A 276,001-nucleotide genomic window follows, 5' to 3' on the forward strand; every position below is an offset into this window, starting at 1 on the left:
CCGTGCAGCTCCCTTGTGGGGGTTGGCATTCTGGTTTGGAGACCCGCTCCCTCCGCCACGCAGACGGACGCACGGACGAACGCACGGGCACACGCATGGATACACACACGCACGGGCACACGCATGCATAGACACACGCACGGACATACGCATGCATAGACACACGCACGGGCACACGCATGGATACACATACGCATGGATACACACACGCACGGCCACACGCATGGATAGACACACGCACGGACATACGCATGGATACACACACGCACGGGCACACGCATGGATACACACACGCACGGACACACGCATGGATACACACACGCACGGGCACACGCATGGATACACACACGCACGGACACACGCATGGATACACACACACATGTATAGACACACGCACGGACGCATGCGCGAACGGACGGTTCCGGACGGTTCCGGACGGTTCCGCCAGCTGCAGCAGGTCCCAGTGGGCAGGTGGTGTGCGTCCCGACGGAACGCGTGGAGACCGTCGCCCTGCGCGGCGACTCGCCGCATCGCTCATGATGGAGACGTCGTCGCGGTTTTGGCCGAAGAACGGACGAGACGACGATGCGATCTGCGTTCTACGTTGAGCCAGAGCTCGCCGTGGCCGGGTGGATTGGGGGGCCGTCAGGGCAATCAGGTGGCACTGCTGAGACGCTGGCCTTGAACCTGGGTCTCAGCCACTCGCGATTAAACCGGGCGCTCTCGTGCAGCGAATCATCACAGACGGCACGGAAGCGACGTGATCGTTAGGTTTTTATTTTTATTTGGCCACTGCGGGATCAGCATTCCCCTCTATTGCAGGGCGTCCCCGCGTGTGTGGATGAAAACAAAAGTCACATTCGGCGATCTCAGAAGGAGTCGCTCTGCGAGAGATCCGAGCGGACACGTTGCCACAATTGGTATAAACAAAGGCGCCTGTACGCCTCCACTACAGGCACGGGGAGAAGAACCTTCCGGGCCCGGGCTCGATGTTGGGAGGCTCTCAGAGCCGCACCTTGGCTCCGCGCTCCGCTCCGGGCTCCTGCGACTCCTCGCCGCTCGTCTTCGTCCCCGCGAGGCCGGAGCGGGTTTTGAAGCTGATCGCCATCGTGGCGTAGATCGCTTGTAGGGCACGAGTGGGGAGCAGGCTGGGAGACGCGGGGCCACACGCCCCATCAGCCGCACGCCCCATCACACCACCACCAATACGCCCCATCAGCCGCACGCCCCATCACACCATCACCCATACGCCCCACCACCCTCAAGCCCCATCACACCATCACCTATACGCTCCATCATCAACACGTCCCATCGCTCCATCGCCCACACATCTACACACCCCATCACTACACCCCCCCTTCACCACATGCCCCATCACTACACCCCCCCCCCCCTTCACCACATGCCCCATCACTACATCCCCCCTTCACCACATGCCCCATCACTACACCCCCCCCCTTCACCACATGCCCCATCACTACACCCCCCCCTCCCTTCACCACATGCCCCATCACCCGCAAGCGTCATAACCTAGGGACCCACACGCCCATAGCTCTGTTGTGGGAGTCTGTGATGTGGGAGTCTGTGTTGTGGGAGTCTGTGTTGTGGCTGATGGTGCTGTGGCTGATGGTGTTGTGGCTGTCTGTGTTGTGGGAGTCTGTGTTGTGGGAGTCTGTGTTGTGGCTGATGGTGTTGTGGGAGTCTGTGTTGTGGGAGTCTGTGTTGTGGGAGTCTGTGTTGTGGTTGATGGTGCTGTGGCTGATGGTGTTGTGGGAGTCTGTGTTGTGGGAGTCTGTGTTGTGGGAGTCTGTGTTGTGGGAGTCTGTGTTGTGGCCGATGGTGCTGTGGCTGATGGTGTTGTGGCTGTCTGTGTTGTGGGAGTCTGTGTTGTGGGAGTCTGTGTTGTGGCTGATGGTGCTGTGGCTGATGGTGTTGTTGGTGTCTGTGTTGTGGGAGTCTGTGTTGTGGCTGATGGTGCTGTGGCTGATGGTGTTGTGGCTGTCTGTGTTGTGGGAGTCTGTGTTGTGGGAGTCTGTGTTGTGGGAGTCTGTGTTGTGGGAGTCTGTGTTGTGGCTAATGGTGCTGTGGCTGATGGTGTTGTGGCTGTCTGTGTTGTGGGAGTCTGTGTTGTGGCTGATTGTGCTGTGGCTGATGGTGTTGTGGCTGTCTGTGTTGTGGGAGTCTGTGTTGTGGGAGTCTGTGTTGTGGGAGTCTGTGTTGTGGCTGATTGTGCTGTGGCTGATTGTGTTGTGGGAGTCTGTGTTGTGGCTGGTTGTGTTGTGGCTGGTTGTGTTGTGGCTGGTTGTGTTGTGGCTGGTTGTGTTGTGGCTGGTTATGTTGTGGCTGGTTGTGTTGTGGCCGATTGTGTTGTGGCTGGTTGTGTTGTTGCTGGTTGTGTTGTTGCTGGTTATGTTGTGGCTGATTGTGTTGTGGGAGTCTGTGTTGTAGCTGGTTGTGTTGTGGGAGTCTGTGTTGTGGCTGGTTGTGTTGTTGGAGTCTGTGTTGTGGCTGGTTGTATTGTGGCTGATTGTGTTGTGGCTGGTTGTGTTGTTGCTGGTTGTGTTGTGGCTAGTTGTGTTGTGGCTAGTTGTGTTGTGGGAGTCAGTGTTGTGGCTGGTTGTGTTGTTGCTGGTTGTGTTGTGGCTGATTGTGTTGTGGCTGATTGTGTTGTGGCTGGTTGTGTTGTGGCTGGTTGTGTTGTAGCTGGTTGTGTTGTGGGAGTATGTGTTGTGGCTGGTTGTGTTGTGGCTAGTTGTGTTGTGGCTGGTTGTGCTGTGGGAGTCTGTGTTGTGGCTGGTTGTGTTGTGGCTGTTGTGTTGTGGCTGATTGTGTTGTTGCTGGTTGTGTTGTGGCTGAGTGTGTTGTGGCTAGTTGTGGTGTTGGAGTCTGTGTTGTGGCTGATTGTGTTGTGGCTAGTTGTGTTGAGGCTGATTGTGCTGTGGGAGTCTGTGTTGTGGCTGGTTGTGTTGTGGTTGGATGTGTTGTTGGAGTCTGTGTTGTGGCTACTTGTGTTGTGGTTAGTTGTGTTGTGGCTGGTTGTGTTGTGGCTGGTTGTGTTGTGGCTGTTTATGTTGTGGCTGGTTGTGTTGTGGCTAGTTGTGTTGTTGCAGTCTGTGTTGTGGAAGTCTGTGTTGTGGTTGGATGTGTTGTGGCTCGTTGTGTTGTGGCTTATTGTGCTGTGGCTGATGGTGTTGTGGCTAATGGTGTTGTGGGTGTCTGTGTTGTGGGAGTCTGTGTTGTTGCTGGTTATGTTGTGGCTGGATGTGTTTTGGGAGTCTGTGTTGAGGATGGTTGTGTTGTGGCTGGTTGTGTTGTGGCTGGTTGTGTTGTGTCTGTATGTGTTGTGGCTGGTTGTGTTGTGGCTGGTTGTGTTGTGGCTAGTTGTGTTGTGGCTGGTTGTGCTGTGGGAGTCTGTGTTGTGGCTGGTTGTGTTGTGGCTGATGTGTTGTGGCTGGTTGTGTTGTTGCTGGTTGTGTTGTGGCTGCTGTGTTGTGGTTGGTTGTGTTGTTGGAGTCTGTGTTGTAGCTGGTTGTGTTGTGGGAGTCTGTGTTGTGGCTGCTTGTGTTGTGGCTGGTTGTGCTGTGGGAGTCTGTGTTGTGGCTGTCTGTGTTGTGGCTGGTTGTGTTGTGGCTGATTGTGTTGTGGCTGTTTGTGCTGTGGGAGTCTGTGTTGTGGCTGAGATGTCGTCGTGGTTGCTGTGCTTATCCTCGTGCCCTGGGTGATGCTATGTGTTGTTGTTGTTGTTATTCCCAGTGTTGTGGTTATTGTTGTTCACAGCGTTATAGTTGTTGTTGTTTCCATTGTAATGGTTGTTGTTGATCTCAGTGTTGTGGTTGTTGTTGTTGCCAATGTTGTGGTTATTATTGTTATCGCCAGTCTTATGGTTGTTGTACCCGTGGCTGTAGCAGCTGTTGTTTGTTGTGATGGGTGGAGTTGTGGTCTAAGGTGGAGTTGCCGATTGTTGTGGTGTTCGTTTGCACCATAACGTACTAGTTATAGTGTACAAGTTATAGTGTACAAGTTATAGTGTTAGTATAAGTTATAGTGTACAAATTATAGTGTACAAGTTATAGCGTACAAGTTATAGTGTTAGTACAAGTTATAGTGTACAAGTTATAGTGTTAGGACAAGTTATAGTGTACAAGTTATAGTGTTAGTACAAGTTATAGTGTACAAGTTATAATGTTAGTACAAGTTATAGTGTTAGTACAAGTTATAGTGTACAAGTTCTAGTGTTAGTACAAGTTATAGTGTACAAGTTATAATGTTAGTACAAGTTATAGTGTTAGTACAAGTTATAGTGTACAAGTTATAGTGTTAGTAAAAGTTATAATGTACAAGTTATAGTATTAGTACAAGGTATAGTGTACAAGTTATAGTGTACAAGTTATAGTGTTAGTCCAAGTTATGGTGTACAAGTTATAGTGTACAAGTTATAGTGTTAGTAAAAGTTATAGTGTACAAGTTATAGTGTACAAGTTATAGTGTACAAGTTATAATGTTAGTACAAGTTATAGTGTACAAGTTATAGTGTACAAGTTATAGTGTACAAGTTATAGTGTACAAGTTATAGTGTTAGTCCAAGTTATAGTGTACAAGTTATAGTGTTAGTACAAGTTATAGTGTACAATTTATAGTGTACAAGTTATAGTGTACAAGTTAAAGTGTACAAGTCATAATGTTAGTACAAGTTATAGTGTACAAGTTATAGTGTACAAGTTATAGTGTTAGTACAAGTTATAGTGTACAAGTTATAATGTTAGTACAAGTTATAGTGTACAAGTTATAGTGTACAAGTTATAGTGTACAAGTTACAGTGTTAGTACAAGTTACAGTGTTAGTACAAGTTATAGTGTTAGTACAAGTTATAGTGTACAAGTTATAGTGTACGTACAAGTTATAGTGTACAAGTTATAGTGTACAAGTTATAGTGTTAGTACAAGTTATAGTGTTAGTACAAGTTATAGTGTACAAGTTATAGTGTTAGTACAAGTGATAGTGTACAAGTTATAGTGTTAGTACAAGTTATAGTGTTAGAACAAGTTATAGTGTACAAGTTATAGTGTTAGTACAAGTTATAGTGTACAAGTTATAGTGTACAAGTTATAGTGTACAAGTCATAATGTTAGTACAAGATATAGTGTACAAGTTATAGTGTACAAGTTATAGTGTTAGTACAAGTGATAGTGTACAAGTTATTGTGTTAGTACAAGTTATAGTTTTAGAACAAGTTATAGTGTACAAGTTATAGTGTTAGTACAAGTTATAGTGTACAAGTTATAGTGTTGGTACAAGATATAGTCTACAAATTATAGTGTTAGTACAAATAATCTTAGTTCTTTCGGTAAAGTCACGTTGAAGGGAAACAATAAAATAATAAAAGAATATGAATTACTGCAGTCACGAAAGCTTTAAATCAAAATTTTAGTGTTAGTACAAGTTATAGTGTACAAGTTATAGTGTACAAGTTATAGTGTTAGTACAAGTTATAGTGTTAGTATAAGTTATAGTTGTCAAGTTATAGTGTTAGTACACGTTATAGTGTACAAGTAATAGTATTAGTACAAGTGATAGTGTACAAGTTATAGTGTACAAGTTATAGTGTTAGTACAAGTGATAGTGTACAAGTTATAGTGTACAAGTTATAGTGTACAAGTTATAATGTTAGTACAAGTTATAGTGTACAAGTTATAGTGTACAAGTTATAGTGTGCAAGTTATAGTGTTAGTCCAAGTTATAGTGTACAAGTTATAGTGTTAGTACAAGTTACAGTGTTAGTACAAGTTATAGTGTTAGTACAAGTTATAGTGTACAAGTTATAGTGTACGTACAAGTTATAGTTTACAAGTTATAGTGTTAGTACAAGTTATAGTGTTAGTACAAGTTATAGTGTACAAGTTATAGTGTTAGTACAAGTGATAGTGTACAAGTTATAGTGTTAGTACAAGTTATAGTGTTAGTACAAGTTATAGTGTACAATTTATAGTGTACAAGTTATAGTGTACAAGTTATAGTGTACAAGTCATAATGTTAGTACAAGTTATAGTGTACAAGTTATAGTGTTAGTACAAGTTATAGTGTTAGTATAAGTTATAGTTGTCAAGTTATAGTGTTAGTACAAGTTATAGTGTACAAGTAATAGTATTAGTACAAGTGATAGTGTACAAGTGATAGTGTACAAGTTATAGTGTTAGTACAAGTGATAGTGTACAAGTTATAGTGTACAAGTGATAGTGTACAAGTTATAATGTTAGTACAAGTTATAGTGTACAAGTTATAGTGTACAAGTTATAGTGTACAAGTTATAGTGTTAGTCCAAGTTATAGTGTACAAGTTATAGTGTTAGTACAAGTTACAGTGTTAGTACAAGTTATAGTGTTAGTACAAGTTATAGTGTACAAGTTATAGTGTACGTACAAGTTATAGTGTACAAGTTATAGTGTACAAGTTATAGTGTTAGTACAAGTTATAGTGTACAAGTTATAGTGTTAGTACAAGTGATAGTGTACAAGTTATAGTGTTAGTACAAGTTATAGTGTTAGTACAAGTTATAGTGTACAATTTATAGTGTACAAGTTATAGTGTACAAGTCATAATGTTAGTACAAGTTATAGTGTACAAGTTATAGTGTACAAGTTATAGTGTTAGTACAAGTTATAGTGTTAGTACAAGTTATAGTGTACAAGTTATAATGTTAGTACAAGTTATAGTGTACAAGTTATAGTGTACAAGTTATAGTGTACAAGTTACAGTGTTAGTACAAGTTACAGTGTTAGACAAGTTATAGTGTTAGTACAAGTTATAGTGTACAAGTTATAGTGTACGTACAAGTTATAGTGTACAAGTTATAGTGTACAAGTTATAGTGTTAGTACAAGTTATAGTGTTAGTACAAGTTATAGTGTACAAGTTATAGTGTTAGTACAAGTGATAGTGTACAAGTTATAGTGTTAGTACAAGTTATAGTGTTAGAACAAGTCATAGTGTACAAGTTATAGTGTTAGTACAAGTTATAGTGTACAAGTTATAGTGTACAAGTTATAGTGTACAAGTCATAATGTTAGTACAAGATATAGTGTACAAGTTATAGTGTACAAGTTATAGTGTTAGTACAAGTGATAGTGTACAAGTTATTGTGTTAGTACAAGTTATAGTTTTAGAACAAGTTATAGTGTACAAGTTATAGTGTTAGTACAAGTTATAGTGTACAAGTTATAGTGTTGGTACAAGTTATAGTGTACAAGTTATAGTGTTGGTACAAGTTATAGTCTACAAATTATAGTGTTAGTACAAATAATCTTAGTTCTTTCGGTAAAGTCACGTTGAAGGGAAACAATAAAATAATAAAAGAATATGAATTACTGCAGTCACGAAAGCTTTAAATCAAAATTTTAGTGTTAGTACAAGTTATAGTGTACAAGTTATAGTGTACAAGTTATAGTGGTAGTACAAGTTATAGTGTTAGTATAAGTTATAGTTGTCAAGTTATAGTGTTAGTACAAGTTATAGTGTACAAGTAATAGTATTAGTACAAGTGATAGTGTACAAGTTATAGTGTACAAGTTATAGTGTTAGTACAAGTGATAGTGTACAAGTTATAGTGTACAAGTTTTAGTGTACAAGTTATAATGTTAGTACAAGTTATAGTGTACAAGTTATAGTGTACAAGTTATAGTGTACAAGTTATAGTGTTAGTCCAAGTTATAGTGTACAAGTTATAGTGTTAGTACAAGTTACAGTGTTAGTACAAGTTATAGTGTTAGTACAAGTTATAGTGTACAAGTTATAGTGTACGTACAAGTTATAGTGTACAAGTTATAGTGTACAAGTTATAGTGTTAGTACAAGTTATAGTGTTAGTACAAGTTATAGTGTACAAGTTATAGTGTTAGTACAAGTGATAGTGTACAAGTTATAGTGTTAGTACAAGTTATAGTGTTAGTACAAGTTATAGTGTTAGTACAAGTTATAGTGTACAATTTATAGTGTACAAGTTATAGTGTACAAGTTATAGTGTACAAGTCATAATGTTAGTACAAGTTATAGTGTACAAGTTATAGTGTACAAGTTATAGTGTTAGTACAAGTTATAGTGTTAGTACAAGTTATAGTGTACAAGTTATAATGTTAGTACAAGTTATAGTGTACAAGTTATAGTGTACAAGTTATAGTGTACAAGTTACAGTGTTAGTACAAGTTACAGTGTTAGTACAAGTTATAGTGTTAGTACAAGTTATAGTGTACAAGTTATAGTGTACGTACAAGTTATAGTGTACAAGTTATAGTGTACGTACAAGTTATAGTGTACAAGTTATAGTGTACAAGTTATAGTGTTAGTACAAGTTATAGTGTTAGTACAAGTTATAGTGTACAAGTTATAGTGTTAGTACAAGTGATAGTGTACAAGTTAGTGTTAGTACAAGTTATAGTGTTAGAACAAGTTATAGTGTACAAGTTATAGTGTTAGTACAAGTTATAGTGTACAAGTTATAGTGTACAAGTTATAGTGTACAAGTCATAATGTTAGTACAAGATATAGTGTACAAGTTATAGTGTACAAGTTATAGTGTTAGTACAAGTGATAGTGTACAAGTTATTGTGTTAGTACAAGTTATAGTTTTAGAACAAGTTATAGTGTACAAGTTATAGTGTTAGTACAAGTTATAGTGTACAAGTTATAGTGTTGGTACAAATTATAGTCTACAAATTATAGTGTTAGTACAAATAATCTTAGTTCTTTCGGTCAAGTCACGTTGAAGGGAAACAATAAAATAATAAAAGAATATGAATTACTGCAGTCACGAAAGCTTTAAATCAAAATTTTAGTGTTAGTACAAGTTATAGTGTACAAGTTATAGTGTACAAGTTATAGTGTTAGTACAAGTTATAGTGTTAGTATAAGTTATAGTTGTCAAGTTATAGTGTTAGTACAAGTTATAGTGTACAAGTAATAGTATTAGTACAAGTGATAGTGTACAAGTTATAGTGTACAAGTTATAGTGTTAGTACAAGTGATAGTGTACAAGTTATAGTGTACAAGTTATAGTGTACAAATTATAATGATTGTGGTGACGCGGGCCGCTCGTGTGAATGAGACTCCGATCCTGATCTCTCCTGGTCTCACCTGATTAATTACGATTAGTAATTTAATAATAATCATCATGATCACCCTCACACTTGTTTAGACACGAACGAGTGTAGGGATTTTGCCAGGCGGGCACTGCCCAGTTGCTGCAGTAGGGGGGGCAATGCTGTTGCTCTGTCTGAAACCCGAATCAGGGACGGGGAGTCCTCGGGTTACAAACCGAATTCATACTGAGACCCCCGTTCGTAAGTCTAACGGGTCATAAGTCGGAACACAATAATGCACTGTATTTAAACGCGTTTAAAGTTAACGTTTTTTTTAATATGTCATGGAAGCTGTTTCATAAGTACGGTGTTCGTAAGTCGGGTGTTCATAAGTCGAAGACTGCCTGCTGGAAATGTTTCAGCATTGTGATTTTTAGCCAATACCAGTTACAGTGCGTGCATGTGTGTTATTTTAGTTACGAGAGGAAACCACAAATCCAGAGGAGACCCATGCAGAACCGCGGGAGAACCTACGAACGCCACTCGCTCGCTCGCCGCACCCCTCAAGCGCCTGCTCCGCACCACCTCCCCAACAACCTCGCTCCACCCAATCCCCTCACCTCTTTAAGAGGACATTGCAATGCATTGAGGAAGGGATGAGCACGAGGGTTTCTCCGGCGAGGATCGCGGAAAGGAGGCGCGACACCACCGCCTCGGGCTCCAGCACGTCAACAAACCTGCGGAGTGAAGAAGCAGCAGCAGCAGCAGCAACGACTATGGAGGTGGGGGTGGGTGGGCCGGGAATTAGATAAAGGGTGGAGGAGTGGGGTGGAGGAGTGGGATGGTGGAGTGCGATGGAGGAGTGGGATGGTGGAGTGTGATAGAGGAGTGGGGTGGAGGAGTGAGATGGAGGAGTGGGGTGGAGGAGTGGGGTGGGGGAGTGGGATGGTGGAGTGAGATGGAGGAGTGAGATGGAGGAGTGGGATGGATGGGTGGGATGGAAGAGTGGGGTGGAGGAGTGAGATGGAGGAGTGAGGTGGAGGAGTGGGATGGAGGAGTGGGATGGTGGAGTGTGAAGAAGGAGTGAGATGGAGGAGTGAGATGGAGGAGTGAGGTGGAGGAGTGAGGTGGAGGAGTGGGATGGTGCAGTGAGATGGAGGAGTGGGGTGGTGGAGTGGGATGGAGGAGTGGGGTGGAGGAGTGGGGTGGAGGAGTGCGATGGAGGAGTGAGATGGAGGAGTGAGATGGAGGAGTGGGGTGGAGGAGTGGGATGGTGGAGTGCGATGGAGGAGTGGGATGGAGGAGTGAGATGGAGGAGTGGGATGGTGCAGTGGGGTGGAGGAGTGAGATGGAGCAGTGGGATGGAGGAGTGAGATGGAGGAATTGGGTGGAGGAGTGGGGTGGAGGAGGGAGATGGAAGAGTGGGGTGGAGGAGTGAGATGGAGGAGTGGGGTGGAGGAGTGGGATGGAGGAGTGAGATGGAGAAGTGGGATGGAGGAGTGGGATGGAGGAGTGGGGTGGAGGAGTGAGATGGTGGAGTGCGATGGAGGAGTGGGATGGAGGAGTGGGTTGGTGGAGTGGGGTGGAAGAGTGGGGTGGTGGAGTGGGATGGTGGAGTGGGGTAGAGGAGTGAGATGGAGGAGTGGGATGGATGAGTGGGATGGTGGAGTGGGGTGGAGGAGTGGGGTGGAGGGGTGGTATGGTGGAATGAGATGGAGGAGTGTGATGGAGGAGTGAGATGGAGGAGTGAGATGGAGGAGCGAGATGGAGGAGTGGGGTGGAGGAGTGGGATGGTGGAGTGCGATGGAGGAGTGGGATGGAGGAGTGAGATGGAGGAGTGGGGTGGAGGAGTGGGATGGAGGAGGGGGATGGTGCAGTGGGGTGGAGGAGAGGGATGGAGCAGTGGGATGGAGGAGTGAGATGGAGGAATAGGGTGGAGGAGTGGGGTTGAGGAGGGAGATGGAGGAGTGGGGTGGAGGAGTGAGATGGAGGAGTGGGGGTGGAGGAGTAGGATGGAGGAGTTAGATGGAGAAGTGGGATGGAGGAGTGGGATGGAGGAGTGAGATGGTGGAGTGCGATGGAGGAGTGGGATGGAGGAGTGGGATGGAGGAGTGGGGTGGTGGAGTGGGGTGGAGGAGTGGGGTGGTGGAGTGGGATGGTGGAGTGGGGTGGAGGAGTGAGATGGAGGAGTGGGATAGATGAGTGGGATGGTGGAGTGGGGTGGAGGAGTGGGGTGGAGGAGTGGGATGGTGGAATGAGATGGAGGAGTGAGATGGAGGAGTGAGATGGAGGAGTGAGATGGTGGAGTGGGGTGGAGGAGTGGGATGTAGGAGTGAGATGGAGGAGTGGGATGGAGGAGTGGGATGGAGGAGTGGGATGGAGGAGTGAGATGAAGGAGTGAGATGGAGGAGTGAGATGGAGGAGTGGGATGGAGGAGTGGGATGGAGGAGTGGGATGAAGGAGTGAGATAGAGGAGTGAGATGGAGGAGTGAGATGGATCAGTGGGATGGAGGAGTGGGATGGAGGAGTGGGATGGAGGAGTGAGGTGGAGGAGTGAGATGGAGGAGTGGGATGGAGGAGTGGGATGGAGGAGTGGGATGGAGGAGTGAGATGGAGGAGTGAGATGGAGGAGTGAGATGGAGGAGTGGGGTGGAGGAGTGGGATGGAGGAGGGGGATGGTGCAGTGGGGTGGAGGAGTGAGATGGAGGAGTGGGGTGGAGGAGTGGGATGGAGGAGGGGGATGGTGCAGTGGGGTGGAGGAGAGGGATGGAGCAGTGGGATGGAGGAGTGAGATGGAGGAATAGGGTGGAGGAGTGGGGTTGAGGAGGGAGATGGAGGAGTGGGGTGGAGGAGTGAGATGGAGGAGTGGGGTGGAGGAGTGGGATGGAGGAGTTAGATGGAGAAGGGGGATGGAGGAGTGGGATGGAGGAGTGATATGGTGGAGTGCGATGGAGGAGTGGGATGGAGGAGTGGGATGGAGGAGTGGGATGGTGGAGTGAGGTGGAGGAGTGGGGTGGTGGAGTGGGATGGTGGAGTGGGGTGGAGGAGTGAGATGGAGGAGTGGGATAGATGAGTGGGATGGTGGAGTGGGGTGGAGGAGTGGGGTGGAGGAGTGGGATGGTGGAATGAGATGGAGGAGTGAGATGGAGGAGTGAGATGGAGGAGTGGGATGGAGGAGTGGGATGGAGGAGTGGGATGAAGGAGTGAGATAGAGGAGTGAGATGGAGGAGTGAGATGGATCAGTGGGATGGAGGAGTGGGATGGAGGAGTGGGATGGAGGAGTGAGGTGGAGGAGTGAGATGGAGGAGTGGGATGGAGGAGTGGGATGGAGGAGTGGGATGGAGGAGTGAGATGGAGGAGTGAGATGGAGGAGTGAGATGGAGGAGTGGGGTGGAGGAGTGGGATGGAGGAGGGGGATGGTGCAGTGGGGTGGAGGAGTGAGATGGAGGAGTGGGGTGGAGGAGTGGGATGGAGGAGGGGGATGGTGCAGTGGGGTGGAGGAGAGGGATGGAGCAGTGGGATGGAGGAGTGAGATGGAGGAATAGGGTGGAGGAGTGGGGTTGAGGAGGGAGATGGAGGAGTGGGGTGGAGGAGTGAGATGGAGGAGTGGGGTGGAGGAGTGGGATGGAGGAGTTAGATGGAGAAGGGGGATGGAGGAGTGGGATGGAGGAGTGATATGGTGGAGTGCGATGGAGGAGTGGGATGGAGGAGTGGGATGGAGGAGTGGGATGGTGGAGTGGGGTGGAGGAGTGGGGTGGTGGAGTGGATGGTGGAGTGGGGTGGAGGAGTGAGATGGAGGAGTGGGATAGATGAGTGGGATGGTGGAGTGGGGTGGAGGAGTGGGGTGGAGGAGTGGGATGGTGGAATGAGATGGAGGAGTGAGATGGAGGAGTGAGATGGAGGAGTGAGATGGTGGAGTGGGGTGGAGGAGTGGGATGTAGGAGTGAGATGGAGGAGTGGGATGGAGGAGTGGGATGGAGGAGTGGGATGGAGGAGTGAGATGAAGGAGTGAGATGAAGGAGTGAGATGGAGGAGTGAGATGGAGGAGTGGGATGGAGGAGTGGGATGGAGGAGTGGGATGAAGGAGTGAGATAGAGGAGTGAGATGGAGGAGTGAGATGGATCAGTGGGATGGAGGAGTGGGATGGAGGAGTGGGATGGAGGAGTGAGGCGGAGGAGTGGGATGGAGGAGTGGGATGGAGGAGTGGGATGGAGGAGTGAGATGGAGGTGTGAGATGGAGGAGTGAGATGGAGGAGTGGGGTGGAGGAGTGGGATGGAGGAGGGGGATGGTGCAGTGGGGTGGAGGAGTGAGATGGAGCAGTGGGATGGAGGAGTGAGATGGAGGAATGGGGGTGGAGGAGTGGGGTTGAGGAGGGAGATGGAGGAGTGAGGAGGAGGAGTGAGATGGAGGAGTGGGGTGGAGGAGTGGGATGGAGGAGTTAGATGGAGAAGTGGGATGGAGGAGTGAGATGAAGGAGTAAGATGGAGGAGTGGGATGGAGGAGTGAGATGGTGGAGTGAGATGGAGGAGTGAGATGGAGGAGTGAAATGGAGGAGTGAGATGGAGGAGTGAGATGGAGGAGTGGGGTGGAGGAGTGGGATGGAGGAGTGAGATGGAGGAGTGAGATGGTGGAGTGAGATGTAGGAGTGACGTGGAGGAGTGGGGTGGAGGAGTGGGATGGAGGAGTGAGATGGAGGAGTGAGATGGAGGAGTGAGATGGAGGAGTGTGATGGAGGAGTGAGATGGAGGAATGAGATGGAGGAGTGAGATGGAGGAGTGAGATGGAGGAGTGAGATGGAGGAGTGGGGTGGAGGAGTGGGATGGTGGAGTGAGGTGGAGGAGTGGGATGGTGGAGTGAGGTGGAGTAGTAGGATGGTGGAGTGAGGTTGAGGAGTGGGATGGAGGAGTGGGATAGTGGAGTGAGATGGAGGAGTGAGATAGAGGAGTGGGATGGTGGAGTGAGGTGGAGGAGTGGGATGGTGGAGTTAGGTGGAGGAGTGGGATGGTGGAGTGAGGTGGAGGAATGGGATGGTGGAGTGAGGTGGAGGAGTGAGATGGAGGAGTGGGATGGTGGAGTGGGATGGCAGAGTGTGGTGGGGGAGTGAGATGGAGGAGTGGAATGGAGGAGTGAGATGGAGGAGTGGGGATGGAGGAGTGAGTTGGAGGAGTGAGATGGAGGAGTGAGATGGAGGAGTGAGATGGAGGAGTGAGTTGGAGGAGTGGGATGGAGGAGTGGGGTGGAGGAGTGAGGTGGAGGAGTGAGATGGGGGAGTGGGATGGAGGAGTGAGATGGAGGAGTGGGATGGAGGAGTGAGATGGAGGAGTGAGATGGACGAGTGAGATGGAGGAGTGGGATGGAGGAGTGGGATGGAGGAGTGAGATGGAGGAGTGGGATGGAGGAGTGAGATGGAGGAGTAAGATGGAGGAGTGGGATGGAGGAGTGAGATGGAGGAGTGGGATGGTGGAGTGAGATGGAGGAGTGAGATGGAGGAGTGAGATGGAGGAGTGAGATGGAGGAGTGAGATGGATGAGTGAGATGGAGGAGTGGGGTGGAGGAGTGAGATGGAGGAGTGGGATGGTGGAGTGAGATGGAGGAGTGAGATGGAGGAGTGAGCTGGAGGAGTGAGATGGAGGAGTGAGATGGAGGCGTGGGGTGGCGGAGTGAGGTGGAGGAGTGGGGTGGAGGAGTGGGATGGAGGATTGGGATGGAGGAGTGAGATGGAGGAGTGAGATGAAGGAGTGAGATGGAGGAGTGAGATGGAGGAGTGGGATGGAGGAGTGAGATGGAGGAGTGAGATGGAGGAGTGGGATGGAGGAGTGAGATGGAGGAGTGGGGTGGAGGAGTGGGATGGTGGAGTGAAGTGGAGGAGTGGGATGGTGGAGTGAGGTGGAGGAGTGAGGTGGAGTAGTAGGATGGTGGAGTGAGGTGGAGTAGTGGGATGAAGGAGTGGGATGGTGGAGTGAGATGGTGGAGTGAGATGGAGGAGTGAGATAGAGGAGTGGGATGGTGGAGTGAGATGGAGGAGTGGGATGGAGGAGTGGGATGGTGGAGTGAGGTGGAGGAGTGGGATGGTGGAGTGAGGTCAAGGAGTGGGATGGCGAAGTGAGGTGGAGGAGTGAGATGGAGGAGTGGGATCGTGGAGTGGGATGGCAGAGTGTTGGTGGAGGAGTGAAATGGAGGAGTGGGATGGAGGAATAAGATGGAGGAGTGGGATGGAGCAGTGAGTTGGAGGAGTGAGATGGAGGAGTGAGATGGAGGAGTGAGATGGAGGAGTGAGATGGAGGAGTGGGATGGAGGAGTGGGATGGAGGAGTGGGATGGAGGAGTGAGATGGAGGAGTGGAGTGGAGGAGTGGGATGGAGGAGTGAGATGGAGGAGTGAGATGGAGGAGTGGGATGGAGGAGTGAGATGGAGGAGTGAGATGGAGGAGTGAGTTGGAAAAGTGGGATGGAGGAATGGGATGGAGGAGTGAGTTGGAGGAGTGAGATGGAGGAGTGAGTTGGAGGAGTGAGATGGAGGAGTGAGGATAGAGGAGTGGGATGGTGGAGTGAGGTGGAGGAGTGGGATGGTGGAGTGAGGTAGAGGAGTGAGATGGAGGAGTGGGATGGTGGAGTGGGATGGCAGAGTGTGGTGGAGGAGTGAGATGGAGGAGTGGGATGGAGGAGTGAGTTGGAGGAGTGAGATGGAGGAGTGAGATGGAGGAGTGGGATGGAGGAGTGGGATGGAGGAGTGAGATGGAGGGTTGAGATGGAGGAGTGAGATGGAGGAGTGAGATGGAGGAGTGGGATGGAGGAATGGGATAGAGGAGTGAGTTGGAGGAGTGAGATGGAGGAGTGGGGTGGAGGAGTGGGATGGAGGAGTGAGATGGAGGAGTGAGATCGAGGAGTGAGTTGGAGGAGTGAGATGGAGGAGTGGGATGGAGGAATGGGATGGAGGAGTGGGATGGAGGAGTGAGATGGAGGAGTGGGATGGAGGAGTGGGATGGAGGAGTGGGATGGAGGAGTGAGATGGAGGAGTGGGGTGGAGGAGTGGGATGGAGGAGTGAGATGGAGGAGTGAGATCGAGGAGTGAGTTGGAGGAGTGAGATGGAGGAGTGAGTTGGAGGAGTGAGATGCAGGAGTGAGATAGAGGAGTGGGATGGTGGAGTGAGGTGGAGGAGTGGGATGGTGGAGTGAGGTGGAGGAGTGAGATGGAGGAGTGGGATGGTGGAGTGGGATGGCAGAGTGTGGTGGAGAAGTGAGATGGAGGAGTGGGATGGAGGAGTGAGATGGAGGAGTGGGATGGAGGAGTGAGTTGGAGGAGTGGGATAGAGGAGTGGGATGGAGTGAGATGGAGGAGTGAGATGTAAGAGTGAGATGCAGGAGTGGGATGGAGGAATGGGATGGAGGAGTGAGTTGGAGGAGTGAGATGGAGGAGTGGGATGGAGGAGTGGGATGGAGGCGTGAGATGAAGGAGTGAGATGGAGGAATGGGATGGAGGAGTGAGATGGAGGAGTGGGGTGGAGGAGTGGGATGGAGGAGTGAGATGGAGGAATGGGATGGAGGAGTGAGTTGGAGGAGTGAGATGGAGGAGTGAGTTGGAGGAGTGAGATGCAGGAGTGAGATAGAGGAGTGGGATGGTGGAGTGAGGTGGAGGAGTGGGATGGTGGAGTGAGGTGGAGGAGTGAGATGGAGGAGTGGGATGGTGGAGTGGGATGGCAGAGTGTGGTGGAGAAGTGAGATGGAGGAGTGGGATGGAGGAGTGAGATGGAGGAGTGGGATGGAGGAGTGAGTTGGAGGAGTGGGATAGAGGAGTGGGATGGAGTGAGATGGAGGAGTGAGATGTAAGAGTGAGATGCAGGAGTGGGATGGAGGAATGGGATGGAGGAGTGAGTTGGAGGAGTGAGATGGAGGAGTGGGATGGAGGAGTGGGATGGAGGCGTGAGATGAAGGAGTGAGATGGAGGAATGGGATGGAGGAGTGAGATGGAGGAGTGGGATGGAGGCGTGAGATGAAGGAGTGAGATGGAGGAGTGCGATGGAGGAGTGAGGTGGAGGAGTGGGATGGAGGAGTGAGATGAAGGAGTGAGATGGAGGAGTGCGATGGAGGAGTGAGATGGAGGAGTGCGATGGAGGAGTGAGATGGAGGAGTGGGGTGGAGGAGTGAGATGGTGGAGTGAGATGGAGGAGTGGGATGGAGGAGTGGGGTGGAGGAGTGAGATGGTGGAGTGGGATGGAGGAGTGAGATGGAGGAGTGGGATGGAGGATTGAGATGAAGGAGTGAGATGGAGGAGTGCGATGGAGGAGTGAGTTGGAGGAGTGGGATGGAGGAGTGAGATGGAGGAGTGGGATGGAGGAGTGAGATGAAGGAGTGAGATGGAGGAGTGCGATGGAGGAGTGAGATGGAGGAGTGGGGTGGAGGAGTGAGATGGTGGAGTGAGATGGAGGAGTGAGATGGAGGAGTGGGGTGGAGGAGTGAGATGGAGGAGTGAGATGGAGGAGTGGGATGGAGGAGTGGGGTGAAGGAGTGAGATGGAGGAGTTTGATGGAGGAGTGAGATGGAGGAGTGGGGTGGAGGAGTGAGATGGTGGAGTGAGATGGAGGAGTGAGATGGAGGAGTGGGGTGGAGGAGTGAGATGGAGGAGTGAGATGGAGGAGTGGGATGGAGGAGTGGGGTGAAGGAGTGAGATGGAGGAGTGAGATTTGGAAGTGAGATGGAGGAGTGAGTTGGAGGAGTGCCGTGGTGGCGTGCGGTTTTCACCGTGATTGGGGGTTCTGCACGAAGCCGGTGTTCACGAAGTAGGGGCACAGACACGTGGTGCGGACGCCGTCCCGGCCCAGTAAGCGCAGCTCCGCTTGCAGAGCCTCGGCGAAACCCACGGCGGCGAACTTCGAGGAGCTGAGAATGGCGCACATGTGGCGACTTAGCCATACAGACAAAGATCCCCTCCTATAGCTTTGGGAGAGGATGGCTAGTAACATGCCCAGCCTTAATCGTCTGCTCAGTGCTAATATTTATACACCGTTACCAGGTAATCATTGAAGGCCGAGTGTGAATTCAACTCGGGTTTGCAGGTTCGAAGTGCAGTTCGCTCATATTTTGACACGTGCATGGAGATTATTTAGATAAATTTGCTGCTATGAATGTCCAAATGATAAGCCACTTTGTCGAGCTATCATTTGTGGTCAGGTCGCTTGTGAAAAACAAGTTAATATCTCAGTGGGCTTTACCTGATAGTTGAGTTTTATTTGTTTTGGTGATTTATTTACCTTCCTTGTACTTTGCGCTCCTATCGTGTGTGTGTGTGTACTGTTTGTTGTTGTAACATTCTTAACCGCCCCGACTGAACATTCGTGAAAAAAAGCTTGATAGCTCATCGGATTTCTCCAAAATAAATATTTTGACTCTGATTTAATGCACCACCACCTCCCACGATAGACGAAAAGACGTCCCGGGCCACGCACACGCACGAGTCTGCGTGCACACGCACGAGTCTGCGTGCACACGCACGAGTCTGCGTGCACACGCACGAGTCTGCGTGCACACGCACGAGTCTGCGTGCACACGCACGAGTCTGCGTGCACACGCACGAGTCTGCGTGCACACGCACGAGTCTGCGTGCACACGCACGAGTCTGCGTGCACACGCACGAGTCTGCGTGCACACGCACGAGTCTGCGTGCACACGCACGAGTCTGCGTGCACACGCACGAGTCTGCGTGCACACGCACGAGTCTGCGTGCACACGCACGAGTCTGCGTGCACACGCACGAGTCTGCGTGCACACGCACGAGTCTGCGTGCACACCACGCGGAGCTCGTGGCGTGCCTCACGAGCCCACGGAGAGATGAGATCTCATGTTCATTTAATTTGAATCACAGGGACGGGAGAATGGAGGGCACATCTCCTTATTGTCACAATTACCCATCCCCCTCCCCCTCGCATCATCACAGGGAGGCAGAGAGGGTCGGGGGAGAGAGCGACGGGGTTTTGTGTGCGGATCTCACAGAGCCGTCTTTGTGTCAGCACCCCCCCTTCTCAATGTGAGGGAGGATCAGGGAGGGAGGGATGTAGGGATGTAGGGACAGGGCGGACAGAGAGGGGAGATGCGGGGGATGGGACGATGGGGGGGGGGAGGGGCACACCAATCTTCGGGCCCACGTAGGAGTGAGGCGTCCCGTGACTTTATCCGACCAGATGATCCTCTCGCTTCACCCCGCAGTCAACCAGGTGAACACCTCATTACCTACCTCCCCTGTTGTTCACCGAGTGCACAGGCGGTCATCAGGCTCACCTGTAGTTGACCAATAAGGGCGTGCCAATTTTGCCGCTCATCGAGGCCACGGTGACGATGTGGCCGTGGTTTCGTTCCAGCATGCTGGGCAGGAAGGCGCGCACAGTCTGATCGGGGGGCGGGGGGGGGGCAGTGAGAGCCCCAATCATCACATCAACGTCCTCGCTCGGTCGGTCCAATGAACTTCGACCCCTATAAGTGCTCGCTAAACAGCACTTTCCCTACCAGACTGCTGAAGGGCTACACGGGGGGTCTCTGTGTGTGGGTTATGCACCTCGCGTCAGGTATTCACTCACTCGCCCACCCACTCACCTCACTTAATCTCTCACTCGCTCGCTCACTCACACCCACCCACATTCACCCACCCACTCACACTTCTCTACCCACGCAGAAGGCTGCAGGGTCAAATCCTTGGTGGGCATCGGTCGATTATTATTATTAACTTATTTCGCACCGTACGTAGCCAACTTTGCCCATCATACGTCCAGGGTAGATAAAACGAGTACTACTCACCCAGAAGTGAGCCAGGATGTTGACGTCAAATGTCTTCTGGATCTCGTGGTCCTCGAGGCTGAGCAGGTCGTCCACGAACACGACCCCGGCATTGTTCACCAGGATGCACACCTCCCCCATGTCCTTCTTCACCTGCGTGGGGGCGCCGTGGGGCGGGAGAGAGGAAGGTGGCGGGAAGGAGTTCGGGAGGGAATGAGAGTCGATTGAAGTTTATTTGTTACCCAGGTGAGGATCAGGATGAGTCTCAGTTGCATTGCCCTGCACCCAAAGCGAGACCCGTAGGAAGAGGTGGTGGGACCTGCAAGGGGAGGAGGTGGTGAGCCTGCAAGAGGAGGCGGTAGAACCCGCAGGGGGAGGTAGTGATGGGACTTGCAGGAGGTGGTGGTGGGACTTGCAGGAGGTGGTGGTGGGACTTGCAGGAGGTGGTGGTGGGACTTGCAGGAGGTGGTGGTGGGACCTGCAAGGGGAGATGGTGGTGGGGCCTGCAGGGGGTTCACCTGTTCCGCTGCACGCTGGATGTCTTCCCTGCGGCTGCAGTCCACTTTGTAGGCGCGCGCCTGCACCCCGAGCTCCCGCGCCTGGGCCGCCGTGTCCTCCGCCCCTTCCTACGGGGAAACACAAAAAAGTGCATCACCCCTCCCGGGTAGATAAAATATATAACCACTTTGTGGCGTTGTCAACGGTGTTTAACCCTGTGGAAAGACTCAGCCACCGCTCCAGGAGTGTGAAATTGCCACCGTTGGCTCAGGGCTTTAAGCCTCGAAACGAATTCACTTTCACCCACGCAGCCGGCCAACAACCCACGTGGCGCCGCGCGCCTCTCACCCCGTTGATGTCCCACACGGCCACGTGCGCGCCCAGGCGGGCGAGCCCGAGGGCCGTGAGGCGCCCCATGCCTTGCGCGGCGCCCGTCACCACACACAGCTCGCCGCGCACCGAGCGCGTCTGGCGGGGCAGCAGCAGCCGCAGGGGCCACAGGAGGAGCGCCCAGCAGCACTCGAGCAGCACCCTCAGCAGCAGCAGGAGCAAGACGGGCACGTCGCCGAGCGTTGCCATGGTCCGGGCGGCGGCGGCGGCGGCGGGGGAGGAGGGGTTCTGCGTTGTCAGATGTGGCGATGGAGCGGCGGTTCCCTCGGTGGGGTGGAGGGAGTTTGGCGGCTGTTGCTGACGACGGAGGAAGCGTGACGGAGGGTTGCCGGCTGCTCGGCGTGAAGGTGCTGGGAGGAAGGGTGGTCGCGGTGACGCCTCGCGCAAGTCGCAGCCGGCACGCCGAGTCCGCCCGACCCCGCCTCGCTCTGAGCAGCTCCCTCTTCCGCGTTCTCCAGAGCGCACACACCTTGGCCGCGCCGAGTGCGGTTCGCTCCGTGCCGCCTCGCTCGCCCCTGTGTGGCCTCAGTCGCCCGCCGCCACGACCGCCGCGAGGGGCAGAGGTTTTCGCGTTTTATTGTTGAACCTGGGAGGGGAGAGGGGTGTGGGCGGGGTTGCCCGACGTTTCGGGAAATGCCCCTTCTTGATAGAGCGTCACGGCACATATTCGTGTACCGGGTGATGCGTTGCGTGTGATGTGCTGGTAAAACAAGCCCACGCGTGGACTGTGGCTGAGAGAGATAAGGTAGCTTATCTCGTAGATGAAAGGGGAGGAGGGGTGGTAAAACAAGTTTTCGCTGCGTCGACAGCCGAACTCTGGCTCTGGCATAGCGGGGAGAGAGTGGCGCGGAGTTTCGCCCACTGCCCTATCAAACGGGGTTGCTCAACGATAACCGGTAACTTTTGTCGTAATCGGTTACCGGTTCTGAAAGTTCGAAACCGGCAATCATTTTCAGTGGAATTCTAGTCAAGCTTGCACCGTAATTATAAGCACCCGGGAACGTAAATTAAACAAAACATTGACACGGCGACTTAAATCCCCCCCCACCCCCCCCGTGGTGAATTTGCTCTCAGTTCCACGTTCACATGTTAAAGGTGCAACCCTTGCAATTATTCACTTTGGACACCCTCAGAGGGAGCTCTGGGGCAGTGGTTCTCGACCTTGTGTCAGCTTCTACTCTATACCCTTTGTTGAGTTTTGTTTCAACCGAGTACCCCCATTGGCCGGACCCAATATGTTTCTGAGAATCAAGCGTATGAATAATGAACGTCAATATTTAGTGAGGTATCCTAGCTGGCCACTAACTGCAAGCGAATAAAACAATTAATTAACGGAGTTTATGAAAGGTCCTTTATTTAGCTCTAGGTTACCATGTGGACTACAATTTTATAGTAGTTATTTTACAGTGGCAGATCCATGCATGAAATATCATCAATGACTCGTGTATGATATTTCACGCATTTATAAATCATCTCACGTACCTCCTGGGACATTGCCACGTACCCCCAGGGGTCCACGTACCCCCAGGGGTCCACGTACCCCCAGGGGTCCACGTACCCCCAGGGGTCCGCGTACCCCCAGGGGTCCACGTACCCCCAGGGGTCCGCATACCCCCGGTTGAGAGCCGCTGCTTCAAGGGGTACAGTGTTTGGTTTCCTCTTGGGCCCTGAGCAAATGTCTCGCTAGAGGTGTGCGCCCACCCATCACAACGCCGCCCGTGACCTGTCCACCGACTGCGACGTGCCCAGTTACTCGACGCGAACCGGCGACCTTTGGATTGCAAGTCCAGAGGTCTAAGTTGCTGGCTAACCGTTATAGACCACCGAAAATTCCCTTTGCTTCTCAGTAAACAAAATAACAATGTATACTTGTGTTGCTTGACATATTTCTGTGGTACTCCTGGCAAACATATATATTTTTTTTATCAGGAACCGGTTATGCAAAACTAGCGGGAAGTACCCGGCGTTGCCGGGGGAAAAATATATTTGACTTCTCAAAACTTAAAACCATAAGATTCGATTCTTTAAATCGCGCAAAGGAATCGAAGGTTGTAGATTTCTTTAGAATCGGCCTATTCCCGTTTAAGCGATACCACAAACGCTCATCAGATATCGATTCTCGCCAGTCCTCTTTGCGGGTTGACGCCACACACTTCGTGGTCATCTCCCCCCCCCCCCCCCCCCCAAAATACAAAAGTATAGTTTTATAATTTTTGCATGGTGTACAGTCTGGAAAGTACCCACATGGCAAATTTCAAGTTTGTTGCATGTCGGGTAGTATGTGAAACATTTCGAACAGACACACATAATCACAAATTTCCCTTTTATATATATAGATAAAACTATTTTAATAACCAAACTAATTTAAACCCGGCAACTTGAGTTTTTGTTTTGTTTTCTACTTCCGTGACTTTACCGAAAGAACCAAAGAGTATGGATTCCTGTAGTCACGAAAGCTTCAAATCAAGATTTCACTTTAAGATGTTTATTCTTGTTCATGTTTTTGTTTTGTTGCGGTCGCACCCTAGTCAAGAGCCGCATGGCTCACAGGGTTATACCTCCTCATAAATTAAACTGAAATAAAACTGAACTGAGTTCCATTCCTGGGCGTGGGTAACATCAGTGGCGAGTGATATCGGCAGCGGCCCTGGACACCTATCCTTTGTCTGTGGCTTTTCCCGAAATGTACGAATTCAATGGTTGCTCATCAGAACATTGTAAGTACTGTATATGCATATATGTTTAGATTAACTTTTAGAATCGTCACTTTTGTATAACCTCGTGTGTATTCACAACAGAAGGAAGCCGCCATAGACTTGGTGGCGACTTGCTTCTTAGTCACGTATTACAGTCTCAAAGAGCTACATGAAGTCACAAGATGATTAATAATCCACGTTCTGGAGAATGTAGAGACGACACTTGGTGGCGATGTTACTTTTCAGCCATGCATGCGAATCGTCAAAGAGCCGTAGGAAGATGCTGAAGAGGGGGGAGATAACAACCCCAATTCCTCACGATAAGGGTGGTGGAATAGGGACTGACATTTGGGTCTGGTGGCATCTGCTATTCACTACTCTAAATGATCAGAGCAGCACCACGGTGGTGAGATGTTAACTACGTCGCCTGGTATGCAGGAGGGCGTGGGTTCGATCCCGACTCTGACAACTGCTGTATATTTGGAGTTTGCGGTGTCTCTCTCCCCGTGGTCGCGTGGCTTTTTCTCCGGGGCGTCCGGTTTTCCCCTCCACATTTAGAATCAACATCACACGTTTAGAGTGTTTGGCTGCTATACATTTCCACCTAATAAGCCACTTTGTTGCGCTATCATTTGTGGCCAGATCCCTCCTGAAAAAGAGCTATACAGCTCAGTGGGTCTTACCTGGTAACATATTTTTTTTATTCATTTAATAGTTTAGCTTAAAACGACCACGATGGCTTGTTTTTGGGACCAGGGGTAGATTTAAGGACACATGACTTATTCAAGAGTCTTGGCGGTTGAGGTCGAGAAAGCCTATTTAAGCTACAACTTAGAGCACGTAATTTAGCGTTTGCATCAGGCAAGGTCCGTGTACGTACACCGTCAAATAAGACTTTACATCAGAAATGCTGGTCATAAAATACGGCTTTGCCGAGCTACTGCATAATGCATAGCTCCCGAGCAGGACTGCTCATAACAACACTTTTCTCTATGCACGACAAGTTTATACAACTCGCTGTACAACTCTGTTTAACGGTGCGCTGCTACGCACGCTGCGAGCTGGACGCTCCCTACATTAGGCGTGTGCGAATCATGAACCACGCTTGGGCCTTACTGAGCTGCGAATCGTGCACACTTCCGGGCTCTTAAGAGCTGGGGCGCCGCGGTGGCGAGATGTTAGCTACCTCGCCTGGTATGCGGGAGGTCGTGGTTTCGATCCTGACCCTGACGCCGAGCTGTATTCTCGGAGTTTGCGGTGTCTCTCTCCCCGTGTTCGTGTGGATTTATCTCCGGGTCCTCCATGTTTCCCCTCCACATTTAGAATCAAAATGCGTTTAGAGTATTTGGCTGCGATACATTTGCACTTGATAATCCACTTCGTTGAGCTATAATGTGCGGTCAGGTCGCTTCTGCAAAAAAAGAGCTATATAGGTCAGTGGGGCTTACCTGGTGACATTGTTTTTTGTTTAATTTCGAGAGATGTCCATTGAGTCGTGCTGAATTGTAGCATCGCTGTTTGCGTGCTTACTCAGGAACGTGCATTATTAACGTCCATGCAGCTCTGTACGATTCATAGGAGGTTCATTTCATTCGGGACCTGCAAGTCCAGTGTAAGGAGACCCCGTAGGGTCACTGTGAAGGGCTCAATGATGTTTAGGCGAGTGTGACCAAGGCGTCTTCCGTGCTTGATACCGGAGAGCAATACTTGAGAGGCAAACTGCGAGTTGGAGAAGACGCGTGACGGCTGCCGTCCATCAGCACAGGCGGGTTCCCATGCGGAACAACTGCAGCCTCATTGGGTGGTTGTGATCCTCATCATGCAACCCCCACAGAAAGAGAGAGAGAGAGGAAGTGAACGTTGAACCACTCGGACATCACTTGCTTGCGCTATGAATGTGAAATTGCACAGAGCGGGACGGAGCAGAAGAAATTGCCGGGCTGGTAGATGTCGTTGCACTCACGTAGGGTGAGCGGGCTCTGTGTTTCCTTTCTCTATTGTATATCGTGCGCTTTATAACAAGCGGAGTGCTGAATGTTATTCTGAAATACTCGTTTATATTGTGACGTTATTACATCATTTAGATTAGAAGTCTTTGGTTCTGGAGTTGCTTTTTTATTGGTGCTGTACAGCATATGTAATGTAACTAGATTCTGCGTCTGTAACCTGCTGGTGAGATCTAGATAAAGAGACTGCGAGAATCATTGATTGTAATATTTACGTCGTTATTAAGACCTGCCTACACGACACATCTTCCCCACGTGTCCCTTCACCAACCCGCACTGATCAGCGTGGTGAAGTATGGTCAACAACGGCCATGAATGCTGACACGGTGCAGGGAGGAGGTCTTCATCCAGCAGGCGACTGACAAATGGCTCTAAACAATGGTTGTTGCCGTTGTTTTTTGTAAACTGAATTGTTCACACACTGGCCAACTCAGGAATACGCTAGATGGTGGGTTGTGAGAGAGTTAGAGTCCCGTCGATTTGGCAATTATAAGCTGTGGTCAGTCAAAATAAATCACATTAAGCGGGATAGAAAACTGTCATAAGCTTAATCTAATGTGGTAACAATACAAAGAAGATCCGATTATCCGCCAATTGGATTTTATGTGGACTATAGATTGATAGGCGCATAACCGAGTTATTCGGCAGTTGAGAACCGCTGTCAACTATTTACCCAGCAAAGCCTCACCGAGTCTCAAGAGACAGGGAAAAGACTCAAGGTTCTGCATAGACAGATTGCTCTACGGCCTTCTCATGGTCACCTCATAAGGCCAAGCCGACAACACCGAGTATTTACAGGCAGTCTCCCACACGAGAACGAACCAGCCTTTCCCGGTTCTTTCATGATGATGCGGTCATCCCATATGGAGCGGCAGGGGCGAGATTGCGTCTGGTCTCATTAATATTTGATGAATAATTCATCATCATAGTCCACTGAGCCGTCTCAACACTGCATGGAGCCATATGCAAATGGGGGGGGGAGAGGGCCTAGGGAGAGTGATGAGACACGGGCCAAGCACGTAGACCACCACGTCTCACATAAACATAATGGGACCGCTAGGATAAAACACCATGCCTCTAAAACACCAGCCCCCCCTCCGCTCAAGAAACACAGAGCACCGACCATATCAAATGCCATTAGCAGTGTATTTGGCGAGCGCACTATAATATTGCTGCATGGATATAATCATCCAGAACATCTATAATCTATAATTAACCAGGTGGCAGCCCGTTCATATCGCGAGTGTCTCTTTAAAGATAGCTCAATCTCTGAGCTCTCCCAATTCCTCCAGGCACCCCCAGCTCCACGATGCTCCCTTATCCAGACGATGCATCATTATCACCGTCATCATCTTCACCATCTAGACATGCATGATCGTCGTTATCATCCAAAGGCGAGGGGGAGGGGGGGCATTGGGACGCACTTGTTGAGCGATGTGACCGCTCTGTTCATCACCATCGCCAATCATCTCAGGACACATGAAAGTGCCTATCATCTGTGACACTCGAACAAATTACACACGGGCACTCTCACTTTGCTTTTGTCGCTGCTGTGCTCACGGATCCTCCTTGTAAAATAGCCGGGCAACTGACTAAACGGGACCGTACGTGTAACGAATCAAATAAGAACACACTCGCGCAAATAAATGCGCGCAAAATCACACGACCACCACGGAACGTAAATAAAACATTAACAGCCTAAGTGGACAACTTGCCACAACCGGGCTGAAGTGCGTGGGGGCGATGACGTTACGGGATCCACGTCGCACAAGGTGACTTCAGAATTTTTTTTTCGGAATGTGTATTTATCCTGGAGGAATCCGATGAGCTATGAAGCTCGTTTTCACAAATGGCACAAGATGTTACATCAACAAACAATACAAACACATGACCGGAGTACAAAGTACAGAAAAAGTAAACAAATCACCCAAACACAAACAAATCCAACTAAACCATCCCCATCCTACCAGACAAAGCCCACTCAGGTATCAACCCATTTTTCAAAAGCGACCTGGCCACAAATTAAATCTCAACAAAGTAGTGGCTGATCACGTGGACATTTATACGTAGCAGCAAAATATTCTAAAAAATCTAAACCAGCGGTTCTTAAACTTTCCTGCAGCCTTGCACCCCTTTGATTCTCCGAAAGGGCATCTCGCAATGTTTCAACAGGACGGGTTCTCCTGGCAGCCGACCAGCTGGTGTGGGGGGAGTGTTGAACCGAAGTCCACAGCAACGACAGGACTGTGGTGAGTCCACGTTTGTCGTCTCGCTGTTAATGTTTTATTTACGTTACGTGGTCGTGTGATTTTGCGCGCATTTATTTGCGCGAGTGTGTTCTTATTTGATTCGTTACACGTACGGTCCCGACGTAAAACTCTCCGGGTTTTGCACAACTGCACTCACGGGGCAAACGCGAATCACTCTCTCAAAGGCAGTGGTTCTCAAACGTTAATGCGAACTTGCACCCCTTTGGCTTCCAATCGTAAAAATACAAATGTATTATGTTAATAAATACGTAGGTTTGATGAAACAAAGTGGTTGTACTTGCGTGCCCGTGTTGAATTTGTGTTTCGATGATTTTGCCTTCATCAAGTACCCCACGGGGTGCGCGATGAGCCCCCTGGTTAGTGCGTGATGAACCCCCGCGCACCCCCAGGGGTTCATTGCGCACCCCGTGGGGGTTCATCGCGCACCCCCAGGGGGTTCGTCGCCACCCCCAGGGGGTTCATCACGCACCCCGTGGGGGTTCATCGCGCACCCCCAGGGGTTCCTCACGCACCCCGTGGGGGTTCATCGCGCCCCGTGAGTGCAGTTGTACGTGACGAACCCCCTGGGGGTGCGTGATGAACCCCCTGGGGGTGCGTGATGAACCCCCTGGGGGTGCGTGACGAACCCCCATGGGGTGCGTGATGAACCCCCAGGGAGGGCGTGATGAACCCCCAGGAGGTGCGTGATGAACCCCCTGGGGGTGCGCGATGAACCCCCTGGGGGTGCGTAATGAACCCCCTGGGGGTGCGCGATGAACCCCCTGGGGGTGCGTGATGAACCCCCTGGGGGTGCGTGATGAACCCCCTGGGGGTGCGCGACGAACCCCCAGGGGGTGCGTGACGAACCCCCAGGGGGTGCGTGATGAACCCCCTGGGGGTGCGAGATGAACCCCCACGGGGTGCGAGATGAACCCCCTGGGGGTGCGCGATGAACCCCCACGGGGAGCGTGACGAACCCCCAGGGGGCGCGAGATGAACCCCAGGTTATAACAACCACTACTCTAAGAATGTACGTGTGTTTGTTGTTGTATTAAGGCTAATGATCTATACAGATTCCAGAGAGATGTCGCGGATAAGAGTTGGGCCTGATCATGAAGATTAATAAATAATGTATCCTGAACAATTTATTAATTAACATTTGAATCTTGCTTTAAAGCTTTCGTAACTGCAGTGATTCATATTTTTGGTTCTTTCGGTAAAGTCACGTTGAAGGGAAACAATAAAATAATAAAATATATATATAAAACAATAAAATTCTCACGACGTTTCGACTGCAACACAAACAGTCACCATCAGGTGTTGCAGTCGAAACGTCGTGAGAATTGTATTGTTTTATATATTTTTTATTATTTTATTGTTTCCCTTCAACGTGACTTTACCGAAAGAACCAAGAATATGAAACATTTAAATCGTTTCATATTTTTTTTTTAAAACGAGCGGATCGCCGCATCATTGGCGGTTGCGCGGGTCACGTGCCCAGATAGGACCAATGGCGTGGCGGCGTGGCGGGGCCCGAGGGTTGCCGTGGAGACGCGTCCCTGAGGCCTGCGCGAGGTAGAAGCCCGAGAGTCGCTCAGGAGAGTTAACTCACGGTGCCCCACACTGAAGGAGCAGAATAATACCAACTACAGCAACTACAACGATACGCAAACCCTTTAGACTACAACTACCGATCACAGTCACGCAGTGAGGATGTCGCGAGCGCAGGCGGAGGGCGTCATTAAGAACATCATCCGCGAAATCGGCCAAGCGAGCGCGGCGCGGGGATGCTTGGCGTCGGAGACCCTGGTGGCGTTTATGGTGCGGGGCGCGTACACGACTCCCTGTGTGTGTGTACACACTTGTGTCATTGTGTACACGTGTCATTGTGTACACGTGTCATTGTGTACACGTGTGTACACGACTCTCTGTGTGTGTACACACGTGTCATTGTGTACACGTGTCATTGTGTACACGTGTGTACACGACTCCCTGTGTGTGTACACGTGTCATTGTGTACACGTGTCATTGTGTACACGACTCTCTGTGTGTGTACACGTGTCATTGTGTACACGTGTCATTGTGTACACGTGTGTACACGACTCTCTGTGTGTACACGTGTCATTGTGTACACGACTCTCTGTGTGTGTACACGTGTCATTGTGTACACGACTCTCTGTGTGTGTACACGTGTCATTGTGTGTGTACACGACTCTCTGTGTGTGTACACGTGTCATTGTGTACACGTGTCATTGTGTACACGTGTGTACACGACTCTGTGTGTGTACACGTGTCATTGTGTACACGACTCTCTGTGTGTGTACACGTGTCATTGTGTACACGTGTCATTGTGTACACGTGTGTACACGTGGCATTGTGTACACGACTCTCTGTGTGTGTACACGTGTCATTGTGTACACGTGTGTACACGTGTCATTGTGTACACGACTCTGTGTGTGTACACGTGTCATTGTGTACACGTGTCATTGTGTACACGTGTGTACACGACTCTGTGTGTGTACACGACTCTCTGTGTGTGTACACGTGTCATTGTGTACACGACTCTCTGTGTGTGTACACGACTCTCTGTGTGTGTACACGACTCACTGTGTGTGTACACGCGTGTGTGCAGGCGTGTCATTGTGTACACGTGTCATTGTGGACACGTGTGGACACGACTCACTGTGTATGTACACGTGTGGACACGACTCCCTGTGTCTGTACACGCGTGTCATTGTGTACACGTGTCATTGTGTACACGTGTCATTGTGTATACGCGTCATTGTGTACACGCGTGGACACGACTCCCTGTGTGTGTATACACGCGTGTGTGCGAAGGCGTGTCATTGTGTACACGCATCATCGTGTGCACGTGTGGGCACGACTCTCTGTGTGTGTAGCACTTACACGAGTCATTGTGGGTGTACACGTGTTAGTGTGTACAACTGTCACGTGCACGGTTCACAGTGCACAGTGCGTACACGCAAATCGTGACAGTCGGGTGGGTCAAACGATCACGCCCCTGGTGGAGGCCGCGCCAATTGGTGCAGAGAAGTAGATATTCAGTGTCACTTGTTCTGTGGAAAGTCTTCGCCCAGTCACGGATACGTGGACTTTTCACCACGAACAGTATAAACAACCGATAATTATAAAAGCGTCGACTCAAAATGGAAACGTGGTACACTAACAGAGCTTTGGCGTTACCACAGCGCCATGCCGTGGTTTAATGGAGATACTGTATGCCGTGCAGAACTCGTCATCTGATCAATTGTTTTCATCTTGCACATGGGACGTGTGCATTATTCCGTATACACGGCAATAGCATTGTTGACATTTACATTAGGCCAAGGTCAAAAGGTCATCACGGCCCATGCCACTGGCACCATTACACCTCGCTGTCGTGCCCTTCTGATAGATGCTGCAGAAACTGACCGCTAACATCTTGCTTGGTCGCTAATAAAGGGGACCTCTTGCAGTGGCGTAGATGTCGAGTGTGCAGGCAGTACAACTGTACAGTGGCTCACAGTATCACAGGGACGCAGGCTCCGGGCTAGAAAGAGGCGGAAAAAATTGGACAGAGGGCGCCCCAATGCATTCCATGCGCCAGAGCCCACGCCAATTACGCTACTCCACTGCTTTATCGCCTTAGTCGTGAAAGCAGGTTGTGAGGAGACGTTGCGCAACGGAGCTGATTGGTTGCGCTGTCTGCAGGTGAAGGCCGTGGTTCTTGACCCCCGCAATGGCTTCAACGTGGACCGCACGTTGACCAAGGAGGACGTGCAGAAACTCATCAAGGTAGAGCAGGGTCTGGCTCCACCGTGAGACACATGACTTGAACGTGAGGAGGTGTGGAGAGTAGATCGTGTTCGGCCGCCCAGTGTCACGGGCGGAGGTGTAATTCCATTATTATAAGCAGTGACAATGCCAAGGGGCTTTGAGAAGCACCAGCCAAGCATAATTAGTGGCGTGAAGGTGACATGGTTTTAACCGAGGCCAATGTTGAACGGCCCTGCGGGGAGTTGGCAGACATTGGATGAGGACACATTGTATAGTTCTTAAGTCATTGTTAAGTGTGATTGCATTTATGGGCATGCGTGGACAGGTCTCACTGTTGCCTGTGTACTTTGGATATACATTTTCAAATATTTTTTTTAAAGGAAAAGAAATGACCAATTATTGCAGTCAAGGATAATGGTCAGCTTGTTAGCTGTGTAAATAATGCTAAATATAGATGAGACGAACATGTACATTGTATGGCCTAACGTGGTGAGAATGATGAAAGATGAGTCAGACACCCCCGTCGGTAAAATCTTTGTTTATGCTATTCCTGTGCCCTGTTTATCTTTTGCCAACATAAATATGTAGCTGTGCGAGGACCGATTGCTGGACAATAGCCGCCCTTCGCTGGAAACCATTAAAATGCAGGTTTATTTTGACATGAACTACACAACCCGAGGTGAGTTACACCACAGGAAAATAATTCGCTGTCATAATTCTGCTTTTTAAAATATACCATTACATATTGACCATCCAAAAAATAACATCCACATCACATGATTTACGTGTCTGCGATTCCTCACCAAACATTTTTTTTGCGCTTTTGTATACTAACTGAAACCCTAGCAAAAGCTAGTTCCAGTGATTGCCATAATGAGCGTTGATGCCAAGTATGTGGGTTGGCCACATTCTCAGAGGTGACAACTGGATGGAGGAGGCTTTGGGAGTCAGGATATGGGGAAGGAGGACAAGAGGCAGGATACGAAATATGCTGCTTGCCATCCTAAAGGAAGGGGGTGGGTGGGGGGGCGGCAGTGATGGAGGGAGTTTGAGCCAGGGACCTGTTGCCATTGGGGAGAGAATTAAAGAAGACCAGAGAGTGGTGAATCGGTGCTGTGGGGATTGTTATTTTTAAGTCTAACGAGCGTAGGTAAATCGGGGCACTGTTGGTCTCTTGTGTGCAGCTGAGTTCCTCGAGGAGCACCGGCGCGTCCTGGAGACCAGGCTGGCACCCATCCAGCGTGAGATCACGGACAGCCGGGCACGCTCGCGCGAGGAGTTGGAGGCCCTCTACCGCAAGGTGGTGAGCTACGTACTGCTCTCCTCGGGCCTCGGATCTCCTACGCACATCGCCGTCGTCCGTGAGGCCACCGGTAAGGGATGCACTTCACTACGCTCTGGTTTCTGTGCGTTGGAAGGGGGCGCTGTTGCTGGATTCTCACTCACCACTTTGTTTTCAAATTGCACCATTGAAACCGTGACCGTTAAATTCACCTACATCCAAAATTGCTGGAGGTTGTCATTGTCATCATTATCATCAGCAGCCATGATCTATCCACTGCAGGATGATGGCCTCCCCAAGCTATTTCCGTCCGTCATGGTCTCACGATGTATAACATCCATCTAGTTCCCATACACAAGCTGATTTACTTGTTCCATCTCCACGATAGATGCTGTCTCAGACGTGTTCCCTTCTTTGACCAAGCAAAATCGTGTTTGACATTCATTAGTGGTGTCCAGAATCTGATACATTGTATGTATGTGGTTGATGGTGCCTTGGCCTCTATAATTTCCATGCTTCTGTTTATGTTTTAATATTATATTTGTGATCCGTTGCAAATTAGTCACGTGTTATCCTTTATGTGACCAGGAGATGGCACACACCCATTGCGACACATGACAATTCGTCTTATGCAAGGGCTACTCCTTAAAGTAATTATTCTTACTCTTTTTGAATAGAAGAATGATTGTGGCATCATTCATTCGTGACATCATTCATTCGTGACTGAAGTATTTAATTTCTTCCAAGAATTGGTCCCACTTCTTTGATGATGGTCCAGTCAGGGATCTTGCCCTTTTTCATACTGCAAAGGCCAAAGTTGACTTTTTCACGTGTGACATTTGGAATGTCTGAGGCCAGATGTCAACGACCCGCTATTTATCTTACCCTGCTGTGAGCAACATTTTAGAGCCTTAGCACAGAAACAGACAAGAGCTTGAATAAGCAAAGAGCAGCCGTATTTCAATAATGACGGGTGCCGTTGTGTGCTGTGCAGCGGCGCTGCAGAGCGTTTTTCCACAGACGGACCTGGGCACCTTCCTGGCCATGACAAAAAAAGAAAAGGAACAGCAGCTGACGGAGCTCTCCCTCATCACCACGGGCATCCGCCTATTCAACAAGAAATGTGGCAAGGGAGGGGAGGGCATCGATGACTGTGAGTTCCAAACCCTGTTTCTCTCACTTCCGAAGACAACGTAATCATGTTGTTGATAGTCTCACGTGGTTCGCGTTAATTTGGAACAGAGATTCCTTAAATGTGTTGCACACGTGCCTTTGAGTGGGTCAAATAAAACACAGAGTGAACTGTGCATTTGTGCGGTGTTGCCTCGTCACAACTAGTGCCGGCCATCCTCAACGAGGCCATCCCGGCCGCTACCAAGCACCTCGACGCAGAGCTGGGAAGCACACGGCAGCTGGCGCACCGCTACACCGCGATCCTGGAGCAGTGCTCCGATCTGGCCGACCAGCTGGTCCGGGCTGGCATCTTCCCCGACACCCTCAGAGAGCTGATGTTCAACTGTCGGCAGCACGAGTGCTTCCTCAAGATATTGTTGGTAGGAAGTGGGGGGAGGGTATCGTGAGCCTGTGTTTGTGACGCTGTGCAGTGTGGTGGGGAGCGGCAGTGTAGCGGTTAGCGTGCTGCGCTATGAACCCGGAGACTCGAGTTCGATTCCCGCTTACGGCCAACACCAGTGACGATTATCTGAACCGGTTCTGTGCCTCCCCTAGGTCGACTCAGCCTCAATTGAGTACCTAGTGCGATTTGTAAAAACATTGCCACGAGGAAGACAAAGGCGTCCGGGCGAGGTGCTGGCGAACCACCCCCTCATGTGCCGTTCTGGCCTTCATAGATGTTCTATAATCAACTTTTGTTTGTTAAAATATTAACAGCCAAACATGTGTTTCATATTTTATAATGATAACCTTTTAATCACGTTATTTAAATGTTGGATTGATTTCGGTGTGAAATGTTGCTTACGAATATATGATAAATAATTAATTTCGCAGCTGTATGAACCGTATTGCTTCTTTCATTTTAGCTTTTATCGATCTCCAGCCCTCACAAACCCCACGGTGCACCATTCTGTTTACCAGCCATCGTAAGTGTGCAACGTGTAGCGGCCCCCTTTAACACGTGAACGGAAAATATTAGCGACCACGTAAAGTTGCATCGTGTGCGGCCGCGAGGACTGGGGTGGTCTGAGAAACACCGCCTTTGCACCTTCTCTCAATTGCATCATTGCCCTGGGTTTTTGCCGACAGGGAGACATGATCACATCGGCTGGAGAGGTGGAGTCGCTGCAGAGCCAGCTGGCATCTCACATGGATGCGCTTCAGGAAATCATCCAGGCCAAGCAGGCCGTGCCCACAACGCAAGTCTACGTACGTCCAGCACGCCTTCGGTGCTGTGTTTTGCGAAAGAAATTGGTCATGAAAGTTTTCATCAATGGAGTCTTTTATTTTATTTTACTGAACCATGGTTACAAGTGGACAAAAGTCACCCAGCGTGACGATGCCTGCAACTACTCACCATAGGCCAAAGTGCAACTATAATGAGATGAAATTAAAGAGTTTGAACGAAGACCAAAGAATGACTCATGTTATGAGAGACTGCGATTCACTTAGGAGGTATATGTATACAGTAATCCCTTGCTAACCGCAAGGGTTAGGTTCCTGAAAACCCCCGCAGCTGGTAAATTCACTCTCTTAAATTTCACACTTAACTTACAATTTAGCAATCTTTGAAATAGCGTAATCTACCAGACCATGCGTTAATTGTGTTTTAACCGACCGTCTGTGTTGCTTTATATAGTTTCCAAATTTTGCTAAACCCTGTTTGATTTAGTGTGCTCCGTCTCTCTCTGTGTCCCCTTGTGTGTCTGTGTTAATTCCCTCTACTTAAGGTCTGTATATATATATCTGCGGTTATGTGTTTCCTCTCTCTCTGTTAAATTTAGCTCTTCTGTACCTGATGATGATTGCTTGTGTTGCAATCGAAACGTCGTATGCTATTATATATTTTTTTATTATTTCTACGTGACTTTAGCGAAAAAACCAAAGAGAAATTGACGGTTGTTAAACTTACGGAAAAAATAGGGTTAGTGGGACCAAGGTCACGAGTGGACCTATGAAATTCCATATAAATATTAGTTACGTTCACTAAAATTAACTAATGAACACAGCACACTAAATAAAGAGAATTTCAGTGACATTTAAGACATGTTTAATTAAGAAAAGTACAGTAAATTAAATTGCATTTACCTTTGGTGATGATGATGAGGCACTTCCATCACCAACACTTGCTCATAAGCTTTGGGGCCATAATGAACAAAAAAAAAAAAATCTATATTTATTTAAAAAATTATACGTGATATTTAAGCACAAAACAGTAATACGCAAATCACAAACATAAAATTTCCAAATATTTCGTGAGACGGAGCATGGATCTGACTGTTCACGGAGGTAGCAAGGTGGAGATGAAAGAGGATTGGGTAGCTACAGACCCAGAGGTGCCTCGAATCTCGCAAGAGTTTGCGAGACTTGACGGATGGTACACGCAGCAGCGACAATTTTGATTGCGCGACTCGCGATTCGCGTATCACTCAAACCGAGATGCTTGCGGTTAGTGAAATAATAGAATACGACGTTTCGATTGCAACACAAGCAGTCGTCATCAGGTAGAACTAAATTTGAGAGAGAGACAAAACACAGACACGGAGACACACAGACAGACACACAAGCAGAGAGAGACACACAGAGAGGTACACACAACATAGACACTCAGAGAGCCAATGCCTCTGTGTCGTGGCCTTAAATAGAGGGGGGTGGGTGGGGCAGAGAGAGAGGTGGGTCTGCTGGAGCAGAGAAATTAGCATGTCAATGAGAGAGCTGTGTGGAAATCCACCCCGCGGCGGCAGGGGGAGAGAAAGTCCCAGCAAGTCTGGTACATTTTTTTTGCCTATTTCTCGCTCTAAAATTTACCAGGCTCTCATAGGTCCATTTGCTCTTTCTCTCCCCCTGCCACCACGGGGTGGATTTCCACACAGCTCTCTCATTGACATGCTAATTTCTCTGCTCCAGCAGGCCCACCTCTCTCTCTGTCCCACCCCCCCTCTCTCTCTCTCTATTTAAGGCCACGACACAGAGGCATTGGGTCTCTGTGTCTATGTTGTGTGTCTCTCTCTGTGTGTCTCTGTGTTCTCTCTATCTGCTTGTGTGTCTGTCTGTGTGTCTCGTGGAAATTTACAGTTGCCAAATACTCTAAATGCATATTTAAAAATGTGGAGGCAAAAACCGGAGGACCCAGAGAAAAATCCACATGACCACGAGGAGAACACGCAAACCCATATACAGGCGTCAGGGTCGGGATCAAACCCACGACCTGTATACTAGGCGAGGTAGTTAACATCTCGCCACTGCGGTGCCCCATGTAACAACTAAGAGTGTTTGACTAAATGTTTCACTGCTTTATTCGACTAGACTAAAGAATGACTCCACAGACTAAGCCTCCACTCAAATTCCACAGGTTGTCATCGACGAGACGATGACAAAGGCAAAGCAAAAACGAAATCGTCCACTCTTAGTCATTAGATGTTGGTGTGAGGGGGCATGCAAAATATCCACCCTCCGAAATATGATCACGTGAGCCAATCTGAATTTGACAAATATTTTATACACAGCCAATTATCATTTTGACTACATCAACCCTGCTGTCCATGCTGCGTGTTGCAGATCGCCCTCATTCCCGCCTCTCCGCCGCCACCTCTCCCCCCCCCCCCACACCCTGCATCGTGTGGAATGTGCAGCCTCATTTCATGGCGGTGGCGCGGGTCTGGTGCAGCTTCCAGGACCAGATGGTGCTGCTCAGCGTTCTCAGCAACGTCATGACCAACCTGGCGCCCTTCCTGGAGCCCCACGGCCGCCTGTGCCCGGAGACGCTGCTGGTGCCGCTCGTGGGCAGCATTGCTGAGAAGACCGATGCTCAGAGGCTGCAGGAGGCCGCGGGTGAGTCATTCAACTTGGCCGAGTCTGTTGTTTGAATTTGGCGGAATCGCACGTGCGTTTGTTTGAACTGCCCTTCCGGGAAGTGTAATTGTGCCGGCTGCTGTTCCCCAGCTGGGGACGTGTGTTTTTGTGGTCCCACCTACTGAACCGCCAAACGATCAATTATGCTGCGTCAGGTTTAGTGTGTGGTGGCCTAAAGTGGCTGAGGTGACTTTCTTCTCTTCTGCAAACTAAGTGGAAATCGTTTACTCTGCTGGCCAGAGGAGCTTGGAAATAAAATTCAAATTAATGTTTGATTCTTTCTTTCTGCACTAGAGGGTATTGATGTGCATTTGTAAAACAATAGCAGTGGCCTGCATACGATGATAGGTTACATTCTGTATTGTTTTGGTGGAAGGAAATAACTAAAAAACGATACCTTATATAGAGTATATGCTTACACATTGTATGAACTTATTTGATTAACAGGTGACCAGGTAAACCCAACCGATTTCAAGAGCCAGGAGTGGTTGTTCCCCAAGACCACACGAAACCTGGACCGCCTCCCCATCCAGTATCGGGGCTTCTGCGCGTACACGCTGGCCGCCAGAGACACACTGCTCCTGCCAGGTCCTCTCCCTTTGTTGATGCTGGCTCAAGGGACTTGCTGTTTGTTTGTGCCTGTCGTACACATTTAAGTACATTTTGTCTTTGATATTAACACTGACAGGTCCAGTCGACGGTGTGTTTATTTAGTCAGTAAGCATGCCTGAGCAGACACACATGCAACACTGATATCCCGGACCCTTCTCTGTGCTCGTGCACGTGTGTGTCATTCTGTGGGGAGCGGTGGCGAGCTGTTCTACAGACCTGGCAACTTGAGTGTGATTCTCATTCATGGCCAACACCAGTGACGATTATCTGAACCAGTCCTGGGCTTCTTCTAGCTCGACTCAGCCTCACATGAGTACCTGCTGCAAAGTGTAACATCGCCACCAGGGAGATAAAGGCGGCCGGGCGTGGTCGTGGCCACCCATTCCCCTCGTGTGCCATGCCGACCTTCATAAGTGCTACTCACTAACAGCTCTTGCCCCAACAGTCTGTTAAGGCTATTCGGGAATGTTAGTACTTTGTCTTTTTTTGCTGTGACCTTGCAGGCAACACAAACATTGGGGTTCTGAGGCACAGGGAGAAGCTCTACACCTTCTCCTCCAAGCAGGCCGCGTGTGCCTTCGCCAGCAACCCGGACCACTTTGTCGGCATGGTGGCCGAGGCAGCCAGGCGCTCCGCAGAGCTCATTCAGCTGCTGGAACTACACCAGCAGTTTGCAGTCATCACGCCCTACTCCCGGGTAAACTCCGTCTGGCGTAAGGCCTGGCTCACACCTTTTTTTTTACGTTCTGTTAAAAAGAAAACAGCACGAAAGCAGAATGAGCAGAATATATATTTTTCCGATATGCACATGGAAAAAAAAAACCAGACGCACGTAGGTGTGCACGTCAGCCGTTTTGCCCTCGGGACTACAAGTGGGTGGAGGGTGTCGTGTTTTGAAACCGCAACGGTGCCCGTCGAGTTTGCTCGGGAAAGTGTGACTTGCGTCGGTGATGTGGCCCTCCGTGTTGGCGTCGTGGTCACGCAGACACGGGAGCAGGGCGGCCCCGCCGAGACGCCCGTCACCAAGTGCGACAGTGGAACGCAGACGGACACGCACATCCTGGAGTCCAGCATCGTGAGGTCGTACGAGTGGAACGAATGGGAGCTCCGGCGCAAGGCCATTAAACTGGTACACAGCGCGATGCCGATCAATATTGACTCATGGCCGTGCGTGGTTTGCTTGGGCACTGGCGATAAAGGCCTTTGTGATTCATCACGGGAGAAATGCAGCTTCCGAAGATTGTTTTCTTGCCGAAATGTTGCAGAGTTATTGAAATAACACTTCTGAAATAAACTACACGAGTATAACCTTCAAATAGTGTTGTCACTGCTTGTATTATTTGTGTACATTTTATTGTTTCCAATACAATAACTGCATTTATTCTACTTGTAAAGCCTCAGAGAGTGTGCCAGAGGTGGAATTATTACTCTTTCCGAAGAGCCCTACATTGGAATGTTTATCCAATTTTTATTAGGAAGTGCTTGGTATGTGAGGGGAAGCGAGCATACTCAGAGACAAAGCACTACATAGATTGAGGTGGCATGATGTTAATTCTCTAGTTTGTATGCAGGAGATCGTGGGTTCAATCGCGACCCTGACCCCTGTATATTTTGAGTTTGCATGTCTATCTCCCCGTGATCGTGTGGATTTTTCTCCGGGTCCTCCGGTTTTTCCCTCCACATTTATTATCAACATGCGTTTAGAGTATTTGGCTGCTCTAAATTTCCACATAAGCCACTTCATTGAGTTACCATTTGTGGCCAGGTCACTCCTGAAAAAGAGCTATAAAACTCAGTGGGCCTTACCTGTCAAAATAAAAATATTTTAATAGTTTAGTTGAGTTTGATTAATTTTTTTGATTGGTTGATTTTATTTGTTTACGCGGATAAGATACGTAAAAGGTGATAACACAGAGGGTTGCCAAATCCACTCATCGTGCTACCGTCATCTAGCCACCTCACAGCCCAGCGCTTCCAGGAGTTGGATCCATGACCCGGCACCTCCAAATCGCCGGGTCACGGGCATGCCCCACCACGCGACGTAACATATCTAAGAATCCGATCCTCGTGTAGCCGTGATGTGTGTCTCCACCTCCCCGGCAGGCCAATCTGCGGCGCAAGGCCACGCACTCGGCGCAGACGGACCTGAGCCACCTGCGGCGGGACGGTACCACGCAGGTGTACCTCCCGCGTGAGGTCGGCACACAGACCAAGCGTGAGGGCACCACCAACGTGCCGCGGCCCAGCGTCTACCTGGCCGGCCTTCGGGGAGGCCCCACCGGTCAGCCGACGCACGCCGTACAAGTGGACCTCACGCGCTACCCCGACCAGCCTTAGTGGGACCACGCCGTGCCAGACTGGGCCTACCCTGAATTACGTCACGTGGGGGCTAGGCGTATAGATAACGAAGGTTATTTGTAGTTATAAGGCACCTTTAAAGTTGCGTCGTCATTCTTGTTTGCCCTTTTACGTTGAATTTGCACCGCACGATAATTTTTTTTTCTGAGCCGATCTTATTACGTGTAGAGTGCCGTTTGTACTTTATCTTATCGATGGCTTCGTGAAATTGCAACCTACAGGTCTACAAGTGTGTGGCTCGGGCTTAGGCTGAACGGATTGCTGTTGTTGCCGCGCCTCGCTAGGTTTTCTGACGTTTGTGTGTGCTTCACAGTGCTGGTTCATGGCTTGGTCAGGGTTTTCCTCGGTCGCAGAAGCACAGTGCTGTAGCGTGCTCAAGTCTCTTCTAGTATTTTTACGTGTTCTCTTAAATATGCATTGGACCTCCGTCTGCGATCACATCTTCAGGCGTTGTGCAAATTGGCAGGAAACATTTCCAACAGCATCCTGTTTAGCCTGCTACTTCTGTGTGAATGGTTTAAAATTTTAGCCTTTATACTCACTCAAGTGCCACACTGTTCACACATTACTCCTGTGGAGAGGGTCTGTCTCTATTCTTGAATAAAAAAAAACAAGTTGCCATAACAATCTCTAGGGGTTCCAAATGTCAATTTTTATTTTATATTTAGAGGCTTGCTTTTCTCTGTGGGCAGAATCAGCAGAGGCTGTTTTGTTCTCAAGCACTCGCTGTGCCGTGCCATGACCACTGCCGCCACCGCAGCAGGCTGTGCGACACCCTGGTGCGGTGTTGCAGCATCAGCAGCAGTACTTCACAGCCATCTGGCTGTCAGCTACAGCTGCTGCTGCTGCTGCTACACCGCGTGATATGGACACATGCTATTATGCAAAGCCACACAATCTACTGGGCACGTGCTCCCCCACCCACTTTGACGGTGATAATTATTTCCCATTTTGCGTTGGCTAAATGAGGATTATAATGATGTGCTGGACGGTGTAGTGGGATAAGCCATATTATTAAGACCTTTGGGAGGAGATTTACTGCCTGTGGGGCACGACTTTATATCCTTGCAATTTAATAAATTATCTAAACGATTGGAAAATGTAATTTAAAACATGGATAAAGTAAAACCGTCATCTCAAAACATCGCCTTTCAATTCTGCAAAACTAATCTGTAGTTCCCCTTTAAAGAGAGACATATGCTGGTAGACTAGAAGAAGATTTGTCATAACTGGCAAGCTTCCTGTTGCCTGTTGAGTTAAGAAATATTGAAGAGTTCTGCTTTTTGTGAGGTAGCTGCCAGGCACTGCGTGGTGAGTGGTGCTTGTAGCCACGGCTTAATTTCTCACAGAATATTGCCCGGGCCGCTGTTTGACGGTACGCAACTCGTAGTATCCACAGCCATACCGATATATTTATAATGGATGTAGCGTGTCGGAGGTGGAATTATTTTCTGGGTCTCTAACCTGGACAGACGCAGCTGAAATGATACTCAACTGGGGCTTCTGGCGATTCCATGTGTGCCACTCATCCAGCAGCCTGCACGGCTTATGGCACAACAATTACTAAGCTTTCCACGGGACCACCACCCTGTTAATATTTAACATCATTTTTACCAATGCACCTTTGTGTGCCATGTTTTTATTTATTAAAAATTTTGAAAAGTCCTCGATAAAAAATTGCACTACTTGAGAATCTTGATTTGAAGCTTTCGTGACTGCAGGAATCCATACTCTTTGGTTCTTTCGGTAAAGTCACGTAGGTATAAAATAAAATAAATCACGACGTTTCGGGCGCAACACAAGCGTCCATCATCAGGTGGGAAAGCATGGTCTGCTGCTGAGGCAGACTGTTTTAAAAGGTTTGAAATGGGTGTAGCCCATGGGTCATGAAGAAGTGGCCGGTGCTAGTGATGTTAATGTGAGAAATTAGCATGTAACTGTTAGATAGGAGAGCGCCTTGACGAGGGCACGGAAGTGGCTATGTTAATGTGAGAGATTAGCATGTTAATGTAAAATCGAAGAGTGGTGCAATCCAAAGGCATGAGTGCAATCCAAAGGGTGCAATCCAACACTCTGTGTGTCTCTCTCTCTCTATGCCACTCTCTTAGATCGCTCATGCTCACATGTCCTTTGGATTGCACTCTCATGCCTTTGGATTGCACCCTTTGGACTGCACCACTCTTCGATTTTACATTACCATGCTAATCTCTCACATTAACATGTCCACTTCAGTGCTCTCGTTTAGGAGGCCGCTCTCTTATCTTACATTAACATGCTAATTTCTCACATTAACATCACTAGCCCCGCCCACTTCTTTATGACCCTTGGGCTACACCCATTTCAAACCTTTAAAAACAATCTGCCTCAGCAGCAGGCCATGCTTTCCCACCTGATGACGGACGCTTGTTTTGCGCCCGAAACGTCGGGATTTATTTTATACCTACATGACTTTACCCAAAGAACCAAAGAGTGTACTACTTGAGAAGCTCAGTATTGTTTTGTTATTTTCCATTTATTTTTTGCCATTTGTGTTGCGCATTCCAGTTTGTGGGACTTCCGCTGTCAAAAGTTTCTACGACCGCGTTCATCTTCTCCAGTCAGGGCCATCTCAGGCACGTGGTCCTTCCTCCATAAATCAAGCCACAGGTTATGGCACCCACGGACGGTTCTGTCTTCTATACCAAGTGCCATTTCCTCTGTCCAACATAACCTCACTCTCAATAATTATTTTCAGCAGGGTCCTGGATCAGGATAGGTTAATTAACATATTATAGTTATTGGTCAATCAACTGCTGGATGAAGGCTTCTCCACAACAGATTGGGCATGGGTGATGCTTGATTAGATTTCTGCGTGCTGCTCAGTTGCTGGTTGGTGATGGTAATGAAGGTGCACAGCACCGGCTCAGATATCACTCGCCACTGATTTTATCCACGGTTAGGAATCAAGCTGATGTTATTGATGGTTGTGAATCAAACTCAGGTCGCTGAGTTCGTTACAGAGTGTGCGAACCAATACTGCTTCGCATACTCCACCCCTTGCTCCTCGATTCGGGCTGTTGATACAAATTCTTATTGTTGATTTGAAGCTTTCGTGACTGCAGGAATCCATACTCTTTGGTTCTTTCGATAAAGTCACGTGGTAGGTAGAAGAAATTATAGATCACGACGTTTCGATCGCAACAACAACAAAAACGGTCGCTTGTTGTTGTGATCGAGACGTCGTGATCAATTTTGTTTCACCTACGTGACTTTACCGAAAGAACCAAAAGAGTATGTATTCTTATTGTTACTTTTGCAAATGGAAGAAACCAGAGCGCTCTGAGAAGACCCACGCAAAAAAGAGACGACAGTCACAAGCTGACGTTGTCAGCATCTATTTTCCGTCACCTGTCACCTCTCTAGCCCTGAAGCTCTTTGAGTTTCGCCGCACAACGCTGCCACGCGCTGCCACGCCCTGAGTTGGCTGGGCGCCGTCACGGAGCCTCGAGTGCCCCGGTCGACCGGTTCCTTCGCATTGGAGTTGACAACCCACACGGAGGTGATCGGTGACCCCTGCGGTACCAGAGCAGATGAGTTCTCGAGCGATTTTGGTGTCCCTCCTAACATCAAAATAACGCCTACAAACACGGAGTATAGCCTTAACAGAGTGTTGGGGTGGCTCGCCATGAAAAGGCAAGTGCTGTTAGCGAGCAGCACTTATGAAAACCGGAACAGCACACGGAAGAGTGTGGGTGGCCAGCATCACGCCCGGCCGCCTTTGTCTCCCAAGTGGCGATATTTACACATCGTACCAGGTACTCATTTGAGCCTGAGTCGAGCTAAGGGAGGCCCAGGAATTGAATTCGGGTCGCTGGGTTTGTATCGCAGCGCGCTAACCGCTACACCACCACGAGCACCTCCACAGCCATGATTTACACCATCACTACCACTGATTTACACCATCACTACCACTGATTTACACCATCACTACCACTGATTTACACCATCACTACCACTGATTTACACCATCACTACCACTGTTTTACACCATCACTACCACTGATTTACACCATCACTACCACTGATTTACACCATCACTACCACTGATTTAGACCATCACTACCACCGATTTCTACCATCACTACCACTGATTTACACCATCACTACCACTGATTTACACCATCACTACCACTGATTTACACCATCACTACCACTGATTTACACCATCACTACCACTGATTTCTACCATCACTACCACTGATTTACACCATCACTACCACGGATTTACACCATCACTACCACTGATTTACACCATCACTACCACTGATTTATACCATCACTACCACTGATTTACACCATCACTACCACTGATTTCTACCACCACTACCACTGATTTACACCATCACTACCACTGATTTACACCATCACTACCACTGATTTACACCATCACTACCACTGATTTCTACCATCACTACCACCGATTTACACCATCACTACCATCGATTTCTACCATCACTACCACTGATTTCCACAATCACTACCACTGATTTACACCATCACTACCACTGATTTCTACCATCACTACCACTAATTTACACCATCACTACCACTGATTTCTACCATCACTACCACTGATTTACACCATGACTACCACTTATTTACACCATCACTACCACTGATTTACACCATCACTACCACTGATTTCTACCATCACTACCACCGATTTACACCATCACTACCACCGATTTCTACCATCACTACCACTGATTTACACCACCACTACCACTGATTTACACCATCACTACCACTGATTTACACCATCACTACCACTGATTTATACCATCACTACCACTGATTTACACCATCACTACCACTGATTTCTACCATCACTACCACTGATTTACACCATCACTACCACTGATTTACACCATCACTACCACTGATTTACACCATCACTACCACTTATTTACACCATCACTATCACTGATTTACACCATCACTACCACTGATTTCTACCATCACTACCACCGATTTACACCATCACTACCATCGATTTCTACCATCACTACCACTGATTTCTACCATCACTACCACTAATTTACACCATCACTACCACTGATTTCTACCATCACTACCACTGATTTACACCATGACTACCACTTATTTACACCATCACTACCACTGATTTACACCATCACTACCACTTATTTACACCATCACTACCACTGATTTACACCATCACTACCACTGATTTCTACCATCACTACCACCGATTTACACCATCACTACCACCGATTTCTACCATCACTACCACTGATTTACACCACCACTACCACTGATTTACACCATCACTACCACTGATTTACACCATCACTACCACTGATTTATACCATCACTACCACTGATTTACACCATCACTACCACTGATTTCTACCATCACTACCACTGATTTACACCATCACTACCACTGATTTACACCATCACTACCACTGATTTACACCATCACTACCGCTGATTTCTACCATCACTACCACCGATTTACACCATCACTACCATCGATTTCTACCATCACTACCACTGATTTACACAATCACTACCACTGATTTACACCATCACTACCACTGATTTCTACCATCACTACCACTAATTTACACCATCACTACCACTGATTTCTACCATCACTACCACTGATTTACACCATGACTACCACTTATTTACACCATCACTACCACTGATTTACACCATCACTACCACTGATTTCTACCATCACTACCACCGATTTACACCATCACTACCACCGATTTCTACCATCACTACCACTGATTTACACCACCACTACCACTGATTTACACCATCACTACCACTGATTTACACCATCACTACCACTGATTTACACAATCACTACCACTGATTTACACTATCACTACCACTGATTTACACCATCACTACCACTGATTTACACCATCACTACCACTGATTTACACCATCACTACCACTGATTTACACCATCACTACCACTGATTTACACCATCACTACCACTGATTTACACCATCACTACCACTGGCCAGCTGGCCCAGCAGCAGAGCGGGCGGCTCGCCATCAGAAGGTTGTGAGTTCAAATCCTGTTTGGGGGGGTTGACTCGGCCCATCATCGCTCCGGGGTCGATAAAGTGCTTACCAGTTTGTGGGGAAGTCAACTGTGGTTGTTCTATGGAGAGACTTGCCTCCGCTTTAAAAATGTGGAATTTCCACGACCGCCGCTGCAGGTCCTGTAAGCAGGAGATGCGAATTGCATCGATGTCCATTTGAGCAGCAGAAGATTACTTAAGAGTGTAACCACCGGCTCGTCTCGAGAACACGTACATACGCACAGAGTGGGGGTCCCTAGTTGGATCTGACGATGCAACATCCTTCACAGGTCCCAAAGCGCGGGTCCCCCCTAGCGACTTAACCCCCCCCCCCCCCACTTAGACCTTCACAAATGTTCCATCAGGAGCGGGTTCACCCTGGCCAGACCCCCCCCACCCACCCCCGTCTCTTCTTCCCGAGTTCCCTTGGCTCTCGGCCCGTCGTGTGGCAGCGTTTCAACTTAACTGCCGCCCGGCTCTGAAAATGAAGGGGATTGAATGTTATTATGTTAATAAGAGAGGGCGGCGACCCGTAGGGTTTGTGGTCGTGTGCTGTAGGCACTGGCATATCATGAGATCTCAGCCCTTAAGCCGCCAACTTCAAGCAAAGCCAGACTCGAATGCGGAGTTTCGAATTTAAGAGGGGGAGGCTATGAAGTTCCGGTGGTGGATTAACAGCATAGTGCTATGTTTGCACGGTGAATCATAACCGAATTTTGTCACTGGCGTGGGCGGCCGAGGTGTGGTGGCTGGATATCTGCAAGAGCTGTCTGTGTGTGTGCGGGTGTTGTGTTTGTTTGGCTTTAAATGCGCCCTGGAAACGTGGCATAATCCAGGAAATGAAAGAGGGGACACGTCTTGTCACGCGCACGCACACAAAACAACAACCGTAGTTCATCACTCAAGGGTGATGTCGCCACGGCCACGTGAAGTGTCAAAGACCCGCTGGCAGGAGGTCAGGGAACAGACCCAGGTGGCACGGGTTGACTGACTGAGACGACTGTCAGATGCACCACCTGTGCTCCCCACTGTGCCAACTCTCTGCGTTTTAGCAGCCCGGCGCTCTGCTCGGTGTGGTGAGCGTCGCTCCTCTGCCCTCCGTTGTTGCTGGAGGGCGACTGCCTCCAACGCCTCAGCAGGGTCCTTCACGAGCCTCCTCCACGGCGGCCAATCTTGAGACACTGCTGGTAGCGGTCATCACTGACTCCAATCACCTCCACATCCTTCTGTACCCCATCAGTCCGTCTATTCTCTAGCCTATGCCCCATCTATCCCACCGAATAGAAGCTGATTTGGGCATGTGAGCTACATGTGTACAACGACAAACATCCCCTTGTAATCTGCACAGGCTGTGGGGACAAGTGCTGTCAGCGAGCACCTACGAAGGCCGACACGCTTGTCTTCATTTCCCCCTCACTGACATTTACGCACCGCGCCAGGAAGGAATTTAACGCTGAGTCGACCTAGGGGAGGCTCATCACCGGTTTACGTAATCGGCTCCGACGGTGGCCGTGAGCGGGACTCGGGTGGGCGGGTTGTTCGTAGCGCAGCGCGCGCGACCCGCTGCACCTCCCGCCTCCCCCCTAAGGCGCACGCCGCCGCGAGTTTGCGCACCGGCCAAGAGAGCACGTGATCACGAGGCACTTATGTTTTTTTGCTTCCTGAAAAAGGCCAGTCATCCGAAACATCGATACGTGTACTTCTTCGTGGTCAGAGTAGAATACGAATCCCTTTGTCCGTGCTCAGTGGCCCCATGTCCACGCGTTAATTCACCTCGTGCCAGACGACGTGGCCCCCAGAACGCATCAAGGGCGACGCGCTGCGAGTCGCCGCTGATGCTGCGGCCCACGGCTGACCCGCAGTGAGTGCTGCCCCTCCCAAGACGATGTATGTATGTTGTAAAGAAAGTTCATTATGAAGTTCATTATGTGGCCATCTGTAGGGAGATGATAAAATACGAATCGGCGAATGTGGAACGTACGGGTTGTATGGCGGTGACGCTGCACGACACCCCGGATGCGTACGAGTAGAGACTCTTCATGAACGCGGCGTAGGGGAGGCGCGCGGTGGTGGGGCGTGAGCTCCCAAGTGCGCCTTGGGTTTAGTTCGTATGCATGTTGAACTTCTTTCGCACCGTACGTAGCCAAGCCATGCCAATCGGAGGTGCGCGAGTGCCCCTCCCAGGACGATCGGGGGAACCGGCGGTCAGTGCTCACTCCGCCGCGATTTGCTCTGAGCTGCCGCAGCCGCGCCGCGTGACACGGCCTGGCGTTGTGCAGTGGAAAAAACAAACGTGTTTGTTGTATGTTTGTTGTAAGTCCAGCGAGGAAATGAAAAGGAAACTGTTCTTATGAGACCTCCTTTGCCAGTAACAAGATATAGTAATAGGTTATTACCCTTTTAGCTGGCACAAAAACTGACACCTTTATACAAGTGATCATGTTTGCAATAACCACAACACAAGCAGTCAAAAAATCTAATTCAAGGACAGTGCATATCATTATCAGAGTTGTCTCTTTTTGTTTGCATTTTTGACTGCTCGTGTTGTGGTTATTGCAAACATGATCAGCTAAAAGGGTTAAAACCTATTACTGGAACTGTTCTTATTTTTTATTTTGAAGAAGCGAAAGTGGAACCGCCGCTCACTGCGGGTTGCGGTGAGCGATGCGAGCCAGGCCGTGAGACTCCAGGCAACGAGTTTACAAACAGCGCGGTGCCCGTGGAGGGGGAAGCGACACGGACAGCGAGGAGCAATTCGGTTGGCACCAAACTCCGCTCCGCTACGTTGGTGGCCCGAGCCAGCGGCAGACATTTCAACATCAACATTGCGAGGGCCGTGATAGCGCGAGAGGCTGCGCCCCACTCACCCTGTGTGACACTCACCCTGTGTGACACTCACCCTGTGTGACACTCACCCTGTGTGACACCTACCCTGTGTGACACTCACCCTGTGTGACACCTACCCTGTGTGATACTCACCCTGTGTGACATCTACCCTGTGTGATACTCACCCTGTGTGACACCTACCCTGTGTGACACTCACCCTGTGTGACACTCACCCTGTGTGACACTCACCCTGTGTGACACCTACCCTGTGTGACACCTACCCTGTGTGACACTCACCCTGTGTGATACTCACCCTGTGTGACACCTACCCTGTGTGACATTCACCCTGTGTGACACCTACCCTGTGTGATACTCACCCTGTGTGACACCTACCCTGTGTGACACTCACCCTGTGTGACACCTACCCTGTGTGACACTCACCCTGTGTAACACTCACCCTGTGTGACACTCACCCTGTGTGACACTCACCCTGTGTGACACTCACCCTGTGTGACACCTACCCTGTGTGACACTCACCCTGTGTGACACTCACCCTGTGTGACACTCACCCTGTGTGACACCTACCCTGTGTGACACCTACCCTGTGTGACACTCACCCTGTGTGACACTCACCCTGTGTGACACCTACCCTGTGTGACACCAACCCTGTGTGACACTCACCCTGTGTGACACTCACCCTGTGTGACACTCACCCTGTGTGACACTCACCCTGTGTGACACCTACCCTGTGTGAAACCTACCCTATGTGACACCTACCCTGTGTGACACTCACCCTGTGTGACACTCACCCTGTGTGACACCTACCCTGTGTGACACCTACCCTGTGTGACACTCACCCTGTGTGACACTCACCCTGTGTGACACCTACCCTGTGTGACACTCACCCTGTGTGACACCTACCCTGTGTGACACTCACCCTGTGTGACACCTACCCTGTGTGACACTCACCCTGTGTGACACTCACCCTGTGTGACACCTACCCTGTGTGACACTCACCCTGTGTGACACTCACCCTGTGTGACACTCACCCTGTGTGACACTCACCCTGTGTGACACCTACCCTGTGTGACACTCACCCTGTGTGACACTCACCCTGTGTGACACTCACCCTGTGTGACACCTACCCTGTGTGACACCTACCCTGTGTGATACTCACCCTGTGTGACACTCACCCTGTGTGACACCTACCCTGTGTGACACTCACCCTGTGTGACACTCACCCTGTGTGACACCTACCCTGTGTGACACTCACCCTGTGTGACACTCACCCTGTGTGACACCTACCCTGTGTGACACCTACCCTGTGTGACACTCACCCTGTGTGACACTCACCCTGTGTGACACCTACCCTGTGTGACACTCACCCTGTGTAACACTCACCCTGTGTGACACTCACCCTGTGTGACACCTACCCTGTGTGATACTCACCCTGTGTGACACACCCTGTGTGACACTCACCCTGTGTGACACTCACGCTGTGTGACACTCACCCTGTGTAACACTCACCCTGTGTGACACTCACCCTGTGTGACACCTACCCTGTGTGATACTCACCCTGTGTGACACACCCTGTGTGACACTCACCCTGTGTGACACCTACCCTGTGTGACACTCACCCTGTGTGACACCTACCCTGTGTGACACCTACCCTGTGTGACACTCACCCTGTGTGACACCAACCCTGTGTGACACCTACCCTGTGTGACACTCACCCTGTGTGACACTCACCCTGTGTGACACCTACCCTGTGTGACACTCACCCTGTGTGACACTCACCCTGTGTGACACTCACCCTGTGTGACACCTACCCTGTGTGACACCTACCCTGTGTGATACTCACCCTGTGTGACACTCACCCTGTGTGACACCTACCCTGTGTGACACTCACCCTGTGTGACACTCACCCTGTGTGACACTCACCCTGTGTGACACTCACCCTGTGTGACACTCACCCTGTGTGACACTCACCCTGTGTAACACTCACCCTGTGTGACACCTACCCTGTGTGATACTCACCCTGTGTGACACACCCTGTGTGACACTCACCCTGTGTGACACCTACCCTGTGTGACACTCACCCTGTGTGACACCTACCCTGTGTGACACCTACCCTGTGTGACACCTACCCTGTGTGACACTCACCCTGTGTGACACCAACCCTGTGTGACACCTACCCTGTGTGACACTCACCCTGTGTGACACTCACCCTGTGTGACACCTACCCTGTGTGACACCTACCCTGTGTGACACTCACCCTGTGTGACACCTACCCTGTGTGACACTCACCCTGTGTGACACCTACCCTGTGTGACACCTACCCTGTGTGACACTCACCCTGTGTGACACCTACTCTGTGTGACACTCACCCTGTGTGACACCTACCCTGTGTGACACTCACCCTGTGTGACACCTACCCTGTGTGACACTCACCCTGTGTGACACTCACCCTGTGTGACACTCACCCTGTGTGACACCTACCCTGTGTGACACCTACCCTGTGTGATACTCACCCTGTGTGACACACCCTGTGTGACACTCACCCTGTGTGACACTCAGGCTGTGTGACACTCACCCTTTGTGACACCTACCCTGTGTGACACTCACCCTGTGTGACACTCACCCTGTGTGACACCTACCCTGTGTGACACCTACCCTGTGTGACACTCACCCTGTGTGACACCTACCCTGTGTGATACCTACCCTGTGTGACACTCACCCTGTGTGACACCTACCCTGTGTGACACTCACCCTGTGTGACACTCACCCTGTGTGACACCTACCCTGTGTGACACCTACCCTGTGTGACACTCACCCTGTGTGACACCTACCCTGTGTGACACTCACCCTGTGTGACGCCTACCCTGTGTGACACTCACCCTGTGTGACACTCACCCTGTGTGACACCTACCCTTTGTGACACCTACCCTGTGTGACACCTACCCTGTGTGACACTCACCCTGTGTGACACCTACCCTGTGTGACACCTACCCTGTGTGACACCTACCCTGTGTGACACTCACCCTGTGTGACACCTACCCTGTGTGACACTCACCCTGTGTGACACTCACCCTGTGTGACACTCACCCTGTGTGACACCTACCCTGTGTGTATAATACCTGCTCTGTGTGACACTCACCCTGTGTGACACCTACCCTGTGTGTATCATGCCTGCCCTGTGTGACACCTACCCTGTGTGACACCTACCCTGTGTGACACCTACCCTGTGTGTATAATACCTGCCCTATGTGACACCTACCCTGTGTGACACCTACCCTGTGTGTATAATACCTGCACTGTGTGACACCTACCCTGTGTGACACCTACCCTGTGTGACACCTGCCCTGTGTGACACCTACCCTGTGTGACACTTACCCTGTGTGACACCTGCCCTGTGTGACACCTACCCTGTGTGTATAATACCTACCCTGTGTGTATAATACCTGCCCTATGTGACACCTGCCCTGTGTGACACTCACCCTGTGTGACACCTACCCTGTGTGTATAATACCTTCCCTGTGTGACACCTACCCTGTGTGTATAATGCCTGCCCTGTGTGACACCTACCCTGTGTGACACCTACCCTGTGTGTATAATACCTGCCCTGTGTGACACCTACCCTGTGTGACACCTACCCTGTGTGACACCTGCCCTGTGTGACACCTACCCTGTGTGACGCCTACCACAGCAATGCCCCACTCACCCTGTATGCGCCCGATCTCGTCGGATCTCGGAAGCTCAGCAGGGTTGAGGCTTGACTCGTGCCTGGATGGGGGCTTGCCAGGTTGCGCGCTGTGGCCGTGAGAGACGGCAGTGCCGAGTGTCCACCCCCCTCGTGTCCAGCAGCGCGGTGCGGGGGGTCTCCGGGGGGTCTCCGGGGGGTCTCCGGAGCCGAACTCGCACCGCTCGTGGCATTCGCGGCCAAGCAACCCGGTGGAGCAGCACCCTCCTGACAGAGCGTTTCAAGGCTCATTGAGGCTTTTCCTCGGTAAATAATTGGGATTATAAATGGGAATCACTCTCTCTCCCTGTTACGCCGACGACTGCAGATGATGTTCAGTGGCTAAACGATAGATAGCAAACATTGGGCGCGCTCCTGTACGTCCCACGTGATGGCTGTGTGGGGTGTGGGGGGCGGGCATGTGGTTCCGTTCGCAGCGGCTTTGAAGCAACGGGAAATCCCTTAACGAGCGGAATTGATGGCAACTCGGCTACACACACTGAGGCGTGGACGTTCATCGCGCTGCGCTAAGAAACCCGGCGACCCGCTCACGACCAACGCCAGAGACGATTATCTCCACCGATCCTGGGCATCCCCTAGGTCGACTCAGCCTCAAATCAGTACAATACCTGCTGCGGTGTAGAGTAAACGTCGCCACTAGGGAGACAAAGGCGCCCGGGCGTGGTTCTGCCCCCCACCCCCGTGTGCCGTGCCGGCCTTCACAGGTGCTCGCGAACAACACTTGCCTCAAACAGTCTGTTAAGGCTACACGTGGGATCTCAGTCAGGTGACGGAGCGCAGGTAACGCGACATCTCGAACTGCGGACTCTGCGCGCACGTGATTGCTGAGGGCAGTGGCGGGGGGGACAATGAGGAGGTAGTGATGGTGCCCCCTACTTCGCACGCCGCGTGGACTCCCATCGCGGCCCCCTCGCCTTTAGTCGCCAATGCGGACCTCTCCCCGCCCCGCGGGTTACACCGGGGTCCACACGCGGGTCCCACCGGGGTCCACACGCGGGTCCCACCGGGGTCCACACGCGGGTCCCACCGGGGTCCACACGCGGGTCCCACCGGGGTCCACACGCGGGTCCCACCGGGGTCCACACGCGGGTCCCACCGGGGTCCACACGCGGGTCCCACCGGGGTCCACACGGCCACCGAAGATGCTCCATCGTTGTGCAGGGTGGTCCGGGCCGGGCCCCGGGGTGCAGGGCGACGCAGGGTGTCTCGGGCAGGGAGAGCGGTGCAGCTTGGAGCTGCGGGTTGGTGCCGGCGTCACAAGTTGGGTGGTGCAGGGAGCGGGATGAGGGACTGCTCCCATCGCCACCCATCCACGCCACGGGCAGGGATGGCGAAGCAGCGGCGGCTGCAGAAGGAGGAGGGGGGAGGGAGGAACGGAGTCGGTGTTTGCTCAAGGAGCGCGCAGAGTCGGAGGAAACACGAGAGGAGTCGTGAAGGAGGAGTAGAGGACGAGGGGAGGAGATCGCGGGGAGGAAGAGGAGCGCAGCAGAAGGATACGACGAGGAGGAGGAGGGGGAGGAATAGGAGGGAGGAGGAACCCCGCGCGGCTCCGGGGCTCATGACGTCACGATTGGTTACCGTTGCTAAAAAATAAAAAAAACCTCAAAAACAAAAACGCGCGCGAAGGGAGGGGGAGAGAGAGAAGGGAGAGAGAGAGAAGGGAGAGAGACAAGGGAGAGAGACAAGGGAGAGAGACAAGGGAGAGAGAGAGAGAAGGCTCCGTTGGGAGACGCGCGGTGTGGGACGCGTGAGTTGGGCCGAGGCGAGGAGCTCCCACGCACCGCAAGAGGACCCCGTCTCCCCCGAGTCGGCTACCGCAATCAAGGTGAGGCTCTATCCGGGGTCCACTTTCACTGTGGGGGTGAGGTGTGTGGGGGGGGGGAGCTTTAGATCACGACACAAAAGGCAGTCCCTCCACACACAAGCACGCGTTGTTAACACATCCCATCAGCGACACGGTCTTCTGGGAGTGCATGATGTCTGCAGCACGGCTTCACGGGGCTGCGCTGTGGCGGTGGTGATTATGGTGATGATGATGGTCGTGGTGATCATGATGATGCTGATGATCGTGGTGGTAGCGATGACCCCCCTCGTGTAAACTCGGTACGGAGCCTCGTGTTGGGAAAAAGGTGGCGAGGGGTGGCAATCAGCGCTGCCGCGACGCAGTGGTCACGCAGGGTGCACGCCGGTGGCGTCCGTGTGGGACCGCGTCTCAAGACGCCGCACGGAAGCCGGAGGCCGGTTGAATCTCTGAGAGAGAGGGACAGTCGCTCATTGGCAGACGAACAGAGGAACGTCTTGAGCCTGGACGGTGTGCGGAGTGAGATGAGACGGGAGGGGTGGACGAGCCTATGGAAGGGAGTAGAGTGGGATGAGAGGGGAGATGTTGGAGAGTGCGTGGAGGGGAGGAGAGTGAAATGAGAGGGGAGAGGGAGGAGAGTGCGTGGAGGGGAGTAGAGTGGAGAGGTGGGTAGAGGCAAGTCTGTGGAGGACCTCGACTGGATTGGAAGCCGGTATAGGGGATCGGAGGAGCGGGATGTTGCGGTCTCGGTGTCCTGGTGCTGGTGAGGAGTCTAGGAGTGAAATGTTGTGCGACAAATGATGATGATGAGGAGTATTATTTGGGCCACGAGCAGCCCCTTTAGCTGAGCGCAGCGCGCTCGAGTCAGAATCAGATGTGTTTATTCATGCTGGAGCAATCCCATGAGCTACACAGCTCTCAATACTCTCATGGTGCGTTGCCTTTGAGTTGTGAGCCTTTTGGCGTCATCTGGTCCAACACCATGTGAGACTGAGCTCAAAGAAAAACTGTCTCGGGTGTGGACCAATCAATTTCAAGGACAGTGCATACACTATCAGTGTTGTCTTTTTGTGTGCATTTTGACCTCAAGTGTTGTGGTTAACGCAAGGCATGATCCCTTGTTAAAAGGTGTCAGTTTTGTTGCCAGATAAAAGGGTAAAACCCTTTTATTACTACACAGCTCTTTTTCACAGACGTACAGTCGTCGACTGAGGAGTTCCGAGCGGGAACTCGGGGGACGAGGCCGGGAGCCAGGCCAGGTCGCCTCGGCTCTCGGTCAAGCGCGGCGATTTCCATGACAAAGACTCGCGGAGCTCAATTCGAGCGAGCGCCCCCCACCCCCCAACGGACCCCCTCTACCGCACCCCCAACGGCCTCGCTCCCCCTCCCACCTCTGCCCCGAGCTGCGGAGAGAAGCCGTCAGCGTCGAGTGCCCCCTCCCCCCTCTCTACCCCCCTCTCTACCCCCTCTCTACCCCTTCCTCTTTCTACCCCCCTCTACCCCCCTCTCTACCCCTCCCCCTTTCTACTCCCCCTCTCTAACCACCCCCCCTCTCTACCCCCCTCTCTACCCCTCCCTCTTTCTACCCCCCCCTCTCTACCCCTCCCCCTTTCTACCCCCCCTCTCTAACCACCCCCCCTCTCTACCCCCCTCTCTACCCCTCCCTCTTTCTACCCCCCCTCTCTACCCCCCTCTCTACCCCCCTCTCTACCCCTTCCTCTTTCTACCCCCCTCTACCCCCCTCTCTACCCCTCCCTCTTTCTAACCCCCCTCTCTACCCCTCCCCCTTTCTACCCCCCTCTCTAACCACCCCCCCCCCCTCTCTACCCCCCTCTCTACCCCTCCCTCTTTCTACCCCCCCTCTCTACCCCCCTCTCTACCCCTCCCTCTTTCTACCTCGCCCCTCTCTACCCCCCTCTCTACCCCTCCCTCTTTCTACCCCCCCTCTCTACCCCTCCCCCTTTCTACCCCCCCCCTCTCTAACCACCCCCCCTCTCTACCCCCCTCTCTACCCCTCCCTCTTTCTACCTTGCCCCTCTCTACCCCCCTCTCTACCCCTCCCTCTTTCTACCCCCCCCTCTCTTCCCCTCCCCTTTTCTACCCCCCCTCTCTAACCACCCCCCCTCTCTACCCCCCTCTCTACCCCTCCCTCTATCTACCCCCCCCCCCTCTCTAACCACCTCTACCCCACCCCCGCCTTCTCCTCCTCGCCCAGCCTTGCCATGCGTGTCGACCGGCCGAGGGCTCCTGACGGTGTCTCCCTCCTGATGCGATGGCAACAACCCAAACACATCCGTCGGCAACGCTGCGGCCCGACAAAGGAAATCACATGTACATAGGCGACGTTTTAGGCAATGCCCCTACGACGTGTTATGCGCTAAAGAAGAGGCGTAGCCTATTATAGGTGTGGTGAGTTCAACTGAGTCGCAGACCTACTCTTCGGAGGCAACACATGTATTAACACCAACACACGGGGTAACTGCCCCTTAACAGGATAACAACCTATGGTGGTGACCACCAGGTTAACTACACTAATTACTCCGTGACCTGTGTAGCTAGCCAGGTGGTGACCACCAGCTAGCCAGGTGGTAACTACCAGGCTAACTACACTAATTACTCCGTGACTAGCTACTACGGACCGGACCACAGCTTGGGTTCAGGTCCACGTGTTGGAGACTCTGTAGGACGTAGAACGAAGATTTCTTCAGGATGAACAACAGCGCCGGTGCCTCTGGGGGACCCGGCTTATATCCTCTGTGGCGTGGCCGGCTCCTTTGGCCACGACCGCCTTCCAGAACCCTCGAGCAGGATCTCGACCCTGACACGTGACCACCCCGAGCCCCCACCTGGGGCCCCTGTGTAGACTTAACCGGTCACGTGTCCTTCGGGGTCAACCAGAGTGTCACGGCCTTTAGTAACCCCATTCCCATGGCCGGCACTCCCGCACCCTATCCTGTAGGGGCCGGCACTGCACGCAGAGCGTGGTGCCATCCAGCACTGTCATTCAGCGCTCACCGAGCTCCTCTAGGGCCGCTACTGCACCCACATCCACGTGGTGCCCGTGATGTCGCAACACCGCTCACCGTGCCCCTCTAGGGCCGCTACTGCACCCACATCCACGTGGTGCGATGTCACTACACAGGCAACGAAGCAGACCCGTCGCTCGAACCGCCGACTATTTTATATTTCCCCTTTTATCGCGGGCAGCTTCTTCTTCGTGTAGCTTGTTGTGGACGCAGAGCGACGGCTACAATTGTACACCGAGGTTGGTCGATGAGCCAGATGATTGTGTGAGGAGTGGCGGAGTTGTGCAGCATCGCCGTGACGATGCCGCCTCCTCCTGCTTGTTTCTTAAACAGCCGAGTAGTTGATCAGTCGTCGTCGATGAGTTCCGCGGTTGTTCTATCCTGGGTGGTTGACCACAGTAGCCGTGGAGGCCATAATCACTTCTCCCCATCTGCAGCTGGCTTGGGTTGGTTTTTGTTTGGGGTTCATGGCCGTGCCCAGAGAGACTGCGTTTCTTGTCGTAGCGCCGCGCTACTGACGAACCTATCGAGTCTTTGTTGTTTCTGTGTGATTGTGTGTGCGATCGTGTGATTGTGTGATTGTATGTGTGTGTGATTGTGCGTGTGATTGTGTGTGTTTGTGTGTGTGTTTGTGTGATTGTGTGTGTGATTGTGTGTGTGTTTGTGTGTGTGATTGTGTGTGTGTGTTTGTGTGTGTGTTTGTGTGTGTGTTTGTGTGTGTGTGATTGTGTGTGTGATTGTGTGTGTTTGTGTGTGTGATTGTGTGTGATTGTGTGTGTTTGTGTGTGTGTGATTGTGTGTGTGTGTTTGTGTGTGTGTTTGTGTGTGTGTGTTTGTGTGTGTGATTGTGTGTGCGTTTGTGTGTGTGTGATTGTGTGTGTTTGTATGTTTGTGTGTGTGATTTTGTGTGTTTGTGTGTGTGATTTTGTGTGTGTTTGTGTGTATGTTTGTGAGTGTGTGTGTGTTTGTGTGTGTGTGATTGTGTGTGTGTTTGTATGTTTGTGTGTGTGTTTGTATGTTTGTGTGTGTGTTTGTGTGTGTGATTGTGTGTGTTTGTGATTGTGTGTTTGTGTTTGTCTTTGTGTGTGCCGGGCGTGGTGCTTGCCACCCAACCCCCTCGTGTGCCGTGCTGGCTAACAGCACTTGTCTCAAAAATATGTCGAGGCTATACGGGGGACCTTTGTCTTGTTTGCCTCGTGTCTTTGTCTCTGTGATGCCTGTGTGTGATATTTTACGTCTCCCTCTTTTGCCGACGCACTCTGGGGGCATCCCTCGGCTGCTCCTCGCCAGCGAATGAAGGCGAACTCCACACGGGCACGCGAGATCAGAGAGAGGCGCGTGGGAGTGCGCGTGCCTCGTGAATCCGGAGGGAACGAGGGAGGAAGTGGGGGACAGCCCCGTCCCCCACTGTGGGACGCGCCTGCGTGTGTAGGCGGACTCAGCCTCAGTGGCGTGTAAACATCGCCACTGGGGGAGACAAAGGCGGCCGGGCGTGGCGCTGCCCACCTATCCCTTCGAGCACCTTCGTAGGTGCTCGTTAACAGCACTTGCCCCAACGGTCTGTGAGGCTATGGGGGAGAGGGGGGGGATCTTTATTTTGTTGTGTTGTGTGTTTGTCTGTGGGGGAGCGATAGCGTAGAGGCTAGCGCATTCCACAAAACGAACCGAGGGCGTGAAATCGACCACGTTCCTGGGCCTCCCATAGATCGACTCAGCCTCGAATGAGTACCCGGTGCGGTGTGTAAATATCGCCACTGGGGAGATAAAGGCGGCCGGGAGTGGTGCTGGTCACCCACCCCCCTTCGTGTTCCGTGCCGGCCTTCATAGGTGCTCGATAACTGCACTTGCCCCAACAGTCTGCTCAGGCTATACGGGAGATCTTTGTCTTTGCGTGGGTGTGTGGGTGTGGCTTTTGTTGGGTTTTCCACGAAAGGCTCCCAGGATTAACGCCCCATGTCCCTGCATCACCAGGCCAAGTCTTGGGTGTCAAGGCCAATTTACCAACCGAGGAGGGCATGTCGCTCAGGAGCGTGCTGCTGCATTGCAGGACGATGGTCAGCACACAGGGCTTGCAATCGACCTCGCGTCCCTTGGACGCTGGATCATGGGTGCAATGCGCCACCAGAATCAGAATCTTTATTTACACTGCAGGAGGAATCTGATGAGCTATAGAGCTCCTTTTCACAGATGTCCAGTAGGGGCAGGTCAGAACGTAACAACAACAAACAAAACAAAGACACAATAAGAGTACAAAGTATCGGAAATGTAAACAAATGTAAACATATGTACAGATACAACTAAACTATTAAAAAAAAACAAATCTTAACAGTTTAAAGCCCACTGACCTATTACGTATTTTAGAAGCGACCTGGCTATCACAAATGAGAGCTGAACGAATGGCTTATCACGTGGACATTTCTGGCAGCCACGTACTCGAAATAATATCGACGAATGTTTCTAAACGTGGAGGGACAAACCGGAGGACGCGGAGAAAAAAAATCCACGCGACCACTGGGAGAACATGCAAATATACAGCATGCGTCAGGTGTGCGGAATCGAACCCACAACCGCCTAGTTAGACCAGGCGAGGTAGTTAACATCTCGCCACCGTGGCACCGACAGTTACAGCGAGATGCACCGCTGCATATGTTTGTGGGAGAACCACAAGGGCGACTCCCACAGGATGAAGGCAGGGCTGGCTGGCTCGGGCACCTCTTGTCTGACGAGGGCGTGAAGCAGCAACAGCAACGCCGTGAGGAGGTGGAGGCCGTGTCTCGATTATGAGGTTGGGAGGCGGAGGTCACCACGTGGCTCTGATTGGGCCCCCACCGCGCGCCTGTCAACCCCAAAGGCAGCGCCGCTTAACGCCACCCCCCCCCCCCACATCTTTACCCTCCCCCTTAATCGCTCCCAGGCCTCGCAGGAAGTGTCCCGTGGGGCTCCGGGGTCCCCGCAGTTCGTCCAGGTGTTGACGACGAGAGTCAAAGGGACGCAAAGGGAGCGCAAAGGGATAGGTAAACATGCGGAGACCGTGAGAGTGAAACCACGAGTGAGCGGAGATCGAGAACGCAAGTGTCTCTCGGCGTCCTTCTCTTGGTGTCTCTCGCCGGGTCTGTCTGCCTCTCGGTGTCGCTGTGTCTCTGGCTCTATCTCTCTCTGTCTGTCTGTCTCTCGGTGTCTCTGTGTCTCTGGCTCTATCTCTCGCCGGGTCTGTCTGCCTCTCGGTGTCGCTGTGTCTCTGGCTCTATCTCTCTCTGTCTGTCTGTCTCTCGGTGTCTCTGTGTCTCTGGCTCTATCTCTCGCCGGGTCTGTCTGCCTCTCGGTGTCGCTGTGTCTCTGGCTCTATCTCTCTCTGTCTGTCTGTCTCTCGGTGTCTCTGTGTCTCTGGCTCTCTCTCTGTCTGCCTCTCGGTGTATCTGTGTCTCTGGCTCTCTCTCTGTCTGCCTGCCTCTCGGTGTCTTTGTGTCTCTGGTTCTCTCTATGTCTGTCTGTCTGCCTCTCGGTGTCTCTGTGTCTCTGGCTCTCTCTATCTGCCTCTCGGTGTCTCTGTGTCTCTGGCTCTCTCTGTCTGCCTCTCGGTGTCTCTGTGTCTCTGGCTCTCTCTGTGTCTGTCTGTCTGCCTCTCGGTGTCTCTGTGTCTCTGGCTCTCTCTGTCTGCCTCTCGGTATCTCTGTGTCTCTGGCTCTCTCTGTGTCTGTCTGTCTGTCTGCCTCTCGGTGTCTCTGTGTCTCTGGCTCTCTCTCTGTCTGTCTGACTCTCGGTGTCTCTGTGTCTCTGGCTCTCTCTCTGTCTGTCTGTCTGCCTCTCGGTGTCTCTGTGTCTCTGGCTCTCTCTCTATCTGTCTGCCTCTCGCAGCGTCTCTCTCTCGGTGTCTCTGTGTCTCAGTCTTGTTGTCTTTGTGTCTCTGCCCCAGTCTCAGTATGTCAGTGTCTCTGTTCCAGTCTCGGTGTCTCAGTGTCTCTGTCCCTCCCCGATGCCCCCTGCGGGGCGATTCCGTACATTCACCTGTGTGGTCTCGGTGTCTCCACATTTCCACCGCCCGTGTCTCTCTGTTATGTGTCTCTGCGTGTATCCGCTTCTCTCAATGTCTTTCTCGTGTCTCCCTCGTGCCCCCCCCCCCGCCCTCCGGTGCCTCCATCCGTGTCTCCCCCGTGTCTCCCCCTTTTCTCCCCCGTGTCTCCCCCGTGTCTCCCCCGCTGCGCGCAGTTCGCCATGGGGATCGAGTCTGCGCTGCGTGCGCGCCCGCGCCTCTGGCGCGCCGCGGGCCTCGCGCTCTTCGTGCTGGGGGTCACGGGCCTCGTGGCGCTCTTCGTGTCGTGGAACGCGAGCAAAGCTGTGCCCCAAGTTCCGCTCAAGGTGCGTGCACGCTCGCTCGCTCGCGGACCCTTGGGCACGCGGAGGAAATCCCGTCGTCGTCGGCTCGAGCCCGACTTTGTTGACTGATGGCGATTCCTGCTTCGCCACTGAAATTAATGGGGCAAGTGGCGCAGCTGTCGAGCGTGCAGGCGGTGCAACTCCACCGGTGCGCGCGGGGCCAGAGGGGCACAAACTGCGGGCTACGAACAGGGAGGACATTGGACAGGGGGCCCCATTCCATCCGCTTGCACAATGCAGGGTCCATGACAACCAACGCCTTTTGGCTTTTCTCTCGGAGCCATTCTATCCCTTGACTGCCACTCCGGGCATTACTCCTGACCGTCGGCCATCGTCCCGAGTTCCTATTACTCTTCTTAGCAGTTGGAATTACGTAATTAACCTGTGTATATCCTCTAAGCCACGCGTTCATCTGTCTCTCAATGTAATTCCAAGTGTGCGCCCCTCCTCCACACGCGTCTGTCTATTCCCCCCCACCCGCCCCCCACTTGCCACGGTCAATGCTCAACTCCAATGTTTTGTGATCCAAGTCGCCAGAGCCGGTAGCACGCATCTATTTATAGCAACAAAGCAAAGCGGTTTTTTTGTTTGTTAAGAATCCACGGTGCGCATGCATGAATCTCCTTCCCTGTCCCGTTTCCATGCCAAGACCAGGAAAGAAGGCCTCTTATGTAAGCGACTTACGAAGTGGTTTCCCGTGTTGAACTGCGATTTGAGATTCGAATACGCGGGAGCTGCTGCTGCTGCTGGTGATTCCCGCAGCAGCAGCGGGAGCAGCAGCTGAGCGCACTGCCCGGTCCGAAAAGAGCCGCCCTTGGATCTCTGAGCGTTGCAGGGAAAATGAAATGTTCCCTGCGAACTCCCACGCGTCTCTCCCGAGTGCCGACGTGGAACAGTCACTTCCTCGACCACTTGCATTAGCCCCAGGCGATTCCACTGCCCGCGATGGAGTGCTGTTTGTGGCTGGGCTGAGAGGGGGGAGGGGGCTGAGTTGGCGTGGGGTGATGCGAAGAGCAGCCCTCTCCCCCTCCCCATCGCGAGAAGTGAATTCGCGTCCGAGCAGACGCAGCCCGGGCGGTCCACGCGTGGGCTCGCTCTCGGTTTCAGCTCGAGAGGCCATTGAAGAGGAAAGGCAGAGTACAAAGTCAGAGGGATTTCCCGTACCAAGGAGCGTTAAGGCAGGCGCTAGACTCCCGTTTACAGCCCTGAGGCAGTGGCTGAAAGTTTCACATTTATATCGCGGGGATGAGTCTGTGTCTATCCACAGGATAACCACTGTTGACCTCCCCACAAATGGTACTGTACTGGTTTTATTGACCCCAGGGGGATGATGAACGGTCAAAAGTCAGAGTGATTTCCTGCTCAAATGAGCGTATAGGTGGGTCTCGACTCCCGTTTATAGCTCTGAGTCAGCGGTGGAAATATCACATTAATATCGCGGGGATGAGTCTATCTAACGGATAACCACTGTTAACTTCTCCACAACTGGCACTAATCTTATTGACCCCAGGGGGATAGATGATGGTCCGAGTCAACCCCAGCCAGGATGTGAACTTGCAACACCGCCGAGCCACGTGACAGGGTACAGTGAATACATATTGAAAACAAGCGAATAACATTAACTTACTTTAGTGCTTTCAACCTCATTTGGCGAAATTCCAACTCTGGGAATTAAAAATTAACGAGTTGGGTTGCCTGGCCCGGCACGTGACGAACAGCACCACAGCAGATCACGTGGGGAAGTGCTGCCCCTACCCGGTGGCTAGGAGATGTTGACTACCACGCCTGGTGTACAGGAGGTCGTGGGTTCGATCCCGAGCCTGACGCCTGTTTGCGTGTTCTCCCCGTAGTCGCGTGGATTTTTCTCCGGGTCCTCCGTTTTTTCCCTACACATTTAGAATCATGCGTTTAGAGTATTTGGCTGCTGTCATTTTCCACGTGACAAGCCACTTCGTTGAGCTACCATTTGTGGCAAGGTGGCTTCTGAAAATGAGCTGCACAGCTTAGTGGGCCTTACCTGGTAAAATACAAAAAATGTGTTTAGTCATTCAGTTTAGTTTCATTTCATGAATAAGCTTCATGATATCTCCTTCCACGGGGCCATTTCATTATCGAACACGCGGGGTGTCTATCGCACTGGCTCCGTGCTAGAGATCAGAATTGAGTTACGACGCTGAGAGGACTTTTTGGGGTCACAATTGGATCGACTTCTGAAAACAAAAAAGAGGTCGGGGACGTTTGACCTCCTGTCCTTGTCTGGCACGTGTTGCCTCTCCCCATCGGCGTGCCTCTCACCCTGACCCCTGCCCCCCCTTCCCTCCCCTCGCCCACCACCCGCCACCCGCACGCGGCCACGCAGTACGGCGTGGTGCTGGACGCGGGCTCCTCGCACACCAAGGTGACCCTGTACCAGTGGCCGGCGGATAAGGAGAACGGCACGGGGGTCGTGAGCCAGACCACCGACTGCTCTGTTGAAGGTGAATACTGGGGGAGGCGGGGGGCGGGGAGGTGGAGTGGGGGGATTGGGGGGGTGGGATGGGGAGGCGGGGCGGCGATGGGGGAGATTGAGGGGGGGGGGGGGTTGAGACGCCAAAGAGCGAAACTTCAAACAACAAAAACTGAACGAGACCAACTCGAGAGTGGGGAAGGAGAGGAGCTCACGCGACACTCGCCCTAGCCGACAAGACACGAGCCCATCTACACGTGCCAGACACAAACCCGAACCCCATCTACAAGAGCCAGCCAGATAATAACCCGAACCCCATCTACACGAGCCAGCCAGATAATAACCCGTGCCCCAGCTACACGCCAGCCAGATAATAACCCGTACCCCATCTACATGAGCCAGTCAGATAATAACCCGTGCCCCAGCTACATGAGCCAGTCAGATAATAACCCGTGCCCCAGCTACACGAGCCAGCTAGATAATAACCCGTGCCCCAGCTACACGAGCCAGCCAGATAATAACCCGTGCCCCAGCTACACGAGCCAGCCAGATGATAACCCGTGTCCCAGCAATACGAGCCAGCCAGATAATAAGCCGTGCCCCATCTACTTGAGCCAGCCCGATAATAACCCGTTCCCCAGCTACATGAGCCAGTCAGATAATAACCCGTGCCCCATCTACTCGAGTAAACCCGTGCCCCAGCTACACGAGCCAGTCAGATAATAACCCGTGCCTCATCTACACGAGCCAGTCAAATAATAACCCGTGCCCCATCTACACGAGCAAACCCGTGCCCCAGCTACATGAGCCAGCTAGATAATAACCCGTGCCCCAGCTACACGAACCAGTCAGATAATAACCCGTGCCCCAGCTATACGAGCCAGTCAGATAATAACCCGTGCCCCAGCTACACGAGCCAGCCAGATAAAAACCCGTGCCCCAGCTACACGAGCCAGCCAGATAATAACCCGTGCCCCAGGTACACGAGCCAGTTAGATATTAACCCGTGCCCATCTACACGAGCCAGTCATATAATAACCCGTGCCCCATCTACATGAGCAAACCCGTGCCCCAGCTATACGAGCCAGTCAGATAATAATCCGTGCCCCAGCTATACGAGCCAGCCAGATAAAAACCCGTGCCCCAGCTACACGAGCCAGCCAGATAATAACCCGTGCCCCAGCTACACGGGCTAGCCAGATAATAACCCGTGCCCCAGCTACACTTTGCCTGTATCCCAGACACTCGCCCTAACCACACCACTCACGCGAGCCGACACCGGCGCTCCGGTTTCAAAACACTTCCCGATTAAAACCACACAAATTGGTCAGACGTCCTTGTTGAGGCAGTACTCTCTCGAAAACGAGTCGTGCGGCTCGACGAGGCTTTGCCGGACGCACGCTGACGACTGTCACGCACCACCGACGACTGCGGGCGACACGCAAGGCACGCGGCGCTGCCGGGCCGGGCCCGTGCCCTCACCGTGTCGGCGTGCCGCCCGCTGCTCGTGTCGCTGGTGGCACCGGGACATTCCGCCCTCTTAGGGCCCACGTTGCTGTGTTTCCGCTCTCACGCTACGCGGCGCGGGCTCGAAATCATCGCTTGTGGCACCGCGCGAGGGGCCCCAATTTGGGGGGGGGGGCGGGCAAGTGGGGGCCCACGTGGAGGGGCACAGTGGGGTGGGGGGGGTGGGCATTGTCTGCAGGACAATAGCGATGGTTGTGGAGGGCGCAAACAGCCGTGCTTGTGCTTGGAGGCGAAAGGGGAGGGGGGGTGAGCAGAGGTCTTGGCCTTCATCACTGAGCGCCGCATTCATCCGCGCGTGACCCCTGTGAGCGGTCCGACCCCTGACATTCAAATGAACGCGCGCCGTCTCATTCCGCGGCGGAGCGACGGCGCGCGTCGTGAACGCCGCAGACGGGGATCGAATTCCCAGCAAAAGCCCCCGGGGCCCCTGGAGTGCAACTCGCTGGGAGTGACTCCTTCCCCCCCTCCACGCACTCCCCGTGAGTGACTCCTTCCCCCCCTCCACGCACTCCCCGTGAGTGACTCCTTCCCCCCCTCCACGCACTCCCCGTGAGTGACTCCTTCCCCCCCTGCACGCACTCCCCGTGAGTGACTCCTTCCCCCCTCCACGCACTCCCCGTGAGTGACTCCTTCCCCCCCTGCACGCACTCCCCGTGAGTGACTCCTTCCCCCCCTGCACGCACTCCCCGTGAGTGACTCCTTCCCCCCCTGCACGCACTCCCCGTGAGTGACTCCTTCCCCCCCTCCACTCGTGGCGCTCGAGATACGACGGCCTGCGCAACCAACGCCCTGGCCAAACTCCACACGGTCCACACCACGCCACTGGCATCCTCCTCACCCGCACACGTAAATGATACCACAGCCCCGCAACACTCAGATACCTGCCACCGGCTCCCAATCCAATCCCCGATCGACTTCAAGGTTGAACTCCCCCCCCCCCCCCCCGTCTTCATGGTCCTTCATTGACTCGCCCCTGCCTGCCTATCCGCTCTCATCTCACTCTATTCCCCTTCAATCACTCCCCTACCTCTCCCCACTAATCCCAGTCTCCTCTCCTCCACGTGCTGTCTGCTCCAGTCTTCGCTCAGCGAGAGGTCGCTCGTTTCGCGTCTGCTGGCACCCTCTGTCTGTGACTCTTCCCACGGCCGTCCGTGCTGTTTGACCCCCCGCTCAGTGACAATGACGCGTCCAACCCGCCCCGCGCAGCATCTGGAGATGCAGCGCGCTGGGCGCTAACACACATCCACACCGCGTTGTAGAAGAAGGGGAGATTGCGCCCGGATTTCATTTCAATTGTGGCTTCTGAGTGCCCAATCCCCGCGGCCCGCCAGGCCACCTGCAGCCCAAGCCCTTCCCGGGGGGAATTCTCTTTGCGTGAGCAGCGGTGCCGCCACGCCCATGCCTCCCCACCTCCCCATCCCCATTGTGTTCCATCTCCTCTCTCATCTCGTTCCTCGTTCCTCGTTCTCGCTGCGCATTGGGGCGACACTTTCATCGCCGTCGCCGCCGTCTTTGTCGGCGCGACGCGACTCGCGGTCACCAACAAAAATAAACGCGCGGTGCAGCAAAAGGAAAAGCGCCTCTCGAAGTGCGTGAGCGCGGCGAAGGGAAGGAAGGGATGTTGCCAAATGGCAGATACATCGGTAGAGGAAATGCAGGATTAGACACAAAGAGACGAAGATCCATCCTCCCCCACGCCCTGGAGCCTTTACAGGCTGTCGGGGCAAGTGCTGTTAGCGAGTACTTTAGCGCTGATGAAGGCCGGCATGGCAGCACACGGAGGGGGGTAGGTGGACAATGCCACGCCCGGCCGCTTTTGTCTTCCTACATTGGCGATGTTTACACATCGCGTTGGGTACTCATTTGAGGCTGAATCGACGTAGGGGAGGCCCAGGACCGGTTCGGAATCGTGAGGCGGGTATCAAACTCGGGTCGCCGGGTTCGTAGTGGAGCGCGGTAACCGTGACACTACCCCCTCCACACACACGCACACAGGATATTGACGCTCGCGTGTGTCGGTGTGTGTGTGTCGGTGTGTGTGTGTGTCGTCTTTGTGGTTGGCTCCTACAGTCTGTTAAGGCTGGAAGCCGTGTGTTGTGTGGTGTGTGTGTTGTATGTGTCGTGTTGTGTCGTGTGTTGTGTCGTCTTGCAATGTGTGTTGTGTCTGTCGTGTGGTTTGTTGTGTGTGTTCGTGTGTTGTGTGACGTGTTGTGTGGCGTGGTGTGTGGTGTGCATCGTGTGATGGTCGTGTGTGTCGCGTCGTGTGATGTGTCGTGTGTGTCGCGTTATCTCCGTGGCGCGCAGGCCCCGGGATCTCGAGCTACGCGCACGCCCCTGCGGGCGCGGGCCGCTCCCTGGGCCCGTGCCTCAGGGCCCTGGCCGCGCGCGTCCCCGCGGAGCGGCGCGCGGAGAGCCCCGCGTTCCTGGGAGCCACGGCCGGGATGCGCCTCCTCGAGTGAGCGAGCCCAGACTCCAGACTCTCTCTTAACAGCAACATCATCCTCCTCCTCCTCCTCGTCCTCAAACATTATCCTCCTCCTTCTAAATCATCATCTTCAAAGTCACGACGACGCTCCGTCTCGTCGACTTCGCGCAGCTCGTGAACTCCTCCTGCCTCTGCCTCCTCCTCCTCGCCGTGCCGTTCGCTTCCCAAGTCGTAACCTCTGTGGCTCTCCGCTCCTTCTCCATCTCCTCTCGTTCCCTTTCCCTTCCGCGTTAAATTACTTTAATTCTTCACGACACTTTCTTCTCTCCTTCTCCCTCCTCCGTGCGCCGTCACGGGCTTCCAGAGGTGCTGCTGCTCGCTAACAGCACTTGCCTCAACAGCCTGTTAGGGCTACACGGGGGATCTTTGTCATTGTTATTTTATTCCACGCCCTGACCTGGCCCGGCTCAGGCTCCTCTCGGTTTTGGCGGAGGAGGGGGGGGGGGGGCAGTAGAACTTTTGGTTGGTGGTGGTGACAGTGCGTGGACTTGGGCGGGGGGTCGGGGACATTCGGTGGCGCAAAGCCCCACCCCAGGACCCCACCTGGCGCGGTTCAGCGCCCAGGGCTTTGCGTCGCGGCTGCAGCGGCTGTCCCAGTCTTCCGAGTGCCATACAAAAAAAGAACACCCGGTCCCCGTGTGGGACGCATAGGAGTGTGGAGGGAACCGAGCAGATGCTGCAACAACATAAAAGTGAATTATGCAGTTCATTGTGTGGCCATCTGTAGGGAGATGGTACAATACGAACCAGCGAATGTGGAACGTACGGGTTGTATGGCGGTGACGCTGGCAAGGGCGGTCTGTACGAACGCGTACAGACTGCCCGTGCTCTCTGCACGACACCCCGGATGCGTACGAGTAGAGACTCTTCATGAACGCGGCGTAGGGGAGGCGCGCGGTGGTGGCGCGTGAGCTCCGGAGTGCGCCTTGGGTTTAGTTCGTATGCATGTTGAGCTTCTTTCGCACCGTACGTAGCCAACCATGCTAATCCGAGGTAGTTTGGCATTTGGACAGGGCACTGCTGAAGAAATCGTTCCTCTAGCTCCCATAAATCTCCCCCTGGACCGCGGCTCCTCACCCCCCATCCTGTCCACGGTGAGTCTGCCCCCCCCCCGCCCCGAGCATGCGAGGGTCTGGCGCTACGTAACGCGACTCTCTCCTCGGACAGTGCAGCTGGGAGAAGCGTCCTGAGCGAACATAATTCCGCGTGGGTGACATCAGAGAGAGGGCTACGGGCAGGGTAGTCGGCGTGGGTGACATCAGAGAGAGGGCTATGGGCAGGGTAGTCGGTGGAGACATCAAACAGAAAACAAACTAAATATTTATTTCACCACGTAAAGCCGACTAAGCCATTAGCACTTTTTCAGACGCAATCTGGCCACAAAATTACAGAGCCACCGTGGAGCCACGGGACCCCATGGGGAGCCACGTGGAGCCACGGGGAGCCACGGGACCTCATGGGGAGCCACGGGGAGCCACGGGGAGCCACGGGACCCCATGGGGAGCCACGGGCAGCCACGGGGAGCCACTGGGAGCCGCTCACGAACCCCAGCGCCGCCCTTCTCAGACTGCAGGACCCAGTGGCGACCGAGCAGATCCTGGCGTCGGTGAGGGACGCCCTGCGGCGCTCCGAGTTCAGCTTCAGGGAGGCGCGGATCTTGACGGGCGAGGAGGAGGGCGCGTGCGGCTGGGTCACGGTCAACTACCTCAAGGGCAACTTCCTCCAGGCACGAAGCGAACTGCGCTGGCTTTCCCCGCGCGTTCCTGGGAGCGCGATTGCTTTCAGCTCCGATTTCTCCATTCGCTTCGTCGCTTCATTCTTTCGCTCTCCTCGTTTTTGGTCACTCTCGCCCAGCGGGTACTCGGCCCTGCTCTGTTGAGTCGTCGCCCGGTGAAAGATGCAGCTCGGGTGGCGGGGTTGAGGGGGCGGTGGAGGGGGGGGGCATTGTATGGCTGACCTTCCACCTCCCGTAAAAAATGTGGGGGGAGTGGGGGGGGTATGCAGCTGCGTCTCCCTACGCCCGTGTGCGGCATCCAACCGGGTTGAACTGAGCTCTGCTGTGCTTTTGAGGAGTCACCAGATGATGACCGTGCCGGGGGTGAACCTATGCGAACACGTCCTCCGAAACGTTGAGGTTTTCCTTTTCTGTCAGTGACAGGAACTAACCCCGGTACAAATCAAAACCATCACCGTCGAATACCATCACTAAGCAGGCATTCCGTTGGTTTATTCCGTTCGTTATGTAATAATTGCTTTGTTCTACCATTTTTTGGTTCACTCGCTCATTTGTTTACATTGAGCGTAAGATTTACCAAAGCGCTTGTGCCCACCAAACATAAAATCGGAACTCTTCATCGGCTTCGAGACACAAACCAGCTGTGCCATGCCCGGGTCAAAACCCATTAAGTGCAAGGTCACACAAGTGGGCTTGCGAGTGAAGATTTAAATTCCAAGTTCCCCCGCCACCCTCCCTCCTCTCCCTTGACCCACAACCTCGATCCCCCCCCCCTCCACGCGTCGCAGAGTCCCGACGCGTCGTGGGTGGCGAGCGCCATGCGCTGGTGGCGCCCGGAGCCGCTGGTGACGCACGGCGCTCTGGACCTGGGGGGCGCCTCCACGCAGATCTCGTTCGTGCCGCGGGACCCGCCCCGGCGCGACGCCTCGTCCTTCCGCCTCTTCGGCTCCGACTACGCCGTGTACACCCACAGCTTCCTGTGCTACGGCCGCGACCAGGCCAGCCTGGCGCTGCTGCGCACGGTTATCGAAGTGCGTGCCCAAAGTGGTGGCCGTGCGGCCCTTTATTAGGCGCCACGCGCGAACGGCGCTTTGGCCCCGACGGTCTGCTGGAGGCCACACGGGGGGATTCTGTTGTGTGCGCGCCGCAGGCCGCGCGGGGGAATGACACGGTGCTGAACCCGTGCTACAACGCGGGCTACAGCCGCTCCGTGCGCCTCGCGGACGTCTACGGCGGCAGCTGCACGCGAGCGCCGTACCCGGGCGGCGGCACGTGGGTCCCGGCGGCGAACACCACGGTCACCCTGGTGGGCACGGGCGACGCGGCGCAGTGCCTGCAGGCCGTGCGCCGCATCTTCAACTTCTCGGCGTGTGACAACAACCCCGAGTGCTCCTTCAACGGCGTCTACCAGCCACCCGTGGAAGGCGGCTTCATGGTGAGAGTGGGACCGGTCCGCCACTGTGCAGCGCTTCTGGAGTTGCCCTCGTGTCTGAATGCACGTGAACGTAGTGCGTGTCTCGTGTCACCCTCGTCCCACGGTCTCCGTGTCTCGTGTCCCCCACGTCCCACGGTCTCCGTGTCTCGTGTCCGCATGCAGGCGTTCGCCGGGTTCTACTTCACCATGCAGAGCCTGAACCTGACGCACGGAGACGGCACGGCAAGCGTCGCCACCTTCAACTCCAAACTGGCCACTGCGTGCTCGCGCACCTGGGCACAGGTGAGCGGAGGGACACGGTGACATGGAGGGGTGCATGGCACGAAGCATAATTCTGATTTTGAGATTGTGTTTAGCATCGGTTATACGGCTGCACCTCACGATGCCCCGCGACCTCCAAGTATGTAGATGTTGTCAACCAATTAGTGACGAGTTGTTTATTATACACGAGGATAGCGGTGCAAACAGAGAAAAGCCCCACGCGTGCGAGGGAGCAACATCCTATCCCATACACATGGAACACATAGACCGCCTTCTCCGGGCATCTCCTCGACGTGTACGGAGAGTGTCATGGCATGCGGACGACCCGTGGACCCTCGCCGCCTCCACCGCCACTGGACTGCATGCCACGTGTGTGGCCACCCCCGTCCATGGCGGATCGCTATTGGGTGGGGCGACACGTGTTTCGTGGTGTTTATTTTTGTTCGTATTCCGACGAAGCGCGAGCCCGATACAGGCTCCAGTGGACAGGGTGAACGAACGTTCGCCACAAGCTGTACCGGCGCAACGGGACCGCACGGAAGGGGGAGGGAAGAAGGGGAATGATGGGGCCCCCGCTGCACTTCGCGTTGGGCGAAAATGAAGTTTTAAATGGGGAGGGAAAACCGTGGAGGGGGGGGATATAACCAACATGGTAAGGGGGGACGAAGGGCAAAGGGGGGGGGGTAGGGGAAAAAAGAGGGGAAGATGGGGGAACCAAGGAAAAAAAATATATCAGATACTCTGCACGCCGCTAATGAGCTCTTCTGCTGACCTTCCACCCTTCACGGTGTTGTCAAACCTCGGTGAAAGGTTGCTCACGGCGAATCATCGACGGTTTATTCCGGGCAGAGGCAGCGAGAACTCGCCTCGGTGCGGTGACAACCACTCGGGCGCCGTGGGCGGGCACGAGGCGCTCGCTACGACGCCGACGAGGGGAGCGGTGGCCCCGGCGAGCGTGCCGCGCCCCGAGCCGGCAGGGGCCAGCCACGGGCGCGCGACGTCCCAACCCGCTCCTCCTGGCGGTTCACCACAGCCCTCACCCGCCCGCACTGACCGCCGTCGTCACGAGTGCAGGCGCAGCAGGCGAACCCGGGCGTTCGCGAGGACCGGCTGCGCGCCGTCTGCTTCAACGGACACTACGTGCAGAGCCTCCTGCTGGACGGCTACGGCTTCACGGAGGAAAGCTTCGCCCAAATCCGCTTCCTCAAAAGCGTGAGTCGCTGACGAGACGCAGCAAGCGGGGGGGTTGGGGGGGGGAAATCGCCTGATTTGGGGGAAAGGGAGGCGGATTCACACAAACTGTTTTTATTCTACCAGGTAAGAAGCGACCTGGCCACAAAAATTACAGCTCAACGAAGTGGCTTACCATGTGGAAATTTATAGCAGCCAAACTCTAAACGTGCGATGTTGATTCTGAATGTGGAGGGAAAAACCGGAGAACCCGGGACCACAGAGAGAACATGCAAACTCCCAAATATCAAACCCATGACTTCCTGCATACCAGGCAAGGTAGTTAACATCTTGCCACTGTGGCGTAACTTGACCGAGCAGCGAAAGCGAAACACACACGCATGTACACACTGCACTCGGCGCAACAAGTCGATTCCATCGACAGCTCTGAAATCAATTACTCGAGCTCCGAGCGCACTGCTTGGCGAACGTCCAAATGCCACGTAATTTGAACACCACTCGTCTCGTGCCACACTCCCAGGGGGTGCGCTGGCACTGCCGAGGGTTGAGTTCAAGCCCCGGGTGGCCCTCCCCGTCTCCTGTGCGCGTGCAGATCCAAGGCAGCAGCCTGGGTTGGACCCTGGGCTACATGCTCAACCAGACCAACATGGTGCCGGCGGTCCGGCCGCCCAGGGGCTCCTTCCTGCCCGTGGGCGCCTTGTCGACGCTGCTGCTGCTCTTCTGCCTGCTCCTCCTCGCCTCCCTCGCCATCTGCTTCGTCCTCGTCCGCCGCGGCAGCAGCAGCAAGCGCCGCGCGGAGGCGGGCGGCGCCGAGGCGGCGACGATGAGCTCCACCGTCGTGTCGTGAGGTGGTCGGGGCGCACCCCCCCCCTCACCACCAGCAGCCCGTGGCGTCGGTCGGGGGGCAAAGGGGGGGGGGGGGGGTTCGCGCAACGGGGCAGTGCGGTGGTGCGTGGGTTGAGGACCGGTGGCGGTTCGGCGGCCCCGAGGAGCGGCGATTCGAAGGCACGACGACGACGACCTGCAGCTTCAGGCATTAACTAGACCGGGCAGTGTATGGGAAAGCAGGCTTTGAGACAAAATTAAGAACAAAACGCATAAATTAGATGACGCTTTCTAGCGCGCGTTTGTCTTGGGACGTATTTAATAAGCAGCACGGAAGCCGACGGCGGATAGGCTTTCAAATATGAAAATGCATTTTCACGTTTTGCAAGCATTCGATCCAACACGTTTGTTACACGGAAAAAGCTGCTTTGGCAGGTACCCCAGCTAGGTTTACAAAGGCTAACTGTGGTGAATAACCATTATCGATGTTTGGTTTTCTCTCAGGCAAGTCCACAACTTTACACGAAAAGTTTCGTTCACGGTGGAATCATCTCTACGAGGGGTTATCGCCCCCCCCCTCCCTCCCTCTCCCCCCCCCCTCCCTCTCCCCCCCCCCTCCCTCCCTCTCCCCCCCCTCCCTCTCCCCCCCCCTCCCTCCCTCTCCCCCCTTTCGTAGATGGAGGATAATGCATAAACTCGTTGGATGAAAGGTGTTAAAAACGAGAATTTTAGCAGTCGGTAGCCTCGGGATTGTTTTGTTTTTTACTTTTTGCAGCAGTGTTATTTTCGTGAAGCTCCACGGGTGACCCGGGACTCTGGCGTCCATAGTTGTTTCTCGTCCACCTCTGTGCTCGCTCACCGCGTCGTTCGTACCCGCGCTTGCGAGGGCCGCAATGAAGCGCCTTCGCTAGCTTAACCTCCAATATGAATAACAGCCCAGGCCTAGAATAACAGAGTTGTGTCCACAAAAATTGTTACATTTACCCAATGCTCGAATAACGCCGGCTGTGCGCGGACACCCGTCCGTGTCGTGTGTGTGCCGTTGCTGGCACCCGCGACGCCGTTTTGCAGGTGGAGGCGTGTGCCTGGAACTTCGTTCGCACCGTACGTAGCCAACCGTGCTGATCGGAGGTGCCAAGCGCGGCTGGACGGGGCGTCCTCCTCCTGGGCACAGCGTTACCCCCAGGGGTCGCGTTCGTGCCGCGGGTAGCGGGCTAATGGCTGGCGCTGGTCGTGTGAAAATCTCAGGGTGGCATGGGGGGGGGGGGGGGGGGGTCGCACGCTAAATCCCGGGTGAGTGGCTGGAGCCGCCCCCACCGCTGTGGAGGACTCGGGGGGGAGGGGGGGGTGGGGGAGATCCATCGCAGGCCGAGCTCGGGCCCCTGCGCCGGGGCGTCGCGTCGTGAGCAGGGCAGCGACGGCTCGGCGGGCCGGGAGCCGAAGGGCACTTCCCCCGTGGAGCTCGGAAAAAGCCGACGCGGCTTGGGGCCTTTGTGCGACCGTTTTGTTTTGTGCACGCGCAGGCGTTTGGTAAATTATCTGTACGCCGATGTTTATTAAAAAAACAACTAAATACCCCGAAAACCAACGAATGTACAAGTCTGACGCCTCCCTGATGAACGAGGCAACGTCCGGGCACAGCGAAGCGGGGAAGAGAGCGAGGTGGCGATGGTCTCTGCTCCTCCTCCCCCGGACAGACGTCACGGACACGGAGCGCGGGGGAGTCGTTTCACGCGCCCGCCCGCTCCAGATCTTGCCCCCCCGCGCCTACTCCTTGTCCGCGAATGTGAAGGTCTTCAGCGGGTCTTGCTGCTGCCTCTGCAACGCAACACCGCGCCGTGCCGCTCGCTCAACACCCGCGAAATCCCTCGACCCGTGGCGGAGCGCCGACGACATGGGCCCCGGGTGCGAGGAATCAAATGGGCGCCGCCCCACCGCACCCCGCCCCCCTCCCTCCCCGATTCCCGCTCCCACCTCATGTTATCGCCGTTCCCCTCCCTCGTCACGGCTCTAGGTGCCAATGGCGCGTTCCGCTCACGCGGCTCGAGTGACGCGGTCACGGACGCCCGACCGCGAAACCCGACGTGGCCGCTACCCCTCCCGAGCCCCAGCGGTTGGCCACCGCCCTGGGCCACCTCTGCCGACGTGGCCCCCACCTCCCCTGCCCCCCCCTCTTCGTAGTACTCCCTCCGGCGCGTGGACTCCGGCCCGGTTGCTCGGTAGCCACGTCGTCGTCGTCGCCGCACGCGTGCGCGCTCACCTTGGGCCTTCTGGTGGTGGCCGTGCTCGGGCCGGGCTTGTACCGCTTCTTGCTTCCCCGTATGGGCCGCGCAATCTGCTTCAACGTGGGAGGGACTGGGGAGGGGGGGGGGGCGGAGGCGAGGGGAGAAAGCGTTTTGGGGGGGCGCGAACCCACGCGGTTCCACGAACGCGGAGACGCGAGGCCGCGTGCTGCCACCCAGTGGTCGAAGCAAGCGGCTCTCGCGATCGGAAGGTCGCGAGGTCAACTTCAGCTCATGAGCCTTCTCGTGTTGGTTAAGTACCAGAGATCACAAGAGGTAGCAGCACTATGGACAAGCTTGCCTCTACCATAATAATGTGGAATTTCCACCAGTGGTAGATTAGTACCAATCCCTGCTGAGCAGTACACGTATGTATGAACATTGAAATAATTTCACACCGTTCATAGCCAACCGTGCTAAAAAGAGGAATGCGAATGATATTCTTTGGGTCTTTCGGTAAAGTCACGTAGATAGGTTCACGACAACATTTCGATCGCAACACAAGCGGTCGTCATCAGGACCGCTGATGGTCGTCATGATGGTCGTCATCAGGACCGCTTGTGTTGCGGATGGACCTTCCCGCTCGCCCGTGCGAGCGGGAAGGACCAAGAAACAATACCAATGAGCCAATGCAAACGAGCACTCGTCCAGCAAATCCGATCCCTGCAGCATGGCCATTAGTCAAACTGCGGACCCGTCGAGCGCTCGCGATCCAGGCGGCGGCCGCAGGCTGTGCGGTAACGACAGAGGCTCGGGCGACAGCGCCCCCCGGTGGGCCGGGGCCACCGCCCGCGCCCTGCCCCGCTCACAGGGGCGCCGTGCGGACCGCCAGGGAGGAGGGGACGGGGAGGCCGGGCGCGGTAGCACCGCCAGCGCGCTCCTCCACGGGCGCTGCTTGTGCCCGGCGGGGGGAACTCACTGAGGTAGTCGGGGACGTTCCTCATGTGCGGCTTCACGACGGCCGGGTGCAGCGCCCGGTCATGCCGCAGCAGCTGCAAGTCGCGCGGGTTGTCCTCAAAGTACGTCTGGACACAGGGGGCGTGCGTGAGCGCACACACACACACACACGCGCGCGTGATGCTCACGTACGCAAACGCTTAACGCGCCCGTAAGCGCACGATTAACGCTCGCGTGCGCACACGCGTGAGGTCACGCTCACCTACTCGCACGCGTGAGGTCACACTCACCTACTCGCACGCGTGAGGTCACGCTCACCTACTCGCACGCGTGAGGTCACGCTCATCTACTCGCACGCGTGAGGTCACGCTCACCTACTCGCACGCGTGAGGTCACACTCACCTACTCGCACGCGTGAGGTCACGCTCACCTACTCGCACGCGTGAGGTCACGCTCATCTACTCGCACGCGTGAGGTCACGCTCACCTACTCGCACGCGTGACGCTCGTGTACGCGCACGCATGAAGGGTACACACAGTGACATGTACACACGTTGCATTCGTGCTCATAGGCCAAGGCCTTCGCGACTAAATCCTTAGGCCTCCACACAACCCCCAAGCCTTCACTAAATCACTAAACCCCAAGTTCTCTGCTCTATCACGAGGTCTTGGACGAGGCCGCGAGGTGCACAGATACCCCGCGTCCGGCGCTAAGCCCCCCAGGGGCTTCCACTCCACCCCGAGCGGGCGACACGCCGGAGCTTGTGTCGGCACGAGTGATGGAATCGCGGGCGGCACCTTGAGCTTGTCGGAGTTGAGCAACTCCTGCTTGATCTCCTTGAGACGCGCCTCCTTGATGGCCTGCTTAGTGACGGAGCGCATGGCGTCCTGCAAAGACAAAGATCCCCCTTCAACAGACTGTGCTGTCATAGGTGTCAGCGAGCACCTTTGAAGGCCGGCACGGCACACGAAAGGGGTGGGTGGCCAGCACCATGCACGGCGCTCTACATGCGCACACGTCTGCTACACTACCACTCCACACACACAGAACACGACTGCTACACTACCACTCCACACACACACAGAACGACTGCTACACTACCACTCCACACACATACATAACACGTCTGCTACACTACCACACACACATACATAACACGTCTGCTACACTACCACTCCACACACACAGAACACGTCTGCTACACTACCACTCCACACACACACAGAACGACTGCTACACTACCACTCCACACACACACACACAGACAGACAGAACACGACTGCTACACTACCACTCTACACACACACAGACAGACAGAACACGACTGTCGTCAATGTTCGCGCGGTTCACACGGGAAGCTCGTGGCGCCGCGGCCGCCACCTTTGTTACGAGAGAGCTCGGGGGGCCGAGCGTGGCCGCGGGAGAGCGAGGGGCCCCGAGCGGAGGCTTCCTCACCGTGCAGCGGTAGCGGAAGCCCTCGATCTCCGCCATGCGGAACTGGTAGGGCTTCAGAGCCGCGCTCTCTTTGTCTCCTGCAACGGCAGCGGGAGACAAGGGCGCTGTCGGGTCGCGCTTAAAAAAAAAAATGTTCCCAAGCAAAATACATCCTCAACGTGAATTATTGACACTCCCGAGGCCACCTCGGGCGAATATAAAATAACGATCGTGATTATGGGTGGCCGCTCGCTGCTCCGATGACGTGACTTCCCGTGTCCAGAGTCGAGGGACCACCAGAGGATGGGAAGTGGGGTAACAGCCTGCATTGCGTGTGATCACTGTGAAGTTCTAGACCCAAGGTGGGGGGGGGTTAAGGAAGAAGCAGGGGGGTGACTGTGTTGTATGAGATGGATGTGTGGGGGAGGGGGGTAGGGGGTGGTGGACGCAGGCAACTGACCTGCCAGGATCGTCTCCACCTCCTGCAGCAGCGACATCTCCTTGTGGTTGACGAACGTCAGCGCCGTGCCCTGGTTGTCGGCCCGTGCCGTCCTGACAGCACCATCAAAATATCGAGATCAGTGCGAGATGGAGGGGAGGTCGAGGGGAGGTCGAAGGGGAGGTCGAAGGGGAGGTCGAGGGGAGGTCAAGGGGAGGTTGGCGAGGCGCCGCGTACTTGGTATGCAGCACGGCGTGGATTCCTGCAGCGTGTTCTCAACGAGGCACACACACACACACACAAAGACCCCCCCCCGTATAGCCTTAACAGACTAAGTATTGGCCGTGAGCGGGAATCAAACTCGGGTCGCCGGGTTAATAGCGCAGCGCGCTAACCGCTACACTACCGCTCCCCACACACACACATATACACACATCCACCACACAACACAACCCCATCGCCCGACTCACCGGCCCACGCGGTGGATGTACGCCTCCACTGTGGGCGGGAAGTCAAAGTTGATGACGTTGGACACGTTCTGGAAGTCGATGCCCCGGGCCACGCTGTACTCCTTGTCCTTACCCCTGCACGAGCACACGGCGACAATGGGAGACCACGCAGTTACCACGCGACGTCGACTTAGGCAGCAGAGTCGAGACGCAACGGCGTCTGGAGATGCTGTACGGATACATATTTATTTTATAGAGAGAGGCAGTCAAGTTAGTACGGTCTTGATCCTGGACTTGAAAAGGTATCAGGGTTGGTTTGTACGTGGGTCTCTGTGTAAGTCTATTTTTGTCTCTATGCGAGTCTATTGGTCTCTATGTGAGCTTATGAATCTGAGGGTTTATGTGGTTTACGTATAGTCTAATAATTGACTGCATCACGAATGGCTGTAGAGAAACAGAAGACATTGACTTCACAGAGTGAGAGCGAGAAGCAGTCAGAGAGACAGAGGCTGTCACTCATAGGCAGTGGAGATGAGAAAGATCTTGAATTTGGACTTGAACAGGGGGCAGGGGAGTCCACAGCATGAATGGCTGGGGGAAGGGATTTTCAGAACTCGAGGTCAGCAGAGCAGAATGAGCGACCTCCCACTCAAGCACAGGTTAACCGTTGGCGTTTTGACTGGAAGCCTCATTTGCCGGAGCGGAGGGATGCGTGAAGAGTCGAGCGTGATGAGAGTGGAGAGGAGAGATAGAGGCAGGGGAAAAGCCAGGGAGGATTTCAAAGACGGAGTATGCCATTAACGTTTTACATTTTGTATCAGTTCCACGAAAAGTACTGTAAACCGAAGTAACTAAAAATAGAATTCACTTATAAGTAGAAAAATAAGTAAAAATCACTCCGTGTGTGCAAGAGAGCCGTTTCCACTGCCAAAACAGAAAACATAATGTAAACAAAGCCAAACTTGATTTGAAGCTTTTGTGACTGCAGGAATTACTCTTTGGTTCTTTCGGTAAAGTCACGTAGAAATAAAATTAAATAAATTAAATAATAGAATACGACGTTTCGATTGCAACACAGGGAACCGTCATCAGGTAGAACTGTTTTAATTTTGTATATATATACCAGGCTCTCATAGGTCCATTTGCTCTTTCTCTCCTCCGGCTGGTTCGGGGTAGATTTCCACACATCTCTCTGTGTCTCTATTTGTCAAATTTCACTCGTTGAAGATCGTCATCAACCAGGCTATGCGTTAACTGTGTGTTAGCCGACTCTCTGTGTTGCATTGCATTACATTTTCCAAAAATTTGCTAAATTTAGTTCTCAAACTGCAGATTTCTCTCTCTAAAATTTACCAGGCTCTCATAGGTCCATTCGCTCTTTCTCTCCCTCGGTCACTTTGGGGTGGATTTCCACACAACTCTCTCTAAAATGTACCAGTCTTGTTGAGTCTTTGAGTGACATGCTAATTTCTCTGTTCCAGCAGCAGGGGTGGGGCACGTCCGGCCCACGGGCCGTATGAGGCCCGCAAAATCATTTAAAAGTTCCAGCCATCACATTAGGGGTGAGTTAATTAAATGTTTGATCAAATATAACAGGCTAATCTTTAAGTAAATAATTTTGTATGGCCTGCGAATGATGTTATAAATGTCCAAATGGCCCTAGGCAGAAAAAAGGTTCCCCACCCCTGATTTAAGGCCTCGACACAGAGGCATTGGGTCTCTGTGTGTATGTGTTGTGTCTCTCTCTGTGTGTCTGTGTGTTGTCTCTCTCTCCTTGTGTGTCTGTCTGTGTGTCTCCATGTCTGTGTTTGTCTCTCTCTCAAATTTAGTTCTACCTGATGACGACTGCTTGTGTTGCAATCGAAACGTCGTGTATTCTATTATTATTTCTTTTTCTACGTGACTTTACCGAATGAACCAAGAAGTAAACAAAGCCAGTTGAGGTCTAAACGTTCATAAATGGGCGTCGCCGATTGCCTGAGGTATGGCTCAGCTCACTTACGAGCGCTCCGATTGGCCGAAATTGGCCCCCGCGTGCATAATGTAAACATACCGTTAATTAAAATGTTAACGTTAAGTCGAATCCATGGGGTCCTATGGGAGGCAAAAGGTTAACCGAAAAACCAATCACCAATGTCTACTACTGTAGATCCAGGATGGGGTTGTGAGCCAGCAGAGGGCTCAGGGTATTTGTGGTTACACGGCAGGGGCTGGTGGGGAGTCACGCAGGGGAGAGAAGTGAGAACGCTGGTGTGTGTGTGTGTGGGGCTGGGGCAGCTGCTCCTTCTCACCTCTTCACTGCTTTCCTCTTCCTGTTCTTGGACGGCTCCTCCTTCTTGCCCTCCCCGTCCGACGAGGGCCGCTCGCGGTTGGCCATCTCGGTGAGTGAGTGCTCGTCGGTCGCGACGATGTAGTCGTAAAAGCCCTGGTTGAACTGGCTGATGATGTGGCACCTGGGGAACGCGGTAGTGGCGAGCGTTTGAGCCGCGCCTCGTCACCAGGAGGGGGGGGGGGGGCGTTTGCAATCGATCTTCCGATAGAATCCCCTACTGCAAAAAAACTTGGAAAGGTCCCTCATGAAAGGGGTTTTGAGACTTGGTGAGACTCGTCAAGACTCTCCTGGGTAAACTATCATAATAGTAATAATAATAAAATCCTTCTTATGCCATGTCGGTCTCGGCGCTGGTCATTGCTGGTTGAGGTTTGCTTAACCGGTATTCTGATGTTTTGCATCACGTGATGATCAGTAACTCTAAAGCGACAAGAACAATCCTAGTGATGGCATGTGCCTTTGATGCCGGTTCACCAATTTCCTCCCATACCACAGATTTTCCTTACAAAGTAAACTCTCTAATATCCCCATGCAGGAAACTGCTGCAATTAGGACAGCTACTGATTAAGTTAGCATTGTTTACATTGCCCTTGTAAAAAAACCAGAGTACTAATCAACAGCCCCAGTTTTGTTAGCACCAATGAATCAATAATAAATATATATTTTTTGTGGGCCCCTCGGGAATGTATGTATGTTGAACTTCTTTCGCACCATAAGGAGCCAACCGAGCTAATGAGTCTCGGACCCTGGACAAAAGTTCCCGCCACCCTCCCCGACCCTAAATCCGGGCCTGGTGACAGGGCACGGAGGTGCACGGAGGGACACGGCGGGGCAAGGAAGGACACGGAGGGACACGGCATGGCCCACCTGGAGTGCACGGGCAGTTCGGAATTGAGCACGCAGGCCGGGAGGCTGAACTGCTCGAGGAAGAGCTTGAGGCGGTAGCAGCGCTCGATTGAGTTGACGAAGACGAGCGTCTTGCCACGCACAAGCCCCAGCTTGAGGAGCGTGTAGACCAGCAGAAACTTGTCCTCCTCCTCGCACTTGACGTGGTACTGAGCCAGCTGGCCGCTGTCGGGCAACTGCGACTCTTGCAGCTTGAGGGTCACCTGGGGGGGGGGGTGGGGGGACGATGCGGTGAGGCCTCGTTGGTGACTGGGGCCTCGGCTCTCCGTGGACGTCGAAAGATATTTAGTCTCAATGCTGTTCTCAAGTAGGGGAGTGTTATCGCCTTTGTATGTGGAGGCTTTCTTTGGGTCCTCCCCATTTTCCTCGCACGTGTTAAAATGGAAATGAAAACTTCCTGGGGCAGGACCCTCTTGAAAAAGGTCACGAGACTCGTTCAACCTCAATCGTTAACCACTCCGTGGAGGGGACGTCCCCGTGGCTTCCGTGCCAGGCTAGGTACACCCCGAGCTCCTCAATTCTACGTGGGAAGACCAGGAAGACAGGAGTTAATAGGGGTCATCCGGGATAAGCCGGCGTAAATCAGGGTCGGCCAAGTTCAAGTCAGGGCGCCGTGGTGGCGAGATGTTAACTACCTCGGCCGGTATACAGGAGGTTGTGGAGTCAATCCCGACCCTGACGCCTGCTGCTGTATTCAGGACCAAAATCAATAGAGATCCTACCAACCGCCTGGTTACAAAAATCAACAATATCATCACTGATTCGACATCTTTAATCAAACCAACCAAGCGGCTCTCTCTAAAACCCTCTGCTGCTAGACCACCCAGATTTTATGGTTGTGTCCTATCGTCTCCACCATTGACTCACCCACCTACAAACTGGCACGATTTCTGTCTGAGACCCTGCTTCCATTCACTGGCAAGACCACCTCAGCTGTACTTAATTCAGTTCATTTGGTTTCTCTAATTAAAGACATCTCACTATCTCCAGGTGATTTGTGTGGTCTCTCTTTTCACCAAAGTTCCTGTGCCTGACACCATTGCAATCATTGAAGATTTGGTCCAACAAGGACTGAATGCTGATGCACCAACCCTGGTGAGACACTGTTTTACCAACACTTACTTCACCTGGAATGGTACATTCGACAAACAAGATTAAGGTACCCCAATGGGTTCTCCCTTATCGCCAGATGCCATCCAGGCATCCACCTTACGTCCTTCCTTGTGGAAGAGATACGTAGATGACACGTCCGTCATCTGGTCACATGGCCCTCTAGCACTGAACCAATTCTTCAACCACATAAATTGCATACACCCAGCCATCAAATTCACCATGGAAGTAGATAAGGATGGCAAGTTACCATTCTTGGATGTTTTAATCGAAAAGAGACCAGATGGCTCATTGGGACACTGTCTACAGGAAAGCCACCCACACGGATGCCTACCTAAAACCTGACTCCCACCACCATCCAGCCCAGAAGAATTCCTTCATCAAAACTCTACACCATAGAGCTCGATGTATTTCCGACCATCATCAGCTAGCCAGTGAACTGGAACACGTACACCAAGCCCTCAAGATGAATGGATATTCGGACCGTACAATCTGCAAAGCTGTCACCCCAACCGTGGGAAAAAAAACATCTGAGGACCCAATCAAAACCATCACCTTGCCATACATAGCAGGGGTCACCAAAAATATTTCCAAAACCATGAACAAACACAAGATCCAGGTTCGATTCAACACAGTACATAAAATTTGTGATCTGATCCCATCTGACATGCAATACCCCGGTGTCTACAAACTAAGTTGTGTCTGCGGCAGTAGTTACATTGGGGAAACTAAACGACAAGTCTCGGACCGTGTTCGTGAACACAAGGCGGATCTGAAACACGGCAGAACCAATAACTCGGCCATGGCTGATCATTGTATTAACGCTGTGGGCTCGCACGATATTGATTTTTCATCAAGGATTTGTTCATGAAGCCATCCAGATATATAAACAGACACAACTTAAACCGAGAAGATGGGTACAAATTGAGCAATCATTGGAAGGACGTGATTAACCAGGTAAAGTCTTAACTTGCAAAGATGTTTCAATCCTTTCGACCAATGTTAACTGACTCTCTGAGTTTCATTACTAGGTTGGATGTCTTTGTATTGACAGGCTGGGTGTCCACTGTTCCAGCCTCTGTGGTTGGACCATCTCTAGCTCCACCCACCTGCCTTGATGCACCCTTCTCAGGCCTCTATAAGACCTTGTCTCAGCAGCTCTCTCTCACCTGAAGACGGTTGCTTGTGTTGCGATCGAAACGTCGTGATCTATTTTTTTAATTTATGTGACTTGACCAAAAGAACCAAAGAAGAGTATATTTGGAGTTTGCTTGTTCTCCCTGTGGTGGTGAGGATTTTTCTCTGGGTCCTCCTGTTTTTCCCTCCACATTTAAATGCATGCGTTTAGAGCATTTGGCTCCTTCTGAAAATGAGCTACATAGCTCAGCATGCCTTACCTGGTAAAATAATAATAATTTAGCTTAGGGTCAGCGGCGGTCAACAGGGGGGGCGGCGGCGGCGCTACTCACGGGGTTGTGCAGGATGAGTTTCTTGAGGGCGCTGACGTCCTCGCTGAGCGTGGCCGACATCAGAAAGGCTTGGTAGATGTTGGGCAGGTGCCTGGGAGCACACACGGGTGGGGGGGGGGGGTCTCGTCACTGCTGCTCAAAGTCGCTCACCTTTTGCAGGAGGAATTCGCTGCTGCGATTTCCCTACTACTGCTGTTACTGCAAGTCAGCTGCTATAGCGGCAATTCACCACTGCACACACGTTCGTGTGCCCGCGTGCATGTCTGTTTGTACGCATCCATATGTAGCAATGTGCAACATTGTCTGTATGTGCGCGCACGTTTGTGTGGTCCTTTGTTGTCCTTCCCCCGCACCTCTGCCCCAACAGCCTGCATGTCTATATGGGGAATCTTTGTCTGTGTGCACCTGTGTGTGCATGTGTCCGTGGGTGTGAATCCACATGCCTGTGTGTGCGTTCATGGGTTGCGCGCGTGTTCACGCGTGCGTGCGCTCGAGGAACTGACCCCAAGAGGACCTTGAGGTCGTTCTCAAAGCCGAAGGAGAAGATGAGGTCCGCCTCGTCGATGACGATCATCTCGAGCGATTCGCGCAGCGCCAGGTTTTTCTGCTGCAGGTGGCCGAGCACGCGGCTCGGGGTCCCCACCACCACGTCCGGTTTCTCCATCAGTAGGGGCCTGCCCCGGGGGTCCACGGGGTCACGTGGGAGGGGGGGGGTGGGGAAACCTAGGTGAGACGGCTACGTGCACACACCCGCGCTCGGCGACACCGCAAGGTCACGGGCCAAGCGTCGTCACGTCTGCTGTTCGGGCTCCGCCCCGGCACCGTTCGTCGCGAGCGAGCCCCTCACCTCTGCGCGCTGAGCTCCACTTGCCCGGACACGTCACACACGCGCACGTCACGCGAGCAGTACGACGTCAGCTGACCCAGCATGCGCGCCGCCTGCCGGCCCAGCTCCTTGGTGGGGACGAGCACCAGCGCGCGCACCGCCGGCTCGCACACCGCCTGCCAGCCGGGGGGGCGGGGTGGGGGACACGGGGGCACAATCGTTCACTCGAGTGGGATTGCGAGATCTCTAAAACTACACACAGCAGCAACATTTGAAAGTTGGGGGAGCCAATCCTTGGGGGCCAATGTTGAACAGGCGGTGGGGGGAGGGGAGGTTGGGGTCAAACGACAGATCACAAATGGCATGGTTGGTTTGGCTCTGAGAAGGACCGTTTCGAAACAGCAGGGCTCGGTATCGTGTCAGTCGTGAACGTTAGCAGGGTGGGCAGCGAGCGGCCGCCATCGTGGCGCCGGGCGACACCGTGGTGCAGGGCGTCGTGTGTCGGGCGCACACCTCCTTGGCGGTGAGCACGCGCTGGATGAGCGGGAGGGCGTATGCCGCCGTCTTGCCGGAGCCTGTGCGCGCCCGCGCCAGCAGGTCCTTGCCCTCGAGCGCCAGCGGGATGGCTCGCTCCTGGATTAGGGTCGGTTGCGCCCAGCCCAGCTTCGCCACCGCCTAGGGGGTTGGAGGTGTCGGGGTGGGGGCGGGGGAAGAGGAGGGGGGAGGGAACTATTGGTCATCCTCTTATGCATCACCCCAGCACCAAAAGTAGGCAATGATCATCAATGTGGGAAGAAAACTGATAGGGAGTGGCACAAACTTGCCAAACAGACACGAGCATTCGCCCTCTTCAAGCATGCCAGACCCTCACCATGCCATATCCGGGCTCTACGATACATTTGACTACTATTGAGCCGTGACATTGCCAACACGGTGTAGGATAGTATTGACAAAGCTCAATTATTGCAACTCGCGATTCGACGGGACGTCTGGCAAAAACGTTACCAAGCTGCTTGTACAAAATTGTCTGGGACGTGTGGTGACGGGTACTGCAAGATCTGACCGTCCAGCGTTCACCGGGCTGCATTGGCCTCCGGTTGCCGAACGAATACATTATAAGGTCACACTCATTACACGCAAAGTGCTTGCCACGAATGAACCACAATACCTTGCTGATCTCGTCAAGGAGCATGAACCACCGTGCGAACATCAGTTATCCTTGCAGCCGCTTTTGGCTAGCCATCGAACAAAGAAAGTTACCGTATCGCACGCTTTCTGATGCGCTTCTGCGGCCGTCTGGAACGCACTTCCTTCCGATATTAAGAAGCCACTGGAGCTATGCACTTGTAAATGTAGATTGAAAACTAATTTCTCTGTATGTTGAACTTTCACACCGTTTTCTGTGACTCGTCATTATGTCACCCAATGCAGGATCCTTCTGAAAACGTCCTACGATTAAGTGTGGCTCTCTTGGATAAATAAGTAAATTATTATTAACCACACCAGCCAACCAGATCCTATAGCCAACCATAACCACACCAGCCAACCAGACCTTAGCCCTCACCATCACGACACCAGCCACCCAGACCTTAGCCCTAACCATAACCACACCAGCCACCCAGATCCCAACCCTAACCACACCAGCCACCCAGACCCTAGCCCTAACCACACCAGCCACCCAGACCCTAGCCCTAAAAACACCAACCACCCAGACCCTAGCCCTAACAACACCAGCCACCCAGATCCAGACTCTAGCCCTAACCACACCAGCCACCCAGACCCCAACCCTAACCACACCAGCCACCCAGACCCTAGCCCGAACCACATGAGCCACCTAGACCCTAGCCCTTAACCACACCAGCCACCAAGACTCTAGTCCGAACCACATCAGCCACCCAGACCCTAGCCCTTAACCACACCAGCCACCTAGACCCTAGCCCGAAATACACCAGCCACCTAGACCCTAGCCCGAACCACACCAACCACCCAGCCCCTAACCACACCAGCCACCTAGACCCCAACCCTAACCACACCAGCCACCCAGACGCTAGCCCTAACCACACCAGCCACCCAGACCCCAACCCTAACCACACCAGCTACCCAGACCCTAGCCCTAACCACACCAGCCACCTAGACCCCAACCCTAACCACACCATCCATCCACCCAGCCCCTAACCCTAACCACACCAGCCACCCAGCCCCTAACCACACCAGCCACCCAGACCCTAGCCCTTAACCACACCAGCCAACCAGACCTTAGCCCTCACCATCACGACACCAGCCACCCAGACCCTAACCCTTAACCACACCAACCACCTAGACCCCAACCCTAACCACACCAACCACCTAGACCCCAACTCTAACCACACCAGCCACCCAGACCCTAGCCCTAACCACACCAGCCACCTAGACCCCAACCCTAACCACACCAGTCACCCAGACCCTAGTCCTAACCACACCAGCCACCCAGACCCTAGCCCTAACCACACCAGCCACCTAGACCCCAACCCTAACCACACCAGTCACCCAGACCCTAGCCCTAACCACACCAGCCACCTAGACCCCAACCCTAACCACACCAGCCACCTAGACCCCAACCCTAACCACACCAGTCACCCAGACTCTAGCCCTTAACCACACCAGCCAGTATCCCTAACCATAGCCACACGAGCAAGCTCCACCATCACCACTCTCGGCCCTTGGTTTGCTTTCCGCTCGAACTGCTCACAGACCACCGTCACGTGGCTGTTTGGATGGCTACTCGATTCACCAGGGATTTAAATCGCACACTGGCAATTAAATCAAACACCGGTCCACTGCTGGATGAAGACCTCCTCACGCTGTGGGTCGCGAGGGTTTGTTTGACCATACTTCACCACGCTGGACGGTGAAGAGAGAGGCCAGGGCCGGCTCGGGTAACACTCGCCACTGTCGTTATCCTTGGTTTACAGCACAGCGTGCTCACTTAAAACGAAACATAAAACGTTGTTTTATATAAAAGTTGTTTTATATGACCAGGTAAGGCCACTGACCTGCATCGCTCTTTCTCAGAAGCGTCCTGGCCACACATAAGCTCAACGAAGTGGCTCATCATGTGGAAATGTATGGCAGTAGCCAAGTACTCTGAACGCACGTTTCTAACAACGCCACCGCTGCATGCAGCCCTCTGAACTGTCCTTCACTCGGGCTGCGCCCCCGACCCCTTCACTGAACCGCGGCAGACGCGGACCGCAGCGCAGAGCTCTCCCGCCCCCAGCCACGAGAGCGCGAGGCTCGACACGAGCCGAGGCGCGGTGGCTACACGTGGGGGGGGTGGACCCCGCGGCCTTCCCGAGGCTCGTCTAACTCGGCGTGGCGCGGCGCACCTTCAGGATGCGGTCGTCGAGTCCCATTTCGTGGAACTGCAGCCTCGCGGGCTCCGCCATGGCTCCTCTGCTGCCGCTGCCTCCTCCGCCGCCGCCGCGCTGAGCTGGGGTTGGGGTCCGGGCGTCGAGAGGTAGAGTCCAGCTACTGCCGAACGCGAGCGGCGTGAGATTTTCCACTCACACCTCCAACTACTACCACCACCACGTGTGTCTGAGCTGTGCGTGATGACGTCATCATCCCGTGATCTCATCGTACATAATGACGTCATCAACCCGTGACCTCATCGTGCGTGTTGACGTTAACAAAAACTCCCGCACGCGTGATTCTCAAACCTCGTCGTACGCGATGACGTCGCGGTCTGCCCCGAGCTTTCGGGGGCGCACAAGGGTGCGTGATGACGTCAAATCATCCACTTCGCAAGGTGACATCATTCATTCGCTCGCTTGGTGACGTCACGGCGCAATTTTTTTAAAATAAAAATGTCCTGCGTAAACGTTTTTGCAGTTTATAAAGCAACATTTAAGAATGCTTGAGTCTTGGTTGTCCCAGGAAGAGTAAAGCTAAAGGCGCAGCCCCGTCTACCATTGCCTGCTCACGCCACTGCTGAAAGGGCCCCCCTCTGAAGTGTATTTTGGCCTACTCTTTCACATTAGGGTATAGTGCACGCTACAGAACAAATAACTGAGTAACAGTACTACAAATCTAGACGAGGACACGGTGGAGTGATGACGTCAAAATATTATTTTACCGCGGTGACGTCGCCAAAATTGCCCGAGATGACGCAAAATCCCGTGAGAGCGTTCCCCTGTGCCGACGTCACCACGCACACCGACGTGATGACGTCAGGGCCGCCCCTCACCCCCCCTTCCCCCGCGCTCGTTGAGGACAAAGAGAGGTGGGGATCGGCGAGAGAGGCGCGGTGACGTCACGACGCACGGAGGCCGCGGCGTGCGCGAAGCTTTGCCTGGCGAAGCTGCTCCGAGGGCATAAACGGCGCGGTGGGTCCAGCGGCGAGCCAAGTCCCCGCGGGTTGTGGGGAGAAGGAGCGGCGAGAGCTCGGGCAGAGCGCGAGGAGCCGAGCTGCCCCCCCGCTCGTCCGCCCGCCCGCGAGCCCCACTGCCTCTCGCGGCATCCTCACGGCCTCGCGCCTACGGGAACCATGCGCAGCGAGGAGGGCGAGGCCTGGGATATGGGTGGCGAGCGCGGGGTCTCGCGGGTTCGGGCTCGCGGCCGTGGTCTCTGGGCGTCACGGCCTGGGGTCTGTGGCTCTCCCGCGGCCCGAGTGCAGGGGTCCCCGAGGCTCGCGTGCCCGTCTCTGATCTCGGTGTCTCGGGACATTGCCTCTCTGTGCCTCGCGGGTCCAGGGTCGCGAGTCGAGGTTGTGGGTCTCTGGGTGCCGGTGTCACGGCCTGTGGGTCCTCTTGAGTCCAAATTCTCAAAGACCGGTCCACCACGTCTCCCTGCCCGGGGTCTGTGATCCAGGGGGGGGTCTCTTGGCACCGCGATGCTCCATGGCAAGCTGCAAGGTGGGTGACCCGGCTGACCCACCACGGTCTCTTCTTCTGTGTCCCCTGGCGTAGGTGGTCGTCAGGATGAGGCAGAAGAGGAAAGCAAGCGCCATGCTCCCGGGTGAGTGGGGAAGGAGAGAGAGAGAGTGAGTGGCGGCCTCATTCATTCGTGGCCAAACGTCCCAAGGCAGAACCCTTCCCCAAAACGAGTCTTGAGACTCGTTGATGTGTTTTATTTTGTCTGTTTACGCACCGTGTATATCCGCAAACTGCATGTTCACCGCTGCCGCCAAAGCAGAAGGGGCTGTCGGCCGTGCGGGCCGCGGTGTTGGAGCGTGTTGATGACCGAGCCGTAACCATACGAGATACGTGGGGATGGATGGAGACTCGGAAGTGGACCTAGCCTGGTACAAGAGCTGTTGCGGCAGAGGAGGCCATTGTTGAGCGAGCGAGGATGTGACACGAATCCTGCTGCCCGAGTTCCCGGCCATGGCTTGCAGTGGTGGACGAAGTAAATGCGTGCCAGGTTTCCCCTAGGTCGGCTGAACCCAAAATGAGTACCTGGTGCGGTGTGTGAACCTGAGCTGCGGGGAGATCAAGGCGGCCGGGCATGGCACTGGCCACACCAACACCCCCCCCCCCCCTACTCGTGCCCTGGTGTTCACTTTAATAGGTGCTCGCTAATCTCCCTCGACCAAGCAATCTGTAAAGGCTGTACGGGTGATCTTTGTATTGTTGTCTGACTGTGTGTGTGTGTGTCTCAGGAGGGGACAGCAGAGAAGGGAGCTCGGGACAAGCGGTAATTTAACTTTTCTCACTTGAGTACAAACTGATGCTAAATATCTCCCGTGTCCACGTGGACTCACTCTCTTCGGTCATATATGAATGTGGAATGTTCACAGTTGGCTTATGGGTGTAAATAACCCCCCCTACTCGTTGTTGGAGCAGGAAGCAACGGCAGTGAACCACTTGGTTTTACCACATATCAGCTGCGAGTGAAGAATATCGGTCGGTGTGACCATCGGGAGACGAATATTTTTCTCTCTCTAGCAGGGGTGGGTGGCAAAGTTCGAGCGGGGGAGAGGTCACGCGAGAAAGATGGCAGAAGCAGTTCCGTAACGGCTCTTTTCTGCGAGATGTTAACTACCTCGCCGGGTATACAGGAGGCCATGGGTTCGATCCCAACCCTGACAGCCCGTAGATATGTAGTTTACATTTTCTCCCCGTGGTCGCGTGGATTTTTCTCCGGGCCCTCTGGTTTTTTTTCCCTCTGTGTTTAGAAACACGTGTTTTAGAGTATTTGGCTGCTATACATTTCCACGTGATAAGCCACTTCGTTGAGCTATCATTTGTGGCCATGTTTGTGTGATGTATGTATGTTGAACTTCTTTCGTACCGTATGTAGCTAACCATTCTAATCGGAGGTTTGGGTGTGATTGTGTTTGTGCATGTACAAGCACGTGGCGGACGCTGACAACAGTGACCACTGGACTAAGTGGTGGCTCCCTGTGTCCCACAGGATGGTGCGGTGAACGTGGTGATCTGTGACAAATGCTGGGAGGGTGCGGGCGATGTGGTGGTCGGGGCCGAGGGGAAGTGCTTCTGCCTCAAGTGCGGGGAAACTAAAGGTGAGCGACTCGGGTAGAGAGAGAGCGGGATACTCGGAGAGTGCACGAGATTTGGAGCGAGGGAGACTGAGAGAGAGAGAGGAAGACTTGGGAGAGAGAGAGGAAGACTTGGGGGAGAGAGGAAGACGTGGGGAAGAGAGAGGGAGACTTGGGAGAGAGAGAGGGAGACTTGGGAGAGAGAGGGAGACTTGGGAGAGAGAGAGGGAGACTTGAGGGAGACTTGGGAGAGAGAGAGAGGAAGACTTGGGAGAGAGAGGGGGACTTGGGAGAGAGAGAGGAAGACTTGGGGGAGAGAGGGAGACTTGGGAGAGAGAGAGGGGGACTTGGGAGAGAGAGAGAGGGAGACTTGGGAGAGAGAGAGGGAGACTTGGGAGAGAGAGAGAGGGAGACTGAGAGAGAGAGGAAGACTTGGGGGAGAGAGGGAGACTTGGGGGAGAGAGAGGGAGACTTGGGGGAGAGAGAGGGACACTTGGGGGAGAGAAAGGGACACTTGGGAGAGAGAGAGAGGAAGATTTGGGAGAGAGAGAGGGAGACTCGGAGAGAGAGCGGGAGATTCGTAGAGGGAGACTTGGGAGGGAGAGTACGAGATTTCAGAAAGAGGGAGACTGGTAGGGAGGCTGAGAGAGAAACGGGGGAGTCGGAGAGAGAGAGGGAGACTCGGAGAGAGGGCATAGACCAGGGGTGCAAATGCATCATTCCGTTATAGTGCTCGGTAGCGAAGTATAAGAGAGAAAAGGTGATCATATGTTTACGTGTTTGATTTATGTCAATACTAGACATGTTAAGCGTCATCGCCCCACAGCAAGTTTCACAAATTGTCACAATTCGAATTGTCACAATTCGTGATCGCCACTTGATCCCGTATTGTTTCCCATTTTCTCTGTCTTGTTTGTGTAGATGTGTTAACCCCATTAGCCTAAATGTAACGCGAGCTTATCGTTTGGATAATTTGCGAATCATTGATGGTTTGCGTATGCAGTTAAGGCGTGCATCACGAGCTTTAAGCATCTTCATTAATCGATTAATCGAAGCTTCCTTGCACGCCTAGTTAACACGTCTAGTTGTTAATCCGCCTAGTTAACACGTCTAGTTAACATGTCTAGTTGTTAATCCACCTAGTTAACACCTCTAGTTAACACGTCTATTTGTTAATCCGCCTAGTTAACACGTCTAGTTAACAGGGCTAGTTGTTAATCTGCCTAGTTAACACGTCTAGTTAACACGTCTAGTTGTTAACGCACCTCGTTAACGCGCCTCGTGTGTTCCACAGCCCAGTCGCCCTCAAAGAGGTTCATGTCCATCAAGGAGGAGGCTGCACAGTTTGCCTACCACGGGAACCACCACATGGCCTTGGCTAACGCCTCGCTCTCGCTGCCCGGAGGTGAGCGGCGGGGAGGATCTAAACCACCGTCTCCTCCGCTTGTCCCTGGATGTTTGAGCCACAGGTTGATTCGTGAATGTATTTTTGCTTGGGGTGCACTGAATTGCACTGATTATCCAATACCTAACTAGCTGTTTAAATTTGAAGCCAAATATTTTTAAAATGTATTTTTCACCAAACTATGAAGTCTCTCTGTGATTGGCTCGGTCTGTCTCCCTGTCTCTATCAGTGTCCCCCTTTGTGTGTCTGTTCCCCTCCATTTCTTCTTTTTTCAGTCTTCTCTTGTCCCTCTTTCTTTCTCCCTTTGTGTCTCTGTCTTTGGCTGTCTCTCTCTCCCCCTCTCCATGTCTTTATTCTTCTGTCTCCCGCCGGTGCGGTCGTCAACGCAGCAGTGGTGGCCGGACCGTCGTCGGCCGCGGTGAGCTGGGCCGACAACCTCCCGTTCGTCCCGTTGGCTGAGGCGTCGAACCCCCGCCAGTCCCCGGCGCAGCCCGAGGCCGAGGAGGCCGCCGCGCCGCCGGGGGTGTGCGCGTCGGTGCACAGCCTCCTGCACATCTCGCAGGGGAAGCCACAGAAGAAGTGAGCGTGTGGCCGTGCGTGAATCGGAGGGGTGGGGGGGGGGTGGTGTTGGGGGTGGGTTGTTGGTGGGGGGGTACAGGGCTCAGATGAGTCACAATGGGGCTCTACATCTTCTTTTTAATTCAAATGACATCATAAAACGCAATAGCGATTAGCATGGTTGGCTATGTACAGTGCAAAAGAAGTTCTATATACATACAGAAGGCCTCATTTACTGATGCAACTCGGAAAGCCCAAACAAGTCCAGAGTCTGCCTGTGCAGACACCTTCCACTGGAAATCTTTGGTTAATATAGGCCAGCTCACCGTGATTATCGACCAGGGGCATGTAGCGTGAACCGTAGGTTGGCGGGAGGGGCTGGGCAGGGGGTGGTGGTCACAAGCATTGGGAGTGGAGAATCACTGGTGTAGAGGGCCCAGATTGCTGATTGGTTACGCTGTTATACTGCTCGTGCTCGTAGAAAAACGCACGTTTGTCAGTTTGCAAACGGTGCGAGGCGAGTGTCCGTGTGTGGCGTGATTTTGCAGGTACGACGTGACGTGGGCGGAAATCAACAGGCGGTCGGTGTCACCGGAGCGCCTCTCCCCGTACTGCGTCAACTCGTACCTGCGCAACAGCAAAACGGCGCTGGCCGTGGTGCGCGCCGAGCTGCAGGACAAAGGCCTCCCCATAAACTCGCGCTCCGGCGTGGTCACCACGCTCACCAAGCTCTGCGAGGGTACGGGGACGCTTGGCCACGTGGCCACGAGGCCCGCAGTAGCAGCTCGGCCGTCCGTTCCGCCGCTCTCGCCATGGCCCAGCCGCAGCCGTGATAGCCGCTTCTTTGGAGGTTCACGGTTCGAACCTGGAGGCCGCCTTGATTATAATATATATCTTTTGTTTATTATGAATTGAAAACTAATTTCTTTAGAAGTTGTGTTTAGTTTGTTGTCCTTCCACCGCACTTCCGATTAGCACGGATGGCCTCATACTGTGCGAAAGAATTTGAACATACATACTGCGGTGTGTAATAGCCCTGATAGTACTACACACCGTCTGTGAACGTTAAAGATCCCGTGACGTCATTCGAAACAGCAGGCCAATGTGTGCCGGCATCATGGTCCAAGTTCGCCAAGTTAGAAAAAATACGCGGCAAGTTACTCAATTGAAATGATACACGGCAAATAAATCGCCCTCTCCTGCGGAAACTTGGCAGGAGCCTCCTGAAAAAGAGTCGTGACAATCGGGATTTCCTGCGTAAGGAAACATTAAAATAAATAAAATAATTCATCGAGTTCCCTCCCATGGCTTGGCCTGTGGGGAGCTCGGATACCCTCTGTGTGATCCGCACTTGGCACGGCCGTCCGCCTAACCCTGCGGTGATCACTGCGACCGTCTGGGAGCGCGCCGTTTCCCTCGACCGCGTTTGCGATGCTTTGCTGGAGCCCCGTGCCCTGCTGCTGCAGCCGCTGCCACTGCTGCCGCTTTTACCGGTCGTAGGGGAGGTGAAGGACCTGGTGGAGGACATGCAGTTCCTGATTGCGCAGTACGTCCCGCGCAAGCTCATCGTGTCCACACATGCGCAGGACCTGCACGGAGACAGCACCGTCGTGCGGTTATCGCAGCTGCAGAGCACCGTGTAAGAGCACCACCTGCCTGTTTGCCCATGGGAATTAGCCTCGCCGCTGGTGATTGGACAGCTGTCATGTGCTCTGATGGACGGGACCGCCCTATCCGAGGAAAACCGCACCAACGATTAACACGGCTATAATTTGTGGCAAGATTGCTTCTGAAAAGAAACTAATAGCTCAGTGGGCCTTACCCAGAGGATGAACACGAAATTTAGCACTCTTCTGAAATTCGTGGTCTGCCAGGCAAGTGTCTAACTGTGTCGTTGGCCGACTGGTTTTGCATCACGTAAATTTTTCTTAGGTTTGTTGAATTCTCGTCTCCCATCTTCTTGTTGTATTTACCTCCGTGCAGTTTAACGCTCTCTATGTGTTGCGTTGATGTCACCCTATGTGCTATTTGTTTTTTACGCCTGATGAAGATCGCTTGTGTTGCGGTCGAAACGTCGTGATTGATTGATTTTAATATAATTTTACTTCATAAACTGACTTTACCGACAAAACCAATGAGTCATTTATGCAGTCACGAAAGCTTTAATTCTATATTAACCCACTTCTACGGGGAAGTCACCTTTACAATTCTGTCCTAAACCTATTGCGCCCCCTGATATTTTCCTGCCCCTCCCCCCTCTGCTGCTGCTGCCGTGCCCCCTTGCTCTCTTCGGCCCCTCCCCCCACCTCTACTGCTTATTTTAAGCCTCTGTCTGTTCATCCCTTCGGCCCCTTTTTCTTGCTTCTCTATCCGTCTTTCCTCTTCTTACCTCTTGTGTACATGTATTTCTGATACCTTGTAACTCGTATTTGTTCACTCTGTCTATGCTGGTGTGTTCAACCCAGAGGATGAACACGAAATTTAGCACTCTTCTGAAATTCGTGGTCTGCCAGGCAAGTGTCTAACTGTGTCGTTGGCCGACTGGTTTTGCATCACGTAAATTTTTCTTAGGTTTGTTGAATTCTCATCTCTCATCTTCTTGTTGTATTTACCTCCGTGCAGTTTAACGCTCTCTATGTGTTGCGTTGATGTCACCCTTTGTGCTCCCTCGCTATTTGTTTTTTACACCTGATGAAGATCGCTTGTGTTGCGGTCGAAACGTCGTGATTGATTTATTTCAATATAATTTTAATACATACGTGACTTTACCGGAAAAAAACAATGAGTAACATAAAAAATAGTTGAGTTTTAGGTTATTTATTTGAGTGATTTCATTAACTTTCCTATTCTTTGCACTGTATTGTTTATTGTTTTAACTTTCTGACCCACCCCTACTGGACATCTCTGAAAAAGTGTTTCACAGCTCATCGGATTTCTCCAGGATAAATATATATTTTGTTCATATATACATACAAAGCAATTCCCCCTCTGCTGTGTGGTTGAAAAGCAACCAAATCTTTCGAAACTCGAGGTCACCGAGTTGTCGTCGCCTGAAATGCGGCGACGTGTGGCTCGGTCTGGCTCGGTCTGGCTCGGTCTGGCTCGGTCTGGCCGCGCTCGTTTAACGCGTCACGTGTGCACCCCTCCCCTGCCTGCCGCCGCAAACGCAGCGCCATGCTGGACGAGTACAGCTACATCATCCAGCAGCGCGGCTCCCGCTTCAACCAGGTGACTCACGGCCTGGGGCCCGGCATGTTCAAGGCCTTCATCAAGCTCCTCAAGACGCTGGCCGAGGAGGAGATCGAGCACCTGAGCAGCAACTGAGAGCGATTGAGAGTGACGTTGCCCCACACAGCCTGGTGCCTCACCCTCCCCCCGCACTTCCCACGCACCCCTTCATGAACCCCTCCCCCCCACGCGTGACGGCCCCCAGCCACCTCGCTGCGAATCCTCGCCGTGTCGGAGTAACGCGTGGGCCAGTAGTGATAGCCGAAGTGAAGTCTCCCTGCTGTAAGCCACCCGGCTGCATTAACTAATTCTACAGAGAGGTTCTGTCATCGACGACGGAATTGCTTGCGTGTAGGCCTCGTCGGAGGCCGCAGGTTGGCGAGCGAGGTGCTGTCGCCTCATTTCCCGGTTATGTTTTCGGCTCAGTTGGAGGCCCACCAACTCCACATGCGAGGCCGGGCGCTGCTGTTCCCTATTGCCGCGCGGGCTAGTCCCCCTCTCGCCCCCCTCTCACCCCCCTCTCGCCCCCCTCTCGCCCCCCTCTCGCCCCCCGCGGCACTCTCCACAGGCCCCTGTGTCGGATGTACAACCACGCACGGGGCTTCCTCCCGTGTTTTATTTCGTTTATGTGGATTTACGTTTTCCTAAATGCGTTTTAATGAAGTTTTGGTAAAGCTAATCATGCAGCCAGGTTTTGGTGGGGAAAAAAAAAAGTCCGACCCGTGGAACCGTGCTTTCTGTTGTGTCGCCGGTGCCGTTGCGCTGCTCCGCTGTGCGTGCGCTTTGTGTGACGGAGGAGCACGTGGTCGGTCGGTCGGTCGTGGTGCGTGTAATGCCGGGACCTCTGTCGTAAACGATCGTTCGCGTGAATTTTATTTGTAACCAGGTTTCTTCGCATGTTTAGACGGAAGTCTCTTTTTACAAAGGAGACCTGGGGTGCAAAGTACTTTATACAGTTTCGGTGCGGAACAACGATGGCAAACGTTGAATAATTCGACGTGTCCGAGCTAAATACAATGAGCCTTCGCAAGCTCGTAAAACCCGCCTCTTGGAATAATTCGCACAATTGCAAAGGTGCTGTGAAGTAATGCCACTCTCTCCAGCCAATAGGACGCCAATAAGTTATCGCTCATTGCATTTGGGTTCGTGCACAAAATCCACCGTCAACTGGTCTTCATCGACAAACTACTGGCCTGTTCACTCACAAATAGCACCGTCTACCAATCAATTCCCTAGCTCCATCGTCATCCACTCGATCCGCCGGTTCCACAGTCGGCCCGGTCCGCTGCGCGGCGAGTGGACCAACTCTCGTCGCTCGCGCCACAGTGGACGCTGCTGGCCAGACTGCCGCCTGCCACTGCCGCCGCTGCTGCCACTGCCGAAGGCCGTGGATGTGGTGCGGCGTTGTTTTCGAGAGCGGCGGCAGCGGCGTATGAAGAGTGCCGCAGCAAGCTCCCGTGCTCTGCTGCTGCTGATGAGTGTGTGAAATAAGCGCCTGGTGCTTTTGTGTCGTCGCTGTGTTTTGTTAGCTTTGAATAAAATCCCGAAATCCGTCGTGACTCGAGCCTCTCGTGTGTGTGTGTGTGCGTGGTCCTCCGCGCGCTGTTGGCGGGCACCAGCGCCGTCCACAAGACGAGCAAACGATTGTCCTACCAGACAGTCTCGTCCCTTCACCTGATGAAGGCCGCTTGTGTTGTGGCCGAAACGTCGTGAGAATATTATTGTGTTATTTTATTTTATCAATTTATTCTTTTATTCTCATTCTACGTAACTTTACCGAAAGAACCAAAGAAGATTGTCTTGCCATTCGAGAATTTCAGTAAACTATTTTTCGTAAAGCAATATTTTATTAATCGTTCAAATGCACAGTAACACTGAAGAAGGGCACGACACAAAAACACAACAACACAGCTTCAAACTAATTTGTGTGAATATAAGATAAACGTGGACATGGTGAGCATACGTGTAGGTGTTCTGATGGTAGGGAGAGTACTGTTATTATTCTCATTAGGGCCATCACGCCTGTTAGACCAGTGTTTCCCAGCCGTATTCATTTAAGTCGTAAGCTGGTTTAAGATTCTACTCTTGGGAGTCTCATCAGCAACCGGTTAAGTGCTGCTGGAGTGATATTAGTTCACAGGCAAGAGCCCTCTGCTCGCTGTGCGGGATCTGTTCAATGCAGTACAGCAAACATTGCCCAACATGCACGGACTGGCCGTGCTTTTGTAATTTTCAATGCAGACACTTGTCGACCTCCTGCTTGTGTGGTTTGACGCTCGAGAGGACGGCCGCCGTGGAGATGGACCTTCGAGATCGGTCTATGTGCAGGAAGGTCGAGACGGGGTTAAGGCCTCGCAGGGACATTAGGGATGATGGCAACGACTTGTGTGGGGGGCAGGCCTTCATCAAGCAGTGGATAGATCATGGCTGATTATAGTTGACATGCGCACGCGACTTGATGCATCTATAGTGAGCGTCACCGAGTAGAATGGTTGGTTACGGACGGTGCGAAAGAAGTTCAACATCTGTACGACTTGGTGCGCGTTACACGCCTCTGTTAACCCCATGTGGGGTGCGGGGATTGCGACAATTCGGGCAGCAGAGGGCAGTACAGCGTCGTACGTTGTTGGGTTGTACTTTGAATGTCTCTGGCAACCCTGACCGATCGGCGTTCGTGGAGTATGGGCGACTGAGCCGCACGGGGTGGGCACGTCTTGATGCGGCAGTGGGACTGGAACGTCTGTACGCGTGAGCGGTGTTCAGGCGTTGCATATCACCGTGCATGGGGGCACCACAGTGGCGAGATGTTAACTCCCTCGCCCGGTATGCAGGATGGTCGTGGGTTCGATCCCGACCCTGACGCCTGCTGCTGTATATTTTGAGTTTGCGCGTTTTCTCTACACGTGGTCGCGTGGATTTGTCTCCACATTTCCTTTTTCTATTTCCCTGACTTCCCCAGCCCGCTACCTTGTCCTTTTTTCTATTTCCCTGACTTCCCCAGCCCGCTACCTTGGTATTGACTCTTCCTTCTCCGTGCTTGCCGGTTTCATGTGTTCAACATTCGCAAAACCCGATCGCTTATATCCACCTCTGCTGCAAGGCATCTAATCCATTCCCTTAACCCTCTCTCTCACGCTCGGTTTGCCCATTCACTCTTTTGCCCCCCCCCCCCCCTTCAACAAACAAAAAAACAACCTTGCTCGGCTCTTATTCAACCTTCCCGACAGTTCCCAGATCTCGACCCTCCTCGTGCAACTGCACTGGCTCCCTGTCTCCTGCCGTCGCCTGTTCAAATTCCTGACACTCTTCTTCAAATCCCTTCATGGTCTTGCCCCACCATATCTTGCCACGCCAATGTCTTTCTACGCGTCCCCTTCTCGCCCCTCTACGTTCACCAACCTTTGCCGCCTCTCTCTGTTCCTCTTCTCCTTGCGCTCAATCTCGCTTTCGTTATTCCTCTCTTCTTGCCTCCCTTCGCTGGGACAAACTTCATCCCTAAACATTGAACAATCACCTTCGCTTACTAGTTCCCGCTCCGCACTCAAAACTCGCTGATATTCCACAGCTCACCCCACAACCCCTAATCTCCACCGCGTATCCGCCACCGTTATTTTTTTTTCCATATTCTCACATGGCTCTCACTCATTCCCCATTCATGCAATCCATCATTTACTGCCATCAATTTCGCTTTCACCGATTTAACGCATCCCATATTTCCCTCCCCATTGCTTCCTCTCATCTGATTCATTCACCTCATCTCCACCATTACATTTATATGTACCAACTGTTAATTATGTGGAAAGCGTCTTGCATAAGGCGCTATACAAATTATATTAAAGGTAACATTTAGAAACATGCATTTAAAACATTTGGCTGCAATACATTTGGACGTGATAAGCCACTTCGTTGAGATGTCATTTGTGGGTTTTTTTTAAATAGCTACATAGCTGTGGGCCTTACCTGGTAAAATTTGTAAAAAATAGTTGTAATCATCCATAATAAAGGTTCTTGGGTTAGATCGCGTTATTTATAAATGTGTCGTAGCCCTCCACCACCCGACACGGCCGAGCAGTAAAAAATGTGTCACGTTTACAAAGGACAAATAGCTCACTAATTTAGCCCACCGGTGTGTTGATGAAGAGTGAATCAACATTTAAAATTCTGAGTACGACGTTTCGCTGGTAATTACATCCAGCCAGAATTGCCCGATGATGCTGAATAATATTGGTCGCGAAAGCCTACGTGTTAAGTTGTAACCGTGTAACACTGTCACTGCTGCCGGGGATATCGCTCTCAACATCGCGCGCGCGCGCGCGCACCGTGACCCGCTCCGCGCCACGAGAGGGCGCGCCACGCCTGGGGCGCCGACGAGTTGGGGCGCTGGGACTTCTCGCTGCCGGGATTCCGAATTGATCCTGCTCCTGATCGATTCCGAATTGATCCTGCTCCTGATCGATTCCTACGCCTCCCTCTCCTCGCCACAGCGGTGATTCACAGCTCTCTCGCTCTCTCTCTCCCGTGCGGCGAGGTGTCACGGGGAGTAGAGGCCGGCAGGGCAAGGCTGGCTTGTGTGCAGGGCAAGGGTTGGGGCAGTGTCCTCGGGCAATATTAGGAACAGGGGTTGTGCAGCACTTTGGGGGCAATGACAGGAGTCGGGCTCTGGACGGCGTGCGCAGAGGGGTAAGCTACGATTAGGGACGGAGTTGTGGTCAGGGGCATGGCTCGGACGAGAGCAAGGTCATAGGGGGCAAGGCTATAGACCGATGAAGGGGACATAGAGGTAGGGGCAGAGGATAAGGGAATGGGGACCGCATCGCTCTGCGTTTTTGCTGCCCCGCAGCCACAGCCGCCCGGTTAGAATCCAGTCTCACGCCCCCGGATCCCGCTCTCCTCCCTCCCTCCCCTCCGCCGCCGTTGTTGTGATTCTTCTTCTATCTGTGGCGCTGATGGGCGCCGCTCGGCCGTGACCGCTGCTGTGGGTACTTGTAACGAGAGGGTCCCCCCACCCCCCGCTCCACCTTCCGCCCCCTCCCCCGCGAAGGTGTCCTGAGTCTGGCTGCCCCTCCACTGCAGCCTGTCCGGCCCTCCCCGATCCGTCCCTTATCTCTGCGATGTTGCTTCGCGTGGAGCGGCGGGCCGTGACTGTCTGAGACGAGCGGGGAGCTTCCTAACCTCCTTATCTCTCTACCGGAGGAAGAACGATTTAGAGAGAAAGTATCCAAGGCGCTGCTGCTTGCTGCTGCTGCTGCTACTGCTGCTTTGTATCGTTTCGCTGGCACGGGGCGCGTCCCGTAATCCGGGCCGGGATCTAAAGTACGAGTTCTGTAAATAGCGCGCTTAAAGCCGGGGGCGGGCGGGAGCGAGAAAATGGTTTTGTCTGCTGAGATGTTGGCGAGATGATGTCGTGGAGTTACACACGTCTCACACCACCCCCCCCCCCCCCAACAACACCCCCCCATCCTCCCACCAGACTTCACGCGACTCAGCTGTTTTCTTGCAGCTGCACACCTAGGGCCGCTTGTGTGTTTGAGTGAGCGAGTGTGTGTGTGAGCGAGTGTGTGAGTGAGCGAGTGTGTGTGAGTGAGCGAGTGTGTGTGTGAGCGAGTGTGTGAGTGAGCGAGTGTGTGAGTGAGCGAGTGTGTGTGTGAGCGAGTGTGTGAATGAGCGAGTGTGTGTGAGTGAGCGAGTGTGTGTGTGAGCGAGTGTGTGTGTGAGCGAGTGTGTGAGTGAGCGAGTGTGTGTGTGAGCGAGTGTGTGTGCGAGCGAGCGTGTGTGCGTGTGAGCGAGTGTGTGAGTGAGCGAGTGTGTGTGTGTGAGCGAGTGTGTGAGTGAGCGTGTGTGTGTGTGAGCGAGTGTGTGAGTGAGCGAGTGTGTGAGTGTCACTGGTGTATTCAACACCAGTGACGATTATCTGAACCGGTCCTGGGCCTCCCCTAGGTCGACTCAGCCTAAAATGAGTACCTGGTGCAGTGTGTAAACATCGCCACTATAGGAGACAAAGGCGGCCGGGCGTGGTGTTGGCCATCCACCCCCTCGTGTGCCGTGCCGGCATTTATAGGTGCTCGCTAACATCACTTGCCCCTACAATCTGTTAAGGCTATACGGGGGATCTTTATCTTTGTCTTTATGAGTGTGTGAGTGAGTGTGTGAGTGCGTTTGTGGCCTGGCACAAGCGTCGTGGTGACATCACCGCCACTTAGTGGCGAACGGCGGTTGTTGTTGTTGTTGTGTGCTACGAACCCGGCGACCCGAGTTCAATTCCCGCTCACGGTCAACACAAGTGGCGATTATCTAAACCAGTCCTGGGCTTCCCCTAGTTGGACTCAGCCTCAAATAAGTACCTGGTGCGGTGTGTAATCATTGGCCACCGACCCCCTCGTGACCCGTACCGTCCTTCATAGGTGCTCGCTAACATCCCCAAAAGTCTGTTTAAGCTATACGGGGTGGAGGGGGGGGGGGGTGTCTTTGTCCCTCCCGGGCTGTCCCACACACACGAGGAGTGGGAACATTCATTATCATCATCAATCGGCCACGATCAGTCCGCTGCTGGATGAAGGCCTCCCATGAGCCCGCCATCACTTCATGGGCCTGCGGCCAGCAGCTGCTCTACACAACACGGAGCCTGATCCATGGCTGTGAAAACAACAAGCAGAGAGGCACAAAACGACGTTTCAAGCGCGTGACGGCACATCAGGGGCGCTGCTTGTGCGCCTTTAAGTCGAGACGGGGACGCGATGCCACTCGTCAAGATTTGGCAATGCCAACACCAGAAGCGGTGGCCTGTGCGGAATGTTGGGCAAAGACGAGAACGGTTGGACAGGAGACACGAACAAGAAACAAGTCACTCCAGTGACGTCACGACTGCGCTTCAGGAATATTGTATTTATTCATTAAATTTATATTTCATTAAAATCCTTAACGAACATCGAAACGCGTACGGGTGCAGCCCGGGTATATATATAGCCACTATATAGCTACTCTATAGCCACAAGCGCTTTCTCTCGGCTTTAGCGTCACACTTCACTAGGCTCATCGAGGCTTGAGTTGCACGTGTTAATAATAATAGCTCCTCGCGTTTAGCACGAGGCCTGGTTTCACTCGTGGGAAATTAAAGTGAGAGCCATCAATCTCATGGCCGTAATTTACTCCTGGGCCTGTAATTAGAAAATAAAGGTTTGGCAAACATCACCTCGCTAGTTTAACACCGTTGAGGCTTTCGAGACCGATATCCGTAACAGAAGAGGGGTTTTTTTTTTGGCTGGCTGTTGTAATTACCGGCGAAACGTCGCATTCGAATGGTGGATGTTGCGGGTTTACTCTCTAAAACACCTGTGTGCTGAACGAGTAACTAATTGGCACGTTTTGTCGACGTGACAAACCTTACTAATTGGCTGTGGCGGGTTTAACGACAAATTTATATTTATGCGATCTAACCCAAAACACCTCTCTCATGGATAATCTCTCTCTCGTCATTCATTATTGGAGTGTGCGTGGGCCTCTCGGGCAGTACGTCACGCAGCTCTTTCTCTCTCTGTGTATATTTAGAAAAATCTCTCCGTGTCGTCTCGCCTAATCGCTCTAAAGTGGAGCGTGGTCTCGGTAATTAGGTTCCCAAATTATAGGGCCGGCACGTGCGCTGGCTCTGATCACGTGACCCGGCTCTGATCACGTGACCCGTCAGCTGCTAGGCACGTGCGCGCGGATGACTCTGGCGGATGAAATCACAGCCGCAGCAGCGATACCGACGGCTGTGGTTTTGTTTTACCGAATCCCGTCTCTCGATATTCACGACGTAAGTCTCAATGTCATTTTTCAGGAGGGTCCTGTAGTGAGATGTTTGGAACATCTCATTGAATAGCGATTTTGATCTTTCGTGTCATTTTTGTTGTTTCGTCCAGAAGTACCCGGAGAAACCCACTCGCGCATAAAGGCGACACGACGCGGCTATCCTTGAACCCTTAACCAGTTCCCGAACCAAGTTGCTTCGCTGTCATCTCCTGGCTACCTCGCAGAGACCGACCAGCGCCTCCCAGCGCCTTTGGAAAGCCCTCCTCACCCATCACGCGCTGGTCTCCGCGCGGTCCACCAACCTCACGCGTTCCATCGTGGCCAGCGCGCCCGGCTGGTTTTAACCAGGAGACCGTGATCTCGGAGGAGTCGAACCGGGACCCCCGTGCAGAGGGGCCCGGACGGGGGCGGTTGCAGGTGGGAAGGCGAGTCCCTCGGTGTCGCTGGCTGCTGATAGTGGCAGACGGGAATGCGCGATAGAGCGGGGCCGTGTGGCAATGAATGCGGTTTCTTGTTGTAGCAGAAACTTTATCTAAACGCGGGTATCTGGACCCTGCCGCCAGCCGCGGCGAAGGTAAATAGTGGCAGGCGGCTGAGAGGAAATTAATGTTTTTGCCGATGGGCATAAAGAGCCGCTACTGTATACGAGGGTTAGGGTTGGTGTGAAGTGAGAGGTGCGTGTGTGTGAGTGCCCGTGTGTATGGGTGATTGTAAGTGCGTGAGCGTGTATTGGTGCGTGCAAGTGTGTGTGTGTATGGGTGATTGTAAGTGTGAGTGCGTGTGTGTGTGTTAGTGATTGTAAGTGCGTGAGTGTGCGTTAGTGCGTGTCAGTGTGCGTGTGAGTGCGTTGTGTATGGGTGATTGTGAGTGTGTGTTAGTCCGTGTCAGTGTGCGTGTGAGTGCGTTGTGTGTGGGTGATTGTGAGTGTGTGTTATTGTGTGTTAGTGTGCGTGTGAGTGCGTTGTGTATGGGTGATTGTGAGTGTGTTAGTCCGTGTCAGTGTGCGTGTGAGTGCGTTGTGTATGGGTGATAGTGAGTGTGTGTTAGTGCGTGTCAGTGTGCGTGTGAGTGCGTTGTGTATCGGTGATTGTGAGTGTGTTAGTGCGTGTAAGTGTGCGTGTGAGTGCGTTGTGTGTGGGTGATTGTGAGTGTGTGTTAGTCCGTGTCAGTGTGCGTGTGAGTGCGTTGTGTATCGGTGGTTGTGAGTGTGTTAGTGCGTGTAAGTGTGCGTGTGAGTGCGTTGTGTGTGGGTGATTGTGAGTGTGTGTTAGTCCGTGTCAGTGTGCGTGTGAGTGCGTTGTGTATGGGTGATTGTGAGTGTGTGTTAGTCCGTGTAAGTGTGCGTGTGAGTGCGTTGTGTATGGGTGATTGTGAGTGTGTGTTAGTCCGTGTCAGTGTGCGTGTGAGTGCGTTGTGTATGGGTGATTGTGAGTGTGTTAGTCCGTGTCAGTGTGCGTGTGAGTGCGTTGTGTATGGGTGATTGTGAGTGTGTGTTAGTGCGTGTCAGTGTGCGTGTGAGTGCGTGAGGTTGTGAATGTGAAATCGTGCTTTGTGTGTCTGCGTGGGTAACGCGCAGTCTATCATAAAAATGCAAACGATGTTTATCCGGACAATCCTTTCTTGAGTCCCAGACTGGTTTTCAGAAGGGTCCTGCACCATTGGGACGTGTGTGGACGACCGTTTTAGAGCCATCGAACAAAGGCGGGCATTGCATGGCGTGCTTTCAGATTCGCTTCTGTGGCCGTCTGGAACGCTCTTGCTTCCGATTTTAGGAAGCCACTGGAGCTATGCACTTTTAAATACTCTAGATTGAACACCCATTCCTCTAAAACTGCTTTTTGTGTGTTAGTTTGTTGTCCTTCCCCACCGCACCTCGGATTCGCGCGGTTGGCTACGTAGGGTGCGAAAGAAGTTAAACATTGAAGTTCTTTCGCACATTGAGTACTTCGATTCGTGTAGGAAGTGGCCGGACAAACCTCAAGCTTCCCGAGAACCACGCGCGCGATGATCGTCCTCACCCTCCATCATCTGTCCTTCCACACAGACAAATACCGCCACATCATTTACGCGTCCCGTGGGCCACGTGACCTTCTGGGAACGAGGATTTTTATTTGTTTGTTAATCCCAAAAGCATTCATTAAGTATGAGCACAGCTCTGGACCGGGTTTTACCTTCAGCGTCTCATCAGCAGAGTCGGGCTCGCTTGACGCCGCTGGCGAACCTGCCAAATGTTTACAGGCAAAGCGGTACCCCCACCACCCGCTCGCTGTGCGATATGGGTGCTGGTTCGACGATCATTAGCGATCAGAGCCGAGTCCAAGTACGATTTCGACCGCGCCAGGATTGAATGTGATTATTATTTTTAGATCTGGCAGGCGATTTCCAGGCCGGATTTATTCAATTGCCTCTCGAGTGGGACGGCCAAGGATCGCTTTCTCTCTCCCGGAGGGCGGGGGGTGCGTCACCGCCAGGGCGCCGGGCAGCTTGGAGGGTCGAGGTTCGAGTCGTCGGAGGGGCGAGACCATTCGCAGCAGAAACCGACGAGGCGGTGCCCAACGAGAAGACATTTGTGGGTCCATGAAGCGGAGATGAAGAGACAGAATGCGGGAGCAGAGCGGTGAAGGAGGCGCGCGCGTGGTGGGCTCGTTGAGACGGCGTGAGACGGCGTGAGACGGCGTGAGGCTGCGTGAGACTGCGCGAGACTGCGTGAGGCTGCGTGAGGCTGCGTGAGACTGCGTGAGACGACGTGAGACGGCGTGAGGCTGCGTGAGGCTGCGTGAGACGACGTGAGACTGCGTGAGACGGCGTGAGATTGCGTGAGGCTGCGTGAGGCTGCGTGAGGCTGCGTGAGACGGCGTGAGACGGCGTGAGACGGCGTGAGACGGCGTGAGACGACGTGAGACGACGTGAGACGGCGTGAGACGGCGTGAGACGGCGTGCGCGGGAGTTGGTTCGTACTCGAGTCGCCCTGGCCGTTGTGAGGAGCGATAAACAGGAGACACAGATCCCCCATATAGCCTTGACTTACTTACTTGAGTAAGTGCTGTTGAAGGCCGGCACGGCACACGAGGGGATGGGTGGTCAGCACCACGCCCGACCGCCTTTGTTTCCCTCATGTCGATGATTAGACACCGCACCAGGTACTCATTTGAGGCTGAGTCGACCTAGCGGAGGTCCAGGACCGGTTCAGATAATCGTCACTGTTGTTGTCCGTGAGCGGGAATTGAACTCGGGTCGTGTTTTGGATCGTACTTGTCTCCACAAAGGGCACACGTCCTGTACACACAAACAGGCACACGTCCTGTACACACAAACAAACAGACACACGTCCTGTACACACAAACAAACAGGCACACGTCCTGTACACAAACAGGCACACGTCCTGTACACACAAACAAACAGGCACACGTCCTGTACACACAAACAGGCACACGTCCTGTACACACAAACAGAGACACGTCCTGTACACACAAACAAACAGGCACACGTCCTGTACACACAAACACACAGGCACACGTCCTGTACACACAAACACACAGGCACACGTCCTGCACACAAACAGGCAAACGTCCTGTACACACAAACAAACAGGCACACGTCCTGTACACACAAACAGGCACACTTCCTGTACACACAAACGAACAGGCACATGTCCTGTACACACAAACACACAGGCACACGTCCTGTACACACAAACAGGCACACGTCCTGTACACACAAACAGGCACACGTCCTGTACACACAAACAAACAGGCACACGTCCTGTACACACAAACACACAGGCACACGTCCTGTACACACAAACAGGCACACGTCCTGTACACACAAACAAACAGTCACACGTCCTGTACACACAAACAGTCACACGTCCTGTACACACAAACAGGCACACGTCCTGTACACACAAACACACAGGCACACGTCCTGTACACACAAACAGGCACACGTCCTGTACACACAAACAGGCACACGTCCTGTACACACAAACAGACACACGTCCTGTACACACAAACAAACAGACACACGTCCTGTACACACAAACAGACACACGTCCTGTACACACAAACAGGCGCACCTCCTGTACACACAAACAAACAGGCACACGTCCTGTACACACAAACAAACAGGCACACGTCCTGTACACACAAACAAAGAGGGCCCCCGTATAGCCCCGCAGCAGCAGCAAGAACAATGCATTTCTCACGCGCACAATATTTCATCGGACATAAATGACCGTGACCGATGAGACTCATACATTGCATTATTATAATTTTTATTTAACGCAGTCGCATCAGCATCAGCAGCATCATCATCACCATCAATGGTAGCAGCAGCAGCAGGAGTGGCGTTGCTGGGAGATGGGGGTCAAAGAAAACAGCACCCGTGAACTGTAGCCAGATTCTAACTCGGATCCCCGTGAGTATGATGATGATGAATCCGTGCGTGGATAAGGGGCCGTCCATAAATGACGTCACGCGATTTTGGACGATTTTTGACCCCCCCCCCCTCCTCGTCACACGGCGTCACAAAAAGTCAGACCCCCCCCCCTCAAATATGACGTCACAAAGCTCTGCCCCCCCCTCCCAAATAAATAAAACATGCTTAAAATAGCTCTAAACTATTGCCATCGTAGTGCGTATTTAATGTGGCGCTGCACTCTGATGTTGTAGGAGAAAACATTTATTAAAAAGTATTAAAAAGTCTATTTAATTACGTAGAACGTGTTGACCCCCCCCCCCTCCTAGGTGCGTGACGTCATTTATGGACGGCCCCTACACACGCACACGCGTCTTCCGTCCAGGAGCTCCTCATTGCAAGTCGCTAATTTGCCCGGCCCCGTGAATCTTCCGCGGACAAACCGATCCATGGCACCCACTGCCCTGTGAGCCGGGGGCATCGCCTCTCGCCGGGCTCCTGGCGACCAGAGCAGCCGTGCGGTTTGCCCGGAGTGAGAGGCGCCCCACGAGGGCGAGTCCAGCCGCTGCCTTTGGGATGATTTTGGATCGGGAGGAGATCGGAGTACACGGAGAAAACGCAAGATGCAGCGTACATACGCAGTGACGTGGAATGGGTCACTGTGGCGCGTCGCGCTGGTTGCTGGCAGAAAGGGAGATCCGCTGTTGTAGCTGCCCTGTCTGCCAGCAGGTCACGTGATAGTGCCGGAGAGAGGGAATTGGGGCAAAGGTGACAGAGGGGGCAGGTGAGGTCGAGCCCGGGAACCTTCTGGTGGGTTCAAGAAGGGGGGCGTGGCCACGCTGGGTGGATAAAAGGGAGACCCCGACCAAGACTCGAGGCTGTTGCTTGGAGTGGAACCCGTCGGGCTGCAGGAGTCTTAGTCACCGTCTTCGTCATCGTCTTCACCTCGTCGGCGTTGTTGGTCAAGCAGCCTGTTGCTGTTCTCACCATGGTGAAGTTTCTCCCTGTACCCGTGAAGGCTGTAATAAATAGAGTGCCTCCTACTACCAGTGTCTCCGAAGTGACTCGCCGCACATATAAAGACAAAGATCCCCCCTATAGGCTTAGTAGACTTAGCACCCATAAAGAGATGCACACACACACCATGCATACCACACATAAACCACACACACACACCATGCATACCACACGCACATCACACACACCATACACACCACACACCATACACCGCAACAACCGCCATTCGCCACTAAGTGGCGATGACGTCACCACGGCGCTTGTGCCAGGCTATGTGCACGTTGAGGCCATGTGAAGTGTCGAACGCCCGCTGGCAGGAGGTCACGGGGCAGACCCAGGTGCCACAGGTCGACTGACTGAGATGACTGAGATGACTGGCCGATGCACCACCCGTGGCCCCTACTGTACCAACTTGCTGTGTTTTAGCCGTCTGGCGCTCCGCTCGTTGTTGTGAGCGTCGCTTCTCCGCCCTCCGTTGTTGTTGGAGCGCGACTGCTTCCAACTGTCCAGTAGCAGCGTCCTTCACGAGCCTCCTCCACAGAGGCCGATCTTGACACCGCTGGTACCAGTCATCGGCAAGTTCACTCAGCTCTACATCCTCCTGTACCACATTACTCCATCTCTTCTCTAGCCCTCTCTATCCGACATGCAGTGGCTGGGCATGCGGGCTACATAACCCAGCCAACGCAGCCCTGCCTGCCAGAGGAGCTCACCGATGGGACTTTGTCCAGATCTTTCAAGGATTTGTGAGCTCCTCACACAATCCAGCCTGGCTAAATCCAAGGTGGATCGTAGGCAGGCCAGCCTAAATGTTTATAACCGACGAAGATGGTCCATTAGGGGGGTCCACGTTTCGCAAGCGTAGAGAAGGGATGGCATGACTGTGGCTGAGAAGACCTGAAGCTTCGTGCGGAGTGATAGACCAGGTAGCTTCCACACAGCGTTACGCAACCGATGAAAAGATATTGCCGCTCGACTGATTCTGAGTGAGACCGGAGCCGGTCATGAGCACACTGCCCAGGTATGGGAAACTCTCCACTCTCTCCACAACTGCCCCATCACCAATTGGGAGTTGTGGGGGTGGAGTGCCTGATGGTACAAAACACCCAGACATGTGCTTAGTTTTGGTGGGGCTGATGGTAAGTCCCCAACTCTTATTAGCAAGTTCCAGTTTTAGCAGCAGCGCCTCCAATTCCTCCTCTGATCTGAATGAGCAGCAATTACCAGATCATCGGCATACATAACATGGTTAACCAATAGGGGGGCATCCCTTGACTGTACCCGGGCATCGATCAGCCTCCCATTGTATCAGTACCAGATGGACATTCTTTCGGGACAGCCATCGAAGGTTTCACGAACTACGTAGTCGAAATATATGTTAAATAATGTGGGAGGCAGATCACATCCCTGTCGCACTCCCAGGTGAATAGGGAATGCCTCCGACTCCAAGTCACGTAGTTTAACCCGGGCCTGCTCACCATCATGCAAGTCCTTAATGATTTTAAACAGAGAGTCAGGGACTCCCAAAGCACGAAGAACACCATACACACCACACACACCACACACACACCACGCACACCACATACACCACACACCATACACACCAAACACACCATACACACCACACACACCATACACACCACATACACCACACACACCATTCACATCACACACACAAACACTCCACACACACCACACACACACCAACACCCCACACACACCAACACTCCACACACACCACACACACCACACACACTACGCGCGCAGACCAGACGCCCTAGACGTTATACAATAGGCACCACACACACCCAGCGCCCCCCACCATACACACCACCACAGACACACCTTAAGTAATTCATTACCTATATTTTCGCTAAATATAAACGATGTGAAGTGGTACGGGGGGAGGGGAAGTTAATTTTTCCAGCGCACGCAGTTTCCTATTGCAGCGAATCCAGAATAAACAACCCTGATTGGCGACATCCGCCACATCGCCCCCCCCCCTTAAACACTGACACGTGCGTGTCCATACCCCCCCCCCTCCCCCCACGCTCCCCCACACCAGTTTCTGACACTTCCCATTGAGCACCACCGCCCATCCACCACCCCCCCCCCCAACATCAGCCACCTCCACAGTGCCCCCCCCCTCCACCCCCCTTGGCCACGTGCGATCAATTTGCATCGCGTGTTGCTTTTCATGTGCGCGGCGCGGGACCATAAAATGCGCGGCGCAAAGTTGCGCTTTCCAGGACAAGGAGAAGACGGGGGGGGGGAGGAGGAGGAGGAGGAGGGGGTGAGACAGGGCAGAACGAGTAAAGAGCAACACGTCTGCGGGATAATTGAGGCGACCGAAGGAATAAAAGCGACTGTTGACTCGGCCCGCAGCAAAAACAGCCGCGCTAAGTGCCCCCCGCCCCTTCGACGGAGAGCGCGGCACACAGCGCGCCCTGTTGCGCGTGATTGACTCAATTACCGAGACGCTATTGAAAGGTTGGAAAATCACAGAAGCATAAAATAGTAGTGGGTGACCCCCACCTCTCGCCGCTCTACCCCACTCCCCTCTCCGCCCCTACTTCCCGCACGGGAGCAGTGGCCGTGGGTGAGACGGGGGAAGGACCCCCCCCCCTGCCCCCCCTCCCCCACCCTGTCCCCCTACGTCCCCTCGACTCCATCTCCTCCCCGAGTCGCAAATTGAACTTGGCAAGTGCGGAGCGCGCGTTCATAACTCGAGGCATTCATACCCCGTACCCCCACCCCTTACAGGGGTCAGCGGCGAGGTTTAATCTGACACAATGGCTAATTCACACGGCGATGTTGGGGGGGGGGGGGGGAGACACTGCGGGGCGCGGACTCGGCCGTGTTCTCGGCGGGCGGCTCTCTCCCAACACGGAGCAACCCAGCGGACATTGTCTCGATAGGCCACGCGGTGCTGATGAGACTCGGAAAGGTCGAAACCGCCCCCGGCGTTTTGCTGCTTCAAATGAACGACGCTGCTGGGGAAACGTCGTCGTTCCAGAAGGCTGCTGACGAATGGCATTGGCCTCGATGTTTCAGTTTGAGTCACTCCCTGCCATCCGTGCTGTCGACTGCATGCCTCGATGTTCAAGTCACGGCTCATGCCCTTCCGTTCTCCACCGTCTATGACCGACGACCTTTGTTTACAAGATGGATCTGCGGACTGTTTCCGCACGGCGTCTTGAGACGTGGGCGCATTGAGTCGCCGCGCGAATCCGCGCTGCACCGCTGCGCAATGATCGAGACCGTGTGATGGGTGGACTTTTGGCCGTGTCAAGGGACAGCTGAGACGGCACAATAATCTTTCTGAACGTCGCGACCGAGAGGCGAGCCGCTCGCCGACACGCACGTGGGCGCGCGCACGTGATTCCCTCTAATGACGCGAGGGCCCAAGAAGAGGCGATAGGCACAGCAATCTGCGCTGCTACCTCGCGATGCTGTCTGCGCTACAACAACAACACCACCACCACCACACCGGGAAAGGAATGCGTTCACGTCGCGTCCCGCGGCTGCCGGGCGCGACAGCTATCGCGACGCGACACGTGGCCTGGCGACATTTACGCGACGCGACCGCGCAACCGCGTTCCATAGATCCGCCGCGTCCCACGGCCTCGGGCCGATCTCTATCCGCGGCAGCCGAGGCTGCCTCGCATCTGCGCTCAGAATCTGCTTGGCTTTTTAGAAGTTGCAAAAGCTCTGTTATCTCAACCCGCGTCCTTATCGTTCAGCTGCGGGAGGCTGCCAACGCGGAGACACGAAGCCAGATAGACCGTGGCCGTGTTGACGGGGGAGGGGGGGGGGGGGAGGCGGACTGCAGCAGAGGTCCTGGAAGGTCGGGTGTCGAATGTGAAACTGTTTCGAGATCTGGCAGAAGGAAGGAAGAGAGGGATGTTGTCGTGTGTGGGCCGTGATGATCGTTTGGCCCCAATTGCAAAGTGGTTTCATTGTGCCGTGGCGACTGCGTGAGACGCCCCAATTGTAAGAAGACTCACCCCTCACGTTCATGCAACTCCGATTTGTACGATAACGTGTATAATAGACTGACGTTTCGGGCAATGGTCCTTCACAGCAGTAAAATAAGAAGGCGTCACTCTAAAGAAGGGTCATTGTCCGAAACGTTAGTCTGCTACCTGCATTTTGCAAGGCGGCAGTGATTGTGTGCGCGATGCTCTCACGCACAGCGCGTTCTCCACGATTCGCTCTTATTTGTACGTGAGAAGTGACCCAACCTCGCCCCGTCTGGACCGAACCGGTTTTCACGATGTGTGCGGGGGCGATTCCACCCCCCCAGCCACCCCCCTCCGTTGTGTCCCTACTCACTGATGCGTGGAAGTACGTGGAGACAGACAAGCCGCGGGTCCCGCTCGCTTCATGAGGGCCCAGGAAGCACCCCTCCCACCACCCCTCCCACCACCCCTCCCCCTCCCCCACCCCTCCCACCACCCCTCCCCTCCCCCACCACTCCCACCACCCCTCCCCTCCCCCACCCCTCCCCCGCAAGCCGTGGGAGACAGCGCTGTCCGCTCCATTCACGTGATCGCCAGAATGCGGACAGATCACGGATCATGATGGTGATGGGGAATGGTGATGCCCTTTGCGTGAGCATTCCCCCTGTGTGTGTGTGTGCTTACGCTGCGGTCAGCAGAGGGCGGTGCAAAGAATATCCACCCATTGTGGTGCCGTACTTCTACGCTTCCACGTCGGTGTTCCCCGGCCTTCGTAAAGGCAACCAGCAGTGAGCGGCGCGGTGAAGTCTGGTCAATGACCCCCGCGACTCACACGGGGTTGTTGGGTGAGGGGAGGCCCTCATCCAGCAGTGGATAGTGCGTGTATGTTCAATCCTCGCTGCCACGTGCCGGGCTCAACGCTGTGCGCGCACGCGGTGGCGCTGCGAGCGCACAATGCACACCACGTGTCGTACAAATTAGCGCACAAAGGATATCATTGCTACTGATGTCGTCAATGTCGTCATCATCATAGTTGTTAGGTTGTTGTTGTTTTCGTTTGTTGTTGTTGACACCGCTGCGCGCCGGGTCGCGCGCGCGCGCCGGGTCGCGCGGCACAAAGGGCACCCTCTGTGCTCGCGTCTTGCCGCGTCTCGCCGCGGCCACACTCTGCTGGATCTGAGACGGACCATCAAAAAGTGCGGGCCCGCAGGAATGCGCCGCGCCGCACGTGGCCGTGCCCGGGCGGAGGAGAGGGGAGCCCAGCCGCCCCCACCCCCTCCTCAGCCCCGCACTGAGCGGCGGTCGGGAGGCGAAACGCCCCTCGGGAGTGGCGATGAGGCCCCCGACCGTTAACCGTGGCCCCGAGTTCCTTCCGACTCCGGGAGGTGCTCTCCACCCCCCCCCCCAACGCCCCCCCCTACACTCCATCTCCCCCCCCCCCACCGTGGACACGTCCACGTGTAAATGCATAATTAATGTACACATAGAGCCCTCTTTGTCGACCCACTGCTGGATGAGGGCCTCCCCACGCCGTGCGGGTCGCGGGGCCGTTTGACCGCACAGCGGCACGTGGGTGAGTGCGGGGCGGTGGAGGCGGGGAGCACACGAGTGATGGACATCGCGGCGATGGATGTTGCCGTACTTGCACCTGCGGCACCCCGCGTAGCCCCGCAGCCTGTACCACGTGGTATTGCAGGGGAGCCACCCATCCCGGCACCTGTCCAGGCTCATCGTTGACGAGCTTTCTAAATCGGGCGCATTCTGCGTGATTTGGCCATAGGCGAGATATATATACACATATAGATATATACATATATACACATACACAGGGCTGTGTTTGAATCAACGTGGTGTTAGCGACGATCTACGAGGGTTCCGTATCCAGGGGTACGCATTGGGGGTTTAAATCGGGGGGTGGTTCACCTCAGTGCCTAGTATCGACATTGTCAGCTCAGGGGGTTCGGTAATCGGCCATGTGGGGCCTCGATATTTGATTGGTCGCGCACGATCTCCGCTCATCCTGCGCTTTCAATAATAAATCAGCGTTTGTGTTCTTTGACACTGTTTTGGAAAAAAAAAGATCGTGGTCGCAGTTAACGGGGCATCAAATCGTAGCTTTGGCCACCAGGAGAAAGTGGGGGGGAGGGGGGGGGGTAAAGGCACCCCCCAACTGCCGCACCACGCTCGGCACGCTCCTGGCTCACCTAGGAGATATCCCATTGACATGTCCCCGGCCCGGGTTGGCCGCTGTCTGGGTGCTGCTGTTGGCCATGCGAGATTGATTCACGTGCGTAGATAGAGCGAGGGGAGCGAACCCGGCGACCCGAGTTTGATTCCCGCTCACGGCCAATACCAGTGACGATTATCTGAACCGGTCCTGGGCCTCCCCTAGGTCAACTCAGCTTCAGATGAGTACCTGGTGCGGTGTGTAAACATCGTGAGTGGTGCTAGCCACCCCACCCCCTCGCGTGCCGGCCATCATAGGTGCCCGCTAACAGCACTTGCCCCAGCAGTCTGCTCAGGCTATATTACGCGGGGGGGGGGGGGGGGAGGGGGTCTATGTCATTGTGTGCATGGAGACAGAGAGAGCGCGACACTGTCATAGCCGAGACGCGCGCGCGCACGGCCTCGAGTGTAAACAGGCGACCCTCGGGGCCACAGCTCGACCACTGAAGGTGGTGGCTGCTCCCCTCCTCCTCCTCCTCGCTGCGACTCGGCGCTTGTGAATGTGAGGCTCTGCGATGACGCATCAAGGGCAGCTCCGTGAGAAGCCATCCTTGTTAACCCGAGGCCCTCTCGTGCGCGCCTGGACCAGCGCCCGAGCTCGCAGGCTTATTTAACAGAAAGCAGGCTGAAAGTAAGTAGCTTATACCTTGATTAAATATAAACTGTTTATAGATATGCTTCAGCGTCGGCCAAAAAAAAATCCTCTGAAAAATAATCACTGTGAAGGGCACATTTTTAGTGAAATTTAGCAGACGCTCCCAGGGGACTCCGCGCCTGACAGCCGTCCTGTTCCATGAGAGGGCGGCTCAGAGAGAGAGGGGAGAGAGGGAGGGAGAGTGGCGGGGAGAGAGTGACGGAGTGAAAGACAGGGAGAGTGAGAGAGGAGGACAGGGAGCGGGGTGGGGTTGGACAGGGAGATTGACGGGGGAGGGAGAACGTGTGAGGGAGAGAGAGAGAGCTAGCAGGAGAGACATGCGTAGAGAGGGAGAGAGACGGAAAGGGAAGGAGAGGCAGGCAAAGAGTGAACGACATGGAGAGTGTGAGAGTGAGACAGGGGAGAGTGAGGGAGAGAGAGAAAGGGGGAGAGTGAGAGAGAGAGAGCTAGAAGGAAACTTTGACTTTTAAATAACTTTTATGCCCGCCAGCAGCAACAGCACTGGATACGATTTCGATACGAAATACACAAAGTCACCAGCAACAAATAATACAAACACACAAAAAAGCACGCGCGAGAAAGGGAGACACGAGTAAAGAGGGAGGGAAAGGGAAGGAGAGGCAGGGAGAGAGTGAACGAGAGAAGGGGAGAGTGACAGGGGGAGAGAAAGGGAGAGAGTGAGAGAGAGAGAGGGAGAGTGACAGGGGGAGAGTGAGAAGGGGCTGGCATCGAAGGGATCCCGACCGGCAGAGACCAGGCGCGTGTTTATGTGTGCACTGTGTGTGTGTTTGTCGGAGTACGTGTGTGTCTGCGTATTTATGTGTCTGTGGATTTATGTTTTTGTGTTTGTGTGTCAAGGGGAGCCGTAGTGGTAGCGGTTAGCGCGCTGCGCTACGAACCTGGCGACCTGAGTTCGATTCCCGCTCACGACCAACACCAGCGACGATTATCTGAAACGGTCCGGGCCTCCCCTAGGTCGACTCAGTCTCAAATGAGTATCTGGTGCGGCGTATAAACACTGGCGAGACGAAGGCGGTCGGGCGTGGTGCTGGTCACCCACCGCCTCGTGTGCCGTGCCGGCCTTCATAGGTGCTCGCTAACAGCACTTGCCCCAACAGTTGGTTAAGGCTATACAGGGGATCTTTGTCTTATCTGAATGTGTCTGTGCTGTGCACTTGCGGAGAGGAGGAGTGGCGCTTTGCGAATCGCCCTGAGATCCTTGGCGACTGATGCTCGATTCCAGGCCACGGCTGCCATTCGGTAACCAGTCTCAGCCATTGGACATTGTTTCTTCTCGCCACGCTGTGTCCTGCCCGAGCCCACTGCAGGGCCGGCTCTAGACGGGTGCTGGCATGGCCCCACGTACCTCCAAATGTCCCTTGCCCCCCCCCCCCACCCCCACAGAGCAGCTCTCCTGGCCACCCTCATCCGGGAGTAGCTGGAGCTCGGCCTGGCTCACTGACTCCCCCAAAGAATCCGTCTGAAGTCCCTGTGTTGTGTTCGTTCCCCAATGCAATGTGTGCACCATTCTGTCTCTCGGTGTAAGTCCAAGCTCATGTTGAACTTCTTTCGCACCCTACGTAGCCAACCGTGCTAATCCCTGCGTCATAGCGGATATCATGTGCACCGATTGAAAACGTTCTTCTGATGCACCTTAGTGTAATGCTCTTCATTAGCAAATTGTGTATTCCAAAAGGCGCTTCATCTTGCTCAATTGCTCCTCCGCATTTCGTCACTTCGATAGCGATCCACCTTCGGTAATTGCCCGACGCTGTCGTCTTTCTGTTACTTCGCGAACTCCCGGTGTACGTGTGACCTTCAGCTGTCTCGAGTCTATCTCGAGGCGCGATCTGCAGCCTCCTACGCTGAGCTCATCGACGGCTCCGTTGCTGAGAATGAACGTTCATTTCCGCTACCTTATGCACTACATTCGTGACGCCAACGTTCCTGGCATTTCTCTGCGTTCGGCCTTCGTCTGCTCGGCGGCGACGGTGAAGCGTGACTTGCATCGCACGAGCCATGCCATCATTTCACGCGCTCATGGCGAAACCGCACGTGTAACGCTCGCTCAGCCTTGTCTACACCACCACCAACTCAGAGGCATCACGTCCCCGCGATGATTGTTTTGTGTTTTCTTTCAGAGACGCCTCTAACAATCTGGGGAATCGCCCATAGCCCGAGTCATTTTTTCTTGTAAAGCTAAAGGCGCAGCCCTGTAATTGTTGGCCAAAGGCCACTGCTGTAAGGAGGAGGGCCTCCACTCGAGAGGTGTTCTCCGGCGAGCCCTCGTTAATAGGGACAGTCGTAATAAAAAAAAAACAAAGTGTAAATAGGCGCTCCATAATCATCACGTGCTTGATCCCATCTCGACCCCTTCCCCCAGCCCCGCCCGCCCCCTACCCCAACTCTCGCACCCCCCCCTCACCCCCTCGTGTTGGGAGCTCGCGGTGCGAGGTCCTCACAAACCCGCGGGTTGTGCGCGAGGCTTGGCAGACACTTCGCACCGACGGGGACCCTGTCTGTCAATGAAGGAGTAGTAGGTAAATAAATAAATAACACCCCCCCCCCCCATCGACCCCCCTCCACTCCCCCATCCACCCCCCCCATCGACCCCCCTCCACTCCCCCATCACCCCCCCCATCGACCCCCCTCCACTCCCCCATCACCCCCCCCCCAAGTGTAAGGGCGAAGGGGAAACGACTCACGCGGAGCTCTTTCTGACACCTGGGGGGGGGGGGCCTGCAACAGGAATTGGCCACCGTGTCTGGCGCTGACACGGGCACGCTCACCACACACTCACCACACACTCACCACTCACTCACCACTCACCACACACTCACCACACACTCACCACACACTCACCACATACTCACCACGCACTCACCACACACTCACCACACACTCACCACACACTCACCACATACTCACCACGCACTCACCACGCACTCACCACACACTCACCACACACTCACCACGCACTCACCACACACTCACCACACACTCACCACACACCACATACTCACCACACACTGACCACTCACCACATACCTACCACACACTCACCACATACTCACTACACACTCACCACATACTCACCACACACTCACCACGCACTCACCACACACTCACCACACACTCACCACTCACCACATACTCACCACACACTCACCACGCACTCACCACACACTCACCACACACTCACCACACACTCACCACTCACCACATACCTACCACACACTCACCACACACTCACCACGCACTCACCACACACTCACCACGCACTCACCACACACTGACCACACACTCACCACGCACTTACCACACACTCACCACACACTCACCACTCACTCAACACTCACCACATACCTACCACGCACTCACCACGCACTCACCACACACACTCACCACACACTCATCACACACTCACCACATACTCACCACTCACTCACCACTCACCACATACCCACCACACACTCACCACACACTCACCACACACTCACCACACACTCACCATACACCGCGTACTCACCACACTCACCACACACTCACCACGCACTCACCACGCACTCACCACACACTCACCACACACCGCATACTCACCACGCACTCACCACACACTCACCACGTACTCACCACACACTCACCACACACCGCATACTCACCACACACTCACTACACACTTACCACACACTCACCACACACCACATACTCACCACACACTCACCACACGCTCACCACACACTCACCACATATTCACCACGCACTCACTACACGCTCACCACACACTCACCATACACTCACCACATACTCACCACACACTCACCACACACCACATACTCACCACACTCACCACACACACACCACACACTCACCACGCACTCACCACACACTCGCTACATACTGACTATACACTCACCACACACTTACCGTACACTCACTATACACTCACCACGCACTCACCACTCACTAACCACACACTCACTGCATACTCACCATATACTCACCACACACCAAATCACGCTCACTGCGTTCACGCACACCCCCACGTCACACTTAACACAAACTACAAACTCACCACACTCAACTCACCCACACACACTCACCACTCACTCCACACACCCACACACACTCACCACTCACTCCACACGCCCACACACACTCACCACTTATTTTAACACACCCACGCACACTCACCACTCACTCCACACACCCAGACACACTCACCACTCACTCCACACACCCAGACACACTCACCACTCACTCCACACACCCACGCACACTCACCACTCACTCCACACACCCAGACACACTCACCACTCACTCCACACACCCACGCGCACTCACCACTCACTCCACACACCCACACCAACTCAGCACTCACTCCACACACCCACGCACATTCACCACTCACTCCACACACCCACACACACTAACCACTCACTCAACACACCCACACACACTCACTACTCACTCCACACACACTCACCACTCACTGCACACACCCACACCCACTCACCACTCACTCCACACACCCACGAACACTCACCACTCACTCCACCCACACACACTCACCACTCACTCCACCTACACACACACACTCACCACTCACTCAACACACCCACACACTCACCACTCACTCAACACACCCACACACTCACCACACACCCACACACACTCACCACTCACTCCACACACCCACACACACTCACTACTCACTCCACACACACTCACCACTCACTGCACACACCCACACCCACTCACCACTCACTCCACACACCCACGAACACTCACCACTCACTCCACCCACACACACTCACCACTCACTCCACCTACACACACACACTCACCACTCACTCAACACACCCACACACTCACCACTCACTCAACACACCCACACACTCACCACACACCCACACACACTCACCACTCACTCCACACACCCACACACACTCACCACTCACTCCACACACCCACACACACTCACCACTCACTTCAAACACCCACGTACACTCACCACTCACTCCACCCACACACCCACGCACACTCACCACTCACTCCACATACCCGCGCACACTCACCACTCACTCCACACACCCTCATCACTCACACTCACTCCACACACTCACACACACTCACCATTCACTCCACACACCCACGCACTCACCACTCACTCCACACACCCACGTACACTCACCACTCACTCCATCCACACACCCACACACCCACGCACACTCACCACTCACTCCACCCACACACCCACGCATACTCACCATTCACTCCACACACCCACACACACTCACCACTCACTCCACACACACTCATCACTCACACTCACTCCACACACTCACACACACTCCCCACTCACTCCACCCACACACACTCACCACTCACTCAACACACCCACACCCACTCTCCACTCACTCCACACACTCACCACTCACTCCACACACACTCACCACTCACTCCACACACCCACACACACTCACCACTCACTCCACACACCCACACACCCTCACCACTCACTCCATACACCCACGCACACTCACCACTCAATCCACACACCCACGCACACTCACCACTCACTCCACCCACACACCCACACACCCACGCACACTCACCACTCAATCCACACACCCACGCACACTCACCACTCACTCCACACACCCACACACACTCACCACTCACTCAACACACCCACACACACTCACCACTCACTCCACACACACTCACACACTCACCACTCACTCCACACACCCACGCACACACACCACTCACTCCAGACACCCACGCACACTCACCACGCACACTCACCGTGAACCCGGCTGTCCCCACACAGCGAGGTGGTTCAGTTCTCACCGCCTGCTGGCGCAGCTACGAGCTAAGAGCTTTCAGGCCCGTTTGAAGTTTGCCGCGTCCCGAGATGTCATCATCCAACCACAACGTCACCGTCTCGTGCGAGCCGAGGGTGTCCCCTCTAGCTGTTGCACCACCACCAGCAGCAGTAGAAGCAGCAGAAGCAGCAGTAGAAGCAGCAGTAGCAGCAGCAGAAGTAGCAGCAGTAGTAGCAGCAGTAGCAGCAGTAGTAGCAGCACTAGAAGTTGTAGAAGCATTAGCAGCAGCAGTAGTAGCAGCAGCAGGAGTAGCAGCAGTAGTAGTAGCGGCAGTAGTAGAAGAAGTAGTAGCAGTAGTAGCAGCAGCAGTAGCAGCAGCAGTAGTAGCAGCAGCAGTAGCAGCAGCAGTAGTAGCAGCAGTAGCAGCAGCAATAGCAGCAGTAGTAGCCGCAGTAGCAGCAGCAGTCGCAGCAGTAGCAGCAGCAGTAGTAGTAGCAGCAACAGTAGTAGCAGCAGCAGTAGTAGCAACAGGAGTAGTAGCAGCAGTAGCAGCAGCAGTAGTAGCAGCAATAGCAGCAGCAGTAGCAGCAGCAGTAGCAGCAGTACCAGCAGCAATATTATCAGCAGTAACAGCAGCAGTAGCAGCAGTAGGAGCAGCAGAAGTAGCAGCAGCAGTAGCAGCAGTAGTAGCAGCAGCAGTAGCAGCAGTAGCAGCAGTAGTAGCAGCAGTAGCAGCAGTAGCAGCAGCAGTAGTAGCAGCAGTAGTAGTAGCAGTAGCAGCAGTAGTAGCAGCAGTAGCAGCAGCAGTAGTAGCAGTAGCAGCAGAAGCAGCAGCAGTAGCAGAAGTAATAGCAGCAGTAGCAGCAGCAGTAGTAGCAGCAGCAGTAGCAGCAGCAGTAGTAGCAGCAGTAGTAATAGCAGCAGTAGTAGCAGCAGCAGTAGTAGCAGCAGCAGTAGTAGCAGTAGTAGTAGCACTCGCAGTAGTAGCAGCAGTAGCAGCAGCAGTAGTAGCAGCAGTAGTAGCAGTAGTATCAGTAGTATCAGCAGTAGCAGCAGCAGTAGTAGCAGTAGCAGCAGCAGTAGTAGCAGCAGTAGCAGCAGTAGTAGTAGCAGCAGTAGTAGCAGTAGTATCAGCAGTAGCAGCAGCAGTAGCAGCAGCAGCAGTAGTAGCAGCAGTAGTAGCAGCAATAGTAGTAGTAGCAGCAGCAGTAGCAGCAGCAGTAGTAGCAGTAGTAGCAGTACTATCAGCAGTAGCAGTAGTAGCAGTAGTATCAGCAGTAGCAGCAGCAGTAGTAGCAGCAGTAGTAGCAGCAGTAGCAAGGGGTAGTAGCAGCAGTAGCAGCAGCAGTAGTAGTAGCAGTAACAGCAGTAGTAGTAGCAGCAGTAGCAGCAGTAATAGCAGCAGTAGCAGCAGCAGTAGTAGCAGCAGTAGTAATAGCAGCAGTAGTAGCAGCAGACTACACCTCACACACACACATAGACTACACCTCACACGCAGACTACACCTCACACACAGACTACACCTCACTTACACACAGACTACACCTCACACACACACAGACTACACCTCACACACACAGAGTACACCTCACACACACACAGACAACACCTCACTCACACACAGACTACACCTCACTTACACACAGACTACACCTCACTCCCATACAGACTACACCTCACTTACACACAGAGTACACCTCACTCCCATACAGACTACACCTCACACACACACACAGACTACACCTGACTCACACACAGACTACACCTCACTTACACACAGACTCACCTCACTTACACACAAACTACACCTCACTCACACACAGACTACACCTCACTCACACACAGACTACACCTCACACACACAGACTACACCTCACTTACACACACACTACACCTCACACACACACAGACTACACCTCACTCACACACAGAGTACACCTCACACACACACAGACTACACCTCACACACAGACTACACCTCACACACACACACAGACTACACCTCACTCACAGACTACACCTCACACACACAAAGACTACACCTCACACACAGACTACACATCACTCACACACAGACTACACCTCACTTACACACACACTACACCTCACACACAGACTACACCTCACACACACACAGACTACACCTCACACACAGACTACACCTCACACACACACAGACTACACCTCACTCAAACACAGACTACCCCTCACACGCAGACTACACCTCACTCACACACAGACTACACCTCACACACAGACTACACCTCACACACACACACAGACTACACCTCACTCACAGACTACAACTCACACACACAAAGACTACACCTCACACACAGACTACACATCACTCACACACAGACTACACCTCACTCAAACACAGACTACCCCTCACACGCAGACTACACCTCACTCACACACAGACTACACCTCAAACACAGACTACACCTCACTCACACACACACTACACCTCACTCACACACACAGACTACACCTGACTCACACACACAGACTACACCTCACTTACACACAGACTACACCTCACACACACAGACTACACCTCACTTACACACAGACTACACCTCACTCACACACAGACTACACCTCACACACAGACTACACCTCACTCACACACAGACTACACCTCACACACACAGACTACACCTCACTTACACACAGACTACACCTCACTCACACACAAACTACACCTCACACACAGACTACACCTCACTCACACACAGAGTACACCTCACACACACACACAGACAACACCTCACTCACACACAGACTACACCTCACTTACACACAGACTACACCTCACTCCCATACAGACTACACCTCCTACACACACAGACTACACCTGACTCACACACAGACTACACCTCACTCACACACAGACTCACGTCACTCACACACAGACTACACCTCACTCACACACACAGACTACACCTCACACACACAGACTACACCTCACACACACACAGACTACACCTCACACACACACAGACTACACCTCACACACACAGACTACACCTCACACACACACAGACTACACCTCACTCACACACAGACTACACCTCACTCACACACAGACTACACCTCACACACAGACTACACCTCACTCACACACAGACAACACCTCACTCACACACAGACTACACCTCACACACACACAGACTACACCTCACACACACAGACTACACCTCACTCACACACAGACTACACCTCACTCACACACAGACTACACCTCACTCACACACAGACTGCACCTCACACACAGACTACACCTCACTCACACACAGACAACACCTCACTCACACACAGACTACACCACACACACACACAGACTACACCTCACACACACAGACTACACCTCACTCACACACAGACTACACCTCACACACTCACACACACAGACTACACCTCACTACATACACAGACTACACCTCACACACACAGACTACACCTCACTCACACACAGACTACACCTCACACACACACAGACTACACCTCACTTACACACAGACTACACCTCACTCACACACAGACTACACCTGACTCACACACAGACTACACCTCATACACTCACACACAGACTACACCTCACTCCCATACAGACTACACCTCACTCACACACAGACTACACCTGACTCACACACAGACTACACCTCACACACACACACACAGACTACACCTGACTCACACACAGACCACACCTCACTTACACACACAGACTACACCTCACTTACACACACTACACCTCACACACACACACTACACCTCACACACACTACACCTCACTCACACACAGACTACACCTCACACACTCACACACACAGACTACACCTCACTACATACACAGACTACACCTCACACACACACAGACCACACCTCACTTACACACAGACTACACCTCACTCACACACAGACTACACCTGACTCACACACAGACTACACCTCATACACTCACACACAGACTACACCTCACTCCCATACAGACTACACCTCACTCACACACAGACTACACCTGACTCACACACAGACTACACCTCACACACACACACAGACTACACCTGACTCACACACAGACTACACCTCACACACACACAGACCACACCTCACTTACACATACAGACTACACCTGACTCACACACAGACTACACCTCACTCACACACAGACTACATCTCACTTACACACACTACACCTCACACACCCTACGCCTCACACACACACAGACTACACCTCACACACACTACACCTCACACACACACACAGACTACACCTCACACACACACAGACTACACCTTACTCACACACAGACTACACCTCATACACACACAGACTACACCTCACTCCCATACAGACTACACCTGACTCACACACAGACTACACCTCACACACAGACTACACCTCACTCACACACAGACTACACCTCACACACACAGACTACACCTCACACACACACACAGACTACACCTCACTCCCATACAGACTACACCTGACTCACACACAGACTACACCTCACACACAGACTACACCTCACTCACACACAGACAACACCTCACTCACACACAGACTACACCTCACTCACAAACACAGACTACACCTCACACACACAGACTACACCTCACACACAGACTACACCTCACACACACAGACTACACCTCACACACACAGACTACACCTCACACACACACAGACTACACCTCACTCACACACAGACTACACCTCACTTACACACAGACTCACCTCACTTACACACAGACTACACCTCACTCACACACAGAATACACCTCACTCACACACAGACTACACCTCACACACACAGACTACACCTCACTCACACACAGACTACACCTCACACACACACACACTACACCTCACACACACACAGACTACACCTCACTCACACACAGAGTACACCTCACACACACACAGACTACACCTCACTCACAGACTACACCTCACACACACACAGACTACACCTCACTCACACACAGACTACACCTCACTCACACACAGACTACACCTCACTCACACACAGACTCCACCTCACACACACACAGACTACACCTCACTCACACACAGACTACACCTCACTCACACACAGACTACACCTCACACACACAGACTACACCTCACACACACACAGACTACACCTCACACACAGACTACACCTCACACACAGACTACACCTCACTCACACACAGACTACACCTCACACACACACACAGACTACACCTCACTCACACACAGACTACACCTCACTCACACACAGACTACACCTCACACACAGACTACACATCACTCACACACAGACTACACCTCACTCACACACAGACTACACCTCACTTACACACACACTACACCTCACTCACACACTACACCTCACACACACAAAGACTATACCTCACACACAGACTGCACCTCACACACACACAGACTACACCTCACACACAGACTACACCTCACACACACACAGACTACACCTCACTCACACACAGACTACCCCTCACACGCAGACTACACATCACTCACACACACACTACACCTCACTCACACACACAGACTACACCTGACTCACACACACAGACTACACCTCACTACATACACAGACTACACCTCACACACACAGACTACACCTCACTTACACACAGACTACACCTCACTCACACACAGACTACACCTCACACACAGACTACACCTCACTCACACACAGACTACACCTCACACACACAGACTACACCTCACTTACACACAGACAACACCTCACTCACACACAGACTACACCTCACACACAGACTACACCTCACTCACACACAGAGTACACCTCACACCCACACACAGACAACACCTCACTCACACACAGACTACACCTCACTTACACACAGACTACACCTCACTCCCATACAGACTACACCTCACACACACACACAGACTACACCTGACTCACACACAGACTACACCTCACTCACACACAGACTCACCTCACTCACACACAGACTACACCTCACTCACACAAACAGACTACACCTCACACACACACAGACTACACCTCACACACACACAGACTACACCTCACACACACACAGACTACACCTCACACATACAGACTACTCCTCACACACACACAGACTACACCTCACTCACACACAGACTACACCTCACTCACACACAGACTACACCTCACACACAGACTACACCTCACTCACACACAGACAACACCTCACTCACACACAGACTACACCTCACACACACAGACTACACCTCACACACACAGACTACACCTCACTCACACACAGACTACACCTCACTCACACACAGACTACACCTCACACAGACTACACCTCACACACAGACTACACCTCACTCACACACAGACAACACCTCACTCACACACAGACTACACCACACACACACAGACTACACCTCACACACACAGACTACACCTCACTCACACACAGACTACACCTCACACACTCACACACAGACTACACCTCACTCCCATACAGACTACACCTCACACACACACAGACTACACCTCACACACACACAGACTACACCTCACTCACACAGACTACACCTCACACACACACAGACCACACCTCACTTACACACAGACTACACCTCACTCACACACAGACTACACCTGACTCACACACAGACTACACCTCACTCACACACAGACAACACCTCACTCACACACAGACTACACCTCACACACACAGACTACACCTCACACACACAGACTACACCTCACTCACACACAGACTACACCTCACTCACACACAGACTACACCTCACACAGACTACACCTCACACACAGACTACACCTCACTCACACACAGACAACACCTCACTCACACACAGACTACACCACACACACACAGACTACACCTCACACACACAGACTACACCTCACTCACACACAGACTACACCTCACACACTCACACACACAGACTACACCTCACTACATACACAGACTACACCTCACTTACACACAGACTACACCTCACTCATACACAGACTATACCTGACTCACACACAGACTACACCTCATACACTCACACACAGACTACACCTCACTCCCATACAGACTACACCTCACACACACACAGACTACACCTCACACACACACAGACTACACCTCACTCACACAGACTACACCTCACACACACACAGACCACACCTCACTTACACACAGACTACACCTCACTCACACACAGACTACACCTGACTCACACACAGACTACACCTCACACACACACACAGACTACACCTGACTCACACACAGACTACACCTCACACACACACAGACCACACCTCACTTACACACAGACTACACCTCATACACACACACACAGACTACACCTCACTCCCATACAGACTACACCTGACTCACACACAGACTACACCTCACACACAGACTACACCTCACACACACAAACTACACCTCACACACACAGACTACACCTCACACACACTACACCTCACTCACACACAGACTACACCTCATACACACACACACAGACTACACCTCACTCCCATACAGACTACACCTGACTCACACACAGACTACACCTCACTCACACACAGACAACACCTCACTCACACACAGACTACACCTCACTCACACACAGACTACACCTCACTTACACACACAGACTACACCTCACTCCCATACAGACTACACCTCACTCACACACAGACTACACCTCACACACACAGACTACACCTCACACACACTACACCTCACACACAGACTACACCTCACTCACACACACTACACCTCACACACACACAGACCACACCTCACTCACACAAAGACTACACCTCACACACACGCAGACTACACCTCACTCACACACAGACTACACCTCACTCACACAGACTACACCTCACTTACACACAGACTACACCTCACTCACACACACACTACACCTCACACACACACAGACTACACCTCACACACACACAGACTACACCTCACTCACACACAGACTACATCTCACACACAGACTACACCTCACTCACACACAGACTACACCTCACACACACTACACCTCACTCACACACAGACTACACCTCATACACACACACACAGACTACACCTCACTCCCATACAGACTACACCTGACTCACACACAGACTACACCTTACACACAGACTACACCTCACTCACACACAGACAACACCTCACTCACACACAGACTACACCTCACTCACACACACAGACTACACCTCACACACACAGACTACACCTCACACACACACAGACTACACCTCACACACACAGACTACACCTCACACACACACAGACTACACCTCACTCACACACAGACTACACCTCGAACACACAGACTACACCTGACTCACACACAGACTACACCTCACTTACACACAGACTCACCTCACTTACACACAGACTACACCTCACTCACACACAGACTACACCTCACTCACACACAGACTACACCTCACACACACAGACTACACCTCACTCACACACAGACTACACCTCACACACACTACACCTCACACACACACAGACTACACCTCACTCACACACAGAGTACACCTCACAGACACACAGACTACACCTCACTCACAGACTACACCTCACACACACAAAGACTACACCTCACACACAGACTACACATCACTCACACACAGACTACACCTCACTCACACACAGACTACACCTCACTTACACACACACTACACCTCACTCACACACTACACCTCACACACACAAAGACTATACCTCACACACAGACTACACCTCACACACACAGACTACACCTCACACACAGACTACACCTCACACACACACAGACTACACCTCACTCACACACAGACTACCCCTCACACGCAGACTACACCTCACTCACACACACACTACACCTCACTCACACACACAGACTATACCTGACTCACACACACAGACTACACCTCACTACATACACAGACTACACCTCACACACACAGACTACACCTCACTTACACACAGACTACACCTCACTCACACACAGACTACACCTCACACACAGACTACACCTCACTCACACACAGACTACACCTCACACACACAGACTACACCTCACTTACACACAGACTACACCTCACTCACACACAGACTACACCTCACACACAGACTACACCTCACTCACACACAGAGTACACCTCACACACACACACAGACAACACCTCACTCACACACAGACTACACCTCACTTACACACAGACTACACCTCACTCCCATACAGACTACACCTCACACACACAGACAGACTACACCTGACTCACACACAGACTACACCTCACTCACACACAGACGCACCTCACTCACACACAGACTTCACCTCACTCACACAAACAGACTACACCTCACACACACACACAGACTACACCTCACACACACAGACTACACCTCACACACACACAGACTACACCTCACACATACAGACTACACCTCACACACACACAGACTACACCTCACTCACACACAGACTACACCTCACTCACACACAGACTACACCTCACACACAGACTACACCTCACTCACACACAGACAACACCTCACTCACACACAGACTACACCTCACACACAGACTACACCTGACTCACACACAGACTACACCTCACTCACACACAGACTACACCTCACACACACACAGACTACACCTCACACACACAGACTACACCTCACTCACACACAGACTACACCTCACTCACACACAGACTACACCTCACACAGACTACACCTCACACACAGACTACACCTCACTCACACACAGACAACACCTCACTCACACACAGACTACACCACACACACACACAGACTACACCTCACACACACAGACTACACCTCACTCACACACAGACTACACCTCACACACTCACACACACAGACTACACCTCACTACATACACAGACTACACTCACTTACACACAGACTACACCTCACTCATACACAGACTACACCTGACTCACACACAGACTACACCTCATACACTCACACACAGACTACACCTCACTCCCATGCAGACCACACCTCACACACACACAGACTACACCTCACTCACACAGACTACACCTCACACACACACAGACCACACCTCACTTACACACAGACTACACCTCACTCACACACAGACTACACCTGACTCACACACAGACTACACCTCACACACACACACACACAGACTACACCTGACTCACACACAGACTACACCTCACACACACACAGACCACACCTCACTTACACACAGACTACACCTCATACACACACACACAGACTACACCTCACTCTCATACAGACTACACCTGACTCACACACAGACTACACCTCACACACAGACTACACCTCACACACACAAACTACACCTCACACACACAGACTACACCTCACACACACACAGACTACACCTCACACACAGACTACACCTGACTCACACACAGACTACACCTCACTCACACACAGACTACACCTCACACACAGACTACACCTGACTCACACACAGACTACACCTCACTCACACACAGACTACACCTCACACACACACAGACTACACCTCACACACACAGACTACACCTCACTCACACACAGACTACACCTCACTCACACACAGACTACACCTCACACAGACTACACCTCACACACAGACTACACCTCACTCACACACAGACAACACCTCACTCACACACAGACTACACCACACACACACACAGACTACACCTCACACACACAGACTACACCTCACTCACACACAGACTACACCTCACACACTCACACACACAGACTACACCTCACTACATACACAGACTACACTCACTTACACACAGACTACACCTCACTCATACACAGACTACACCTGACTCACACACAGACTACACCTCATACACTCACACACAGACTACACCTCACTCCCATGCAGACCACACCTCACACACACACAGACTACACCTCACTCACACAGACTACACCTCACACACACACAGACCACACCTCACTTACACACAGACTACACCTCACTCACACACAGACTACACCTGACTCACACACAGACTACACCTCACACACACACACACACAGACTACACCTGACTCACACACAGACTACACCTCACACACACACAGACCACACCTCACTTACACACAGACTACACCTCATACACACACACACAGACTACACCTCACTCTCATACAGACTACACCTGACTCACACACAGACTACACCTCACACACAGACTACACCTCACACACACAAACTACACCTCACACACACAGACTACACCTCACACACACTACACCTCACTCACACACAGACTACACCTCATACACACACACAGACTACACCTCACTCCCATACAGACTACACCTGACTCACACACAGACTACACCTCACTCACACACAGACAACACCTCACTCACACACAGACTACACCTCACTCACACACAGACTACACCTCACTTACACACACAGACTACACCTCACTCCCATACAGACTACACCTCACTCACACACAGACTACACCTCACACACACAGACTACTCCTCACTCACACACACTACACCTCACACACAGACTACACCTCACTCACACACACTACACCTCACACACACACAGACCACACCTCACTCACACACAGACTACACCTCACACACACACAGACTACACCTCACTCACACACAGACTACACCTCACTCACACAGACTACACCTCACTCACACACACACTACACCTGACACACACAGACTACACCTCACACACACACAGACTACACCTCACTCACACACAGACTACATCTCACACACAGACTACACCTCACTCACACACAGACTACACCTCACTCACACACAGACTCACCTCACTTACACACAGACTCACCTCACTCACACACATACTACATCTCACACACACAGACTACACCTCACTCACACACAGACTACACCTCACACACACACAGACTACACCTCACACACAGACTACACCTCACTCACACACAGACTACACCTCACTCACACACACAGACTACACCTCACACACACACACAGACTACACCTCACTCACACACACAGACTACATCTCACACACACACAGACTACACCTCACTCACACACAGACTACACCTCACTACATACACAGACTACACCTCACTCACACACAGACTACACCTCACTCACACACAGACTACACCTCACTCACACACACACTACACCTCACTCACAGATACACCCCAAAGAGGACGACATTCCCCCAAATAGCTTGAACAGACTGTTGGGGCGAGTGCTGTTAGCGAGTAGCGAGCACCTATGAAGGCCTGAACGTTACACGAGGTGGTGGGTGGTCAGTATCACGCCCGACCTCCTTTGTCTCCCCAGTGGTAATGTTTACACACCGTATCAGGTACTCATTTTAGGCTGAGTCGACCTAGGGGAGACCCAGGACCGGTTCAGATAACCGTCACCGGTGTTGGCCGTGAGCGGGCTTCGAACTCGGGTTGCCAGGTTCGTAGCACACAGCCTAGCGCTAACCACTGTGCCACGGCTCCCCGCACACCCCACACACACATCACACACACAGCACACACACACAGTACACACATTACACACACACACAGCACACACACAGCACACACACACATCACACATCACACACACACATTACACACACACACCACACACACATTACACACACACAGCACACACACAGCACACGCACATCACACACACATTACACACACAGCACACACACATTACACACACACAGCACACACACATTACACACACACACACCACACACACAGCACACACATAGCACACACACATTACACACACACAGCACACACACACCACACACACAGCACACACACATCACACACACACATTACACACACACACCACACACACAGCACACACACAGCACACACATCACACACACATTACACACACACACCACACACACAGCACACACACAGCACACACATCACACACACATTACACACACACACCACACACACAGCACACACACATCACACACACAGCACACACACATTACACACACACCACACACACAGCACACACACATCACACACACACATTACACACACACAGCACACACACAGCACACACATCACACACAGCATACACATCACACACACACAACACACATAATGTACCACACACACAGCACACACACACATAATACACCACACACAGCACACACACACATAATGCACCACACACAGCACACACATCACACACACACATCACACACACATCACACACACATCACACACATATCACACACACACAGCACACACATCACACACACATTACACACATCACACACACATCACACACAAATTACACACATCACACACACATCACACACACAGCACACACATCACACACACATATCACACACACACATCAGACACACATCACACACATCACACACACACAGCACACATACACATAATGTACCACACACACAGCACACACACACATAATGCATCACACACATTACACACATCACACACACACGTCACACACACACTGATCACACACTTAACACACATCACACGCACTCACCACGCACTTAAACACCTTACACACACAGCTCATAGACACCTCACACTTGTCAAAAACACAAATACAAAGATCCCCTGTATAGCCTTACCAGAATGTTGGGTTAAGTGCTGTTAACGAGTACCTACGATAACCAGCACGGTGCATTCACACACCCACCACACACACCACAACCCACCACACACACCACAACACATTCACCACACACACAACAACACTTACCACACACACCACGACACACTCACCACACAGACCACAACACACTCACCACATACACCACAACACACTCACCACAACACACATCACGACACACACACACACCACAACACACTCACCACGACACACTCACCATACAAACCACAACACACTCACCACGCACAGCACAACACACTCACCACACAACAACACCACACACACTCACCACGACACACTCACCACACACACCACGACTATACACTCACAGAGCCGTGCCGTGATTGTATAGTACACGTGTGTGTGTGCACGTGTGTGTGTGCACGCGTGTGTGTGCACGCGTGTGTGTGCACGTGTGTGTGTGTGCACGCGTGTGTGTGTGCACGCGTGTGTGTGTGCACGCGTGTGTGTGTGTGCGCGCGCGTGCGTTTTTCTCTGCTCTCCTAGGGTGCGAGGCTTGATATTCAATACGTTCCAAAATTAAAACTCTACACAAATAGCATGTTATAATCAATCATTAATCGCCGCATACTGTGTGTGTGTAGCCAGGAAGGCACGGGCTGGCGAAGATGCCCCCTCGTTCCATCTCCGGCGTATCACCGCCAAACCCATTCACCATCAGGCTGCTTCTGTAACTGCTTGCACGACGAGGTGATGCTATATTTACACACTGATAATATTATTCAGGCAGTATTTGTGAAGATGAAGGAAAAGGAAAACATTGAGTTGCGCGTTCGCTGAAGTCAAACACTCGTGCGTGGAACGCCTCCCGCGCGGTCATTCACTCGCTCTGAGCCGTCTCTGTGTGCCTCTGTGTGTGTCTATCTGTCTCTGTGTGTCTCTCTGTGTCTCTCTGTGTGTATCTGTGTGTCTCTGTGTCTCTGTGTGGCTCTCTGTGTCTCTCTATGTCTCTCTGTGTCTCTGTGTTTCTCTGTCTCTGTGTGCCTCTGTGTGTCTATCTGTGTGTCTCTGTGTGTCTCTCTGTGTGTATCTGTGTGTCTCTGTGTGTCTCTGTGTCTCTGTGTGTCTCTGTGTCTCTGTGTGTGTCTCTCTGTGTCTCTCTGTGTGTCTCTGTGTGTATCTGTGTGTCTCTGTGTCTCTGTGTGCCTCTGTGTGTCTATCTGTCTCTGTGTGGCTCTCTGTGTATCTCTGTGTTTCTCTGTGTCTCTGTGTGTCTCTGTGTGTCTCTGTGTCTGTGTGTCTCTCTGTGTCTCTCTGTCTCTGTGTGTCTCTCTGTGTCTCTCTGTCTCTGTGTCTATGTGTGTCTCTCTGTGTCTCTGTGTTTCTCTGTGTCTCTGTGTCTGTGTGTCTCTCTGTGTCTCTGTGTGCCTCTCTGTGTCTCTCTGTGTCTCTGTGTGGCTCTCTGTGTCTCTCTGTGTGTATCTGTGTGTCTCTGTGTGTCTCTCTGTGTCTCTGTGTCTCTCTGTCTCTGTGTGTCTTTCTGTGTCTCTGTGTGTCTCTCTGTGTCTCTGTGTCTCTGTGTGGCTCTCTGTGTGTCTCTGTGTGTATCTGTGTGTCTCTGTGTCTCTGTGTGTCTCTGTGTCTCTGTGTGTGTCTCTCTGTGTCTCTCTGTGTATCTCTGTGTGTATCTGTGTGTCTCTGTGTCTCTGTGTGCCTCTGTGTGTCTATCCGTCTCTGTTTGGCTCTCTGTGTATCTCTGTGTTTCTCTGTGTCTCTGTGTGTCTCTGTGTGTCTCTGTGTCTGTGTGTCTCTCTGTGTCTCTCTGTCTCTGTGTGTCTCTCTGTGTCTCTCTGTCTCTGTGTCTCTGTGTGTCTCTCTGTGTCTCTGTGTGTCTCTCTGTGTCTCTGTGTCTGTGTCTCTCTGTGTCTCTGTGTGCTTCTCTGTGTCTCTCTGTGTCTCTGTGTGGCTCTCTGTGTCTCTCTGTGTGTATCTGTGTGTCTCTGTGTGTCTCTCTGTGTCTCTGTGTCTCTCTGTCTCTGTGTGTCTTTCTGTGTCTCTGTGTGTCTCTCTGTGTCTCTGTGTCTCTGTGTGGCTCTCTGTGTGTCTCTGTGTGTATCTGTGTGTCTCTGTGTGTCTCTCTGTGTCTCTCTGTGTCTGTGTGTCTCTCTCTCTGTGTCTCTCTGTGTCCCTCTGTGTCTCTCTGTCTGTGTGTCTCTGTGTGCCTCTCTGTGTCTGTGTCTCTGTGTGTCTCTGTGTATGTGTGTCTGTTTGCCTCTCTGTGTCTGTGTGTTTCTGTGTGTCTCTGTGTCTGTGTGTCTCTCTGTGTCTGTGTGTCTCTGTGTGTCTGTGTGTCTCTCTGTGTCTCTGTGTGTCTGTGTGTCTCTCTGTGTCTCTGTGTGTCTGTGTGTCTCTCTGTGTCTCTGTGTGCCTCTCTGTCTGTGTGCCTCGCTGTGTCTCTGTGTCTCTGTGTGTCTCTGTGTGCCTTTCTGTGTCTGTGTGTCTCTCTGTGTCTGTGTATCTGTGTCTATGTGTGCCTCTCTGTCGGTTTGCCTCTCTGTGTCTGCGTGTCTGTGTGTCTGTCTGTGTCTCTGTGTCTGTGTGCCTTTCTGTGTCTCTGTGTCTGTGTGTCTCTCTGTGTCTCTCTGTGTCTGTGTGTCTCTCTGTGTCTGTGTCTCTGTGTGCCTCTGTGTGTCTGTGTGTTTCTCTGTGTCTGTTTGCCTCTCTGTGTCTGTGTGTCTCTCTGTGTCTCTGTGTGTCTCTCTGTGTCTGCGTGTCTCTCTCTCTCTGTCTGTTTGCCTCTCTGTGTCTGTGTCTCTCTGTGTCTCTGTGTGCCTCTCTGTGTCTCTCTGTGTCTCTCTGTGTCTGCGTATCTCTGTCTTTTTGCCTCTCTGTGTCTGTGTGTCTCTCTGTGTCTCTGTGTCTGTGTGTCTCTCTGTGTCTGTGTCTCTCTGTGTCTGTGTGTCTCTCTGTGTCTGTGTGTCTCTCTGTGTCTCTGTGTGTCTCTCTGTGTCTCTGTGTGCCTCTCTGTCTGTGTGCCTCTCTGTGTCTCTGTGTCTCTGTGTGCCTTTCTGTGTCTGTGTGTCTCTCTGTGTCTGTGTCTCTGTGTGTCTATGTGTGCCTGTGTGCCTCTCTGTCTGTGTGTTTCTCTGTCTGTGTATCTGTGTCTATGTGTGCCTCTCTGTCGGTTTGCCTCTCTGTGTCTGCGTGTCTGTGTGCCTGTCAGTGTCTCTGTGTCTGTGTGTCTCTCTGTGTCTCTGTGTCTGTGTGTCTCTCTGTGTCTCTCTGTGTCTGTGTGTCTCTCTGTGTCTGTGTGGCTCTCTGTGTCTCTCTGTGTCTATTGTCTTTCTGTGTCTCTGTGTGCCTCTGTGTGTCTGTGTGTTTCTCTGTGTCTGTTTGCCTCTTTGTGTCTGTGTGTCTCTCTGTGTCTCTGTGTCTGTGTGTCTCTCTGTGTCTATTGTCTCTCTGTGTCTGTGTCTCTGTGTGCCTCTGTGTGTCTGTGTGTTTCTCTGTGTCTGTTTGCCTCTCTGTGTCTGTGTGTCTCTCTGTGTCTCTGTGTCTGTGTGTCTCTCTGTGGCTGTGCGTCTCTCTGTGTCTCTGTGTCTCTCTGTGTCTGTGTGTCTCCCTGTGTCTGTTTGCCTCTCTGTGTCTCTGTGTCTGTGTGTCTCTCTGTGTCTCTGTGTGCCTCTCTGTGTCTCTCTGTGTCTCTCTGTGTCTGCGTGTCTCTGTCTTTTTGCCTCTCTGTGTCTGTGTGTCTCTGTGTGTCTCTGTGTCTGTGTGTTTCTCTGTGTCTCTCTGTGTCTGTGTGTCTCTCTGTGTCTGTGTGTCTCTCTGTGTCTCTGTGTGTCTGTGTGCCTCTCTATGTCTCTGCGTCTGTGTGTCTCTCTGTGTCTGTGTGTCTCTCTGTGTCTATCTGTCTCTGTGTGTCTGTGTGCCTCTCTGTGTCTCTGTGTCTGTGTGCCTCTCTGTGTCTATCTGTGTCTGTGTGCCTCTCTGTGCCTCTGTGTCTCTCTCTGTGTCTGTGTGTCTCTCTGTGTCCGTATGCCTCTATGTTTCACTGTGCTTCTGTGTGTCTGTCTGACCATGTATGTCTGTAAGTCTACGTGTCCGCGTGCCTCTTGTCTGTGCGTTTCCGTGTGTCTCTCTGACCATGTGTTCGCGCGCGTGTGCGGTGTCTCGATGTGTCCTCGTCTCCGTCCGCGTTTGTCTCAGCGCCTCGCTGCGCTCCGTGGCGCGAGCGCAGCGAGGCGGATCGCGCCACTCCCTCGCCCGGAGGCGCCTCGGGACCCCAGAGGCGTCTCAGGACCCCCAGAGACGTCTCGGGACCCCCAGAGGCGTCTCGGGACCCCCAGAGGCGTCTCGGGACCCCCAGAGGCGCCTCGGGACCCCCAGAGGCGCCTCGGGACCCCCAGAGGCGTCTCGGGACCCCCAGAGGCGTCTCGGGACCCCCAGAGGTGCCTCGGGACCCCCAGAGGTGCCTCGGGACCCCTAGAGGCGTCTCGAGACCCCCAGAGGCGTCCCGGGACCCCCAGAGGCGTCTCGGGACGCCAGGAGGCGCCGCGCTCACTTCCGACGCGGCGAGCGCCTGGCATTGGCCACGGCAACAGCGCCCGCCACTGCCCGCTCCATTACCCGCGTATTTCCCTTCCATATTAAAACACAACATTTTGTGGCGCGCGAGAAATATTAATAACGCGACCTCCGGTGCGCGGAGTCCGCACTTCCTCGTCCTGCGGCGCAGTGGCTCCCAGCCCGGCCCCTCCCCTCGCCCCCCCCCCCACATCTCCCACCCCCCACCCTCTTCCCCCACCCTCTTCCTCTCGTCTCGCAATGTTGGCAACGATCGTCAGTCTCTATCCCCTGCTGGACGAAGGCCTGGCAATGCTTGGGCTGATTGGCGCCACTCATCCCGGAGACGTCTTCGATGGTGCTGCTCGAGACTGCGATGTTCACCAGGGGGGTGAAGAAGCTGTTGGCGCCGCCATCGGCAGGAGATGTTAACTACCTCGCCTGGTATGCAGGAGGTTGTGGATTCGATCCCGACCCTGACGCCTGCTGCTGTATGTTTGGAGTCTGCGGTGCCTCTCTCCTCGTGGTTGAGTTGATTCTCCCCCCCCCCCCCGCGTCCTCCGGGGTTTCTCTCCACATTCAGGAACGCATTTGTCTGCCGCTGATCATTCCCGCGTGATGAGCCACTCCGCCGAGCTAGTACTTGTCGCCAGGCCGCCTCTGAAAAAGAGCTGTATAGGTTAGGAGGCCTTACTTGGTATGAAATAAACTAAAATACAAAAATATCGTTTAGTCTATAATTTAGTTTTAGGTCTCCCTCTTACTCGCGTGGTCTTTGCTAAATGCTCCGAAGATTGTAACGGGAGAATTGAGCCGGGTCCCATTGCGTCAAGCCCCCCCACCCACCCACCCCTAGAGCACGTCCGCTGTGGAGGTGGAGCGATGAAATCAGCTCGTGCCAGGCGCAGTGTTACTCAGCGTGGTCGTGAGAGGTGGCATCCCTTCTAGGGAGGCCATCATCCAGCAGTGCATTGACCATGACTGATGACCATGAAATGAACACGTACACATTCCGGCTTTGTGGATCCCGAGATATTCTCTTTGGCAATACCTCCTCACGCTGCTCAGTGTGTGGGGTGTAAGGAGCGCGGAGCCATGCATGGTGCATGGCTTTAGCTGTGCGGCCCTGCACTTGCCCCACAGCGCCTTCTCCTGCACCTCTCCGTCGCCCATCCCAGCAGTCGCCAGGCTCTCGTCGCCGCTTCGCCGAACGAGATCTGGCGAGGTCGGGCGCGTTCCTTGCGACTTGCTCCGCCGTGCGTCGCGTTGACTGCGATCGCCTCTATGGGCACGGCGGCACGAGGCGCGCGCGTGGGTCACGGAGGGGAACAACGCGGGCACGGGGGGGCAGTTCAGACGCGACGAACGAGCATTGCGGGTTGAGGAGCTCCGTGCCAACATCGAGGTCTGCTCGCCACGACCAGAGGGCTTCAGGAGAGAGAGTGAGGTGGTTTGTGTAGATTTGCAATTCCTTCTCCGTTGAAGGAGCACAGACTACAGTGGGTCTACTGTATGGTCCAAAGTTTGCACAATGGCACGACTGTGGCCTGTCTTTTATGCATCTCCGTGTGTCTCCACGCACCTCTATGAGTCTCTGTGCATCTCTGTGTGCCTCGGTGGCTTTACTAGATGGTGCACAGCTTGGGTCGCATTGCCGCAATCACACGACTGTGACTCGTGTCTTTAATTTCATATTCATGAAGGAGGTGGCCGCACCGCCTGCTGATGATGTTCTGATGATGCGGTTGATGGTCCTGTAGTGACATCTGGGATGTCACTGTACGGTGCCAGCCCGGGAGGGTCGTGGCGTGCGATGTTCCTACGTCGCGGAGAGCGCCGGGTGTGTTTCTACGTGATGCCGGCTCTAGCACAGCACGGCGTGCGATGCACCGTCGTCATCGCGTACACCCCGTGGGCGGGTGTAGTACCAGCCCTAGCGGGGCTTGGTGAGCGCTGGGATAGCGCGGGCACCACGCACAGCGTGCAGTGCGGGCTCCCACAAGGGGGAGCGGGAGAGTGTCAGCCCAGGGACAGAGTTGCCCCGGGCCATGGAACTCTGGTTGACCACGTGTCACTAAAGAGAAGGCCCCAGGTTGGGGGGCTAGGGGGTGATCACGTGTCCAGGGAGAGCTTTAGAGAAGGATCGAGAGGGAGCTAGAAGGCTCGAGGAGGTGGGCGGGGCCGAGGGCGGAGCCGGCCCCGACCCGGGAGGATATAAGGTGGGTCCCTGAAAGGGACCGCGGTCGCTTCGTTCTACAAGCTGGAAGTTTTACGTCTACAAGCTGGAAGCTCTACGTCCTACGTCTGAAGAGGGATCAACACGTGGCTGGGGACTCGAGTGAGGGTCCGACCCTTCATAGTTGTAACTCCTATGTATAGTGTAGTTAGCTGGGTGGTCACCACCCCAGGCTGTATTTGGTAAAGGGGCAGTTATCCATACTCTTTGGTTCTTTCAGTAAAGTCACGTAAGTATAAAATAAATTATATCACGACGTTTCGGGTGCAACACAAGTGGCCAACACGCTAGTCTATACAGCTATCAGTACACTATGTCTACACGTCGCAGATTACGTACCAGGACGTTGGACAGCGAGTACGAGGACCTCGTGCGGCCTACAGCTCCGGAGGATGCAGGGGAGACGTTGCCAGCACAGCAGAGCGCCATCAAGGCGCGCGACGCTTTGCCGTCGGCTGGAGGCGACCCTCTGGGAGGCGCACGGTCGCCTCGTGGAGCTCCTCCACGTTGTGGCTTCGCTCCTCGCGGAGATCAGTCCCACGGTCGCGCCGGTGAAGGAGGGAGCGGCGATGCCGCTCGTGGACAACGACTCCGCCGCCATTTCACAGCAGGCGAGAAATTCAGCGGCGCAGCTTGCGTATTCGGCCAGCATTTTGTCGCTGGCGCAAAGCGCGCAGCCCGCCAAACTTGAAGACGCACCGTCAGCGCCGATGGACATCTCGGCTCTCTACCGTCGGCTTCCTTTTATTAAGGAGTTTGCAGCTACCAGTGGCGACTGGGTAGCCTTCAAGCGGCGGTTCCTCATGAACGCCGACTTGGCGGGATGGACAGGGGCGGAGACGCTGCGGGCATTGCCTGCTGCCCTCGACGAGGATGCCCTTGCGGCGTTTTTCGCCATCCCGCCGCTGGAGAGGTCCACCCTCACACAGGCTATCGACCAAATGTCATCTATCTACGAGCCTCCGGCGAACACGCGCCACAAGTTCGCCACGCGACGGAAGTGGGAAGCCGAGTCGACCCTCGCCTTCCGAAGCGCGCTTTTGGCGCTAGCGAAAGCTGCCTTCCCGAAAATGGATCACGATGGTATCGACGCGTTGGTCCTCAAGAGACTGCTGGCTTTGGTGAAAACCTCCACACCATTCTTCCAGCGGAAGATGATGACGTCTCATCTCTCAAGGTCGCTAAGTGCATCCAAGCCCAGCAACTTCTACAATGCGACAGGGCACAGGTGACATGTGCCGTGTCCCGCATGGAGCCGGGACCACCTGATGGAGTGGAGCCCCTTTCGGCATGCGTGTCGACTCATGGTGGAGGCGACCGGCGTGACGGTGGTGCATGATGGACGGACGAGCAGCGGTGGCCAAGGTCGTTGTCTCGTTCCAGAGATAGCCGTGTTACCTGCTACAATTGCGGCCTGCCGGGGCACATGTCATTGGGCTGCCGCGTACCACGACGGTGCCTCGCAGCATCACCGCCATCCTACGCTTCCCTACACCCTAAGGCAAATTGCGATGCACTCCAAATTCCACCCCTAGCCTCACCTCACCCATCTAGGTGTTTTGGTTCGCATCCCGGTCGCGCATCGGTACAGGGGGGTTCTATGCGTGATCGTGAATTTCGTCAGCTCCGACCGGAGCTGGCCCATCGAGTGGCGGCCGCGGGTTCATCTGCCTTGCTTGGGTTTGAGGGTGTGGAAATAAAGATGCTAGTGAACACGGGTGCGTCGGCAACTATCATCTCAGAATTTATTTACAATATTTTGCCCCCTAAGTGTCGGGTTCTAGACCCTGTTGATGCACCATGTTTCGTCGCTAACGGCGGCTCATTGGATATTATTGGTTGGATAACGGCCGAGGTGCGCATTGCTGATGTTAAATTGTCGGGACATATTCTTGTCTCCACGTCCCTGGCTGTTCCATGCTTATTTGGAACCGATTTCCTTGGTAGGATGCCTCTGAAAATCCGCATTGACCGTGGCTGTTTGGAATTGCTATCCGGCCGTCTATGTCATTTTTGCCTTCCCCCACCCGTTTGTGTACGGCCAACGCTACGGTGCAGGCACTCGCGCGCAAAACAGTGAGAATCCCTCCTGGTGCACAGATGTTAGTTCCCCTCCGCTTGAGGAAGCCGCTCAATTTGGGGGCTTCGGAGAACGGAAATGTTTTGGGTCCTTCCAACAAGGTCAGTCGCGGACTGACTTTGGTGGCGGCTCAGACGTTAGTGTCCAACCACCAGGAGCCTTTTATTCAGGTTCTTAATGCTGGGTTGGACACCACGGTCATCCAGGAGGGTACTGTGTTGGCTCATGCGTCGCCAGCGCGTCTGGAAGGGGGCGTCATTGGGAATGTGGGTGCTGAGTCTTACACGCGACAATCCCAGGACATGAATGAAGGTTGGATAGACAAACTGTGTGCTGAGTTTGGCACCTTGTCCGCGGACCAGATAGGGAAGCTGCGGGTGCTCTTGTGTGAATTTTCGGATATTTTTAGCAAGGGAAAATTTGATATTGGATGCACGTCGCTCCTGAGTCACCACATTCATACGGGCGACGCGGCCCCTATCCGGCAGAATCCCTACCGGCTGAGCCCAGTGGAGAAGGAACATGTTCGGCTGGCGGTTGATGAGATGTTGGCCGCAGACATCATCTCACCATCCACCAGTCCCTGTGCTTGTGAAGAAGCACGATGGTAGCTCACGATTTTGCGTCGATTTTCGGAAGTTTAATAAGGTTTCTGTTGTGGATGCGTATCCGTTGCCTCGCATGGATGATTAGCTTGACACGTTGGCGGGGGCACGTTTCTTTTCCACGCTCGATCTCCTATCCGGGTTCTGGAAGTTGCCGCTTGACGATGTTTCGAGACCGAAGACGGGCTTTTGTATGCCTCAGGGATTGTTAGAATTTAATCGGCTTCCTATGGGACTCCATTCCGCGCCAGCCATGTTCCAATATTTGATAGAACTGGTCCTGGTGGGTCTCCAGTGGGACTCGTGTTTGATATATCTCGACGATGTAATCGTCTTCAGCCACACTTTCGCTGACCATTTGGTCCGCCTGCGTGCCGTCTTTCTCAAAATGCGTGCGGCTAACCTTACATTTAAACTTCAGAAATGTCACTTTCTCCAGAAATTGGTTCGGTATCTTGGCCACATTGTTAACGAATCGGGTATTGCGACCGACCCGGAGAAAACTGCGTGCATTCGAACTTGACCGACCCCCGCCTCGGTGAGTGAGGTGCGCAGTTTATTCGGCTTTGCATCCTACTGTCGCTGTTTCGTTGCCGGGTTCACGTCAATTGCAAAACCTCTCCACGCGTTAATGGTTATGGGTAATAAGTTTAATTGGGGGGAGGAGGAGGAGGATGCATTTCGTGCCATCCACGATGGATTGGTGAACGCCCCTCCCCTGCGTTATCCGGATTTTTCATTGCCGTTCATCGTGAATACGGACGCTAGCAATACCTGAATTGGAGCCATATTTTTGCAGGTTGTCAACGTGGTGGAGAGCGTTGTTGTGTACGGCAGTAGGGTGCTGTCTCCGGCCGAACAGCGTTACTGTGTTATGCGCCGTGAATTGCTGGCCATTGTGGTTTTCGTGCAGCAATATTGCCCCTACTTGCACGGTAGACAATTTGAGGTGCGCTCCGATCATGCAGCGCTCCGATATGCGCTGCGTGTGGACCAGCCGTCAGGCCAATTATCACGCTGCCTGGAGATCCTGCAGGACTTCTCGTTCCACGTTACGTACCGCAAGGGTTCTTTCCACACAAATGCCGATGCCCTTTCGCGATTGCCAACGACTGGAGGTTGTACATGTTTTTCGGGATCCGGGCGCTGTAAACCGACCTCGCTCCCTCCTCTCGCGGCATCTGCCGATGTGGCGACAGGCGGGACAGGCGCCGGTCCGGTCCGGTCGCACAGGATGCGGTCATTGGCCTGGATTATGACGAATGGGGACGCTTTCAGGCGGAAGACGCTTCGCTACTCAAATTGCGGCGTCGTGTGATGGAAGTTGATGGGGGCACGGATCGACGCGGCGTCGCCTCGGTCGTTCTGTGGGGCGGCTTACTCATGCATCGGGCCAGGGGGCTGCGCCGTTATACCATTGTTGTCCCCACTGCCCTGCGAGGCAAGGTTATTTGAGCTGTGCATGCGCGTCTCTTGCACCTGGGCGTGCAGAAGACGCTGGCCACGCTCAAACTGGATTTCTATTGGCCGGCCATGTCTGCGGATGTGGACAATCTGCTCAAAGGGTGCATGCAGTGTGCTCGGCTGAAGCCGCCGGCCAAACTCTGCCGCCCCCCTTGCAATAGATTGAGGTATTGCGCGTCAATTAATTTGTTGCTCTGGACATCCTTGGTCCGTTCCCCACTACCGCTCGAGGGAACAAATACTTGCTTGTGGCGGTCGAGTATTTTTCACGAAGGCCTGTCGCCTGGCCGCTCCCTAATAAATCGGTTGTGACTATTACTGAGGCATTCCTCAATGGTTATTTTATGGACAAGGGCGCTCCTGAACGTCTTTTGACCGATCAGGGCAATAATTTATCTTCTAAATTGTTGCATGAGGTCTGGGCTTTGTTGGGAACAAAGAAGGTGCGCACGTCGCTGGACCACCTGCAGATGGATGGCATGGTCGAACGGCTTTATAGGACTCTGACCTCCATGTTGAGCCACCAGGTCAGTGAGTCACAACTCGATTGGGACTTACATATCCCTGCGGTCCTCGCCGCTTACAGGATAGCCCCGCACGAGTCCACTGGCTACTCACCGTTTTTCACTCTAAAGAAGCTTTCCGAGGCACGGGAAGCTTCCAGGGTTTATTCCGAGTCGCGGCAATTGGCCAATGAACGGCTTAAGGGAGTGCGTGCTTCTCTTTATGGATGGACACCTGGGGACATGGCCTGGTTGCATTGTCCACATCGCCTAAGTTACTCCAACCCTGGCGGGGGCCGGTCCATGTTGTTCGGGTTGTTAGGCCACAGTGTGTCGAGATCAACCAGGGTCGGCGGAGTTGGTTCGTGCATCCCTCTCGCCTGAAACCGTTTATCGCGCCGTGCGAATTCGTTTCATCTCCACATCGCAGGGGCCGAGTGTCAGATGTGTCCGACGAGCCAGGGTGTGTGCCCCCTGAGGTTGGTCCTCAGCGGAGCGATTCTGTTCCGCCCCCAGGTGCTGCGCAACTGACGTCTCCCGAACGGCCACACATGCCGGCTTCGCAGGCTTCGAGCACGTAGGAGCCATCGACCCGGCCTACTGCTCTCCGTGAGGAGCCGGGTTCGGCGGAACATTTGCACGACCGCAGTTACCATCACTTAAGACGCTGCTGCTCCAGTCTCATCAGCGCCCTCCCTACATCTTCCTGCCGGGCGCCCTCCCTACCTCTTCCTGCCGGGCGTCCTCTCTATCCCTTCCTGCAGAGCGTCCTCCCTATCCCCTCTTGCAGGGTGTCCTCCCTCTATCTTCCTGCAAGGCGTCCTCCCTACCCCTTCTTTTAGGGTCGTTTCCCCTACCCATTCCTGCAGGGCGTCCGTACTTGCCCTTCCTGGAGGGCGTCCTTCCTACCCCTTCCTGCAGGGCATCCTCTCTACCCCTGCTTGCAGGGTGTCTTCTCCACCCCTTCCTGCAGGTCGTCCTCCATACCCCTTCCTAAATGGCGTCACCCATACCCCTTCCTGCATTGGGGCCTTCATACCCTATCCTGCATGGCGTCCTCCATACCCCCTCCTGAAGGGCGTCCTCCATACCCCTCATGCAGGGCGTTCTCTCCACCGCTTTTTTCAGGGCATCATCTCTAAGCTTTTCTGCAGAGCGTCCTATTTACTCCTTCCTGCAGGGAGTCAGCTCTGCCAAATTCCGATTTCACCGATGCATGTTGGCAAGGTGTGAAATAAACACGTGGAAACTGAGTCCTCGAGACTCCTATTTAGGAGGGTCCTGCCTGAGGACACGGTGGTAATTCCCCACTCTTCCATCTGTCCCATCACAGTGAGGTCAATGAGTATATATATTTTTTCATCTTCAAAAAATGAGAATAAGCAATGAGCACAACCACGTGGCTCCATCTTTCATCTAACACGAGTGCGCTCGCTCTCTCTCTCTCTCCATCGCTCTCCCTCCCTCTCGCTCCCTCCCTCCCACTCTCCTCGCTCTTCCTGCCCGCGTGTTTGTGAATGTGTGTGGCCGCTGACCCACCCGTGTGTTCACAGATGGTGGAGTGCTCGCGAGGTTTGTGTTCCCGGATTTACTGCCTCGTCGATGATGTCCTCTCCGCGCCGGTGCTGCCGCCACTGAGCCCCGTGAAGACCGTGGGTGGTGGTGGTGGGCGAGGGGAGGAGGAGGTTATAGGGGGGAGGAGCGGGGTGGGGGAATTACTGCTGGAAAGAGTTGAGGGTGTGGGAATCGGAGGGGAAGCCGTGAGTTGTCGATTTAATCGAGCTTGGATTATTTCGCGAAAGCCTCACAATAATAATAATAATGCGAATGTCATCATCAGTCTCGATCATTCCACTGCTAAATGAAGGCCAGCCAAGCCGGCGGCGCCTTTCTCGATCACGAGCGAGAGAGAGGTAACACTCCAACCTCGTCACCAGCACACGAGCTGATTTGTAGAATCAGATTCACAAATCTCCGTGTGAACCACTAACCCTCGCCTCCGGGGCGGTAGCTCCCTGGCGCGCGCCAGCGCGTCATACCGTGGCTTGCCCGTCTCACTCGCGGTCGATGTGTGCCCCCCCCCTCTCCTGCACCCCCCCCCCCGCTCCATAGTCCCCCCCCCTCCCCCCAGCCTCCCCAAATGCGTGTCCGCACCTCCCTAAATCTCTCCGTGATCTCCCCGTGTCCACACCTCCCTAAATCTCTCCGTGATCTCCCGCCAGCGCTCGCGGGCAGAAGAGTGTAAACATTTCACGCGCGCGTGCTCCGAGGCCGCGAGCGCCTGAGCGGCGGGGCCGAGCGAGCGGCAATCGAAGCCCCGGGCCACGGACCCGGGCAGCGGTCACCGCACAGCGCAAGCGCCCGGGGTTCTCGCCTCCACGAGGTTGGCCCAAACTAATCGCGTTGACGCCGTGACGACTCATCGCCGCGATTTCACAGCGAAAGGTCCGTGACCATACGTGAACTCTCCGTCAAGATGAGCGTCTCCGCGCGCTCCGTCGAGCCGCGCAGACGCAGCGCTCATCCCCATTAGCGGCCCTGAACCGGTTGGGTGGAAATTACACATTCCTATGGCGCGGGCGAGTCTCTCTATCGGTCGACCGGCGTTCATTTTGCGGCCTGCGGCGTAGCATGGTTGGCGTTGGACCCTAGGGCAAGAATAAAAAAATTAGGGCCCCCCTCTGCAACGTCCCCCATCCCTGTAGCGCCGGGGCGTGGCCCTCTCGGGCCCAGCGAGCCCCCGCGCAGCTGCACCGCCTGCGCACTCGAGCGCTGCGCCGCTGCCTCCCGCAAGCTGCTCGTGCTGCTGTGCGAGAGGCGGTGCAAGTGCGGCGCACGCCGTAAGGCAGATTCGAGTGGGAGTCGCGAAGGGGGAGATGGGGGGGGGGGGTGCGGGATGGATTTTGGGGGTACCGGGGGAAGGAGGGGCAGGGGCATGAGGTGGGGGCGGCCGGGGGGGAGGTAGAGAGGAATACTTGTGGCCGCTCTAAGAGGCACCTGGGGGGACGAGGCTGAGATTTACGGGAGCCCCAGGGAGCCGGGGGGGGGCAGTGTAAGCAAACAGAGGCCGCGTGCGCGCATGTGTGGCGGCGTGGCCGCGTTTCAGCGCGGGCCAGGGCCGCTCCCTCCCGGCTCCCACCGCCAGGAGCGGCTCCCCCACGGCTCCTCTTCCTACACCCCCCCCTCCACTACATTCAACTCCCGCACCTCTCCCCTTCCCCCCCCCTCCACGCCACCACCCACGCTAGCTCACTCCCCGTCGCTGTAATGTGGAAAGTGTTGGCCCGTTCTCACCTGGTGCGGTGCCTGAACGAAGGAGAGGACGGGTGAGGGGTGAGGGGGGGGAGGGGCTCTGGGCCACCCACCCAGATCGCGGATTTCCAGGTGAGCTGCTGTGAGAGCCGCTCACCAGGTGGGGCGGCCGAAGTAGCGCACGGGGAACGCTTCTGGTGGGTAGGGGGGTCGGGGGTGTCACGGTCCACTCGGCGCAGAGACGCTCGCGACACGGTTCGGGTCCGGTTCGGGGCGAGTGAGATGAATGGCTACGGCTGCTCATGCACACTGCTTGCACGCGTCCTCGCGTGAGCGTGAGTGTGTGTGCACGTGTGGTCGTGTCTCGGTGCGTGTACACTCTACGTGTGTAAAGGTGCTTGCGTGTGTGTGTGTGCGAGTGTAGACATCGCTGTGTGTACACACGCCCTGTATGTTTACAGCACGATCTGCGTGGGGAGCGGTAGCGTAGCGGTCAGCGCACGTTGCTACGAACCAGGAGACGCGAGTAGTTCGATTCCGGCTCAAAGCAAACACCGGTGACGATTATCTGAACCAGTTCTGGGCTTCCCCTAGGTCGACTCAGTCTCAAATGAGTACCTGGTGCGGTGCGTAGACATCGCCACAAGGGAGACAAAGGCGGACGGGCGTGGTGCTGGCCACCAACCCCCTCGTGTGCTGTTCCGGCCTTCATAGGTGCTCGCTAACAGCACTTGCCGCAACAGCCTGTTACAGGCTATACAGGGGATCGTTGTCCGTGCTGTGTGTGTGAGTACGTGATGTGTGTGAGTGAGTGCTGTGTGTGTGTGAGTGCTGTGTGTGTGAGTGAGTGCTGTGTGAGTGAGTGCTGTGTGTGTGAGTGAGTGCTGTGTGTGTGAGAGTACGTGCTGTGTGAGTGAGTGAGTGCTGTGTGTGTGAGTGAGTGCTGTGTGTGTGAGAGTACGTGCTGTGTGTGAGTGCTGTGTGTGTGTGCTGTGTGAGTGAGTGCTGTGTGTGTGATTGAGTGCTGTGTGTGTGAGTGAGTGCTGTGTGTGTGAGTGATGTGTGTGTGAGTACGTGCTGTGTGTGTGAGTGAGTGCTGTGTGTGTGAGTGCTGCGTGTGTGAGTGAGTGCTGTGTGAGTGAGTGCTGTGTGTGTGAGTGAGTGCTGTGTGTGTGTGAGTGCTGTGTGTGTGAGTACGTGCTGTGTGTGTGAGTGAGTGCTGTGTGTGTGAGTGCTGTGTGAGTGAGTGCTGTGTGTGTGAGTGCTGTGTGTGTGAGTACGTGCTGTGTGAGTGAGTGCTGTGTGTGTGAGTGAGTGCTGTGTACAGTCTGGACCACTGGACGGGTTCCGCAGGATTGGAAGGATGCCCTGGTGGTCCCCCTTTTTAAGAAGGGGGACCGCACAGACTGTAACAACTACAGGGGCATCTCACTCCTCAGTGTGCCGGGAAAGGTCCTGGCAAGGATTATTCAGCATCGCCTTGCCAGGCACGCTGAGGAGAGGCTTGCGGAGCCCCAATGCGGTTTCAGGAAAGGGCGGTCCTGCACAGATGCCATATTTTCTGTCCGTCTGCTACAGCAGAGGTGTAGGGAATTCCAACAAGACCTACATCTCTGCTTTATTGACCTGGTCAAGGCCTATGATACCATCAGTAGGCCTGGGCTCTGGGTCGTTCTTCGTGCTTTTGGAGTACCTGACCCTCTGCTCACGATCATTAAGGACCTTCATGATGGTGAGCGGGCCCGGGTAAAACTACGTGGCCGGGAGTCAGAGCCATTCCCTGTACACCTTGGGGTGCGACAGGGATGTCCTTTGGCTCCCACATTATTTAACATCTATTTTGACCACGTAGTTCGTGAAGCCTTCAATAGCTGTACCGGGGGAATCTCCATATGGTACAGATATAATGGGAGGCTAATCGATGCCCGGGTGCGGTCAAGGGATGGCTCCCTATTGCTCAACCACGTTATGTATGCTGATGACTTGGTAATAGCTGCTCAGTCAGAGGAGGAGTTGGAGACGCTGCTGCTGAGACTGGAGCATGCCACTAAGAGGTGGGGCCTTACCATCAGCCCCACCAAAACTAAGCACCTGCCTGGGTATTTTGTACCATCGGACACTCCACCCCCACAACTCCCAATCGGTGATGGGGCAGTTGTGGAGAGAGTGGAGAGTTTCCCATACCTGGGCAGTGTGCTTATGACTGGCTCCAGTTTAACAGCAGAGGTCTCACTCCGAATCAGTCGAGCGGCAATATCTTTTCATCGGTTGTGTAACGCTGTGTGGAAGCTACCTGGTCTGTCGCTCCGCACTAAGCTTCAGGTCTTCTCGGCCACGGTCATTCCCTCCCTTCTCTATGCTTGCGAAACGTGGACCCCCCCTAATGGAACATCTTCGCCGGTTAGAAACATTTAGGCTGGCCTGCCTACGATCCATCCTGGGTTTAACCAGACTGGATTGTGTGAGGAGCTCACAAATCCTTGAAAGATCTGGGCAGGGTCCCATCGGTGAGCTCCTCCGGCAGGCAAGGCTGCGATGGCTGGGTCATGTAGCCCGCATGCCCAGCCACCGCATGCCGAAACAGCTTTTGTTTGGCCGGATTGAGGGGGCTAAGCGGGCGCGGCACGGGCTAGAGAAGAGATGGAGTGATGTGGTACAGGAGGACGTGGAGCTGAGTGGACTTGCCGATGACTGGTACCAGCGGTGTCAAGATCGGCCTCTGTGGAGGAGGCTCGTGAAGGATGCTACTGGGCAGTTGGAGGCAGTCGCCCTCCAACAACAACGGAGGGCGGAGGAGCGACGCTCACAACAGCGAGCGGAGCGCCGGGTGGCTAAAGCACAGCAGGTTGGCACAGTAGGGGGCACAGGTGGTGCATCAGCCAGTCATCTCAGTCAGTCGACCCGTGGCACCTGGGTCTGCCCCGTGACCTCCTGCCAGCGGGCGTTCGACACTTCACGTGGCCTCAGGGTGCACATAGCCTGGCACAAGCGTCGTGGTGACGTCACCGCCACTTAGTGGCGAATGGCGGTTGTTGTTGTTGTTGTGTGTGAGTGAGTGCTGTGTGTGTGTGAGTGCTGTATGTGTGAGTGAGTGCTGTGTGTGTGAGTACGTGCTGTGTGTGTGAGTGCTCTGTGTGTGAGAGTACGTGCTGTCTTTGTGAGTGCTGTGTGTGTGAGTGCTGTGTGTGTGAGTGCTGTGTGTGTGAGTGCTGTGTGTGTGAGTGCTGTGTGTGTGAGTCCTGTGTGTGTGAGTGCTGTGTGTGTGAGTGAGTGCTGTGTGTGTGAGTGCTGTGTGAGTGAGTGCTGTGTGTGTGTGAGTGCTGTATGTGTGAGTGAGTGCTGTGTGTGTGAGTACGTGCTGTGTGTGTGAGTGCTCTGTGTGTGAGAGTACGTGCTGTCTTTGTGAGTGCCGTGTGTGTGAGTGCTGTGTGTGTGTGAGTGCTGTGTGTGTGAGTGCTGTGTGTGTGAGTGCTGTGTGTGTGAGTGCTGTGTGTGTGAGAGTACGTGCTGTCTTTGTGAGTGCTGTGTGTGTGAGTGCTGTGTGTGTGAGTGAGTGCTGTGTGAGTGCTGTGTGAGTGAGTGCTGTGTGTGTGTGAGTGCTGTATGTTTGAGTGAGTGCTGTGTGTGTGAGTACGTGCTGTGTGTGTGAGTGCTCTGTGTGTGAGAGTACGTGCTGTCTTTGTGAGTGCTGTGTGTGTGAGTGCTGTGTGTGTGTGAGTGCTGTGTGTGTGAGTGCTGTGTGTGTGAGTGCTGTGTGTGTGAGTGCTGTGTGTGTGAGAGTACGTGCTGTCTTTGTGAGTGCTGTGTGTGTGAGTGCTGTGTGTGTGAGTGCTGTGTGAGTGAGTGCTGTGTTTGTGAGTGCTGTGTGTGTGAGTGCTGTGTGTGTGAGTGCTGTGTGTGTGAGAGTACGTGGCCGGGTATCCGCGCTGCTGCAGGAATTTGCTGTAAGTGCCCGTGCCCATCAAAGCAGCAGGTCGCGCGTAATTTATAAGGACCTTTCGGACACTAAGTCAACAAATAGCAAAGAGCACCAACAGCAGATGCATGAAAAATCATGGGAATCCGCCAGGGGTGGTGCAAACACAGATGTGTGCGGCAGTGGCGAGACGCTCGCTCCACTCTCCTTGCTCTCCTCTCTCCACGAACTCCCCTCCCCTCTTCTCTACGCCGCGTGCTCTCTCACTCTCTCTCTCTCTTCTTCTCCTTCTCTCCCTCGCTCCGCTCATTCTCTCATCTCCGTGCGCTCTCCCCCCCCTCTCTCTCTCCTTTCTCTAGCGCTCTCCCCACCCCCCCTCTTCCGTGCGCACTCTTTCCGAACGATCTCCTCTCCTCTTGGAGATGTTTCCACTCCTCAGCGCCGCTCTCCTCCCCTCCCGACAGATTTCTCCCGGCCCAGCGCTCCCAACGGCGGTAATCGCCCATGGGAATTCGTGAAGTTAACGATGGGGGTTGTGGGGGGTGTGGGGGGTGGTGTGTCTGGAAGGGTTGGGGGCCAGCGCACATTGCCTCCCGGTCCATAAACACATACACACCCTCTACCCCCCCTCCATAAACTATTTTAAAATGTTGTGCAAATATAAATTTTCGTGATGAGGAGGCGACCTTTTATGGCCACGATGTGATGATTAAAATGTTACCACGAGAACTTCATGCATCTGTACCCGAACGTGGTGCAGTGAAGAAGTTTCTGGTGGAGTTGACAAGTTGGTGGAGTTGGAACGGTGGTGGAGTTGAGACGGTGGTGGAGTTGGGACGGTGGTGGGGTGGAGACGGTGGTGGAGTGGAGACGGTGGTGGGGTGGAGACGGTGGTGGAGTGGAGACGGTGGTGGAGTCGAGATGGTGGTGGAGTGGAGACGGTGGTGGAGTTGAGAAATTGGTGGAGTTAAGACGGTGATGGAGTGGAGACGGTGGTGGAGTGGAGACGGTGGTGGAGTCGAGATGGTGGTGGAGTGGAGACGGTGGTGGGGTGGAGACGGTGGTGGAGTGGAGACGGTGGTGGGGTGGAGACGGTGGTGGAGTGGAGACGGTGGTGGAGTCGAGATGGTGGTGGAGTTGAGACGGTGGTGGAGTGGAGACGGTGGTGAAGTGGAGACGGTGGTGGAGTGGAGACGGTGGTGGAGTGGAGACGGTGGTGGAGTGGAGACGGTGGTGGAGTTGAGACGGTGGTGGAGTCGGGACGGTGGTGGAGTCGAGACGGTGGTGGAGTGGAGACGGTGGTGGAGTGGAGACGGTGGTGGAGTGGAGACGGTGGTGGAGTCGAGATGGTGGTGGAGTGGAGACGGTGGTGGAGTGGAGACGGTGGTGAAGTGGAGACGGTGGTGGAGTGGAGACGGTGGTGGAGTGGAGACGGTGGTGGAGTCGAGATGGTGGTGGAGTGGAGACGGTGGTGGAGTCGAGATGGTGGTGGAGTGGAGACGGTGGTGGAGTCGAGATGGTGGTGGAGTGGAGACGGTGGTGGAGTGGAGATGGTGGTGGAGTGGAGACGGTGGTGGAGTGGAGACGGTGGTGGAGTGGAGACGGTGGTGGAGTTGAGACGGTGGTGGAGTCGAGATGGTGGTGGAGTGGAGACGGTGGTGGAGTCGGGACGGTGGTGGAGTTGAGACGGTGGTGGAGTGGAGAAATTGGTGGAGTTGAGACGGTGGTGGAGTGGAGACGGTGGTGGAGTTGAGACGGTGGTGGAGTCGAGATGGTGGTGGAGTTGAGACGGTGGTGGAGTCGGGACGGTGGTGGAGTGGAGACGGTGGTGGAGTGGAGACGGTGGTGGAGTCGAGATGGTGGTGGAGTGGAGACGGTGGTGGAGTTGAGACGGTGGTGGAGTGGAGACGGTGGTGGAGTGGAGACGGTGGTGGAGTTGGGACGGTGGTGGGGTGGAGACGGTGGTGGGGTGGAGACGGTGGTGGAGTGGAGATGGTGGTGGAGTGGAGACGGTGGTGGAGTGGAGATGGTGGAGGGGTGGAGACGGTGGTGGAGTGGAGATGGTGGAGGGGTGGAGACGGTGGTGGAGTTGAGATGGTGATGGGGTTGTGAAAGTTGTGGCAGGGTTGAGAAAGTGGTGGGGTTGAAAAAGGTGGTGGTGGTGGTGGTGGAGGCACTGTATCCTGTGGGCGCGATGGACTGCGTGAGCGTGCCTGTCTGTCTGTCTCGCTAATCGCTTGTCCCTCTGGTCATCTCGTTGTCCAGTTGTCTCCCGCCGAGATCGATGGGCTGTCCGCCCCGTTATCTGCTTGTCTCGTTATCTCTCGGCCCGCTCGTCTTGTTGTTTGGTTGCCTCGTGGTGTCGTGTTTCGCGAACGATCACGGCACTCTGCTCTAACCCCGCAGGCAGCCGGGGTCACCGGGGACTGAGTGAATGATTTTTCAAATTAATTAAGAGCCAAAGATCACCCCCCCCCCCCCACCATGCCCGCCCCGCCCGGGGGAGTGCGGCCCAGGGTGCCCTGCAAACACTCCGGGTAGTGGACAGATGCGGGGAGTGTGAGCGTGTCGCGACAATAGCGGCGAAAGTCATTACGATGACAGCCAGGAGAAGAACACAAATCAAACAACAACAACAACGACGACTAGGATTGATGTAGCTTCTGAATGCAGCTGCGTCTCTCTTTATCTCTCTAAGCCCTCTGTACCAGCGTGGACGGCACCCCGCTCATGTTCACCTTCTGAAGCGCTCGCTCGTCACCGTGGCGTGCGCGAATGACCACCACCACCACCACGTGACTTTTATTTTGTGTTGCGCGCGGTGCTTTTAGCGCCACAGCGCGTGGATTTGTAGCGTTTATTTTCATATCGACATCGCCTCCAGTGCTGTTGCTGCTGGCGGCAATAAAAGTTGTTTAAAAGTCAAAGTCTCTTGAGAGATAGAGGCTGGGCAGAGCCGTGTGTGACATGCACATTGTGTAGAGGGTGATACACTAAGACTCATATGCTCAGCATATATTGTACACACGTGTATGATATTTACACACACGCAAGTGTATAGTTTTGAAATGAAAGCTAATTTCTTTTGAACTGCTTTTGTGTTGAGTTTGTTGTCCTTCCCCCGCACCTCCGATTAGCACGGATTGCTGTGCACGGTGCGAAAGAAGTTATACATACATACACACGTGTGTGTGTGTATAGCTATGCACACACACGTGCGTAAGTGTGTACATTAGTGATTGGAGAGAGTGATAGGCAGCAGAGAAGAAGAGACGTCAGGCCAGGAACGCATCGGCAAGTCGCCCACTGTTAGAGGCAGAGACCTCGGCACGCCTTTACGAAACATCTAATAACAAAAGATACATTTCGCCACGAGGTGAATCTCGTTCAGTGTTTCCTCCTCGAACGCAAAATCAAATGTAGGCATTCCACATTCCCATGGAAAAGATCACTGTTGACCTTCCACAAAGATGGGATTGTCATTTTAGGTATCCGAGCGGGAAGAAGATGATGATGATGATACTGACGAGGGGCTGAATGGACCACCGATACTAAGTAGAGTTCTTTGGCTCGAGCGCTCGACTCATTCCTCGTCTTGGGAGGCGAAGGATTCTGCAGGGGCCAAGTGCCCTCCGAGGTCGGAGCCTTGAGCCGGCACTACCCAGTGCCTGAGTCCAGGTTTCAGCCACTGCCCGTGGTTAAAACGGCTTCTCGAGTGTAGCGATATTATGGCCCAAGGGCGGTCACCGATGACTGCACAAGAAAACCCCTTCACATCAAAGGTTTGGATTTCGCTTGATTTGGCTAAAACTGCAGCTCTGAGGAAACAACAAGCGCGTTGGTTTGACTGCTGTGCGAGGAAAAATTTCCATAGCAGGGCGGGTGTGAAAGAGCAGAGCTCCGAGTGTATGGATGAAAGAGAGCATTTGAATGGAACACAATCGTAGTTTTGTGATATCTTCTTCTTCGGCGGCGGCGTTTTCGAGCACCTGGGCAATGTTCACCTCATGACCTCTGACCGCCTTGGTTCGCTCATCCTGTGCCCATCTGGGCCAGGGAGGGCGGTCAATGACCCCGCGGAGTGGAGGCTTCGTGGGGGAGGGGGGCTTCTTTGGGGGTAAGGTCAGAGTCTAGTGGACCTCGCTGAGACAGGAAGTTCGTTATTGGTGATGTATGGATGGCCCCAATTCAAATTATTATTCGCTGTCTTGCAGCATCGTGGAGAGGCCGCCTGGAACAAAGGACGGACGGATGTCTCAGCGCGAACGAGTGAACGCACCACGTTGGGGCTTCGCTGGCAATGTTTATGAAGCAAAACGTTGCGTCTGATTATTGATCACTCTGGTCGTGAGGAATGCTCTTCAACTGTTGGGGTGGCGAGATGTTAACTACCTCGCCTGGTATACAGGATGTCGTTGGTTCGACCCCGACCCTGACGCCTGCTGTATATTTGGAGTCTGCGTGTGTCTCTCTCTCTCTCCGTGGTCGGGTGGATTTTTTATTCGGGTTGTCGGGATTTTCTTTCCACATTTAGAAACTCGCGTTTATAGTATTTGGCTGCTATACATTTCCACGTGAAAAGCCACTTCTTTGAGCTATCATTTGTGGCCAGGTCGCCTCTGAAAAAGAGCTACATAGCTCAGTGGGCCTTACCTGGTAAGATAAAACTAGAAATGGTACCAATGAGTGAGCCGAAACGCGTGGACACCTGCAGGTGACCAGTCAATTCGTCTTGCTACGTCGGCTGGTAGAGGGTCTTGACGACACAATTTCGGCCAGATCATTGTTATGAAGAATACAATTGCATTTTGGTCCATCAGCCCACGGGTCATTCTTTGTTGATCTGGCAAAAGGCCAAACTTCGCCCTGCTGATTCAAAAACCGCCCAAGGCTTTGTACGGAGAGAACAAATGCTGATCGAGAACATTGGTACAGGATGCCATAGGGTAATTGGTGAACTTGAGGGTAGAGAGGATAGGGAGAGAGATAGAACACAGAGAAACATGCGGAGAGATAGACAGAAATAAGAGAGCGTACAGAGACACACAAGACATGTAGACACAGAAAGAGACAGAAGCAAAGAAATACAGATCGACACACAGACAGACAGAAAAGGAGAGCAATAGGGAGAGACAGGGAGAGGGAGAGAGTGAGGATAGATACACATAGCGTGAGGAGAGAGACAGAGCGAGACGGGGAGGATGAGGAGAGAGACAGAGCGAGACGGGGAGAGTGAGGAGAGAGACAGAGCGAGACAGGGAGAGTGAGGAGAGAGACAGAGCGAGACGGGGAGAGTGAGGAGAGAGACAGAGCGAGACAGGGAGAGTGAGGAGAGAGGCAGAGCGAGACGGGGAGAGTGAGGAGAGAGACAGAGCGAGACGGGGAGAGTGAGGAGAGAGACAGAGCGAGACGGGGAGAGTGAGAAGAGAGACAGCGAGACGGGGAGAGTGAGGAGAGAGACAGAGCGAGACGGGGAGAGTGATGAGAGAGACAGAGCGAGACGGGGAGAGTGAGGAGAGAGACAGAGCGAGACGGGTAGAGTGAGGAAAGAGACAGAGCGAGATGGGGAGAGTGAGGAGAGAGGCAGAGCGAGACGGGGAGAGTGAGGAGAGAGACAGAGCGAGACGGGGAGAGTGAGGAGAGAGACAGAGCGAGACGGGGAGAGTGAGGAGAGAGGCAGAGCGAGACGGGGAGAGTGAGGAGAGAGACAGAGCGAGACAGGAAGAGTGAGGAGAGAGACAGAGCGAGACGGGGAGAGTGAGGAGAGAGACAGAGCGAGACGGGGAGAGTGAGGAGAGACAGAGCGAGAGGGGGAGAGTGAGGAGAGAGACAGAGCGAGACGGGGAGAGTGAGGAGAGAGGCAGAGCGAGAGGGGGAGAGTGAGGAGAGAGACAGAGCGAGAGGGGGAGAGTGAGGAGAGAGACAGAGCGAGAGGGGGAGAGTGAGGAGAGAGACAGAGCGAGACGGGGAGAGTGAGGAGAGACAGAGCGAGACGGGGAGAGTGAGGAGAGAGACAGAGCGAGACGGGGAGAGTGAGGAGAGAGGCAGAGCGAGACGGGGAGAGTGAGGAGAGAGACAGAGCGAGACGGGGAGAGTGAGGAGAGAGGCAGAGCGAGACGGGGAGAGTGAGGAGAGAGTCAGAGCGAGACAGGAAGAGTGAGGAAAGAGACAGAGCGAGACGGGGAGAGTGAGGAGAGTCAGAGCGAGACGGGGAGAGTGAGGAGAGTCAGAGCGAGACAGGAAGAGTGAGGAGAGAGACAGAGCGAGACGGGGAGAGTGAGGAGAGAGACAGAGCGAGACGGGGAGAGTGAGGAGAGAGGCAGAGCGAGACGGGGAGAGTGAGGAGAGAGTCAGAGCGAGACGGGGAGAGTGAGGAGAGAGGCAGAGCGAGACGGGGAGAGTGAGGAGAGAGTCAGAGCGAGACAGGAAGAGTGAGGAGAGAGACAGAGCGAGACGGGGAGAGTGAGGAGAGTCAGAGCGAGACGGGGAGAGTGAGGAGAGAGACAGAGCGAACGCCCCCCATCGGCGTTGGGGATGACGAGGCCCCTCTCGATCCCCCTCCACCGGAGCTCTCAGTCGTGCCACTGCATCGCCAATGCCGACAAACGAAGGCGGATCACAACCTGTGCCGGCTAGAAGACCTACCGGAGGTGGCCTTCGCAAATGTAAAGAGGAAGGTGCTCTACTCCTACATGGTCCGGTTCCACCAACAGGACACCCTGAGGAGCCACAAGGACCATGCCTGGAGGAAAGCCCCTGCCCTGCGTCTCTCTGGAGAGGCCTCGCTGGAGGCAACTCTACTCCAGCCCGACGTACAACCGCATCGGCGACCTCAGCTGGAGCATCGCCCACGGCACCGTCACCACCAACGTCTCCCTGGCGCGCTTCACCGACACGTCCCCGGAGTGCCGGTTCTGCGGTAAAGTGGAGACGGTGGCGCACCAATACGTGGAGTGCAAGAGCCTGGACTCCTAGTTCAAGGTCCTGAGAAACATCCTCCTAAGGTTCAGCCTCCGCTTCTCCCTGACGGTCCTCATCTTTGGATACCCGAAGGGCGACGGACCCCAACATCTTCAGGGGCTGGTCAACGTGCTCTTCGGCTACGCCAAGCTCGCCATATACAGGGCGAGGAAGGTGGCCCTGGAGGGGCAACGTCCAGCCAGCAGCCTGGGCATCTTCGCGCTCTGGTCGGAGCCAGGGTGTGGCTGGAGTTCCGCCACGCGCGGCTGACCCACGCCGTGCCGGCCTTCAAGGAGCAGTGGGCACTGGAGGAGGCCGTGTGCTCGGTGGCAGATGAAGGAGAGCTCTGCATGCAGATCTAAGCTACCCGTCGGAGGCCGTTTGACTGTGGGAAGGGCTGCGTGCAGATGCAGCACTTGTCGTAGTTATAAAGAAACAAGAGAGAGCGATAGAGAGCCAAATGGAGTAGGAAGAGAGGGGGCAGAGAGAGAGGGGGGCGGAGAGGGGGTAGAGAGAGAGGAGAGGCAGAGAGGGGGGTAGAGAGAGAGGGGGGCAGAGAGGGGGGTAGAGAGAGAGGGAAGGGGAAAAACATGTTTTGGGTCTTTCATTTAAAGGGGGGGGGGGGGGTTACATAAAGCAAAGCATTAAAAAAAACTAAATAATGAACGGAGCAAAGTGCCGACTACACCGAGTATCTTCTTATTTCTTCTGATTGTAAAAAAAAAGAGAGAGGCAGAGCGAGACGGGGAGAGTGAGGAGAGCGGCAGAGCGAGACGGGGAGAGTGAGGAGAGAGACAGAGCGAGACGGGGAGAGTGAGGAGAGAGACAGGGAGAGTGAGGAGAGAGACAGAGCGAGACAGGGAGAGTGAGGAGAGAGACAGGGAGAGTGAGGAGAGAGACAGAGCGAGACGGGGAGAGTGAGGAGAGAGACAGGGAGAGTGGGGAGAGAAATACACGGAAAGTTTTTGCAGCGCACTACACTGAGACGGCTGTGACGAGAGAATCGTGGTCCCCATTCTCGTGCACCCCCCCCCCCCTCAATCGACCCCCAGACCCCCCCCCTTCCCCGCTGATCTTATCTCCGCCGGGGAGACGTTAATTGCCGGGGATTAGACCCCGCACGCCCTAACACTTGACCCGCGTGCCACCCTGAATTCCACATCATCCCGGGATTCACCCGCAGGGGGGCGACGCGTGCCCCCCCCCACCCCTCCCCTTCTCCTGCCCTCCTCCCTCTTCCTCCTCCTCCTTAACGTTCGGATCCCTCTGCCGCATGAAGCCATTTTCACAGACTCACGTACACAATGACAAAGAGTCCCCGTATAGTATTAACGGACTGTTTGGGGCAAGTGCTATGAGCCAATTACCAATACCCCCCCCCCCCCCCCGCGACATGACGGTGACGTCACCACGGCGCCTGTGTCAGGCTAGGTGCACCTAGAAGTCACGTGAAGCATAGACGTCTCGCTATTGGCAGGACGTCACAGGACAGACCCTGCAGGTGCCATGGGTTGACTGACCTAGATGACTGGCAGATGCACCATCTGTGCATTCTGGCAACTTTACAAATCGACAGCGAACCCCCGTTTCGCCTTAGCAGACTGTCGGAGCAAGTGCTGTTAGCGAGTAGCACCTTTGAAACCTGGCGATGACTGGCCATCATCGTGCCCGACCGTTCTTGTCTCCCTAGGGGCCATATTTTACACACCGCACCAGGTACTAAGGCTGAGTCGACCTAGGGGAGGCCCAGGACCGGATTCGAACTCGGGTCGCTGTGTTGGTAGCGCGGCGCGCTAACCGCTACCCTACCGCTCAACCTGCACGTAAACGCGCGCGCACACACAGTCGCACATACGCATAGACAAACACATATACAGACACGCGCATATAGGCAGACGTACAATGACATATGCACACGCAGACAGATGATATGCACAGACACATTGCATACCGAAACACACACCCCGACTCCAACACACAGCACACACGTGCGCTCCACGCGCGGACACAGGGGCCCATTGTTATTCCCGGTGAGGCTGTTTTTGCGGCAGTCACAGGGCAGTGTGACTCCCAGCAATCGGCCCTTCTGTAAACAAAAAAAGAGGGGTACTTTCCCGAAACGTCGGATTGTTATTTAAAATGTTCCATGCAGGGAGTGTGGCGGGAGAGCCGTGACGCATTGCTTAACGCACCGTGCTGAGAAACTCGGCGGCGCAGAGTTCGACTCCCGGTCAAGGCCAAGAGCGGTGGCGAGTGATATCTGAAGCGATCCTGTGCCTGACGCATTTCTGCAACCGGCACTGACCAGCGTGGCGAAGCATGGCCGAAACATATCTGCGACCGAGGTCTTCATCCAGCAGTGGATTGACCAAGGGGTTAGACTTAGGTATTTATTTGTTGTAATTTAGCGAAACAACAACAACAACCGCCATTCGCCACTAAGTGGCGATGACGTCACCACGACGCTTGTGCCAGGCCATGTGCACCTTGAGGCCACGTGAAGTGTCGAACGCCCGCTGGCAGGAGGTCACGGGGCAGACCCAGGTGCCACGGGTCGACTGACTGAGATGACTGGCTGATGCACCACCTGTGCCCCCTACTGTGCCAACCTGCTGTGCTTTATCCACCCGGCGCTCCGCTCGTTGTTGTGAGCGTCGCTCCTCCGCCCTCCGTTGTTGTTGGAGGGCTACTGCCTCCAACTGCCCAGTAGCGTCCTTCACGAGCCACCTCCACAGAGGCCGACCTTGACACCGCTGGTACCAGTCATCGGCAAGTCCACTCAGCTCCACGTCCTCCTGTACCACATAACTCTATCTCTTCTCTAGCCCGTGCCGCGCCCGTTTAGCCCCCTCGATCCGGCCGAACAAAAGCTGTTTCGGCATGCGGTGGCTGGGCATGCGGGCTACATGACCCAGCCAACGCAGCCTTGCCTGCCGGAGGAGCTCACCGATGGGACCTTGCCCAGATCTTTCAAGGATTTGTGAGCTCCTCACACAATCCAGCCTGGTTAAACCAAGGATGGATCGTAGGCAGGCTAGCCTAAATGTTTCTAACCGGCGAAGATGTTCCATTAAGGGGGTCCACGTTTCGCAAGCGTAGAGAAGGGAGGAAATGACCGTGGCCGAGAAGACCTGGAGCTTAGTGCGGAGCGACAGACCAGGTAGCTTCCACACAGCGTTACGCAACCGATGAAAAGATATTGCCGCTCGACTGATTCGGAGTGAGACCTCTGCTGTTAAACTGGAGCCGGTCATAAGCACACTGCCCAGGTATGGGAAACTCTCCACTCTCTCCACAACTGCCCCATCACCGATTGGGAGTTGTCGGGGTGGAGTGTCCGATGGTACAAAATACCCAGGCAGGTGCTTAGTTTTGGTGGGGCTGATGGTAAGGCCCCATCTCTTAGTGGCACGCTCCAGTCTCAGCTTCAGCGTCTCCAACTCCTCCTCTGAATGAGCAGCTATTACCAAATCATCGGCATACATAACGTGGTTGAGCAATAGGGAGCCATCCCTTCACCGCACCCGGACATCGATCAGCCTCCCATTATATCTGTACCAAATGGAGATTCCCCCGGTACAGCTATTGAAGGCTTCACGAACTACGTGGTCAAATAGATGTTAAATAATGTGGGAGTCAGAGGACATCCCTGTCGCACCCCAAGGTGTACAGGGAATGGCTCTGACTCCCGGCCACGTAGTTTTACCCGGGCCCGCTCACCATCATGAAGGTCCTTAATGATCGTGAGCAGGGGGTCAGGGACTCCAAAAGCACGAAGAACAACCCAGAGCCCAGGCCTACTGATGGTATCATAGGCCTTGACCAGGTCAATAAATCAGAGATGTAGGTCTTGTTGGAATTCCCTACACCTCTGCTGTAGCAGACCGACAGAAAATATGGCATCTGTGCAGGACCGCCCTTTCCTGAAACCGCATTGTGGCTCCGCAAGCCTCTCCTCAGCGTGCCTGGCAAGGCGATGTTGAATAATCCTTGCCAGGACCTTTCCCGGCACACTGAGGAGTGAGATGCCCCTGTAGTTGTTACAGTCTTTGCGGTCCCCCTTCTTAAAGAGGGGGACCACCAGGGCATCCTTCCAATCCTGCGGAACCCGTCCAGTGGTCCAGACTGTTGTTATGATGTAATGTAGGGCAGTCTGTGCATAAACGCCACCCTCCCTCAGCATTTCGCTCTGCTCGGTGTCTTTCCTGGTCTCAGACTCCGGATCGCCTTCAATACTTCCTCAACAGATAGCACCTCAGCCAGCCACTCACAGGGGGTGACTTCTTCCAATATTTGAGGCACCGCAGCCTCAGCAGGGTCATCCTCACTTTGTGCCACGATGTTTTCCTGGCTGAGGGGTTTCCCCTCCCACAGGACCTCACAGAAATGCTCAGCAAATCTGCAAACCTGTTCCTGGGGGCCAGAGATTGGAACATCGTTTTTTCCCCTAATGATGATGTAATAGGTGTGGCGCTGCAGGTTACTTTTTGATGGAGTTAAATAGCGATTTGTGATCGCGGGCCACTGAGGCAGACTCCATCTCCTCAGCAACCCGCGACCACCACCCATCCTTGCAGCGCCTCACGGCTCTCCGAACCTCCGAGCGAAGGCTGCGGTAAGCCTCCTCATTCTCTGATGTGGGATTCTGTAGCCGATGACAGTGGACCTGCCGCTTTTTCTAAACTATCCTGAACACCTCCTCTGTCAGCCAGGGTCTCTGGGGAGGTCTGGACCGCGTACCCAAAGCAGCCATTGCAGCTGCATGAGTCACAGTCCTAAACCTCGCCCATTTACCCTCGACATTAGGAGGAGTGGGGGACGATGCCAACCCCAGCCGCAAGCGATGATGAAATTCTCGGTTGCAACTTTCATCAGCTAACTGAGACCAGGCCACTTTAGGTTGGAATGGGGTCTTGGGTGTACACCCACCACCGGAGTGGAAGAATGGCAGGCGCATCTTACAGATGACTAGTCGATGGTCAGAGGGCAGATCAGCTCAACGGTAGGTCCTGGTGTCAAGGACATGGGCTCGCATCCGCTCGTCCGTCACTATGTAGTCCAGCAGATGTTCTTGCTTGGACCCGGCATGCATCCATGATGTTGTGTGGATGCGCTGATGCCGGAACAGCATGTTGGCAATTACAAGCCCATGGGCTGCATAAAAATTTAGCAGCCTCCTACCGTTGTTATTGAGCTGATCTGGCCCATGCCCTCCAATCACTCCAGATAAGGTGCCAGCATCATGACCAATTCGGGCATTGAAGTCACCCAACAAGATGACTCTATCCCGAGGGGCCACTTTAGCCAGCACCTGTGACAGGAGGTCATAGAAGGCATCTGACTCATTGGCTTTGCCTGCATCCCTCCACGGATGTTCGTCTTCGGTGGGGGCATAAGTAACCACGACCACCACTCCTCGCCTCCGGTTGATGGGAAGGCGAGCCCAAAGAAGCCTGGGGCTTACAGCTTCCCACACCTCACCGCCACGCTCTCACACACCCTTCATTATTTTGTTCAAAAGAAGCGCCACACCCTGTTGTTTGGCAGTCTGCTGCCCCAGTAGAATACTGTCCACCCCTCATGGTGGCAGGAGCCAGAACCGGTCCACCGGACCTCCTGAATGCCACAGAGATCCAGGCGGTACCGGTCCAGCTCCCGACACGCATGTGTACGCACACACACACATGAAGATGCCCCGTGTAGCCTGAACTGACTGTTGGGGTAAGTGATGTTAGCGAGCACCTATGAAGGCCTGCACGGCAGACGAGGAGGTGGGTGGCCAGTACCACGCCTGGCCGCCTTTGTCTCCCCAGTGGCGATTTTTACACACTGCACCAGCTACTCATTTGAGGCTGAGTCGACCTCGGGGAGGCCCAGGACCAGTTAAAATATTCGTCACTGTTGGTGGCCGTGCGCAGGAATCGAACCCGGGCTGCCAGGTTCATAGCGCAGCGCGTTAACCACTACACTACCGCTCCCCACACACAGACACACACACGTGTACACACAGACACACACACGTGTACACACGCGTGTACACAGACACACACACACGTGTACACACAGACACACACACGTGTACACACAGACACACACACGTGTACACACGCGTGTACACAGACACACACACACGTGTTCACACACACACGTGTACACACAGACACACATACACGTGTACACACAGACACACACACACGTGTATACACACGTGTACATACACACGTGTGCACACAGACACACACACACGTGTACACACACACGTGTACACACACACACGTGTACACACAGACACACACACACGTGTACACACAGACACACACACACATGTACACACACACGTGTACACACACACGTGTACACACACACACGTGTACACACAGACACACACACACGTGTACACACAGACACACACACACATGTACACACACACGTGTACACACACACGTGTACACACACACACACGTGTACACACAGACACACACACGTGTACACACACGCACGTGCCCTATCCCTCGCATATCCTCGTGACGGGAGAAGCGCATTGGAGGCGCTTCCTTCTCTTCTGCTGAGTTTCCCCCTCCCTCCCTCCCTCCCCTCCCTCCCCCCCTCCCTCCCCCCTTCCCCACTCTTCCCTCCCTCCCTCTCTCCAGCCCCGCGCCCGTGTGATTATTTTTTCTCGCCAAGCTGTCCAAATATCGCTTCACTGCGAGAAAACAAGGAGCCGTGTCCAGAGCGTCTCTCACATCGCCCCTCGTCCCAGCTCCAACCCTGCATCGACCAGGGCCGGGGTCTCTGCCCGTGAGCTGTTTACAACTCTTACAACTCGCCCTCGTCTATTTACATTCTTCATCGCCCACCCCACCCCCCCAACTATTTTTTCCACCCTTTTACAAATAATGGCTAAACCCGGCGCACTGAGCCGGTTTTTTTTACGCTCTCCATTTCAGAAGGACTCGGAGTGTGTTTCTTGCTAATGCCGTCCGAGTTATTTTTCTAAGCGGTGAAACTATATCGGGTTAGTTCGCGGGCGGCCGCGTGTCGGATTAGAAGCGATCGCTGATGGTTAATTGGAGATTACACTTAGCGCGCGCGACTAGGGTGGAGGAGGGGGGGGGGTAGAGGTTAGAGGAGTGGGGGGGGGGCTGCGTGCTGACTCTGCGTGACCCGTGGGTGCAGCCCGACTCGGTCAGCCCCGAGTCGGGCTGCCGGTCACCGCGAGCCATGATTGAGAGTTGACATCCTCGAAGCTCGAGACTGGGAACGTGGCGAGCACCTTGGGGGTGGGGGGGAAGGGGGGGGTGGTGGCGAGCCGCGTGATGATGATGATGATGAAAATTAAAATAAATGCCCCCTTTTACTTGTTCAGAATCGGCTCGCAACGTTTTAAAGACTCATTTTTTGGAGGGCCCTGCATTGGGATGTCTTGCCAAATTGATTTACTAATCCACACGGACCCCCTTGGCTACTCCACATGAACCCCTTGACTATTCCACATGAACCCCCTTGGTTACTCCCAATGGACCCCTTGGCTACTCCACATGAACCCTCTTGGTTACTCCACATGGACCCCTTGGCTACTCCACATGAACCCTCTTGGCTACTCCACATGAACCCCTTGGCTACTCCACATGAACCCTCTTGGCTACTCCACATGGACCCCCTTGGTTACTCCACATGAACCCTCTTGGCTACTCCACATGGACCCCCTTGACTACTCCACATTAATCCCCTTGGCTACTCCACACGGACCCCCTTGGTTACTCCACATGAACCCCCTTGACTACTCCACATGAACCCCTTGGCTACTCCACATGAACCCCGTTGGTTACTCCACATGGACCCCCTTGGCTACTCCACATGAACCCCTTGGCTACTCCACATGACCCCCTTGGCTACTCCACATGAACCCCTTGGCTACTCCACATGAACTCCTTGGCTACTCCACATGAACCCCCTTGGTTACTCCACATGAACCTCCTTGGCTACTCCACATGACCCCCTTGGCTACTCCACATGAACCCCTTGGCTACTCCACATGGACACCCTTGGTTACTCCACATGAACCCCCTTGGTTACTCCACATGAACCCCCTTTGGCTACTCCACATGGACCCCCTTGGCTATTCCACATGAACCCCCTTGGCTACTCCACATGAACCCCCTTGGCTACTCCAAATGGACCCCCTTGGTTACTCCACATGAACCCCCTTAGCTACTTCACACGGACCCCCTTGGCTACTCCACATGGACCCCCTTGGCTATTCCACATGAACCCCCTTGGTTACTCCACATGAACCTCCTTGGCTACTCCACATGACCCCCTTGGCTACTCCACATGAACCCCTTGGCTACTCCACATGAACCCCTTGGTTACTCCACATGAACCCCCTTTGGCTACTCCACATGGACCCCCTTGGCTATTCCACACGAACCCCCTTGGCTACTCCACATGAACCCCCTTGGCTACTCCACATGAACCCCTTGGCTACTCCACATGAACCCCCTTGGCTACTCCACATGAACCCCCTTGGCTACTCCACATGAACCCCCTTGGCTACTCCACATGAACCCCTTGGCTACTCCACATGAACCCCCTTGGTTCCTCCACATGAACCCCCTTGGCTACTCCACATGAACCCCTTGGCTTCTCCACATGAACCCCCTTGGCTACTCCACATGAACCCCCTTGGCTACTCCACATGAACCCCTTGGCTACTCCACATGAACCCCTTGGCTACTCCACATGAACCCCTTGGTTACTCCACACGGACCCCTTGGTTACTCCACATGAACCCCTTTGGTTACTCCATATGAACCCCCTTGGTTACTCCACATTAACCCCCTTGGTGACTCTACATGAACCCCCTTGGTTACTCCACATGAACCCCCTTGGCTACTCCACATGAACCCCTTGGCTACTCCACATGAACCCCCTTGGTTACTCCACATGGACCCCTTGGTTACTCCACATGAACCCCTTTGGTTACTCCATATGAACCCCCTTGGTTACTCCACATTAACCCCCTTGGTGACTCTACATGAACCCCCTTGGTTACTCCACATGAACCCCCTTGGCTACTCCACATGAACCCCCTTGGCTACTCCACATGAACACCTTGGTTACTCCACATGAACCCCCTTGGCTACTTCACATGAACCCCCTTGGTGACTCCACATGAACCCCTTGGCTACTCCACATGAACCCCCTTAGCTACTTCACACGGACCCCCTTGGCTACTCCACATGAACCCCCTTGGTTACTCCACATTAACCCCCTTGGCTACTCCACATGAACCCCCTTGGTAACTCCACATGGACCCCCTTGGCTACTCCAAATGGACCCCCTTGGTTACTCCACATGAACCCCCTTAGCTACTTCACACGGACCCCCTTGGCTACTCCACATGGACCCCCTTGGCTATTCCACATGAACCCCCTTGGTTACTCCACATGAACCTCCTTGGCTACTCCACATGACCCCCTTGGCTACTCCACATGAACCCCTTGGCTACTCCACATGAACCCCTTGGTTACTCCACATGAACCCCCTTTGGCTACTCCACATGGACCCCCTTGGCTATTCCACATGAACCCCCTTGGCTACTCCACATGAACCCCCTTGGCTACTCCACATGAACCCCTTGGCTACTCCACATGAACCCCTTGGCTACTCCACATGAACCCCCTTGGCTACTCCACATGAACCCCCTTGGCTACTCCACATGAACCCCTTGGTTACTCCACATGAACCCCTTGGCTACTCCACATGAACCCCCTTGGTTCCTCCACATGAACCCCCTTGGCTACTCCACATGAACCCCTTGGCTTCTCCACATGAACCCCCTTGGCTACTCCACATGAACCCCCTTGGCTACTCCACATGAACCCCTTGGCTACTCCACATGAACCCCTTGGCTACTCCACATGAACCCCCTTGGTTACTCCACACGGACCCCTTGGTTACTCCACATGAACCCCTTTGGTTACTCCATATGAACCCCTTTGGTTACTCCACATTAACCCCCTTGGTGACTCTACATGAACCCCCTTGGTTACTCCACATGAACCCCCTTGGCTACTCCACATGAACCCCCTTGGCTACTCCACATGAACACCTTGGTTACTCCACATGAACCCCCTTGGCTACTTCACATGAACCCCCTTGGTGACTCCACATGAACCCCTTGGCTACTCCACATGAACCCCCTTAGCTACTTCACACGGACCCCCTTGGCTACTCCACATGAACCCCCTTGGTTACTCCACATTAACCCCCTTGGCTACTCCACATGAACCCCTTGGCTACTCCACATGAACCCCCTTGGTAACTCTACATGGACCCCCTTGGCTACTCCAAATGGACCCCCTTGGTTACTCCACATGAACCCCCTTAGCTATTTCACACGGACCCCCTTGGCTACTCCACATTGACCCCCTTGGCTATTCCACATGAACCCCCTTGGCTACTCCACATGAACCCCCTTTGCTACTCCACATGAACCCCCTTGACTACTCCACACGGACCCCCTTGACTACTCCACATGAACCCCCTTGGATACTCCACATGAACCCCCTTGACTACTCCACATGAACCCCCTTGACTACTCCCATGAACCCCTTGGCTACTCCACCTGAACACCCGAGTGCGGACATCACCCGCCCCTGGGTTCCCGTTGTTCCGTAATTCTGCTTCAACAACGCTCTACGTTCGTGTTGTCAATTCGAGTAAAGAGCGAGTTTAGGATAACTATGGAACGGATAAAAATAATAAAACTGATTCAAAATATAAAAAATATATCCCACTCAGCTGCAGCACATCTGCTGCATCAGAGCTAACCAAGTAACACTTTACGTTCGCTGCTGAACGTTGCATAATTATTTTTTCTATAAATAAATGTAGGGAATGGTTGTTGAGAAGAAAGGAGCTGCATTGGAATGAGTTGGAGTCATTTCTCATCTCTCTTGGGGACCTGGTGAGCTGGGGATCGCGGACACTCAGTTGAATAACAACAGCGACAGCCCAGATGATGATGCTGATACTACTACAACGACTACTGCTGCTACTAGTATTACTTGCGTTGTTAATATTGATACTGCTGCTACTATAACTACTACAACAACTACTGCTGCTACTAGTGTTACTTGTGTTGTTAATACTGCTGCTGCTACTGCTGCTAGTATTACTTGTGTTGTTAATACTGATACTTCTGCTACTGCTACTACTACAATAACTACTGCTGCTACTAGTATTACTTGTGTTGTTAATACTGATACTGTTGCTACTACAACTACTGCTGCTACTAGTATTACTTGTGTTGTTAATACTGATACTGTTGCTGCTACTGCTACAACTACTGCTGCTATTGTTGCTGGAATTACTGATGTTGTTAATACTGATACTGCTGCTGCTACTGCTGCAACTACTACTACTGCTGCTACTAGTATTACTTGTGTTGTTAATACTGATACTGCTGCTGCTACTACTACAACTACTACTACTGCTGCTACTAGTATTACTTGTGTTGTTAATACTGTTGCTGCTGCTACTGCTGCTAGTATTACTTGTGTTGTTAATACTGATACTGCTGCTGCTACTGCTACAACTACTACTGCTGCTACTAGTATTACTTGTGTTGTTAATACTGCTGCTGCTACTGCTACTAGTATTACTTGTGTTGTTAATACTGATACTGCTGCTGCTACTGCTACAACTACTACTACTAGTATCACTTGTGTTGTTAATACTACTGCTGCTACTGCTGCTAGTATTGTGTGTTGTTAATACTGATACTGCTGCTACTGCTACAACTACTACTACTGCTGCTAGTATTACTTGTGTTGTTAATACTGCTGCTAGTATTGTGTGTTGTTAATACTGATACTCTGCTGCTGCTACAACTACTGCTGCTACTGCTACAACTACTACTGCTGCTACTAGTATTACTTATGTAGTTAATACTGATACTTCTGCTGCTACTGCTGCTGCTACAACTACTACTACTGCTGCTAGTATTACTGATGTTGTTAATACTGATGCTGCTGCTGCTACTGCTACAACTACTGCTACTGCTGCTGCTACTAGTATTACTGATGTTGTTAATACTGATACTTCTGCTGCTACTACTACAACTACTGCTGCTACAATTACTGCTGCCACTACTGCTCGTATTACTGATGTTATTAATACTAATACTTCTGCTGCTACTATTACTGCTACTACTGCTAGTAATACTGATGTTATTGTTTTCTTACAGAAAACCGATGTTATTATTACGGATACCTCTGCTGCTACTGCTGCTACTTCCACAATTATTCCTGACACTACTTCTCGATAATAGAGTTTTTTTGGGTTAGATCGCGTAAATATGTTAGTGTGTCGTTAAAACCCGCCACCACCCGACACAGCCAACTAGTAAGGGTTGTCACGTCAACAGAACGTGGTCAATTCATCACTAGTACATCACACCGGTGTGTTGGAGAGCCAAGCATCTGAATTTACAATCTCAATGTTGTGGCTTGGCTCTCCAACACATCGGTGTGCTGTACTAGTGACGAATTGGCCACGTTCTGTTTACGTGACAACCTTTACTAGTTGGCTGTGTCGGGTGGATGATATTGGTCGCGAAAGCCTACGTGTTAAACTACTTTTCGATTTAAAGCTTTCGTGACTGCAGGGATTCATATTCTTTTCGTTCATTCGGTAAAGTAACGTAGAAGGGAAATAATAATACAAAGAAATAATAATATTGTTTCATGTGTATTGTTTTATTATTTCCCTTCTACGTGACTTTACCGAAATAACCAAGAATATGTTAAACTACTGCTCGAATTACTGATGTTATTAATACTGACACTTCTACTGCTTCTGCTTCTACTGCTACTATTACTGTTGCTACTAATGCTAATATTACTGATGGTAATTATTTCTTCCAGAAGATTGATGTTATTAATAATGGCACTTCTGCTGCCACTGTTACTATTACTGCTGCTGCAGCTACTAATAATGATGCTACTACCAATACTGCTTTTACTACAAATACTGTCGCTGCCTTTCTTGCCACAGCCACTACTGCTACCATCACCACTACTCCTAATGTGAGTTTCGCTGCTGCTGCTGTCTCATCGCTCTCGTGTTTATGTATTCACCCCGTGGAGGAGGAAGTTTCGCGTAACTACGCGCGCTACCGGAGTGGCCCTAATCGCGAGCAGATGGCGCCTGCCGACTACTGTACGGAGCTGATTGAGCATGAAATTGGGGGCTTTCTTACACGCGGAGAGGCCCGTGGTTTGCGGGGCGCTCGCGCTCTGTCCAATCTCGTTACGATGAAGCACCGCGGATTTCGTTGGGAGCCGGCGCGGAGCACCACCCCCCCCCCCCCGACTCCGCCACCCGTCGGGGGGTGGGGTGGGGGTGCTGGAGGTGAGTGGAGGAGAGTCCGGGGGTCCGGTCACGACGGCTGCCGTTCCATCCCCACGCCGCCGCTGCCGCCGTCGCCGCCACGTCCAGAAAATTGGTCCCAGTGGGGGGGGGGGGGGGGGGGGGGGGGGGGCCGTCCCTCCTCCTCCTCTCTTCGTCTTACCCCCCTCCCCCCCGCGTGAATCGCGCGTCCGACGCGCTTTGACGCAAAATGGGCGGTAATGGATCCGGGAGGGCCGAGCGTCAGCCGTGCCGTCCCCGGCACAATATGAGTCTTTGTGCATGCGAGGTGCTGTGGAGGGGGAGGTGTGGCGGCGGGGAGGGGGGGGTAGGGAGGGTTTGAAGGGTGCGAAGGGGTGGAGGTTAAAAGAAGAAAATATTTCTCTCCTCTTAAAGTGAAAAAAAAATATTGCGCATTCAGGAGGCGCGTGCGCGCGAGTTTCCTGGCGAACGAGTCAACTCCGCGCGCGCCAGGGGTCACGTGCAGCGAGCGAGCGAGCGCCGCCGCCGCTGCTGCTGCGGGAGGTCGCCTCGAGCCGCTCGTAGCTCGACAGCAGCCGCAGCCCTGTGCCGGACGCCGCCCACAGTGGCTCCGCGAGCTCCCGAACGCGGTCGGGTCGCGCTGCGCGCCCAGTGGCGCGCTCCGCGGTCCCGTTGGCGGCATCTGTGTCCATGTGCTGTTGGAACTTCTTTTCGCACCGTACGACGCCAACCGTGCAGGGGAAGGACAGGTGGAACGCCCGTCACCTGTTGTGGGTAGTATTACTATTGTTATTTACCCAGGAGAGCCACACCGAGTCGTATGACATGTTTCAGGAGGGTCCTGCCGCTACATCCGGTTTTTTTTGTTTTAAGCCAATTAATGATGATTTGTGCTTATTATACACGTACGGGAGAAAGCCACTCCTTGCGCGACAGGGCAACACTCTATCCCCGTACAGATGGACACAGATGACGATCCATCCACTTGCTGGCGAGCCAGGATATCGCACCACCACGCCCACGGGAAGGGAGTTTCGCAGCATTTGTGCGCGGTGATCCACCAACCCCCGCCGCTGCCTCTACAGTGCTGGGCCACAGTCAGCCACGTGCAGCAGTGCAGCAACCACCGCTGGGGCCACCGGGTCAGCGCTGGGTGAAGGTGACAGCAGCCACAGCGTCGTGAAGGCTCAACTGCCGCGCACCACTGATGGGCACATCGACCCAGCGATGATTTAAATCCAGGGCACAACTGTGAACACACCTGCCTACTGATGCGAGGCTAGATGAGGCAAAGGCCAAAGCATTGATCAAAGTACTGTACTGTACATGGAAGGTTGCAAGTTCAATTCACGGTCGGCCTATTATCCCTGCGAGTCGATAAAATGGTCCTACTTAGTGGGAAGTCATTAGTGGTCGTCCTTTACCGAGACACTGGCCCCCGCTGTGGGAATGTGACATTTCTGCCACTGGCTTAGGGTCCCAAACGGAGATGAGCGACTCCGCAGTGCTTAATCACGCGAATGTCTCCTGGACATCTCTGAAGAAAAAAAGATTTGTAGTTCATCGGACTCCTCCAATATAAATCAAATATTCTGATTCTGCATGCAGCCTTCTGAAGTAGAGGCTGCGTCGACCAGCGCTGCGCGGTGCGGTTCATCTGTAGTCGGACACTGCTGATGAGGACAATGCTTGTCGAAGCCGGTCAAGAAGTGTTGCTTGTGCTGAACAAGCGAACTGCAACACTGCTGAAATAATACCCTCCCAGAAATGCCGTGCGAACGATGGAATGTGTATTTTTATATGTACGAATTTATATATTACGCAGAGAGACAAAGATGGGAAGCAGGAGGAATGTCTGATGACTTATTTATATAGTTCACCTGTGGGTGACTCCCCTCTCGGGGGGGTGGACGTGACGGGGCCATCCACGCACGCGCGCGCGCGCTCACGCTCCGCGCCCTTGAGAGGTGGATGGGAAGGTGGGGGGGGGGCTGGTATCCTGCACCCCCCACCCGCCTCCTCCCTCCCCCGCCCCGCGCCCCCGAAGCCACCCACGCCGCTTTCCCGGCTGCAGAGACGCAGCAGCAGCAGCGGCAGCGGCGGCGGCGGCGGTGGGTTACGGTTCCCAGGGCCGCTCGGTGCGGGCCGCGCTACAGACCCAGACTCGTGTTTGTGTTGAGAGGAGTTCAAGCGAGAGAGGCTCACGGGAGGCGCGGCGCGTGGGTGCAGCTGTGCGCACCCTGCTCCCCACTGCTCCTCATCCACGCTCCTCCTCCTCGCTCCTCTCCGCACATCCCTGCTCCTCTTGGTTCCTTCGCACACATCCCTGCTCTCCCCAACCCCGCTTCCTCCCCTCTGCTACCACGGTGGCGAGCTGTTAATTACCTCGCCTGGTATACAGGGGGTCGTGGGTTCGATCCTGACCCTTACGCCTGCTGCTGTATATTTGAAGTTTGCGTGTCTCTCTCCCCGTGGTCACGTGGAATGTGTTTTCCGTGTCCTCTGGACTTCCCCTCCACATTTAGAATCAACGTGCATTTAGAGTATTCGGCTGCTAAACATTGTCACGTGATAAGCCTCGCTCGGGGCGAGACGAGCTGTGTCTCTACGAGCATGGACGCCTCACCTGGCACGCTCCTGTCCTGAAGTCACCACGGGGATGAGTCCCAAGACATATTTCAAAGAGGATCCTCCATCGGGATGTTTTAACTTTTCCTCGATTCATGAATGCTTTGCGGAGTACCCAGAAGAACAACTCACGAACCCACTTGCTGTACTGCCTGCTATATACCCAGAGCACCTCGCAACCCAATGGGTTTTAGAGTCTCACAAATCTGCGTGATTCACCAACCCTCGCATCCAAATCGCTGGATCCGAGTCGCGCACTGCCACGACGCGTGTGCACGAGTGTGTGTGTGTGCACGAGTGTGTGTGTGTGTGTGCACGTGTGTGTGTGCACGTGTGTGTGCACGAGTGTGTGTGTGCACGAATGTGTGTGTGTGCACAAGTGTGTGCACGAGTGTGCGTGTGCACGAGTGTGCGTGTGTGTGCGCACGAGTGTGTGTGTATACGAGTGGGTGTGTGCACGAGTGTTGGTGTGCACGAGTGGGTGTGTGCACGAGTTTGTGTGTGCACGAGTGTGCGTGTGTGCACAAGTGTGTGTGCACGAGTGTGCGTGTGTGCACAAGTGTGCGTGTGCACGAGTGTGTGCACGAGTGTGTGCGTGTGTGCACGGGTGTGCGTGTGTGTATACGAGTGTGCGTGCGCACGAGTGTGTGTGTGTGTGTATACGAGTGTGCGTGTGCACGAGTGTGTACACGAGTGTGCGTGTGCACGAGTGTGCGTGTGCACACGCTCACACTCACGGTGCGTGTGTCAGTTCCCGTGGACGTTCCACTTTTTGCAGTCGTTTCGATGCCCCCAGGGAGGGGAGTGTGTGTGTGTGAATGAGTGTGTGAATGTGTGTGTGAATGTGTGTGTGAATGTATGTGTGTGAATGTGTGTGTGAATGTGTGTGTGTGTGTGAATGTGTGCCCCACCGGGGAGACAAAGGTGGCCGGGTCTTGGTAGTGGCCCACCCACCCCCTCGTGTGCCGCGTCAACCTTCATAGGTGCTCGCTAACTAGCACTTGCCCCAAAAGTCTGTTAAGGCTACACGGGGTATCTTTGTGCGCGTATCCGCACGTGTGAGTGTGTGTGTGCAATAGGTGCTGACCGCGACCGATTGCGAACAGTTATGGGGGTACCTTTGCTTTTATTTGGTGTATGTACTGTACAATATACATGTCTGTTGGTGTTCGCGAACAGCACTTGCCCGCACGGCGCACTCGGCTAAAGAAGATATATTTGCCTGTATGTGAGCGCGCGCGCGTGTGTGTGTATATAAACACACTTAATTTATTTATCCAGCCATTAAAAGTAGCACTTGAGCCGCCGCGAGTCGAATGCGGAATGCGGTCCCCGTGACTCCGCGCCTCGCCGCCAGACGCCCCAACTGTGAAGTCACGGGGCCCAAAGGGGTCTTGACAGGGACCAACCGGGGGTATGTGTGGGCCCAGTGGGGGTCTTTACAGTTCTCAGTGGGGGGGGGGGGGGGGCGGGGGGGTAGTTGCAGGGACCCACGGGGGCCTCACAGCGCACATTTGGAGACCATGAGCTCCATTCACTCGTATGGGAATGTGACCGCGGTTGAGGGCGGACAGAGTCGGTGTCAGCGTCCGGGTTAGGGTCAAGGTTTATGGTCAGGGTGAGGATCGGAGTTAAAGGCGAGGTGAGGACCAAGGTTAGTGTCAGGGCGAAGGTCACGGCTATCATCTGGGTCAGGGTCCGATTTGGAGGGGCCAGGGTTGTGGTCAGAGTCGTGCCGCATGCTTCCGAACGAGGAGTGGCCACGATGCCTTGCGGGGCTCTACCCAAGGCGCCGCGAGGCGTGCGGAGTTCGCCTGAAATCCGCAGTCGAGCGGGGACTTCTGCCTTTGCTTCCTCCGGTTTCTGTCGGGAAGCGCAACGTTCGTGACGTCTGCGCAACAGCGAGCAACAAATTGCGCGACCCCGGAGACACAGAGCCCCCCTCCACTTCACCGCCCCCCCCACCCCACTTCACCCCCCCCTTCTCCCCCCCCCCCCCCACTTCACCCCCCCACCCTCCCCGCCTCCCTCGTGCCGCTGCTGGAAAGGAAAACTCTCTCGATATTTTTGATTTCTCCATTTTCCAAGTTCCGGCCCAAAATAACAAATCCGTTCTCATGGTTTATTTATACGGACCAATGAAGACGAGGTATCGGCCACCCGCGATGCATTATGGGTGTAGATTTGATGTATTATATGGGGAAAGATAGTCCGTTATGAATAAATAGATGGTGAATGATGGGGAAAGCGGTAAAATACACGTGGATATATATGTTGCATTATGGATGGGGAGAAGAGGTACAGTGGCGGTGTGGTTTTTGGTGTGGAATTGATGCATTGTGGGTACGTAGATCGTGTGTCATGAGGAAAGATGGTGCATTGTGGGTAGGCAGTGCGTTGGGATTGGAGGGAGTGTCCTTAATTGTTCTCTTAAGCGTTTAGTGTTCCACTCCGCCTGCCGGGAGCTTCTCAAGCAACTGAATTATCAATTATTAAGGAACCGAAAAGGCCCACAGCACATGAAGCAAAACGTCGGACATCGTGCCGAACAGCACGGACAGCCCGAATACACGACGCCACTACACTGGCACGGTGCGTAACGGTCAAAGAATAAGTGCATTGCGGGTGGAGAGATGGCGCATTAGGTAGGAGCATGGAGTCTGAAGCCGTGAGCAAGCGTCGAGGGGTAGGGGGCGGGTGGGGTTTGGGGGTGGGGGTGAGGGATCGCGGGGGGGGGGGGTCGCTGGCTGGCGGCGCAGAGCGCGCGCGGTCGGATGGCGCGTGCGTGCGCCGCGGACGTCTTGTTGATAATTCCTTAATTTGCCTGACGCGTTCCTGTAAAACAGCGGCTCCTGCGAGCAGCCCGACACGTGTTTACAGAGCCTCACACGTGAGCGAGAGCCGGGGTCAGGCCGCGTGATGGATCGGAGGAGCGGTGCGAGGGGTGAGCGAGGGCGGTGCTCAGCCAGCGGAGACCCTGCCACCCCCAACACTGGCATTGGGCAGGTGCGGTGGTTGGTGCCCTCCTCGCTATTCCCCAGGTGAGGTGCCCACGTGACCAGCATGTGAATTACCTGTTCGGGTGAATTCGCCAAAGCTGTTTGATTTCATCTGCCCTCTGGGAGAGTAGCGGAATCCGAAATACAGGAGTCATAGTAGCACTAGTTAATGCGGTAGTCATAGGCGAGATGTTAACTCCCTCGCCTGGTGTGCAGGAGTCGTAGGTTCGATCCCGACCCTGACTGCTGCATATTTGGAGTTTTCTGTCTCTCTCCTCGTCATCGCATGGATCTTTCTCCGGGTCCTCCGGGTTTTCCCTCCACATTAGAAACATGCGTTTAGAATATTCGGCTGCTTATACATTTACACGTGATGAACCACTCCGTTGGGCCATTATTTAGGATAGCCAGGTCGGTTCTGAAAAAAAAATATATGGCTCAATGGGTTTTACCTGGTGAAAAAAAAGTTTCGTTTCGAGTGTTAAGACTCTTTTCAGGAGGGTACCGAAGCGGGATGTTTTGGTCAAATCGGATATTCGGTGGCACGTGGGAGGAACACGGAGCACCCCAAAAAACCTCACAACGCCAACGAGAGTGATAACACTCGTAGCGTCGCACACATTGATTCAATAATCCATTGGTGTACTGCCACCCCTTGGCCAGCTCGCAATCCGCAGTATCGATATCTCTGCATCCCTGGCCTGGCCACCTCGTGTCTAACTCGTGGTCTCTCATCCACCAAGTGACGAGGCTCAACTCCGATGAGCTCCCGAGATCTGTAACGAGTGGGTGACGCATCGTGCAGGGGGCGTGGATGTGAGATGCGGGGGGCAGTGGCCAGGATCCCCGTGGACTCCCCTGCCGCCCCCCCCCTCCCCCACCGCCGGGACATCGGGGCGAGTGCGACTGCAGAAACAGCAGCAATAATAGCAGCAACAGCTTCGGAAAAAGCAGCATTAGCAACAGCTTGAGTTGGCTGAAAAGGTAGCACCAGCAGACCGGCGGCAAATACCCTAATAGCAACAGCAGCTACAGCTACATCTTGACTTAAAACTTTCGTGACTGCAGGAATTCATATTCTTGGTTCTATCGGTAAAGTCACGTAGATAGAAAAAATAAAAATAAAAAAATATATAAAATAAAATTAAATTAAAAATACAAATAATAAATTTAAAATTTGAAGCTTTCGTGACTGCAGGAATCCACGCTCTTTGGTTCTTGAAAATAATAAAAGCAAAACAACCCACGACGTTTCGATCGCAACACAAGCGGTCTTCATCAGGCGGAGAGAAAAGAGGGGGCAAGCCTCCAAATGCAACTGCTTATAAGGGTTTCCAAAGTGACTTTACGTGACTATCTATCTCCGTAACTTTACCGAAAGAACCAAGAATACAGCTACATCATCATCATCATCATCGACAACAACAGCATGAGTGAGAACAGGAACAGCAGCAGCACCATGAGAAGCGGACGCTGCCTCTGCGGGGCACGGCTCCCAATGTAAACGTCTCCATCGCGGCCCATCAGACGGACGGGCGCATCTGCCGCCGTCGCGGCTGTTTGGGAAATAAATTGAGAAGCCACTTAGTGGACATTATCCCCCTCCCCCTCTCATCCCCCAATCCCCCAACCCCATCCAACCCACCCCCCCCCCCCCAAGCAACGTCGTTAGCGCTGATGGCTTCCACATGCCGCGGGTCGCGCTGCGGGAACGCGGGCCCAGGGCCTCGCGTGTTTACCTTTCCCCGAGCTCCCATTCCTCTCCCAGGTTCCTCCTCCTCCTCCTCATCCGAGCAGCAGCGCGGCGCAGCTGAAATAATTCCTCTCCGTTTAAATGCCAGAGCCGCCACTTCTTTGACACTGTTTTGCCCAAGTGGGCAGCGCGCGCCGCGCTAATGTAAATCATCGGCACGCAAGCGCCGCTCCGCACGCGTAAACAGTGCGATATTCCGACAGCTACAGCTACCAGCCATATAGCTACCCACCCCTCCTCCTCCTCACCACCACCCTTACATAGCTACAACTACCAGCCATATAGCTACCCACCCCTCCTCCTCCTCACCACCACCCTTACATAGCTACAGCTACCAGCCATATAGCTACCCACCCTCCTCCTCCTCACCACCACCCTTATATAGCTACAACTACCAGCCAAGTAACGAGTTCTAATGCAGCTTGGGGTTGATTCAATCCATCAGCCCTTCTGGGCCGATAAAACAAGTACCACTCTGTGGGGAAGTCACCAGTGGTTGCCCCTATGAAAAGGCTCGCCCCTGCCATACGAACGTGGAATTTCCCACCACTGGCTCACAGCTGTCAACGGGAGATGAGCACCAATGTGCCACTGCTGTGAGCGGCGTCCAATCGCTCGGAGCGCGGGGGCTCAAGCCCAATCGCAGCTCACGGCTCCCCTTTGCCTCTCGCATCCGCCCCCCTAAAAACTGTCTAAATAGTGAACAAACCAAAATTCACGAAACAGAAACTAAGTTTTGTCTGATCAGCGGGGGAGGGGGTGGAGGAGGGGGAAGGATCACGGCGCCGAAGATGATGATGATGATGATGACGCTCTGAGACTGATGATGAGATTGGCGAATGTAGCCACGACGACGATGATGATGATGATGGTGGTGATGATGACGACGATGGGCCACGCCGATCGGGGTCGCGGCCTCCCTCGCCCACTGAGCCCAGCTCCCCGCGCATCGGGTTCCCTGGGCTTATGCGAGGAAAGTGTCAGGAAATGGGCAATTTATTGCCAAATTCCGGCTCGGGCCGCACTAATGGGCAGATGTGCGCGCTCAAGTGCAGCTGTGTAGCCTCCACTCCTCGAATTATTTGCGTTTGAGGAGAAACCAGAAGGACGAGGGGGTGGGGACTACATGTCACCAAGCATTTTTTTTCCCCTCTCTCATTAAAAGGTTGGTGGTGCTCCCTGGACGCGCCTCGGTAGGGACGCCCCGTGTCATTGACGCGAGTTGCTATTGTAATTGATTGAATAATAAGCGCTGGGTAATGCGTTTTAAAAAATGAAGTTAAATTGAAGGGTAGTAAAAAAATATAAAGGAACGTTGCTACAGACGGAACGTGAAGGTTTAGGAGTCGACTGTGGAACAGATGCGGGCGGGATCGAGCAGAAGGAAGGAAGTGATGCCCAGGAGTGGCGGTACTAACAGCGATTTACGTGATGACCTCTTGACCCATATTGTACTGTATCACCATTAATTTTCAATTGCACATAAAATCGATCTGAGACACACATCCACATCGTAAGCAAACAACAACAGCAACAACAGCATTCGCAACAACGCTGTGTATTCATATCGCGGCTAAATGCATCTACGAATCATAATCACAATCTGTATTTATACTGGAGGAATCCGATGTCCAGCATTTTCATCTCAACAAGCCTCGCCGAGTTGTTCCCATGGTTGTTCCTGGGGGTGGGAGCGCTTTGTCGCGCCAATACAGTGGGAAACATTCTCCACCGAGCGCCACGGGACGCCCCCCCCCACCCACCCCAGAGGGAACGGTGATCAACGAGTACCATCGGCAGACCGAGGCCTCTAGCGCTCCGCACTCGGACTGCGTGCCCGAGTCAAGGACCGGACCTTCACGATGGGAGCTGTCGCGTCCTCCTAGAGAACGAACCGGGGGTCCCTCCTCCCCCCCCCCCCGCGTTCTAGTGACGGACTCAGCGCCCCCCCCCCCGCCTCACCACCTCCCCGAGCGCGCCTTTAACGCGAGAATCGCCGGGGTCTCTCGGGGAGGCAGAGCGAGCGGGCGCCGGCAGCAGCCACTCACGGAGTCCCCCCCCCCCCCCCCGCCGCAGGGATGCGTGCCAAGGTGCGAAGGGGACGCGGGGAGGCGGCGAGGAGGCGCGGGTTTCCTCACTCACTCCGCCCTCTAACGATTTCCAAGAAGCGGCGGCCACCTGCACGCAGCGGCTAACAATCAGCGCCGCTTTGTGGGAGAAGGGGAGGCCTGTGCCGCCGCCGTGTGATGGTGTGACCCGGAGAGCGGGCCGCGTAATTGGAAATTTACCTTAATTCGACGCACATTTTCGCCAAAATTCTGCCGCTCTCGAGCTTTCACGCTTGATGCAAATTCCCCCTCCCTCCCTCCCTTTCTTCTCGGCTCCCACGCACTCGCCCCACCGCTTGGTGCGAGTCGCTGCTAAATATACTGCGCCGCGTTTTATATATTTTGGCGAATTGTTCCCCTGTTGCTGCTGCTGCCGCCGCTGCTGCTGCTGCTGTTGTTGTTGTTATTTGTCCCGTCCCCACTTTGTTGCACAAACAAAAAAACCCCAAAACGAAACATTCACCATCACGTGACTGTCCGATTGGCGCACCTCCACGGAGACCACGGGCCACAGCGAGGGGACGTTTTGTGTCGTCATCGTCGTCTTCGTCGTTGTTCCGCGCGCCCTGGGCCCCTACAAAAGGGGGTACAATGGCCGTGCCCGCCGCTCGCCAGCATCCGGGGCTCCCAAGGCGCGGGAGAAGCTCGTGATGTCTGCTGCCCCACCCCGCCGCCACCCCCGCCGCGCCCACCTGCATCAGGTGCACCCAGCCGGGCACCCCGCGGGCACGCGGCGCAGACAGAATTGTTTCCCCCCGCGGGCGAGTTGGTTTAAGTGGTCGTCTCTGCTTTCAGACACGGGCTCAGCCGTCACTCACGGGTTCGAGGGAGGCGGCGGTTGTCGAGGAAGGCTACGGCGGGAGGGGAGCGGGGGGTGGTGGTGGTGGTGGTGTCAAACCTTCCCGCCCCAGGGGGCCCTCGTTAGTGGGCGAGGCGGCGCTGCGTGGGACGCGACGCGGCCGCCCGGGCCTCGCCGCGGCTCTGATTGTCACGGCCTTTGTTGCGGAGGAGGCGCCGCGCCCGAGAGGAAAGGAGCGAGGAGCCATTAAAACACGAACGGCCAACCCAAAAAAAAATTAGTTGATTGACGCGCGTTTAAAGGGGGTACAGCACTCAGATAGTTTGATGTGCACATTCCGGTCCGTGTGCACGCGGTGTGTGTGCGCGTGTCTGTGTGCGTGTGTGTGTGTGCGTGTGTGTGCGCGTGTGTGTGTGCGTGTGTGTGTGCGCGCGTGTGTGTGTGCGCGCGTGTGTGTGTGCGCGTGTGTGTGCGCGTGTGTGTGTGCGTGTGTGTGTGTGCGTGCGCGTGTGTGTGTGCGCGCGTGTGTGTGCGTGCGCGTGTGTGTGTGCGTGTGTGTGTGTGCGTGTGTGTGTGTGCGCGTGTGTGTGTGCGCGCGTGTGTGTGCGTGCGCGTGTGTGTGTGCGTGTGTGTGTGTGCGTGCGTGTGTGTGTGTGCGCGTGTGTGTGTGCGCGCGTGTGTGTGCGTGCGCGTGTGTGTGTGCGTGTGTGTGTGTGCGCGCGTGTGTGTGCGTGCGCGTGTGTGTGTGCGCGTGTGTACCTGTGTGTGTAAGAAAGACGGAGACTCTGCTCGGGGACGTACAGACTGTTCGGCCCAGTCGGTGTTAGCGAGCACCTATTGAGGCCGGAGCGGCGCACGCGGCGGTGACAATCGCCCACGCCCGGCCTGCCTGCGTCTCGCAAAGTGCTGAACATTTACACAGTTTTACGAGGGATTCGTTTTAATGCCCAGGACCGGTTCAGGTAGTCACGCCCGATGTTAACCGTCGGCGGGCATTCGAACTTGGGAGGCTGGGTTCGTCGCGCAGCACGCTAACCGCTACGCCACCGCTCCCGATGTGATGCACACAACGCTCACTGCTGGCGGCGGCGAAGCACGCTTAGGACTAAAGGCAGAGCTCAGGTGGCTGCGATACGAGCAGTTGCTTATTGTTTAAACATGGGAGTGTTTATAGCAGTGGCAGTGCTGCGTGAGCGCGCATGCCTGTGTCTCGTGCACAGCACACGCTGTGATGCCTGACCGCTTCACCGACCAATGGACTGAAAGCATTCTAATTCTCATCTGTTCATAACAAAGACCCCCACCCCCCTCCGCCCTCTCAAAGCCCTAACAGACTCTTGAGGCACGTGCTGTTAGCGCGTAGCACCTATGAAGGCTGGCACGGTACACGAGGGGTGGGTGGCCAGCACCACGCCCGGTCGCCTTTGTCTCTCCAGTGGCTATACATTGCACCAGGTACTCATTTTAGGCTGAGTCGAACTAGGGGCGGCCCAGGACCGGTTCAGATAATCGTCACTGGTGTTGACCGTGAACAGGAATCGAACTCGGGTCGCCGGTTTCGTAGCGCAGCGCGCTGCTCGATGCACTACCGCTCCCCTGCCCCCAACAAAGACAAACAAACAAAGATCCCCCTATAGCCTTAACAGACTGTAGGGGCAATTGCTGTTAGCGAGCACCTATGAAGGCCGGAACGGTACACGAGGGGGTGGGTGGCCAGCACCACGCCCGACCGCCTTAGGCGATATTTACACACCGCACCAGGTACTCATTTGAGGCTGAGTCGACCTAGGGGAGGCCCGGGACCGGTTCAGATAATCGTCCTTGGTGTTGGCCGTGAGCGCGCTAACCGCTACACTACCGCCCCCAACACTCACGTCCACACAGGCGCGCGTTACGGCAGTCAACACACCGGTCAAATCCGAATTCGTGACCCACTGATTTCGATATCCACGTGATGATCCTTTCACCATCCGCAGTATCTAGCAGAAGGAAGGAAGCGATGGCGAGGTGGGGGGCGGGGGGGGCATCAACGGTATCGGTGGTGATGTGAATCTTGAGAATAGCGTTCACAGAGATATCCATTTACACTCATCATCATCATCGCATTCAACGAGTAAAATGCATTTCATGAAAGCGAATAGGGTTAAGAGTTTTAAATGGAGCCCTGGAGGCGTGATTAATCACTGGGGGGCCGCGCGTCACTCTGGATGATGAGTGCGAGAGAGGGGGGGGGCGAGCGATGCGTGATGGGTCCGTGCCACGGCGAGCGGCGAGCGCATTGCATTGATCCTGCACACAGCCGAGCGGGGTCTCTGAGGTCACGTGTAGAGCGTGGCCCGCGTGTCTCTGCGTCATGTAAGTCACGGCTTCCTTTGTGTCGCGTGTATCCCCGTGTGTCTCGTGCGTCAGTGTCCCCGTGTGTCCCCGTGTATCCCCGTGTGTCTCGTGTGTCAGTGTCCCCGTGTATCCCCGTGTGTCTCGTGTGTCAGTGTCCCCGTGTGTCCCCGTGTGTCTTGTGTGTCAGTGTCCCCGTGTGTCTCGTGTGTCAGTGTCCCCGTGTGTCCCCGTGTATCCCCGTGTGTCTCGTGTGTCAGTGTCCCCGTGTGTCCCCGTGTGTCTCGTGTGTCAGTGTCCCCGTGTGTCTCGTGTGTCAGTGTCCCCGTGTGTCCCCGTGTGTCTCGTGTGTCAGTGTCCCCGTGTGTCCCCGTGTGTCCCCGTGTGTCCCCGTGTGTCAGTGTCCCCGTGTATCTCGTGTGTCAGTGTCCCCGTGTGTCTCGTGTGTCAGTGTCCCCGTGTGTCCCCGTGTGTCTCGTGTGTCAGTGTCCCCGTGTGTCCCCGTGTGTCCCCGTGTGTCAGTGTCCCCGTGTATCTTGTGTGTCAGTGTCCCCGTGTGTCCCCGTGTGTCTCGTGTGTCAGTGTCCCCGTGTGTCCCCGTGTGTCTCGTGTGTCAGTGTCCCCGTGTGTCCCCGTGTGTCTCGTGTGTCAGTGTCCCCGTGTGTCCCCGTGTATCTTGTGTGTTAGTGTCCCGTGTGTCCCCGTGTGTCAGTGTCCCGTGTGTCCCCGTGTGTCCCCGTGTATCTTGTGTGTCAGTGTCCCCGTGTATCTCGTGTGTCAGTGTTCCGTGTGTCCCCGTGTGTCTCGTGTGTCAGTGTCTAGTGTGTCAGTACCCCGTGTGTCCCCGTGTGTCCCCGTGTGTCAGTGTCCCGTGTGTCCCCGTATGTCAGTGTCCCGTGTGTCAGTGTCCCCGTGTGTCAGTGTCCCGTGTGTCCCCGTGTGTCAGTGTCCCCTGTGTCAGTGTCCCTGTGTGTCAGTGTCCCCGTGTGTCAGTGCGCCGTGTGTCTCGTGTGTCCCGTGTGTCCCCGTATGTCAGTGTCCCTGTGTGTCAGTGTCCCTGTGTGTCAGTGTCCCCGTGTGTCAGTGTCCCGTGTGTCCCCGTGTGTCAGTGTCCCGTGTGTCAGTGCCCCTGTGTGTCAGTGTCCCCGTGTGTCAGTGTCCCGTGTGTCTCGTGTGTCCCGTGTGTCCCCGTATGTCAGTGTCCCGTGTGTCAGTGTCCCTGTGTGTCAGTGTCCCCGTGTGTCAGTGTCCCGTGTGTCCCCGTGTGTCCCATGTGTCAGTATCCCGCGTGTCAGTGTCCCCGTGTGTCAGTGTCCCCGTGTGTCCCGTGTGTCAGTGCGCCGTGCGTCTTCCCGACCGGCGCGCTTGGCTCTGACCGTGGCTGCAGGGCGCTGGGTAACGATGCCGCCGCGCCGCGTGTGCGTGACGTGCGGGTGACGTGGAGACAAAGGCGTCAAGGGGAGATTGATGACCTCCCTGCAGCGAGGGCTGTCCCAGCCCCCCCCCGCACTGCCCGGCCCAGGACCACCCCAGCCCACCCCCCTCCCCTCCCCGCCCCGCCCGCTCCCACTTCTGAGAGCGCTTAGCGGCCACGACGGCCACGACGGCTTAATGAAGAGCAATGCAACTCCACCCCCACCCCACCAAACCAAACACCCCCCCCCGTGCCCCCCACCCCCACCCCGCTTCCAATTCACAGACAAGCTCCTCGGGGCTGCTGGGGAGAGAGATCACGGCCACTGACGCCACCACACACCGCCAAGGCATCCTCCCTCAATGGCGTAGCAGTTGATACCCGGTGCCCTCCGAGGTGCGCTCCTCCGGTCTCAGCGCATCACGCTGACGATGAGGTCCACGACAGTAGAAGTCACGTGTTAACGTATATGGGTGCCACGGTGGCAAGATGTTAACTACCTCGCCTGGTATACAGGAGGTCGTAGGTTCGATCCCTACCCTGACGCCTGCTCTGTCTTTGAAGTTTGCGTGTCTCTCTCTCTCTTCCCGTGGTGAGATGTTAACTTGCTCACCTGGTATACAGGAGGTCGTAGATTCGATCCATACCCTGACGACTGCTGTATATTTGAAGTTTGCGTGTCTCTCTCTCTTCCCGTGGTGAGATGTTAACTACCTCGCCTGGTATACAAGAGGATGTGGGTTCGATTTTGACCCTGACGCCTACTCTATATTTGGAGTTCTGCGTCTCTCTCTCATCATCATCATCACGGTGGCTAGGCGATGTGAACTACCTCACCTGGTATACAGGAGGTTGTAGATTCGATCCCGACTCTAACGCCTGAAAATTTTGATTTTTGTCCGGGTCTTCCGGTTTTTCCCTCCACATTTAGAAACAGGCGTCTAAGAGTCTTTGGTTGCTATACATACCACATGATGAGCGACTTCGTTGAGCTATCACTTGTGACCAAGTCGCTTCTGAAAAAAAAAGTTATACAGATCAGTTGGCCTTATCTAGTAAATTAAAAATACATGATAGTTGTATAGTGTATGCGTAAAACAATATATTTGGGCGAAATAGATCTGAATATTGTGTGATATATATATATACATAACACAGATTTTTTGGGTTAGATCACGTAAATATAAATGTGTCGTCAAACCCGCCACCACCCGACACAGCCAACTAGTAAAGTTTGCCACGTAAACAGAACGTGCCAATTCGTCACTAGTACAACACAGCGGTGTGTTGGAGAGCAAATCCACAATATTTACAATCTGAGTACGACGTGTCGCCAGTAATTACAACCGGCATCATCAGGCAACAGCCAGGTTTGTGTAAAAACCCTCCTGTTGCGTTTCTTAAGTAGAGGGGTAAATGTGAGGACGTCCCTTGGGCTTCTCACTGAAACACGCGGGCATCGCGTAGGGTGGAACGTCACATGGAACGTGCGTGATGGATGAGACTCCGGGCAATGTTCCTGGCGTTGAGAGCGAATCTCGAGATCGTCCCCAACGCAGAATTAAAGTAACGCGGCTGCTGGCGGGGGGCGGATCCACAAAAAGCCCAGAGCTGTGACTGTCGGTGATGTCGCGATGTGAAACAAATGAAGGGACTGCGTGTGGCAGTGCGGGCAGCAAGTATAAAATATAACTAATTACAAACAAAAGCTACACAGACTCACCGCCACATGTTCACCAACTTCGCGATTGACACCTCATTTGAACACATAGACTAACGTTTCGGGTAATGACTCTCTTTCAAAGCGCTATGTACTATTTTTGCTCTTTTCTCACTGAGGTTAACTGGCCGAAATGTGGAGATGGCCAACTCGTGTTGGTGTGTTCGTCATGTTTAATTGGGCGCGCCCACCAACCCCCCCGCCCGCCTCCTCCCATCGCGAGCGCTTTCATCATCGTCAACATCATCATCATCCCGCTCCCAGCTCGCGGAACAAAGTGGTGAAAGGAATTCACCCGAGATGAAAGCGCGGGCGGCAGGGACGCAGCAGCCTCCCCCACCTCCTCCTCCTGCCCCCACCTCCTACTCCCCCACCTCCTCCTCCAACTCCCCCACCTCCTACTCCTCCTACTCCCCCACCTCCTACTCCTCCTGCCCCCACCTCCTACTCCTCCTACTCCCCCACCTCCTACTCCTCCTGCCCCCACCTCCTCCTCCCCCACCTCCTTCTCCCCCACCTCCTCCTACTCCCCCACCTCCTCCTCCTGCCCCCACCTCCTCCTCCCCCACCTCTTTCTCCCCCACCTCCTCCTCCTCCCCCACCTCCTACTCCCCCACCTCCTCCTCCTGCCCCCACCTCCTCCTCCCCCACCTCCTCCTCCTCCCCCACCTCCTCCTCCTCCCCTACCTCCTCCTCCCCCACCTCCTCCTCCCCCACCTCCTCCTCCCCCACCTCCTCCTCCTCCCCCACCTCCTTCCCCACCTCCTCCTCCCCCACCTCCTTTTCCCCCACCTCCTCCTCCCCCACCTCCTCCTCCCCTACCTCCTCCACCACCTCCTCCTGGGGCTGGGATGGGGTTACAGGTTGTGGTTGCCTAGGACCAAATGACTCGGAATGCGCCCGATCCTCGTCGGATGTCGGAACCTGAGCAGGGTCGAGCCTGGGTAGCTCTGGGTGACCGCCACGCACGGACAGGGTGGTGTAGGGCATGCGGGGGCCTCGTGGCGGGCAGCAGGGGTAAGTGCGGCAATGCATCTACTGTCGTGATGCACTTCGATGCGTCCGCCTTCACCGAAACGGCGTTTATCCGCGGCGGGAAGTGTGGTCAACATGACCCCCACGACTCGCGCGCGCGGGGGCGGGGAGTCCCCCCCCCCCCCCGCCCATCCAGCAGTGGAGTGAGACACAAAGAGCTGCACACGCCGAGAGAGATAATTCGGGCCGGTGGGATGGAGAGGCTTTAGATTGGCCGCGATACCAGCTCTGCAATGCATCGTCTCTCTCACCACCACTACCACCCACAACACCCCCCACCCAGCTGCTGCTGCCCACGTGGGACTGCGCGCCGCGTGAGAATTCCTCCTCTCCGCGCCGCGTGTGCGTGAGTGCCCGTGGTGACTCAGCGTCAGCCGTCAGGGCCGCGTCTTCTTTCGTACGGCTGCTGATGTAGGCGCAGAGCAGCAAGGACAATCTCACATTCAGACGGTCAAGCCAGACAGCCGCGTCAGGAGCAGCGGAGTGGATCGCTGTGATGTCCCCTGAGTATTTGTGGATCGCGCATTGCGTTGTTGTACGGTCTGTTTGGAGTGACCACGGTCGCACACTGGAGAGATTTCCATTTGTGCATCAGGGGATCCGCATCTACTGCCATGGTTTGTGCGGATGCAATATTAGGGTGGACCGTGAGCTTCGTGAAAGATCAAACCCCAGGGGATCTTCTGCGTTGGGTCCTTCACAGGGCCGCTTGCAAACTCCGCGATCGGCGTGTGGGGCCAAGCGATGGGCCTCGTGTCCCCACCGTGAGCGCGCGGTCATTGCAGTCCGTGGCGGTGTCCAACACTGCGAATGTGACCCCCTGTGACGATCTCGTGACCCCCTGTGACGATCTCGTGACCCCCTGTGACGATCTCGTGACCCCCTGTGACGATCTCGTGACCCCCTGTGACGATCTCGTGACCCCCTGTGACGACCTCGTGACCCCCTGTGACGATCTCGTGACCCCCTGTGACGATCTCGTGACCCCCTGTGACGATCTCGTGACCCCCTGTGACGATCTCGTGACCCCCTGCGACGATCTCGTGACCCCCTGTGACGATCTCGTGACCCCCTGCGACGATCTCGTGACCCCCTTTTAACCATCTCGTGACCCCCTGTGACGACCTCGTGACCCCCTGTGACGATCTCGTGACCCCCTGTGACGATCTCGTGACCCCCTGCGACGATCTCGTGACCCCCTGCGACGACCTCGGGGTGGGGGTCTCGGCTTGGGAGCTGCTACAGAGGCGCACGTGTGGAATGCGGCTCTCGGCGACTCAGCCCTGGGTCGTGGAGGGCGATGAGAGGATGCGAGGAAGGGTTTGAGAGTGAACACGACTCCGGTGCTACGCGCCGCACGAGCTGGGGTTGTGCGCGTGCGTGCAGAGTTTGCGTGGTTGCGGGCATCGAGTTCTGTTTAGGTTATCGTGGCGGTAACAGAGCGAGCCAATTGCGCTATCAACCTTCTATATCCGAGTTCGATTCCCGGTCAAGGATTTCACAAGTGGTCAATGTTTATCTGAACCTGTCCTGGACCTCGCCGAGGTCGACTCAGCTGTGCGTGAGTGCGCGCTCTGCAGTGTATAAACATCGCCACTAGAGAGACGAAAGCGGTCGGGGGTGGTGCTGGCCACCCACCCCCATCGTGTGAAGTGCCGACCCTAATAGTTGCTCGCTAACTACACTTGCAGTTAGAGTATTTTTGAATGCATAGGGCATCTTTGTTACGATTGTGTGTAAATGTGTCGTTGTGTAAACGTGTGCGTGCGTGTGCAAGTGCGTCGTGTAGCGTGCGGTTCTGTGGTTGCATTGTTCCGTGGTTGTGTGTGTTACATCGCATTATGCATGTTTGTAGTTGGCTGGTTGCGTGGTTGAACCGGTCCTGGGCCTGCTCAAGGTCGACTCAGCCTTGAATAAGCACCTGGTGCGATGTGTGAATATTGCCACGAGGGAGACAAAGGCGGCCGGGCGTGGTGCTGGCCACCTCTGAATCGGAATATATATATTTTTTTATTTATACTGGAGGAATCCGATTAGCTGTAAAGCTCCTTTTCAAAGATGTCCAGTATGGGCAGGTCTTCGTAGACGCTCCTCAGTTTAACACGCAGGCTTTCGCGACCAATATCCATAACAGAGGTTTGGTTGGGTGAGATCGCGTAAATATAAAGAAGCTCCTCGCGAACAGCGCTCGCCCCGAGAGTCTGTTCGCTGCTGCGCGGGGGATGATCTGTGGCCTTGTCTATTGGGTGGCGTTCGTGGCGTCGCTCTCGCATCCCGGTGGCGGCTGCCGGGAGCGTGCGGGCTCAGCCCGGCGCGGCGCTGCCGTCTGTCCCTGCGGAGCTGCCCCTGTTTACCCGACCCCGGGATTGAGCCCGACAGCTCCTGGGTGGCCCGGAATTCCCCGGCTTCGCAATGGAACGAGCGGACGAGCGGGCGCGGTTAGCAGCCCGGGAGACCTGCTTATGAGAGTTGTGATTTACAATCCCTCATCTGTCCACTGTTTAACATCGCCGCGCGGAGATCCTGATATTTATATAAAATGTCTTCTTCTCCCGACGAATGATTAACAGCACCCACGTTTCACACGTGGAGGTAATGACATTCGCCATGGGCGGAGTGGTCCTTGCACTGCTCGCACGGGGAGAAGTGCAAAGTGGTCCGCTGAGTCCGTGACCAAACACTCTAGAATCTGGCAGCCCACAAGAATCCGTGACCAAACACTCAAGAGGTCGTTGCCATCACTCGGATGGCGCTGCGGACACCGCTTTAAGAAAGGGACCTCTGAGTTGGCCTCTCTTGGTGCCGTCCCTCGCCGCACACCTTCTCCCGATCCATCAGCAGCTGCCCGGACGGATCGCAAGCTGTTACAACAGCAGCGCGGCCTTCCGCCCCACTCCCCCGTGTCGCAGGGATGCCGCGTTCCGGCTGCTAGCGCCGCGTGTGGCGAGCGGCTGTGCAAGTGTGTGTGGGGGTGAGTGTGGTAGCGGGGGGGGGGGGGGGGGGCGGTGGACGTGAAGCACATGTGTGCGTAGCTGTGTGTCTCCACGTGCACGCGTGTGGTGCGGGTGCGGTGCGTGCGTCTCTCCGTGCGCCCAGATCTGTTCTGGTGTGTCAAGACGTGGTTCTGTGTCCGTGCCTGGAATCAATGTTGCGACTCGGTTTCTTCAGGATGAAGCGCCACCCGTCTGCGTGTCTCCGTGTACTTCACGTGGCTGGCCGGGCTGTTCGCTCTGTCCCCGTGGCTCACTTTGAGGCTCCGTGTCCGCGCGTCCAGCCCTGCTCAAGCCGCCCGGGGCGTGGGAGAGTTCGCGTTCTGACCGCTCCCAGCAGCCGGGGCTCAAGTCGCGGCTCCTAGGTTCCACCTGCGGGGGCCCGACCCCCCCTTCCACCAACCCTCCCCCCCCCCCCCCCCCCCACCGCGGAATTTAAATTCAACGAGCGGGCAAAGACTTCCGTCACTCTCAATGGAAACAGAAGGCAGCGTCACCCAACAGCAGCGACCGCATTCATTTGCTTCGGAGGAAAGCCCGAAGCAAATGGATGGAGTCGTTGATTTTATATACAGTAACGAGAAGCAGCGCGCGTTGGATTATATTTAGGGTGTCTCTATGCCACTTATTGCCATGACCCAAACGAGTCCGTCTGAGGACACGCGGTTATCGCGAAACCGCGAAACCCCCCAAATAATTATCACTCGCTACCAAACTCGCCACCCAGCTCACCAATGCCAGCGAAGCCGCGCCACACCACGAACAGTGTCAACACGCACCATACCTGTATGGTGCCTGTGCAAGATTGGATGCGGAATACTTTTAAATAGTGTCAGAATGATTCTCTCCACGTCTCCAATCCCACTCTCCCCCCCCCCGCTCCCACGAACTTCACGAGGACGGCTCCCTTGATGGACTGGCTCGCCAAGCAGTTGTTCAGTAGCAGCAGCAGTTACCCCTCACCGATTGGCGAATCTTGCCGTCGACCGAACGCGAGCGTGGCGTTTGCGCGTCAGATCATGACGACGAGCAAATTGATGGTTTAATGCACGCGGATAAGTAGATGGTTAGAGAAGGGCGGCCACTTTTCCGTCAGATGGAACTCGCCCCCCGGCGGCGGGGGGGGGGGGGAAGGGGGCAGTAACTAACTGGTGTCGGCTCTGCGGACAATGCCTCTGTGGGACCAGCAGCAGTGGCGTGAGTCTCACCGCACCGTGAAGGGGAGCGGGGGGGGGGGCAACTCCTCGATGCTTCCTCGAGTCCAGAGGTCCGGCGCGTTGCCTCCAGACTCCCGTCGACTCGTCTCTCCGCCTTAGCTTCGTGGTTCATGTGTGCCGTCTAGTACCTGGCATCAGGTACCTGTACCTGATACCATTGCAATCATTGAAGACTTGGTCCAACAGGGACTGAATCCAGATGTACCAACTTTGGTAAGACACTGCCTTACCAACACTTACTTCACCTGGAATGGTACATTCTACAAACAAAATGAGGTTACCCCAATGGGTTCTCCCTTATCGCCAGTGGTAGCGAATGTTTTCATGGATAAATTTGAGACAGATGCCATCCAGACATCCACCCTACGTCCTTCGTTGTGCAAGAGATACGTAGATGACACGTTCGTCATCTGGCCACATGGCCTGCCAGCACTGAACCAATTTCTCAACCACATCAATTCCATACACCCGTCTATCAAATTCACCATGGAAGTCGAAACGGATGGCAAGCTACCATTCCTGGATGTTTTGATCGAGAAGAGACCTGATGGCTCGCTGGGACACTCTGTCTACAGCAAAGCCACCCACACGGATGCCTATCTCAAGCCTGTCTCCCACCACCATCCAGCCCAGAAGAATTCCCTCATCAAAACACTACACCATAGAGCCCGTTGCATCTCAGACCAGCACCACCTAGCCAGTGAGTTGGAGCACGTGCACCAAGCCCTCAGGATGAACGGATACTCTGACCGTACAATCCGCAAAGCTGTCTCCCCAGCCATGCGGAGAAAACCTTCTGAGGATCCAACCAAAACCATCACTTTACCGTACATAGCAGGGGTTACCAAAAATATTTCCAAAATCTTAAACAAACCCAATATCCAGGTTCGCTTCAACACAGTACACAAAATACGTGATTTGATCCCATCTGTAAAGGATGTGATTCCTGATATGCAATACTTGTGTGTCTACAAACTGAGTTGTGGCTGCGGCAGCAGTTACATTGGGGAAACGAAACGACATGTCTCGGACCGCGTTCGCGAACACAAGGCAGATCTGAAACACGGTAGGACCAATACCTCTGCCGTTGCTGATCATTGTTTTAACGCAGTGGGCTCACACGAAATTGACTTTTCCAAGACGGAGGTACTCTTCAAACCCACCGGCTATTATCAGAGATTTGTTCATGAAGCCATCCAGATATATAAACACAGACACAACTTCAACCGAGAAGATCGGTACAAACTGAGCAATCATTGGAAGGACGTTATTGACCAGGTAAAGTCTTAACTGACTGTGATGTTTCCATCCTGCCTGCCTATGTCAGCTGTTATTTACAACTCTGTGTGTCTTTCTCTCTCTCTGTGCATCTCTCTCCGATCTCTACTCCAGTCACCCGGGTGCTGCTGCGGGGTCCACTTTCTGCCCCGCCTCCTTCACCCGCCCCCCACTTCGCTCTCCCCCCCTACTGCCGAGGCCTACTATATAACCTCGTGCCACGGCAGGTCTCTCGCGTACTTCAGCTGTTGTGTCTTGCTGTGGTTGTCCCACCTGATGACGATTGCTTGTGTTGCGATCGAAACCTCGTGATCTATTATTTTTCGACCTACGTGACTTTACCGAAAGAACCAAAGTGTGTGGATTCATGCAGTCACGAAAGCATCAAATCAAGATTGAATTGATCACTTAATGTAGCAATTCGCAACGCACATTCGCGCCAATATCATTCTATTTAAACGTTCATTCGATACGTACGCGTTACCCCGACCGGCTGTTGATTTTTTATAATAATTATGTTGTGATTATGATTGCATTCTCATGACTGTTGTCACTCCGCGCGTTCGCTAAACACGCGGAGTGAGCGTGGCCAGAGCGAGGGGCTCAGAGAGCGCACAAACCGCTCCGCGAAGCGAACCCCGTGACCTCGCATCACGCACACCGCACCCTGCAACCTGCAACCCGCAACCCGCACCCCGCAACCCGCCCCCTGCAACCCGCAACCCGCCCCCTGCAACCCGCAACCCGCCCCCTGCAACCCGCAACCCGCACACCGCAACCCGCAACCCAGCAACCCGCCCCCTGCAACCCGAACCCCATACCGCGCACCCCGCAACCCGCACTTTGCAAACCAACAACCCGCACCCTGCAACCTGCAACCCGCAACACGCACACCGCACCCCGCAACCCGCCCCCTGCAACCCGCAACCCGCCCCCTGCAACCCGCAACCCGCCCCCTGCAACTCGCAACCTGCAACCCGCCCCCTGCAACCCGCAACCCGCCCCCTGCAACCCGCAACCCGCCCCCTGCAACCCGCAACCCGCCCCCTGCAACCCGCACTCCGCACCCTGCAACCCGCAACCCGCACCCTACAACCCGCACACCGCAACCCACAACCCAGCAAACCCGTGCCCTGTAACCCGAACCCCATACCGCGCACCCCGCACTTTGCAAACCAACAACCCGTGCCGTGCACCCTGCAACCCGCACCCTGAAACCCGCACCCCGCAACCCGAACCCAGCACCCCACAGATAAATGGTTATGTTTGCGCTCAGCGCTTCCGCTCGACACAAGGCCATTAAAATAAACAGCTGTGCTCTTGACAGAGAGCTCTGTGTACCTGCGCGCTCATCACTTCCTCTTTCGATTAATCAGTCGACAGGGTCTTTCAAACAGTCTGCAGAGTCGCAGCGTTCTCGGCCCTCCTCATCCTTTCCTCCTCACCCCGTCCGCCTCACCCGGTTCTGCTCACCATGCCCCTTCCTCACTCGCTCTGCTCACTCGGTCTTCCTCACCCGGGGCTACGGCGCTTCGCGGATCCGGGGACCAAGACAACGCCAGGGATGTAGTTTATATCATCATCGTCATCATCATCGCTGTAGGAATCATGACTAAACACCATTGCGCACGAACTTCACGCGACGAGTCTCAATGTCAGGAGGAACCTCGACTGCGAATTTAAATCCAAGTTCTGTTTGTGTTTATTTCAGAGGGAGCCGGTGGCCAGATGAACTCCCCAGGCGGAGGCGAGGGCAACGCGCAGATTTGGGACAGGCGAGAAGACCCCTTCACGCGTGCGGCCCGCGCTGGTCCGTCCTGGTGTCGTGGCCATGCCGCACTTGCTGCTATTGCCGCTGCTGCTGCTGCTGTTGTCGCTGCTGCTGCTGTTGTCGCTGCTGCTGCTGCTGTCGCTGCTGCTGCTGCTGCGTGCGCCTCCCGGAATGAGCGATCGATGTTTACGCGGCGCCTTTCCTGCGGAGCGACTCTCAAGTCACGAGCAGCGGCGGCCTGGGCTTCCTCAGCGCTCCCCGGGGCTGTCAGGGCGCCTTATCGCCCAACGTGTACACACACTCACACACAGAGACAACGATCCCCGCGTCGCATTGACACACTTGGTGGGGCATCTGCTCCTATTAGCGAGCACTTATGGAGGCCGGCACTGCGCCCGGGTTAGGCTGGTTTAGTCAGCACAACGCTCGGCCACATTTTTGTCTCTCCATCCAGTGCTGACGTTTAGACACTGCGCCGTGTATTCATTTTAGGCGGAGTCGACCTAAAGGATGCCCAGCAACAGATGATCGTCACTGATGAGAGCCGTGACCTGGAATCGAGCTCGGGCTGTTGGGTTCGTAGCGCGGGGTTGTGCGAAGCGCTCCGCTCCTGGCCCCGCGTAATACACCGACAAAGACAACAATCCCTCGTACATCCTTGACAGACTGTTGGGGCAAGTGCTGTTAGCGAGCACGGCACACGAGGGGGTGGGTTTTAACACCGCGCCCGGCCGCCTTTGTCTCCCTAGTGGCGATGTTTACACACCGCACTCAGGTTGAGGCTCAGTCGACCTAGGGGAGGGCCAGAACCGGTTCAGATAATCGTCACTGGTGTTGGCCGTAAAGGGGAATCGAATTCGGCTTGTCGGGTTCGTAGCGCAGTGCGCTAAACGCTACACCACCGCTCCCCACAATACACAATACATCTACACACAATACACAATACATCTACACACAATACATAATACACAATACATCTACACACAATACACAATACATCTACACACAATACATCTACACACAATACATAATACACAATACATCTACACACAATACATAATACACAATACATCTACACACAATACACAATACATCTACACACAATACACAATACATCTACACATAATACATCTACACACAATACACAATACATCTACACACAATACACAATACATCTACACACAATACATCTACACACAATACACAATACATCTACACACAATGCATAATACACAATACATCTACACACAATACACATACACACAATACATCTACACACAATACATCTACACACAATACACAATACATCTACACACAATGCATAATACACAATACATCTACACACAATACACATACACACAATACACAATACATCTACACACAATACACAATACATCTACACACAATACATCTACACACAATACATAATACACGATACATCTACACACAATACATAATACACAATACATCTACACACAGGCACACGTCAGATATATTTACAGGGTAGCTAAAAAGTCAGGACACATAGGGTTATTATATTCATTTTAACAAATCACACAGGATGATTTCATTAACTTGAACAAATGTTCAAACTGATGACCATTGACATTCATGCATTATAAATTCGTAATGTTTTGAAATTAATTAAAGATTGTTTTGGTAAGATTACACGTGTGTCCCCCCCCCCTCCCCCACCTGCTCCAATGAGTCCAGTTTGCCTGATACTGTCAATGGCCCTGGTAATGCCGTCCAGAAAGTCAGGATGTTGCGATGTATGATGTGAGGGAGGATTTGGAATAAAACACAAATATTTTTTTAAATAAAATTTTTATTACACGTGTAATCTTTGAACGGTCATCAATTGTGTGTTGTTTCAATTCATTCTGGCATTCTTGTTCTTCCCATTTTTAAATGCGATCTGTAAAGCAAGGAGGAAGAAGAGGAAGAAAAATGGATGTTAATAACGATAAGAGATAAAATATTAACTGAAATAATAGACAATTTTAACGTTTTAATGTCAGTGTTAAAGTACACGACTTTAGGGTAACCCTGTATATATAAAATATATATGTATTTACATAATTCCATCCTTTGGCTGCCACTCAATCGCGAAGCTCGACCAACGCGCGCCATCCCTTGGCAGCGACGCGCCGTGCCACAAGCCACCCGCAGGGACGCGCCGTGCCACAAGCCACCTGCAGCGACGCGCCGTGCCACAAGCCACGCGCAGGGACGCGCCGTGCCACAAGCCACACGCAGGGACGCGCCGTGCCACAAGCCACCTGCAGCGACGCGCCGTGCCACAAGCCACCTGTAGGGACGCGCCGTGCCACAAGCCACCTGCAGCGACGCGCCGTGCCACAAGCCACGCGCAGCGACGCGCCGTGCGACAAGCCACCTGCAGCGACGCGCCGTGCCACAAGCCACGCGCAGGGACGCGCCGTGCCACAAGCCACCCGCAGGTACGCGCCGTGCCACAAGCCACCCGCAGCGACGCGCCGTGCCACAAGCCACCTGCAGGGACGCGCCGTGCCACAAGCCACGCCCAGGGACGCGCCGTGCCACAAGCCACGCGCAGCGACGCGCCGTGCCACAAGCCACCTGCAGCGACGCGCCATGCCACAAGCCACGCGCAGCGACGCGCCGTGCGACAAGCCACACGCAGGGACGCGCCGTGCCACAAGCCACGCCCAGGGACGCGCCGTGCCACAAGCCACGCGCAGCGACGCGCCGTGCCACAAGCCACCTGCAGCGACGCGCCGTGCCACAAGCCACGCGCAGGGACGCGCCGTGCCACAAGCCACACGCAGGGACGCGCCGTGCCACAAGCCACCCGCAGCGACGCGCCGTGCCACAAGCCACCCGCAGTGACGCGCCGTGCCGTGCCACAAGCCACGCACCCCTCAATGTCAACGTTCCGGGAACGCTCCTCGGCATTAAGCTTTACTCACACACCACACACACAAACACAGTATAAATACACACACACGTACAGGGTGGCTCAAAAGTCAGGACACAAAGGGCTATTACGTTAACGCATTGCAATCAATTATCTGAAAAGGAAATTTAAAATGTATTACAGCGCCCGCGGTGGCGAGATGTTAACTACCTCGAATGGTATACAAGAGGTCGTGCGTTCCATTCCGACTCTGGCGCCTGCTGTATCTTTCGAGTTTGTGTGTCTCTCTCTTCGTGATTGCGTGGATTTTTTTTATCCGGGTTGTCGGGATTTTCCTTCCACATTTAGAATCAACGCGCGTTCGGAGAATTTGGCTGCTCTGCATTTCCACGTGATAAGCCACTTCGTTGAGCTATCATTTAGCTCAGTAGGCCTTTCCTGGTAAAATAAAACATAGTTTATAGTTTAGTTTTTAGTTTGTGTTTACACGTTTCATTAAGAAGGCCAGTGGGCTAAAACGTCTAGATAGAAAACATAACAATAAAATAATGAAAACACAAATGTTGCGATAGAAGCGTCGTGATATGTGTATTAGTTGTATTCACTTTATTTTTATTATTTTATTGGTATTATTTTTCTATCGAAGTGACTTTACCGAAAGAACCATAGAATACGCCTATGTATTATTTTGCTATATCAGTAACGGGCTTTAAGCTGCGTATGTGTTTGCTATTGTATCACCCTGTTGTTGTCTGTGTGCACGGGGCTTATGCATATGTGCTTCTGCGGCCGTCTGGAACGCTCTTCCTTCCGATATTAGGAAGTCAGCGGAGATATGCACTTTTAAATGATCTAAATGGAAAACTCATTTCGTTATAATTTCCTTTTGCGTTTAGTTTGTTGTGTTTCCCCCGCACCTCCGATTAGCACGGTTGGCTACATACGGTGCGAAAGAAGTTCAACATACATACAAATCACCTGGAGCGCTACCAGGCTGGCTTGGAGTCGAGATTATCGGCGTAAGGCACTACAACTATAGTCGAACATACGCTTATGGATGCTCGTAATAATCCTATATCATTGTATCCTATATTTCTTCATCTAACTCAAAATCATGACGACAAAATACGGCGAGACGGACGTGGCGTGTCCAAGTAATTGCCGGAACAGCTGTCCGGACTGCCCCAGCTGAAGTTTCGAACGGTGAACACACGCATGTATCAATGCATGTATTCACTCTTTACACACGTATGTATCAATGTATGTATTCACTCTATACACACGCATGTATCAATGTATGTATTCACTCTCTACACACGCATGTATTAATGCATGTATTCACTCTTTACACACGCATGCATCAATGCATGTATTCACTCTTTACACACGTATGTATCAATGTATGTATTCACTCTTTACACACGCATGTATCAATGTATGTATTCACTCTCTACACACGTATGTATCAATGTATGTATGCACTCTATACACACGCATGTATCAATGTATGTATTCACTCTTTACACACGTATGTATCAATGTATGTATTCACTCTTTACAGACGCATGTATCAATGTACGTATTCACTCTATACACACGCATGTATTAATGCATGTATTCACTATTTACACACGCATGTATCAATGTATGTATTCACTCTTTACACACGCATGTATCAATGTACGTATTCACTCTATACCCACGCATGTATTAATGCATGTATTCACTCTCTACACACGCATGTATCAATGTATGTATTCACTCTTTACACACGCATGTATCAATGCATGTATTCACTCTTTACACACGCATGTATCAATGTATGTATTCACTCTATACACACGCATGTATTAATGCATGTATTCACTCTCTACACACGCATGTATCAATGTATGCATTCACTCTTTACAGACGCATGTATCAATGTACGTATTCACTCTATACACACGCATGTATTAATGCATGTATTCGCTATTTACACACGCATGTATCAATGCATGTATTCACTCTTCACACACGTATGTATCATTGTATCTATTCACTCTTTACACACGCATGTATCAATTAATGTATTCACTCTTTAAACACGCATGTATCAATGCATGTATTCACTCTTTACACACGCATGTATCAATGCATGTATTCACTCTTTACACACGCATGTATCAATGCATGTATTCACTATTTACACACGCGTGCATCAATGTATGTATTCACTCTGTACGTATTAAGTTATGAGCGCGCGCTGGCTGTGGGAGGGAGGGAGGAGGGGGAGGAGCGGGGCAGGCGGTGGCCGGGCGAGGCGGGGGGTCGAGCGAGGCGGGGGGGGGTGACGTCCATCATTGTCAAGGAGGAGATAAACTTCGTGGCCCGGTCTGTTTTCCGTCGCCGCATAACGAATGTTTCGGCAAATTGAGGCCAAATTGGTGAACGGGTGGGAGGGTGGGTGACACGGGGGTGAATGGGTGCTCTGGGGGTGAGTGGATGGGTGATACATGGGTAAGTGTGTGGGTGCTATGTGGGGGTGAGTATATTGGTGGGTGGGTGACATGGGGGTGAGTGGGTGGGTGATGTGTGTTAGGAGATTATTTTGGGACGAGTAGGTGGGTTGGTGAGAGGGTGGGTGACATGGGAGTGAGTTGGTAGGTGATGTGTGTTAGAAGTGTATGTTAGTGACTGGGTGCGGGTGGTTCCATCATCGCTCACCCGGTATCGCCCTCATCTCATCGTCAACTCCTCCCCTTCATCGCTGTCAGCCGCTGCCAACACCGCGTGCTGTCTTCTCTCAGCGCGTGGATGCAGCATCGCCGCAATCGCCACCATCGCCATCACGAACCACCAGCAACCACCACCAACATGGCCATGATCATCATCAACATCATCAACATCATCACACCACCACCTCCATCATCATCATGGCCATCATCACATGACACAACAACCACCATCATCATCACACTCCCATATGACCACCATCATCATCACATCACCGTGCCTGTTTGTCGTCATTATCAACATCGTATTCGCCTTCCCCGCGGTGTGGGGAGCAGTCACGACTCAGCAGGGCCACGCAGCCGCGCGCTCGGCGCGAGCGACGCCGCTCACCCCCTCGCCCCTCTCTCCGTGCCACAAACCGCAGGCGCCCGGCGCCGATTCCTCATCATCGGGGCCGCGGAAACAGCGCGCCGAGCGAGCGAGTGAGCGAGCGAACGAGCGCTGACGGAGCGGTCTTAACCAAAGCCCAAGAGTTCCCAGCTCGCCTCGGCTCCGGGGCGATGGGGGGAGGGGGCACGCGGGTATCGACTGGGGTTTTGGGAAGCACCGCGACCCTAGACCCCGAGCGATGAAATCCCGTGGGAAACATTTGCCGGTTGGCGGACGATGCGTCAACTGAATTGGTCGCTAGCGCTCACGCTCCGGTCGCACCGAGAGCAACAGAGTCGGGAATGCGGCGTGTTTTTGTTACTGCTGCTGCTGCTCTTATTGGGAGCCGGTGCCTCCCCGCGACGGTCGGCGACGGCTTCCATCCATCAGTATTGCAGCGGTTAATGTAAGCGGTCACAGCGGCGTGTCTGTGATGGCCCTTCCACATTAGTCACCGCGCCGCGGGCTGCAGGAAGCCTCGCGTGGTGAGGCCGCGGGGGGAGGGAGCCATGCCCAGCTACCCGACGTCTCACTGCCAAAGCAGGTGGCAAGCTCTAGCTGTGTGTTTGTTATGTATCTATTAGTGACATTTGAGTGTGATAGCCACCGAGGACATCGTCGTGGTCTATGAATAGACCCGGTGCCATTGCGAGACGAGATCGACTTGTGAGCAGCAGTCGGGTGGATCTCGTTGCGTCGCCGGGCCTCGAGACGTGTGGCGACGGCTTGTGGAGACCTTCATCCAGCAGTGGACAATTCATGTCCGCTGTTGCCGATGATGAGCATAATTAGCCTTAGCGTTTAACGAAGTCCGAGCCACTGACGCTCTGCCACTCCGGGTGGAGCCGCGAGTCGCCTCGCGCAGCAAGGGCCTCAGAGGGACAAGCGGCGCTTTTCAAATTGAAACATCTGCACGTGCGCGCGCGTGTGCTCTGAAGAAGGGCCGTTGCTTGGAACGTCAGCCTAATATATACACACTACTATATACTACAAGTATATATGCTATGTAAACTGCCCTACAACGTTGTTGTTGTTGTGCAGCGTTGATGGGAACGGTACGTGGTGGTGGGTGTCGCTTTCGGCTACACACACGCAGATGGCTGAAGGCGAACAGATCCGCGCAGCTCTTCACTTTAAATTCGCTTCATTTGTGCTTCATAATTGACACGGCGGTAGTCATGACTAGGTTAGTGTCTAAGGGGCCATGGTTAGGGTTATACTTATAGGGAGATATGTTAGTAGGGGTTATGGATTGAGGCTACGGTTAGGGTCCTGAGCTGAGTGTGAAGGTCGGCGTCAGGCTGAGCGGGTTCGGGTTGAGCCTGGAGGTGAGAGTGCCTTAGAGTTCGGGAGGGAATGTCCGTATCGCCCTGGTTGCTGTTAGCGCGAGGTGCGAGGGCGAGAGGTGCAACGTTAATATCAGCGGGTGTAGGATAAGAACCTTAGACTTACAACTCGGTGTTAGTTGCGATAGCCGAGGTTCGGGTATTTGTGCAGGGCGAACGCTCTAGGGTTACATCGAAGACCTGGCTGGCATCAGCGCGAGAGTTGACGGCCACGCGTTAGGGTCCACGCGTGATTGGCGACCCGGGCGGTCGCTCTCGAACGCAAGAGTCACGACGGAGAGGGGGCGTCACGTGGAGAGTCGGTGCCGGTGCGGCACATTACGAATCAATGGTCGGTTCCACGCGCCGGAGACTCGTGTCCCACGTGCTCCTCCTCGAGGCCTCCCACCCTGTGGCACCTCGTCGCCGTGACGGAGAACCCCGCGGGCCGCCGCCACCGCTGCCACCACCGCGTGGGCCGCTCGCGCGCGCCGTGACCCTCCGGCCCCCACGCGCCCTGCTCAGCAACAGGCGCGCCGCTGTTCCCCCCTGCGAGGTCGCTCTTGAGGATTTACCGAGGATCAAAGGAACCAAAACCAATATTTTCGCTGTCAACCTCATTTTGTCGTCGGCACCGTGAAATGGGTCACAGCGGCCCCTTTTAAAAAGTGTCAATAACCGTGCGTTTGTTCGGCGGTCTAAGCGAGCTACGGTTACAAAAATAAGGCTGTAGTGGAATCGTGCGGTCGAGATTTTCCGCACAGAGAGGGGTCCTGTGGAGCGAACAGGGGCGGCGTTCACGAGGCGGCGCGGCCAGGTGATGGCGGGGTTGTTATTGCCGAGATGGAGAGGGAAGATACCGAGACCACGCTTTCATGTGGAGAGTGCGGAGGGAAGGGGGCAGCCTGGAGGGGGGAGGGGGTGGGGGGAGCCGCGGGTGCCGCCCGCCCAAGGCGGCGCCCGGGACGTGACGGGAAAAAGCTGCGAGGGGGCGCTCGGGGAGTGGAGAACTCCTCCTTCTCAGCTCGCTCCATTCATTCATGAACACCCCCTGCCCTGTGTGACACCTACCCTGTGTGTATAACACCTACTCTGTGTGTATAACACTTACCCTGTGTGACACCTACCCTGTGTGACACCTACCCTGTGTGTATAATACCTATCCTGTGTATATAATACCTACCCTGTGTGTATAACACCCACCCTGTGTATATAATACCTACCCTGTGTGACACCTACCCTGTGTGTATAACACTTACCCTGTGTGACACCTACCCTGTGTGTATAAAACCTACCTTGTGTGACACCTACCCTGTGTGTATAACACCTACTCTGTGTGTATAACACCTACCCTGTGTGTATACCACTTACCCTGTGCTACACCTACCCTGTGTGTATAACACTTACCCTGTGTGTATAACACCTACCCTGTGTGTATAACCCTTACCCAGTGTGACACCTACCCGTGTGTATAACACCTACTCTGTGTGTATAACACCTACCCTGTGTGTATAACACTTACCCTGTGCTACACCTACCCTGTGTGTATAACACTTACCCCGTGTGTATAACACCTGTCCTGTGTGCATAACACTTACCCTGTGTGACACCTACCCTGTGTGTATAACACCTACACTGTGTATAACACTTACCCTGTGTGACACCTACCCTGTGTGTATAACACTTACCCTGTGTGACACCTACACTGTGTGTATAACACCTACCCTGTGTGTATAACACCCACCCTGTGTGTATAACACTTACCCTGTGTGACACCTACCCCGTGTGTATAACACCTACCCTGTGTCTATAACACTTACCCCGTGTTGATAACACCTACCCTGTGTCTATAACACTTACCCTGTGTGACACCTATACTATGTGACACTTACCCTGTGTGTATAACACCCACCCTGTGTGTATAACACTTACCCTGTGTGACACCTACCCCGTGTGTATAACACCTACCCTGTGTCTATAACACTTACCCCGTGTGTATAACACCTACCCTGTGTCTATAACACTTACCCTGTGTGACACCTATACTATGTGACACTTACCCTGTGTGTATAACACCTACCCTGTGTGTATAACACCTATCCTGTGAGGACAACACTTACCCTGTGTGACACCTACCTTGTGTGACACCTACCCTGTGTGTATAATACCTACTCTGTGTGTATAATACCTACCCTGTGTGTATAACACCTACCCTGTGTGACACCTACCCTGGGTGTATAATACCTACCCTGTGTAACACCTACCTTGTGTGTATAATACCTGCCCTGTGTGGCACCTACCTTGTGTGTATAATACCTACCCTGTGTAACACCTACCATGTGTGTTTAACACCTGCCCTGTGTGACACCTACCATGTGTGTTTAACACCTGCCCTGTGCCACACTTACCCTATGTGTATAATACCTACCCTGTGTGACACCTACCATGTGTGTTTAACACCTGCCCTGTGTGACACCTACCATGTGTGTTTAACACCTGCCCTGTGCCACACTTACCCTATGTGTATAATACCTGCCCTGTGTGACACCTACCCTGTGTGTATAATACCTGCCCTATGTGACACCTGCCCTGTGTAACACCTACCCTGTGTGTATCATGCCTGCCCTGTGTGACACCTACCTTGTGTGTATAATACCTGCCCTATGTGACACCTGCCCTGTGTAACACCTACCCTGTGTGTATAACACCTGCCCTGTGTAACACCTACCCTGTGTGACACATACCCTGTGTGTATAATACCTGCCCAGTGTGACACCTACTCTGTGTGTATAATACCTGCCCTGTGTGACACCTACCTTACGTGTTTAACACCTGCCCTGTGCCACACTTACCCTGTCTGTATAATACCTGCCCTGTGTGACACATACCCTGTGTGTATAATACCTGCCCTGTGTGACACTCACCCTGTGTGACACCTACCCTGTGTGTATAATACCTGCCCTATGTGACACCTGCCCTGTGTGACACTCACCCTGTGTGACACCTACCACAACAATGCCCCACTCACCCTGCATGCGCACGATCTCGTCGGATCTCGGAAGCTCAGCAGGGTTGAGGCTTGACTCGTGCCTGGATGGGGGCTTGCCAGGTTGCGCGCTGTGGCCGTGAGAGACGGCAGTGCCGAGTGTCCACCCCCCTCGTGTCCAGCAGCGCGGTGCGGGGGGTCTCCGGGGGGTCTCCGGAGCCGAACTCGCACCGCTCGTGGCATTCGTGGCCAAGCAACCCGGTGGAGCAGCACCCTCCTGACAGAACGTCTCGAGGCTCATTGAGGCTTTTCCTCGGTAAATAATTTGCCATTGTATCACCGTTAATGTCTTCCGCGGTGCAGACCACGCGGTCACTGTTCCATGCGCGGCAATATCCGTGGGTTTAGCACAAGCGCGGCGCAACGAGTTGTACGAGACGGTAGAGTCGGGTGAGATCTCTTGCCTTATTGATCTCGTGTGGTCTTGGCGACGTTTGGAGGATTGTGTTGCTTTATCAAATCAGTGTGTTTTCTGCTCATGCGATACAACATGTATGTGTGTGTGTGTACATATATGGGGGGAGTGGTAGTTTCGCGGTTCGCGCGCTGCGCTATGAACCTGGCGACCTGCACATGGCCAACACCGGTGACGATTATCTGAACCGGTTCTGGGCTTCCCCTAGGTCGATTCAGCCTCAAATGAGCACCTGGTGCGATGTGTAAACATCGCCACTGGGGAGACAAAGGCGGCCGGGCGTGATGTTGGCCACCCACCCCCCCGTGTACCGTGCCGGCCTTCATAGGTGCTCGCTAACAGCACTTGCCCGTACAGTCTGTTACAGGCTATACGGAGGATCTATTTTTCTAAAAACGCACATCGGTACAGCCAGAATAGCTGACTTGACTTTTGCCCACACATATAAAAATAACGTGCACGTTACGAACCCAATGTAGGCCAACTCTTCATCATAACCTGACTTCACGTGTCGAGGAAAGTCTCGCTGAGCTTCAAGTCTCCCTTCCAGGAGGATCCTGCATCGGGACGTTTGGCCGATTTCTACTTTGATCGATTTTTTGACCGTTTATTTTGTGTGGGAAACCCCCTGCCCCCGGAGAGACCCCACCAAGCGAGAGCTCACACTCGAACAGGCCGCACACACAGGTTGATGAACCCGCTTGCTCTGACTGCCATCTCCCAGCCCCCGCACACCTCAAGCGGGTTTTTTGGGGAGTTCAAAACTCTCCACTCGATCCACCTTGCATCCCAAAGTCGCCGCATTTACGTGCGCGCATAACCACCGACCTCTATTGCATCGACGAGGCGTGAGCCTTCACATACAAACAAAGACAAATAAGTCCCGTATAGTCTTAACAGGCTGTTGGGGCAAGTGCTGTTACCGAACATCTATGAAGGCCGACGCGGTGCAAGAGGGGGTGGGTGGCCATCACCACGCCCGGCCGCCTTTGTCTGCCTAGTGGCGATGTTTACATATTGCACCAGGTACTCACTTGAGACTGAGTCGACCTAGGTGAGGCCCAGCACCGGTTCAGACAATCATCACTGGTGTTGGCCGTGAGCGGGAATCGAACTCGGGAAGCCAGGTTCGTAGCGCGGCGCGCTATCCGCCACGCTGCCGCTCCCCACTCGCACGTCCACACACCCACGTCCACACACCCACCCTGCCACGGGGTCATCGCTAACCGGGTCCTCTCACCTCCTGACCCCGGGGCCGCCTCTCGCCTCCACCTCGGCGGTCGCCTGCAGCCGAGCGAGACGCGGGTTGTGCCATGCGGGCTCCGGAAGCGCACTCTGTTATTTACACTGATTTGTTTCTATACGCGGTAACCCGAGAGCTCATTCTCTCGGCCAGGAATGAGAGAAACACGCATTCTTTGACATCACCTGACATGGCACGGGGCGGGCTGGGCGGGCGGTGATGCGATGGAGCGGTGGGCGGCGTGCCTGGTGGCCCCGTGCCGTCCCGGACTCTGTCGAGGGGGGGCGTGCGAGCCTGGCGCTCAGCCAGCAACAGTCCCCTCCGATCCGGGGCAAACTATCAAGAGCAGGCCAGCCAGCAGCGGATCACGCATGTCCACATGCTCTCGCGCGGGTGCAGGAAGCAAATATCTCCCAACTGTGTACATCTCTCCCCAGCTGGAGATGCGTGCCGAGGCAGCGTGTCCTGGGCTGGAGGGCGGTGCGCTCTGGGCTGGAGGGCGGTGCGCTCTGTGCAGCGAAGTGTGCAGCGAAGTGTGCAGCAGGAATTCAGAAATAGTGCAGCAAATGTGTAGTAAGAGTACAGCACAGTGTACATCAAGTGTGCAGTAGGAGTGCAGTGAGGGTGCAGCAATCGTATAGTAAAAGTGCAGCAAATTTGCAGCAAATGTGCAGCACTGTGCAGCAACAGTTCAGCAAGCGTGCAGCAAGTGTGCAGCAAGGGTGCAGTAAGAGTGCAGGAAGTGTGCAGTAAGTGTGCAGCAACAGTTCAGCAATGGTGCAGCAAGTGTTCAGCAAGGGTGCAGGAAGTGTGCAGCAACAGTTCAGCAATGGTGCAGCAAGTGTTCAGCAAGGGTGCAGGAAGTGTGCAGCAACAGTTCAGCAATGGTGCAGCAAGTGTTCAGCAAGGGTGCAGTAAGAGTGCAGCAAGAGTTCAGCAATTGTGCAGCAAGTGTTCAGCAAGGGTGCAGTAAGAGTGCAGCAAGAGTTCAGCAATGGTGCAGTAAGTGTTCAGCAAGGGTGCAGTAAGTGTGCAGCAACAGTTCAGCAAGCGTGCAGCAAGTTTTCAGCAAGGGCGCAGTAATTGTGCAGCAACAGTTCAGCAATGGTGCAGCAAGTGTTCAGCAAGCGTGCAGGAAGTGTGCAGCAAGAGTTCAGCAATGATGCAGCAAGTGTTCAGCAAGCGTGCAGGAAGTGTGCAGCAAGAGTTCAGCAATGATGCAGCAAGTGTTCAGCAATCGTGCAGGAAGTGTGCAGCAAGAGTTCAGCAATGATGCAGCAAGTGTTCAGCAAGCGTGCAGGAAGTGTGCAGCAAGAGTTCAGCAATGATGCAGCAAGTGTTCAGCAAGCGTGCAGGAAGTGTGCAGCAAGAGTACAGCAATGATGCAGCAAGTGTTCAGCAAGCGTGCAGGAAGTGTGCAGCAAGAGTTCAGCAATGATGCAGCAAGTGTTCAGCAAGCGTGCAGGAAGTGTGCAGCAAGAGTTCAGCAATGATGCAGCAAGTGTTCAGCAAGCGTGCAGGAAGTGTGCAGCAATTGTGCAGCAAGGATGCATCATGCAGCAGCCCTCTTCGGTAGAGAGCCACGGGGAAGCGCAACACTCCAGCCGCCATGGTAAACACTGCGCGTGTATTAACCATAACATACGCACCTCTCACAATCTTGCCTTGTAATAATCCACCTGGCCCCTCGTGCAGCCGAACTGAATTCACCGCTCCATTTGCTCGCTGCAAAAACTCTTGGACGCGGCTCATTCAAATTAAAGCGCACGGCAGCGCCATCGCAACGATGTCGCCTGCAGATTTGCTGTTATGGCGTGCCTGACCGTAACTTCAGAGTCCCCCCCCCCCCCTTCTAAAGGAAGATCCGAACTCGCGCGACACAGAGCGGGACACACGACCTACGTGCGAATGATAGCTGCTGGAGAAGAGCTGAGTGGGTTGGGGGGGGGCGTCTGGTCTTTCTTGAATTCACTTTGGTTGACCAGATAAAGAGGGATCGGTACTGGTTGCTATTCCCGTCCGTGGACTATGATGTTAGCTGTGGTAATTCCGGTGGCCTCTGACTTTAAATAAACTCAACACTCACGTCAATGACAATTCCCGAACAGAAGCACGTGTGTACATGTACGTGATAGATAGTCGTGAATGACACTTCCCAAACAGAAACACGTGTACGTACATGTACGTGATAGAGAGTCGACGTTTCGGAAAATGGGCCTTCTTCATCGCGCATCGATAGAGAGACTGGATTCGATCTTCCACAGAGCTCATGGGACACCCTGAACGGCATCCGCACAAACCACGGCAGTAGATGCGGGATACCCGACGATGCACAAACGGGAAATTAAAAACTGTCCAGCGTGCGACCGTGGTCATCCAGACCAGACCGTACAACGCGCAACGACGCAATGCCCCGATCCACAAATCCGAAGGGGACATCACAGCGACGATGCACTCCGCCGCTCCTGACGCGGTTGTCTGGCACGGACCACGTGGCTGTGAGATTGTAGTCGATGCTCTGCAGCTACATCAGCAGCCGTGCGAACGAAGACGGCCAGGGAGACAGGGTGAAGGCCAGGGAGACAAGGTGAGTAATATCTGGAGACTGCGCTTGATTACATGATGAGCCACGAGGGCACTAGGAATTTAGTTCGAAGAATAATTCCAGGTGAACAGTTGGTAAATGGGCACGGGCAGAGTTGCCCGCTCGGTCGCGATGTTTAAGCAAAGGGCCCGCGGCTCGCCCTGGGCCCTGGGTCCTTGGGCGCAGTGCATTTTCGGGATTTCGCGCGGCAGCGGAGCGTTTAATGAGCATCCCAGATGAGACGTCCTCCGTCCCAGAGGGCTCTTCCGCTCACACTTTCAACAAATATCGCTCTATTTGTACAGCTGAGAACAGCAGCGAGCCTCTCTCCCATAACTGAAGCGCAACTCTTTCTCTCTCTCCCTCTCTCCGCGGCCCACGTGTATCTCACCCACCCCTCCCTCACCCCCTGCCCCTCGCTCCCCCCTCGCCCCCGGCTCTGCTGGGGGTCCCCACGGCGCTTCCGTCCACCACGCGGAAGGTAACAGTCACTCGAGCCCCAGGAAGAGGGGAGGAGGAAGTGTTGGGGGAAGAGTTGTTGGGGGGGGGGGGTGTCGCTGACTGTGCAAGATTCCACGTGGGGCGACGGGGGGGGGGGAGAGACTGCGGGTGACAGAGTGACCACAAACACAAACAGCGAACGGATCTCATTTCGTCCCCGGGACTCGCAGGGGTCGGACCGAGAGGGAGAGTGAAAACGCGTTCGTGGCAAAAGACAGACAACGTCGTGGGCCTACGAGAGAGAGAGAGGGGTTGAAGGGAACCGCACCCCTCCAGGCCTCTCTGTGTGCCGAGTGGGGCACTCCGTCGTATGAACGCCCCCAGTGTGCGGCGAGAGTCGGGCACGTAGTGTAGGGTTTTAACTTTGCCCAGACTTTACTTTGCTGCGTGTTTTTTTTTCCTGTTTATTATTCTGCATCTATGTATCTATTCCCGTACACGTATTTATATATTCAAATATGTTTTTAGACAGCTGTATTCATGACCGTGTATTTGATCTAATTCACCCTCTGTAGCAACAACAAATCTTATAGTAAGCACATATTAAGGTGTGTTTTTTAAATATTATATATATCCGTTAGTTTGTGTTTATAGTCCATAATAAAAATGGGATTAGTAAAGGTAGGGCCCTGAGAACGTGGGTGTGCTGATGGTCACTGTGGCTCAGGGGAAACAACCCCTTTGGCGATAAATGCTCATTTTCGATGGAGACCGTGTTTACAGGCAAACATCAGCGTCATCATCACGATCTATGGACAGATGGCCCCTCGGTGTCCACTCCACATTTCGTCATTCATTTCCAGCCAACACACACGAAATAAAACGAAACAAAACAACCTTGGAGAGGCGGTTAACTCCTCGGTTGTGAGTTTGTGCGATATTCCTTCAGGACCCGGGCTGTACTGGTTCTCACCAATGCTGTTCTCTGTCTGTGTTTGCTTATTGCTGCTGTTGCCCACAGAGCACCACGGATCTCCCGTGTAAAATAGCCGGGCAAAAGGCGAAACGGGGATTATCATCCGTGTAATAAGTCAAATACCGTAAACGCAACGTCAAGTACCGAATTGCAAAGTTTGTGCATCAACGAGGTGCAGGTTTCCCTCGCTTTGTGCGGTGGTAGTAGTAGATGCGTTCAAAAGGACGCACAAACCGAAATCGCACGAGGAGACAGCTGCCTGCTGAGTAGCGTACACAGTACACACAAATATAAAGATTCCCCGTATAGCCTCAACAGCCTGTTGTGGCAAGTGCTGTTGACGGGCACCTTTGAAGGCCGGAACGGCACACGAGGGGGTGGATGGCCAGCACCACGCTCGGTCGCCCTTGCATTCCCAGTGGCGATGATTACACACCGCATCAGGTACTCATATGAGGCTGAGTTGGCCTAGGGCAGGCCCAAGACTGGTTCAGATATTCGTCACTGGTGTTGGGCGTGAGCAGGAATCGAACTCGGGTCGCCAGGTTCGTAGCGCAGTGCGCTAACCGCTATACCACCGCTCCCCACAGTACACATAGTACATTACACACACAGTATGCATACACAGTACACACATTACACACACCTAGAACACACAGTATACACAATGTTGGCCCACGTCTGACGGCATAGACGCATCTGAGTGAATTCACACCGCATGTAGCGATTTTTTTGGGGAGTAGAAATAGGTGATCCGCATATATGGCACGAAGTCGCACACACCGATACCCGTACAGATCGAAGTAAAAACGCGCACAGCCAACACAGATCGAGTAAAAACGCGCACAGCCAGCACTAGAACACGGCACGGCTGCTTGGAGGCATCACGCCACTGTGCCTCTGTGGATGCGCACCGAGGCTGGGTGCTCCGAGGCGGACGATAGCACGAGTTTAAGGAAGAATTCGTCGACGAAGAAGCGGGCATTTTAAATCGCAATCATATTTCTAGTTGTATTATTGTAACCACAATCAGGCGCTCCGGCATGCACCACAGTGACGTCACTGCATTGACCTGTGAAGCCGCGTGACGTCACGAGGCTTCCAACTCGCAGCTCAGGCGAGCACTGTCGAGGACAGCTGCATGGCTCTGGTGCGTGTATGTTGTATGTATGTTGTATGTATGTTGTATGTATGTTGTATGTATGTTGTATGTATGTTGAACTTATATCGCACCGTACGTAGCCAACCGTGCTAATCGGCGAAGTTAATTTACGAGCAGTGCACGTTTTTAAGCGGCGTTGGGGGTGGAGCGGTGGCGCTGGGGTTAGCGCACTACACCCAAAAAACCCGGCGAGCTGAGTTGAATTCCTGGCCACAGCTCAGAACCGCTTCTGCCCCTATCACCCCTCCACACTTCTCCAACGCACGCTAGCAAGTGTGGTGAAGTATAGTCGTGACCGACACGGTGTGGGAAGGCCTTTATCCAGCAGTGGATTGTGAAAGGGAAACATACGTTCTTATTTTAAACTGAAGCCACTGCCAGCATAAGTTAGAATCGTGAGCCTTGGTACTGCACGATTTCGAAACACAGAACAGAGTCCTGGCCTCTGAGTAGCAGCAGTAGACTTTCATTTATAGGCAAGTAAAGGCTCATTATCACCAGACACCGCTAATACCTGGGTTCGAACCAGGGTGTCAGGCCCGCCGCCCCCCGTGTTTAAACCGATGTCTCAGGCGCAGCGAGCTGGTGGTCTTAGCCGGGTCATTAATGACTTTAAAAGTAACCCAGCACGATAAAAATATATAAATTTGGCAGAATTACAAGTCGCAATGGAGAGATGTTAACTCCCTCGCCTGGTATACACGAGTTCATGTGTTCGATCTCGACCCTGACGCCTGTGTATTTAGAGTTTGCATATTTTCCCCGTGGTAGCGTGGATTTTTTTCCAGGTCCTACGGTTTTTTCCCTCGACATTTAGAAAGATGGATTTAGAGTATTTGGCTGCTATAATTTTCCACGTGAAAATCCACTTCGTTGAGCTGTAATTTGTGGCCAGGTTGCTTCTGAAAAAGTGTTATAAAAAGTTTAGTTTTAGTACGCGTTGGGAATGTAGGAGCAATAGTTTTTACTGGCATGCGCTTAATCGGTGGCCGGACGTGTGGGCAAAGTCCCTTGAAGGAATCTCAGCAGTGGTTTTGTGAAATCTACTTCCGCGGACCGTTTTCTTATACGGGGTGACCCACGACTGCTCGGCGATACTTTCGATTTCACCTTTCATCTCGTGGCGTGTGACACGTGCAGCGCAACTGGAATTAAATATGGGGGGAAATAATCATGGGAACAATACGGGAACAATAATTAATGTCAGAAAGTAAACCACTTTGCAAAGACAAAAGAAACCAATAAGCTTGCTTTCATTTCATTTCCATGCCTTGAGTCGGTGTGAGCTCGCTGATGATGGGGTGGGGGTGAGGGGGGTCTAATGGGGGGCGGGGGGGTCTGGATGGGAGCCGATTCGCCGCGTGGGGTTTCAGTGACGAACGGTGAAAGGGATGAGGGTGGGGGCTGAACCCCCCAAATTGCGGTGGGAGGACCGCGGAAAGAGGTGGGAGGACGGATACCCATCATCGTCGAGTGATAGTTGGAGCGGTGGGGTGGATGTGTGGGGGGTGGAGGAGGAAAGCCAGATGAGCTGCTAATCGGCTCGGTTCATCATCCTGCCACGTGGTTTAGGGCGGGGCGGGGGGGCGTCTCTGCCACTTGCCTCCCCCCGCCCTCGCGGAGCGACCATCCCCACCCCCCACCCCGCCGCGAGCTCGCCGCAGGTGCGGGCGGGCGGGAGGGCGCGCGCCACCCAAGCGCTCGCTCCACCCACCACGCTGGACCCCGCCACCCGGGTACTGACGCTTCCCAAATACTCCCGACACCCCGAGACCCGTACCGACCGAGTACACACGCCACTCGAGTACACACGCCACTCGAGTACACACGCCACTCGAGTACACACGCCACTCGAGTACACACGCCACTCGAGTACACACGCCACTCGAGCACGCGTGTCTCTGCCTGGCTGGGTGGGCGCGCGCGTGTGTTTGCGAGTGCACCCGAGGGCGAACATTTCTCACTCGATGTTTTTCCACAGGCTGCTGGGACTGGCTTGGAGTAGGCATTATCGACGTACGGCACTACCACTAAGATGCAAGATACGCCTATCCACTATCATCTCTTGCTATTGTGCCCGAAATCGTTATAATCCTATTAGCACGTTCAGATGAATATCTGGCACAATGAGGACAAAGTAATCTAAAGACAAATAAACACATTCCCTAGTGCACAGGAACGCATAGAAACATACAAAGACAAAGATCCCTCGTAAAGCCTTAACAGACTGTAGGGGCAAGTGCTGTTAGCGAGCACCTATGAAGGTCGGGACGGCACACGAGGGAGTGGGTTCGCCAGCACCACGCTCGACCGCATTTGTATCCCTAGTGGCGATGTATGCACACCACACCAGGTACTCATTTGAGGCTGAGTCGACCTAGGGGATGCCCAGGACCGGTTCAAACAATCGTCACCGGTGTTGGCCCTGAGCGGGAATCGAACCCGGTTCGCCGGGTTCGTAGCGCAGCGCGCTAACCGCTGCACCACCGCTCCCCACTACGCCCGCAAGCTCTGCACGTGGGCCCCGAGGGCTTCTGGGCACGTCCAGGGCGCGTCACGAGCAGCGTCTGCCCGCGCTCGAGGGCAGGGAGCGCGCGCGGGGAGCTCTCGGGCCTCGGCGCGTAACCTCCATGCGGGCACTCCAACCACCTCCTGCACCTCCGCGTTCCTGTGATCGCGCCCGAGAGAGTCAGAGAGAGGAGCGAGGGAGAGTGAGCGCTGCTGTCGCCTCAATAGGCGCTTCTCACCCGGTTCGATGTCGAGCACTGATGGAGCGTGAGCGATGATTGACGCGGCCCACGTGACCCCCCACCCCCCACTTCTCCTGTGATTGACGTTCACGAGCCTTGCGAGTGTTCCAGTTGCGTGTTGTTTTGTGTTTTGAGGAGCGGAGAGAGCGCTGGGACGCGACGTGCGTGGAGGAGGAAGAGGAGGGGGGCGGGTGGTCATGTTGTGTTGGGGGGGGGGGGTAGGTAGGAGAAGGGGGAGGGGCTGTGGGGGGTAGAGTGCGCACCTGCGCCCAGGTGCCGCAGTGTTTGGGCTGCGTGGACTTGAAAGCCGCCGTCTCGCTCCGCGAGAAGCGGACAAAGAAGACGACGCGAACGCGGCGCTGGCAGCAGTCGCGGCGACATTAACGCGCCCCCCACCACCTCCCGCGCCCCCCCCCCCAACCACCACCACCCACACCCCTTCGCGACGATCCCTTCTCCTTTGAGACGCCGTGGTGTTTCATGCGGGCGCGGCGTTGCTGTTTTGAAAAGTAACCACGACGAGGCGGATGCCGCGCATTCTGTGAGAACAAGAGGCGGCGAGAGAAGGGGCGGGGGGCGATAAGCCGAGCCCTGATCTCTCAGTCGCGATCGAGGCGACATCTCAGATTCAGGGGCATCATCAAGGGCGGAGCGGTGTGTGTCCTCCTACCCCCTCACCCTCCTACCCCCCTCACCCTCCTACCCCCTCACCCTCCTACCCCCTCACCCTCCTACCCCCTCACCCTCCTACCCCCTCACCCTCCTACCCCCTCACCCTCCTACCCCCCTCACCCTCCTACCCCCTCACCCTCCTACCCCCTCACCCTCCTACCCCCTCACCCTCCTACCCCCCTCACCCTCCTACCCCCTCACCCTCCTACCCCCTCACCCTCCTACCCCCTCACCCTCCTACCCCCTCACCCTCCTACCCCCTCACCCTCCTACCCCCCTCACCCTCCTACCCCCTCACCCTCCTACCCCCTCACCCTCCTACCCCCTCACCCTCCTACCCCCCTCACCCTCCTACCCCCTCACCCTCCTACCCCCTCACCCTCCTACCCCCCTCACCCTCCTACCCCCTCACCCCTCCTACCCCCTCACCCCTCCTACCCCCCTCACCCTCCTACCCCCTCACCCTCCTACCCCCCTCACCCTCCTACCCCCTCACCCTCCTACCCCCTCACCCCTCCTACCCCGTCACCCTCCTACCCCCCTCACCCCTCCTACGCCATTTTCGCGGGGCTCGCGCTCCGTGACGCGGGTATAAAAGCGGCGCCGCCTCCAGCGACCGAGCCCCTCCGCCGATCCCTGAGCAGATGTGTAAAGAAAATAATTAAACCTGCTCCGTTTATAAAACTAAATCATTAAAACGTGTTTAATGTGCCGAGATCTCAGTTCGCGCGCGCGCACACACACACACAAGCTGATCGATTGGTCACGACCCCGGCCGGACAACCTCTTGCGCGCTGCGTCCGCAGGGTTCGGCGCGCCCCGCTTGGGCGAGCCGTGCCATGGACACCGCGAGGTGCTCGCGGGGGGCGTGGGGGGCCTCTATCTTGGGCGCGACCCCCCACCCCGACTAAGTAAATAAACCTGCAGTAAGTTATAGTACGGGAAGCCGGAGTAGCTCGCTGTGAAAACACGATTCGCTAAAAACTTGTGGCAACAAACCAGAGTCTGCGCGGCCACACACACACACACACGTGTACACATGCACACACACGTGTACACACACGTGCACACGTGTACACACAACACACGTGCCCACGCCGCTCGACTCGCGCGGAGCACGGCTGGGTGGACACGGCTAAGTGAACAAACGCTGGGTGCGAACGGCTGAGTGAGTAGGCCTGGATGGACAGAGCTCAATGGGTAAGGTTCAATGGGTAGGGCAGCCTGGGTGGGCAGGGCAGCGCTGGGCGGGCAGCCCAGGCCGGGCACGGCAAAGCGTGTTGCGCGATGCGTCTCGCAGGCGCTTGCGCACCTCATGGGTGTCGTGGAGTCCTCGGATCAGCTCCGTGTGAGGAGGGGCGCTGGCTGGCCAGGCGCGGCCCGCACGCACGCGCGAGCGGGACGGACGGAGGGAGGGAGCTGGACACTCTCCAGGACCGCTCGCGTCACAACACAAACACCGGGCAGTGGTGCGGAGGCACGCACTCTAAAGCCTACTCACCGCATTGCCCATCAACACTCATGGCTTTACAAGCGGAACAATATACCAGTAGGATGACGTTTCAGTGCACATCCCTTCTACAGAGCAGAGAGACACACGGAGAGAGAGCTCATAGTTGCGCTGCGAGGCTTTGAGATCAGAACCGAGTCTGTCCGCTTTCGCGAGTTGCGGCGGTCGGGAGCTTCGAGGGCGCTGCTTAATGAGAACGCCTCTCGCTGGGCCACTTTCCGGTGGATCCGCCGCCGACGTCGTCGTCACGAGCGGCCAGCGCGAACAGAGGGGCCTCCACTCTCGGTGCCGCCGAGTTGTTGTTGTAATGTTGAGTGAGCGTCATGAATACCGGATACACGGACACTCACGCACGCGTGTCGCCGCTCTTCCCTTGTAGCTTACACGTCCGTGCGGCGCGTCTCATAATGCCCCGTGCAAGCTTGAAACTCTATTCAGGAAACAAAGAACAGCAACAACAACAACAGCGGCCCACGTTAACTTTTTTGGTCAACATTGCGAATAGATGGCGCTCTTGTGACGTTACAGTGAGCGCGCGCACGTCGATGCTTGGAGGTAGTGACGTCACGAGAGCTCGCTTCGGTGACGAGATTGATTGGTGTTTACCTGCGGTGATCTCTCCTGTGGACAACAACAACAACACCATCATCATCATCATCAAAAATCTAATTTCTGACCTATTCACTTGAACACGTCCACCTCAGCTGGAATCAATTGGTGAGGTTGAGCGTGCTACGAACAAAGGCCTTTTGTCCGTAAACGTCGCTTATTGTATACAGGGTGCTTCAAAATGTGTTTAACACTTCTGAGAATTTGCAACAATACCACGTGACATGTGCTGCTGCCTCCGGGCTCTGGAGACCTCCTGGAGAAGATTCCAGGCCACGTGCGCTGACAACCATGGCGAACACGTGGGAGACTCTGACTTTTTGAAGCTATTAACATTACATTTGTTATCCTGTTACAGTGCAGTATTACCCGTTCTTTTACCATTAAAACGATAGTCCCATATAAGTGTTAAAAAAACATTTTGTAAGCACCCTGTATATATCCTTTAAGGCCACGCAGTGTAATTGAGGATATTGCTATAGGCCTATAAACTCGCAGTGTCGATGCTGCATGCGCAAAGTGACGAAGCCTAGGACTCGCCGGACAGACTGCTTCTTGTAGCGAACTATGGTGCAAGACCAAAGGGTGATTCTTTGGCCGTGGTATTGCACTTTGGGGGCTATTTTGGAACTTTGACCTGAACAACTGAAGTTCATCGCGTTAACCATAGAGACATTGGCGAATTTTCACCGCCAAAATCGGACGAACCGTCGCCAAGTTGTAGCCCAGATGTAAACAATGCTCCCAATGTTTTGTATTTCATTGACAGGTGCGCGCACTCCGGGAGATCGCGTGCAGGCAGCGCTGGGCGCCGCCTCGCTCCATACCCTGAGAAGTGTCCGGAGAGGGAGGTGGGGGGGAGGGAGGGAAGAAGGAGGAGGAGGTGGATTGCAAAAGGGGGGTTCCGTGCCCCGTAAAACCCGAAACGACTTCCTGCAGACATCCTCATTCTCCTACGGGAACCTCGGTAGAGATATTTCTTATTTTTTTTGGTAAACGAAGCTCATGACTCGAATTCACCTGGCGTAGCCACTTCGTTGTTTTGTTTGCCCGTTAAAAAAATAATAACAACAACGAACGACTCCTGTGTCATTACCGTGTTCTTCGAATTATGAGACGCTTCAGGAAAGAAAGACGCGCTGCAAACGTGTTACTGGTGTCAATAAAGTTATACAAAACATGTCATGTGAAAATATATATAGTTACATAGTGTAAACACACCGGATTAAAATATGCACCCATAATTGTTTTATTTAAATTCATTACGGGAGTGCGTCTTATAATCCGAAGAAAACGGTATATATGTAATGCAAAATAACGGGTTAACACCTACAATGTGTTTAGTGGTCTTTAAAAAGATGAAGAGGATACTTCTCGACGTTGGACACGCGTTGCACACGTGCATAGTGCACACGTGCATAGTGCACACGTGTGTAGTACACACGTGTGTAGTGCACTATACACGTGTACACGGTGCGTACATGTAGTACTCGACCTTTCAACTAAAACGGAACTATTTTCTATTTTACCAAATAAGGACCATTGAGCTACGTAGCTCTTTTTCACAAGCGACCTGGCCACAAATGATAGCTCAACGAAGTGTAGTATGTTTAACACGTAGGCTTTCGCGACCAATATTATTCATAGTAAAGGTTTTTGGGTTAGATCGCGTTTATTTATAAATGTGTCGTAACCCTCCACCACCCGACACGGCCAATCAGCAAAAAAAAAAGTGTCACGTTGACAAAAGACAAATAAGACAAAAATAAGACAAAAGACAAAACGGCTGAAGTAGTGAATTATTTGTCTTTTGTCAACGTGACACTTTTTTTTGCTGATTGGCCGTGTCGGGTGGTGGAGGGTTACGACACATTTATAAATAAACGCGATCTAACCCAAAAACCTTTACTATGAAGTGTAGTATCATACAGTGTAGTATCATACAACGAAGTGTAGTATCACACAGAAATGATAGCTCAACGAAGTGTAGTATCATACAGAAATTATAGCTCAACGAAGTGTGGTATCATACAGAAATGATAGCTCAACGAGGTGTAGTATCACACAGAAATGATAGCTCAACGAAGTGTAGTATCACACAGAAATGTACGCATGTTGATTCTGAATGTGGAGGGAAAAACCGAAGGACCCGGAAAAGAATCCACGTTATCACGGGGAGAAAGAATGGAAACTCCAAATAAAGAGGAGTCAGGTGGGGATCGAACCCACGGCCTTTTGAATACCAGGTGGGGATCGAACCCACGGCCTCTTGAATACCAGGTGGGGATCGAACCCACGGCCTCTTGAATACCAGGTGGGGATCGAACCCACGGCCTCTTGAATACCAGGTGGGGATCGAACCCACGGCCTCTTGAATACCAGGTGGGGATCAAACCCACGGCCTCTTGAATACCAGGCGAGGTCGTTAACATTTCCGCCGGAACATTCCTGATCGGCGCTTCGGGAAGTGCTCTCGCACCCACATCCGTCTCACTTCATCTCGTCCTCGTGTCGCTGCGGTGCCGTGGGATAGCACGTGCGTGAAGTGTGCTCAGGACGATAGGAACATAACAGCGTGCAATAACATAGGGGCTATTGTGCACTACGCTCTATCAGTAGCGCCTTACGCCGAGAATCCCTACTCCAAGCAAAGCCTACCCAGCACGCACTGCTGCAGGAAATATCGAGTGAGACGCGAAGCCCCGGATATGCGTGCGTGTTGCCCTAAGGGAACACTTTCTTTTGATTTGTAAACCACTCCATATATTGAAGTTACGCGATCCACGTTGTTCTATATTTCTGTGCCTCCGATCTCAAGTTCAGTGGCGCAATTCATGCGTGGTGCGTGTGTGCGTACACACAGACACAGAACTCTATCGTATAGCCTTAACAGACTGTTGGGGCAAGTGCTGTTCGCGAGTAAGGCAGGCTCGGAATGTGATGGGGCGAATTGCCAGCACAACGCTCGTGTTCAGTCCACGAGTGCCACTGCATGTAAACACAAGTAACATACAAATATACTGTATACATACGTGTGGTACTGTCGCGATTCTTGCGATTTGACCCGGGCGAGATTCGAGCAGCAATCCGACATCCGTCCGGGTTGCGTCTCTGTAATTGAGAGTGTACATCTTCACATTTAATAACAATACAAAGGTCGCCCAGTATAGCCTTAACATAATGTTGGGGGAAAGTGCTGCCTGCGAGCACCTATAAAGAAGGGCACGATACAGGAGGAGGTGGGTGTTCAGCACCACGCCCTGCTGCCTTTGTCTTCCCAGTGCCGATGTTTTAACACACCGCACCGTGTACTCATTTGAGGCTCAGTAGACCTAGGGGAGGCCGAAGACCGGTTCAGGTAACCGTCACTGGTGTTGGTGGCTGTGAGCGGGAATCGAACTCGGGTCTCCGGGTTCGTAGGGCAGTGCGCGTACCGTTCCAGTAGCACACACAGACACACACACAGACACACGAGTTCAATAATAATGATAAACTTCTAACCGAGTTAAATAATAGTGATAAACTTCTAACCGAGTTAAATAATAGTAATAAACTTCTAACCGAGTTAAATAATAGTAATAAACTTCTAACCGGTGGAGTAGATACCCGATGCTTAATCGGCGTCATTCACGTACGAGTGAGCCTAATTAAAATAATGCTTCAACTTAGTTGATAAAAACGTAACGGCTCGTGTAAACCTGTAATTATCTGCGACTCAGCAGAGATTGAATTCGCCTGACGTCAGTTGGGTGATCGGCGATTGCGCAACAGAGTTCAGGACGCACAAATAATGTCACCCTAGACTTCATCCAGCAGTGGATAATTATGATGATGTTGTATATAAACATAGGTCCAAAGTCTGGTGCGTACAGTACATTAGTAATATTCTAGTCTGGATACCCGGACTCAGCTGTATAATTACGCATTGATTGCAAAATACTTCATACATTCGGACGGCCGGTCACATAGACAAATGCCACTTTACGCTCCCGAATAAACGTTGTTATATCAGTTTACTGCATTTAAATATTATACTCCATAAAAATATAGACGGATTATATGAAATGCTCAGGAAATGCAGCAGAGTTATATGTATGTGTGTGTATATATGTGTGTGTATATATGTGTGTGTGTATATGTGTGTGTGTATATATATACGTATTACCTTTATTCTCTACCAGGAAGACATCAACTAGACCGTTCGTGATTATTCTGTGCGATTAGCATGTGAGGTTACAGCGCGTTTAATGACATACATTATACATATACTTGATACGTACGGTATATACATACAGTATACGTATACTGTCAATGCAGGCACGTAAAAAAAAATTGGAAATTGTAAACATTGAAATAATAATCCCCAGATCTCTGTGACTCCACTGCTGGATGAAGGCCTCTTCGCGACGCCGTGCCGGTCGTGGAGGTTGTTTGACCATACTTCACCACACCGGCTGGTGCGGGTTGGTGATGAGGAGGGTAGGGTACGAGCCACTCTGACATCACTCGCTACTGATGTTAGCCGTGGCCGGGAATCAACCTCGGGTCGCCGTGTTCTTCACACGGTGCGCCAATCACTGCGCCACCCCTGCGTTATAGTCGCCTACTCATGCACACGAAGCCACAACTGTCCACGCAGGCTCCTAACGTTGGTTCGCAGCATCGGTTCGATAGCGGACCAGGGGCGTCAGTCAGCCGCTCGCGACGGCGTGGGGGCCACGGCACGGGCAGGGGGGTGAAGGCCGGGGGGCGAAGGGCAGGGGGACGAAGGGCAGGACCCCATTGATGCGAGGCGAGGAGAGGTGGTCCCGAGCGCGGAGCGTAGCGAGAGCGACATCGCCGCGCGGCTTAAAATCAATCCCCCGGCTCTCGGGGTTCCATTGTGAGAGGGAGAGAGGTGCGGGGTGGGGGAGATGGGCACGCGCTCTCTCCCCCAGCTCTCCCTCTCTCTTCCTCCACCACGGCTTTCTCCCTCGCACTCTTCTTTTCATGCTCCTGCACAAAGCGCCGAGAGCCCGCAGCTCGCACTCGCGGCAGACGCTGGCACTGGACGATGATGACACACGGATGGAAATTACCGCTCTCGCTTACACACACGCGCACGAGACAAAGATCCCCCGTGTAGCCTCAACAGACATGCGGGGCAAGTGTTGTTAGCGAGCGCCTATGAAGGCCGGCACGGCACACGAGGGGCTTGTGTGGCCAACATCACGCTTGCCCGCCTTTGTCTCCCCAGTGGCGATGTTTACACACACCACCAGGTTGTTATTTTTTTAAGGCTGAGTTAACCTAGGGGCCAGGACTGGTTCAAGTATTCGTCACTCATTTTGGCAGTGAGCGCGAATCGAACTAAGGTTTCGCCAGGTTCGGTCGTGCGCTAATCACTACGCTACCGCTCCCCCACACACGCAGACACACACGCATAGACACACATGCAAAGACACACACGCGCAAACACACATGCGCAGACACACACGCACAGACACACACGCATAGACACACGCACAGACACACACGCACAGACACACACGCACAGACACACACGCGCAGACACACACGCATAGACACACACGCACAGACACACACGCACAGACACACGCGCGCAGACACACACGCGCAGACACACACGCACAGACACACACGCGCATAGACACACGCACAGACACACACGCACAGACACACACGCACAGACACACACGCGCAGACACACACGCGCAGACACACACGCACAGACACACACGCGAAGACACACACGCACAGACGCACACGCGCAGACACACACGCATAGACACACACGCACAGACACACACGCACAGACACACGCGCACAGACACACACGCGCAGACACACACGCACAGACACACACGCGCAGACACACGCGCAGACACACACGCGCAGACACACACACACGCACAACAAACTCGCGCTACGCGCACGCCGCACTCTCCCGCACGTCGAGGCGCGCGAGCCGCGAGCGTGCGCGCCGTGCCAGGGATGAGCGCGCCGCGCCCCGCTACCCGCATCGGGGTCTTCTGTTCCGGAATGCGGCTCCGCGCCATCACCGCGCAGCTCCCCGAGACGCCTCCCTTCCCCGGGCCCGCCCGAACGCCTCCCCCCTCCTCCCACCTCCCCAAAAAAAACCGCACAGACCTTCTCGTGTAGCGACACACCAGGCTGTGTGTCCCGAAATGTCCCGCGCGAGTGGGAAGGATCCTTAAGGAGAGCGACGAGACTCAGCGGCCACGGCCGGGAGCGCTTGGATCCACGTGGCGGCGGCGCCGCTCCTCGCGTACTTTCGCATGCAAGGTCACTGCGGTGGCAATCACCAACACGCTTCGTGTTTGTGAATTTAAATATTTTTTTTCTCTCTCTCACGAACGAAGATTGAAGTGCCTGTTGGACAATGTTGGTGCGAATCGTGAATCTAACACACAAGGAACTTTGGTTATTTCACATTGACTCGTCCAAAGGTTATACGATAGAATGGCTGACATTCTATCGTATAACATTGGTTGCTGAAGCAGAGAGTGCATGGAGGAGAGTGGAGTGAGATGAGCGGGGAGATGCAGGCAGGGGCGAGTCGAGGAGGGATCTTGAAGACGCTGAGAGCGATGACGCTCGGGCCCTGTAAAGGTCGACAGTCGCCGGCAGTAGTCGCCGCTCCATGGAACGTCGTTGTTGTCCCCACGAGGAGACGGAGCTCCGTCCCTCTGTGCCGTTCCCGCGCGCGTTGCAATAATCGCCGGGTTGGTGGGAAGCGAGTCGACCCTGACGATAATCCTCAAATGGAGCCTGGCTGCTGATGAAACCCAGAAGGTCAAAACCCGATCGAGAGTTGTCTCGCTTTCACGCACCCACCGTGACGACTTATGCCCGAAAACCAAGAGGCGGATAGATTACAAAATAATTCTACGTAATGTGTTAGAGAGACGGAATTTTTGTGCGGTTTGTATTGGTCAGAGCGCGTCTGATTCTGCATCTCTGCGTGAATGTGGGGCGAGTGTTCGCGACTGTGAGTGCGTGTGGATTCGCCTGTGCGGCGTCCCTCAGCGCACAGGTGAGCCCACGCCCGCACACATACGTGCACACACAGGCACACGTACAGACACAACCGCCTGAACATACACGTGCAAAGACAAAGATCGCGCCATTATAGTCTTTAACAGACCGTTAGGGGAAGTGCTGGCACAGCAACCACGCCCGACCCCCTTTGTCTCCCCAGTGCTGATGGTTATACACCGCAACAGCTACTTATTTGAGGCTGTGTGAGTCCCAGGACCGGTTCAGATATTCCCCACAGGTGTTGGTATACAATCCCCCGATCACGTGCACGCAAACACACACGCGCTCACAAACACCTGCATACACACACAGACACTGACACGTTCACACAACGACACATGTTCACCCATGTGTGTGTATGTAGCCAACCGTGCTCATCGGAGGTGGGGGGGGGGGGGGAGTACACCAAACTGAACACAAAAATCAGTTCTAAATAAATGAATGTCCCACTTAGTTTTAAAAGTGCATAGCTCCAGTGGCTGCCTAATATCGGATGGAAGTGCGGTCCAGACGGCTGCTGAAGAGCATCGATGCGTTGACCGTCTTTGTCCAATGGCCAGCCAAAAGCCACCGCGAGGATGACCGGGGTTCGCTTTATGGTTTCAGCTCCTTGACGGGATCAGCGAGGTACTGTTGTTCCTCTCAGCACTCTCTGTGTATGATGAGTGCGACATTATAGTGTATTCGTTCGGTCACCGGACGCTAATGCAGTTCGGCGAGCGCTGAACGGACATGGTCAGCGCTTGCGGTACTCGTCACGACACGTGCCCAACAACTGTGCACACTCTGCAGCTTAGTAACGGGGGTTTTTTTGTTGTTACCAGACATCGCGTAGAGTAGTGAGTTGCAATAATCGAGCCTTGTCGATACGATGCTCCACGCCACAGTGTTGGCTATGTCACGACTCAAAAGTGGTCGGATGTACCGTAGAGCCCTGATATAGCCGAGTAGTCGAGGTTCGTGCTGTCAGCAAAGCGCCTGTTAAGGTCTTTCGGAACGAAGGGTGCGGGTGGGAGGAGCGGGGGGGTCGGTGGTGTGGCCGGATTTTCGCATGCCTTGAGTTCCCATCGCATTTAGGCGCCGCGTCACGTTCTATGTTTCGGCCGAGTCCACTTAGAGAAGCCCAGATTTTGTTAAAATCCCGTTCATCGAAGGCTGATAGTCACCGTGTCTGCAGAGACTGTGGGTGGACGTTGCGAGCAGAATGGGCGTCACGTGCCAATGGTACCTCCCCCCCCCCCCCCCTTGACTGGGTGAGATAAATACTCGAATATCACAACATATATCCTCCGTGACATCGTCGCCTTTCCATGTAAATATGTCTAACGCGACCTATCCTTCCGCAAGTGCATCTGCTCAGCAGTATTGCTTGGGTAAAGCCAAACTCTTGGCCGGATTCGCCTTTCATTGCCACTTTGAGCAGACTCGGCTCGGATTAAACCACTGCTGGTGAACAGCGCCTATGTAGGCAGAAACCCTCTATGTGAGAAATGAATGCGAGTTTGACACGAAACTCTCAATATATATAATACATTTATGTACACGGAGTGACCCAAAAATCAGGACATATAGGGTTGTTTCATTTATTTGAACACTGGCATGAAATTTTTTAATTATTTATTCTTAAAGTTAATATATTTTACCTATCATTATTAATGTTTAGCACGTCGGCTTTCGCGACCAATATTATCCATAATGGTGGTGTTTTGGGTTCGAACTCGCAAATATAAATGTGTCGTTAAGCCCGCCAACCCCTATACAACCAACTCGTAAGATTTGTCACGTTAACGAAACGTGCCAATTGGTTACAAGTTCAGCACGCCCACAATATTTACAATGGTAAATGTTGTGGGTTTACTCTCCAACACACAACCGGTGTGCTGAACTAGTAACGAATTGGCACGTTTTGTTTACGTGACAAACCTTACTAATGTGCTGTGCAGGGTGGCGGCGGGTTTAACGACACATTTATATTTTTACGCGATCTAACACTCAAATAAACCCTCTATTATGGATATCGTTATTATTATCATCATTATTGTTATAATCATTATTGTGATAATTATTGTTGTCGTTGTTGTTGTCGTTATTGTTGTTGTTGATGTTGTTGTTGTTGTTGATGTTGTTGTTGTTGTCTGTGTTTCTTCTTCATCCTGTGGGGGTCACCTCAAATTCGTCGCTTACAAAACCCGACCAATGTATGACATGAGATGAAACATAATTGACGAATGTTCAAAAATTGCACTTGTAATCTTAAAAAAATAAAGTCCTACATTAATTTCAAAAGAGAATGTATGCATGAATGAACGTTAATCGAAGTCAGTTTTGACATTTGTAAATATAAGTGAAGTCATCCTACGCGATTTGTTAATATTAATAGAATAACCCTATGCGCCCTGACTTTTGGGCTGCCCTGTATACACACACACACGACACACAATGATCATCGACGGTCGTTGTGGATGCTGTTGATAACAAACCCAAGCGGAAGCCGCGGTCCTTCGCCTCGATACCAGCCGCGCGCGAGAGGCGCTTCAACAGTGACGTCACGTCGCGAAGTCAACTGCGCGCTGTGACGTAGACGCACGAGCACGTGGCGCCTCGTGCGTCTGCGCCACGTCCTTGTACGTTGAACTTCGTTCGCACCGTACGTAGCCAACGGTGCTAATCTGAGGTATTCAACCATCGCCATCTCGAAATTGTATTTTATTTTTTGGGGGGGTTAGGTCACACGTGGTTATAGATTTATTTCAAATGTCAAAATTATTGTCACTAACCCCCATCCACGACCCGACGAGATTATCACGGTTACACGGACATTATTATTGTTTGTAACAAGACGATGCTTGGATCAAATTATAACCCATAGAGCTCTCTTTGATCACCGGGGGCTTCGGGTTTCCCACCGCTGAGTCCAACACCAACGCGGGACGACGTTTACGCTATAAGTGCCCCGAGCTTCATCAGGTTGGGGAACTCGGGACTCGAGTACGGATGGACTCGGATGAGGCTGCCCATAGACGGGAGGACGAGTTGACCTGTTGCTGTGGAAGGATCTGGGCCCGCGTCTTAGTTCTATCAGAAATCTGAATCCGAGCGATGTATACATAAAACGTCTACGCGTTCAGTGAATTTGCATGCGCATAATTATATTGCATTAATATACAATGTAAGTGGTGTTGGCCAATCATTCCAATGCAGGAGTCTCCTGCAAAAATAGTGTTCGCATTTATTGTGGCTTATCTGGGTAAAATAAGTAACAATTATATATATGACATGTACTGCTTAATGGCTTTTTCGCGATTATATTTTACAAATCTTGTAATTGTGTTTTGTCTGCACGTAGATTTGTTTTACAGCAGCAATAACAGCCTCTGGTCTCAATGACACCTCAGATGAGTATATTAATATAATCTATCCAGTGTCTGTGTGCGCACATATGTGTGTGTGTGTGTACGTATGTATATTGCACCTCTTTCGCACCGTATCTATGGCGTCCACATTCGTGACGCTTCGCGCTCGTGTCTAATAGAGCCCGAGACACCCAGATAGGAGCTCCCCCCCACCCACCCCGGAATGACGGCGTAAAGATCCTGAGCTGAATCATGAAACGCGTGGACCATTCATGGTGACCACGTTTATACGGACAGCATCAACAAAGACGTCATAGCGGCCAAAGCCGCTGATGCCACCACCACCACCACAACGCACGGCCAGACCTCGCCAGCACCACCACCACCACGACCACCACCACCACCACCACGCATCGCCAGCATCTTCTCCCCTCCGCCAGATCAGGCGACACGCTGCAGCGACCTCCAGGGTCTTCCCCTTGGTTGCGGGGGGGGGGGGGGGTGGAGGTGGGGGGCGCGAGCCTTGGTTTACAGGGGGAGTCGCGCGGTGCCATGCGGATATTAGGCAGCGCTAATTCATGAAGTGTGTACACTCGGATTTAATGAGTCCCACGTGCGGGAGGAATACAATCACGCCGAGCTGGGATTTACGGCCTTCGGCATAGCTCCCGAAAGTCCATTTCATCGATCAATCTCCGAGCGCTGGGAAGAGGGTCTTTAACTAATTCCGTGAATAACTAGAGACACACTCACACACTTACACGCTCACACGCTCACACACTCACACACTCACACACGCGAGCGCGTGCGTACAGCGAGACGCATCTGGGGTTGAATTGCCTCGCCTCCTCGTGTTTAATTCCCCACTGCGAGAACCCAAACACTCTGGCTGCATTCATTTACTCGCCCTAGCTACATCCATTCACACACAAACACACACACGCGGAATTGAACGAAACCCGGATTACAATCATTCACACGCCCGGACAGTAGTCATCCACAAACCCTGACTGCAGTCATTCATGCGCCCCGCATAAAGTAATTTTCACACTGACTGAAGCAACTCCCATACACGCAGCGCGAGCCATCAACTCTCCATCGCCCAATGCGATGCGGGTAACCAGCAGCGTTCAACCTCCAATTAACATTCCACCAAGATATCTTATATAAGATATCGTATATAAGATATTGTATATAGGATACGTATGTAAGATATCGTTGGCACTGGCTCCTGAGCTAAATCATCCAACCTGTCATTTTACGCCGAATCAGAGCGATACAACGAGATACAATTTTCCGTCGATAGCAAAGCACACTGAACTACCGACGTTTCGGGCGGCTGCCTCCTGCAGCAGGTGTAATACGTAAGACGTGTACGCGTAGCGGGGTGGACCGGCGTGTGACCAGGCGAGACTGTGTCCGGGTGGGACGGAGGTGAAGGACTCAGACGCACGCGCGGGAGGGGGGCGCCTCGCGTGTTCATGGTAATAATAATAATTTAATGGGACGCGTTCTATGGAGGGCGGCAGGAACAAAACAACAACACAGAGTAAGAAACCCGGAGTTGGAACAAACGTTTGGGTCAGAACCGTGAAATGTCATCGTCGGGATCACGCGGGGGAAAGAGGAATGGGAGGTGAGATGGGGGGAGAGAGGGAGATGAACGCATGCGACGCAGATTCCGCACCGATGCGGCCCACGTCGATATGGAGGTCTCGTACCAATACAGGTCAATCATCGATTCAGGTCAATTACCGATTCAGGTCAATCACCGATTTAGGCCACTCATCGATTCAGGTCAATCACCGATGCAGGCCAATCACCGATTAAGGCCACTCACCGATTCAGGTCAATCACCGATTCAGGTCATTCATCGATGCAGATCACTGACCGATGCAGATCACTCACCGATGCAGATCACTCATCGATGCAGATCACTGACCGATGCAGATCACTGACCGATGCAGATCACTCACCGATGCAGATCACTCACCGATGCAGATCACTGACCGATGCAGATCACTCACCGATGCAGATCACTCACCGATGCAGATCACTGACCGATGCAGATCACTGACCGATGCAGATCACTCACCGATGCAGATCACTCACCGATGCAGATCACTCACCGATGCAGATCATTGACCGATGCAGATCATTGACCGATGCAGATCACTCACCGATGCAGGCCACACACAGCCCCCGTGCGACAGCGCGGAGCGAGACTGCTGCAAAGCGCGGCGCCGTGGGTGACGCGATGTGGAAATGTTCGAGGAACCTCGCCGTTAATCGTACCGGCGCCGTATACACATTATGTATATATTACAGTTATTTTTTTATATATATAACATAACGTGCTTTTCGATTTAAACACGAATCAAATATGTACACACGAGCACGGGTGAAGTTCGCATTCTACAGAGCACGACGTATCAGACGCGCTGGGGCCGCAGAGCCGAGAGTTTGCGGGGTCCGCGCCCCGCGAGCCCCAACTGCGCGTCAAATCTCGCTCGCCGCCTCTCCGGTATCCGACAGACAGGGATCCTGAGCCGTTTCACCGTCATCCGCTTGCACGCTGAACGCGTCGATGTTTGTCCTGATCTTGGACGGGATACTTACTAAAAAAAGATGCGTGTATGTGTATACAGTACTGTATCCGTTTGAATGGATATCCGGAGAGCATTGTTATCGCAGCGAACGGTACTAGCGGCGGTGCAGGAGATAGCGCGCTGCGCTGTGAACCTGCACCCCTGAGTTCGGTTCCGGTTCACGGTGAGCGATATCTGCGCCGTTTATAGACAAAACCACACTGACCAGCGTGGCGAAGTATGGTCAAACCACCACCCGTGTCCGACACAGCAGGCGGGGTGGGAGAGGCCTTCATCCAGCATGAGGTTGCTTAAGGATTGGACGTTATTTTGAATTCAGCAGCATTGGTTCAAGCAAGTTTGACTGCTCGTTAGGCGCTGAACGTCCACGTCGGTCCGGCGTTTGTTCCTATTGAACCCCCCTTGACATTATGCACGCCGCTCAGCACGGGGCCCCGTGGCTTAAGGAATGCGTCAAAGAGACGCCGCTCTATTTCGTGATGTTGAGGGACGACTATCGGAAGGAGGCGTATTGTTCGCTCGTTTAATTGTTTATTTGAGGACACCGGAGACGCGGTGAGTCAGCGCGTTACCCGCGACACCAGAACACGCAAGCACGCACCTGGAGCGAGGCTGCCGTTCCGAGCCGAGTCTCAACATCGAGTCCCAGCGTCCGCCAGCAACCGAGACAAACCTCCGCTCGGAGCAGTCCGGGGGGAAAGGGCGTGGGGTGGGGGGGGGGGTGGACTCCGGGATTCGCCTCCGGGTGGCTCACGCCCGCGAGCGCTCACAATGTGTTATTGTTTGTCCCCCGCCAGTGACCGGGAGGTGTCCGCGATTGAGCCGAGGCGGCGTGGCCGCGCTTCACGGCGACGGCTGACGGCGCAGGAGCGCGGGCTGCAGAAGGGAGGCCGGCCACGCGTGCTGCAGCGCGTACGGCGCGGGGAAGTAGCGCAGAGTCTGGTAGAGCGCCAGCGAGGGCGGGAAGGCGAGGCTCTCCGCCGCGCCGTAATGGTGCTGCTGCTGGTGGTGGTGGTGCTGCTGCAGCCTCTGGTCGTCTCGCACCAGCACCTTCACGGCCACCTTTTTGGCGCTACCGCCTCCTCCACCGGCACCTCCTCCACCACCACCACCACCACCTCCTCCGGCGTGAAGCTCGGACGCGCCTGCGGGCCCCAGGCCCAGCTGCCGCCGCTTGGTCTTGTAGCGTCGGTTCTGGAACCAGATCTTCACCTGGGTCTCCGTGAGTTTGAGCGCCGCGGCCAGGTCGGCCCGCTCGGGGCCCGACAGGTAGCGCTGCTGGTTGAAGCGCCGCTCCAACTCGAACACCTGCGCGTGCGAGAAGGCGGCGCGGGAGCGCTTCTTGCGCGGCTTCGCTTGCGGCGTGAGCAGCGGCATCTCCGCGGGGGGCCCGGTGCTGCCCCCCAGCACCACGGCACCTCCCTCAGCCAGCGGCGGCTCGGCGCCCGGGCTGAGTCTGTCCCCGGAGGCGGGGCCGGCGTCGTCGTCCTCGTCCATGGAGCCGCAGAGTCGCTCTGCAGGGACGCGCACAGCGGAGCCGGGGCAACGATCTTTAATAGAGGAGCCAGGGCACTGATCCTTGGTCGAGGAGTCAGAGCATTGATCCTCGATAGAGAAGTCAGGGCATTGATCTTTTATAGAAGAGTCAGGGCAATGATCCTTGACAGAGGAGCCAGGTAATTGTGCCTTTACAGAGGAGCCAGTGCTCTCAAGGGAGAGACGGGTCATCATCAGTGTGTTTTTACAGACAGCAACACTCGTTGTTACTAAGAGCCCGACTTGAGTAAAGTGTCGCGCCTCCAGTGGTGATCATGGCGCAGTAACGACGCGACCGAACACAGCGCCGCGTGGAACACTGCCGCAGCAGGGCAATCGCTCGCAAGGGCGACATCACGGCGGGGCCTTCACCCGAGTCCACTTAGGCGCTGGCCGGACGCGTCAAGCGTCACGCCGACGCCACCCAACTCCTCCGCAACGATGTATTTTTTTAAAGACGCAATTTCCACGTGATTGATCTAATTGCAGGATAAATAATGCACGTTTCGCTCGAACAATGCTGGTAATGTTAGATGCCTGCAAGGGGACCTACGCTCATTACCGACTGTCAACCACGCGACCCGCAATAACGATAACGCGACCGTGAGTGTTTTCCGCGGTGTAGGTCTCGCTCAAATATGCAAAGGCAAAGATCCCCCGTATAGGCTCGGGAGACGGTTGGAGGCAAGTGCTGTGAGCGAGCGCCTATGCAGGACAGGAGGGCACGCGAGGGGGTGGGTGGCCATCACCGCCCCCCCCCCTCCGGCTTTACATTTTTACGTTTGAACGCCGCACCAGGCACGAATTTAAGGCCAAGTCAACCTAGAGGAGGCGCAAGAGGTGTTCAAATATGCGTCACTGTTATTGGTCGTGAGCGGGAATCGAACTCGTGTCGCCGGGTTCGTAGCGCGGTGCGCTAACCACTGCACTCCATATACGCATACACTCACGTTATTTATACGCATATATGTAGATGCAATACACACACGCACAAATAATGTCATTGGTAAATATACATACACACTCACACATGTATAGTCGCATACATAACTTATACCCACGCACACAATTACTCACGTGATAAGAGACCATGACCACCCCACCATATGCAGCCGATGTATAATCGATGTATCCATCGAATGTTGGAGCAAAGTGTTGTTATAGCGCCACGCCCGACCGCCTTTGTCTCCTAATGCCGCATGAAGTACTCATTTATGGATGAGCCGACTTAGGGGGGGCCAGGATCAGGACAGATAACACTCGCAACTGATGTTAGCCGTGGGCAGGAGTCGAATCAGATTGCCTCGTTCCTAGTGCACAATGCGCTCCGTATCCGGCGATACTCACACAAAGACAAACACCCCCCGTGTAGCCTACACAGACTGCTGGGGCAAGTGCTGTAAGCGAGTTCGTAGCGCAGTGCGCTAACCACTACACTACCGTTGTCAGACACACGACGCTCATAGACATACGTATCCGTATAAACATATACATATATCCTCATATACATACTCACACATACAAATGCACAGATCCCCGGATAGTAAGTGCCGTTAGCGAGCACCTATGAAGCGGTGTGGTGGTGCTTCGCGCACTGCGTTACGAAGCCGGCGGCTCGAGTTCGATTCCCGCTCGCTCATGGCCAGTACACACATAGTGGACGATACTCAAATACGCACACACATACATGTACCTATCAGAATATGTATTTATACTGGAGGAATCACCAAACAATACAAAACACCACAGGAGTGCAAACGAACGGTATTTTTAATATCGTGCACATACACACACATCGTCGTTCACAAAAACTCTCACACACACACTTACATACAGATACCCAGGTGGCGTGAATGTCACTGATGATCTGACTGCGTTTGTGCCACTCTCGACTCCGGTTTTCGTTTTGAATGAAGCGGAAAATCTTCATCGGAACAGATTTAGAAAGTCTCAACCAACGCCCGCGACTCATTCTACCGACCCATTGCACGAATTGTCGGGACCGAATAACCCGCGTCGACGATTCTACTTTGTTTAACAGAAATTTACGCATTTGTACATATTTGCATATATTCATTTCAGGCTGTTATTTGCCGTGAGCGGGAATGGAACTCAGGTGGCCAGGTTCCTGGCTAGCGCTCCCCGTATACATGCAGAGTGTACTCATTTCTTCCGAACTACCGTCTGTGTTTAGTTTGTTGTCCTTTCCTCACACCTCCTAATAGCACCGTTGGCTACGTACGGTGCGAAAGAGGTTCAACAAGACACACGTAGACACGCAAGCCAAACATACAACACCCATTCACGCGCACTGAAGTGCGCAGACACCGGCACGCATCCGTGAACACGCACACTCGCACGAACACAAAGATCCCCCGTATAGACTGAACAGACTGTTGGGGCAAGTGCTGTTAGCGAGTAGCACCTGTGAAACCCATACACGTACATTATAGCACGCGCACTATCACGACAATAATTGACACACTCACACCCCATCGCCGCACATGCGCATGCACACCCCACCACACACATACACAGGCACGAACACATGAAGACATGTATACTCACACGCGCACTGGCACATGTACACGCCAGCATATACACACGCAGACACGCAGTCACAAAGACCCCTCCGTATAGCCTTAACATACTGTTGGGGCAAGGATGTTGTGGCGTGGCTAGAACCACGCCCGGCTGACACACAGGCACACACAAAGACAAAGATCCCCCGTATATCCTGAACAGACTGTTGGGGTAAGTGCTGTTCGCGAGCACCTATGAAGGCCAGAACGGTACACGAGGGGTGGGTGGCCAGCACCACGCCCGGTCGCCTTTGTCTCAACAGTGGCGATCTTTTAACGCACCGCACCAGGTACTCATTTGAGGTTGAGTCGACCTAGGGGAGGCCCAGGACCTGTTCAGATAATCGTCACTGATGTTGGCCGTGAGCGAGAATCGGACTCTGGTCGCCAGGTTCGTAGCGCAGCGCGCTAACCGCTGCACCGCCGCTCCCCACACACGCACACACATTTCCCGGTAAAATACACGCAGACACACACACACACACGCGCGCTGTCACGTCGCCAGCACGGCAGCCGGGTCCCGGGAGTCTCACCGCTGTCGCAGAACTCGGCGGCCGCCGCGATGTCCTCTGCGATGCAGCTCGCGCTGCAGCCGCTGCCCGCGCGCGGTCTCTCGTCCCCGTTATGGCTCTCGGGGGAGCTGAGCCCCCCGTGTCCCTCGCTCTCCCCGTCCGCCGAGGGGCTGAGCCGCGCGAAGCCGAGGCCGCAGGGGGAGCGCAGCGGCGCGCCGATTGCGGGAAGCCCGAGCGGGGAGCGGCGCGCGCCCCTCGCCGGGGGAAGCAGCAGCAGCGGCGGCGGCTGCTGCTGGGCGAGGCAACGCCCCGCGGGAGGCGCCAGCCCGATCCCGCCTGCCCCGGCGCTGCCACCGTCCTGCAGGTGCTGCATGAACGCCCTGCCCGCCAGCATGGCGTGCACCCTGTCGCTGGGTCCGGGCCCGCGCGCGTCGTCCTTGCGAGTGAGGATGTCCTGGATGGAGAAGGGCGTCAGAGCGCTGCCCTGGGAGGCCATCTTCGAGGACATCGCGCGGCGCAAATCCTCGGGAGCGAGCGGCGAGCTGAGAGAGCGGGGAGCGGAGAGCCCAGCGAGAGGGCCACCTCCGCCCCGCAGCTTCACGAGAGTTGAGAGCTTCCCTGGGCAGCTTCTAAGAGGCTGGCTCCACGCGGAGCTCACTGTAAGGCATCGCACCTTCCCACTGGGAGGAGGAAGAGGAGGTGGGGGTCACGGTTCCCGTGGCTGCCGCAGCGCGCTCCCGGAGGCCCTAGAGTACAGGGGTCATAGGGCCGAGAGGCCGAGAAGAGTGGTCGGGAAGAGTGGTGGCGAGGAAGAGTCCCAGGCGAGTGCAGAGCGGGGCCGCGGTTTTGAGGCGCGGGCAGCCGTCATCCATCACCCGGCGCCCTCCATTGGCTCCCCCTAGCCATGACGTCGGACCACATATTTAGTTATTTAGTGTTTCCAGTGTGAGTGCGTGGTGTGGGGCATTTAACCGCTTTATCTTTGCGCTGGGTCCCGAGAAGGAGCGCGCGCCCCGTGTCGCGCGCTCGTGGGGAGGGGGGGGGGGGTGCTGAATCCATAACCACGCGCGCGCGAGGAGCCTGGGACTTCACAGCCCAAAGGGTGACACGCGCGTTGCAGTGATCGTCCGGGTCGCAACGCGCTCGCACAGTCGCCGAGTACTTTGTTCGTGTCGAGTCGATATGTCATGATGCGGCGCCAACTCGTCACGTTTGGTGTCAATGGTTCATATTTCGTGCTCAATGTCCCGACTGCCCCGCTCCTGCGCGCTGCTGTGTCACCACTCGTGCTCGTCCATCCGAAGGCGCGCCCGAGTGGACGAGTTTTATTTTCGTTCTCGATTCCGCTCGTTTAGCCAGCGAAGCCTCACCGAGTCTCAAGCCTCTTTTTTCACGAGGGTCCTGCCAGGTTTTCGCGGTAGAGGGCGATGTTGCTGCTGCTGCTGCTGAGTATAATTCAAATTGAATGATTGTTCGCTAATTGTACAGGATTGGGAAGTTCGGCCCACAGCGGTTACATTTGTGTTGGTCATCTATGCCGCGAAACCGGAGAACCCGGAGGGAACCCACGCAGACAAGGGGAGCACATACACATCGTACGCAGAAAGGCGCCCAAGTTGGGACTTGAGCATAATACCTTCATGCTGTGATGTGCGATTATTACAACTGCGCCGCCACCCTGCCGTGCTCATTGATAACAACGTAGACATCTACATTCACGTCAATGATTAATCCGACACTGAAAGCCTCATCACGCCTTGTCGGTTATGGGGGTTAATTGACCATATTTCACCACGCTGGTCAGTGCGGGTTGGTGAAAGGTGAGCCCAGGACCGGTTCATATATCACTCGCCACCTACGTTAGCCGTGTCCGAGAATCGACCCCAATTGTCACCGGGTTGTTCATTGCGCAGTAATTATCCTGATTAATTATCGCCATCAACGTTCAAAACGAATCCCCAGTGGGTGTCAGGGTGGCGTGACGCGAAACCGCATTGCCGATGCTTTCTAATTGAAAAGGGTTCCAATGATTCTGTATCGAGCCTCTGGCTCCTGCGCCTTGCATGGGAACGCGTTGCGCGTTCCGCTGCTTCGATGTTCAACCTCACGGGGCCTTACAACGCCCGGGGCCGCCCGGAGGCTCCCGGTGGCCCGGGGCAGAACGCCACGTGGAGTCCCCTCATTCATTAAGAGACGGGACTGGTCCGCCGTGGGCTCCTCTTCTGCATTGAGGCCCGAGGCAAATCCCCCCCTTTGATGACGCCCCATCTGTGCGGTGCTGCAAACGTCGGTCCAAGCCTCGACCGCGTCTCACAAACCCTCTCGTAACTCCTCACCACGGCTCACCACGAATAACTGTGAAGCGCCACCAGATTTTCAGCGCCACTCACCAGGCACCCGACCTCACCGAGACATTGCGAGCATCACTTACGTCTCGCCGGCCCCGACGCCCACGACTCACCGCCGGCCTCGCGAGGGAACCCCGCCAAGACCCCTGTCACCCCTCGGCACACCTCGGCGGCAAGCGCGCTCCGAGCTGGGTGCTACATGACCCCCGCGCTTAACCCCCACGCCAGAGCCTTTGTCCGCCCGTCACCGCAGCGCCCGCGATGAGGAGTCGCCGTGAATAAGTGATGAGGCGGGGGAGGGAGGGGTGGGGGTGCGATGGTACAGAGGGGGGTGGGGTGGGGTGGATGGGGGGGGGGCACTTCGTGGGGGACAAGAAGATGCGCGCGGGGGTGGGGGGTGTGGGTGGGGGGGGGGGGCGAGGCGTCACGAGAGCAGCTCCGTGAAACATTAGGAGGGTTGCGGAGCGTGGCCGAATTTCTCGTGAACAGCAAAGTGAGCAGTCGTGCGGACAGGTTGCTCCCCCCCCCCCCCCATGCTCTCGCCCGTCGATGTTCATGACCCGAGCTCTGCCCCATCAGCAGCCTGGAGTGTTGGACTCCATCAGCAGCCGGGAGTGTTGGACTCCATCAGGTGCCGGGAGTGTTGGACTCCATCAGCAGCCGGGAGTGTTGGACTCCATCAGCAGCCGGGAGTGTTGGACTCCATCATCAGCCAGGAGTGTTGGACTCCATCAGCAGCCGGGAGTGTTGGACTCCATCAGGTGCCGGGAGTGTTGGACTCCATCAGCAGCCGGGAGTGTTGGACTCCATCAGCAGCCGGGAGTGTTGGACTCCATCATCAGCCAGGAGTGTTGGACTCCATCAGGTGCTGGGAGTGTTGGACTCCATCATCAGCTGGGAGTGTTGGACTCCATCAACAGCCAGGAGTGTTGGACTCCATCAGCAGCCGGGAATGTTGGACTCCATCAGCAGCCTGGAGTGTTGGACTCCATCAGCAGCCGGGAGTGTTGGACTCCATCAGCAGCCGGGAGTGTTGGACTCCATCAGCAGCCGGGAGTGTTGGACTCCATCAGGTGCCGGGAGTGTTGGACTCCATCAGCAGCCGGGAGTGTTGGACTCCATCAGCAGCCGGGAGTGTTGGACTCCATCATCAGCCAGGAGTGTTGGACTCCATCAGGTGCTGGGAGTGTTGGACTCCATCATCAGCTGGGAGTGTTGGACTCCATCAACAGCCAGGAGTGTTGGACTCCATCAGCAGCCGGGAATGTTGGACTCCATCAGCAGCCTGGAGTGTTGGACTCCATCAGCAGCCGGGAGTGTTGGACTCCATCAGCAGCCGGGAGTGTTGGACTCCATCAGGTGCCGGGAGAGTTGGACTCCATCAGCAGCCGGGAGAGTTGGACTCCATCAGCAGCCGGGAGTGTTGGACTCCATCATCAGCCAGGAGTGTTGGACTCCATCAGCAGCCGGGAGTGTTGGACTCCATCAGGTGCCGGGAGTGTTGGACTCCATCAGCAGCCGGGAGTGTTGGACTCCATCAGCAGCCGGGAGTGTTGGACTCCATCATCAGCCAGGAGTGTTGGACTCCATCAGGTGCTGGGAGTGTTGGACTCCATCATCAGCTGAGAGTGTTGGACTCCATCAGGTGCCGGGAGTGTTGGACTCCATCAGCAGCCGGGAGTGTTGGACTCCATCAGCAGCCTGGAGTGTTGGACTCCATCAGAAGCCGGGAGTGTTGGACTCCATCAGCAGCCGGGAGTGTTGGACTCCATCAGGTGCTGGGAGTGGTGGACTCCATCATCAGCCGGGAGTGTTGGACTCCATCAGGTGCCGGGAGTGTTGGACTCCATCAGGAGCCGGGAGTGTTGGACTCCATCAGGTGCTGGGAGTGTTGGACTCCATCATCAGCTGGGAGTGTTGGACTCCATCAGGTGCCGGGGTGTTGGACTCCATCAGCAGCCGGGAGTGTTGGACTCCATCAGGTGCCGGGAGTGTTGGACTCCATCAGGTGCTGGGAGTGTTGGACTCCATCATCAGCTGGGAGTGTTGGACTCCATCAGGTGCCGGGAGTGTTGGACTCCATCAGCAGCCGGGAGTGTTGGACTCCATCAGGTGCCGGGAGTGTTGGACTCCATCAGGAGCCGGGAGTGTTGGACTCCATCATCAGCTGGGAGTGTTGGACTCCATCAGCAGCCGGGAGTGTTGCACTCCATCATCAGCTGGGAGTGTTGGACTCCATCAGGTGCCGGGAGTGTTGGACTCCATCAGCAGCTGGGAGTGTTGGACTCCATCAGGTTCCGGGAGTGTTGGACTCCATCAGCAGCCGGGAGTGTTGGATTCCATCATCAGCCGGGAGTGTTGGACTCCATCAGGTGCTGGGAGTGTTGGACTCCATCAGGAGCCGGGAGTGTTGGACTCCATCAGCAGCTGGGAGTGTTGGACTCCATCATCAGCTGGGAGTGTTGGACTCCATCAGGTTCCGGGAGTGTTGGATTCCATCAGCAGCTGGGAGTGTTGGACTCCATCATCAGCTGGGAGTGTTGGACTCCATCATCAGCCGGGAGTGTTGGACTCCATCATCAGCCAGGAGTGTTGGACTCCATCAGGTGCTGTTAGTGTTGGACTTCATCAGGTGCCAGGAGTGTTGGACTCCATCAGCAGTTGGGAGTGTTGGGCTCCATCAGCAGCCGGGAGTGTTGGACTCCATCAGCAGCCGGGAGCATTGGACTCCATCATCAGCTGTGAGTGTTGGACTCCATCAGGAGCCGTGAGTGTTGGACTCCATCAGCAGCCGGGAGTGTTGGACTCCATCAGCAGCCGGGAGTGTTGGACTCCATCAGGTGCTGGGAGTGTTGGACTCCATCATCAGCTGGGAGTGTTGGACTCCATCAGGTGCTGGGAGTGTTGGACTTCATCATCAGCTGGGAGTGTTGGACTCCATCAGCAGCCGGGAGTGTTGGACTCCATCAGCAGCCGGGAGTGTTGGACTCCATCAGCAGCCGGGAGTGTTGGACTCCATCAGGTGCCGGGAGTGTTGGACTCCATCAGGAGCCGGGAGTGTTGGACTCCATCAGGTGCTGGGAGTGTTGGACTCCATCATCAGCTGGGAGTGTTGGACTCCATCAGGTGCCGGGAGTGTTGGACTCCATCAGCAGCCGGGAGTGTTGGACTCCATCAGGTGCCGGGAGTGTTGGACTCCATCAGGTGCTGGGAGTGTTGGACTCCATCATCAGCTGGGAGTGTTGGACTCCATCAGGTGCCGGGAGTGTTGGACTCCATCAGCAGCCGGGAGTTTTGGACTCCATCAGCTGCCGGGAGTGTTGGACTCCATGATCAGCTGGGAGTGTTGGACTCCATCAGCAGCCGGGAGTGTTGGACTCCATCATCAGCTGGGAGTGTTGGACTCCATCAGGTGCCGGGAGTGTTGGACTCCATCAGCAGCTGGGAGTGTTGGACTCCATCAGGTTCCGGGAGTGTTGGACTCCATCAGCAGCCGGGAGTGTTGGATTCCATCATCAGCCGGGAGTGTTGGACTCCATCAGGTGCTGGGAGTGTTGGACTCCATCAGGAGCCGGGAGTGTTGGACTCCATCAGCAGCTGGGAGTGTTGGACTCCATCATCAGCTGGGAGTGTTGGACTCCATCAGGTTCCGGGAGTGTTGGATTCCATCAGCAGCTGGGAGTGTTGGACTCCATCATCAGCTGGGAGTGTTGGACTCCATCATCAGCCGGGAGTGTTGGACTCCATCATCAGCCAGGAGTGTTGGACTCCATCAGGTGCTGTTAGTGTTGGACTTCATCAGGTGCCAGGAGTGTTGGACTCCATCAGCAGTTGGGAGTGTTGGGCTCCATCAGCAGCCGGGAGTGTTGGACTCCATCAGCAGCCGGGAGCATTGGACTCCATCATCAGCTGTGAGTGTTGGACTCCATCAGGAGCCGTGAGTGTTGGACTCCATCAGCAGCCGGGAGTGTTGGACTCCATCAGCAGCCGGGAGTGTTGGACTCCATCAGGTGCTGGGAGTGTTGGACTCCATCATCAGCTGGGAGTGTTGGACTCCATCAGGTGCTGGGAGTGTTGGACTCCATCATCAGCTGGGAGTGTTGGACTCCATCAGCAGCCGGGAGTGTTGGACTCCATCAGCAGCCGGGAGTGTTGGACTCCATCAGCAGCCGGGAGTGTTGGACTCCATCAGCAGCCGGGAGTGGTGGACTCCATCAGCAGCCGGGAGTGTTGGACTCCATCAGGTGCTGGGAGTGTTGGACTCCATCATGAGCTGGGAGTGTTGGACTCCATCAGGAGCTGGGAGTGTTGGACTACATCAGGTGCCGGGAGTGTTGGACTCCATCAGCAGCCGGGAGTGTTGGACTCCATCAGGTGCCGGGAGTGTTGGACTCCATCAGGAGCCGGGAGTGTTGGAATCCATCATCAGCTGGGAGTGTTGGACTCCATCAGCAGCCGGGAGTGTTGGACTCCATCATCAGCTGGGAGTGTTGGACTCCATCAGGTGCCGGGAGTGTTGGACTCCATCAGCAGCTGGGAGTGTTGGACTCCATCAGGTTCCGGGAGTGTTGGACTCCATCAGCAGCCGGGAGTGTTGGATTCCATCATCAGCCGGAAGTGTTGGACTCCATCAGGTGCTGGGAGTGTTGGACTCCATCAGGAGCCGGGAGTGTTGGACTCCATCAGCAGCTGGGAGTGTTGGACTCCATCATCAGCTGGGAGTGTTGGACTCCATCAGGTTCCGGGAGTGTTGGATTCCATCAGCAGCTGGGAGTGTTGGACTCCATCATCAGCTGGGAGTGTTGAACTCCATCATCAGCCGGGAGTGTTGGACTCCATCATCAGCCAGGAGTGTTGGACTCCATCAAGTGCTGTTAGTGTTGGACTTCATCAGGTGCCAGGAGTGTTGGACTCCATCAGCAGTTGGGAGTGTTGGGCTCCATCAGCAGCCGGGAGTGTTGGACTCCATCAGGTGCCGGGAGTGTTGGACTCCATCAGGAGCCGGGAGTGTTGGACTCCATCAGGTGCTGGGAGTGTTGGACTCCATCATCAGCTGGGAGTGTTGGACTCCATCAGGTGCCGGGAGTGTTGGACTCCATCAGCAGCCGGGAGTGTTGGACTCCATCAGGTGCCGGGAGTGTTGGACTCCATCAGGTGCTGGGAGTGTTGGACTCCATCATCAGCTGGGAGTGTTGGACTCCATCAGGTGCCGGGAGTGTTGGACTCCATCAGCAGCCGGGAGTTTTGGACTCCATCAGGTGCCGGGAGTGTTGGACTCCATCATCAGCTGGGAGTGTTGGACTCCATCAGCAGCCGGGAGTGTTGGACTCCATCATCAGCTGGGAGTGTTGGACTCCATCAGGTGCCGGGAGTGTTGGACTCCATCAGCAGCTGGGAGTGTTGGACTCCATCAGGTTCCGGGAGTGTTGGACTCCATCAGCAGCCGGGAGTGTTGGATTCCATCATCAGCCGGGAGTGTTGGACTCCATCAGGTGCTGGGAGTGTTGGACTCCATCAGGAGCCGGGAGTGTTGGACTCCATCAGCAGCTGAGAATGTTGGACTCCATCATCAGCTGGGAGTGTTGGACTCCATCAGGTTCCGGGAGTGTTGGATTCCATCAGCAGCTGGGAGTGTTGGACTCCATCATCAGCTGGGAGTGTTGGACTCCATCATCAGCCGGGAGTGTTGGACTCCATCATCAGCCAGGAGTGTTGGACTCCATCAGGTGCTGTTAGTGTTGGACTTCATCAGGCGCCAGGAGTGTTGGATTCCATCAGCAGTTGGGAGTGTTGGGCTCCATCAGCAGCCGGGAGTGTTGGACTCCATCAGCAGCCGGGAGCATTGGACTCCATCATCAGCTGTGAGTGTTGGACTCCATCAGGAGCCGTGAGTGTTGGACTCCATCAGCAGCCTGGAGTGTTGGACTCCATCAGCTGCCGGGAGTGTTGGACTCCATCAGGTGCTGGGAGTGTTGGACTCCATCATCAGCTGGGAGTGTTGGACTCCATCAGGTGCTGGGAGTGTTGGACTCCATCATCAGCTGGGAGTGTTGGACTCCATCAGCAGCCGGGAGTGTTGGACTCCATCAGCAGCCGGGAGTGTTGGACTCCATCAGCAGCCGGGAGTGTTGGACTCCATCAGGTGCTGGGAGTGTTGGACTCCATCATGAGCTGGGAGTGTTGGACTCCATCATCAGCCGGGAGTGTTGGACTCCATCAGCAGCCGGGAGTGGTGGACTCCATCAGCAGCCGGGAGTGTTGGACTCCATCAGGTGCTGGGAGTGTTGGACTCCATCATGAGCTGGGAGTGTTGGACTCCATCAGGAGCTGGGAGTGTTGGACTACATCAGGTGCCGGGAGTGTTGGACTCCATCAGCAGCCGGGAGTGTTGGACTCCATCAGGTGCCGGGAGTGTTGGACTCCATCAGGAGCCGGGAGTGTTGGACTCCATCATCAGCTGGGAGTGTTGGACTCCATCAGCAGCCGGGAGTGTTGGACTCCATCATCAGCTGGGAGTGTTGGACTCCATCAGGTGCCGGGAGTGTTGGACTCCATCAGCAGCTGGGAGTGTTGGACTCCATCAGGTTCCGGGAGTGTTGGACTCCATCAGCAGCCGGGAGTGTTGGATTCCATCATCAGCCGGGAGTGTTGGACTCCATCAGGTGCTGGGAGTGTTGGACTCCATCAGGAGCCGGGAGTGTTGGACTCCATCAGCAGCTGGGAGTGTTGGACTCCATCATCAGCTGGGAGTGTTGGACTCCATCAGGTTCCGGGAGTGTTGGATTCCATCAGCAGCTGGGAGTGTTGGACTCCATCATCAGCTGGGAGTGTTGAACTCCATCATCAGCCGGGAGTGTTGGACTCCATCATCAGCCAGGAGTGTTGGACTCCATCAGGTGCTGTTAGTGTTGGACTTCATCAGGTGCCAGGAGTGTTGGACTCCATCAGCAGTTGGGAGTGTTGGGCTCCATCAGCAGCCGGGAGTGTTGGACTCCATCAGCAGCCGGGAGCATTGGACTCCATCATCAGCTGTGAGTGTTGGACTCCATCAGGAGCCGTGAGTGTTGGACTCCATCAGCAGCTGGGAGTGTTGGACTCCATCAGCAGCCGGGAGTGTTGGACTCCATCAGCAGCCGGGAGTGGTGGACTCCATCAGCAGTCGGGAGTGTTGGACTCCATCAGGTGCTGGGAGTGTTGGACTCCATCATCAGCTAGGAGTGTTGGACTCCATCAGGAGCTGGGAGTGTTGGACTACATCAGGTGCCGGGAGTGTTGGACTCCATCAGCAGCCGGGAGTGTTGGACTCCATCAGGTGCCGGGAGTGTTGGACTCCATCAGGAGCCGGGAGTGTTGGACTCCATCATCAGCTGGGAGTGTTGGACTCCATCAGCAGCCGGGAGTGTTGGACTCCATCATCAGCTGGGAGTGTTGGACTCCATCAGGTGCCGGGAGTGTTGGACTCCATCAGCAGCTGGGAGTGTTGGACTCCATCAGGTTCCGGGAGTGTTGGACTCCATCAGCAGCCGGGAGTGTTGGATTCCATCATCAGCCGGGAGTGTTGGACTCCATCAGGTGCTGGGAGTGTTGGACTCCATCAGGAGCCGGGAGTGTTGGACTCCATCAGCAGCTGGGAGTGTTGGACTCCATCATCAGCTGGGAGTGTTGTACTCCATCAGGTTCCGGGAGTGTTGGATTCCATCAGCAGCTGGGAGTGTTGGACTCCATCATCAGCTGGGAGTGTTGGACTCCATCATCAGCCGGGAGTGTTGGACTCCATCATCAGCCAGGAGTGTTGGACTCCATCAGGTGCTGTTAGTGTTGGACTTCATCAGGTGCCAGGAGTGTTGGACTCCATCAGCAGTTGGGAGTGTTGGGCTCCATCAGCAGCCGGGAGTGTTGGACTCCATCAGCAGCCGGGAGCATTGGACTCCATCATCAGCTGTGAGTGTTGGACTCCATCAGGAGCCGTGAGTGTTGGACTCCATCAGCAGCCGGGAGTGTTGGACTCCATTACCAGCTGGGAGTGTTGGACTCCCTCAGGTGCTGGGAGTGTTGGACTCCATCAGGTGCCGGGAGTGTTGGACTCCATCATCAGCCGGGAGTGTTGGACTCCATCAGCAGCCGCGAGTGGTGGACTCCATCAGCAGCCGGGAGTGTTGGACTCCATCAGCAGCCGGGAATGTTGGACTCCATCAGCAGCCGGGAGTGTTGGACTCCATCAGCAGCCGGGAGTGTTGGACTCCATCAGCAGCCGGGAGTGTTGGACTCCATCAGCAGCCGGGAGTGTTGGACTCCATCAGCAGCCGGGAGTGTTGGACTCCATCAGCAGAGTGTTAGACTCCGGAGTCTTGTGGCGTTGTGCGCTGAACAGTGACCGCGATGCACCACGGCGCAGTTCTCCTACAAAACAACGCGATTCAGGTGCATGTCTGAATGTTGCAGTGCCTCAAGACGTCGTTACATACCTGATGTGTTTTGTAAACGAATTGCAACATTACATTCCTCTTGTCAAATTGGTTATGAATCATATTGAACAGAGAATTGAAATGATATGAACAAGCACAATCCTAATTTGAAGCTTTCGTGACTGTAGGAATCCATACTCTTTGGTGCTTTCGGTAAAGTCACGTAGATATAAAAATAAAATAAATCACGACGTTTCGGGCGCAATATAAGCGTCCGTCCTTAGGTGGGAAAGCATGGCCTTTTGCTGATGCTCGTCCACTTCATCCACTCACCACACTGCAGATCACAAGAACTCTCACTAACCCACCCACTCACCACACTGCAGGTCACAACAATACTCACTCACCCACCCACTCACCACACTGCAGGTCACAACAACACTCACTCACCCACCCACTCACCACACTGCAAGTCACAACAACACTCACTCACCCACTCACTCACCACACTACAGGTCACAACAACACTCACTCATCCACTCACTCACCACACTGCAGGTCACAACGACACTCACTCACTCACCCACTCACCACACTGCAGGTCACAACGACACTCACTCACCCACTCACTCACCACACTGCAGGTCACAACGACACTCACTCACTCACTCACCCACTCACCACACTGCAAGTCACAACAACACTCACTCACCCACTCACTCACCACACTGCAGGTCACAACGACACTCACTCATCCACTCACCACACTACAGGTCACAACAACACTCACTCATCCACTCACTCACCACACTGCAGGTCACAACGACACTCACTCACTCACCCACTCACCACACTGCAAGTCACAACAACACTCACTCATCCACCCACTCACCACACTGCAGATCACAAGAACTCTCACTCACCCACCCACTCACCACACTGCAAGTCACAACAACACTCACTCACCCACTCACTCACCACACTGCAGGTCACAACGACACTCACTCACTCACCACACTGCAGGTCACAACAACACTCACTCACCCACTCACCCACCCACTCACCACACTGCAGGGCACAACAACACTCACTCACTCACTCACCCACTCACCACACTGCAAGTCACAACAACACTCACTCACCCACCCACTCACCACACTGCAGGTCACAACAACACTCACTCACCCACCCACTCACCACACCACAGGTCACAACAACGCTCACTCACCCACTCATTCACCACACTGCAGGTCACAACAACACTCACTCACCCACTCACTCACCACACTGCAAGTCACAACAACACTCACTCACCCACTCACCACACTGCAGGTCACAACAACACTCACTCACTCACTCACCCACTCACCACACTGCAAGTCACAACGACACTCACTCACCCACCCACTCACCACACTGCAGGTCACAACAACACTCACTCACCCACCCACACACCACACTGCAAGTCACAACAACACTCACTGACTCACCACACTGCCGGTCACAACGACACTCACTCACTCATCCACTCACCACACTGCCGGTCACAACAACACTCACTCACCCACTCACTCACCACACTGCAAGTCACAACAACACTCACTCACTCACCACACTGCAAGTCACAACAACACTCACTCACCCACTCACTCACCACACTGCAAGTCACAACAACACTCACTCACCCACTCACTCACCACACTGCAGGTCACAACAACACTCACTCACCCACTCACTCACCACACTGCAGGTCACAACAACACTCACTCACTCACCCACTCACCACACTGCAGGTCACAACACTCACTCACCCACTCACTCACCACACTGCAAGTCACAACAACACTCACTCACCCACTCACTCACCACACTGCAGGTGACAACGACACTCACTCACCCACCCACTCACCACACTGCAAGTCACAATAACACTCACTCACCCACCCACTCACCACACTCAGGTCACAACAACACTCACCCACTCACTCACCACACTGCAGGTCACAACAACACTCACTCACCCACTCACTCACCACACTGCAAGTCACAACAACACTCACTCACTCACTCACCACACTGCAGGTCACAACGACACTCACTCACCCACTCACTCACCACACTGCAAGTCACAACAACACTCACTCACCCACCCACTCACCACACTGCAGGTCACAACAACACTCACTCACCCACTCACTCACCACACTGCAGGTCACAACAACACTCACTCACTCACTCACCACACTGCAGGTCACAACAATACTCACTCACCCACTCACTCACCACACTGCAAGTCACAACAACACTCACTCACTCACTTACCACACTGCAGGTCACAACAATACTCACTCACCCACTCACTCACCACACTGCAGGTCACAACGACACTCACTCACCCACCCACTCACCACACTGCAGGTCACAACAACACTCACTCACTCACCACTCACCACACTGCAGGTCACAACACTCACTCACCCACTCACTCACCACACTGCAGGTCACAACAACACTCACCCACTCACTCACCACACTGCAGGTCACAACGACACTCACTCACCCACTCACTCACCACACTGCAGGTCACAACAACACTCACCACACTCAGGTCACAACAACACTCACTCACTCACTCACCACACTGCAGGTCACAACAACACTCACTCACCCACCCACTCACCACACTCAGGTCACAACACTCACTCACTCACCCACTCACCACACTGCAGGTCACAACGACACACTCACCCACTCACTGACCACACTGCAGGTCACAACAACACTCACTCACCCACTCACTCACCACACTGCAAGTCACAACAACACGCACTCACGCACTCACTTAATCATCACACTGCAGGTCACAACAACACTCACTCACTCACCACACTGCAGGTCACCTAAATCTCTTTCCGCGTCTTCCCTCTCACCGCTCCACTCTGGAATTCCCTCCTCCCATCATCGTCTCTTTTACCCTCTGCTCTTACAACAATATCGCTGCTCAATACGAGACGTGTATTAAACTCGTACCGATTGCAACTTGAGCGGTGCTCTTTGTTGCTGGCCGCTCGGCGTGCTTGGGCCCTGCGTGACACTGAGAGGAACGATGCACGATGCGTGAACGTCGATCATCCATGAAAACAATGAATGTGTGAGCGCGTTAATAGCAGCACCTCCTTCGCTTACACAGCAACGACACTGCGACTGATTTCGCGAGGGCCCTGCCATGGGAAGTGTGGCTCAATGATTTACGCCACCGCTACAAATGATGTACACTCCACGTATGCCGCGCCACGACAAGCACAAGGAACACACGAAACACACGCGCGAACAGTTCACATTTATACTGCATACATTTGTAGTGGCCTTATTGACGTCGGAGACTGTTCACTTGAGGCAACACGTATTTATTACAGACGCTTCAATTACAGTGGCGAATCTGATACTTGAAGAGGTAGCGGCCTCTTCGCCCGTACTCTACAGAGGGAACGTTCCCCGAGCTTTAACCCACGCTAGCTCCCTGGTTCCCTCTATCCTGGTCCTCTCTCAGGAGGCTATCTGACCTGACCCAGCTTCGGCACAGGTCCCGATCACCAGCCACACGAGTCCGGCCCTCAGAAGGACATCGGCCCTCTCGGCTCTGGTGTCGCACCCTGGCTTGCTATGCCCGGCCCTCAGAAGGGCAGCGGACCAAAGGAGTTCCAGGGTCTGGCTAGTCGATCTTCTTTCTCCACTGGCTCTTCATCCTGGCTGGGTCGAACTGCCTCTCAGCTCTCCGGGTCCCACCTTTTACACTGTCCCTCACTGAGGGGCGGGGCTGGGAGGGATCACAGCATCCCCCACAGCCCCCCAGGGTGGTGGCTGTAGCGGACGTGTTTGTGGCCACCGTTATACATACCGCGTGTCACCCTCCCGTAACACCTCTACACATACAGTCTATATATCCTCTACACGTACAGTCTATATATTGACTGTATACATACAGTCTATATATCCTATACACATACAGTCTATATATTGACTGTATACATACAGTCTATATATCCTATGCAGTCTATATATCCTGTATACATACAGTCTATATGTAGACTGTACACATACAGTCTATATATATAGACTGTATGTATACAGTCTATATATATACATACAGTCTATATATTGACTGTATACATACAGTCTATATGTCCTGTATACATACAGTCTATATATCCTGTATACATACAGTCTATATATACTGTACATATACAGTCTATATATACTGTATACAGTCTATATATAAATTGTATACAGTCTATATATTTATACGGTATGTGGCACTGTCGCGATTCTTGCCATTTGACCCGGGCGAGATTCGAAACAGCAACCCGGCATCTGTCCGGGTTGCCTCTCTGTAATTCTAAGTGTACATCTTCACACTTAATCACTGTGCGCGTGTCTGCTCATGAGAAGACAAAGTTCTCCGGTATAGCCTCATCACACTGTTGGTGGCACGTGCTGTTTGCGAGCACCTATGAAGACCAGCGCGGCGCACGAGGGGTTTGGGTGTCCACCAACGGCGCCCGGCCGCCTTTGTTTTCCCTGTGTCCATGTTCATTACGCTCTCCAACAGGTAACTATTTAAGGTTGAGTCGAGCTAGGGGAGGCCCAGGACCGGTTAACATAATAATAATTGGTCTTGAGCGGGAATCGAACGCGCGTCTCCGCGTTCGTAGCGCAAAGCGCTAACCACTGCACTACCGCTCCCATCTGCCTATAAACACAGACACATATAAAGGTACCCTTCATAGCCTTAACAGATTGTTGGGACAAGTGCTAACACGAAACAAAGATAAAGACCCCCCCCCCCCCGTATAGCCTTAATAGACCGTAGGGGCAAGTGCTGTTAGCGAGCACCTAGGAAGGCCGGAACGGCACACGAGGGGGTGGGTGGCCAGCACCACGCCCGACCACCTTTGTCTCCCCAGTGGCGATGTTTACACACCGCACTAGGTACTCATTTGAGGCTGAGTCGACCTAGGGGAGGCCCCGGACCGGTTCAGATAATCGTCACTGGTGTTGGCCGTGAGTGGGAATCGAACCCGGGTCGCCAGGATCGTAGCGCAGCGCGCTATCGCTCCCAACAAGTGCTAACACACAAAGACATACACACACACAAACTCTCTCACACACACACACGTGTGCCGTGTACTCTGCGCGCACAGCGCACGCATTAACGCGCTAACGCGTATCGCGATTTTGATGGCCACTGTCTATCGACACATTTGCTTTGTGCTTGTGCAGGAGTTCTAATATTTAATATCCTGTTTAGGGACGCGTTTGGATCTTGGCGATGTGTAAATATATATACACACACACGTGTTAGTTTATCTGTTTAACGTCTGCTAGCGTTGTCATTATTATTTGTAGGTGTATTTATTTAGGCATTCGCTTGTGAGAACTGGAATGACGACGCGAATGTGATGATGATGATGATGCCGACGCCGATGACGCCGATGACAGCTGTAAACAAACGAGCGGTGTTTACGCGATGTTCAATCGGCCGTGCTGTGAGAGCACGGCTAGTGTGCGGTCTCGGTCGACAACGTCACGGTGTGTGTGTGTCTGTGTTTGTGTGTGTCTGTGTGTGTGTCTGTGTGTGTGTCTGCTGCGTGTGTGTGTGTCTGTGTGTGTGTCTGTGTGTGTGTGTCTGTGTGTGTGTGTCTGTGTGTGTGCTCAGGATGGTTGAGAAAAAGCGACAGGCCCACTGTCATCGGCTACAGAATCCCACGTCAGAGAATGAGGAGGCTTACCGCAGCCTTCGCTCGGAGGTTCGGAGAGCCGTGAGGCGCTGCAAGGATGGGTGGTGGTCGCGGGTTGCTGAGGAGATGGAGTCTGCCTCAGTGGCCCGTGATCACAAATCGCTATTTAACTCCATCAAAAAAGTAACCTGCAGCGCCACACCTATTACCATCATTAGGGGAAAAAACGGTGATCCAATTTCCGACCCCCAGGAACAGGTTCGCAGATTTGCTGAGCATTTCTGTGAGGTCCTGGGGGAGGGAAAATCCCACAGCCAGGAAAACATCGTGGCACAAAGTGAGGATGACCCTGCTGAGGCTGCGGTGCCTCAAATATTGGATGAAGTCACCCCCTGTGAGTGGCTGGCTGAGGTGCCATCTGCTGAGGAAGTATTGAAGGCGATCCGGAGTCTGAGACCAGGAAAGGCAGCGGGCAGAGATGATCTCCCAAGCGAAATGCTGAGGGAGGGTGGCGTTTGTGCACAGACTGCCCTATATGACATCATAACAACAGTCTGGACCACTGGACGGGTTCCGCAGGATTGGAAGGATGCCCTGGTGGTCCCCCTTTTTAAGAAGGGGGTCCGCACAGACTGTAACAACTACAGGGGCATCTCACTCCTCAGTGTGCCGGGAAAGGTCCTGGCAAGGATTATTCAGCATCGCCTTGCCAGGCACGCTGAGGAGAGGCTTGCGGAGCCCCAATGCGGTTTCAGGAAAGGGCGGTCCTGCACAGATGCCATATTTTCTGTCCGTCTGCTACAGCAGAGGTGTAGGGAATTCCAACAAGACCTACATCTCTGCTTTATTGACCTGGTCAAGGCCTATGATACCATCAGTAGGCCTGGGCTCTGGGTCGTTCTTCGTGCTTTTGGAGTACCTGACCCTCTGCTCACGATCATTAAGGACCTTCATGATGGTGAGCGGGCCCGGGTAAAACTACGTGGCCGGGAGTCAGAGCCATTCCCTGTACACCTTGGGGTGCGACAGGGATGTCCTCTGGCTCCCACATTATTTAACATCTATTTTGACCACGTAGTTCGTGAAGCCTTCAATAGCTGTACCGGGGGAATCTCCATATGGTACAGATATAATGGGAGGCTAATCGATGCCCGGGTGCGGTCAAGGGATGGCTCCCTATTGCTCAACCACGTTATGTATGCTGATGACTTGGTAATAGCTGCTCAGTCAGAGGAGGAGTTGGAGACGCTGCTGCTGAGACTGGAGCGTGCCACTAAGAGGTGGGGCCTTACCATCAGCCCCACCAAAACTAAGCACCTGCCTGGGTATTTTGTACCATCGGACACTCCACCCCCACAACTCCCAATCGGTGATGGGGCAGTTGTGGAGAGAGTGGAGAGTTTCCCATACCTGGGCAGTGTGCTTATGACTGGCTCCAGTTTAACAGCAGAGGTCTCACTCCGAATCAGTCGAGCGGCAATATCTTTTCATCGGTTGCGTAACGCTGTGTGGAAGCTACCTGGTCTGTCGCTCCGCACTAAGCTTCAGGTCTTCTCGGCCACGGTCATTCCCTCCCTTCTCTACGCTTGCGAAACGTGGACCCCCCTAATGGAACATCTTCGCCGGTTAGAAACATTTAGGCTGACCTGCCTACGATCCATCCTGGGTTTAACCAGACTGGATTGTGTGAGGAGCTCACAAATCCTTGAAAGATCTGGGCAGGGTCCCATCGGTGAGCTCCTCCGGCAGGCAAGGCTGCGATGGCTGGGTCATGTAGCCCGCATGCCCAGCCACCGCATGCCGAAACAGCTTTTGTTTGGCCGGATTGAGGGGGCAAAGCGGGCGCGGCACGGGCTAGAGAAGAGATGGAGTGATGTGGTACAGGAGGACGTGGAGCTGAGTGGACTTGCCGATGACTGGTACCAGCGGTGTCAAGATCGGCCTCTGTGGAGGAGGCTCGTGAAGGATGCTACTGGGCAGTTGGAGGCAGTCGCCCTCCAACAACAACGGAGGGCGGAGGAGCGACGCTCACAACAGCGAGCGGAGCGCCGGGTGGCTAAAGCACAGCAGGTTGGCACAGTAGGGGGCACAGGTGGTGCATCAGCCAGTCATCTCAGTCAGTCGACCCGTGGCACCTGGGTCTGCCCCGTGACCTCCTGCCAGCGGGCGTTCGACACTTCACGTGGCCTCAGGGTGCACATAGCCTGGCACAAGCGTCGTGGTGACGTCACCGCCACTTAGTGGCGAATGGCGGTTGTTGTTGTTGTTGTTGCTGCGTGTGTGTCTGCTGCGTGTGTGTGTCTGCTGCGTGTGTGTGTGTGCTGCGTGTGTGTGTCTGTGTGTGTCTGTGTGTCTGCTGCGTGTGTGTGTGTCTGTGTGTGTGTGTCTGCTGCGTGTGTGTGTCTGCTGCGTGTGTGTGTGTCTGCTGCGTGTGTGTGTGTGTGCTGCGTGTGTCTGTATGTGTGTGTGTGTCTGTATGTGTGTGTCTGCTGCGTGTGTGTGTCTGTGTGTCTGCTGCGTGTCTGTGTGTGTGTCTGCTGCGTGTGTGTGTCTGTGTGTCTGCTGCGTGTCTGTGTGTGTGTGTCTGCTGCGTGTGTGTGTCTGTGTGTCTGCTGCGTGTGTGTGTGTCTGTGTGTCTGCTGCGTGTCTGTGTGTGTGTGTGTCTGCTGCGTGTGTGTGTGTCTGTGTGTCTGCTGCGTGCGTGTGTGTCTGTGTGTGTTTCCGTGGGGGAGCGAATGTGTAGCGGTTAGTGCGCTGCGCTATGAACCTGGCGACCCGGGTTCGATTCCCGCTCACGGTCAACACCAGTGACGATTATCTGAACCGGTCCCGGGCCTCCCCTAGGTCGACTCAGCCTCAAATGAGTACCTGGTGCGGTGTGTAAACATTGCCACTAGGGAGACAAAGGCGATCGGGCGTGGTGCTGGCCACCCACCCCCTCGTGTACCGTTCCGGCCTTCATAGGTGCTCGCTAACAGCACTTGCCCCTACAGTCTGTTAAGGCTATATGGGGGATCTTTGTTTTGCTTTGTGTCCGGCAAAACAAACCCCTACCTCCTCTCGGTGCCGAACGGACAACTCTGTCGTGGACAGTGCTGTGGGGGGAGGTTCAATTCCGATTGGCTCCTCCCCTCATGGCGTCTGTGTCCACCACAGTGGCTAAACGGGGGCTCTGGACGGATGCGAGGGGCTGGTAACCCCTCCACCTTCAAAAATTTACCACTAAACCACGTATAAAATATTTAACTAATAAGCTTGTGCCGGAGGCCCCGGGGGAACAGGCGTCAATGACGTCTCCTGGCCAAACCCTAATTGGCGGAGCCAGGAGATTGAATCTCTACCCTCGGGGCTCCTCCAGAAACAACGAAAAGCCACTACGTGTGGCCACGTGGAATTTTCGAACCCTCACTGCGGAGGAGAGGCTGCCACTCCTCTGTCGGGAGCTGGACCGGTACCACCTGGATCTCTGTGGCATTCAGGAGGTGCGGTGGACCGGTTCTGGCTCCTGCTATAATGAGGGGTGGACAGTCCTCTACTCGGGGCAGCAGACTGTCAAACAACAGGGTGTGGCTCTTCTTATGAACAAAAGAATGAAGGGGACGTGGGAGTGTGGCAGTGAGGTGTGGGAAGCTGTAAGCCCCAGGCTACTTTGGGCTCACCTTCCCATCAACCGGAGGCGAGGAGTGGTGGTCATGGTTACTTATGCCCCCACCGAAGACGAACATCCGTGGAGGGATACAGGCAAAGCCGATGAGTCAGATGCCTTCTATGACCTCCTGTCACAGGTGCTGGCTAAAGTGGCCCCTCAGGATAGAGTCATCTTGTTGGGTGACTTCAATGCCCGAGTGGGTCATGATGCTGGCACCTGGTCTGGAGTGATTGGAGGGCATGGGCCAGATCAGCTCAATAACAACGGTAGGAGGCTGCTAGATTTTTGTGCAGCCCATGGGCTTCTAATTACGAACACGCTGTTCCAGCCTCGGCGCATCCACACAATATCATGGATGCATGCCGGGTCCAAGCAAGAACATCTGCTGGAGTACATAGTGACGGACCAGTGGATGCGAACCCATGTCCTTGACACCAGGACCTACTGTGGAGCTGATCTGCCCTCTGACCATCGACTTCTCATCTGTAAGATGCGCCTGCCGTTCTTCCGCTCCGAAGGTGGGTGTACACCCAGGACCCCATTCCAACCTAAAGTGGCCTGGTGTCAGTTATCTGATGAAAGTTGCAAGCGAGAATTCCATCATTGACTGCGGCTGGGGTTGGCATCGTCCCCCACTCCTCCGGATGTCGAGAGTAAATGGGTGAGGTTTAGGACTGTCACTCATGCAGCTGCATTGGCTGCTTTGGGTACGCGGTCCGGACCTCCCCAGAGACTCTGGCTGACAGAGGAGGTGTTCAGGATAGTTGTGAAAAAGCGACAGGCCCACTGTCATCGGCTACAGAATCCCACGTCAGAGAATGAGGAGCCTTACCGCAGCCTTCACTCGGAGATTAGGAGAGCCGTGAGGTGCTGCAAGGATGGGTGGTGGTCGCGGGTTGCTAAGAAGATGGAGTCTGCCTCAGTGGCCCGCGATCACAAATCTCTATTTAACTCCATCAAGAAAGTAACCTGCAGCGCCATACCTATTACCATCAATAGGGGAGAAAACGGTGATCCAATCTCCGACCCCCAGGAACAGGTTTGCAGATTTGCTGAGCATTTCTGTGAGGTCCTGGGGGAGGGAAAATCCCTCAGCCAGGAAAACATCGTGGCACAAAGTGAGGATGACCCTGCTGAGGCTGCGGTGCCTCAAATATTGGAAGAAGCCACCCTCTGTGAGTGGCTGGCTGAGGTGCCATCTGTAGAAGAAGTACTGAAGGCGATCCGGAGTCTGAGACCAGGAAAGGCAGCGGGCAGAGATGATCTCCCAAGCGAAATGCTGAGGGAGGGTGGCGTTTGTGCACAGACTGCCCTATATGACATCATAACAAGAGTCTGGACCACTGGACGGGTTCCGCAGGATTGGAAGGATGCCCTGGTGGTCCCCCTCTTTAAGAAGGGGGACCGCACAGACTGTATCAACTACAGGGGCATCTCACTCCTCAGTGTGCCGGGAAAGGTCCTGGCAAGGATTATTCAACATCACCTTGCCAGGCACGCTGAGGAGAGGCTTGCGGAGCCCCAATGCGGTTTCAGGAAAGGGCGGTCCTGCACAGATGCGATATTTTCTGTCCGTCTGCTACAGCAGAGGTGTAGGGAATTCCAGCAAGACCTACGTCTCTGCTTTATTGACCTGGTCAAGGCCTATGATACCATCAGTAGGCCTGGGCTCTGGGTTGTTCTTCGTGCTTTTGGAGTACCTGACCCTCTACTCACGATCATTAAGGACCTTCATGATGGTGAGCGGGCCCGGATAAAACTACGTGGCCGGGAGTCAAAGCCATTCCCTGTACACCTTGGGGTGCGACAGGGATGTCCTCTGGCTCCCACATTATTTAACATCTATTTTGACCACGTAGTTCGTGAAGCCTTCAATAGCTGTACTGGGGAATCTCCATTTGGTACAGATATAATGGGAGGTTGATCGATACCCGGGTGCGGTCAAGGGATGGCTCCCTATTGCTCAACCACGTTATGTATGCCGATGAATTGGTAATAGCTACTCATTCAGAGGAGGAGTTGGAGACGCTGCTGCTGAGACTGGAGCGTGCAACTAAGAGATGGGGCCTTACCATCAGCCCCACCAAAACTAAGCACCTGCCTGGGTATTTTGTACCATCGGACACTCCACCCCCACAACTCCCAATCGGTGATGGGGCAGTTGTAGATAGAGTGGAGAGTTTCCCATACCTGGGCAGTGTGCTTATGACCGGCTCCAGTTTAACAGCAGAGGTCTCACTCCGAATCAGTCGAGCGGAAAGATCTTTTCATCGGTTGCGTAACGCTGTCTGGAAGCTACCTGGTCTGTCGCTCCGCACTAAGCTTCAGGTCTTCTCGGCTACGGTCATTCCCTCCCTTCTCTACGCTTGCGAAACGTAGACCCCCCTAATGGAACATCTTCGCCGGTTAGAAACATTTAGGCTGGCATGCCTCCGATCCATCCTGGGTTTAACCAGGCTGGATTGTGTGAGGAGCGCACAAATCCTTGAAATATCTGGGCACGGTCCCATCGGTGAGCTCCTCCGGCAGGCAAGGCTGCGTTGGCTGGGTCATGTAGCCCGCATGCCCAGCCACCGCATGCCGAAACAGCTTTTGTTCGGCCGGACCGAGGGGGCTAAACGGGCGCGGCACGGGCTAGAGAAGAGATGGAGTGATGTGGTACAGGAGGATGTGAAGCTGAGTGGACTTGCCGATGACTGGTACCAGCGGTGTCAAGATCGGCGTCTGTGGAGGAGGCTCGTGAAGGGCGCTACTGGGCAGTTGGAGGCAGACGCCCTCTAACAACAACGGAGGGCTGAGGAGCGACGCTCACAACAACGAGCTGAGCGCCGGGTGGCTAAAGCACAGCAGGTTGGCACAGTAGGGGGCACAGGTGGTGCATCAGCCAGTCGTCTCAGTCAATCGACCCGTGGCACCTGGGTCTGCCCCGTGACCTCCTGCCAGCGGGCGTTCGACACTTCACGTGGCCTCAAGGTGCACATGGCCTGGCACAAGCATCGTGGTGACGTCACTGCCACTTAGTGGCGAATGGCGGTTGTTGTTGTGTGTGTCTGCTGCGTGTGTGTGTGTCTGTGTGTCTGCTGCGTGTGTGTGTGTCTGCTGCATGTGTGTGTGTTTGCTGCGTGTGTGCGTCTGTGTGTCTGCTGCGTGTGTGTCTGTGTGTCTGCTGTGTGTGTGTCTGTGTGTCTGCTGCGTGTGTGTGTGTCTGTGTGTCTGCTGCGTGTGTGTGTGTTTGCTGCGTGTGTCTGTGTGTCTGCTGCGTGTGTGTGTGTCTGCTGCATGTGTGTGTGTGTCTGCTGCGTGTGTGTCTGTGTGTCTGCTGTGTGTGTGTCTGTGTGTCTGCTGCGTGTGTGTGTCTGCTGCGTGTGTGTGTGTCTGCTGCGTGTGTGTGTGTGTCTGTGTGTCTGCTGCGTGTGTGTGTCTGCTGCGTGTGTGTGTGTCTGCTGCGTGTGTGTGTCTGCAGCGTCTGTGTCTGTGTGTCTGCTGCGTGTGTGTGTGTCTGTGTGTCTGCTGCGTGTGTGTGTGTGTGTATGCTGCGTGTGTGTGTGTCTGCTGCGTGTGTGTGTGTCTGCTCCGTGTGTGTCTGTGTGTCTGTGTGTCTGCTGCGTGTGTGTGTGTGTGTATGCTGCGTGTGTGTGTGTCTGCTGCGTGTGTGTGTGTCTGCTCCGTGTGTGTCTGTGTGTCTGTGTGTCTGCTGCGTGTGTGTGTCTGCTGCGTGTGTGTGTGTCTGCTGCGTGTGTGTGTCTGCAGCGTCTGTGTCTGTGTGTCTGCTGCGTGTGTGTGTGTCTGTGTGTCTGCTGCGTGTGTGTGTCTGCTGCGTGTGTGTGTGTCTGCTGCGTGTGTGTCTGTGTGTCTGCTGTGTGTGTGTCTGTGTGTCTGCTGCGTGTGTGTCTGTCTACTGCTGTGTGTCTGCTGCGTGCGTGTGCGTCTGTCTGCACCTGCTGCGTGTGTGCGTGTAAACATCGCCACTTGGGAGACAAAGGCGGCCGGGCGTGGTGTTGGCCACCCAGCCCGTCGTTTGCTGTGTCGGCCTTCATAGGTGCTAACAGCACTTGTCCGAACAGTCTGTTACAGGCTTACGGGGGATCTTTGTCTTTGCATCCGTGTGTGAGAGAGGTACGTGGTTTGCGCACTGCGCTACGAACCCGACGATCCGAGTGCTTCGATTCCATCTCGCAGCCATCATCTGTGACGATTATATTGAACCGGTCCTGGGCCTCCTCTCGGTCAACTCTGGCTCAAATGAGCGACTGGCGCGGTGTGTAACGAGAACAGAATCGCGGGCACCGAGCAAGGGGGACACTTTTGGCCAAAATCCACGCGATACGGGAGAAGGTTTCATCTCGTACCATTCTGGGTGAAACGCGACGTCTTTCCGCCGCTTCTAGATGTGAATCTGGCCGTGTTGACTCGCTGCTAGCTTTGCACCCCTGTGTGCGTAATTCTGCCGCTGCTGCTGCTGATGCATGAGACATTTGTGTTTTTAGTTCAATTACATCGGGGGTTTTCTTTCTGTCTCTCTCTCTTCTATATTGAAATGCTTATGTCTCGAATCACGACAATAACACCGAGCCTCAAGACTCTTTCAGGATGGTCAGAATTTGGGATGTTTAAGGGCAATTTCCCAATTTTGAGTGAACGGGACTACGCAAAGGGATGGAACCAGGGCCCCGGGAGAAAGCTCCCGCATCTGAGGAACTAACACTGGGATGCCCGCACAGACGGGGTCACGAACACACTCGCCGTATGTCCGGCCTTCTTCTCCCGTGAGACTCAGTGGGCTATCAGTGCCCCCCCCCCCCTCCCCCACTACGGGTGTAAAGTTATCGATTGTTTCACGGAGACGCAACCCAAACAACTATAGGCTGGTCCTCAGCTTCTAGACGTGTCGTTGAGCTTTGTGCCCTGGCACAGAGCCGACATGAGAAGACGAAAGACGTGAAAGTCATTGCATTGAGAGCAGTTCGTGGCTTTTTGCAATTGGGAGTCACGGACAGGCCCGCACCCTGCGCGCTCTGCGTAGATTCCGCCGGTGTCGGGGATCTAAGGCTCCGGCAAAACAAAAGTTGTCGCATTTTGAGACGTTTAGCATCGCGCGTGGTCACGTGGGGAGCCCAGCGGGACCCCCAGCAGCAGCAGCGTTTCGTGCCCGCGACACCGCGAGTTTGTGTGGGGTGGGTGGGTGGGTGGGGGGTCTCCTCGATCGGGTTTAGCGTCGACAGCGAACCCGCGCAACTTTGTTTCAGAATCGCAGGTCGGGAGGTCACCACGCCACCTCTGCCGTTGACACCACCAAAACCTCGATTTCGCTTCCCTTCTTTAAAATCGCTCGGCTTGTTTCGCAGTCGCGACCCCTGACCCTCCGCGGACCGCTCTTACAGAGAGAGTCTCATCGGCACCACCACCACCAAGATTCAGGTCGCCGACCTCTGATTTACCACTCCCGGTAATCTGGCCTCCATCCTGAGCACGCGTGCCTCACAATAGACGCGCACGAGCGCTCGATGTATCTCGCGGGCCACGGTCGCCGCGTTCCGCGCGGTGTTTACCGTCGCGTCCCCGCCCGCCCGCCCGCCCGCCCGCCGCGCGTTCAGCGCTGAGAACAAAAGGAGCGCGGCAGCGGAGAGAGAAGGGGAGGGGGGGGCACGCTAAGTGCTGCTTTCAGCGACTCGGCCGAGGGCCCTAATTGCGCGTCGCGGGTCGCGTTCACGTCCGGCGGGGGCCTCGCTCGACCGCACGCGGGGCACGGCTCACTGGCAGGGAGCCACGAGGGCACGGGGGCCACGTGGGCACGGGGTAGGGGACGCCGGGCGGGCCGGGGGATGGAGGGTGGTGAGGTGTTCCTTTCGTCGCGGAAGGGATCCTGAAAGCGGGGAGCGCGGACAGGCGATGGGGACGCGGCGCATTGTCCCGGCGACGCGCAGCGTTCATTCTCTGCGGCACGCGCGGCTGCGATGCGAGGGCGATCATTGCCGGGGACCGCGCGCGGTAACGACGCGAAAATGGCGTTGGGCACGGAGAGCGGTGGGGGATGGTGGGGGGGGGGGGGCTCTAGGCTCAGGTTGCGCGGTGCCCAACAGCAGGAGGAGAGTCGAGAACTCGAGCCGAAGACGACTCCGTCTCTCTCTCTCTCGCACGGATGTCGCTGTACGCAAGCGAACGTGGGGATCAACACCGAGCACACTCCCTCCAACACACTCACTCCAACACACTCACTCCAACACACTCCCTCCAACACACTCACTCCAACACACTCCCTCCAACACACTCACTCCAACACACTCACTCCAACACACTCCCTCTAACACACTCCCTCCAACACACTCACTCCAACACACTCACTCCAACACACTCCCTCCAACACACTCCCTCCAACACACTCCCTCCAACACACTCACTCCAACACACTCCCTCCAACACACTCCCTCCAACACACTCCCTCCAACACACTCCCTCCAACACACTCCCTCCAACACGCTCCCTCCAACACACTCACTCCAACACACTCACTCCAACACACTCCCTCCAACACACTCCCTCCAACACACTCCCTCCAACACACTCCCTCCAACACACTCCCTCCAACACACTCCCTCCAACACGCTCCCTCCAACACACTCACTCCAACACACTCACTCCAACACACTCCCTCCAACACACTCCCTCCAACACACTCCCTCCAACACACTCCCTCCAACACACTCACTCCAACACACTCCCTCCAACACACTCCCTCCAACACACTCCCTCCAACACACTCCCTCCAACACACTCCCTCCAACACACTCCCTCCAACACACTCCCTCCAACACACTCCCTCTAACACACTCCCTCCAACACACTCCCTCCAACACACTCCCTTCAACACACTCCCTCCAACACACTCCCTCCAACACACTCCCTCCAACACACTCCCTCCAACACACTCCCTCCAACACACTCCCTCCAACACACTCCCTCCAACACACTCCCTCCAACACACTCCCTCCAACACACTCCCTCTAACACACTCCCTCAAACACACTCCCTCCAACACACTCCCTCTAACACACTCCCTCCAACACACTCCCTCCAACACACAAACACCTGCCCCGACTGGACATCTGCGAAATGAAGCTTTTATAGCTCATCGGATTCTTCAGTATAAATAAAGATTCTGATTCTGTTCTCCTTGACACACGTCTGTGTTCAGTGACTGCATGTATATAAAAACATTCGATATATTTAAGTCTGTCTTGAAAACTCGCCTCTTTATTTATTGGGCGTTTACCCCCTAGTTCTGGCCGTGTGCCCTGGGTGTTTCTGCTATACATACACGGCGGCTTATTGGGATCTACGGATGAAATGCGACTTACAACTGTAAATTGATCATCATTATTATTATTATTGTTACAGTGATCTCTTAAAAACAGCAACAACGCGACAACAGTGACCACGTGCATCGCATCTCAACGCGCGATCGTTGCCTTGAAGTCGCGGAAATCGTGCCGCTCTGATGGCAATGCAACTCACCTGCGATCATGATTCGCGCGTCATCATCGTCATCATAGTCATCCAGCCCGGAGCCACTCATCCACCAATACTTGGCGATGACGATCAGGAATGTATTTCTCACGGGATATTTCCCTGGTCGCGGGCAGAGTGCAGTAGGTGGCACGTGACTATAAACGATTGTTTTATTTCACCAGGCAAGACCCACTGAGCGATAATCGCTCTCATAGAAACGACCTGGCCACAAATGATAGCTCAATGGAGTAGCTTATCACGTGGAAATTAATAGCAGTCAAATACTCTAAACGCGTGATGTTACTTCTAAATGAGTGGGGAAGAACCGGAGTATCCGGAGAAACATCCACACGACCACGGGGAGAACATGCAAACTTCAAATATACAAGCGTCGGGGTCGTGATCAAACCTGTGACTTCCTGACGAGAGAAGGTATACTGGATGTGGTGTGACAGGTGGCCGATGTTGCTCTGACAACATTCCACTTTCCTTGCCTCCTTAGTCCTCGCCTGGCTAAACAAACTCAACTTAAAGATGCAGAAAATACGATTTGGATCGTGGACTCGGACAGACGCTGCTGAAATTAATCCTTGATCATGATGGCAGGGGGGGGGGAGGGGGGGTAGCTGTAGAGTGCAGCGATTGGTGCTGATCGCGAATCACTCGTACACCGACGGGGAGAGAGATTACACGAGCAGATAGGCACGGGGGAGATGGGGCGCGGAGGGGGGTAGCGGGGTCAGGGAATTCCAAAGTGCAACCGGTGGGCAAAAGTTCGCGGACTGGTGGCGTCCTGTGAGGGGTTATGGAGCGGAGGGGGTGCGGTGGTGAATGTGGAGCTGGAGATTGTGTGTGGGGGGGGGGGGGTGAAGAGACGGGAGTGGCCGTGCGAGAGCGTTGGGCCAGCGAGAAAGGGGGCACGTGACGGGAGTCAGAATCGAACTTCGGTGAGTTTTGGTAAGAAGGGATACTTGAGCGTGGGAACACAGGGGGCCGAGGAGGGCACTGTTAGTCACAGCTCTTGGAGAGCGGGGGTTGTGGGGGTGGGGGGAGTCACGGTTTATTGGCCCCCAAAAGTCGCATCGCTCTCACGCCTCGGAGAAGCGTGGTGACGATACGAGTGACAGGTGAGAGCCACGTGACACCTCGCATGATGAGTACATTCCTCTGCCTCCAGTGAATACACTTTGGCCATGGTGAATCAAGTGGCCATGGTAATTGACAGTGACCATAGTAATTTACAGTGGGCATAGTAATTAACGGTGGCCATGGTAATTCATAGGGGACATGGTCAGTCACAGTGGCAATGGTAATTTAAGAATGTTGGTGGATGACATCAGAACCACATCGACAATGTTTTCAACATATATATTTGAAGCCTGATTCTGCGGGGGTCTTGCCACTCTTCCCAATATGTGATACAAATGATAACAATAATGCTTTTTTTTATTCTCGACATTTCGCCCCCCCCCCCCCCGGGCCTCCCCCAGGAGCGCATGACGAACACGACGGACGCGCGCGTGAGGTTTGCGCTGCTGCCGGCACAAACCGCTAAGCGGCATTGCAATAAAAAATCTGAGAGTGAAATTCTAGCAGGGTCCTTAAATTCTCACCCCCCGCTACTCCCCCTCCCCACCCTCCTGGAGGGTCCGGTGGTGACGCGGCCGCGAATGAAGGCCCGGGTCCTCGCGGGGCCCCAAGGATTCGCTTCGCAATTTTCCCTTCCAAACTTCAGGGCCGATTCCTCACGCGCGGCCAGAATCGCGTGAGGAATCGCGTGAGGAATCGGAGAGTTTTTGCCCGCGGCTCCAGCCACAGTCGCGCTACAGCCGGGGGTACTGAAAACGGTACACACACACCGACATACACACACACACCGACACACACACACAAACCGACATACACACACACACACCGACATACACACACACACCGACACACACACCGACACACACACACACCGACATACACACACACACCGACACACACACCGACACACACACACCGACATACACACACACACCGACATACACACACACACACCGACACACACACCGACACACACACACCGACATACACACACACACACCGACACACACACCGACACACACACAAACCGACATACACACACACCGACACACACACACAAACCGACATACACACACACACACCGACACACACAGACACACACACACCGACACACACACACAAACCGACACACACACACACACCGACACACACAGACACACACACACCGACACACACACACAAACCGACATACACACACACCGACACACACACCGACACACACAGACACACACACACACACAAACCGACATACACACACACCGACACACACACACAAACCGACATACACACACACACCGACACACACACTGACACACAGACACACACACACCGACACACACACACAAACCGACATACACACACCGACACACACACACAAACCGACATACACACACACACCGACACACACACTGACACACACAGACACACACACACCGACACACACACCGACACACACACACCGACACACACACACACAAACCGACATACACACACACCGACACACATACCGACACACACAGACACACACACACCGACACACACACACAAACCGACATACACACACACCGACACACACACACAAACCGACATACACACACACACCGACACACACACTGACACACACAGACACACACACACCGACACACACACACAAACCGACATACACACACACCGACACACACACACAAACCGACATACACACACACCGACACACACACCGACACACACAGACACACACACACCGACACACACACACAAACCGACATACACACACACCGACACACACACACAAACCGACATACACACACACACCGACACACACACTGACACACACAGACACACACACACCGACACACACACACAAAACGACATACACACACACCGACACACACACACAAACCGACATACACACACACCGACACACACACCGACACACACAGACACACACACACCGACACACACACACAAACCGACATACACACACAACGACACACACACACAAACCGACATACACACACACACCGACACACACACTGACACACACAGACACACACACACCGACACACACACCGACACACACAGACACACACACACCGACACACACACACACACAAACCGACATACACACACACCGACACACACACCGACACACACAGACACACACACACCGACACACACACACAAACCGACATACACACACACCGACACACACACACAAACCGACATACACACACACCGACACACACACTGACACACACAGACACACACACACCGACACACACACACAAACCGACATACACACACACCGACACACACACACAAACCGACATACACACACACACCGACACACACACTGACACACACAGACACACACACACCGACACACACACCGACACACACAGACACACACACACCGACACACACACACACAAACCGACATACACACACACCGACACACACACCGACATACACAGACACACACACACCGACACACACACACAAACCGACATACACACACACCGACACACACACACAAACCGACATACACACACACACCGACACACACACTGACACACACAGACACACACACACACCGACACACACACACACAAACCGACATACACACACACCGACACACACACACAAACCGACATACACACACACCGACACACACACCGACACACACAGACACACACACACCGACACACACACACACAAACCGACATACACACACACCGACACACACACAGACACACACACAAACCGATATGCCCCGACACACACACACACCGACACACACACACAAACCGACATACACACACTCCGACACACATACAGACACACACAGACACACACACACACACACCGATATGCCCCGACACACACACACACATACAGACACACACAGACACACACACACACACCGATATGCCCCGACACACACACACACAGACACACACACACCGACACATGCACACCGACATGCCCCGACACACACATACCAACACACACCGACACACACAGACACACACCGACACAGACTCTCACCGACACATATACACAACCGACACACACACACAAACACCGATACACACGCGCATGTATCGGTGTGTGAGTGTGGGGTGCGATAGTGTAGTGGTTAGGGCGCTGCGCTACGAACCCGAGTTGGATTCCCGCTCACAACCAACAACAGTGACAAATATGTTGATATTTGTGTGCACTGCGCATGATTAATATGGAGCTGTGGCTCAGTGGTTAGGAGACGGCGCTACGAACCTGGCCACCTGAGGTCGATCCCTGCGCACGGCTAACATCGGTGGTTCGTGATATTTAAACTGGCTCTATTCCCCTCCCCTAGGACTACTCAGCCTTAAACGAGTACTTGGTGAGTTGTGTAGACACCAGGAAAAGACAAAGGCGCCGAGCGTGGTCATGGCCACCACCACCTCCTCTGGTGCTCCGACCTTGATAGGTGCTCGCGAACTGCACTTTCCCCAACACTCTGTCTTCGTCCGTGGCTGATCTACGGCACACCCATTGCACACCCGTTGCTTACTATGCCGCTCAGTATCGGACACAGCTCATTTAAGATTTGACCATTGGCAGTTACCAATATAATGACCTCCCGATTAGCGGAAGGGTTATAAGCGAGCACCTATTATAACCTAGGTGGTGTGGCCTCCTGGGTGTCCATAGTAATGTTACCACACCGCACTGAGTGCTTCTTTAGGGCCCAGGCAACCTAAGAGAAGGTTCAGAGACGATTTAGCGCACGTTCAGGTGACCCCGGAGAAATCCCGCACATGTGGGGGGACTACGGAATGACGCTCACACATCTTTACAGATACGTCAGTTACCTGTTTTCTGGACCTGTCATCTACTGGACATTTCGTAGTGCGACATCCACTGGTGACATCTCGTAGCCCTGCAGGATTGTGCGACTCAAGCTTCCGGCGATCTCGGCGCAATCCACCAACCCCGCCTCCCGAATCGCTACTTTCGGTACCGCGGTCCCACCCGTCACGCCCCGATGTTGTCGAAGCCACAAGTGGTGCGTCTGGTGGCTTACATTTCAGGTTGGGACGGTGCCGGCGTCGCAGCAGCATCTGATCGCAGTCCTTAACTGCGATTGTGAACTGTTTTGCTGCTGCTGCTGCTGCTCCAGCTGTTGCTACTTCTGTTGCTGCTGCTGCTCCAGCTGTTGCTACTTCTGTTGCTGCTGCTGCAGCTGTTGCTACTTCTGCTGTTGCTGCTGCTGCTGTTCCAGCTGCTGCTACTTCTGTTGCTGCTGCTGCTCCAGCTGTTGCTACTTCTGTTTTGCTGCTGTTTTGGTTTTTTGTCGCTCCTCGTTGGCTGCCTTCGGGCTGACCGCGATCCAAGGCCGCGTGGAGCAGCAGCGCCGCCTGGTGGCGAGTCGGGCCGCAGCCTCAACCAACGCGCATCGCCACCTCCACCAAGCGGTCAAGGTCCCTCGCACGGTCTCGCCACAGCCAATCCCAGGGGTCGGCAACTTGCGGCTCTTTTGAGGACTGCTTTGCGGCTCGTGAAATATTGGGGGGGGGGGGGGGGGGTGTTACCGAATTCGAAAAAAGGCTCTTCTTGTTATTTTGGTTGCCAACCCCTGACCATGGAAATCCATTTTACCATGGGAGTCCAGTTTACCGTGGGAGTCCGTACTATTTGGTTCTTTCGGTAAAGTCACGTAGGTATAAAATAAAATGAATCACGACGTTTCGGGGGCAACACAAGCGTCCGTCATCAGGTGGGAAAGCATGGTCTGCTGCTGAGGCAGACTGTTTTAAAAGGTTTGAAATGGGTGTAGCCCAAGGGTCATAAAGAAGTGGGCGGTGCTAGTGATGTTAATGTGAGAAATTAGCATGTAACTGTTAGATATGAGAGCGGCCTCCTTGACGAGGGCACGGAAGTGGCTATGTTAATGTGCGAGATTAGCATGTTAATGTAAAATCGAAGAGTGGTGCAATCCAAAGGACATGTGAGCATGAGAGTGCAATCCAAAGGAGAGATTTGTTCATGAAGCCATCCATATATATAAACACAGACACAACTTCAACCGAGAGGATGGGTACAAACTGAGCAATCATTGGAAGGACGTTATTAACCAGGTAAAGTCTTAACTGACTGGGATGTTTCCATCCTACCTGCATATGTCAGCTGTTATTTCCGACTCACTGTGTCTCTCTGTCTCTCTATGCCTCTCTCTTCGATCTCTCATGCTCACATGTCCGTTGCATTGAACTCTCATGCCTTTGGATTGCACCACTCTCCTATCTAACAGTAACATGCTAATTTCTCACATTAACATCACTAGCCCCGCCCACTTCTTTATGACCCTTGGGCTACACCCATTTCAAACCTTTTAAAACAGTCTGCCTCAGCAGCAGACCATGCTTTCCCACCTGATGACGGACGCTTGTGTTGCGCCCGAAACGTCGTGAGTTATTTTATTTTAGACCTACGTGACTTTACCAAAAGAACCAAAGAATATGGGATTTCTGCAGTCACGAAAGCTTCAAATCAATGGGAGTCTAGTTTACTATGGGAGTCCAGTTTACCATGGGAGTCCAGTTTACCATGGGAGTCCAGTTTACCATGCAAATCCACTTCACCATGGAAGTCCAGTTCACCATGGAGGTCCAGTTTACCATGGGAGTCCAGTTTACCATGGGAGTCCAGTTTACCATGCAAGTCCACTTTACCATGGAAGTCCAGTTTACCATGGGAGTCCAGTTTACCATGGAAATCTAGTTTACCATGTAAGTCCACTTTACCATGGGAGTCCACTTTACCATGGGAGTCCAGTTTACCATGGAAGTCCAGTTTACCATGGAAGTCCAATTTACCATGGAAATCCAGTTTACCATGGAAGTCCAG

At 53.9% G+C, this 276,001-nt stretch overlaps 7 protein-coding genes and 1 long non-coding RNA gene across 17 annotated transcripts; 4 read left to right on the forward strand and 4 right to left on the reverse strand.

Annotated features, from left to right (window-relative positions):
• Positions 1–761: 761 nt before the first annotated feature.
• LOC116940716 (estradiol 17-beta-dehydrogenase 11-like) lies at positions 762–53,725 on the reverse strand. 2 transcript variants are annotated; one of them, XM_032950882.2, is made up of 7 exons: positions 53,378–53,725; positions 20,348–20,455; positions 19,851–19,982; positions 19,338–19,444; positions 17,805–17,942; positions 9,687–9,803; positions 762–1,148 (listed from the first exon to the last, which is right to left on the reverse strand). In XM_032950882.2, the coding sequence occupies exons 1-7, from the start codon at positions 53,645–53,647 to the stop codon at positions 1,004–1,006; spliced, it is 1,017 nt and encodes a 338-aa protein (XP_032806773.1). In that variant the 5' UTR covers positions 53,648–53,725; the 3' UTR covers positions 762–1,003. The 2 variants fall into 2 exon arrangements, with proteins under 2 accessions (XP_032806773.1, XP_032806774.1); XM_032950883.2 differs by lacking the exon at positions 53,378–53,725 and adding an exon at positions 20,676–21,400.
• Positions 1,500–3,983, reverse strand: LOC142924123 (uncharacterized). Its single transcript, XM_076065767.1, has 2 exons — positions 3,894–3,983; positions 1,500–3,724 (listed from the first exon to the last, which is right to left on the reverse strand). Exons 1-2 carry the CDS (start codon positions 3,981–3,983, stop codon positions 2,408–2,410), a joined length of 1,407 nt encoding a protein of 468 aa, XP_075921882.1. The 3' UTR covers positions 1,500–2,407.
• CFAP206 (cilia and flagella associated protein 206) lies at positions 29,184–41,351 on the forward strand. The gene is made up of 12 exons (XM_032950881.2): positions 29,184–29,489; positions 31,380–31,463; positions 32,034–32,124; positions 32,630–32,818; positions 33,722–33,880; positions 34,066–34,280; positions 34,990–35,109; positions 37,533–37,731; positions 38,200–38,340; positions 38,868–39,061; positions 39,350–39,493; positions 40,468–41,351. The coding sequence occupies exons 1-12, from the start codon at positions 29,382–29,384 to the stop codon at positions 40,699–40,701; spliced, it is 1,878 nt and encodes a 625-aa protein (XP_032806772.1). The 5' UTR covers positions 29,184–29,381; the 3' UTR covers positions 40,702–41,351.
• Positions 53,726–54,786: 1,061 nt separating the features above from the next.
• LOC116940713 (ectonucleoside triphosphate diphosphohydrolase 8-like) lies at positions 54,787–76,110 on the forward strand. 3 transcript variants are annotated; one of them, XM_032950876.2, is made up of 11 exons: positions 54,796–55,241; positions 61,158–61,257; positions 62,450–62,599; positions 64,977–65,094; positions 68,895–69,045; positions 70,642–70,801; positions 71,599–71,841; positions 71,961–72,245; positions 72,408–72,527; positions 73,581–73,718; positions 74,290–76,110. In XM_032950876.2, the coding sequence occupies exons 3-11, from the start codon at positions 62,456–62,458 to the stop codon at positions 74,542–74,544; spliced, it is 1,614 nt and encodes a 537-aa protein (XP_032806767.1). In that variant the 5' UTR covers positions 54,796–55,241; positions 61,158–61,257; positions 62,450–62,455; the 3' UTR covers positions 74,545–76,110. The 3 variants fall into 3 exon arrangements, with proteins under 3 accessions (XP_032806768.1, XP_032806767.1, XP_075921921.1); XM_076065806.1 differs by lacking the exon at positions 54,796–55,241 and adding an exon at positions 57,452–58,482; XM_032950877.2 differs by lacking the exon at positions 61,158–61,257 and having other exon boundaries at positions 54,787–55,241.
• Positions 76,058–90,281, reverse strand: DDX56 (DEAD-box helicase 56). Its single transcript, XM_032950875.2, has 14 exons — positions 90,032–90,281; positions 87,180–87,341; positions 86,688–86,842; positions 86,344–86,514; positions 85,841–85,931; positions 83,223–83,464; positions 82,315–82,476; positions 80,045–80,158; positions 79,596–79,687; positions 79,157–79,233; positions 78,499–78,588; positions 77,724–77,829; positions 76,783–76,877; positions 76,058–76,340 (listed from the first exon to the last, which is right to left on the reverse strand). The coding sequence occupies exons 1-14, from the start codon at positions 90,089–90,091 to the stop codon at positions 76,290–76,292; spliced, it is 1,668 nt and encodes a 555-aa protein (XP_032806766.1). The 5' UTR covers positions 90,092–90,281; the 3' UTR covers positions 76,058–76,289.
• Positions 90,282–90,907: 626 nt separating this feature from the next.
• On the forward strand, positions 90,908–99,894 carry LOC116940714 (transcription factor AP-2 gamma-like). 4 transcript variants are annotated; one of them, XM_032950880.2, is made up of 9 exons: positions 90,908–91,030; positions 91,613–91,661; positions 92,308–92,339; positions 93,060–93,168; positions 94,439–94,549; positions 94,939–95,128; positions 95,656–95,846; positions 96,608–96,746; positions 98,278–99,894. In XM_032950880.2, exons 2-9 carry the CDS (start codon positions 91,625–91,627, stop codon positions 98,429–98,431), a joined length of 963 nt encoding a protein of 320 aa, XP_032806771.1. In that variant the 5' UTR covers positions 90,908–91,030; positions 91,613–91,624; the 3' UTR covers positions 98,432–99,894. The 4 variants fall into 4 exon arrangements, with proteins under 4 accessions (XP_032806771.1, XP_032806769.1, XP_032806770.1 ...); XM_032950878.2 differs by having other exon boundaries at positions 90,910–91,030; positions 92,305–92,339; XM_032950879.1 differs by having other exon boundaries at positions 90,910–91,030; positions 92,305–92,339; positions 94,942–95,128.
• A 6,042-nt stretch (positions 99,895–105,936) lies between these two features.
• Positions 105,937–111,585, forward strand: LOC142924140 (uncharacterized). 4 transcript variants are annotated; one of them, XR_012941287.1, is made up of 4 exons: positions 105,937–106,127; positions 106,234–106,540; positions 108,490–108,760; positions 110,869–111,585. It is a non-coding gene; the product is annotated as an uncharacterized LOC142924140 (long non-coding RNA). The 4 variants fall into 4 exon arrangements; XR_012941288.1 differs by having other exon boundaries at positions 105,938–106,127; positions 108,490–108,740; XR_012941286.1 differs by lacking the exon at positions 110,869–111,585 and having other exon boundaries at positions 105,962–106,127; positions 108,490–109,135.
• A 123,381-nt stretch (positions 111,586–234,966) lies between these two features.
• LOC116940711 (uncharacterized) lies at positions 234,967–243,274 on the reverse strand. The gene is made up of 2 exons (XM_032950873.2): positions 241,396–243,274; positions 234,967–238,258 (listed from the first exon to the last, which is right to left on the reverse strand). The coding sequence occupies exons 1-2, from the start codon at positions 241,880–241,882 to the stop codon at positions 237,588–237,590; spliced, it is 1,158 nt and encodes a 385-aa protein (XP_032806764.2). The 5' UTR covers positions 241,883–243,274; the 3' UTR covers positions 234,967–237,587.
• Between the last annotated feature and the right edge of the window lie 32,727 nt (positions 243,275–276,001).

This window comes from Petromyzon marinus, chromosome 9 (genome assembly GCF_048934315.1).
Source record: "Petromyzon marinus isolate PM22_M1 ecotype Great Lakes invasive population chromosome 9, UKy_Petmar_22M1.pri1.0, whole genome shotgun sequence".
Lineage (NCBI taxonomy): Eukaryota > Metazoa > Chordata > Hyperoartia > Petromyzontiformes > Petromyzontidae > Petromyzon > Petromyzon marinus.

Excerpts from the sequence above, each read along its gene's own strand:
- LOC142924123 (XM_076065767.1), bottom strand. The coding sequence starts at position 3,983 with ATGGTGCAAACGAACACCACAACAATCGGCAACTCCACCTTAGACCAC. Across the intron at positions 3,725-3,893 it reads AACAGCTGCTACAGCCACGG|CATCACCCAGGGCACGAGGA; the intron begins GTACAACAACCA and ends AACAACACATAG.
- CFAP206 (XM_032950881.2), top strand. The coding sequence starts at position 29,382 with ATGTCGCGAGCGCAGGCGGAGGGCGTCATTAAGAACATCATCCGCGAA. Across the intron at positions 35,110-37,532 it reads TGCCCACAACGCAAGTCTAC|CCTCATTTCATGGCGGTGGC; the intron begins GTACGTCCAGCA and ends TGGAATGTGCAG. Across the intron at positions 39,062-39,349 it reads TCATCACGCCCTACTCCCGG|ACACGGGAGCAGGGCGGCCC; the intron begins GTAAACTCCGTC and ends GTGGTCACGCAG.
- LOC116940716 (XM_032950882.2), bottom strand. The coding sequence starts at position 53,647 with ATGAGCCTTGAAACGCTCTGTCAGGAGGGTGCTGCTCCACCGGGTTGC. Across the intron at positions 20,456-53,377 it reads CGAGATCGGGCGCATACAGG|GAAGGGGCGGAGGACACGGC; the intron begins GTGAGTGGGGCA and ends GTTTCCCCGTAG. Across the intron at positions 19,983-20,347 it reads TCCAGCGTGCAGCGGAACAG|GTGAAGAAGGACATGGGGGA; the intron begins GTGAACCCCCTG and ends GCCCCCACGCAG.
- LOC116940713 (XM_032950877.2), top strand. The coding sequence starts at position 62,456 with ATGGGGATCGAGTCTGCGCTGCGTGCGCGCCCGCGCCTCTGGCGCGCC. Across the intron at positions 71,842-71,960 it reads TGCTGCGCACGGTTATCGAA|GCCGCGCGGGGGAATGACAC; the intron begins GTGCGTGCCCAA and ends TGCGCGCCGCAG. Across the intron at positions 72,246-72,407 it reads CCGTGGAAGGCGGCTTCATG|GCGTTCGCCGGGTTCTACTT; the intron begins GTGAGAGTGGGA and ends GTCCGCATGCAG.
- DDX56 (XM_032950875.2), bottom strand. The coding sequence starts at position 90,091 with ATGGCGGAGCCCGCGAGGCTGCAGTTCCACGAAATGGGACTCGACGAC. Across the intron at positions 79,234-79,595 it reads GGTGGAGACGATCCTGGCAG|GAGACAAAGAGAGCGCGGCT; the intron begins GTCAGTTGCCTG and ends CTGCCGTTGCAG. Across the intron at positions 78,589-79,156 it reads GCTTCCGCTACCGCTGCACG|GACGCCATGCGCTCCGTCAC; the intron begins GTGAGGAAGCCT and ends TTGTCTTTGCAG.
- LOC116940714 (XM_032950878.2), top strand. The coding sequence starts at position 91,625 with ATGAGGCAGAAGAGGAAAGCAAGCGCCATGCTCCCGG. Across the intron at positions 91,662-92,304 it reads AGCAAGCGCCATGCTCCCGG|GAGGGGACAGCAGAGAAGGG; the intron begins GTGAGTGGGGAA and ends TGTGTGTCTCAG. Across the intron at positions 93,169-94,438 it reads CAAGTGCGGGGAAACTAAAG|CCCAGTCGCCCTCAAAGAGG; the intron begins GTGAGCGACTCG and ends TGTGTTCCACAG.
- LOC116940711 (XM_032950873.2), bottom strand. The coding sequence starts at position 241,882 with ATGTCCTCGAAGATGGCCTCCCAGGGCAGCGCTCTGACGCCCTTCTCC. Across the intron at positions 238,259-241,395 it reads CGCCGAGTTCTGCGACAGCG|AGCGACTCTGCGGCTCCATG; the intron begins GTGAGACTCCCG and ends GCGTCCCTGCAG.